Source organism: Salmo trutta, chromosome 37 (genome assembly GCF_901001165.1).
Source record: "Salmo trutta chromosome 37, fSalTru1.1, whole genome shotgun sequence".
Taxonomy (NCBI): Eukaryota; Metazoa; Chordata; class Actinopteri; order Salmoniformes; family Salmonidae; genus Salmo; species Salmo trutta.
In genome coordinates, this window is record NC_042993.1 from 4,275,945 (window position 1) to 4,516,819 (window position 240,875).

At 44.6% G+C, this 240,875-nt stretch overlaps 5 protein-coding genes and 1 long non-coding RNA gene across 21 annotated transcripts; 5 read left to right on the top strand and 1 right to left on the bottom strand.

Moving 5' to 3' along the window:
* The first annotated feature begins 9,461 nt into the window (after positions 1-9,461).
* Positions 9,462-25,149, top strand: LOC115176353 (G-protein coupled receptor 20-like). Its single transcript, XM_029736283.1, has 2 exons — positions 9,462-9,740; positions 23,427-25,149. The coding sequence occupies exon 2, from the start codon at positions 23,450-23,452 to the stop codon at positions 24,548-24,550; it is 1,101 nt and encodes a 366-aa protein (XP_029592143.1). The 5' UTR covers positions 9,462-9,740; positions 23,427-23,449; the 3' UTR covers positions 24,551-25,149.
* Positions 25,150-25,867: 718 nt separating this feature from the next.
* On the top strand, positions 25,868-49,382 carry LOC115176352 (solute carrier family 45 member 4). 2 transcript variants are annotated; one of them, XM_029736280.1, is made up of 8 exons: positions 25,868-26,092; positions 32,537-33,182; positions 36,979-37,167; positions 37,504-37,683; positions 38,260-39,416; positions 41,124-41,223; positions 44,897-45,108; positions 46,789-49,382. In XM_029736280.1, exons 2-8 carry the CDS (start codon positions 32,945-32,947, stop codon positions 47,173-47,175), a joined length of 2,463 nt encoding a protein of 820 aa, XP_029592140.1. In that variant the 5' UTR covers positions 25,868-26,092; positions 32,537-32,944; the 3' UTR covers positions 47,176-49,382. The 2 variants fall into 2 exon arrangements, with proteins under 2 accessions (XP_029592140.1, XP_029592141.1); XM_029736281.1 differs by lacking the exon at positions 25,868-26,092 and having other exon boundaries at positions 33,151-33,232.
* A 1,517-nt stretch (positions 49,383-50,899) lies between these two features.
* On the top strand, positions 50,900-89,422 carry LOC115176610 (DENN domain-containing protein 3-like). Of its 5 annotated transcripts, none has more exons than XM_029736710.1 (26): positions 50,900-51,562; positions 52,874-53,029; positions 53,139-53,427; positions 53,637-53,752; positions 53,911-54,038; positions 54,120-54,225; positions 54,497-54,616; positions 56,323-56,541; positions 56,821-56,936; positions 57,932-58,087; positions 58,390-58,486; positions 58,576-58,679; positions 64,230-64,414; positions 65,355-65,514; positions 65,795-66,159; positions 67,944-68,203; positions 68,539-68,709; positions 77,736-77,865; positions 78,215-78,322; positions 85,811-85,950; positions 86,653-86,810; positions 87,312-87,445; positions 87,644-87,762; positions 88,212-88,349; positions 88,742-88,939; positions 89,049-89,422. In XM_029736710.1, exons 2-26 carry the CDS (start codon positions 52,946-52,948, stop codon positions 89,199-89,201), a joined length of 3,954 nt encoding a protein of 1,317 aa, XP_029592570.1. In that variant the 5' UTR covers positions 50,900-51,562; positions 52,874-52,945; the 3' UTR covers positions 89,202-89,422. The 5 variants fall into 5 exon arrangements, 4 of the variants coding, with proteins under 4 accessions (XP_029592570.1, XP_029592571.1, XP_029592573.1 ...); XM_029736711.1 differs by having other exon boundaries at positions 89,052-89,422; XM_029736713.1 differs by having other exon boundaries at positions 88,742-88,968; positions 89,052-89,069.
* Positions 89,423-92,877: 3,455 nt separating this feature from the next.
* LOC115176657 (focal adhesion kinase 1) lies at positions 92,878-235,481 on the top strand. Of its 9 annotated transcripts, none has more exons than XM_029736809.1 (34): positions 92,878-93,056; positions 110,157-110,186; positions 128,107-128,315; positions 137,481-137,647; positions 140,935-141,022; positions 156,369-156,448; positions 156,583-156,645; positions 161,906-161,960; positions 175,364-175,504; positions 175,741-175,818; positions 176,011-176,118; positions 176,611-176,728; positions 178,172-178,214; positions 178,994-179,055; positions 185,161-185,217; positions 188,084-188,104; positions 189,991-190,088; positions 190,303-190,387; positions 191,462-191,562; positions 196,613-196,728; positions 196,833-196,933; positions 197,338-197,427; positions 197,550-197,754; positions 207,910-208,021; positions 214,062-214,148; positions 217,776-217,913; positions 218,168-218,299; positions 220,694-220,756; positions 227,072-227,111; positions 229,532-229,635; positions 231,987-231,995; positions 233,772-233,927; positions 234,268-234,348; positions 234,575-235,481. In XM_029736809.1, the coding sequence occupies exons 3-34, from the start codon at positions 128,142-128,144 to the stop codon at positions 234,791-234,793; spliced, it is 3,192 nt and encodes a 1,063-aa protein (XP_029592669.1). In that variant the 5' UTR covers positions 92,878-93,056; positions 110,157-110,186; positions 128,107-128,141; the 3' UTR covers positions 234,794-235,481. The 9 variants fall into 9 exon arrangements, with proteins under 9 accessions (XP_029592669.1, XP_029592664.1, XP_029592663.1 ...); XM_029736804.1 differs by lacking the exon at positions 92,878-93,056 and adding an exon at positions 94,107-94,209; XM_029736803.1 differs by lacking the exons at positions 92,878-93,056; positions 110,157-110,186 and adding an exon at positions 114,926-115,239.
* LOC115176659 (cytochrome P450 2F3) lies at positions 161,672-167,589 on the bottom strand. 3 transcript variants are annotated; one of them, XM_029736815.1, is made up of 3 exons: positions 167,488-167,548; positions 164,435-164,589; positions 161,672-164,069 (listed from the first exon to the last, which is right to left on the bottom strand). In XM_029736815.1, exon 3 carries the CDS (start codon positions 164,058-164,060, stop codon positions 162,582-162,584), a length of 1,479 nt encoding a protein of 492 aa, XP_029592675.1. In that variant the 5' UTR covers positions 164,061-164,069; positions 164,435-164,589; positions 167,488-167,548; the 3' UTR covers positions 161,672-162,581. The 3 variants fall into 3 exon arrangements, with proteins under 3 accessions (XP_029592675.1, XP_029592673.1, XP_029592674.1); XM_029736813.1 differs by lacking the exon at positions 164,435-164,589 and having other exon boundaries at positions 167,366-167,589; XM_029736814.1 differs by lacking the exon at positions 164,435-164,589 and having other exon boundaries at positions 167,488-167,575.
* Positions 232,002-233,350, top strand: LOC115176660 (uncharacterized). The gene is made up of 2 exons (XR_003872256.1): positions 232,002-232,957; positions 233,189-233,350. It is a non-coding gene; the product is annotated as an uncharacterized LOC115176660 (long non-coding RNA).
* Positions 235,482-240,875: the final 5,394 nt, after the last annotated feature.

The window sequence follows — 240,875 nt, forward strand, 5'->3', positions numbered from 1 at the left end:
TATGTATATGTGTTTTACTTGGGTACGTATAGAGAGATATGTATATGTGTTTTTGGGTACGTATAGAGATATGTATATGTGTTTTTGGGTACGTATAGAGAGATATGTGTTTTACTTGGGTACGTATAGAGAGATATGTATATGTGTTTTTGGGAACGTGTAGAGATATGTATATGTGTTTTTGGGTACGTATAGAGATATGTATATGTGTTTTACTTGGGTACGTATAGAGAGATATGTATATGTGTTTTACTTGGGTACGTATAGAGAGATATGTATATGTGTTTTACTTGGGTACGTATAGAGAGATATGTATATGTGTTTTTGGGTACGTATAGAGAGATATGTATATGTGTTTTTGGGTACGTATAGAGAGATATGTATATGTGTTTTTGGGTACGTATAGAGAGATATGTATATGTGTTTTTGGGTACGTATAGAGGCATATGTATAGATACGAAAATGGCAGCTGTTGATTCTTGACTTTATTCCGTTAATTGGGTCATTATTATGTTGCCGACAGAACTACATGGACAAGTAAATATATTTCTCTATTTATGTGAATGATGTCCTATTTGACTTCACGTTGTTACCACCAATCATGTATTTCTCACTTCCCTCTGCTTTATCTGCCACTGAGACTCACGGTTTTTGCTCCACAGTTGAAACACAGGATAGAGGGGCCACCTCTTGGCGGTTACTAGGAAGTTCACATGAAATAACAACTTGCACACAAAAAAGCTTCCATCTTGGTGTGCTAGTCTATTACTTCTTAACGTGGCAACATTTGTCAAGTAGAATTCTATTCCTCTGCATGTGTTGATGTATTAGAATCTCTGGTCTATTGTTTCTGGACAAACACGCCGCTGTTCCTAGCAATATGTCCTGAGATGATGAGGGGGCCAGAATCATCCAATCAGAGAGAGTGGATGATGAATGGCTTCTGTAGAAGGAAGACTTCCTGAAATGGCTACAGGTAATTCTACTTCCTGTCCCCGGCCTACAATGTGGCGCTGCTCAGATCCCGAGTCTGCAAGATGTTCCGCGGCTGATAGTGTTTTAGATTAGAACAGGAGTGCCGATTTGTTCTATTGCAGACCGCATAAAGTTGCATGCAGTTACAAATACAGTAAAATGTGTAGGATTTGAATAATTGGCAAGCTGCCTTTGAAAGAGTACAGTGTATTTGCTCTCACAAAACTACATCTGCATTCCGTCTTATACAGTTTTGGTCTTCACGTTTATCTCCTTTCCAAATGAATTGAGAAGGATACAGTACCTTGCAGTGACTGCACTTGGCTCGTTTCCCCAGCAGACACTATATAGCTGCACTACCGGTCAAAAGTTTTAGAACACCTACTCATTCAAGGGTTTTTCTTTATTTTTTACAATTTTTTACATTGTAGAATAATAGTGAAGATATCAAAACTATGAAATAACACATATGGAATCATGTAGTAACCAAAAAAGTGTTAAACAAATTAAAATATATTTAATATTTGAGATTCTTCAAACAGCCACCCTTTCCCTTGATGACATCTTTGCATGCTCTTGGCATTCTTTTAACCAGCTTCACCTGGTATGTTTTTCCAACTGTCTTGAAGGAGTTCCCACATATGCTGAGCACTTGTTGGCTGCTTTTCCAGGTCCGACTCATCCCAAACCATCTCAATTTGGTTGAGGTCGGGGGATTGTGGAGGCCAGGTCATCTGATGCAGCCCTCCATCACTCTCCTTCTTGGTAAAATAGCCCTTACATAGTCTTGAGGTGTGTTTTGGGTCATTGTCCTGTTAAAAGTCAAATGATAGTTCCACTAAGCCCAAACCAGATGTGATGGCGTATCACTGCAGAATGCTGTGGTACGCAGCATTCCCACACCATCACACCTCCTCCATGCTTTACGGTGGGAAATACACATACGGAAATCATCTGTTCACCCACACCGCGTCACAGCGGTTGGAACCAAAAATCTCCAATATGGACTCCAGACCAAAGGACACATTTCCACCGGTCTAATGTCCGTTGCTTGTGTTTCTTGGCCCAAACAAGTCTCTTCTTCTTATTGGTGTCCTTTGGTAGTGGTTTCTTTGCAGCAATTAGACTATGAAGGCCTGATTCACACAGTCTCATCTGAACAGTTGATGTTGAGAAAAGTTCTTGAAATGTTCCGTATTGAGTGACCTTCATGTCTTAAAGTAATGATGGACTGTAGTTTCTCTTTGCTTATTTGAGCTGTTCTTGCCATAATATGGACTTGGTCTTTTACCAAATAGGGCTATCTTCTGTATACCCCCCTACCTTGTCACAACACAACTGATTGGCTTAAGAAGGAAAGAAAGGAAAGAAATTCCACAAACAAACTTTTAAGAAGGCACATCTGTTAATTGAAATGCATTCCAGGTGACTGCCTCATGAAGCTAGTTGAGAGAAAGCCAAGAGTGTGCAAAGATGTCATCAAGGCAAAGGGTGGCTACTTTGAAGAATCTAAAATATCAAATATATTTTGATTTGTTTAACACTTTTTGGTTACTACATGATTCCATATGTGTTATTTCATAGTTTTGATGTCTTCACTATTATTCTACAATGTAGAAAATAGTAAAAATGAAGAAAAACTCTTGAATGAGTAGGTGTTATAAAACTTTGACCGGTAGTGTATGTTTATTAATTTAGTGACTGAGGGCCCTTGTCACGTCCTGACCCTAGTAAGATGTCATTTTCTATAGTAGTGTAGGGCAGGGCGTGACAGGGGGTGTTTTGGGGCTGATCTATGTTTTCTAGTCCTGTTTAAATTCTAGTTTTCTATTTCTATGTTGTTTTTTTTGGGGTTGATCTCTAATTGGAGGCAGCTGATCCTAATTTGCCTTTGATTAGAGATCATATTTAAGTAGGGGTTTTTCTCATTGTGGTTTGTGGGTTATTGTCTTTTGAGTAGTGTGTTGTCCTCTCTGCGTCATGGTTTGTTGTTGTCGTCCTATTTTGAAGTTATTAGTGTATTGCATTCAGTTTCACTTTTAATAAATATGTGGAACTACGAAAACGCTGCATCTTGGTCCGCTCCTTCGAACAGCCGTGACAGCCCTGGAGACATGTCTCTGTGAATGTAGAGGAAAGGAGACGTGGGGACGCGGGAAGGGGTGACGATAACAGCTGCCTCCCACATGGCATCATATTCCCTATATAGCTCACTTTTTGACCAGCACTATATAGGGTTCAATTTTTGGGACGCACACAACGTCTCTAATTATTCACATTAGTGATTACCCTGCAGCTGTCTGACTCCAAGCCTCAGCGGCTGGCTGCTAAATCATATTTGGCACCGTCGTTATCAGTTGTTTAGGGAAGTGGAGCGAGACAGATTGTAATCCCTGATTGCAGTGAACTGAAGTTTGGAGTCAGTTTGTGTGTCTTTTGTCTCAAGAAGGGTGGGGAGATGGAGATAGCGAAAGAAAGAAAGCGTGTACGTCTACAGTACCTGTGCGGTGTGTGCGGTGTGTGTGTGGTGTGTGCGGTGTGTGTGGTGTGTGAAATATACGCCAAATTAACATTATATACAGTAGGCCTATATTAAGACCTTGTTCTATAACTCAGTGCTATTCTGAGATGATGGCTGTGTGTTCAACCTTGTTCTGTTACTCAGTCTATTCAGAGATGATGGCTGTGTGTTCAACCTTGTTCTGTTACTCAGTCTATTCAGAGATGATGGCTGTGTGTTCAACCTTGTTCTGTTACTCAGTCTATTCAGAGATGATGGCTGTGTGTTCAACCTTGTTCTGTTACTCAGTCTATTCAGAGATGATGGCTGTGTTCAACCTTGTTCTGTTACTCAGTCTATTCAGAGAATATGGCTGTGTTCAACCCTGTTCTGTTACTCAGTCTATTCAGAGATGATGGCTGTGTGTTCAACCTTGTTCTGTTACTCAGTCTATTCTGAGATGATGGCTGTGTGTTCAACCTTGTTCTGTTACTCAGTCTATTCAGCGATGATGGCTGTGTGTTCAACCTTGTTCTGTTACTCAGTCTATTCAGAGATGATGGCTGTGTTCAACCTTGTTCTGTTACTCAGTCTATTCAGAGATGATGGCTGTGTGTTCAACCTTGTTCTGTTACTCAGTCTATTCAGAGATGATGGTTGTGTGTTCAACCTTGTTCTGTTACTCAGTCTATTCAGTGATGATGGCTGTGTGTTCAACCTTGTTCTGTTACTCAGTCTATTCAGAGATGATGGCTGTGTGTTCAACCTTGTTCTGTTACTCAGTCTATTCAGAGATGATGGCTGTGTGTTCAACCTTGTTCTGTTACTCAGTCTATTCAGAGATGATGGCTGTGTGTTCAACCTTGTTCTGTTACTCAGTCTATTCAGAGATGATGGCTGTGTGTTCAACCTTGTTCTGTTACTCAGTCTATTCAGAGATGATGGCTGTGTGTTCAACCTTGTTCTGTTACTCAGTCTATTCAGAGATGATGGCTGTGTTCAACCCTGTTCTGTTACTCAGTCTATTCAGAGATGATGGCTGTGTGTTCAACCTTGTTCTGTTACTCAGTCTATTCTGAGATGATGGCTGTGTGTTCAACCTTGTTCTGTTACTCAGTCTATTCAGAGATGATGGCTGTGTGTTCAACCTTGTTCTGTTACTCAGTCTATTCAGAGATGATGGCTGTGTGTTCAACCTTGTTCTGTTACTCAGTCTATTCAGAGATGATGGCTGTGTGTTCAACCTTGTTCTGTTACTCAGTCTATTCAGAGATGATGGCTGTGTTCAACCTTGTTCTGTTACTCAGTCTATTCAGAGATGATGGCTGTGTGTTCAACCTTGTTCTGTTACTCAGTCTATTCAGAGATGATTGCTGTGTGTTCAACCTTGTTCTGTTACTCAGTCTATTCAGAGATGATGGCTGTGTGTTCAACCTTGTTCTGTTACTCAGTCTATTCAGAGATGATGGCTGTGTTCAACCCTGTTCTGTTACTCAGTCTATTCAGAGATGATGGCTGTGTGTTCAACCTTGTTCTGTTACTCAGTCTATTCTGAGATGATGGCTGTGTGTTCAACCTTGTTCTGTTACTCAGTCTATTCAGAGATGATGGCTGTGTGTTCAACCTTGTTCTGTTACTCAGTCTATTCAGAGATGATGGCTGTGTGTTCAACCTTGTTCTGTTACTCAGTCTATTCAGAGATGATGGCTGTGTTCAACCTTGTTCTGTTACTCAGTCTATTCAGTGATGATGGCTGTGTGTTCAACCTTGTTCTGTTACTCAGTCTATTCAGTGATGATGGCTGTGTGTTCAACCTTGTTCTGTTACTCAGTCTATTCAGAGATGATGGCTGTGTTCAACCTTGTTCTGTTACTCAGTCTATTCAGAGATGATGGCTGTGTGTTCAACCTTGTTCTGTTACTCAGTCTATTCAGAGATGATGGCTGTGTGTTCAACCTTGTTCTGTTACTCAGTCTATTCAGAGATGATGGCTGTGTGTTCAACCTTGTTCTGTTACTCAGTCTATTCAGAGATGATGGCTGTGTGTTCAACCTTGTTCTGTTACTCAGTCTATTCAGAGATGATGGCTGTGTTCAACCCTGTTCTGTTACTCAGTCTATTCAGAGATGATGGCTGTGTGTTCAACCTTGTTCTGTTACTCAGTCTATTCTGAGATGATGGCTGTGTGTTCAACCTTGTTCTGTTACTCAGTCTATTCAGAGATGATGGCTGTGTGTTCAACCTTGTTCTGTTACTCAGTCTATTCAGAGATGATGGCTGTGTGTTCAACCTTGTTCTGTTACTCAGTCTATTCAGAGATGATGGCTGTGTGTTCAACCTTGTTCTGTTACTCAGTCTATTCAGAGATGATGGCTGTGTGTTCAACCTTGTTCTGTTACTCAGTCTATTCAGAGATTATGGCTGTGTTCAACCTTGTTCTGTTACTCAGTCTATTCAGAGATGATGGCTGTGTGTTCAACCTTGTTCTGTTACTCAGTCTATTCAGAGATGATGGCTGTGTGTTCAACCTTGTTCTGTTACTCAGTCTATTCAGAGATGATGGCTGTGTGTTCAACCTTGTTCTGTTACTCAGTCTATTCTGAGATGATGGCTGTGTGTTCAACCTTGTTCTGTTACTCAGTCTATTCAGAGATGATGGCTGTGTGTTCAACCTTGTTCTGTTACTCAGTCTATTCAGAGATGATGGCTGTGTTCAACCTTGTTCTGTTACTCAGTCTATTCAGTGATGATGGCTGTGTGTTCAACCTTGTTCTGTTACTCAGTCTATTCAGTGATGATGGCTGTGTGTTCAACCTTGTTCTGTTACTCAGTCTATTCAGAGATGATGGCTGTGTTCAACCTTGTTCTGTTACTCAGTCTATTCAGAGATGATGGCTGTGTGTTCAACCTTGAATATCTGCCAACTGTAGCCTACAACACCAACATCCCCCTTACTTAATCCCTGGCAAATGAAACAGGCCCCCTTTAGACAAGCTGTTAGAAAGGTCCTGATAACATCCTGACACTCCTCAGACTTTTATCCTCCTCTCCCATTCAGCAGCACCAGAAATCATCTGTCCTATATATCATGTGGTTCCCATTTTTTCAGCTGGAGGGCTATGTCCTAAATGGCACCCTATTCCCTATGTAGTGTTCTAAATTTGACCAGAGCCCTATGGGTAGTGGTCAAAAGTAGTGCACTATATACAGTAGGGAGTAGGGTGTCAGAGTACTACAGTATATAGCGATTGGGTGCCATTTGGGAGCAGCTCTAATGTGTGTGAGTAATGCAGGGGAGGTGTGTTTACTTCCATTACTGTCAACATCTTCTGTGTTTTAATTCACACACTCCTTCCGCACGGCGCACACAGCTGCCTGGAGGAGAATATCCACACGCATTTCAAAGTTGTCATTGCAGCCTGTAGCTTTTACAGCATCGCTCTTAGGGTTGCAAAATTCCGGTAACTTTGAATAAATTCCCAGATTGTCCAGAATACCTAGTTGGAGGATTCTGAATTTCTTGCTTATTCCCTCCTGATTTCGGAAATCCTCCAACCTGGTTTTCAGGAAAACCAGGGAATTTATTGAAAGTTCCCGGAGTTTTGCAACTCTAGCTCTGACAGAAAGCAGAAACCTCAGACTGGGTCTGAACTGACATAGGCAGAAGAAGAAGATGGAGTATTTTTCCATTGTCATTTTTTTGTGCAATGGTTCAATGGGATGATACCCAGTTGTCCTTAATCTTTTCACATCGTTTTCTATAACAGGACGTTTCCATTGAGTGAAAGTCCCTCCTGGTTTCAAGTGGGTTAATGACTGAGATGATTAATGACATGTGGAAATTGTCTCTACCTCCTTAGTTCATATAAATGCCAAAATTACATATTTATTTTCTGACCTCGAAACCAGTCTCGCAACTGTTTAGTTAACCATGACACTTGTTGCCTAATGTTAAGGTATTAAGGTATTGCTTCTAGGGCCCTTGGGGTTAATTTTGATCCAGCACCAGAAAATACAACTGCCTCCATACTCGCCCTACAGCCCAAAAGTGTGTCTCACTGGTGTGGTATGAGATGTTTAATGTACGAGTTTGTTTTACCGTTCTCCAATCACTTACTTTGTTTATTGAAAGATCAAAGGAGCCTAAATGAATATGAAGTCATCCTGCAGCGAAGGGTCTGTCTAAACAACACTTAGAATGTCCTCAAACGTTAAATTCATGACGTCTAGTCAGAACCACTTGGACTGGAATGAAACAAACATTCAACCAGCGTCTCTTGGACATTGCAGGCAACAGAGTTCTAATTCCATGTCAGAAGTAGAGTTGCCTGCTTTATCCAGTCCAGTATGTACACCTTAACTCAGGTCTGTAGATACAGTCCAGTATGTACACCTTAACTCAGGTCTGTAGGTACAGTCCAGTATGTACACCTTAACTCAGGTCTGTAGATACAGTCCAGTATGTACACCTTAACTCAGGTCTGTAGATACAGTCCAGTATGTACACCTTAACTCAGGTCTGTAGATACAGTCCAGTATGTACACCTTAACTCAGGTCTGTAGATACAGTCCAGTATGTACACCTTAACTCAGGTCTGTAGATACAGTCCAGTATGTACACCTTAACTCAGGTCTGTAGATACAGTCCAGTATGTACACCTTAACTCAGGTCCAGCAGAGTAGGGGTCCCGTTTTGGTAGTGGGGGGCGATGTGCTGTGTTTGGCACATTCCTGCTCGTTTTCAGGAGGGACCGTTCAATGAAACACGGCTCCCTGGGCTTTGTCATGGTGACACAATGTTTAGGAGGCTGGGACGAGGAGAGTTGACTAGGACTGCATTAGGCTAGTGGCCTCCAATGCCCACAGACAGTTCATAGTAAAACACCCTGGGAAGATAGGTAACACTTGTGTTGCTATTATACCTGTGTAATAACACTGTAATTAAACTAGTAACTATGTTGTCTTAGCATGTTGTTACATAATACTTTAGTAAATACATTATATTGACAGTTTCAATAATGCAACTGATTTGATACCTCAAAATGAGTAAGCACAGCTCACAGCAATAGACTCTTCAGCTCATTCGGCTGAACATCAATACTTTTTGTGTGATAACAGAGTACTGACAGTGCAAGAGAAATGAGGTCCCTAACAGGAAATGTGGAAAAAGTTGAGACTCATTCTGGAAGATGAATGTGTCTAGATGAGGTTCACTCATGGGCCATTACTTAGCTAGTACCAGAGACGAACTGGCCATAGGACAGTTCTGGCAAATGCCAGATGGGTCGTCCATCTTTAGCCCGGTGGTACTGTCTGAATTGGGATTTTTCCGCCAAATTATTATTATTCTGGCTAATAATTGAGGCCTGGAGGGAAAAATGGACCTGTACCCCAGTCTGTCCCTGAGTGGTACTGTACTGAAATTATGTTTTCCAGTCTAGAAGTGTCAAGTGGAATCATCAAACTAACTTCTCACATCAAATTCTCTTTGTTATGATTCACTTTGGTTGTCCTTGCTAACTTAATGTTTGTATTGATGTAAATAATGGAATGTGTGTTTTAAAGAGATCCCAAATTGTGAGTTGAAATGCAGTCATATGTGCCTCATGGCTGTTATAGGGGGATGCCACTTGATTTTTCTCATTTGTATGAAACCTCTGAAATCAGCTGTTGTGAAAAAGACTTACCAATTTCCAGTTACTGTTGCACTTTTCAGTCTCACAGGAATAAATTCCGGGATATTCCACAAGACTGCATTCGCTTCCCAAATGGCACCCTATTCCCTTTATAGCACACTATAGTGCCCCCTGGTCAAAAGTAGTGCACTATAAATGGAACAGGGTGCCATTTAGGAAACAGTCTGTGGTACAGAGAGTCCTTGTTTAGTGATGTCACAGTTCATGTAAACTTAGGAAGACTTCCTCTCTAAGTATCCTCAGCTAAAAGACCGGGGACCGGGTTAGTTAGTGTGATGCTGAGCGGAAGAGCAGACAGGGAGGCTAAGGCACAGAGAGAGAACTGTGGGGTTTTCTTTTAAATGTTTAGATATGGGAAGAGTGCTGAGCCGTATGCTGGGGAGCAGAGGACCAGTGGTAAACAGTGAAACAAGGCGTTGACACAGTAGAGGTATAAACTAGGAAGCTGTAGGGGCAGTGAGGTTCTGGACTGAGGCCCTGGTCTCTCTACTAACCTCAAGGGGACCAAGACGTAACCTGAAACTGGCCAACAGATTTATTGATCTCCTCACTCTTCTCTCGGCATTGAGGTAAGTGTTTTTTTCTTTTTTTCTTGGAAAAGATGTAAGAGTTCTGACTGAGATGTATCAGTGCAATATTCTTGACAGATGCTGATGGATGTTTTTTGCAACACTTAGGAAGATTCACTTTAATGCAACATGTTTATTCACTTTATGTAACAAATTCTGCTTGTTACTGACCCTTGAAAATGGTTAGAGGCAATTGCCTTATATGGTGTTTATGTAGATTAGGCTACATCGTGGGATCTCACCCATGTGATGCTACATCCTGCCTGAAACAAGACATGTTCAGAACTCACACAGGGATATTTATTTGTACAAGGTTTTTCTGATCTATTGGGATCCCTGACTGAACGTAGTTTGTTGGCTGTCTCTATATCAGGACATGACATCCTTTGAACTTTTAAAGCCACCATGCAGTCTTTTTAATTGTATTTTGTAATCATTACTGTATGTCTAAGTCCCTCTGTTTATTTAATAAAATAATTACAAAATATATTTTATATCATTTAGTTCCCTCAGCCTCTTTTGGCCATAGAAATGATCAGTCTGATCGTGTGGGTGTAGGAAAAAAATTATATATTGTGGCAAACCTCTTCAAAGCTAGGAGCGTTTGTCACAAATTAAGTGAGAAACTGTCACCAAAGTCAGCCCAGAATTAAAGTTCTTTCGAACATGACAGTACCTGTATGTTTGTTTCTCTGTCCTGGTCCACCCAGGCCGCAGGTAAGGTCAAGGATAGCAGGGTCCGGTACACAAATCTGGTTCTCGGTAGGTCCAGGTCTAAACGCCAACAGGTAAGTCCAAAACAGTCCAGCTCGTACACGGTAAATCCAGCCAATGTAGAATGTCTCTCTCTCTCTATGGTTCATAGATCCTTCCCGCCCTCTCTCTCTCTTCCTGGTTTTTCTTGACCTTTTATCTGTGGGTCGGCTCCACCTTCTGAGGGTTCCCCTTGCTTCTGGGAATTGTAGTTTTGGCAGTCGGCCATTTTGTGATCTGTAGTTCTGATCGGGGTGGCCATTTTAGTGATCGGGCAGAGCCCGTTTATTAGTTCTGCCCTCACATATCTGCCATTTATCACTCGACCCCCTTCTTTGCCACACATCTCCCCCCCTAGATCCGACCCCCTAGGTCGGGCTACCGCAGCAAAATATGCGTGCATGCGGGATAACCCATCCACATTTCTCATTTCCTTTCCTGCTCTGTGTTTCAAGTCAAAGTGAAACGGTTGGAGACTCAAAAACCACCGCATCACCCGAGCGTTCTTCTCTTTAGCCCTATGCATCCAGGTGAGTGGTGCATGGTCACTGATGAGGGTGAAGTGGCGCCCCAGCAGGTAGTATTTCAGGCTTTCCAGAGCCCACTTTACTGCCAGCGCCTCTTTCTCAACAACTGAGTAGTTGGTTTCCCGTGGTTCCAGCTTCCTGCTTAAAAACAGGATGGGGTGTTCCACCCCTTCTACCTCTTGGGACAGCACTGCTCCCAAGCCGACCTCTGAAGCATCCGTCTGAACCACAAACTCTCTCTCAAAGTCTGGTACCACCAGCACTGGATTACAGCAGAGGGCCTCCTGTAATGTCCTAAATGCTTTGGTGGCCCTTTCATCCCGCTTGACCATGTTTGGCCCTCTGGCTCTAGTCATGTCGGTGAGTGGGGCGGCCACTGTGGCATAACTTGGGATGAACTTCCGGTAGTACCCGGTCAGCCCTAGGAAGGCTCGAACCTGCTTCTTATTTACTGGTTTCGGCCATTCTCTAATTGCCTCCACCTTCTTACGTTGGGGTTTGATTAATCCTCTTCCCACGGTGTATCCCAGATACTCCTTTCCTCTAACCCCACATAACACTTGGCAGGGTTCGCCGTGAGCCCTGCCTTTTGTCAGGTCCAGGGTCGTAATGTACCGAGCTTTACCAATTTTCTCCAGTAGTTCGTCTACTCTGGGCATGGGGTAGGCATCAAACTTGGAGATTTCATTTACCTTCCGAAAGTCGTTACAGAACCGCAAAGACCCATCGGGCTTGGAGACCATCACAATTGGGCTAGACCACTCACTATGTGACTCTTCGATCACTCCAGCTGTCAACATTTTCTCCGTCTCTGCTCTAATCGCTGCCTGTCGAGCCTCGGGTACCCGATATGGCCTCATGCTCACTTTTCTCCCTGGTAGGGAAACGATATCATGAGCTGTAACCTCAGTTCGGCCGGGTACTTCTGAAAACACATCTCTGTTTTTCTGGATCAGGGTCTTTACTTCCTGTACTTGTGCTGGGGACAAAGTAGGTGAAATATTTACTTCAGCTGTCTTCTGAGTGTGTGTGGGGTACGTGACCATTAGTGTTTCTCTCTCTCTCCATGCTTTTAACAGGTTTATGTGATAGATCTGTTCCTGGGGCCGTCGACCTGGCTGTCGGATCCGATAATTAACTTCTCCTATTCTCTCCAGTACTTCATATGGTCCTTTCCATGTGGCTAGTAGTTTGCACTCTACCGTGGGGATCAGCTCTAACACCTTATCTCCCGGTTGAAATTCCCTCAGGGTAGCCTGCCGGTTATAAGTGTGCCGCTGGTGCTCTTGTGCTTGTCTCATGTGCTCTCTGACGATGGGCATGACTGTGGCTATCCTGTTTTGCATTGCCGTGACGTGCTCTATGACACTAGTATACGGGGTGGATTGGTGTTCCCAGGTTTCCCGGGCAATGTCTAAGATTCCCCGGGGGTGCCTCCCATATACCAGCTCGAAGGGAGAAAACCCCAGCGATGCTTGAGGAACCTCTCTAATGGCAAACATCAGATATGGCAACATGCAATCCCAGTTTTTCCCATCCTTGTCGATTACCTTCCTGAGCATTGACTTCAGGGTCCGGTTGAATCTCTCAACCAGCCCGTCCGTCTGTGGATGGTAAACCGATGTCCTCAACTGTTTCACCTGCCACAATTTACAAAGGTCTGCCATAAGGTGGGACATAAAGGGGGTCCCCTGGTCAGTAAGGATCTCCTTTGGGACCCCAACCCTGGTGAACAATAGCACTAGTTCCTTGGCGATATTTTTGGAAGCCATTGTCCGAAGGGGAATGGCTTCTGGGTAGCGAGTGGCATAATCTAGAATGACCAGAATGTATTGGTGCCCTCTGGCAGATTTGGGTAGTGGGCCCACTATGTCCATCGCTATCCTCTCAAATGGCGTTTCGATTATGGGGAGTGGCACTAACGGGCTTCTAAACGCTAGTCGGGGAGCTGTTACCTGGCACTCCGGGCACTCTCCACAATGCCGAGCCACTTCAGCCTAAATTCCTGGCCAGTAAAACCTCCTTACAATCCGGTCTCGGGTTTTATCGATACCAAGGTGTCCACCCAGAATGTGCCCATGAGCTAGATCCAGTACTGTCTTTCTGTACCGGGTGGGGACCAACAACTGTTCCACCACATCAACCCCTATTTTTGAGACTCTGTACACCAAACCATTTTTCATGATGAAGTGGGGAAAACTATTAGGCATCATCCTATCATTTATGGGAGTACCATCTATGACCTGCACGTCTGCTCTGCCTTGCTGCAGGGTTGGATCCTGGTGTTGGGCCGTCCCGAAATTAGTCATGGACCCTGCCAGGTCTGCTGGTTCTAGATAGTCGTCCTCTGGATTCAGATCGACCCCAGCCCCACTAGTACTGGGCTGTTCATTATCAACGAGGTTTGCCACTTCATCCTCATCCTCCCCTACTAGTACCTGTGAGGTTGGCCCCTGGGAGACCTCTTTTCTTGGCCTTGGTTGAAGGCCCCATGCTTCTTCCTGCTTGGTCAGGGTTGTTGGGTTCTCAAATATGCCGTTCTTTTGACCTAACTTCGCAAAGTTAGGAAAGTATCTACCCAATATTACATCATATGGCATCTTTGGGACCACGCCGACCTCATAATCCAGCAGACCGTCCTCTGTTTGTATGCTCACTAATGCTGTGGGGTACAGACGGGTATCCCCATGAATGCACGTAACACTGATATCCTGACTTGTATCCAGTTTATGCGTCGGCACTAGGTTTGCAACGACCAGGGTTAGCATACTGCCAGAATCCAGTAGTGCTTCAACCTCCTTCCCTTCAACCTTCACCCTGCACATATGTTTGTTTCTTGATCTTTCAAGTACAGTGGTTACCACGGGACATGCATACCATATCTCATCTTCTTTTTCACCGAGGTTACATTGCATTGGCTCTTCTTTAATAGGGCAGTAGGCTGCAATATGTCCCGGTCGATTACAATTGTAACAGGTAATAGGGTTCCGGGGGGGAGACCTCCTCGACCCCCATTCCCGGTTTCCGGTTTTTCCCTTAGTGTCTCGGCCCGATTCTGATTCTTTCCTCATGGCCCCACGCTGCTCTCCTCCCCCTCCCCCTGTTGGCACAGTCTTACCCTGTCCGCTGGTTCGCCCAGGCCTGGGGAATGGAAATCTTTCCTCCTGCGCCTGCTCAGCTGTTCCTGCCGTACAATACCGTTCAACCAGGCCCACGAGATGGTCGGCGGAAAGTACCTCGTTCTGGCCAACCCATCGTCGCACTTCTTGGGGTAGACCTCGCTGAAACTGGTTGAGTACGATGGTCTCGACGACCTCGGCGGACGAACGGGTCTCCGGTCGCAACCATTTCCGTGCCAGGTGAATCAAGTCGAACATCTGTGTTCGGGGGGGTTGTCCCGGTCTGTAGGACCACTGGTGGAAGCGGTGTGCCCTCACGGTATCGGTCACTCCCAGTCTAGTCAGAATCTCTCCCTTGAGTTTATCGTAATCCTGTGCATCCTTCAACTCCAGGTCGAAATATGCTTTTTGAGCATCCCCTGCCAGGTATGGTGCCAGAAGCCCTGCCCATTCTTCTTTCGGCCACTTCTCCCTCTCTGCCGTCCTTTCGAAGGTGGTAAGATATGCTTCCACATCATCATGCGCTGTCATTTTTTGAAGAAAATGATTGGCCCACCTTTGGGTATTTGCAGCTGGTAACTGAGCCCCAATTTGGTCCGCTAGCCCCTTTAGGCCTTCTCTTAACTCCCGGGTGTTTATTTTTTCTACCTAACCAGCGGTATGGTTAATCCAGTGCCCACATTCTCCACCACGTGTGGCAAACCTCTTCAAAGCTAGGAGCGTTTGTCACAAATTAAGTGAGAAACTGTCACCAAATTCAGCCCAGAATTAAAGTTCTTTCGAACATGACAGTACCTGTATGTTTGTTTCTCTGTCCTGGTCCACCCAGGCCACAGGTAAGGTCAAGGATAGCAGGGTTCGGTACACAAATCTGGTTCTCGGTAGGTCCAGGTCTAAACGCCAACAGGTAAGTCCAAAACAGTCCAGCTCGTACACGGTAAATCCAGCCAATGTAGAATGTCTCTCTCTCTCTATGGTTCATAGATCCTTCCCGCCCTCTCTCTCTCTTCCTGGTTTTTCTTGACCTTTTATCTGTGGGTCGGCTCCACCTTCTGAGGGTTCCCCTTGCTTCTGGGAATTGTAGTTTTGGCAGTCGGCCATTTTGTGATCTGTAGTTCTGATCGGGGTGGCCATTTTAGTGATCGGGCAGAGCCCGTTTATTAGTTCTGCCCTCACATATCTGCCATTTATCACTCGACCCCCTTCTTTGCCACAATATATATATATATATATCACACTGCTCAAAAAAATAAAGGGAACACTTAAACAACACATCCTAGATCTGAATGAAAGAAATAATCTTATTAAATACTTTTTTCTTTACATAGTTGAATGTGCTGACAACAAAATCACACAAAAATAATCAATGGAAATCCAATTTATCAACCCATGGAGGTCTGGATTTGGAGTCACACTCAAAATTAAAGTGGAAAACCACACTACAGGCTGATCCAACTTTGATGTAATGTCCTTAAAACAAGTCAAAATGAGGCTCAGTAGTGTGTGTGGCCTCCACGTGCCTGTATGACCTCCCTACAACGCCTGGGCATGCTCCTGATGAGGTGGCGGATGGTCTCCTGAGGGATCTCCTCCCAGACCTGGACTAAAGCATCCGCCAACTCCTGGAAAGTCTGTGGTGCAACGTGGCGTTGGTGGATGGAGCGAGACATGATGTCCCAGATGTGCTCAATTGGATTCAGGTCTGGGGAACGGGCGGGCCAGTCCATAGCATCAATGCCTTCCTCTTGCAGGAACTGCTGACACACTCCAGCCACATGAGGTCTAGCATTGTCTTGCATTAGGAGGAACCCAGGGCCAACCGCACCAGCATATGGTCTCACAAGGGGTCTGAGGATCTCATCTCGGTACCTAATGGCAGTCAGGCTACCTCTGGCGAGCACATGGAGGGCTGTGCGGCCCCCCAAAGAAATGCCACCCCACACCATGACTGACCCACCGCCAAACCGGTCATGCTGGAGGATGTTGCAGGCAGCAGAACGTTCTCCACGGCGTCTCCAGACTCTGTCACGTCTGTCACATGTGCTCAGTGTGAACCTGCTTTCATCTGTGAAGAGCACAGGGCGCCAGTGGCGAATTTGCCAATCTTGGTGTTCTCTGGCAAATGCCAAACGTCCTGCACGGTGTTGGGCTGTAAGCACAACCCCCACCTGTGGACGTCGGGCCCTCATACCACCCTCATGGAGTCTGTTTCTGACCGTTTGAGCAGACACATGCACATTTGTGGCCTACTGGAGGTCATTTTGCAGGGCTCTGGCAGTGCTCCTCCTGCTCCTCCTTGCACAAAGGCGGAGGTAGCGGTCCTGCTGCTGGGTTGTTGCCCTCCTACGGCCTCCTCCACGTCTCCTGATGTACTGGCCTGTCTCCTGGTAGCGCCTCCATGCTCTGGACACTACGCTGACAGACACAGCAAACCTTCTTGCCACAGCTCGCATTGATGTGCCATCCTGGATGAGCTGCACTACCTGAGCCACTTGTGTGGGTTGTAGACTCCGTCTCATGCTACCACTAGAGTGAAAGCACCGCCAGCATTCAAAAGTGACCAAAACATCAGCCAGGAAGCATAGGAACTGAGAAGTGATCTGTGGTCTCCACCTGCAGAACCACTCCTTTATTGGGGGTGTCTTGCTTATTGCCTATAATTTCCACCTGTTGTCTATTCCATTTGCACAACAGCATGTGACATTTATTGTCAATCAGTGTTGCTTCCTAAGTGGACAGTTAGATTTCACAGAAGTGTGATTGACTTGCAGTTACATTGTGTTGTTTAAGTGTTCCCTTTATTTTTTTGAGCAGTATATATTGTGCATACTCGCATAAAAAGGAAAATCCGGTTTAACTGCACTGTCCTTTTAAGTTAAAAGGCAGTCCTCTGATGATCATCTTATAAAGTCACTATCATAACTTAATCATTACTTATATCCTTGCCACTGGGCACACACTGGTTGAATCAATGTTGTTTACAAGTCATTTGAATAAAATTGTTGTTAGTAGATACAACAGATATGTCTACAAAAGGCCTTGGGGCGGCAGGTAGCCTAGTGGTTAGAGCGTGGGGCCAGTAACCAAAAGATTGCTGGATGGAATCCCTGAGCTGACAAGGTAAAAATCTGATGTTCTGCTCCTGAACAAGGCAGTTTAACCCACTGTTCCCTGGTAGGCCGTCACTGTAAATAAGAATTTGTTCTTAACTGACTTGCCTAGTTAAATAAAGGTTCAATTTAAAACATGTCTGTTTGTGTCACTTTGAGGTGAAATATCAGACCACAATATACATGTTGTTTTCGATTTTACTATTGTTTGTTTTTAAAATAGCAACAATACTTCACTATTACGTTTGTGGTTTCTCAACTTGGGAGTTGTTGCTGAGGCTGGAAGCACAGTGTGAGAGAATTGTCAGCAGAAGTTTGTGAATGAATGTGTTGTAACTGGCAGAGCAAGAAACCATTTATCTCTGTAATCTCCGCAGAGAGCCGTTTAATATCAAATTTCCTGTAAATTACACCCTCTGTAACACATGTTCCCACTAATGATGATTAACTTGGCCTTGTGAACTGAATAATATGCAGGGATATTGAAATTAAAATAGTCATTCAATCCCATGTATTTTTTGCATGTCTCTTTAGAATGTGTTGTAGGCAGCCTGTGGCCACATTGTTCTCGTTGCTTTTGATAAATTACATTATTCATTTAATTATGCCCTCAACTGAGCATGTTATACTCATTAGCTGGGATGTTCTAAATTGTTCTTCAATGAAAATGTAGTAGTCAAATATTAACTCGCTATGATGCATATATATATATATATATATACACAGTGCATTCGGAAACTATTCAGACCCCTTGACTTTTTCCACATTTTGTTACGTTTTAGCCTTATTCTAAAATGTATTAAATAAATGTTTTGCCTCATCAATCTACACACAATACCCCATAATGACAAAGCAAAAACAGATTTTTTTTAAATGTACGAAAATATATTAATAATGAAAAACAGAAATACCTTATTTACATAAGTATTCAGACCCTTTGCTATGAGACTCGAAACGGAGCTTAGATACATCCTGTTTCCATTGATCATCCTTAAAACCTGTTGAGGACAGACGTTTCCCTAGCCAATATCCAATGGTAGAGCGTGGCGCGAAATACAAACCTCAAAAATCCAATAATTTCAATTTCTCAAACATATGACTATTTTACACCATTTTAAAGATACACTTATCCTTAATCCAACCACATTGTCTGATTTCAAAAAGGCTTTACAGCGAAAGCAAAACATTAGATTATGTTAGGAGAGTACATAGACCAAAATAACCACACAGCCATTTTCCAAACAAGCATATATGTCAATAAAACCCAAAACACAGCTAAATGAAGCACTAACCATTGATGATCTTCATCAGAAGACACTGCTAGGACATTATGTTATACAATACATATATGTTTTGTTCAATCAAGTTCATATTTATATCCAAAAACAGCTTTTTACATTGGCGCGTGATGTTCAGAAAATGTATTCCCACCAAAACCTTCCGGTGAATTTACAAAAATACACATCATAAACGTTGACAAAATACATAACAATTAGTTTAAGAATTATAGATACAGAACTCCTTTATGCAACCGCTGTGTCAGACTTTAAAATAGCTTTACGGAGAAAGCACATTTTTCAATATTCTGAGTACATAGCTCGCTGAATAGCTTGGCGAGCTATTCAGACACCCGCCAAGTTCGGGGCAACCTAAACTCAGAATTAGTATTAGAAATATTGTATTACCTTTGCTGATCTTCGTCAGAATGCACTCCCAGGAATGCTACTTCCACAAGAAATTTTGTTTTTGTTCGAAATAATCCATAGTTATGTCCAAATACCTCAGTTTTGTTCGTGCGTTCAGGTCACTATCCAAAGGGTAACGCGCGAGCGCAATTCGAGACACAAAAAGTAAAAATGTTCCATTACCGTACTTAGAAGCATGTCAAACGCTGTTTAAAATCTATTTTTATGGTATTTTTAACGTAAAACTGCGATAATATTCCAACCGGACAATAGTGTATTCATTCAAGGAGAAAAAGAAAAAACAGCGTGCTCGTGGGAACGCGCATATCCAATCCCTTTGTTGCCAGGCAGACCACTCAGTAACTGAGCTCCTATACTCTGCCCAGAGAAAGGAGGAGGCTCAAACCACTTTCTGAAGGCTTTAGACAGCCAATGGAAGCCTAGAAAGGGACTAGAAAGAAGAACTACAATTTTCAGATCCTACACTTCCTGGTTGACTCTTTCTCAGGTTTTTGCCTGCCATATGAGTTCTGTTATACTCAGACACCATTCAAACAGTTTTAGAAACTTCAGAGTGTTTTCTATCCAAATCTACTAATAATATGCATATTCTCGTTTCTGGGCAAGAGTAGTAACCAGTTTAAATCGGGTACGTTTTTTCATCCGGCCGTGAAAATACTGCCCCCTATCCATATCCGGTTTTAAGATGTGTCTACAACTTGATTGGAGTCCAGCTGTGGTAAATTCAATTGATTGGACATGATTTGAAAAGGCATACATCTGTTTATATAAGGTCCCACAGTTGACAGTGCATGTCAGAGCAAAAACTAAGCTATGAGGTCGACGGAATTGTCCGTAGAGCTCCAAGAGAGGATTGTGTCGAGGCACAGATCTGGGGAAGGGTACCAAAAATATTCTGCAGCATTAAAGGTCCCCAAGAACACAGTGGCCTCCATCATTCTTAAATGGAAGAAGTTTAGAACCTCCAAGTCTCTTCCTAGAGCTGGCCGTCCGGCCAAACTAAGCAATCAGTGGAGAAGGGCCATGGTCAGGGAGGTGACCAAGAACCCGATGGTCACTCTGACAGAGCTCCAGAGTTCCTCTGTAGAGATGAGATGGGAGAACCTTCCAGAAGGACAACAATCTCTGCAGCACTCCACCAAACAAGCCTTTATGGTAGAGTCGCCAGATGGAAGCCACTCCTCAGTAAAAGGCACATGAGTTTGCCAAAAGGCACCTAAAGACTCTCAGACCATGAAAAACAAGATTCTCTGGTCTGATGAAATCAAGATGGAACTCTTTGGCCTGAATGCCAAACGTCGCTTCTGGAGGAAACCTGGCACCATCCTTACGGTGAAGCATGGTGGTGGCAGCATCATGCTGTGGGGATGTTTTTCAGCGGCAGGGACTGGGAGACTAGTCAGGATTGAGGGAAAGATGAATAGAGCAAAGTATAGAAGGATCCTTGATGTAAACCTGCTCCAGAGCGCTCAGGAACTCAGACTGGGGCGAAGGTTCACTTCCAACAGGACAACGACCCTAAGCACACAGCCAAGACAACACAGGAGTGGCTTCGGGACAAGCCTCTGAATGTCCTTAAGTGGCCCAGCCAGAGCCCGGACTTGAACCTGATCGAACATCTCTGGAGACCTGAAAATATATGTGCAGCGTCGCTCCCCATCCAACCTGACAGAGCTTGAGAGGATCTGCAGAGATCAAATACAGATGTGCCAAGCTTCTAGCGTCATACCCAAGAAGACTTGAGGCTGTAATCGCTGCCAAAGGTGCTTCAACAAAGTACTGAGTAAAGGGTCTGAATACTTATGTAAATGTCATATTTCAGTTTTGCTATTTTTAATACATTTTCAAAAACCTGTTTTTGCTTTGTCATTATGGGGTATTGTGTGTAGATTGATGAGGGAAAAAAACAATTTGATCCATTTTAGAATTAGGCTGTAACATAACATTTGGAAAAATGGGAGGAGACAGGTTAAATGAAGGGGAGGAGACAGGATTTTTAAGACTTAAGACAATTGAGACATGGATTGTGTATGTGTGCCATTCAGAAGGTGAATGGGCAACTGTATACACAAGACAAAAGATTTAAGTGCCTTTGAACAGGGTATGGTAGTAGGTGCCAGGCACACCGGTTTGTTTCAAGAACTGTAACGCTGCTGGGTTTTTCATGCTCAACAGTTTCCTGTGTGTAACAAGAATGGTCCACCACCCAAAGGACATCGAGCCAACAACACAACTGTGGGAAGCATTGGAGTCAACATGGGCCAGCATCCCTGTGGAATGAGTTTGACACCTTGTAGAGTCCATGCCCCAACGAATTGAGGCTGTTCTGAGGGCAAAGGGGGGGGGGGGGGGGGGGGGTTGTATACTCAGTGTACATCACATAGCTGGTGAGAATTTCTTTAAAGAATTCCAGATGTCAGTGTGATCAGTCAGTTTCTGCTCTAAGTTAACACGCCTGAGCAGCCTGGCTGTTTCTGTTCCTTTCCACTCAGTTGACTTCCCTACGATCTCACTGCTTTGCCAGTCCCTCGTCTATCCTCTCTGCCCTAATATGGTTTATCGCAGGCTGTGGGAAGGGGATTGAGGATACAGAGGCCATCTATCTGTGTGTGTGTTGTGTCCGACTACTCCAAACGCACTACGATCTACTTGGTGTTATACAAAGTGAGACTAAGCAGCTCTTCACAACAGGTACTTAATACAGGGGATTGTCTACAACGTATTGTCTTGTATACAATGACACTAATTTAGACTTACTTTTGACCTTGTAGAGGTCAGATGTCAAAATAGGTGGGTTTGTTTAAAAGTAATATTTATTGCATGATATCAAATGTATTTATATAGCCCTCCTTACATCAGCTGATATCTCAAAGTGCTGTACAGAAACCCAGCCTAAAACCCCAAACAGCAAGCAATGCAGGTGTAGAAGCACGGTGGCTATCTGTAAGAACCGACGCTGGAGTAGAGAAGCAGGTACGGGGAGTGAACATTTAATCTTGCACAGACATGGAACAGGACAGGAACAGTGTAATACGAAGACAAACGACAATTAATGCAGAAGCAGGGAACGGAGCTGAGAAACAGACAGATATAAGGGAGGTAACAACACAGGTGATTGAGTTCAGGTGAGTCCAATGAATCGCTGATGCGCGTGACGAGGGAAGCAGTTGTGCGTAATGATGGTGGCAGGAGTGCGTAACGCTGGGCAGCCTGGCGCCCTCGAGCACCAGGGAGGGAGAGCGGGAACAGGCGTGACAGATTTCCCTTTAAAGGAAGTTATCAGTTAACTCTGTGTTGGTTGATTTCGCAAGGTCCCAATCTCAAAAAAAGGAGGGCTGAAATGCATAATAATATACTATGATGACACAGCAAATACCAAAAGCCCCACAAGAATTATGTCTGACGTTTTGAAATCATAGCATCTGTTCTACTCTCTATTGCTCTGTGCTGATTCTCTTTGAAGAAGTTCACTTTGCCGGAAAACGGAATAATATGAATCATTTGCAATTCTCTATACAGCTGTATTTCCTATGTCAGTCCTGTTCCTATTGCTAGTGTATATTATGTAGCATACGTTTGCTTATTTTTCTGTCTAAAAGCCCATCTTCACTGTTAAATATACAAATAAATTACACCCGTCTCTGATTCCCATGTCTGAGAAAACAAATGGATTTGTAGTTGGTAAATAAACACCTGAAATGAATGGAATAGCTCAGATGCCCTTGTAATTTGCTCGTTAATGGGGTTGATGCCAACAGAAACAAACACTGTGACCGTACCACATTGTGAGTGGATGGTGGAGTAGTAGTGACATTGGTGGCTAGAGTCCAGGGCCCAGGTCAAAGGTGAATAAGTGTTTAGGTAACAGAGGATGCCTGTTCTCATGAGACTCCAGATCCTCAGGAAAGATCTCCCTTCCTGATATGTACACACAAACATACATGGTTATTTTATCTGGGTTGTGTCTCAAATTGCAACCTATTCCCTATATAGTGCACTACTTCTGGCCAAAACTACTGCACTATATAGGGAATAGGGTGCAATTTGGGACACAACCCTGGACTGCATACACACTGACGTCCGCATGATCCAATGGAATTGGCTGTATAATGTCCAACAGACCTTTCCCATCCAGTATCAAGTTAGAGTATTTATTTGGATCATCTCATCAAGTAATACAACAACAATGATTGGAAGAGAATTGTGTTAGCAGGGGGCTGATATTTTGTTCATGAATGTTTTGTAGATGCAGTCTTCAGTCTTTTAGAGAATATCACACCATCTAAACACTATTTCAACATGATTATGATATTGGTTTATGTTTAGATTTCCAAGAATGTTTTCCAGAATATTCAGTGTATGGTTCAGAATTCCTCAACTAAAAATGTCACGGTAAATAGGTGTGGGCTAGTTGTGTTGATCTGCAAAATTAACCCACTAAACTCCATATTGTTTTTCGTTTGTTTTTCAGGCCGCGGGGCCAACCACAGAACCATGGAGCCTGCCTATACTGGGATGTCACTGGATAACTCTACCTCAACAGTGATGCCCATGGCAACCTCCGCCGGCAACACCAATGTGAGCAGAGAGCCGTACATGCACCGCCTGGCCCATCTCGACGAGGGTCTCTACAATGACTTCTACAGCCTGTGGATCTGTCTGGTGGTGGTCAACACACTCATCTTCATGGTGGGAATGGTTCTCAACACCCTGGCCCTGTATGTGTTCTGCTTCCGCACCAAGCCCAAGACCACCTCAGTCATCTACACCATCAATCTGGCTGTCACAGACCTACTGGTTAACCTCTCCCTGCCCACACGTATCATTCTCTACTACAGTGGGGGAAAGTGCCTCAACTGCTCCTACGTGCATATATTCAGCTACTTTGTCAACATGTACTGCAGCATCCTCTTCCTCACCAGTATATGCGTGGACAGATACCTGGCCATAGTACAGGTTGAGGCCTCTAGGAAGTGGAGGAACCCTAACGTGGCTAAGGGGGTGTGCATTTTCATCTGGCTCTTCGCTATCGTGGTCACCTACTCCTTCCTCACCACGGCGTTCCGACACGCGGGCTGCTGCGTCTCCAAGCTCTTCGTCCTGACCGTCTTCGAGTTCTTCCTCCCCTTGGTCGTCATCGTGGTGTTCACCGTGCGCATCATGTGTGCCCTGTCCAACTCCAGTCTGATGCAGCAGAGCAGAGAGAGGCGCGTGCGGGCCGTGCAGCTCCTCACCACTGTCCTGGTCATCTTCACCATCTGCTTCACCCCGTTCCACGTCAGGCAGGTGCTGGTGTACTTCTATCCCGACATGCCCCACCACGTCATTGTCTACCATGTCACCGTCACCCTCAGCAGCCTGAACAGCTGCATGGACCCCATCGTCTACTGCTTCGTCACCAACAACTTCCAGTCCAGCATGAGGGGCTTCTTCCGCAAGGCTGAGGCAGAGCTGGAGCAGACCAGTGGGAACATCATCAGCATGCAGAATAGCTCCAAGGGCTCGGGGACTGTCACGGCTATCGCTCACAGTGTGATGATGAACGTCCTGTCCTCCTCCTCTCCCCAGCATGGGAACCACATAACGTTAGACTGAGAAAGGGATGGGAAGATTGAGGAATGGGATGTTCAGTGTTCAGAGAGAGATGGACTTCTATTGCCTAACTGTGAGACTCTGGAGTGCAATTGACATACTACAGTAGGCTATCCTCCCATTTGAGAAAATGCTTTCCTGCTTATATTATTGTAGCCTATTGTTGGCTTGGAGATTTAAGTACTTGAAGACATTTTCAGACAAGAAACGTTATTTCTCCTGTGTTGGCCTACACCAGTCACGATGGAGGGCATTGACACTGAATACAACCTATAACGTGTTTATTGCAGCTGTCATACCAGCTGCTCCTGCATGATTTATTTCTACTGTACAATTATCATCTGAGGAGTATTTGTTTACTTTGATCCTAGATCGTATGGACCTCTGACAAAATAGACAAGTAATATTTGACTGCATTGCTATGGAAACAAATAGAAATATATGATAAACAGCTTCTGTAGATTCATGTGTGACGTTGTTGTCACAATACATACTTATCGTCAGCCTTCTCAGAAACTGGTTTTATGCAAAGCTTATATTACTGGCAAATATTACCAAACTAATTGTCCAAAAATATATAGAATAAAACATACAAAACCTTATTTATTTTATAGCAAGAACTCATTTCATTTAGTTTTTATTACTGTTGGAGGGCCAGTAGCGTGCACTCTTCACTCTGCCCCAGGGCAGTGAAGGGGATATTTATTGCCCTGTGTAGGGTGCCTTGTTTCGGCTGGGACATTAAACCGGTGTCCTGACTCTCTGTGGTCATAAAAAATCCAATGGCACTTATTGTAAGAGTAAGGGTGTTAAGCCTAGTGGTTAGAGCGTTGGACCAGTAACCGAAAGGTTGCAAGTTCAAATCCCCGAGCTGACAAGGTACAAATCTGTTGTTCTGCCCCTGAACAAGGCAGTTAACCCACTGTTCCTAGGCCGTCATTAAAAATAAGAATTTGTTCTTAACTGACTTGCCTAGTTAAATAAAGGTAAAATATATATATATTTTTTTAAATAACTAAATTCCCAACCTGGTCCCATTCCATCATGGCCACCTAATCACCCCCCTCATTCCTAAATGGCATAATATCACTCACCCCTCCACCTGATTGTGGTGAGCGTTCTGGCACAAAAATGGTCGCCATGCATCACCCAGGTGGGTGCTGCACATTGGTGGTGGATGAGATGAGTTTGCCCTTTACTATGTAAAGCGCTTTGAGTAACCGTAGAAACGCGCTATATAAATCCACTCAATTATTATTGTTTGTTACAATTATCACAGGACAACAAATGCTTCTGAATGTTGTGTACATTTGTTGAATAGCATCCAAGCTTGCCTCCCATTGGATAGAATTAGAGCAATTGGTCATCGATTTTAGTGATGTCAAGTACTGCTTTTTTGTACGGTGGCAATTAATGAGATTGGGTAATGCATTTTGTCATTGGACTGGGCATCAGCGTGTCGAAACAACTAGCAAGCTCAGGCTACTCGGGCACACCGACGACTAAGGAACGTGAATACTTCTTTACATTGGAAAAAGGGATCAGGTATATTCGATTTGTGTATTTTTATCAGCATTCGGTAGCCCATTCCAAGTTAGCTGGTTATCTACGGGTTACATTCATCATAGCTAGCTAAAATACCGTAGCTACCTAGCTAGCTTCTAAGCTAACATTAACTAGCTAGTTAGCTACCGTCTGATCATGTGAACACACCTGTCCGTTGTATCATTAGCGTTCGTGACAGCTTGTACAATCTACTACACACCAACGTTAATAGCAGAGATGGTCTATATTGTAGCGGGCTTTGACGTTAGATATAGGGATAGTGATACCAATAATATACCGGTAACTCATGCCAGAACAGTTTGATAGCATAGTTAGCTAACGTTAGACTGAAAAAGTTAGTTAGCTCTTTAGCTTGCAAACTTGGCTAGCTTCTGTAACGTTCGCTAATTTAGCAAGTTATTGATGATACATACTTATTTCTTACTTCTGAGATAAAAGAACCAGCCAGTCAGCATCTTGACCAGTCCTGTCTAAAACGGATCCCAACCATAGAGGTGTAGAACAACGGTCCCAACCTATAGTGTGCAACTGCAGCCCGCATTAAGGGGGCGTTCCTGCATATGGGTATTACTGCATCTGTAGGAACGCCCCCTCAAGCATCCTATTGGTTCCTTCAAGAACCCCCCAAAAGGTAAATTAAAGTATTATACATTTTTCGTCTCCTGTGTACCCTGCAGGTGTTCTGCGACACCGGTAGGCAGTGTCCTTCGCTCCTGCCTGCCCTAATCATTGTTAACAGAACTGCCGGAAAACAATGCCTGACAGGCGGGGGCGAAGGACAGTCTACTGGTCGCCCCCCACTAGTGCGGGAGGCTGGGGCACCACGGTGTGCTAGTTAGCACATGGTGTCGCCCCGCCTCCTGTGTACTCCGAGAGAACTGTGCTCGACAGGCGGGGGATAAGGACACTGTCTACCAGTTGCCCCCGCCTCCTGCATGCTCTGTACCGGAGAGAACCGTGTGCACGGGAGGCAAGGGGCGAAGGACACTGTCTACCGTTGTCGCCACCACCTATTGCTAGCTACACCTTACGCTAGCTAGTGTGCTAGCTAGCACAGAGTGTCCTTCGCTCCTGCCTGCCGAACACCTGCCGTCGTTAACAGAACTGTAAGGAAACCGTTTCCGGTGTGTAAATCAAAGTTTAATTGTCACGTGCGCCGATTGTTGCCCCCGCCCCTTCTTCTGTGGGGTTTATTGGCAGTTGGCATCCAACGTTATGGTGCATTATTGCCACCTACTGTACTGGAGCGCCCCTACCCCCCACCTATGTACCGGAGGCAGTGTCAGAGTATGGGAGTGGAGCGTGCCCAATTTGCGGAGCAAGATTCCCAAAGGCTGAAGCGCTCCAGTAGTGCTCCATGAGCTCAGGACATGCCTGGCCCATCATACATTTGTTGTCTGCTTGTCTGCTGCTATAGCCTCTTGCTTTAGCTACTGTCATGGAGTTTGCAAAATATTGTCATTTTTTTAATAAAACACACAGGTGCAAAATCAAGGTGACTTACAAAGATGTAATGTCCACAACTAAATAATCATTGTGGAATCTGAACAGACACGTCCCGAAACCAAGATGGTGTACTTACTATGTGCACATGCTAAAAGGAAGGAAGATGTGGGTAGTTAATTAAGTGTGTCATTGGAGCAAAGTATTTATAAACCAAAAAATCTGATCTTAAGTTTCCTTAATTTTTGTTCTATTATCGATACAATGGGCCATCATTGATTTTTGTCCCAATAGGCCTGGCATATTCCAACTTTTTTTCAAGGAGCTTTTAGTTTTGATTCGGTTATTGTGCCTAAAAACCTTTAAGCATACCTATAAAGAAAATAAACTGCATCCGTGCCTAGCCTGGCAAGAGTGGCCAAAAGGGTGTTTAGCATCCCCAGTGACTCTGCAGGCGCGCTGCAGGCCTGCTCTCAAGGCACCGTCACGTAAGCCTGAAGCCACACTCACTTTTAAAAATGAATTCAAAGGCACTGAGCCTAATAAGGAACTTTTTACTTCATTTGTATTTCATTCTAAGCAAGTCACAGCCTACACTACTGTTCAAAAGTTTGGGGTCACTTAGAAATGTCCTTGTTTTTGAAAGAAAGGCAATGTTTTTTGTCCATTTAAAATAACATCAAATTGATCAGAAATACAGTGTAGACATTGTTATTGTTGTAAATGACTATTGTAGCTGGAAACGGCAGATTTTTTTATATATATATGGAATATCTACATAGGCGTACAAGAGGCCTGTTATGTGCTAGTTAGAGGCCATCAGACTGTTAAACAGCCATCACTAACATAGAGGCTGCTGCCAACATACAGACTCAAATCTCTGGCCACTTTAATAAATGGATTTAATAAAGGTATCAGTAGTCACTTTAAATAACGCCACTTTAATAATGTTTACATATCCTACATTACTCATCTCAGATGTATATGCTGTATTCTATACCATCTACTGCATCTTGCCTATGCCGCACGGCCATTGCTCATACATATTTATACGTACATATTCTTATTCATCCCTTTACATTTGTGTGTGTATAAGGTAGTCGTTGTGAATTTGTTAGATATTACTGCACTGTCGGAATTAGAAGCATGAGCATTTCGCTACACTCGCATTAACATCTGCTAACCATGTGTATGTGACCAATAACATTTTATTTTATCACCAACCATCACTCCTGTGTTCCAATGGCACGTTGTGTTAGCTAATCCAAGTTTATAATTTTAGAAGGTTAATTGATCATTAGAAAACCCTTTTGCAATTATGTTAGCACAGCAGAAAACTGTTGTTCTGATTAAAGAAGCAATAAAACTGGCATTCTTTAGACCAGTTGAGTATTTGGAGCATTAGCATGTGTGGGTTCGATTACAGGCTCAAAATGGCCAGACACATAACTTTCTTCTGAAACTCGTCAGTCTATTCTTGTTCTGAGAAATTAAGGCTATTCCATGCGAGAAATTGCCAAGAAACTGAAGATCTCGTACAACGCTGTGTACTACTCCCTTCACAGAACAGCGCAAACAGCGCAGTGCTTAGGATCGTTGTCCTGTTGGAAGGTGAACCTTCGCCCCAGTCTGAGGTCCTGAGTGCTCTGGAGCAGGTTTTCATCAAGGATCTCTCTGTACTTTGCTCCGTTCATCTTTGCCTCGATCCTGACTAGTCTCCCAGTCCCCGCAGCTGAAAAACATCTACACAGCATGCTGCTACCACCATGCTTCACCGTAGGGATGGTGCCAGGTTTCCTCCAGACGTGACGCTTGGCATTCAGGCCAAAGAGTTCCATCTTGCTTTCATCAGACCAGAGAATCTTGTTTCTCATGGTCTGAGAGTCTTTACGTGCCTTTTGGCAAACTCCAACGGGCTGCCATGTGCCTTTTTTTACGGAGGCGTGGCTTCAGTCTGGCCACTCTACAATAAAGGCCTGATTGGTGGAGTGCTGCAGAGAAAGGGAAAACCTTCCAGAAGGACAACCATCTCCACAGAGGAACTCTGGAGTTCTGTCAGTGACCATCGGGTTTTTGGTCACCTCCCTGACCAAGGCCCTTTTCCCCCGATTGCTCAATTTGACCGGGCGGTCAGCTCTAGGAAGAGTATTGGTGGTTCCAAACTTCTTCCATTTAAGAATGATGGAGGCCACTGTGTTCTTGGGGACCTTCAATGCTGCAGAAATTTTTTGATATCCTTCCCCTGATCTGTACCTCGACACAGTCCTGTCTCGGAGCGCTATGGACAATTCCTTCAACCCCATAGCATGGTTTTTGCTCTGACATGCACTGTCAACTGTGGAACCTTATATAGATAGGTGTGTGCCTTTCCAAATCATGTCCAATCAATTGAATTTACCACAGGTGGACTCAAGTTGTAGAAACACCTCAAGGATGATGAATGGAAATAGGATGCACCTGAGCTCAATTTCAGTCTCCTAGCAAAGGGTCTGAATACTTAAGAATACTTAAGGTATTTCGGATTTTAATACATTTGCAAACATTTATTCTAAAAACCTCTGCTTTGTTTTTATGTGGTATTGTGTGTAGATTTAGGATTTTTTATAAAACTAACAAAATGTGGAATACATTCCGGCTGCACTGTATATGCTGTTTAATATGACATGTAGTCTATTTGAAATGATGAGCGCTTGTTACATTCACCGTTTCATGTTTATTATAATACTTTTCATATCATATGGTTTTTTCTCCTGTGAGAGAGGAGTGGATTTTAGCAGAGCGGTTAGAAAGGATGAGAGATGAGCAGGATTTCCCACCACTCAACTATTCTTCCCATGAGAATATTGTAGCTAGCTAACTAGACTGGGTGGAGCGTTGAGGGGTGGGTTCTTCAAGGTCATTTTCCATATGAGGATGTTTAGAAGACCCAGTTGAAGAAGTTTGGCCTAAAGGGATACTTGTTGTGTGGTACATTTAGCCAGAACAGGTTTACTATAAAACCTTATTGGAAATCCCATTATTACATAAAAAAAAAAATCAAAAGTTTACAGTGAGGGGAAAAAGTATTTGATCCCCTGCTGATTTTGTATGTTTGCCCACTGATAAAGAAATGATCAGTCTATAATTTTAATGGTAGGTTTATTTGAACAGTGAGAGACAGAATAACAACAAAAAAATCCAGAAAATCGCATGTCAAAAATGTTATAAATTGATGCATTTTAATGAGGGAAATAAGTATTTGACCCCCTCTCAATCAGAAAGATTTCTGGCTCCCAGGTGTCTTTTATACAGGTAATGAGCTGAGATTAGGAGCACACTCTTAAAGGGAGTGCTCCTAATCTCAGTTTGTTACCTGTATAAAAGACACCTGTCCACAGAAGCAATCAATCAATCAGATTCCAAACTCTCCACCATGACCAAAGAGCTCTCCAAGGATGTCAGGGACAAGAATGTAGACCTACACAAGGCTGGAATGGGCTACAAGACCATCGCCAAGCAGCTTGGTGAGAAGGTGACAACAGTTGGTGCGACTATTCGCAAATGGAAGAAACACAAAAGAACTGTCAATCTCCCTCGGCCTGGGGCTCCATGCAAGATCTCACCTCGTGGAGTTGCAATGATCATGAGAACGGTGAGGAATCAGCCCAGAACTACACGGGAGCATCTTGTCAATGATCTCAAGGCAGCTGGGACCATAGTTACCAAGAAAACAATTGGTAACACTGCTCAAAAAAGTACATATACATGCCCGTCTGAAGTTTGCCAATGAACATCTGAATGATTCAGAGGACAACTGGGTGAAAGTGTTGTGGTCAGATGAGACCAAAATGGAGCTCTTTGGCATCAACTCAATTCGCCGTGTTTGGAGGAGGAGGAATGCTGCCTGTGACCCCAAGAACACCATCCCCACCGTCAAACATGGAGGTGGAAACATTATGCTTTGGGGGTGTTTTTCTGCTAAGGGGACAGGACAACTTCACCGCATCAAAGGGACGATGGATGGGGCCATGTACCGTCAAATCTTGGATGAGAACCTCCTTCCTTCAGCCAGGGCATTGAAAATGGGTCGTGGATGGGTATTCCAGCATGACAATGACCCAAAACACACGGCCAAGGCAACAAAGGAGTGGCTCAAGAAGAAGCACATTAAGGTTCTGGAGTGGCCTAGCCAGTCTCCAGACACCTTAATCCCATAGAAAATCTGTGGAGGGAGCTGAAGGTTCGAGTTGCCAAACGTCAGCCTCAACCTTAATGACTTGGAGAAGATCTGCAAAGAGGATCAAATACTTTTTTCCCTCACTGTAATTCAATCTCTGTTAGAACAGTAGGCCACCTGTTTGGGTTGTTAATAGCTACCTCATCTACCCTCAAAGCAAGGTAAGTTACTAGGAGCACAGCAATGTCATGCATAACATCACTCATGCCTAACAACAAGGTTGTGCAATGTGTTTCAGCCTGTATTGTCCAAAATGCACATCTATCTTTCTAGGCCTACACTAGTCTCTCATCTCACAGCTGCTGAAACTCCTACAGGACAGCTGGTTCACCCAAGTTCACGCAGTGGTTGAGTTCTTGTTTTCAAGACTTGGTTGCGTGGATGGAGTTTCCTTCCTCCAATCTGAGGAACTTTCTCCTGCAGCTCAATGGGTTGACTCAGTACTTTAGCCTAATTGCAGGTGTACATTTATAGTAATAGGGCTGATTACAGCAGCAGCTTGGCTTATCTATTCGGCAGCATCCCAGCTGAATGTGCATCATTAAACTTTACCCAACTAGCTACTAAAGCTCTTATTGTATTTGTACTGCTGACATTTGAAATATAAAATAGGCCTAAACTGTCATAATACTAGCCTTTATCGGCCTATCCAGAGTCCGTAACTTTAAGATGTTTATTGGTTATAAAGGCATTATTGACTATGGGTTAACATACTAACGCTCATGCTGTCTGTCTGACTCTGTCTGTCTGTGTCCCCTCTACAGATGAATGAGTCACTCCATGGGGCTCTAGAGAGGAACGTTGTCCACCTCCGCCAGCCCCCGTCTCCCTCACCCTGTTCAGCCTCCCCTCTACAGACATCATCAAATGAGCTCTATCTGAATGCCACTTTCTATGGGTTTGGATTCAGTACAGCAGCCAGCAGTGAAGAGAGCCAATCTCTTACAAAGCCGCGTTTTGCCACGGAACCTTATGAATTGCTGTCAAAAGTGCCTCGAAAGAACTAAAGAAAAGCAGGATTTTTCCTTCATGTATAGTGCTGTTGTTTTGATAGTAGTCCTCTGATTGACCATAAAGGGAAGGACAGTTGCATCGGAGCGGACAGGACCGTAAACTACATTAAGGCTTTAGGGGAGCAGTCATAACTTCTCTCTCTATACGAGCTGACGACCATGGTCCCCCAGAAGGCTGACTTGACTGTTTTGCCACGTCAGGATGTGGTGGAGATGCCAGTGAAGAAGCAGAGCGGTGAGAGGGACGAGGAGAGTCCTGATGGGTCTCTGGCTGAGGGTGCTGGGGAGGAACATATTCCCCTGCGCAAGTGGGTCATGCATGGTGCTGTCATGTTCGGACGAGAGTTCTGCTACGCCATGGAGACAGCCCTGGTCACACCAGTCTTACTGCAAATAGGTCGGTACCAATGGAGACAGCCCTGGTCACACCAGTCTTACTGCAAATAGGTCGGTACCAATGGAGGGTGTTGGTTGACAAAAAAAATGGTATTGGAGTTGCAACTAAGGCATTTCATATGTGTATTTTACCCTTTTGGATAATTGTTTGCCAAATGGTTACCAAAGATTGGTCCCAACCCAGTCTCTGTTAGGTTTACTCCATCATAAGGGCTGGGAGTTATGTGGGGTTATGTTAACTATCTGTACACTGTGCACAGGCAGCATAACAGGCCGGGCCCTTACTAGGTTTGCCACCAATGCAGAATGGAACAATGTCTTCTACAGAGTTTGGTAGGTATGGCAAGAATGTGTGAGTCTGCACGTTTCAGTCAACCTGTTTTCCCGTTGGGAACAATTTTGTCATAAATGGATTTGCCAAACTCTCCATCTCTGTGATGTAACTCCTATGTACAGTTTAGGGTACATGGACAGTAGGTCTCTAGGTCTCTTTATCTACACAGCATGGAACAGCTGCACATTTATTTCAATGTATGATGAACATTGTAGGCAGACATTGTCACACAGCAAAGGGTTAGCTACAACTGAACTAGTATTGGATAACACAGGCTTATCTAAATCCGCTCCTTCAGGACTGTCATAACAGAAGCAAACGTGTGAGTGCACATAATAATGTTTTGAAATAGTGGTGAAGTAAAAGTTTGTTTTTGTAACCCTTTAAACTTCTGGTTGAAAATGGCAGATTTGGGAACTAATAAGCGCCTACAATTGGAAGGCAGTGGCTGTACAGTAACATGTTATACATGATGTCAGAGCTCTGGCTCTGCATTGGTTTTGACCCAACAGCCGTTCTGAACTTGAGCACCCATCCCTACTGCTAATTGGTCAACTTTTGCAAATTCTTTGTCATCTGTTTGAGGGATATGCTGTAAATTAAGATGACTCGATGTATTCTGAAAGATGAGACGTTGAGGATTATACTAAATACCGCTTTGATGATCCAAGCAAGCCAAACATCCGTGAGTCCAAATGTGCACTTCACATCTCCAAATCATAAAACTCAAGTCATATACAGTATCAACGTTTATGATCACTGTTTGATGTACAGTTACAAGATGACATGTGGTCATACCCTGGGTTGTTCTGAACAGAAGGAGTCTGTTTGATGTACAGTTACAAGATGACATGTGGTCATACCCTGGGTTGTTCTGAACAGGAGTCTGTTTGATGTACAGTTAAGATGACATGTGGTCATACCCTGGGTTGTTTTGAACAGAAGGAGTCTGTTTGATGTACAGTTACAAGATGACATGTGGTCATACCCTGGGTTGTTCTGAACAGAAGGAGTCTGTTTGATGTACAGTTACAAGATGACATGTGGTCATACCCTGGGTTGTTCTGAACAGGAGTCTGTTTGATGTACAGTTAAGATGACATGTGGTCATACCCTGGGTTGTTCTGAACAGGAGGAGTCTGTTTGACGTACAGTTACAAGATGACATGTGGTCATACCCTGGGTTGTTCTGAACAGAAGGAGTCTGTTTGATGTACAGTTACAAGATGACATGTGGTCATACCCTGGGTTGTTCTGAACAGAAGGAGTATGTTTGATGTACAGTTACAAGATGACATGTGGTCATACCCTGGGTTGTTCTGAACAGGAGGAGTCTGTTTGATGTACAGTTACAAGATGACATGTGGTCATACCCTGGGTTGTTCTGAACAGAAGGAGTCTGTTTGACGTACAGTTACAAGATGACGTGGTCATACCCTGGGTTGTTCTGAACAGGAGGAGTCTGTTTGACGTACAGTTACAAGATGACATGTGGTCATACCCTGGGTTGTTCTGAACAGAAGGAGTCTGTTTGATGTACAGTTACAAGATGACATGTGGTCATACCCTGGGTTGTTCTGAACAGGAGGAGCCTGTTTGATGTACAGTTACAAGATGACATGTGGTCATACCCTGGGTTGTTCTGAACAGGAGGAGCCTGTTTGATTATTGTGCGGAACAAGCACCTGAATGCACTTACTTCTTTCTACACACCTAAATGACTATATGTTCCTCTGTATTGCCTTGTGAAAGCCGAACGCTGTACGATCCTGTTTGATAACTTAGTTAGTCATGTTGGCAATAGGACAAGCTTTAAAATCAAGCCCACCTGACCCAGATTGCCATTTCTAATGGACCCTTTTTTGGATTGTGTAAATAACAACAGGAATTGTGTGATGCCGGATTGTGTTCCAAACTAAACAAATACAAGTGTGCTTGCTCTAGTTCCTCAACGGCACAGCTAGGAGAGTTCAAGACCCTTCTTTGAGTCATAAAAGTGCATTGAAATGTCTTAGGAACTGTGCACACTTTGGAGAGGTGTATGTCCACTTGGAGACACCAGTTAGACCTTTGTCATTTTTGTGTCTTATGTTGCACCTACCCCACAATTTCCAGGAATATTATTATGTTACTGAATGTATCCAGAGTGTATTCAGATTTCGTTATCAACAACTGATGAAAAAGTAGAGTAAATATAAAATGAACAGTGTAATGGTTGGGTTCAGTCTTGTGCCAGGTGAACTGTTGTGTCCTCACCTTTTGGGCTACTCATTTTCCCATGATCTACAAACTCTTCCCTTTCAATTGCTACAATGGTTATGCATTTGCTTTTCATATTTTTTCTGTAAGAAACATTTCAATTTAGCCCTATCCATATAGGCCAATTCCCACGAGTGTAAAGGGTTATGTCTTGGTGACATTTCCCACTATTGCCTTGGGTATAACCTAGTCCCAGTCATTCATTACGGGCCCCTAATGTAGAGCCTATGTTTAACTACTTTTCCTTGGTTTTTCTGAGAAGGACGATCTGACTTGATGCCAGCTTCTCATATCTTGTTGATTTTCTGAGAGGGTTATAAAAGTCTGTCCACAAGCCAGTGACATTTCAATAACCATTTTACTGCTCAGACTGAGCAACAGACTAGGTCACATTCAGTGCATTCCACTCCATAAACCAACAGGCTACGCATTTAACCCTTTCTGAACAAATTCTAACGTGCACTACCTAGCATTTGAAAGAGGATAGGAAGCTTCCATTTATTGTGTTTCCAGTTTCACTGTCTGTTCTGTTGTTGCCATAGCTGCGTGAGGCCTATATCATTGTAGTGTTCCTACAGAGGGAAGTATCACAGAGATGAAGATTGCCAGTTTGTTTCCATAGTTCTTGCAACAAGTTGTGTCTTGCGTGAGGGCTCTTATCTAGGTTAATGAACAACCGGCTTGTAGAAACACGTCCACTTGTTTTCCTTCTAGTGACAATCTGTAACACATATTCTAGTGGGAGATGTACAGTGATTGTTGTTTAATGTGTAGGCCTGCTGAAGTAGAGCATCAGCTGCATAGCTTTCATTAGAAAGCTCAGTGAAACAGCCTAGTTCCAAGGTCCACAGTACATCAGACTGGAGCGTGATACATTGAGATGGTTCCAGCTACCCACAAACCTCCTTTCACCTCACCTTTCACCTCACCTCACACGGCCAGATTGGATCTATGCCTCACCAAACCTGCTAGTGACTATGGAAGGACTAGAATGTGATTCAGCATTGTTGATTAAAAGCTTTGATGGCTGTGGTTCTGTAAAGAATGCCCTTTAGGCTGCGGGCAAAAGATTTTGTAATAGTTGAACTTTTGACAAACTAATATTTGATGAATGCTAATAGGATTTCATCCGTGATCAGTCTCTCTGTGGCCAAAGCCTTAAGCATATTGACTGAAGGTGTTTTTTGTTTTGTGTTTTTTTCAGGACTTCCAGAGCAGTACTACAGCCTGACGTGGTTTCTGAGCCCCATCCTGGGCCTGATCCTCACCCCTCTCATTGGCTCAGCCAGCGACCGCTGCACCCTGAAATGGGGCCGCAGGAGACCCTTCATCCTGGCACTCTGTGTGGGGGTGTTACTGGGAGTTTCTCTCTTCCTCAATGGGTCCCTCCTAGGTGAGCCTAGTGTCCATTGGTACTTAGTTTTGAGGGAGGTACTGACTGAGTTCCAAATGGAACCCTATTCCTTATGTAGTTCACTACTTTAGACCAGAGCCCTGTGGGCTGTGGTCAAAAGTAATGCACTATAAAGGTAATAGGGTGCGATGTGGGACGTAGGCACTATTTAATCATCATGTATTGGAAATGTGAAACTCCCTTAGATGCTCGTGTTTGTTTTTTATATTTTCTGTATTGTATAATGATGATTCTTTAATGACAGTGCTATGCTATATAAATACAACTTATTATTATTATTATTATTATTCCTTCTTCTTATTCTGTGTGCTGTAGGGTTAGCCCTCGGGGACGTTCCCAGCAGTCAGCCCATTGGGATAGTGCTGACGGTGCTGGGTGTGGTTCTACTGGACTTCAGTGCAGACGCCTCAGATGGGCCTATCAGAGCCTACCTGTTGGATGTAGCCGACACAGAGGAACAGGACATGGCCCTCAACATACATGCCTTCTCTGCAGGTACACTATGCTGCCCTAGTTGTATTGGCTCCTTCTCAATAGTCTGTCCTTGATTCCTTGTGTCCTCTCCTCCCCACCTCCTCAAACAGTCGGAGGGAAGCAGGAAGAGGATTTAAGAACCCTACAAGCACATTTCCTCTCCTCATATCCTGTTCTCTTTCTGCACTTTCATCTGCCGTTTTGAGGAGGAGGAGGCAGGGAGAGGACGGGAGGAGAGGACACTAAGACACTATAGAATCACTATGTAACTGCCAAGTCCACTCTATAACAGTTATTATTGCTCAATGTTACGTTAAGAGAGCTATCAGTCATGTCTTGAGTCAGTTTTAAATTGATTTCATGTTGAAGCCGGTGTATATGATTGGTGGAGCGACATGTTTGGAATGTGAGGTCACATGGCGCCCCCTCTAAACAAATACAATCTTTACTTTTATTGGTCACGGTTGCTCCCGTGATGATTCCCTGAGGGGAATAAACAAAAACATGAGGAAAGTAATTTATCATCGGTATTTCGAGCACCGAACAACTCATAAAGTGGCTAGCTCTAACATTGTTTTGACATTGTGTTTTTGGCAGGGCTGGGAGGAGCGGTTGGCTACGTGCTGGGTGGCCTGGACTGGACCAGCACCATCCTGGGCACGGCCTTCAAGTCCCAGGAGCAGATCCTGTTTGTGTTTGCTGCCGTCATCTTCACCATATCTGTGACTCTACACATGTTCAGTATCAAGGAGGAGAGTTTTGAGGCTCGTGGTGACACTCCGAGAGAGGGAGACTCCGACAGCCTGTCCTCCTCAGGGAAACTGAAGGAGGGCTCAGCGGGGCCTCGTAGTATACCTCAGCTGGACGTTATAGGAGAGGAGGACGCCCAGTCAGAGAGAGAGCTCTTCATCAACGTGGACAGGGTGAGGAGTAAGAGCGACTCGGTGCTGGCCATGCCTGACGCCACCATCGAGCTGGACTCAGACCTGGACCAGGACGGTCATTTCCTGGCCGACATTGAGCCCTCCATCTTTCAGGACTACCCCCAAGATTTCTACCCTGGCACCCCTCAGAGACACTACAGTGGATGGGGCATCCAGGACCAGGAAGGCCCCCAGCCCGAGGCTCAGGCAGACAGCCAGGTGCCCCTCTTCCACCAGGACCCCTCCCCCTACTACAGCAGGGAGCACATGTTGCTCAACAACCAGACCAACCAGGGAGCCAGGGGCCTCAACGGGGCCTCAGCGGCCACGGCCGTCCCCTCCAACCACACAGCCCGCGGGGCCAACAGCCAGGGCCGTATGCCAGGCCTGAGGCCGTCCAGCACCACCGCCGGGGCACGCCGCTTCCCCCACACCTTCTACCGCCAGCCGTCATTTACATTCTCTTACTATGGCCGCGTGGGTTCAGCACGATACCGCCACCGCAGAAACACCATGGGCAATCCAGCCGGCGCCAACCTCCGCATCAAGACCTCGCAGAGCATGAACGACATCTACGAGCACATGCAGCGCCGGCAGCAGAGGAGGGAGCTCCAGCAGAGCAGCACCACGCTGTCCAGCGGTGACTCTGAGAGTGACGACGGGGACGAGGGGGGCACCACGGTCAAGCTGCTGTGGCTGTCCATGCTGAAGATGCCCCCCCAGCTGCTGAGGCTCTGCGTCTGTCATCTCCTCACCTGGTTCTCCATCATCGCTGAGGCCGTCTTCTACACAGACTTCATGGGACAGGTCATCTATGCTGGAGACCCCACAGTAAGAACCGGTCCAGTCCTCCATTGTAATTCATTGTTTATTGAAGTTCATTATAGTTAAGTTTATTTCAGTTAGAGAATGAGCAAACTCTTCTTTTATTTGTCCATCTTTCGTTAATAATCTACTGTTCCTGTTTTCCTTCCTTCTCTTACTACTCTTCTTTGATATTCTCTGTTTCTCCTCTGTAGGACAGGGAACCCTCTGAGAATCACTAGGTCTCTGTTTCTCCTCTGTAGGACAGGGAACCCTCTGAGAATCACTAGGTCTCTGTTTCTCCTCTGTAGGACAGGGAACCCTCTGAGAATCACTAGGTTTCTGTTTCTCCTCTGCAGGACAGGGAACCCTCTGAGAATCACTAGGTCTCTGTTTCTCCTCTGTAGGACAGGGAACCCTCTGAGAATCACTAGGTCTCTGTTTCTCCTCTGCAGGACAGGGAACCCTCTGAGAATCACTAGGTCTCTGTTTCTCCTCTGTAGGACAGGGAACCCTCTGAGAATCACTAGGTCTCTGTTTCTCCTCTGTAGGACAGGGAACCCTCTGAGAATCACTAGGTCTCTGTTTCTCCTCTGCAGGACAGGGAACCCTCTGAGAATCACTAGGTCTCTGTTTCTCCTCTGCAGGACAGGGAACCCTCTGAGAATCACTAGGTCTCTGTTTCTCCTCTGCAGGACAGGGAACCCTCTGAGAATCACTAGGTCTCTGTTTCTCCTCTGCAGGACAGGGAACCCTCTGAGAATCACTAGGTCTCTGTTTCTCCTCTGCAGGACAGGGAACCCTCTGAGAATCACTAGGTCTCTGTTTCTCCTCTGCAGGACAGGGAACCCTCTGAGAATCACTAGGTCTCTGTTTCTCCTCTGCAGGACAGGGAACCCTCTGAGAATCACTAGGTCTCTGTTTCTCCTCTGTAGGACAGGGAACCCTCTGAGAATCACTAGGTCTCTGTTTCTCCTCTGCAGGACAGGGAACCCTCTGAGAATCACTAGGTCTCTGTTTCTCCTCTGCAGGACAGGGAACCATCTGAGAATCACTAGGTCTCTGTTTCTCCTCTGTAGGACAGGGAACCCTCTGAGAATCACTAGGTCTCTGTTTCTCCTCTGCAGGACAGGGAACCCTCTGAGAATCACTAGGTCTCTGTTTCTCCTCTGCAGGACAGGGAACCCTCTGAGAATCACTAGGTCTCTGTTTCTCCTCTGCAGGACAGGGAACCCTCTGAGAATCACTAGGTTTCTGTTTCTCCTCTGTAGGACAGGGAACCCTCTGAGAATCACTAGGTCTCTGTTTCTCCTCTGCAGGACAGGGAACCCTCTGAGAATCACTAGGTCTCTGTTTCTCCTCTGCAGGACAGGGAACCATCTGAGAATCACTAGGTCTCTGTTTCTCCTCTGCAGGACAGGGAACCCTCTGAGAATCACTAGGTCTCTGTTTCTCCTCTGCAGGACAGGGAACCCTCTGAGAATCACTAGGTCTCTGTTTCTCCTCTGCAGGACAGGGAACCCTCTGAGAATCACTAGGTCTCTGTTTCTCCTCTGCAGGACAGGGAACCCTCTGAGAATCACTAGGTCTACTGACAAGGGCTCAATTTATTTTAAATGCCAATGTAATGTTTTTAATGGGACAAAATGTTAATTCTGATAATATGCACAATTTTGTGGTGCAAATTGCTTTAGGAGTTTCTGGACTTCTATATGTTGTATTTTCTCCATCTAGGCTCCTGCTAACTCCACTGAACTGCAGAACTACCATAAAGGGGTTCAGATGGGCTGCTGGGGACTGGTTGTCTATGCTGCTACCGCTGCAGTCTGCTCAGGTAGGTCCTACTCCTTAGAGAAATACACAGTATGAACAGCAACATGTACAGTATGGACAGTGTGGACAGCACCGTGGACAGTGTGGACAGCAACGTGAACAGCAACGTGTACAGTATGAACAGTAATGTGTGCAGAATGGACATCATGGACAGTATGGACAGCAACGTGTACAGCAATGTGAACAGTATGGACAGCAACGTGGACAGCAATGTGGACAGCAACGTGGACAGTATGGACAGCAACGTGGACAGCAACGTGTACAGTGTGGACAGCAACGTGGACAGTATGGACAGCAATGTGTACAGTATGGACAGCAACGTGGACAGCAACGTGTACAGTATGGACAGCAACGTGGACAGCAACGTGTACAGTATGGACAGCAACGTGGACAGCAACGTGGACAGTATGGACAGCAACGTGGACAGTATGGACAGCAACGTGGACAGTATGGACAGCAACGTGGACAGTATGGACAGCAACGTGAACAGCAACGTGTACAGTATGGACAGCAACGTGGACAGTATGGACAGCAAAGTGGACAGCAACGTGAACAGTATGGACAGCAACATGGACAGCAACGTGAACAGTATGGACAGCAACGTGGACAGCAACGTGTACAGTATGGAAAGTAACATGTACAGTATGGACAGCAACGTGCACAGTATGGACAGCCACATGAACAGTATGGACAGCAACGTGGACAGCAACGTGAACAGTATGGACAGCAATGTGGACAGCAACGTGAACAGTATGGACAGCAACGTGTACAGTATGGACAGCAACATGAACAGTATGGACAGCAACGTGGACAGCAACGTGAACAGTATGGACAGCAACGTGGACAGCAACGTGAACAGTATGGGCAGCAACGTATACAGTATAGACAGCAATGTGGACAGCAACGTGTACAGTATGGAAAGTAACATGTACAGTATGGACAGCAACGTGCACAGTATGGACAGCAATGTGGACAGCAACATGAACAGTATGGAAAGCAACGTGGACAGCAACGTGTACAGTATGGACAGCAACGTGTACAGTATGGACAGCAACGTGTACAGTATGGGCAGCAATGTGGACAGCAATGTGAACAGTATGGACATCAACGTGGACAGCAACGTGAACAGTATGGACAGCAACGAGTACAGTATGGAAAGTAACATGTACAGTATGGACAGCAACATGCACAGTGTGGACAGCAACGTGGACAGCAACATGAACAGTATGGACAGCAACGTGGACAGCAACATGAACAGTATGGACAGCAACGTGGACAGTATGGACAGCAACGTGGACAGTATGGACAGCAACGTGTACAGTATGGACAGCAACGTGGACAGTATGGACAGCAACGTGAACAGTATGGACAGCAACGTGGACAGCAACATGAACAGTGTGGACAGCAACATGAACAGTGTGGACAGCAACGTGTACAGTATGGACAGCAACGTGGACAGCAACGTGTACAGTATGGACAGCAACGTGGACAGTATAGACAGTATGGACAGCAACGTGGACAGTATGGACAGCAACGTGGACAGTATGGACAGCAACGTGGACAGCAACGTGAACGGCAATGTGTACAGTATGGACAGCAACGTGGACAGTATGGACAGCAACGTGGACAGTATGGACAGCAACGTGGACAGTGTGGACAGCAACGTGGACAGCAACGTGGACAGCAGCGTGGACACCAACGTGGACAGCAACATGGACAGCAACATATACAGTGTGGACAGCAATGTGGACAGTATGGACAGCAACGAGTACAGTATGGAAAGCAACGTGCACAGTATGGACAGCAACGTGCACAGTGTGGACAGCAACGTGGACAGCAACGTGCACAGTGTGGACAGCAACGTGGACAGCAACATGAACAGTATGGACAGCAACGTGGACAGCAACATGAACAGTGTGGACAGCAACATGAACAGCGTGGACAGCAACATGAACAGTATGGACAGCAACATGAACAGTATGGACAGCAACGTGGACAGCAACGTGAACGGCAATGTGTACAGTATGGACAGCAACGTGGACAGTATGGACAGCAACGTGGACAGTATGGACAGCAACGTGGACAGTGTGGACAGCAACGTGGACAGCAACGTGGACAGCAGCGTGGACAGCAACGTGGACAGCAACATGGACAGCAACATATACAGTGTGGACAGCAATGTGGACAGTATGGACAGCAACGAGTACAGTATGGAAAGCAACGTGCACAGTATGGACAGCAACGTGCACAGTGTGGACAGCAACGTGGACAGCAACGTGCACAGTGTGGACAGCAACGTGGACAGCAACATGAACAGTATGGACAGCAACGTGGACAGCAACATGAACAGTGTGGACAGCAACATGAACAGCGTGGACAGCAACATGAACAGTATGGACAGCAACATGAACAGTATGGACAGCAACGTGGACAGCAACGTGTACAGTATGGACAGCAACGTGGACAGCAACGTGTACAGTATGGACAGCAACGTGGACAGTATAGACAGTATGGACAGCAACGTAGACAGTATGGACAGCAACGTGGACAGTGTAGACAGCAACGTGAACGGCAACGTGGACAGCATGGACAGCAACGTGGACAGCATGGACAGCAACATGGACAGCAACGTGGACAGCATGGACAGCAACGTGGACAGTATGGACAGCAACGTGGACAGCAACATATACAGTGTGGACAGGCACGTGGACAGCAACGTGGACAGCAACGTGGATAGTATGGACAGCAACGAGTACAGTATGGAAAGTAACATGTACAGTATGGACAGCAACGTGCACAGTGTGGACAGCAACGTGGACAGCAACATGAACAGTATGGACAGCAACGTGGACAGCAACATGAACAGTATGGACAGCAACGTGGACAGTATGGACAGCAACGTGAACAGTATGGACAGCAACGTGGACAGCAACGTGTACAGTATGGACAGCAACGTGGACAGCAACATGAACAGTGTGGACAGCAACATGAACAGTGTGGACAGCAACATGAACAGTGTGGACAGCAACATGAACAGTATGGACAGCAACGTGGACAGCAACGTGTACAGCATGGACATCAACGTGGACAGCAACGTGGACAGTATGGACAGCAACGAGTACAGTATGGAAAGTAACATGTACAGTATGGACAGCAACGTGGACAGTATGGACAGCAACGTGAACAGTATGGACAGCAACGTGGACAGCAACGTGTACAGTATGGACAGCAACATGAACAGTATGGACAGCAACGTGGACAGCAACATGAACAGTGTGGACAGCAACATGAACAGTGTGGACAGCAACATGAACAGTGTGGACAGCAACATGAACAGTGTGGACAGCAACATGAACAGTGTGGACAGCAACATGAACAGTATGGACAGCAACGTGGACAGCAACGTGTACAGTATGGACAGCAACGTGGACAGTATAGACAGTATGGACAGCAACGTGGACAGTATAGACAGTATGGACAGCAACGTGGACAGTATGGACAGCAACGTGAACGGCAATGTGTACAGTATGGACAGCAACGTGGACAGTATGGACAGCAACGTGTATACCAAAGAGTGAGGACTTGACTCATAACCAGTATAGTGAGTACATGCTACTTAATGCAACGCATTTGTGCCAACTCAATAATGTTGCGTATGTTGTTTTTGTTGACAGCTGTGCTCCAGAAGTACCTGGACAACTACGACCTGAGCATTAAGGTCATCTACATCCTGGGTACTCTGAGCTTCTCCCTGGGAACCGCCGTCATGGCGATCTTCCCTAACGTCTACGTTGCCATGGTGATGATCAGCACCATGGGCATCATCTCCATGAGTATCTCCTACTGCCCCTACGCTCTGCTGGGCCAGTACCACGAGAACAAGCAGGTGAGGATCCCTATGGATCCCTGTGGAACACCATAGACCACTATACACTGAGATTATAAAACATTAGGAACACATTCTTAATGTTGAGTTCCACCCCACTATACACTGGGTGCACAAAACATTAGGAACACCTTCCTCATATTGAGTTGCACCCCCCACTCTAAACACAGAGTGTTGGAAACATTAGGAACACCTTCCTCATATTGAGTTGCACCCCCCCCATACACTGAGTGTACAAAACATTAGGAGCACCTTCCTCATATTGAGTTGCACCCCCCCACTATACACTGAGTGGACAAAACATTAGGAACACCTTCCTCATATTGAGTTGCACCCCCCCACTATACACTGAGTGTACAAAACATTAGGAACACCTTCCTCATATTGAGTTGCACCCCCCCACTATACACTGAGTGGACAAAACATTAGGAACAACTTCCTCATATTGACTTGCAGTCCCTACCACTATACACACAGGACAAAACATTAGGAACACCTTCCTAATATTGAGTTGCAGCCCCCCCCCCCCCCCCCCCCCCCCCCCCCCCCCCCCCCCTTTGCCCTCAGAACAGCCTCAATATGTTGGGCCATGGACTTTGCAAGGTGACAAGTGTTCCACGGGGATGCTGGCACATGTTGACTCCCTATTTCCCACAGTTGTAAAATGAGCTGGATGTCCTTTGGGTGGTGGACCATTCTTGATACATTCCCTCAATGTGTGAAGCTGAACGTCCGATAGCTGTAGTGTAGCAGAGCCGGTACATGATTTCTGTCTCACGTCCTTTCTGTTAAATGGTAACAGAACTACATGCCCACATGTCTTGTAGGGTTAAATGAGACTATACACTGAGAATACCAAACATTATGAACACCTCAGTACAGCCACAATTTGTCGGGGCATGGACTCTACAAGGTGTCGAAAGCGTTCCACAGGGATGCTGGCCCATGTTGACTCCAATGCTTCCCACAGTTGTCAAGTTGGCTGGATGTCCTTTGGGTGGTGGACCATTCTTGATACACACAGGAAACTGTTGAGCATGAAAAACCCAGCAGCATTGCAGTTCTTGACTCAAACCGGTGCGCCTGACACCTACTACCATACCCTGTTCAAAGGCACTTAAATCTTTTGTCTTTCCCATTCACCCTTTGAATGGCACACATACACAATCCATGTCCCAATTGTCTCAAGGCTTAAAAATCCTTAGAAATAAAGGACCAAGGCACTCTTCATATAATTATTTAAAATGCCATTTTGTATGGCATGTTCAATGAAAACAAAGTTTAAACTCAGTTTCAGCTGCATGGCCTTCATCTTCAACATGTCTCCTCTTCATCTACACTGATTGAAGTGGATTTAACAGGTGGCATCACCTGGTCAGTCTGTGTCATGGAAAGAGCAGGTGTTCTTAATGTTTTGTATACTCAGTGTAGATTACTATAGTTCACTATAGATCTTAACAGACCTAGTTAGTAGACTCTGCCAGTACCATGAGAACAAGGATGTCGGTACACTTCCAAACTGGTCATATTGTCAATAAAAACGACTTTATATGGATATGTTGCTCATTCTAGGCCAATGTGATGATAATTGCGTTTGGAACTAAGTAATAACCTATCTTTAGACTGATGTGAGAGATTAGTAAAAAATGTTTTAAAAAATTCCCTCTGTCTTTACCGCAGTACAAACACAACAGTCCAGGGAAGTCGCGACGAGGCTTCGGCATTGACTGTGCCATACTGTCGTGCCAGGTGTACATTGCCCAGATCCTGGTGGCGTCTGCGCTGAGCACGGTGGTGGACGCGGTTGGCAGCGTGCGGGTCATCCCAATGATGGCCTCTGGAGGCTCCTTCCTGGGCTTCCTCACCTCCACCTTCCTGGTCATCTACCCAGACTCCTCCACTCCCACCACTACGCAGGACCAGGATGGGTATGGAGAGGAGGGGACTCCAGCCCTGGTGGCCCCAGAACCAGGCCCCAGTGGTAGTAGTATGCAGGAGCCAGTAGTCCTGCTCAAAACGTCGCCCAAGGGCAGCAGCAGCACGGCTAACTACGAGTCCACTATTTAGCAAAGAAGAAGAGGGACAAGGACAAAATACTGGTGGCATCTCAATAGTCATAAAGTGGATTCCTCTCTTTGTCTCCTTTCTTTAATCTGCACAGATATCTGGTGGAGAAAGACAGTGACCAAACCTTAACACTCACTAGTCACATGAGTTCCAGTGGGATGGACTGTTCCAATGAACACGTTGTGCATTTCTTGACATATGGCTGTTTTTCTTTTCCTCGTGGATTTCAAATGTTTATGGTTTCACTGGTTGCATCCCAAGTAGCACCCTACTCCCTTTTATAGTTCACTTCTTTTGACCTGGGTCCACAAGGCTCTGGTCAAATGTAGTGCACTAAATAGGGAATAGGGTGCCATTTGGGACTCATTCACCGTTTGAAAGGCCTGCAGGAGGCAATATCAGAGTATCCACCTCATACACAGGATCTAATGCTGGACTCTTTTTACACATGGTATCTAATGCTGGACTCTTTTTACACATGGTATCTAATGCTGGACTCTTTTTACACATGGTATCTAATGCTGGACTCTTTTTCTTAAATGTGACTTGGACTATTTCTTTAGATGGATGTTGAGACTGCACATGCATATTGTCACTGCATTTCTACATTCAAAACATGTTTTATTGATTTTATTTTGTGATTGTACAAAATGGTTGGAGTGACCGATCAACTTTTTTAGATCAAACTTAGTTTCCCCACAGACAGAATGCTATAGGAGTCGCTATGTTACTGTGACCTCACTAAAGATGCTGCAACCACAGAGGATCCAGTTCAGAACAATATAGGAGTCTCTGTTACTGTGACCTCACTAAAGATGCTGCAGCCACAGAGGATCCAGTTCAGAACAATATAGGAGTCTCTTTTACTGTGACCTCACTAAAGATGCTGCAGCCACAGAGGATCCAGTTCAGAACAATATAGGTGTCTCTGTTACTGTGACCTCACTAAAGACGCTGCAGCCACAGAGGATCCAGTTCAGAACAATATAGGAGTCTCTGTTACTTTGACCTCACTAAAGATGCTGCAGCCACAGAGGATCCAGTTCAGGGTCAGTCAGTTACATTCCCTGTTATAAACACCCTCCACTAACTCCATTTCTTCTGTCTATTGACATGTATATCATGAAAACACTCAGGGCTATTATACAGCACAGACAATATGATGTCCAGGTTACACCAAAAGTCCAAAAAAGCATTCAGGACATTTCTTTTTGTAGCTCATATTTGCCATTTACTGGGTTGAGTGGCCTATAGCCTACTGTTTACATGACAGAGTTGGACAAACGTTATCAGCCTTAAGATAATCAAATGCTGAAGTGATGATGCTTACACTCTAACACATATCAATGTTTTTAAAAGGGAAAATGTTGTAAACATCGATTATAGTATGCTGCATGGAAGGATACTAGATTTCATATGACGACTATTAATTAAAAATGGTCTATGACCATAAGATGCCTTTGGACCCATCCAGCATGGACCCATCCAGCTACTTACTGTGCTACAGTAAGTGTGCTACAGTAAGTAGCCCTCTGTTGTTCTGAACCATCTGTTCCACAGGGTAACGTACAAGAAAGCATATATGTTTTTACATTTAACAACTGCAAAAGCTGCACAAGAAACTTTAAGAACTTTAAGACAGGACAGTGTGTGTGTCATTATCTGGCAGAGCATTCATGCAAATCTGTTGAGAAATCTATATAGAGATTAACGGACAAAGTCCCAAACGGCACCCTATTCCCTATGTAGTGCGCTACTTTTGACTAGAGTCCTACGGGGCATGTACATCTAATGAGCTGTGTGGGCCTAGAAGGTATTCCCAGACCCAGAGTGTTGGGTTGAGGAGTTGTTCCACCTACGTGAGGTAGTAGGTAGCCAGGGTCGTATTCACTAGGAACCAAATGGAAGTAAAGGGGCAGAAACGGGGACGGACCTACCTGAATTTATCCAATAAAAAAGTGTCCTATTGCAAAGCGTTTTGCTACAGTGTTCTCAAATGAAGAAGATTCATCATCACAGCCAGCAGGAACATCTGGCTCTAGAAAGTGGGTACATTTTTCTTGTCAACTGCTGTAATTTGAGAGGTTTGGTTGTAATGGGGAAAATATAAATGGTTGTGAATAGTTTTAGTTTGGGAATGTGTGCAAATGAGAAATTAAATTGGTCACACTCAAGTATCAATCTTTATAATATAAATTATCTCAACATTTTGGTTTGAAAGTCGAGCAATGATTTTGTCAAAGTGGAAATGTTATATTCCCTTCTGCTGTTCAACTGTACAGACGTGTTACACCCTGTTAACAACTAACCTGCTAACCCTGTTAACAACTAACCTGCTGACCCTGTTAACAACTAACCTGCTGACCCTTTTAACAACTAACCTGCTGACCCTTTTAACAACTAACCTGCTGACCCTGTTAACAACTAACCTGCTAACCCTGTTAACAACTAACCTGCTGACCCTGTTAACAACTAACCTGCTGACCCTGATAACAACTAACCTGCTGACCCTGTTAACAACTAACCTGCTGACCCTGATAACAACTAACCTGCTGACTCTGTTAACAACTAACCTGCTGACCCTGTTAACAACTAACCTGCTGACCCTGATAACTAACCTGCTGACCCTGATAACTAACCTGCTAACCCTGTTAACAACTAACCTGCTGACCCTGTTAACAACTAACCTGCTGACCCTGTTAACAACTAACCTGCTGACCCTGTTAACAACTAACCTGCTGACCCTGTTAACAACTAACCTGATAACCCTGTTAACAACTAACCTGCTGACCCTGTTAACAACTAACCTGCTGACCCTGATAACAACTAACCTGCTAACCCTGTTAACAACTAACCTGCTGACCCTGTTAACAACTAACCTGCTAACCCTGTTAACAACTAACCTGCTAACCCTGTTAACAACTAACCTGCTAACCCTGTTAACAACTAACCTGCTGACCCTGTTAACAACTAACCTGCTGACCCTGATAACTAACCTGCTGACCCTGTTAACAACTAACCTGCTGACCCTGATAACAACTAACCTGCTGACCCTGTTAACAACTAACCTGCTAACCCTGTTAACAACTAACCTGCTGACCCTGTTAACAACTAACCTGCTAACCCTGTTAACAACTAACCTGCTAACCCTGTTAACAACTAACCTGCTGACCCTGTTAACAACTAACCTGCTAACCCTGTTAACAACTAACCTGCTGACCCTGTTAACAACTAACCTGCTGACCCTGTTAACAACTAACCTGCTAACTCTGTTAACAACTAACCTGCTGACCCTGTTAACAACTAACCTGCTAACCCTGTTAACAACTAACCTGCTAACCCTGTTAACAACTAACCTGCTAACCCTGTTAACAACTAACCTGCTGACCCTGTTAACAACTAACCTGCTGACCCTGTTAACAACTAACCTGCTAACCCTGTTAACAACTAACCTGCTGACCCTGTTAACAACTAACCTGCTAACCCTGTTAACAACTAACCTGCTGACCCTGTTAACAACTAACCTGCTGACCCTGTTAACAACTAACCTGCTAACCCTGATAACAACTAACCTGCTGACCCTGATAACAACTAACCTGCTGACCCTGATAACAACTAACCTGCTGACCCTGTTAACAAATAACCTGCTGACCCTGTTAACAACTAACCTGCTGACCCTGATAACTAACCTGCTGACCCTGTTAACAACTAACCTGCTGACACTGATAACTAACCTGCTGACCCTGTTAACAACTAACCTGCTGACACTGATAACTAACCTGCTGACCCTAACACGGTTAATTAACATGATATTTGTGTACAAATGGAGGATAGGTAATGAATGCACCTTTAAATATCAAAATGCTTTCCCTCCCCAAATGTGTGCAAATGTAATTATAATAACCAGCAGTGGTTGCCTTCTTCGAAGAAGCGGAATATTTATACCATTATTGCGACTTTGTTAACACTCAATTTAAATGGAGTGTTGTTGTATTGTTACGACATTGCAAATTGCTCAGTAGATGGCACTATAACAAAGTCGATTGAGAAACCGAATGAGTCTTCTGACATAATTTAATATAGCAGTTTTGTTAAGTAGGCAATGCAGCTTCTTAACTTCTACGACAGCAAATTAGAATGCACAAGGTTTTGAATTCCTTACAAAAGTAGGAGAAACTGCATTTTTCCAGTACACATGATTTTGTATCCTTTCTGAAAGCAGGAAGCAGCACACTGTTAATCGCAGTCAGACAGATAACAGCATTTCCTGGGATGGTCAATTGAACTGCATTGTTTACAGAGATGTTTTGATTCTCTTTCGGTGGCTACAAATTCAGTCAAACGAATTTCTTTGGCCCGTGATCTTGGATTAACGATGGACCAACAGGTTGGTGAAGATCATTACTTTGCATTTGAAATAAATCAGTTAAAGACTAACTTTCTGTTTTGACAATTTACATTTTTATATGTAGCTGAGCTACCTTCTATATTTTTACGAAAACATGAATATGCTTTGACGGTGATGTATGCACCGTAGCTATTGATTGACACACAACATGGAATTTGATCATCACATGCTCTTGGCCTATAAAGGTATCTTGGCTCTTTCAGTATGGCGTGTATGGGAAGAGAGCGGAGGTAATCAATGTTGACAAGTTTTCCAGAGACACCAATTCATCAATGGAAACGAAATGCATTGTATGTCAGTCAAAGAGTACTGAACAGGCTGGGAATATGGGGAGGTGGGGGGATGAAGCAGACAAAAGGAGTGTCAGATTTGAGCCTATTTCCCTGTAACACATTCATTTTAGTGCTGCTTCTAATTGTCTAGTTCAGACTACAACTGCAATGGACTTGTGACATAAACCGCTGAAATCACATAAAGCATTTCATGGTTTCAGTTCTACAGCTATAATGACGTGATGCATGTGTAACGCTTGTTGCTCTCATATGCAAAGCTATGCAGGAACTGGTGACGGGTCGCTTTTCAGACAGCCCATTAGAAAACCACGCCTCTATTGTAGATGCCAAAGGGATATGAGTGCAGTTACCAAGTTTTTTTTATTACATTTATTTATTTTTATCTAAAAAGGCACTTATTTTCAATACAGTAGCACTAGGCCACCCACCCATCAAAGTGAACTGTGCCACTCCTCAATAGAGTTTTCTCAGTGACCTATTAAAGGGTATCTCCATCTTCAGCACACATGAATCCAATTTGTCCAGAAATTCCCCTCAAGCAGGGAAATTCAATTAAAGTTGGTTTATCGTGTATCTCCTGAGGTGGCTGCCTTTACATGGCTACAGCTGTATGTCCTCCAACTCTGCTTTGTTGTTTGGCGAGGTGATGCTATAGTTGATTTTTGATGACACCTTTTTTAATGGTTTCTCAGAGCAGAGGACGCTCTCTTTAATTTGGTTTGTTGTCCTAGTAGTGATCAGGTGAGCTGTGTTTCAAGCCTGAGCCTCTTGGCTTGTTGTTGTAAATATCTATTAAAAGGTGATATATAATAAGCAGGATGTCATGTGCTCTTTATCTTGTTAGCCAGCTGCTGTGATCAAGGGTATAACAACTTACCCAAATGAACAAGCTAAGGAGTGTGACTTATGTTTCTGAAGAACAATCTATTTCTGTCTCTCGCCCTCTTTCTCTGTCTCTCTCTCTCCCTCTCTCTCTCTCTCGCTTGCTCCTCCAAAGTACAAATTCCATGCTTGGATATGATTCCACCATTTGTGAGCCTGATGTACAGAGGAGGAAAGACATGTTCTGATGGCAGACCATCTTCCCTCAGGGTTACTGGAAGCATGTGTTGTCGTCGGAGCCTCTGGGGATAAACTCAAGAATGTCTACCAGGTAATACCAATCAGCAAATGTATTTTTTAATACAGAGCTTATTAGAGAGATGAGCTAGATCGTTGATTAGAAATGTAAAATGGAGGTTAGCATGGATTGTTCTGTTTAGTCTCTACAGCAGGGCAACACGACAACAGACATCCTTTCTTTAGACCCAGAGGTCTTGCAAGTCCACGTGCCTCCATTTGTGACCAAAGAGAATGCAGATGAGTCTGGTGTCCCCAGAACCTTCAGTCAAGTCCAGTGCAGACGGTCCTTCATCAAGAAGAAGGAGAGGCCAGTGGTGGCTCCTAGTGGCCCTGGAGGGGCCGGGAGCAGTGAGGGGGCCACTGTCACGGAGGATGTCAGCGTCCCCAAGGACATCGACCTCATGGCCCTGCCCCAACTCTGCTTTCCAGGTAGAGGTATATTGTGAGGCTGATAGCCAGTTAAATGTGTCATTGTTGGGATTATAAAGATGACCTGACTTGAGGTAAACACCATACCAAAATGAAGGCTGACAGACATCCCTATTTACAATGTCATTAAAACATTAGCTTGAAGACATCGCCCAATGCACTGTCAAACAATAGAGAGATACAAATAATCCTTACTTTTCTGAAATCAGGGGGGCTTCAAGTAACAAATGAACCAAAAGAAGAGCGTTTTCACTTTCTAGTCTTCACGGATGTGTTCGGTAACCAAACCCATGGAGTGGTTGTTCAGTGTTGTAGACCATTTCAGGTGGGTGTCTTTCCTTTTTATTCTCCTGCATAAACATGTCATCATTTTCATTATAAAGCTGTGCAAAACAAAACAGTGTTAAGCGCTTTCGCTATGACGCTCCTTCCTGCGAAAGACTCAATGCTCACACAGTTGATTTGTCACTTCTGTCCTCGTAGGAAGGGTCAGTGTTCTATCAGAATGGACACTGGTCGTCCACCAGGACCACTAAGCTCTACACTGCTTATGCCATCTGTGTCATATCCAAGCATCCTTATTACAATGCTCTGAAGGACTGTCTGTCTTGGTAAGGGTCAATACGTATTCACTACAGCCAAATCTGTGTGTTGGCATTTCTTAAATCATTCTCTTCTGTACACTTCCGTAGTTTGCTGGTGCAGCTTAGAACATGCAGGTTGTCTGAAGAGAGGGTGAAGGAATTTGCAGCCAAACTGTCTCTAGTGCCCATTCCACCTCCTGGACAACTACATGTGGTGAGCTGCTTTATGTTATCCAGTCCATCTATCCAAACTGCTAGGCTACCTGAAGTGCCAGCGGTTGGTTGTATTTGAACACCACTCACTCTACATGGACAATGCATTGTTGGGGTTTGATTCCTCCTCGGTCCCTCACGTCTCCCCCTCTCTCCATCCTATGGTCTGAATACAAATGACAAAAGAAGTACAAACTACTACTACCACCACCTCTTTCTTCTTCCTTCTTGTGTACTGATATTGATGATGTGCTCACCCCGACTGTGTCCAGGTGTTCAGCCTGAGACCCCTGATGATCATACTGCCTTCCAGAGAGGACAAGGAACACCCCGCTGTAGACCTGGACCTCCATTTGCCCTTCCTGTGCTTTAGATCCAAACAGATTTTACAGGTGAGTAGAGAGTTATGTTCAGACTGGTAACAGCATTTTCTACGATGAGCCATTCAACTGAAGTGTTTGAAGTGGTGTTTTGACTTCTGCCCTGTCTGGCAACAACTCTGCTTTTTCTGCTCTGCTCTACTCTATTCTTTCTGCTCTACTCTGCTCTACTCTTTCTGCTCTACTCTTTCTGCTCTAGTCTTTCTGCTCTACTCTGTCTGTTCTACTCTACTCTGCTCTTTCTGTTCTACTCTGCTCTTTCTACTCTACTCTACTCTGCTCTTCTCTTTCTGCTCTGCTCTAATCTTTATGCTCTACCCTGCTCTGATCTACTCTTTCGACTCTGTTCTTTCTACTCTGCTCTTTCTGCTCTGTTCTTTCTGCTCAACTCTGCTCTACTCTTCTCTTTCTGCTCTGCTCTTTCTGCTCTACTCTTTCTGCTCTACTCTTTCTATTCTGCTCTACTCTGTTCTACTCTTCTCTTTCTGCTTTACTCTGCTCTTTCTGCTCTGCTCTACTCTGCTCTTTCTGCTCTACTCTTTCTGTTCTACTCTACTCTGCTCTTTCTGCTCTACTTTCTGCTCTAGTCTTTCTGCTCTACTCTGTCTGTTCTACTCTGCTCTTTCTGCTCTACTCTACTCTGCTCTTCTCTTTCTGCTCTGCTCTAATCTTTCTGCTCTACCCTGCTCTGACCTACTCTTTCGACTCTGCTCTTTCTGCTCTGCTCTTTCTGCTCTACTCTTTCTGCTCTACTCTTTCTATTCTGCTCTACTCTGTTCTACTCTTCTCTTTCTGCTTTACTCTGCTCTTTCTGCTCTGCTCTAGTCTTCTCTTTCTGCTCTACTCTTTCTGTTCTACTCTACTCTGCTCTTTCTGCTCTACTCTTTCTGCTCTAGTCTTTCTGCTCTACTCTGTCTGTTCTACTCTGCTCTTTCTGTTCTACTCTGCTCTTTCTACTCTACTCTGCTCTTCTCTTTCTGCTCTGCTCTAATCTTTCTGCTCTACCCTGCTCTGATCTACTCTTTCGACTCTGCTCTTTCTACTCTGCTCTTTCTGCTCTGCTCTGCTCTACTCTGCTCTTTCTGCTCTGCTCTTTCTGCTCTACTCTTTCTGCTCTACTCTTTCTATTCTGCTCTACTCTGTTCTACTCTTCTCTTTCTGCTTTACTCTGCTCTTTCTGCTCTGCTCTAGTCTTCTCTTTCTGCTCTACTCTTTCTGTTCTACTCTACTCTGCTCTTTCTGCTCTACTCTTTCTGCTCTAGTCTTTCTGCTCTACTCTGTCTGTTCTACTCTGCTCTTTCTGTTCTAATCTGCTCTTTCTACTCTACTCTGCTCTTCTCTTTCTGCTCTGCTCTAATCTTTCTGCTCTACCCTGCTCTGATCTACTCTTTCGACTCTGCTCTTTCTACTCTGCTCTTTCTGCTCTGTTCTTTCTGCTCAACTCTGCTCTACTCTGCTCTTTCTGCTCTACTCTTTCTGCTCTACTCTTTCTATTCTGCTCTACTCTGTTCTACTCTGCTCTTTCTGCTCTGCTCTGCTCTACTCTTTTCTGCTCTTTCTGCTCTTTTTGCTGTACTCATCTCTTTCTGCTCTACTCTACTCTGCTCTTCCTGCTCTACTCTTCTCTTTCTGCTCTACTATACTCTGCTCTGCTCTTTCTACCCTGCTCTCCTCTCCTCTTGTTCTATTGACCCCTGGCCCTGTGTTGGTTTGCCCAGATCATCACTGGTATTCTGATGGAGCAGAGAGTAGTGTTCTTCTCAGCTGACTGGGCCCGCCTCACCCTGGTGGCAGAGTGTTTCATGCTCTACATCCACCCCCTCCACTGGCAGCACCCCTACGTGCCCATCCTCTCAGCCCAGATGCTGGACTTCGTCATGGCTCCCACCGCCTTCCTCATGGGCTGCCACCTCAACCACTTTGAGGAGGTCGCTGCGGTAGGAGGCTTTGTATTAGTAGTAGTAGTTTCTTTATTGCAACCTTGGTACATCCTTTATATAACCATGGTTATGTCTGTTATTTGATGTCGGACAACAATATGATTTTCATGATGTCGTTGCGTCAAGTGTCCAACTGTCCATAGACAGTGTTTAGACCTACTGCTTGGTTGTACTGTCTTGTTCCGTTTCCAAACAGTTGAAATGTCATAGCAGTTGGAGAAAGGAAAGCTTTGACTTTTGAATGTTTTTGGAACTCTCTTCTATTCTCTGTGACAGGAAACAGACGACCTGATCTTGATTAATATTGATGATGGAACAGTGTCTTCCTCCTGCTCAGAGACTGTTGACCTACCAGACGTCCCCTTCGCTTCGGCAGAGTGTTTTACCAAGCGGTAGGACACCCCCTCAAATGGCACCCTGTTCCCTATATAGTGCACTACTTGGGAATAATGTACTACTTATGGGCCCTGTTAAAAGGTAGTGCACCATATAGGGAATAGGGTGCCATTTGAGAATCAAATCAAATTGTATTCGTCACATGGTTCGGGCCCTTCCCAACAAGTGTTGACTAACAGTGAAATGTTTACTTGCGGGCCCTTCCCAACAAGTGTTGACTAACAGTGAAATGCTTACTTGCGGGCCCTTCCCAACAAGTGTTGACTAACAGTGAAATGTTTACTTGCGGGCCCTTCCCAACAAGTGTTGACTAACAGTGAAATGCTTACTTGCGGGCCCTTCCCAACAAGTGTTGACTAACAGTGAAATGCTTACTTGCGGGCCCTTCCCAACAAGTGTTGACTAACAGTGAAATGCTTACTTGCGGGCCCTTCCCAACAAGTGTTGACTAACAGTGAAATGCTTACTTGCGGGCCCTTCCCAACAAGTGTTGACTAACAGTGAAATGTTTACTTGCGGGCCCTTCCCAACAAGTGTTGACTAACAGTGAAATGCTTACTTGCGGGCCCTTCCCAACAAGTGTTGACTAACAGTGAAATGCTTACTTGCGGGCCCTTCCCAACAAGTGTTGACTAACAGTGAAATGCTTACTTGCGGGCCCTTCCCAACAATGCAGAGAGAACAATGTAGAACAAAAGAATAACAGGAGGAATACATAGACAATGCAGACTATGTGCTCTGGTTTGTGGAATACATAGACAATGCAGACTATGTGCTCTGGTCTGTGGAATACATAGACAATGCAGACTATGTGCTCTGGTCTGTGCTGAAGCTCCCTACAACTGAAATGACACATCCATTGTCTCAATAACACAGAATGAGGTTATTGAGAGGTAGAATATCACATCAGTTATCACTCACAGTCATGCTTAAATAACGTTGTTTTTGTGGCAGTGAGTGAACAACAGTTTCTCCTCCTGCTGCTCTACAGGAGGAAGGGCCTCCAGCTACAATATGATCTAGAGGTGTGTCACCAAGGGGCCGGCACAGACGTTAATGAGATGCGCATGCTGAGAAGACAATGGCAGCAGAACCTGAACTGGGAAATACAGAAGGTTACCTTGGAGCTCATTGTCAACATGTTCAGGTCAGTCGTGCTGTTCACACTCTCTTTCTGAGGTGCAGGGCTTAAAGTATGACATCATCATACACATCGGGTGGACTTCCTGCTTACAGACATCAACAAGTGAATTCAAATCTATCAATACTGCTCTCCCTTGAGCAGTGCCCACACTGGAAAGAGCCAATAGTGGCATATGTTTGTTGGTGTTGTATCTGTAAGGAGGAAGTCAACCCGGTAAGGTGTAGGAAGATGTTATATTTCCTTGTCTTTAAAGGCACTAATTAGCCTGTGTATTAATGGTCCGCCGCATTTCTGCCTTTCATCAGGGATGTCAGTGGTCACCTGAACTATGAACACAGAGTGTTTAACAGTGAAGAGTTCCTGAAGACCAGAGAGCTAGCTGACCAACCCTTCTATAAAAAGGTACATGTTGAAGTAGCCTCTCAGATCACGATCACTATAAAGAGTACGGTTGATTCCTACATTCAGTTTATACATGTGTATCCGTATAGGTCTTGGAGACACACATCTTTCATTCATTCCTGAAGGACCGCCTCAATAGGGAGATGGATGCTTTCACTCGCATGGAAGTCAACACTCTCTCAGAGACACAGAAGTAAGCTCTCACTTACAATATCCCTTTCCTGCGTATCCCTTCCCCTACCCTCCAGCTCACTTTTCTCCCTGGTGGGTACAGTGATGGTTAGAACGAAGCCTGAGTTATGGCACCACTGCTAACCTGCATGGACATGTTATGGAATTCAGTCCAATTATTAATTTATACAACATACCGCTGCAAACCTGCTTTGTTAACATCAAAGGAAGAGTTTCTCCACAAGTCTGATCCAGTTATCCAGTCTGTTGGATGTTGTATTGTTGTTGAATATTTGAATGTACAGCAGAGTGGTTTTTCTCAAACCTCTCTTCCAGAACCCCCATCCATTTACAGTGTTTGAGAGCTTCGATGATTAGTTGACCAGTTAGCCTTGGTGATTAGTTGACCAGTTAGGCTTGGTGATTAGTTGACCAGTTAGGCTTGGTGATTAGTTGACCAGTTAGGCTTGGTGATTAGTTGACCAGTTAGCCTTGGTGATTAGTTGACCAGTTAGGCTTGGTGATTAGTTGACCAGTTAGCCTTGGTGATTAGTTGACCAGTTAGGCTTGGTGATTAGTTGACCAGTTAGGCTTGGTGATTAGTTGACCAGTTAGCCTTGGTGATTAGTTGACCAGTTAGGCTTGGTGATTAGTTGACCAGTTAGCCTTGGTGATTAGTTGACCAGTTAGCCTTGATGATTAGTTGACCAGTTAGCCTTGGCAATTAGTTGACCAGTTAGGCTTGGCGATTAGTTGACCAGTTAGGCTTGGTGATTAGTTGACCAGTTAGCCTTGGTGATTAGTTGACCAGTTAGGCTTGGTGATTAGTTGACCAGTTAGCCTTGGTGATTAGTTGACCAGTTAGCCTTGGTGATTAGTTGACCAGTTAGGCTTGGTGATTAATTGACCAGTTAGGCTTGATGATTAGTTGACCAGTTAGGCTTGGTGATTAGTTGACCAGTTAGGCTTGGTGATTAGTTGACCAGTTAGGCTTGGCGATTAGTTGACCAGTTAGCCTTGACGATTGGTTGACCAGTTAGCCTTGGTGATTAGTTGACCAGTTAGCCTTGGTGATTAGTTGACCAGTTAGCCTTGGCGATTAGTTGACCAGTTAGCCTTGGCGATTAGTTGACCAGTTAGCCTTGGCGATTAGTTGACCAGTTAGCCTTAACGATTGGTTGACCAGTTAGCCTTGGTGATTAGTTGACCAGTTAGGCTTGGCGATTAGTTGACCAGTTAGCCTTGGTGATTAGTTGACCAGTTAGGCTTGGCGATTAGTTGACCAGTTAGCCTTGGTGATTAGTTGACCAGTTAGGCTTGGTGATTAGTTGACCAGTTAGCCTTGGTGATTAGTTGACCAGTTAGGCTTGGCGATTAGTTGACCAGTTAGCCTTGGCGATTAGTTGACCAGTTAGGCTTGGTGATTAGTTGACCAGTTAGGCTTGGTGATTAGTTGACCAGTTAGGCTTGGTGATTAGTTGACCAGTTAGGCTTGGCGATTAGTTGACCAGTTAGGCTTGGTGATTAGTTGACCAGTTAGGCTTGGTGATTAGTTGACCAGTTAGGCTTGGTGATTAGTTGACCAGTTAGCCTTGATGATTAGTTAACCAGTTAGTGCTGGAATAGATCAAATAAGTGAAAGAGACTGGCTAGGGATACTGGAGGAGCAATTTTGGAAATTATTGAATTCTGTTACATAGCACCCCACTGCAAACATGCTATATATATGGCTGGGGGAGACTCAGTGAGAGGTTTAAGGTCTTGTATGGTGTTCGGGGTCTTGTTTGGTGTTCGGGGTCTTGTTTGGTATTCGGGGTTTTGTATGGTATTTAGGGTCTTGTATGGTACTCAGTCCTGTATGTATATTAGGGTATTGTATGGTATTTAGGGTCTTGTATGGTATACAGTCCTGTATGGTATTTAGGGTCTTGTATGGTATACAGTCCTGTATGTATTAGAGGTCGACCGATTATGATTTTTCAATGCCGATACCGATTATTGGGAAACCCCAAAAAAGCCGCTACCGATTAATCGGCCGATTTTAAAAAATATATATATAATAATAAATAAATTGTTAAAAAAATATTTTTTTTTAAATTTATTTATTTGTAATAATGACAATTACAACAATACTGAATGAACACTTATTTTAACTTAATATAATACATCAATAAAATCAATTTAGCCTCAAATAAATAATGAAACATGTTCAATTTGGTTTAAATAATGCAAAAACAAAGTGTTGGAGAAGAAGGTAGAAGTGCAATATGTGCCATGTAAAAAAAGCTAACATTTAAGTTCCTTGCTCAGAACATGAGAACACAATGCCTTCCTCAACATCTTAAATCTTATCTTAAATAAGCATGCCCCATACCAGGAACAGATATAGCCCTTGGTTCTCTCCAGACCTGACTGCCCTTAACCAATACAAAAACATCCTGTGGCGTTCTGCATTAGCATCGAACAGCCCCCGTGATATGCAACTTTTCAGGGAAGTTAGAAACCAATATACACAGGCAGTTAGAAAAGCCAAGGCTAGCTTTTTCAAGCAGAAATTTGCTTCCTGCAACACAAACTCAAAAAAGTTCTGGGACACTGTAAAGTCCATGGAGAATAAGAACACCTCCTCCCAGCGGCCCACTGCACTGAGGATAGGAAACACTGTCACCACCGATAAATCCACTATAATTGAGAATTTCAATAAGCATTTTTCTACGGCTGGCCATGCTTTCCACCTGGCTACCCCTACTCCGGTTAACAGCACTGCACCCCCCACAGCAACTCGCCCAAGCCTTCCCTGTTTCTCCTTCTCCCAAATCCATTCAGCTGATGTTCTGAAAGAGCTGCAAAATCTGGACCCCTACAAATCAGCTGGGTTAGAGAATCTGGACCTTTTCTTTCTAAAATTATCTGCCGAAATTGTTGCAACCCCTATTACTAGCCTGTTCAACCTCTCTTTCGTGTCGTCTGAGATTCCCAAAGATTGGAAAGCAGCTGCGGTCATCCCCCTCTTCAAAGGGGGGGACACTCTTGACCCAAACTGCTACAGACCTATATCTATCCTACCCTGCCTTTCTAAGGTCTTCGAAAGCCAAGTCAACAAACAGATTACCGACCATTTCGAATCCTACTGTACCTTCTCCACTATGCAATATGGCTTCCGAGCTGGTCATGGGTGTACCTCAGCCACGCTCAAGATCCTAAACGATATCGTAACCGCCATCGATAAGAAACAATACTGTGCTGCCGTATTCATTGACCTGGCCAAGGCTTTCGACTCTGTCAATCACCACATCCTCATCGGCACACTCAATAGCCCTTATCTCAGCTCACTGGTCACCATAGCAGCACCCACCTGTAGCACACGCTCCAGCAGGTATATCTCTCTGGTCACCCCCAAAGCCAATTCCTCCTTTGGCCGTCTCTCTTTCCAGTTCTCTGCTGCCAATGACTGGAACGAACTACAAAAATCTCTGAAACTGGAAACACTTATCTCCCTCACTAGCTTTAAGCACCAGCTGTCAGAGCAGCTCACAGATCACTGCACCTGTACATATCCCATCTATAATGTAGCCCAAACAACTACCTCTTCCCCTACTGTATTTATTTATTTATTTTGCTCCTTTGCACCCCATTATTTATATTTCTACTTTGCACTTTCTTCCACTACAAATCTACCATTCCAGTGTTTTACTTGCTATATTGTATTTACTTTGCCACCATGGCCTTTTTTGCCTTTACCTCCCTTATTTCACCTCATTTGCTCACATTGTATATAGACTTATTTTTCTACTGTATTATTGACTGTATGTTTGTTTTACTCCATGTGTAACTCTGTGTTGTTGTATGTTGTCGAACTGCTTTGCTTTATCTTGGCCAGGTCGTAATTGTAAATGAGAACTTGTTCTCAACTTGCCTACCTGGTTAAATAAAGGTGAAATAAAATAAATATGAAAGCTGGTGGTTCCTTTTAACATGAGTCTTCAATATTCCCAGGTAAGAAGTTTTAGGTTGTGGTTATTATAGGAATTATAGGACTATTTCTCTCTATACGATTTGTATTTCATATACCTTTGACTATTGGATGTTCTTATAGGCACTTTATTATTGCCAGTGTAACAGTATAGCTTCCGTCCCTTTCCTTGCTCCTACCTGGGCTCGAACCAGGAACACATCGACAACAGCCACCCTCGAAGCAGCGTTACCCATGCAGAGCAAGGGGAACAACTACTCCAAGTCTCAGAGCGAGTGACGTTTGAAACGCTATTAGCGCGCACCCCGCTAACAAGCTAGCCATTTCACATCGGTTACACCAGCCTAATCTCGGGAGTTGATGGGCTTGAAGTCATAAACAGCACAATGCTTGAAGCATTGCGAAGAGCTGCTGGCAAGACGCACGAAAGTGCTGTTTGAATGAATGCTTACGAGCCTGCTGGTGCCTACCATTGCTCAGTCAGACAGCTCTATCAAATCATAGACTTAATTATAACATAACACACAGAAATACGAGCCTTTGGTCATTAAAATGGTCGAATCCGGAAACTAACATTTCGAAAACAAAACGTTTATTCTTTCAGTGAAATACGTAACCGTTCCGTATTTTATCTAACGGATGGCATCCCTAAGTCTAAATATTGCTGTTACATTGTACAACCTTCAATGTTATGTCATAATTATGTACAATTCTGGCAAATTAATTACAGCCTTTATTAGGAATAAATGGACTTCACACAGTTCGCAATGAGCCAGGCGGCCCAAACTGCTGCATATACCCTGACTGCTTGCACGGAACGCAAGAGAAGTGACACAATTTCCCTAGTTATAAGAAAGGCATTGATGTTTATGGTTAGGTACATTGGTGCAACGACAGTGCTTTTTTAGCAAATGCGCTTGTTAAATCATCACCCGTTTGTCGATGTAGGCTGTGATTCAATGAGAAATTAACAGGCACCGCATCGATTATATGCAACGCAGGACACGCTAGATAAACTAGTAATATCATCAACCATGTGTAGTTAACTAGTGATTATGTTAAGATTGATTGTTTTTATAAGATAAGTTTAATGCTAGCTAGCAACTTACCTTGGCTTCTTGCTGCCCTCGCGTAACAGGTAGTCAGCCTGCCACGCAGGCTCCTCGTGGAGTGCAATGTAAGGCAGGTGGTTAGAGCGTTGGACTAGTAACCGGAAGGTTGCAAAAACCAATCCCCGAGCTTACAAGGTAAAAATCTGTCATTCTGCCCCTGAACAAGGCAGTTAACCCACCGTTCCTAGGCCGTCATTGAAAATAAGAATGTGTTCTTAACTGACTTGCCTAGTTAAATAAAAAATAAAAAAAATAAATTACAAATCGGCAAATCGGTCTCCAAAAATACCGATTACCGATTGTTATGAAAACTTGAAATCGGCCCTAATTAATCGGCCATTCCAATTAATCGGTCGACCTCTAGTATGTATATTAGGGTATTGTATGGTCCTGTATGGTATTTAGGGTATTGTATGGTACACAGTCCTGTATGTATATTAGGGTATTGTATGGTATACAGTCCTGTTTTATATGTGTCTGATGTCAGAATGAAGGCGATGACAGACAACCCCAGGAGGCCCACCATGCAGGAAATGGCCAGGAAGTATAGCAGTAACCCAGAGAACCGTCTGAACAAGAGGCTGGGGATGAGCCTCCCCAACCTGGGAGAGGAGCGCCACCTCAACCTCCTCAGACAAACCTCCCTCAAGAAGATCATTATCCCTGAAAGTGGTGAGTACACTCTTAAAAAATATGGTTCCAAAGGGTTCTTCGGTTGTCCCCATAGTGTAACCCTTTTTGGTTCTAGGTAGAACACTTTTGGGTTCCATATATAACTCTCTGTTGAAAGGCTTCTACCTGGAACCAAAAAGGGTTTTTCAAGGGGTTCTCCTACCCTTTTAGGTACTAGATAGCAACTTTTTTTTAGGAAGGTTACAAAATTCCAGCAATTTTCCCCAAATTCCCAGGTTTTCCAGAAATCCCAGTTGGAAGATTACTGGAATTAGGATGAAGTAAGCATGAAATCATCCAACCAGGATTTCTGGAAAACCAGATTTTGCAACCCTAGCAGTGGTAGGACTAATAATAGCTACCAACTGATTAACACATATACTGTGATATTAGTAACATTACACGGTTACATTAACATTACTCCGTAACATTATGCACTGTCTAAAGGACTACTCTACATAACACTGTCATAACAAGTCAGGTCTGTTGTCAGCTAATGAGAACTGACTTTACACTGTTATAACACAAATTATTTAGTGTTACGTGGCTCTTATGACAGATGGTTAAAGTAAAGTGTAGGTCATTAGGCCTTGACTTCTGTGAACAAGAAGATTCATCTTAAAGGGAATTTTCACAAATGTTCAACTTCATATTCATCCTCAACTTCAGCATATGTTAAAATGGCGTCTTTCTATGTTCGGTAGTCAAAAAGATAGAGGTAGATAAGTGGTTTTTTTTACCAATTATGAGGAGGCATTACCTACTAATTGTCTCCTAATTGGTTGATAATGTCATTGGAAACATCTTCCTCACTTTTCTTACTACAGAACATAGAAACACGCCATTTTCACATATGTTGATGTTGGGAGGTGTTGGAGATGATGAATATGAAGTAGACCATTTTCGTTTGCAATGTCACTCTTTGTCTTTTTCCACACAGCCTTCAAGATCCCGCCCAAGCCTGTGAAGATCTTCAAGCTGCCAGAATTTCCTCCTCCCATGGTGCACCACCATGTCCAGAACTACTATGGAGAGTTGATCATACTACTGGGGAAGGCCATCTTCTGTGTTCCTCCTGAGAACTCCACCCTCCTGGCCAGGTACTTAGTTTACAACATAGGGATTATTCATTTTATTTAGTCACACTTTAAACACACTACATCTAAAAAATGGCTTTATTGGGCATTTGTAAAGTCCTCATAAAGTGACCGGACCGCCAAGTTTATAAAGGCAATGCTCCTGCTGATAGCAACGAGAGGCACCTGGCGGGCGCATTAGTGTGTGTCCAATCAGTCACAATACGCACTACATACATGCTTCACAAATAATTTATAAGTGAAGTCCTACTACTCTCCATACAACCCTTTCCCTATTTCCAAGGTACTTCTACCTGCGCGGCTTCATGAACACGCTGTGTTCCAAGCGTCTAGATGCCCTCAGCGACTTCCAGAACCTCTACAAGACGGACATCGAGATCTTCCCCACCGACCTGGTGAAGGCGCTAGTGGACTCGCTGCAGAAGGACGAGCGCTCCCAGGCGGACCGGCGACCAGAGCTCAAGCGGCTCATCTTCAAGGTGAAGACAGACAACGAGATGGTGCTGGTCCAAGCTGACAACCACGTGAAGAAGTTTCAGCTCCCTAAGACCCACATGCTGCAGGAGGACTTTGTGAAGCGCATCCAGGAGTCTGGGATTGTGAAAGACGTCGCCACCATCCATAGGTTGTTTGAGGCTCTCACTGTGGGTAAGTTGAGACTTACCATCCATAGGCTGTTTGAGGCTCTCACTGTGGGTAAGTTGAGACTTACCATCCATAGGCTGTTTGAGGCTCTCACTGTGGGTAAGTTGAGACTTACCATCCATAGGCTGTTTGAGGCTCTCACTGTGGGGTAAGTTGAGACTTACCATCCATAGGCTGTTTTTTGGCTCTCATTGTGGGGTAAGTTGAGACTTACCATCCATAGGCTGTTTGAGGCTCTCACTGTGGGGTAAGTTGAGACTTACCATCCATAGGCTGTTTGAGGCTCTCATTGTGGGTAAGTTGAGACTTACCATCCATAGGCTGTTTGAGGCTCTCACTGTGGGTAAGTTGAGACTTACCATCCATAGGCTGTTTGAGGCTCTCACTGTGGGGTAAGTTGAGACTTACATTTTACATTACATTTTACATTTTAGTCAGTTAGCAGACGCTCTTATCCAGAGCGACTTACAGTAGTGAATGCATACATTTCATAAATGTTTTTCCGTACTAGTCCCCCGTGGGAATCGAACCCACAACCCTGGTGTTGCAAACACCATGCTCTACCAACTGAGCCACAGGCTGTTTGAGGCTCTCACTGTGGGTAAGTGACTTAGCGGTCAGGCCTCTCGTTGACAGGACATGGAAATACATGAGCAGTACAGTATGGTTGTACTGTAACAATAAGATCACCCATGATAATAAACAAGTGATTGATCTGTTAATACAGTTTGAAATACAGTACCACTCTGCCTAGGAACCCAGTGTGTATCATCTGATTATCCTTACTTTATTAATAGGATCTTGTAAGAGTGACTTTGGATTCAGTGACTTTGGGTTTGAATTCAGCCATGAGGAGTCCCTCCAAATCAGTATTTTACATTGACTCCTCATTGGATGGTAAGCAAAAGACTGTCCAGTTTGTCTGCAGCATTCCATCGTATGACTGGCCAGCTGGACTCATGTGGCATCTCTTTTATTTTTCTCTCCTTCTTCATCTCTGCTTGGGTTTAACGTTCATTCCATGACATCATACATGAGATGGATGGCTGTTGTTTCATGGGGCGTCTTCAGCTATGGAAAATTTATAAATGTGCTCTTTGCTTTGACAAAACAGTGTTCCTGTTTACAATGGATGCTGTTTGAAGAGGCTTGTTTCTATTGGCTTGTAAGACATGCATGAACATGAAGGTAAAATGGTGGAATGCATTTGCATGGTTTTAATGTGCTTTGATGAGCATGTTCTCCACAGGCTGCTGAGACTTGTCATGCCTTGTTTACATTCACACCACCACTGTCACGTCCTGACCCTAGTAAGATGTCATTTTCTATAGTAGAGTAGGTCAGGGCGTGACAGGGGGTGTTTTGGGTTTTTCTGTGTTTTATATTTCTATGTTTTAGTTCTAGTTTTTCTATTTCTATGTTTGGGTTAATCTCCAATTGGAGGCAGTTGATCCTCGTTGCCTCTGATTGGAGATCATATTTAAGTAGGGGTTTTTCTTCCTGGGTTTTTGTGGGTAGTTGTTTTCTGTTTAGTGTATGTCACCTGACGGAACTGTTGTCGGTCGTTTTGTTGTTTTGTTAAAGTATATTCATTAAAAAGTAAATATGAGCACTACACACGCTGCGCCTTGGTCCCCTTTATACGACCCTTGTTACAACCACTCTTACAACGAATGGCTCCTTGAAGACTGAAGCTTTCTTCTAAGAGAAGGTTACCTCTGTTTCCAGGGTAACAGAAGCAGATTGACGTGGAGGTGTTCCGTGTGTTCTACACCTTCTGTTTCCAGGGCAACAGAAGCAGATTGACCCAGAGGTGTTCCGTGTGTTCTACACCTTCTGGAAAGAGACGGAGGTGGAGGCCCAGGACGTTCACCTGCCAGCTGAGGTCATAGAGCACCTGGACAACAACGAGTGTGTCTACAAGCTGTCCTGCTCCGTCAAAACCAACCAGGGAGTGGGTAAGATCGCCATGACACAGAAGAGGCTCTTCCTGCTCACTGACGGGAGGCCTGGGTTTATCGAGATCACCAAGTTCAAAGACTTAAAGGTGTGGTTACTTTATGTTTAGGCACTAGTAGTAGTACTGTTCAGGGATGAGTTCTCTAAAAGCTTTGTAGTCCTAAAATAATCTTTCACAAATATAGGCAATGGATGAAATATGATCTTAGTGCTATGAAGCTTTTGGAAATTCACTCAGTAATGAATAATACTGAAGGGTACATTGGTATGACTACAGTGTATTGCCTTCAATGTTTGGCTTTGTTCAAATGAAAATCTGCCATGATGACGATGACACATTTGCTATTCCTCTCCTCACATTTCAGTTGAATGCATTCAGTTGTCCAACTGACTAGATATCCCCCTTTCCCTCGTCTCTGTCAGGAGGTGAAAATCTCCTTTGCTCCTTTCCTGCTGCTGAGGATCCCGTCTCTGAAGATCAAGTGCAGTCTGAGGAAGGAGGTGTTTGAGGCCAACCTGAAGTCTGCGTGTGACCTGTGGAATCTCATGGTCAGAGAGATGTGGGCTGGGAGGACGATGGCAGACGACCACAAGGTAGGATATACACCGGATCTCAAAGACTGGTGCTGCATTCAGTAGGGTATAATGTAACCAAGTTGAATTCATTAAACTAACCCCTTCAGCTTGAAATACCCCAACCCGCACCATGGAATTGCTAGCTTTTCGGTGGCGCAGCAAAGCTGTTAAGCAGTGCAGTGACTTCTGTTAAACACTTTGTGGAGGGGGGGAACAAAATGGCGCCGTAGAGAGAACACGGTGTTTCAGCGAGCTCACGCGGTATTCGTAAATTTATATTCTTACATTAATCTCCTAGCTTGAAAAAGTGGTAGAATTGGCTAAATAAGTTACCCTACAATGAGTCTTGGCGACTATTTCTCAAAAATCTCCGACAACATGCCCAACAGAGCTACTAAGAAGTCGACCAAAACCGCCATCCCTGTAGAGGTGCAGGAGGAGCAAGCTAACGTTAGCGAATCTAACAACATTGCGGATCCAGGCACAATGGACCTGGTGATTCAAAGGATGACACATAACATTACTAAAGTGATCGATGTTAAGATAAGAACGGTCCTGGAACCAATAGCAGGCCATTCAGCTGAACTACAGAGGGTTGTCAAACGTGTTGATGAGGCGGAAGGAAGAATTGCTACTGTGGAAACTTCAACTACATCCATGGACACTAAGATAAAAGCACTTGAGAAGCAGGTGCGCGAAATGGCGGAGCACATTGACGACTTGGATAATCGAGGACGCAGATGCAATATCCGTGTTGTGGGACTCCCGGAAAATTCTGAAGGGACACGTTCAGTAAAATGTTTTGAGGAATGGATCCCTGGCTTCCTACAAATGGACACTAAGGCTGGTCGTGTGAAGCTAGACAGAGCACATCGCTCTCAAGCACCGATACCCGGTCCCAATCAGCGCCCACGACCAGTGGTTATAAAGTTCCACAACTTTACCGACAAGCAGCGCGTCATGGATGCGGCTAGAAACATCGGTTCTGACGGTAGTCAACGTAAAGGTCCAAAGGTCTCATTCTTCAATGATTATTCCACAGCGGTTGTACGAAGGCGCAAAGCGTTTGATGAGGTGAAGGCTCGACTCAAGAGAATGAAGATCGACTACGCACTGCTGTACCCGGCCACATTGAAGATTATGGTCAACGGATCGCCTAAAAAACTCTACACATCTGAAGAGGCTGCTGCGTTTATTGACTCTCTCGGGTAAATAACCTTAAGCTGCACCTCCGCAGCATAGGATAACATCTTATTTTATTTTGAATCTGATCATGAAACAGTGATGTAAGTTCTCATGTGCTCCTGTTCAGTAATATTCATATCGGTATTATTTTTCTTGCTAAAGTAACTGCCGCCGTAGCTCAGACTGAGATATGTGTGAACCTATATTGGTGCCCAGGCTTGGTTTTAGGTGGAAGAGCCTCAATCTTCTTCTATTGATTTTAATTTCCACATATATAAAGGATGAGGCTACTGAGTGGCAATGCGGACTTAAGAGTCTACATTGGAAAGTTGAAATCCCCTGCATGTTAGCTAGTGGGAAAACCCCCTTTTGGATTTTTACATGTTTAATTTTTGGGTTTTGTATAGTTCAAGTTCAGGGTTCATATCGTTTGTTTACGCTCAGTGAGATAGAGGAGAGTTCAACACATGGAAAAAGGTACCACCCCATTTTTACAGTAGGATTCAGTCTGGATATTGAATGGTCAAAGCGCAATGGCAGGTAACAGACTACGTGTATGTACATGGAACATTAGAGGGAGCCATAACCCCATTAAAAGGAAGAAGATACTATCCTTTTTGAAAAAAGAAAATATTGATATTGCCCTGTTACAAGAAACCCATTTGAATGATAAGGAGCATCTGAAATTACAACAAGGGGGGTTTGGTCAAGTGTTTTTTCATCATTTACATCCAGAAGTAGAGGTGTAGCAATTCTTGTGAAAAAGAACCTACCACTTAAGGTCTTGAAGTGTGTGAAAGATAAATTGGGTCGCTTTGTTATAATTAATGGTACTTTACAAGGGCAGAGCATTTCCATAATGAATATTTACTTCCCCCCCTGCACACCCCCCTGACTTCCTCACTAAGGTATTTCTAGACTTTTCAGAATTAAACTCAGACACTGCAGTGGTCGGAGGGGATTTTAATTGTTTGTTGAACCCCCTTATTGATAAGCTTCCCAGTGGTATAGCCTCACTCTCTCCTCAAGCTAAGTCACTGACAGCCATTTGTGATGATCTGGGGTATGCTGATGTTTGGAGAGCTTTTCATCCCTCCAACAGAGAGTTCACTTTTTTCTCTGCACCTCATGGATGTCAGACTAGAATAGATAACTTTTTTATGCCCAGGACGTCGCTGCAGTCTGTTTTATCCGCTAGGATAGGAAGCATAGTCATATCTGATCATGCTGAGATGATCCTGGACATAAAACTCAACGGGGCATTCAATCAGTCAAGACATTGGAGGTTGAATACAACCATTCTTAAAGACCATACATTCACATCATATTTTATTACAGAGTTTAAAGCATTTTTCTCTATTAACTCTCAATCAACAGATAACCCCTCACTCCTTTGGGAAACCTGTAAGGCGTACGCCAGGGGTCTGATTATGTCATGCGCAGCCACTAAGAGGCGGAAAAAGCGTGAAAAGCAAAAAACACTAGAGGGTGAATTGGGAACTAAAGAGAAGGACTACATTAAAACTCCCACTCCTGCCCTATTAAAGGAAATAGCAGTCATTAGATCAACGCTGGACTCCCTCCTAACACAGGACGCTGAAAAGAAAATGAGATTTGTCAAGCAAAAGCTATATGAACATGGCGATAAGCCAGGAAAGTACTTGGCGTACCTAGCTAAAAAGAGAGCTGACTCACAGTCAATTGCGGCTATTACTGATTCTGATGGCAATCATTTATATGAAAATAAATTGATAAATGACTCATTTAAGACATTTTATGCAAATCTTTACGCCTCAGAACTGCCAAATGACGCACCCAAGTTAATGGAGAACTTCTTTTCTAAGATTGAGCTCCCTACTATCTCCGAAGAACAGAAGTCTCTCCTTAATGCCCCTATTACTGAGGAAGAGATAATGTCCGCAATTAAGAATCTGCAAAATGGTAAGGCCCCAGGACCGGACGGGTTTTGTAGTGAGTTCTATAAAGAGTTCCATGGCCTGATCCTTGAGCCATTGCGTGATATGTTTAACCACTCATTTTCAAATGACCAGCTCCCCCAAACGCTGCGAGAAGCCAACATATCACTTATTCTCAAAAAGGGAAAATGTCCGGAGTCTTGTTCCTCGTACAGACCAATTTCCCTTCTGAATGTGGATAGAAAATTGCTTTCTAAAATTCTAGCCACAAGATTAGAGGACTCACTGCCACTAATTGTGAAAGGAGACCAAACTGGCTTCATTAAGGGACGTAGGTCATGTAACAATGTCAGACGGCTCCTGAATGTAATTGAAGTCTACCAACAAAGTGCTATGGATGGTCTTGTGCTCTCCCTAGATGCTGAGAAAGCATTTGATCGTGTGGAGTGGTCTTACCTATTCTTTGCTCTAAATAAATTCGGTCTGGGGGACAACTTTATAAAATGGGTGAAAGTTTTATATGATGATCCTCAGGCTGCTGTCCTTACTAATGGACTACGGTCAAATAGCTTCTCTATACACAGAGGTACCAGACAGGGCTGTCCTCTGTCCCCCCTCCTATTTGCACTTGTTATGGAACCACTGGCCGAGGCCATCAGGGTAACGCCTGCTATACAGGGGCTGCTCATTGGTGATGTTCACCATAAAATAAGCTTGTATGCTGATGATGTCCTGATATTTATTTCTAATCCCGAGACTTCAATCACATCTCTGATTAACACTATTGAGTTATTCAGCGAATTCTCAGGCTACAAGATTAACCTAACTAAATCAGAGGCTATGCCACTTGGTAACCTTCACTCTGTACCTAACACTTCTCCCCCCTTCCCTTTTAAATGGTCTCCCTCAGGTTTTACGTATCTGGGTATATTTGTAACTCCTAAATTCCAACAAATGTACAAAGCCAATTTTGTTCCCTTGTTTGACACAATAAGACAGGATCTGGAGCGCTGGAACTCTCTTCCGATTTCATGGTTGCGTAGAATATCCCTCTTGAAAATGAACATTTTACCTAGGCTACTTTACCCAATCCAAATGATCCCAGTATTACTCTCCAATAAGGTAATAAAGGATGTAAATGGATGGCTAAGTTCCTTTATATGGAGTAAACGCAAGCCAAGACTTAAGATGGCAATATTACAGCTGCCAAATTCTATGGGTGGCTTGGATCTACCCAATATCAGGCTCTATCAGTGGTGTGCCCACCTATGTTATATCTCAGACTGGATCACAAACGATGACTCCTCTATTTGGTTAGACATTGAGACTTCTCTTTCAAATACCCTTTACAGGACCTTTTGTTTTTCTCAAGTTTCAAGTCTGTAAAAGATCCCTGTAACAACCCCATTACTCTTAACTCACTCAAAGTATGGAGGTCAGTTCAACGTTTCCTGGGAAGGTCCAAACTAACCTCTGCTCTTACCCCAATTCTTAACAACCCAGATTTTGTCCCAGGATTGCTGGATGCTGGCTTTAACGTTTGGCTTAATAAGGGCATACGCAGACTAAATGACTTATTTGCGGATAAGATTTTATTGTCATTTGAGCAGATGGTCGAGAAATATCAACTCCCAAAGCAGGACTTTTTCCGTTTCCTACAAGTAAGACACTATATTCTGAAGAGCACCACCTTAATTGGTAACCCTGATATGTCCGTCATTGAAAGAATGCTTTTTTCCCCACAAAGGAAAATGTCTGGAAGTCTGTTTTATGATGCTTTAAGGTCCTTTTCCGCTGTCGACACACAGAGGGTGAAACAAGTGTGGGAGAAAGAACTGTCTGTTACCATTGACGAAGAGACATTTGGAAATATGCAAAAACAATATCTATATGTAATCGTACTAGAGCAATTCAATTAAGAATAATACACAGATTGCATATATCCCCAAATCGCAGACATGCATTTAGCCCCGCTTCCTCCTCTCCTCAGTGTCTCAAATGTAAAACTGATACAGGCACCCTAACACATTGTTTATGGTCATGTCCCAAAATACAAAGATATTGGTCTGGTGTTCTGCAAGAGATTGAAAAGATCCTAGGGGTCGATCTAGAATTGGACCCAGTTTCTCTACTGTTAGGTCTCCCTAGTAGGCATGTAACTTCGGTGGGTAAGAGGAGGCTTTACAACATCCTCACCTTCGCAGCGAGGAAAAACATACTTTTACAGTGGATTAGTGATAAGGTTCCCTCTATTAAAGATTGGCATAAGATACTATTTGAATGGGTGCCGCTGGAATATCTGACATGTACATTGCACTCTAAGACAGATCAGTTCTACAAAGTATGGGAACCTTACCTAAATTACCTAGAACCTGAAGTATCAGCTATTATGCTGCAAGGATTCTCTTAGAATGGTGATCTATGTATTCCAGAATTACACTGTACGGTCCGTGTGGGGAAGTCAACTTCTTGGTTTAAACTGAGCATTTTATTTTATTTATTTATTATGTCTTTATTGTTATTTTTTTCTGTTTATGTTTGTTTAAAATGTATGTATTGAGGGATGCAATGAGGGGGATGGGGTGAGAGAAGCGGGGAGAGGGAAATGGTGGGTGTGTGTGTACGTGCGTGCGTGCATACATACGGATATGTGTAAGCGAGTGCTGTTTTTTTTTTGCCTTGTCTTTGTTGTTGTATCTCTTAATATGGGTGAAAATTGTAAAACTCCAATAAAAAATACTGTTACAAAAAAAATAAACACTTTGTGGAACGTGTGGGTAGAAATATTAGCATAGTCCATTTCACCCTCCTGAATGCGTTCTGTGGTTATTCATAGTCTTGAAAAACATGTCACATGTCACATTCTTTTATTACCGTATTATGAAAAAAGTATAAGATCGGTTGGCACCTAAAGGGATGTTAATCTTACAGTACAGGCTTGTCCCACCCCTCTGGCCTGATGGTTTCCTCCAGGCTTCCTTAAGGGATATTAATCTCACAGTACAGGCTTGTCCCACCCCTCTGGCCTGATGGTTTCCTCCAGGCTTCCTAAAGGGATATTAATCTTACAGTACAGGCTTGTCCCACCCCTCTGGCCTGATGGTTTCCTCCAGGCTTCCTAAAGGGATATTAATCTTACAGTACAGGCTTGTCCCACCCCTCTGGCCTGATGGTTTCCTCCAGGCTTCCTTAAGGGATATTAATCTTACAGTACAGGCTTGTCCCACCCCTCTGGCCTGATGGTTTCCTCCAGGCTTCCTAAAGGGATATTAATCTTACAGTACAGGCTTGTCCCACCCCTCTGGCCTGATGGTTTCCTCCAGGCTTCCTAAAGGGATATTAATCTTACAGTACAGGCTTGTCCCACCCCTCTGGCCTGATGGTTTCCTCCAGGCTTCCTAAAGGGATATTAATCTTACAGTACAGGCTTGTCCCACCCCTCTGGCCTGATGGTTTCCTCCAGGCTTCCTAAAGGGATATTAATCTTACAGTACAGGCTTGTCCCACCCCTCTGGCCTGATGGTTTCCTCCAGGCTTCCTAAAGGGATATTAATCTTACAGTACAGGCTTGTCCCACCACTCTGGCCTGATGGTTTCCTCCAGGCTTCCTAAAGGGATATTAATCTTACAGTACAGGCTTGTCCCACCACTCTGGCCTGATGGTTTCCTCCAGGCTTCCTAAAGGGATATTAATCTTACAGTACAGGCTTGTCCCACCCCTCTGGCCTGATGGTTTCCTCCAGGCTTCCTAAAGGGATATTAATCTTACAGTACAGGCTTGTCCCACCACTCTGGCCTGATGGTTTCCTCCAGGCTTCCTAAAGGGATATTAATCTTACAGTACAGGCTTGTCCCACCACTCTGGCCTGATGGTTTCCTCCAGGCTTCCTAAAGGGATATTAATCTTACAGTACAGGCTTGTCCCACCCCTCTGGCCTGATGGTTTCCTCCAGGCTTCCTAAAGGGATATTAATCTTACAGTACAGGCTTGTCCCACCCCTCTGGCCTGATGGTTTCCTCCAGGCTTCCTAAAGGGATATTAATCTTACAGTACAGGCTTGTCCCACCCCTCTGGCCTGATGGTTTCCTCCAGGCTTCCTTAAGGGATATTAATCTCACAGTACAGGCTTGTCCCACCCCTTTGGCCTGATGGTTTCCTCCAGGCTTCCTAAAGGGATATTAATCTTACAGTACAGGCTTGTCCCACCCCTTTGGCCTGATGGTTTCCTCCAGGCTTCCTAAAGGGATATTAATCTTACAGTACAGGCTTGTCCCACCCCTTTGGCCTGATGGTTTCCTCCAGGCTTCCTAAAGGGATATTAATCTTACAGTACAGTCTTGTCCCACCCCTCTGGCCTGATGGTTTCATCCAGGCTTCCTAAAGGGATATTAATCTTACAGTACAGGCTTGTCCCACCCCTCTGGCCTGATGGTTTCCTCCAGGCTTCCTTAAGGGATATTAATCTTACAGTGAAGGCTTGTCCCACCCCTCTGGCCTGATGGTTTCCTCCAGGCTTCCTTTAGGGATATTAATCTTACAGTACAGGCTTGTCCCACCCCTCTGGCCTGATGGTTTCCTCCAGGCTTCCTAAAGGGATATTAATCTTACAGTACAGGCTTGTCCCACCCCTCTGGCCTGATGGTTTCCTCCAGGCTTCCTTTAGGGATATTAATCTTACAGTACAGGCTTGTCCCACCCCTCTGGCCTGATGGTTTCCTCCAGGCTTCCTAAAGGGATATTAATCTTACAGTACAGGCTTGTCCCATCCCTCTGCTCTGCTGGAAAACATTATGTTTTGTCCTTATTATATTCTCCTAATGTGATCTCCCAAACTTATTGTGATCTCCCAAGCTGTTTAATTGGCTGTACTCATTGTACATTGTAGTGTGTAGTAGGTTGTGTATATATACTTGTATGACTATGTCTCTCTTATAGGATCCTCAGTACAGGCAGTGTGTATAAGTTGTCATGTTCCCTTTAAGGATCCTCAGTACAGGCAGTGTGTGTATAAGTTGTCATGTTCCCTTTAAGGATCCTCAGTACAGGCAGTGTGTGTATAGGTTGTCACGTTCCCTTTAAGGATCCTCAGTACAGGCAGTGTGTATAAGTTGTCATGTTCCCTTTGAGGATCCTCAGTACAGGCAGTGTTTATAAGTTGTCATGTTCCCTTTGAGGATCCTCAGTACAGGCAGTGTGTGTATAAGTTGTCATGTTCCCTTTAAGGATCCTCAGTACAGGCAGTGTGTGTATAGGTTGTCACGTTCCCTTTAAGGATCCTCAGTACAGGCAGTGTGTGTATAAGTTGTCATGTTCCCTTTAAGGATCCTCAGTACAGGCAGTGTGTATAAGTTGTCATGTTCCCTTTGAGGATCCTCAGTACAGGCAGTGTGTGTATAAGTTGTCATGTTCCCTTTAAGGATCCTCAGTACAGGCAGTGTGTGTATAAGTTGTCATGTTCCCTTTAAGGATCCTCAGTACAGGCAGTGTGTGTATAAGTTGTCATGTTCCCTTTAAGGATCCTCAGTACAGGCAGTGTGTATAAGTTGTCATGTTCCCTTTAAGGATCCTCAGTACAGGCAGTGTGTATAAGTTGTCATGTTCCCTTTAAGGATCCTCAGTACAGGCAGTGTGTGTATAAGTTGTCATGTTCCCTTTAAGGATCCTCAGTACAGGCAGTGTGTATAAGTTGTCATGTTCCCTTTAAGGATCCTCAGTACAGGCAGTGTGTATAAGTTGTCATGTTCCCTTTAAGGATCCTCAGTACAGGCAGTGTGTATAAGTTGTCATGTTCCCTTTAAGGATCCTCAGTACAGGCAGTGTGTGTATAAGTTGTCATGTTCCCTTTAAGGATCCTCAGTACAGGCAGTGTGTATAAGTTGTCATGTTCCCTTTAAGGATCCTCAGTACAGGCAGTGTGTAAAAGTTGTCATGTTCCCTTTAAGGATCCACAGTACATGCAGCAGGCTTTGACTAACGTCTTGCTCATGGATGCTGTGGTTGGGTGCCTTCAGACCCAGAAGGCTGTATTTGCCGCCTCCAAACTGGCATACTTTGACAGAGTGAAACATGAAGGTATGCATTATGGTCCAGATACACTGTCGATTTGGTTTTTTGCATATAAATCATCTGTAAGCTTTACCATTTGTAGTTAAATGGTGGGGTTCCGGATTCAGATTTAGCCTGGTCCTGGACTAAAACACAAACTCAATGGAGAATCATTGAAAATGTATTTAGTCCAGGAGTTTCCAGGAAGCCACCCCTTGGAGTTCAAGGATCAAGTATACAACTAAATCAATGACATCGGATGTCCCTCTGAAGAACAATAGTGTTTGATATTCATTGTGATTTTCTCTAATCAGGATAGTGATTCATATTCTGATATGTCATTTTTTCTGCTTTCTGTTTCGTTGTCTGTAAGCAGTTCCTATGATGGTTCCAAAGACAACATCGGAGACGTTGAAACACAAGATCAATCCATCGCTAGACCTCCCAGCTCCACAGACTGTACACGTCTTACACTACACACCAGGTGAGGGGAAACAGACAGCTGAGTTTCTATTACTCTACACACCAGGTGAGGGGAAACAGACAGCTGAGTTTCTATTACTCTACACACCAGGTGAGGGGAAACAGACAGCTGAGTTTCTATTACTCTACACACCAGGTGAGGGGATACAGACATCTGAGTTTCTATTACTCTACACACCAGGTGAGGGGAAACAGACAGCTGCGTTTCTATTACTCTACACACCAGGTGAGGGGAAACAGACAGCTGAGTTTCTATTACTCTACACACCAGGTGAGGGGATACAGACATCTGAGTTTCTATTACTCTACACACCAGGTGAGGGGAAACAGACAGCTGCGTTTCTATTACTCTACACACCAGGTGAGGGGAAACAGACAGCTGCGTTTCTATTACTCTACACACCAGGTGAGGGGAAACAGACAGCTGAGTTTCTATTACTCTACACAGCAGGTGAGGGGAAACAGACAGCTGAGTTTCTATTACTCTACACAGCAGGTGAGGGGAAACAGACAGCTGAGTTTCTATTACTCTACACAGCAGGTGAGGGGAAACAGACAGCTGAGTTTCTATTACTCTACACAGCAGGTGAGGGGAAACAGACAGCTGAGTTTCTATTACTCTACACAGCAGGTGAGGGGAAACAGACAGCTGAGTTTCTATTACTCTACACACCAGGTGAGGGGAAACAGACAGCTGAGTTTCTATTACTCTACAAACCAGGTGAGGGGAAACAGACAGCTGAGTTTCTATTACTCTACACAGCAGGTGAGGGGAAACAGACAGCTGAGTTTCTATTACTCTACACACCAGGTGAGGGGAAACAGACAGCTGAGTTTCTATTACTCTACACACCAGGTGAGGGGAAACAGACAGCTGAGTTTCTATTACTCTACACACCAGGTGAGGGGAAACAGACAGCTGAGTTTCTATTACTCTACACACCAGGTGAGGGGAAACAGACAGCTGAGTTTCTATTACTCTACACACCAGGTGAGGGGATACAGACATCTGAGTTTCTATTACTCTACACACCAGGTGAGGGGAAACAGACAGCTGCGTTTCTATTACTCTACACACCAGGTGAGGGGAAACAGACAGCTGAGTTTCTATTACTCTACACACCAGGTGAGGGGATACAGACATCTGAGTTTCTATTACTCTACACACCAGGTGAGGGGAAACAGACAGCTGCGTTTCTATTACTCTACACACCAGGTGAGGGGAAACAGACAGCTGCGTTTCTATTACTCTACACACCAGGTGAGGGGAAACAGACAGCTGAGTTTCTATTACTCTACACAGCAGGTGAGGGGAAACAGACAGCTGAGTTTCTATTACTCTACACAGCAGGTGAGGGGAAACAGACAGCTGAGTTTCTATTACTCTACACAGCAGGTGAGGGGAAACAGACAGCTGAGTTTCTATTACTCTACACAGCAGGTGAGGGGAAACAGACAGCTGAGTTTCTATTACTCTACACAGCAGGTGAGGGGAAACAGACAGCTGAGTTTCTATTACTCTACACACCAGGTGAGGGGAAACAGACAGCTGAGTTTCTATTACTCTACAAACCAGGTGAGGGGAAACAGACAGCTGAGTTTCTATTACTCTACACAGCAGGTGAGGGGAAACAGACAGCTGAGTTTCTATTACTCTACACACCAGGTGAGGGGAAACAGACAGCTGAGTTTCTATTACTCTACACACCAGGTGAGGGGAAACAGACAGCTGAGTTTCTATTACTCTACACACCAGGTGAGGGGAAACAGACAGCTGAGTTTCTATTACTCTACACACCAGGTGAGGGGAAACAGACAGCTGAGTTTCTATTACTCTACACACCAGGTGAGGGGAAACAGACAGCTGAGTTTCTATTACTCTACACACCAGGTGAGGGGAAACAGACAGCTGAGTTTCTATTACTCTACACACCAGGTGAGGGGATACAGACATCTGAGTTTCTATTACTCTACACACCAGGTGAGGGGAAACAGACAGCTGCGTTTCTATTACTCTACACACCAGGTGAGGGGAAACAGACAGCTGAGTTTCTATTACTCTACACACCAGGTGAGGGGATACAGACATCTGAGTTTCTATTACTCTACACACCAGGTGAGGGGAAACAGACAGCTGCGTTTCTATTACTCTACACACCAGGTGAGGGGAAACAGACAGCTGCGTTTCTATTACTCTACACACCAGGTGAGGGGAAACAGACAGCTGAGTTTCTATTACTCTACACAGCAGGTGAGGGGAAACAGACAGCTGAGTTTCTATTACTCTACACAGCAGGTGAGGGGAAACAGACAGCTGAGTTTCTATTACTCTACACAGCAGGTGAGGGGAAACAGACAGCTGAGTTTCTATTACTCTACACAGCAGGTGAGGGGAAACAGACAGCTGAGTTTCTATTACTCTACACAGCAGGTGAGGGGAAACAGACAGCTGAGTTTCTATTACTCTACACACCAGGTGAGGGGAAACAGACAGCTGAGTTTCTATTACTCTACAAACCAGGTGAGGGGAAACAGACAGCTGAGTTTCTATTACTCTACACAGCAGGTGAGGGGAAACAGACAGCTGAGTTTCTATTACTCTACACACCAGGTGAGGGGAAACAGACAGCTGAGTTTCTATTACTCTACACACCAGGTGAGGGGAAACAGACAGCTGAGTTTCTATTACTCTACACACCAGGTGAGGGGAAACAGACAGCTGAGTTTCTATTACTCTACACACCAGGTGAGGGGAAACAGACAGCTGAGTTTCTATTACTCTACACAGCAGGTGAGGGGATACAGACAGCTGAGTTTCTATTACTCTACACACCAGGTGAGGGGAAACAGACATCTGAGTTTCTATTACTCTACACACCAGGTGAGGGGAAACAGACAGCTGAGTTTCTATTACTCTACACACCAGGTGAGGGGAAACAGACAGCTGAGTTTCTATTACTCTACACACCAGGTGAGGGGAAACAGACAGCTGCGTTTCTATTACTCTACACAGCAGGTGAGGGGAAACAGACAGCTGAGTTTCTATTACTCTACACAGCAGGTGAGGGGAAACAGACAGCTGAGTTTCTATTACTCTACACAGCAGGTGAGGGGAAACAGACAGCTGAGTTTCTATTACTCTACACACCAGGTGAGGGGAAACAGACAGCTGAGTTTCTATTACTCTACAAACCAGGTGAGGGGAAACAGACAGCTGAGTTTCTATTACTCTACACAGCAGGTGAGGGGAAACAGACAGCTGAGTTTCTATTACTCTACACACCAGGTGAGGGGAAACAGACAGCTGAGTTTCTATTACTCTACACACCAGGTGAGGGGAAACAGACAGCTGAGTTTCTATTACTCTACACAGCAGGTGAGGGGAAACAGACAGCTGAGTTTCTATTACTCTACACACCAGGTGAGGGGAAACAGACAGCTGAGTTTCTATTACTCTACACAGCAGGTGAGGGGATACAGACAGCTGAGTTTCTATTACTCTACACACCAGGTGAGGGGAAACAGACAGCTGAGTTTCTATTACTCTACACAGCAGGTGAGGGGAAACAGACAGCTGAGTTTCTATTACTCTACACACCAGGTGAGGGGAAACAGACAGCTGAGTTTCTATTACTCTACACACCAGGTGAGGGGAAACAGACAGCTGAGTTTCTATTACTCTACACAGCAGGTGAGGGGAAACAGACAGCTGAGTTTCTATTACTCTACACACCAGGTGAGGGGAAACAGACAGCTGAGTTTCTATTACTCTACACAGCAGGTGAGGGGATACAGACAGCTGAGTTTCTATTACTCTACACACCAGGTGAGGGGAAACAGACATCTGAGTTTCTATTACTCTACACACCAGGTGAGGGGAAACAGACAGCTGAGTTTCTATTACTCTACACACCAGGTGAGGGGAAACAGACAGCTGAGTTTCTATTACTCTACACACCAGGTGAGGGGAAACAGACAGCTGCGTTTCTATTACTCTACACACCAGGTGAGGGGAAACAGACAGCTGCGTTTCTATTACTCTACACACCAGGTGAGGGGAAACAGACATCTGAGTTTCTATTACTCTACACACCAGGTGAGGGGAAACAGACAGCTGAGTTTCTATTACTCTACACACCAGGTGAGGGGAAACAGACAGCTGAGTTTCTATTACTCTATACACCAGGTGAGGGGAAACAGACAGCTGAGTTTCTATTACTCTACACACCAGGTGAGGGGAAACAGACAGCTGAGTTTCTATTACTCTACACACCAGGTGAGGGGAAACAGACAGCTGAGTTTCTATTACTCTACACACCAGGTGAGGGGAAACAGACAGCTGAGTTTCTATTACTCTACACACCAGGTGAGGGGAAACAGACAGCTGAGTTTCTATTACTCTACACACCAGGTGAGGGGAAACAGACAGCTGAGTTTCTATTACTCTACACACCAGGTGAGGGGAAACAGACAGCTGAGTTTCTATTACTCTACACAGCAGGTGAGGGGAAACAGACAGCTGAGTTTCTATTACTCTACACAGCAGGTGAGGGGAAACAGACAGCTGAGTTTCTATTACTCTACACACCAGGTGAGGGGAAACAGACAGCTGAGTTTCTATTACTCTACACACCAGGTGAGGGGAAACAGACAGCTGAGTTTCTATTACTCTACACACCAGGTGAGGGGAAACAGACAGCTGAGTTTCTATTACTCTACACACCAGGTGAGGGGAAACAGACAGCTGAGTTTCTATCATAGTTTCAGTCTCTTATCTTCACTCTGATGTATCTGCCTGTAAGATAGAAGCTGTTTACATGCCAGTTAAGTTCATGTCCTAGCGTGTCCTGTAAGGTGCATGTCCTAGCATGTCCTGTAAGGTGCATGTCCTAACGTGTCCTGTAAGGTGCATGTCCTAGCGTGTCCTGTAAGGTGCATGTAATAGCGTGTCCTGTAAGGTGCATGTCCTAACGTGTCCTGTAAGGTGCATGTCCTAGCGTGTCCTGTAAGGTGCATGTCCTAGCGTGTCCTGTAAGGTGCATGTCCTAACGTGTCATGTGAGGTGCATGTCCTAGCGTGTCCTGTAAGGTGCATGTCCTAACGTGTCCTGTAAGGAGCATGTCCTAACGTGTCCTATAAGGAGCATGTCCTAACATGTCCTGTAAGGTGCATGTCCTAGCGTGTCCTGTAAGGTGCGTGTCCTAACGTGTCCTGGAAGGTGCGTGTCCTAACATGTCCTGGAAGGTGCGTGTCCTAACATGTCCTGGAAGGTGCGTGTCCTAACATGTCCTGGAAGGTGCGTGTCCTAACATGTCCTGGAAGGTGCGTGTCCTAACATGTCCTGTAAGGTGCGTGTCCTAACATGTCCTGTAAGGTGCGTGTCCTAACATGTCCTGTAAGGTGCATGTCCTAACATGTCCTGTAAGGTGCATGTCCTAACGTGTCCTGTAAGGTGCATGTCCTAACGTGTCCTGTAAGGTGCATGTCCTAACGTGTCCTGTAAGGTGCATGTCCTAGCATGTCCTGTAAGGTGCATGTCCTAGCATGTCCTGTAAGGTGCATGTCCTAGCGTGTCCTATAAGGTGCGTGTCCTAACGTGTCCTGGAAGGTGCATGTCCTAACATGTCCTGGAAGGTGCGTGTCCTAACATGTCCTGGAAGGTGCATGTCCTGTAAGGTGCGCGTCATAACATGTCCTGTAAGGTGCGTGTCCTAACATGTCCTGTAAGGTGCCTGTCCTAACATGTCCTGTAAGGTGCGTGTCCTAACATGTCCTGTAAGGTGCGTGTCCTAACATGTCCTGTAAGGTGCGTGTCCTAACATGTCCTGTAAGGTGCGTGTCCTAACATGTCCTGTAAGGTGCGTGTCCTAACATGTCCTGTAAGGTGCGTGTCCTAACATGTCCTGTAAGGTGCGTGTCCTAACATGTCCTGTAAGGTGCATGTCCTAACATGTCCTGGAAGGTGCATGTCCTAACATGTCCTGTAAGGTGCATGTCCTAACATGTCCTGGAAGGTGCATGTCCTGTAAGGTGCATGTCCTAACATGTCCTGTAAGGTGCGTGTCCCAACACATCTGAGTGGAAACCAGAGGAGCTTTGAAACTGTAATAGTTGGCTGCAAATACACATTGGTGGAAAGCATTCAGACAAGCATAATTATTTGTCTATTCTCAGCTGTTTATGTAGATGAGTACATGTGCCATGTATTGTCAAAGTCTGTCTCATTTCTTCACACTTGTCAGGTGTGGTAACTTATGAACTTGTTCTACTGTACAGTATGAGTCAACAACACGTAATATATCACTGATCAGCTCAACATTTGAAATTGTTTTTTTTACATTGGTTAAAAGTAGAGGCTCAGAGCTACAAAATGGTATATCATACACTGCATTTTTGAGGAACAATGGGAAAGTAATTCTGCAAGTTGATAAACTTGTAAACTCACCTTTTTTGAGAAAAGGGCCTTTTGAATGTTTTGGAGAGCTCTCCTTTGTCTACACCCATTCAGCATCTTTCACACCCTCTGAAGCCAGCCACACCCATCTATTTAAGGATTCACATGTGAGGTCATATGCTAAACAGTGAGTAGTGTAGTAAAGATTAAGACTAAAAGTGGTAGTAGCCTACAATAAGGAAAAATTCCAGGTAAACAAAGTGTCCAGATAAAATACTTTATAAATATTAGATGACGCATACCCAGACACACTTGTCAAATTGATGGGTCATGTGAAAGAAATGCTATAACCCCCAGCCACATCCAGTGGTGGAAAAAGTATTGGTGTCATACTTGAGTAAATGTAAAGATACCTTAATAGAAAATGACAGAAGTAAAAGTCACCCAGTAAAAACCTACTTGAGTAAAAGTCTGAAAGTATTTGGTTTTAAAAATACTTGAGTATCAAAAGTAAATGGAATAAAATGTACTTCAGTATCAAAGGTAAAAGTATAAATCATTTCAAATTCCTTATATTAAACCAGACGGCCTAATTTTAATATTTTTATTTTTATTGACGGATAGCCAGGGGCACACTCCAACACTCCAAGACATAATGTACAAACAAAGCATTTGTGTTTACTGAGTCCGCCAGATCAGAGGCAGTAGGGATGACCAGGGATGTTGTCTTGATAAGTGTGTGAATGGGACCACTTTCCTGTCTAAATGTAATGAGTACTTTTGGGTGTCCAGGGAAAAATGTATGGAGTAATAAGTACATTATTTTCTTTCTGTAGTGAAGTAAAAGTTGCCAAAAATATAATAGTATGATCTCAAAGGCAGTGAAAAAACCCAACATATTCTATGTTGTAATGCAGAGCTACAGTATATACCGCATACATATAATCTATATGCCTGTGGGAGTATCCATTGACTGGCTGACCCATGGATTGTACGTTTAAGGTTTAGTGTATTTGTATTTTGATGTAGACATTCACAGCTAAAAGCTGAATTGCTGTGACTGACTACAGTCTCTCTCTCTCTCTGTTTATCCAGGCCAGTTGAGTTACTCGGAGGTAGACGGAGATGGGAACCCCAAGCTGTGGTGTGCCCTCAGTGGTGGGAGGGTGGTTGTGTTTGATGCAGCCAGCTGGTCCATGCAGCAGAATTGTATTCAAGTGGGATCCTCCCAACTGGTATGATGTCTGCAAGCAGACACATACCATTTCCCCTGCGCTCTCCCTGGACTATCGCCTGAGCCTTCCTATTAGGCTCTGTTCCAATATCCACATTACAGTAGCAGAACACTTAGAGAGAAGCATTGGATTTGGCCATGCATTCTAAGGGTTATATGCTAGTGTGGATATTGGAACATGTCCTTTGTTTCTGTGAAATTGCTTACAGATAGCCTTTGAAAATAAATTGTTTTATTGAATTAAGTACACAGTGATCTCTAGCTCTCCCTCTCTTTCTCTCCCTCTCTCTCTCACCCTCACTCTAGCTCTCTGTTTCACTCATTCTCTCCCTCTCTCTAGCTCTCTGTTTCACTCGTGTTCTCTCTCCCCCCTCTAGTTCTGTTTCACTTGTTCTCTCTCTCTCCCTCTCTAGCACTGTTTCACTCTCTCTTTCTCTCTCTCTCTTTTTCTTCTGTTGATAGTGTTTCCTACTTTCTGTGGTCTCATGAGGCATGAACAGGAGTGCCTACCATTCACATGACAGTGATTAAACCTGGATATGTATGTATAATGCGTCCAAAATGGCACCCTATTCCCTATATAGTGCACTTCTTTTGACAATTGTCCTATGGGTCTTAGATGAAAGTAGTGCACTATAAAGGGAATAGGTGCCATTTGGGATGCACTTTATGTGCTGAATACGTGGCTTTATTATGTGCACAGAACTGCATGCTGGGATTGGACCAGGATCAAGTATGGATTGGCTCCCAGGATTCCATCATTTACATAATTGACACTTGCAGCATGTCCTGCAATAAGCAGCTGACAGAGCACCGGCATGAGGTTATGGACTTTGCCCTGGAGGAGAGTGACAAGATGAGGTAAAATGTTACACATATAGTACCATATGTCTGTGTCCCTGAGGGCACCCTATTCCCTATATACTGTAGGGAACTCCTTTTGAGCAGGGCCCATATGGTAAACATTTGTGCACTATGTGTGTAGGGATTAGGGTACCATTTGGGACACAGTTGGAGTCCTCTTCATGCTACAGTCGCTTCACCCTCACAAACTGTTAACCCATGTGTGATGCTCAGGATTCTATGTTGAAGGAAGGATAATGTGTTAGAACTGCCTGTTCAAATGACCAATGCACTTTTTGCAGAAAGTAGTTCTTCTAACTGACCTCACCCCAGTATCATTTTGAAAGGCTCTTAGAACGTGGTGTTCAGTGTTCTGATGCCTATTTCCAACCAGCAGATGGCAGCAGTGTACTTAAACTACACATTACTTTGCCCTCAGTGAATCATCAGTAGTTAGACCACAATCAGGCTTCTACATGGTGCTTGTTTTAATCCAACTGTCCCTCTCCTCCCTCCCAGCCAGACATACTCCTGTAGTGCCGATGGAACAGTCATTCTGTGGGACCTCTCAACACTAAAAGTGAAAAAGCAGTTTCAACTGACCTGTGATAGGCTTATGTCCATTCAGCTCTTCAATGGAACACTGTGGTACTGTAAGTAAACTCACTCAGTCATAGTTACTCTAACTGTATATTATTATTATTATTTTATATACTCCTATGTATTGTATACCCTGCCAGTGATCAATTAACAGTGTGTCAACTGACCACAAGATAACATGCTAACAACAGCAAAGCATCTAGACAGAAACTTTTGTTTGTTTTGTTTCTATCTGTTGTTATGTTGACTAGGTGCCAGAGACGGCATCGTTGAACTGAGGAAGAACGGAACGCCACATCGTAAGATGACACTTCCTGAGGATCTACAGAACATGCCCACTGAGTTCAGCAGCCTCATCCTCTTCTTAGAGGTAGTAGGCCCATGTTCCCTTCATCTTGGAGATTTCACTGAACCAAGATCTTTATCTCATGCTAGGCCTTCACCTTGGGGATTTCACTGAACCAAGATCTTTATCTCATGCTAGGCCTTCACCTTGGGGATTTCACTGAACCAAGATCTTTATCTCATGCTAGGCCTTCACCTTGGGGATTTCACTGAACCAAGATCTTTATCTCATGCTAGGCCTTCACCTTGGGGATTTCACTGATCCAAGATCTTTATCTCATGCTAGGCCTTCACCTTGGGGATTTCACTGAACCAAGATCTTTATCTCATGCTAGGCCTTCACCATGGTCTCCAAGCGGTCTCAATAATCAAGCCAGACACTATGTATTTTTGCAGCCTTCCAACAGTCAGTTTGCTTGTCATGAGAGTGTCATGAGCTGATGCCTAAACCAGTCCACTGTGTGTTTCTTTCAGAGGGGCCAGTTGTGGACGAGCTGTTCTGATTCTGACGAACTCTGTCTGTGGCACTGTAAAGACCTGACCAAGCCTTTCCTGAGGGTGCAGCTGCAGAACTGTACAGGGGTCAACTGTATGATCAAGGTTAAGAATCAGGTGAGAAAATAATGTTCTCAGTTGGACACCTGCTGTTCTTTGCATGTTTTGCTGGTAACACTTTATTGGAATGGTACCAACATAAGAACCTCTTTAACACATTACTATTAACACATACAAAACACATTCATAAGATTATGTCAACAACAGTCTTTCTCAGGTGTTGCAATTTCTACAAAAGCTTGTAAAGTAGCAGGTAAAATAGTACAGTACTTAGAAATGATACCGTACATTCCACCCTACCATCATTCATTTATCTTCTTTCTCATAGTAATGATCAGAGTGTCCAGAGCGAACGCTGATTTTAATTTCAGTAGTAAATGTCACAGTACAACTGCAAATCCTCAACAAGCTTCTCTTCATTGTTTGTCTCCTCCCCCTCCCTCGTCCAGATCTGGGTTGGCTGCAGCGGGCCGAGCCCTGACCAGTGCAGGAGGAGTGGGAAGATCTACATAGTGGACACAGAGAGCCACAGTGTAGAGAAGGAGCTGATGGCCCACACAGACAGTGTCCAGGCACTGTGCTCTGCAGAGGGCCGCTATGTACTCAGCGGCTCCGCCTGCCAGGATGGAAAAATCGCCATTTGGAAGGTTGAGTAGAGGACGAGTAGCCCGGTCCAGTATCTGTTTGTGTGGTTTTGCCAAATCTTTTAAGTGAATAAAATGTTTGGCACAACAATGACAGGAGTTTCCTAAACAGCAGAAACAGATGTGGGACCAGGTTAGAGGAAGAGTCCTGCAGACCCTGAGGAGTCCTACAGGTCTGAAGAAAGAAAGGCCCTCAAACTCAACTCTGAACCTGGAAGCCAGTTCCACTGCTTTGTTTTATTGTTCCCCTCTAATCAGGGACTGATTTAGACCTGGGACATCAGGTGGTTGTAATGAATTAGCAGGTAGAACAGAAAAGCAGCAGGCTCTGGACCTCGTAGGGTCAGAGTTGAACGTCCCTGCTATAGACTATAAATTGTTCTTATTTTCCCTGAACACCTCAGAGAGACAGTGAGCTTCTAAATGTTTTTTCAAAGCTTTGTTCTAAAATGTGCTTTTCCTGTATTAAAGACTCAAGGTTGGCCATTTTGTTTTTCACATCCTTCCACGTCTGTGTCCCAAATGGTCCCACGCTGCTCCACCTTGTGGTCTGCCCCCCAACCCCACCACGCTGCTCCACCTTGTGGTCTCCCCCCCAACCCCACCACGCTGCTCCACCTTGTGGTCTCCCCCCAACCCCACCACGCTGCTCCACCTTGTGGTCTGCCCCCCAACCCCACCACGCTGCTCCACCTTGTGGTCTCCCCCCCAACCCCACCACGCTGCTCCACCTTGTGGTCTGCCCCCCAACCCCACCACGCTGCTCCACCTTGTGGTCTCCCCCCCAACCCCACCACGCTGCTCCACCTTGTGGTCTCCCCCCCAACCCCACCACGCTGCTCCACCTTGTGGTCTCCCCCCCAACCCCACCACGCTGCTCCACCTTGTGGTCTGCCCCCCAACCCCACCACGCTGCTCCACCTTGTGGTCTCCCCCCCAACCCCACCACGCTGCTCCACCTTGTGGTCTGCCCCCCAACCCCACCACGCTGCTCCACCTTGTGGTCTCCCCCCAACCCCACCACGCTGCTCCACCTTGTGGTCTCCCCCCAACCCCACCACGCTGCTCCACCTTGTGGTCTGCCCCCCAACCCCACCACGCTGCTCCACCTTGTGGTCTCCCCCCCAACCCCACCACGCTGCTCCACCTTGTGGTTTCCCCCCCAACCCCACCACGCTTCTCCACCTTGTGGTCTGCCCCCCAACCCCACCACGCTGCTCCACCTTGTGGTCTGCCCCCAAACCCCATCACGCTGCTCCACCTTGTGGTCTGCCCCCCAACCCCACCACGCTGCTCCACCTTGTGGTCTGCCCCCCAACCCCACCACGCTGCTCCACCTTGTGGTCTCCCCCCCAACCCCACCACGCTGCTCCACCTTGTGGTCTGCCCCCCAACCCCACCACGCTGCTCCACCTTGTGGTCTGCCCCCCAACCCCACCACGCTGCTCCACCTTGTGGTCTCCCCCCCAACCCCACCACGCTGCTCCACCTTGTGGTCTGCCCCCCAACCCCACCACGCTGCTCCACCTTGTGGTCTGCCCCCCCAACCCCACCACGCTGCTCCACCTTGTGGTCTGCCCCCCCAACCCCACCACGCTGCTCCACCTTGTGGTCTCCCCCCCAACCCCACCACGCTGCTCCACCTTGTGGTCTCCCCCCAACCCCACCACGCTGCTCCACCTTGTGGTCTGCCCCCCAACCCCACCACGCTGCTCCACCTTGTGGTCTGCCCCCCAACCCCACCACGCTGCTCCACCTTGTGGTCTCCCCCCCCAACCCCACCACGCTGCTCCACCTTGTGGTCTCCCCCCAACCCCACCACGCTGCTCCACCTTGTGGTCTGCCCCCCAACCCCACCACGCTGCTCCACCTTGTGGTCTCCCCCCAACCCCACCACGCTGCTCCACCTTGTGGTCTGCCCCCAAACCCCACTATGCTGCTCCACCTTGTGGTCTAAACCCCCCCCCCCCCCCCTTGCCGTACTCAGCAGCACCACCTTGTTCAAAAATCCTTGTGAGACCCTGCTATTCCCTACATACACTACTTTTGACCAGGGCCCTATAGAGAATAGGGTGCCATTAGGGACGTAGACAGTATACAGTGGACAGTGAGGCTCAGGGAATTACATGATCATGAAGAACCCTGTCATCCTCTGTTCTCTTTACGTTGGGGTCTGCCTTTATATACTGGATGATGATGTAATAGCATTTCTCTGACTGTTTCACAACGTTTGGATGTATTTCACTAACAATATTCTGGATACACTAAATGTATGCTTTCAGATTCATATTTCCGCCTCACCCATGTCTTAGCTGTCACATACAATAAAAAAATGATTGTACAGTTATTTTTTTTTATTCCTATACTCATTCATGCAAGTCAGCCTTTCTTTCATTTACAGAGAAGGCTGAAATAGGTATTGAATACAAACCATTGTCATCTAAAATCATCTGCTGAACAGTTAGCGTGTGCTTCACCCCATCCTATAGGCACTGAGGGTGTCACGCCTTGACCGTAGAGACCCTTATTATTCTCTATGTTTGGTTAGGTCAGGGTGGGAACATTCTAGATTTTCTATTTCTTTGTTGGCCGGGTATGATTCCCAATCAGAGGCAGCTGTCTATCGTTGTCTCTGATTGGGGATCATACTTAGGCAGCCCTTTTCCCACCTGGGATTGTGGGATGTTGTTTTTGTATAGCTGCTTAGAAGCCTGCAAGACTTTACGTTCGTGTTTTTGTATTTTGTTATTTTGAGGGTGTTAATTTTAATAAAAGGAAAAATGTTCGCCAACCACCCTGCACCTTGGTTTCCTTCATACGACGAACGTGACAGAGGGTTAGTTCTTCAGTGAATAAGTCTTAGTTAGCCCTTTAGAGCGAGGTTGCTTTGGGTATGAACAGCGAACAGATCACTGATTTTGTATCTTACTATGGCAGGCATTGCGATCCTCATCTTCCCGTCAACGTTGTGGGCAGGGATTCAGTGGTCTGGCCGAGGGTGGTGGGAGGCTGCTATAATGGGCTCTCGAGTGGCGCAGCGGTCTAAGGCACTCATTTCAGTACTAGAGGTGTCACTATAAACACCCTGGTTCGATTCCAGGCTGTATCACAACCAGCCATGATTCAGAGTCCCATAAGGTGGCGCACAATTGGTCCAGCATCGTCCAGGTGTAGGCCGTCGATGTAAATAATATTTTTTTCTCAACTGTCTTGCCTAGTTTAAATAAAGGTTACATTAAAAAAATATATATATATAACAATTATGCACCCTGGGGATGCGTCCCAAATGGCACCCTATTCCCTATAAAGTGCACTACTTTTGATCAGGGCTATGGGCAAAATTACTGCACTATTTAGGGAATAGGGTGCCATTTAGTACGCCGACTGGGTCTCTGCTATGGGCCTGGCTTGCTGTGTGTTGTAGTATTATGCATGGAGGTTAATGAAAGGAATGTTTAGGGATGTGTCTGTTAGACAATGGAAACACAGAGTTCTCTTGCTGTGTCTGGGTGGGTGTGAATGGCATGTAAATGTGAGTCTATTTAACCACAGAGAACTCTGTTGTCAAAGCATTTTTTTGCATTGCAAAATAATATTTCTAATGTATTTAGCTATTTGTAATATCAATGTTGACATTTTATGAAACATTTATGAAAATTGTATTAGTCACTTTAGTATAAGAAAATAAGGTTTTGTGAAGTACTGCCACTCTCACTGATGTAATTGTCATGTGAAAAGCTATTTACAAGTAGAACGAGTTATGAATTTGCGTTTTGCCAGCTGAGATGGTCAGTGAGTCCACTGAACTCTCCGGCCGTTTCTACTGGGCATGGTCACTACCTGGTCACTACATGGTCACTACATGGTCACTACCTGGTCACTACCTGGTCACTACATGGTCACTACACGTCAGCCATATTGGAACTATTAGGATGCAGTGCTACTGTGTCAGTGGTTACCGAGAGTAGGGAGCTAGAGCACCGTGTTGTGGAGAAACCGAAACGGAGAGCGAACTACTCACAGCTATACGGTTAATACGGGATTGTAATACACATATTTGCAGGATAGGAGACCGGTTAACGGAAATAGTGGAGGTGGATCTTCGATAGTAAAGATATACGTGAGTATTACGTGGCCTTATACATTTTTGAATGATGTGGAGGATATTAAATAACTTTAACATTAGCCAGTTAGCATAGAAAGACCCCAGTCATTGACAATGGGTTGTAGTGAGAGTCGGAGCTTTCAGTTAGCCTACTTTAATTTGCGTTTTTGGTGGAGAAAATACGGTTTTATTTGATGGCGAAAAGGGGGATATATCCTTTATGCACATGAATATACATGTTTCTGCAAACAGTGGTGCCGTGTCCGAATCTCTCACGCCTAGGTGCAAGGTTCAGGGAACACAGAATGTCTTATTCACATAGTGTGCAGCGAGTGGCTACATTTCGAGTGGCAACATTAGGGAAATGATACAATGTTGCTAGTTTAAAACAAAACAAGCGATTACAACATTGTTACAAATTGTAACAACTCTCATGGTTGTTTGGAGAGCTCGCTACATTGTATGTCATTGCATTATATAGTTCCGTAGCCGGCTCAGCCCCAGCCATTCTGCATGCAGTTGTTTAAATGACCTGACTAATGTATAACGTTACTTGCAGGGGAAAAGGGGACGATTAGAGGAGACCCTAGTATCCTCTGTATTTGACACGCTGATGTAATTACACAAGTCGAAGGTAGACTGTTCCTTGTTCCATTTGTCTAATAACAAAAAAACTGCTAAACTCCATAGGCAATTACAAGGCAACAACTAAATTACGACGTAACAAAACATGTATATTAACCATAATTGTGTGAAGAGGTTCACAGATATTGAGCTTTCTTCAGTTACTGCTACAGTGCAAATAGGAGAGACTGCTCATAAACTGTAATGATTCTTGTTTCAGTTTTTTTGATTTGTTGACTGCATATGATTGCAGGCAAGCAGCATTATTTTATCTGCATGCCTGAATCATCCATTGTTTTTGTTTGTTTCCACGATCAGTATCATTGTTGCCGCCATGCCTGCTGGTGTAACAAGTTAAAGCTAGTGTGTAAAGGGAGGAGTTTGGAAGCCAGTAGGAGGAGGGGCCAGGTGTGTTGGTAAGAGGGTGTCAGGTTATCAGCTCAGTAGCACTGACAGAAGTGATTTGCACCAGTTGGAAATACTCTTACATGTAAATAGCCTACAAATATGCAGTTCTGGAATATCCTGGGCTGCGGAAATGGAGGTACGTGTGCTATATTTATATCCATAATACAACTGACAGTTTTTGAGAAGCAGTGGTAGGCTTGTTTGGCTGAGAACTGAACGTGTGTCTGTCTCAAGAAGAGTGAGTCAGTGTGCCTGAGATAAGGGCAGGAAGTTTCTCATGTCATGGCCGTGCACGCAGCTGCATGTGAAACGTCCCAGACAGGTAAAAGTTGTTTGTAGCATGAACATCATGTTACTAGTGACATCAGCATTTTTTTGTAGAGGAATCATACAGGGGTATAGAGAGCAGGAGAACCATACAGAACGTTGTACTGAGTGTTCAACCCTCAGAAGAACCCATAGTCTACCTTGTTTGTCAATGTTACCTGATAAATTCCAGGACACCGAGGTATACCTCAGAGAATGTGCTGCTTCAGGGCTAGTCTTCTGATATGAGTCATCTCGTCACATCTAATGGCTTGTAATAACCAGAAATATCAGTAGAGTTATAATGTGGGTGTGAGAATAGATGTCTATGTTTCTGCCCATGATGATACGGGTACACACGGTGCAATATCTGCCATACACTAACTAACCCTATAGATGTGGTCCTGGTGGAGTAGGCAAAACCATGTGAATGAAACCACACAGTCAAAGACCTGGGTTTCTTTCACCTCCATGTCCTGACAACAATAGTCAAATCAACTGTAGTCAAATCAACTGTAGTCAAATCACTAGTCAAATCAATGAAGGCAGAGATTGTCGACAAATGTAAGCCGAGATTTTGTTGTGTAGAAAATGTACCTTCTGATGTCGACACAGCCCCTCCAGAGGGCGATCCAGCTGTTATGTATTGCGTCACAATGTTTTGAACAAATTCCAATCTCAGGCATAGACAAGCCTTCCGTTCAATTAGATTTGAGATGATCAGATGTTCACTGCCATTGTATGTAATTACATTACACAGATACAGATTGATAATATGTAGATGAAGGAACAGGCTAACCTTGCAATCTCACTTTGCCTCAGGGAACCTCAGGTCTTCAAATTCTCAACTTATCTATGTGGATTCATCGATGGAATTTTCATTAACCAGACTTATGGTGTAAAAACGCAAATTTACCATCTGTTTGTAGTTATTTCTCTGTCTCTCACTGTATTGTGATGATAGGCTCTCAGTGGAGAAAAGAGGCCTACTGAGCTTGGTCATGCATACCTATTTTATTTTATTATTGAACCTTTAACTAGGCCAGTCAGTTAAGAACAAATTCTTATTCACAATGATGGCCTACCCCGGCCAAACCCTAACTTGGGACAACACTGGGCCAATTGTGCACCGCCCTATGGGACTCCCAATCACGGCGGGTTGTGATACAGCCTGGAATCGAACCAGGGTCTGTAGTGACACCTCTCGCTCTGAGATGCAGTGCCTTAGACCGCTGCGCCACTCGGGATACCTACTGTACTCTACTTGACTTTTTAGAAGGCTCACTAAACAGCACGTATCAGGCAGAACCCAGATCAATGACAGGCACAATTCATTATGGATCCCTTTTTCAATATTAACCTTGGCAAGGTACACTCTGAGAAAAGGCTAGCGCTATCGAATACCTTGTCAAATGTTGTTGTTTTAACATTGGTTTGGAGATCTGCTGTGTAAATCAGCCAGCAGCGATTCAATGACGAGTGGATGGGGAGTTGAATTGTGTCTTCTGGGGGGTATAGAAGGCCTGGAAAGCCCATCAACAGTGATTTATTCAAAACAGTTATGTAAACGTCAATGTGTGTATTAAGACAACAAGGCTGTCAAGTGTTCAACACATTGTAATACAAGCAAGGAAAGATCTGGAAGCAAAAACATTTTATACTCTGTCAGTTAGTCTTTACTAAGAATATAGAACCATCAGTCAATAGTGTTCTTGTCAAGAAGAACGGTGGTCCGTAGTTAAAGAACTACAGGGAATGGCCTTAGACTTATTAGTCCAATGGGAAAGTGCTTGTGGGAATGACTTTCGCTAAACTGCAGTCTTACACGGAACCATAACCGGCTGCGTGCGTGTGCCATCGTGCATACATTTATTTTGTCCCCCCACACCAAACGCGATCACGACACGCAGGTTCAAATATCAAAACAAACTCTGAACCAATGACATTAATTTGGGGACAGGTCGAAAAGCATTAAACATGTATGGCAATTTAGCTAGTTAGCTTGCACTTGCGAGCTAATTTGTCCTATTTAGCTAGCTTGCTGTTGCTAGCTGATTTGTCCTGGGATATAAACATTAGGTTGTTATTTTACCTGAAATGCACAAGGTCCTCTACTCAATTAATCCACACATAAAAATGGTCAACCGAATCATTTCTAGTCATCTCTCCTTCCAGGCTTTTTCATCGTTTAACTTATATGGTGATTGGCATCTAAACTTTCATAGTATTACCACGACAACCGGCAACAGTTCGTCTTTCAATCACCCACGTGGGTATAACCAATGAGGAGATGGCACGTGGGTACCTGCTTCTATAAACCAATGAGGAGATGGAGAGGCAGGACTTGCAGTGCGATCTGCGTCAGAAATAGGAATGACTTGTATTTTAGCCCTTGGCAACGCAGACGCTCGCGAGCAGTGTGGGTGCAATAATTGAATAACATAGATTCCTACATTTATTTTGCAACACTCGCGCACGCGATGTGAGCGGTGTGGTCAGCCTATTAGAAAAAAGGGTTCTTTGGCTGTTCCATTTAGATCCCTCTGTTGAAAGGGTTCTACATGCAACCAAAAAGGGTTCTACCTGGAACCAAAAAGGGTTCTTCAAATGGTTCTCCTACGGTGACAGCCGAAGAACCCTTTTAGGTTCTAGATTGCACCTTTCTTTCTAAGAGTGTGTATTGCAAATAGAACTACTCAAATAGGCTCTAACCCTCAGTGATTTATGGTGCAGCTCTCACAAGTTCTACAACACACCTTAGACTTGAATAATGAACGTCTCTCTCTCTCTCTCTCTCCTCTCTGTGTGAGTTGGTCTTTTGTTTGAGATGGTCTCTCGAAACATCTTTCAAAAATTAGATGATACCAATGGGTTAACCGAAGTCTGGAGCTTTTACACAATTTGACAAATGAGGAAGCTCTGGCCTCCCAGGAATTCAGCGCTGAGACCACAGCATACTGTCACACCCAGCTCTTATCAAGTCACTACAGGGATGTGAAGACCAAATGACCCAACTCAATTCCTCTGAACCCATACCTTTTGTTACAATGCTTTCTTACTCCTTTTAGTATGTGTTGCATACCGCACCCAAGTTATTTTTGTTGAACAGCAGCACACCCACTGGGCACAGATTTGGTTGAGTTGTTAACTAACGTGTGAAATCAACAGAAAATGTCACCATGCCATTGGGTGAAAAAATAAGAAATTGCCTTATGTTGATGACTTCAAATTCAATCAGTTTTCCACATTGATTCAACATCACAATGAATTATTGGGTTGGAATGAGGTGGAAATAACATTTATTCAACCAGTTTTTGCCCAGTGCTCCATGATCTCTGTGGGAACTAGAACTAGCTACCATAATCCATGACAGAAATACATTAGAAAAACAGTGTTGAGATTGGGCCTGCATTGAAGATGGCTTGTTATAGCAAACACATCCTAAACCGATATGTTGCCAGAGACAAATTTGATTATGTGATTAGCAACAGAAATTATGTAAATTGCAAGAACACTGACTCAATTGCATTTTTTTATTTTCTCCCAGGAAAATAACCTGAGGTTGAACTGATCATCAAGGTGGCTGCTGTCATCTCTCTTCTTGAATTTCTTATTTTTAATTTCCTGTTAATTGATAGAATGCAAACAACTAGTGTGTGTTATTCAGTGAGACTCAAATATTTCTGAAACTGGTAGATAGAAATATATTGAATAAAGCTAACATGATTGCCAATTCTACCTGACTGATAATCATGTCTGTTCTAAGCTATACATTTCTATGTGACCATTCTGTTCAGAGAATGCTGAAGTGATGTTCTGCTTGACAGGATCTAGATCTCTTACTGTAGTCATGACCATTCTGTTCAGAGAATGCTGAAGTGATGTTCTGCTTGACAGGATGTAGATCTCTTACTGTAGTCAAGACCATTCTGTTCAGAGAATGCTGAAGTGATGTTCTGCTTGACAGGATGTAGATCTCTTACTGTAGTCAAGACCATTCTGTTCAGAGAATGCTGAAGTGATGTTCTGCTTGACAGGATCTAGATCTCTTACTGTAGTCATGTCTGACAGTCTGAGGCTGGAGGAGATTGAGTGTATTTTTCACATCACTGTAATTTATACAGCTAATCTTCAGGGCCCAGTTCAAAAAAGAAATATCTATCTGGATTTCGCCTATCGGATAGGATTAAATGCATAGAAATATAATGAATAGAGCGGACGAATCATTGACTTGAATGGAGACTCCCGTTCTATTCATTCTATTTCTATTAATTGAGTCCAATCCGATAGCCGACTGTCACGTCCTGGCCAGTATAAGGGTTAATTAGTATTGTAGTTTGGTCAGGACGTGACAGAGGGTATTTGTTTTATGTGGTTCAGGGTGGTGTGTTTGGTTAAAGGGTGTTTGATTTAGTATTTCTGGGGTTTTGGTTTATGGTCTAGGTTTATGTATTTCTATGTGGAGTCTAGTGAGTGTATTTCTATGGTTGATTAATTGGGGTTGGGACTCTCAATTGAAGGCAGGTGTTTTCTCTTTGCCTTTGATTGAGAGTCCCATATATTGGGGTGTGTTTGTGATTCGTGGGAGATTGTTCTGAGCTTAGCCTTGTGCCTAGCCAGACTGTTTTGTTGTTCGTGGTTTCGTTTTGTTGTTTTGGAGTGTTCGTTTTGATTTAATAAATGTTCAAAATGAACAACCGCATGCCTGCTGCGTTTTGGTCCTCCTTCACCGACGACAACCGTGACAGAATCTCCCACCAACAATGGACCAAGCAGCAGAGAAAGGAGCGCGAGAGATGGGCTCGCGAGGGGAAGGAGTTCTGGACCTGGGAGGAGATCAAGTCGGGGAAAGGACCCTGGCGGAAGGATTCCCAGGTCGAGGAGGTAAAGCTAGCCGGTGGACGGAGTCGCAGGCGGCGGTCAAGGAGGCCCGGAAGACACCCCCAAGAATTTTTTTTTTGGGGGGGGCTAATGGGGTGGTCCGGAAGGGCAGAGGAAGAGCCCAGACCACTGCTCTCGTGGGGGATGACGGCGGAGGAGGAGACGAAGATGAGACAGTTGATTGAGGACCTGCAGAGGGAAGAGCTGGAGGAGGAGCCATGGTATGCGGAGTTGCGCGCTGTGTCGCCAGTGCGCCCGCACAGCCTGGTGCGTCCGGTGGACATGCCCAGCACATGCCGTGCTAGGATGGGCATCCAGCCAGGACGAGTGGCTAAACCGGCTCCACGCTTCAGGTCACCAGTACGTGTTCACAGTCCTGTCTGGCCCATTCCTGCTCCCCGCACCAGGTTAGTGGTGCGTGTCCCCAGTCCGGCCCGGCCCGTTCCTGCTCCCCGCACCAGGTTAGTGGTGCATGTCCCCAATCCTGTCCGGCCGGTTCCTGCTCCCCGCACCAGGTTAGTGGTGCGTGTCCCCAGTCCGGCCCGGCCCGTCCCTGCTCCCCGCACCAAGCCAGTGGTGCGTGAGCCCAGTCCGACTCGTCCTGTTCCCGCTCCCCGCACTAGCCTGGAGGTGCGTGTTCCCAATCTGGTACGCCCAGTACCAGCACCACGCACCAGGCTTCAAGTGCGTAAACCCAGCCTCGCCAGTCAACATTCACCAGAGCCGCCCGCCAGTCAACAGTCGCCAGAGCCGCCCGCCAGTCAACAGTCGCCAGAGCCGCCCGCCAGTCAACAGTCGCCAGAGCCGCCCGCCAGTCAACAGTCGCCAGAGCCGCCCGCCAGTCAACAGTCGCCAGAGCCGCCCGCCAGTCAACAGTCGCCAGAGCCGCCCGCCAGTCAACAGTCGCCAGAGCCGCCCGCCAGTCAACAGTCGCCAGAGCCGCCCGCCAGTCAACAGTCGCCAGAGCCGCCCGCCAGTCAACAGTCGCCAGAGCCGCCCGCCAGTCAACAGTCGCCAGAGCCGCCCGCCAGTCAACAGTCGCCAGAGCCGCCCGCCAGTCAACAGTCGCCAGAGCGGCCAGACTGCCCCGAGCTGCCAGAGCGGCCAGACTGCCCCGAGCTGCCAGACTGCCCCGAGCTGCCCCGAGCTGCCAGACTGCCCCGAGCTGCCCCGAGCTGCCAGACTGCCCCGAGCTGCCAGACTGCCCCGAGCTGCCAGACTGCCCCGAGCTGCCCGGCGCGGCCAGACTGCCCCGAGCTGCCCGGAGCGGCCAGACTGCCCCGACTGCCTGGAACAGCCAGAGCCGGAGCCACCTCCAGATATAGGTGGGTTGGGGAGGGGGGGGTGTAGCACAGTGCCGTCGTTGACGGCAGCCACCCTCCCTTCCCTCCCTTTAGTAGAGGGGAATTTTTGTTTTGTTGTTTGGGGTTGTTTTTTTTGTTTTTAAGGTGCTTCCGGGGTTAGCACCTTTAAGGGGGGGGTACTGTCACGTCCTGGCCAGTATAAGGGTTAATTAGTATTGTAGTTTGGTCAGGACGTGGCAGAGGGTATTTGTTTTATGTGGTTTAGGGTGGTGTGTTTGTTAAAAGGGTGTTTGATTTAGTATTTCTGGGGTTTTGGTTTATGGTCTAGGTTTATGTATTTCTATGTGGAGTCTAGTGAGTGTATTTCTATGGTTGATTAATTGGGGTTGGGACTCTCAATTGAAGGCAGGTGTTTTCTCTTTGCCTTTGATTGAGAGTCCCATATATTGGGGTGTGTTTGTGATTCGTGGGAGATTGTTCTGAGCTTAGCCTTGTGCCTAGCCAGACTGTTTTGTTGTTCGTGGTTTCGTTTTGGAGTGTTCGTTTTGATTTAATAAATGTTCAAAATGAACAACCGCATGCCTGCTGCGTTTTGGTCCTCCTTCACCGACGACAACCGTGACACCGACATACAGATAGATCACTTTAAAAAAAAAACTGGTCCCAGGCCAATAGGATTACTCTGCTAGAGCAGCTGTTAAATGATTACCAATCTAGAACGATTGACCTTGTTTTCATTTACATTAGGTTGAGTTGTCAGCTAATGTGAAATCAACCAAAAAAGTCACCCTGTCATTGGATTTAACAGTTAGGTAAAAAAAGACTAAATTCCCTTACGTTGATGACTTTTTGCAAATCCATTCAGTTTCCCACGTTGATTCAACATCATCACATTTAAGTTTTTCGTTGAAATGACGTGGAAACAATTGTGATTGGTGACCATCTCCTCCCCTGTGCCTCTCCTTGGCAGGATCAGTGTTGTCTAGGTGAGTAAATGAATGGAGTGACAGAACCCTAGCATTGTGCTGAGTCAGACGTAGGCCATGTAAAGTCCTATAGGCCTATCCACACACACACACACACACACACACACACACAGTAATCCGTTTTGCAAGCTGCTGTCTCAGTAAGTCCAGTACACATCACCACTAAACAATCACCCAGATCAATCAAACAAGCCAGGTGTGCTGCAGTATGCCAATCCAGTCTGCTCTAGGGGAATCAGGAGCAGTGTTGTAGTCAGCCAGGTCTGCTGCAGTATGTCAATCCAGTCTGCTCTAGGGGAATCAGGAGGAGTGTTGTAGTCAGTCAGTAATGACAGTTGACTCCCTCTGTTTAAAAGGCTGTGTTTGTCTTCCACACACACACACTAGGGTGCTGTGTTTGGAGTCTGACCTGTTCGTTCCCTCTCTACACCATTCACTTTAACACCATCCTGCAGGCAGCTTGAGGGGTGATGAGAGAGAAAAGGTCCAGTTCCCAGGACCACGAATACAAATTCCATCTAGACACCGTTGCCCTAGAGCAGTGGTTCCCAAACTTTTTATAGTCCCGTACCCCTTCAAACATTCAACCTCCAGCTGCATACCCCCTCTAGCACCAGGGTCAGCACACTCTCAAATGTTGTTTTTTACCATCATTGTAAGCCTGCCACACAAACACTATACGATACATTTATTAAACATAAGAATGAGTGTGAGTTTTTGTCACAACCCAGCTCGTGGGAAGTGACAAAGAGCTCTTATAGGACCAGGGCACAAATAATAATATGATAATCATCAATCATTTTGCTCTTTAACCATCTTACATATAAAACCTGATTTGTTAATTGAAAATTGTGAATAACTCACCACAGGTTAATGAGAAGGGTGTGCTTGAATGGATGCATATACCTCTGCAATGTTGGGTTGTATTGGAGAGAGTCTCTGTCTTAAATCATTTCCCACACAGTCTGTGCCTGTATTTAGTTTTCATGCTAGTGAGGGCTGAGAATCCACTCTCACATAGGTACGTGGTTGCAAAGGGCATCAGTGTCTTAACAGCGCGATTTGGATACTCAGGATACTCTGAGCGCAGCCCGATCCAGAAATCTGGCAGTGGCTTCTGATTAAATTCAATTTTCACAGAACCGCTTGTTGCAATTTCAATGAGGCTCTCTTGTTCAGATATCGGTAAGTGGACTGGAGGCAGGGCATGAAAAGGATAATGAATCCAGTTTTTTGTGTGGTCCGTTTTAGGAAAGTACCTGTGTAATTGCACACCCAACTCACTCAGGTGCTTCGCTATACCACATTTGACATTGTCCGTAAGCTTGAGTTCATTTGCACACAAAAAAATCATACAATGATGGAAAGACCTGTGTGTTGTCCTTGTTAATGCAGAGAAGAGCTCCAACTTCTTAATCATAGCCTCAATTTTGTCCCGCACATTGAATATAGTTGCAGAGAGTCCCTGTAATCCTAGATTCAGATCATTCAGACAAGAAAAACATCACCCAGATAGGCTAGTCATGTGAGAAACTCATGCAAGTGGTCAGACAAGTGAAAATTATAGTCAGTAAAGAAAACTTTAAGCTCTTCTGTCAATTTAAAAAATGTGACCAATACTTTTCCCCTTGATAACCAGCTCACTTTTGTATGTTGTAAAAGCGTTACATGGTCACTGCCCATATCATTGCTAAGTGCAGAAAATAAATGAGAGTTCAGAGGCCTTTCTTTAACAAAGTTAACCATTTTCACTGAAGTGTCCAAAAACGTCTTTCAAGCTGTCAGGCATTCCCTTGGCAGCAAGAGCCTCTCGGTGGATGCTGCAGTGTACCCAAGTGGCGTCGGAAGCAACTGCTTGCACGCGCGTTACCACTCCACTATGTCTCCCTGTCATGGCTTTTGCGCCATCACTACAGATACCAACATGAGTAGCAGCTACATTTGGCTACATACGGACCGTTAGTGGAATCCCCGCGAGAGAATAACAGTTAATGTGATTGCATGTTCATTATTTGACTAGGCTACCTGTATTTGACATTGTGTTGTTATTTCACTGAACACTAGATGGTTTAATTGTATTGTCAGTGAAACGAGGCTACTTAGGCGAGAAAAAACCTCACCCAAATGTATAGCCCCGTTGGAAAATAAAAATGTACTGTTTGAAAATGTGAAGAAAGAATAGAATGTGAATAAAAAATAAATAAATGTGAATCACATTTTTATTTGGCGTACCTCCGACGGCATTGCGAGTGCCCCTGGGGTTTGGGAATACCTGCCCTAGAGCACACACACAACTATACATCCCTCGGCCTAAACATCAGCGCCACAGGTAACTTCTACAAAACTGTGAACGATCTGAGAGACAAGGCAAGAAGGGACTTCTATGCCATCAAAAGGAACATAAAATTCGACATACCAGTTAGGATCTGGCTAAAAATATTTGATTCAGTTATAGAACCCATTGCCCTTTATGGTTGTGAGGTCTGGGGTCCGCTCATCAACCAAGAATTCACAAAATGGGACAAACAGCAAATTGAGACTCTGCATATAGAATTCTGCAAAAATATCCTCCGTGTACAACGTAAAATACCAAATAATGCATGCAAAGCAGAATTAGGCTGATACCCGCTAATTATCAAAATCCAGAAAAGAGCCATTCAATTCTACAACTACCTAAAAGAACCTCTCTTGGCTTTGGAGAGATTTTCATCATTGCAGCATCAAGAGTTTTGTCCTTGTAGCCTCGCATTTTGAATTTCTGTCATTTTATTTAGCATTGCTGTCAAAATCTGTCTGATGGCCACAGATTGGTTTAACTCTGCATAACTGGCTATATGGTAGACCATTCTTGAGCGGAAGAGGATGCATACTATCCACACATAGCAAGGTGTTGCGGTCTGTGGGCTTTGTGTGTAATGCATCATTCTCTTTGATGATCCATAAGTCCAGGTAGTTTATTTATCTCTCATCAGTCTGCATGGTGAATTTGAGGTATTCAGAGATCTCGTTTTGTAAAGTTTGGAATTCATTTAGTTCCTGCTGACTTCCTTCCCAGAGCACAAAGACATCATCTATGTATCTCTTCCATAGGAGGATTTTAGAAAGTAGGGGGTGTGTCTCTGTTTTGTAAAGGTGTGCTTCCTCAAATTGTCCCACATACAGGTTTGCATAGTTGGGGGAAAAGGGGGAGCCCATGGCTACACCCCGAATTTGAAGGAAAAGTCTGACTCAAAGACAAAGTAGTTATTGGATTATCCAGGTCAGTACATTGTAAAATGCAATGATTGGATGGAGCAAGGGTAGAGTCTGTCTGCTGAAGGAAATGTTGCAGCAGCGCCTGCGAGCCTCCAGTGTGTGGGATGTTAGTGTATAAGCTAACCATATGTCTGCTACAGTGGGACAAGATAGAGCCATGACAAAACAAGGAAATAAAACTGCTGAAAGCCAATTGGCTTCCTATTCAAAAATAAGATTGAGAACAAGCTATGAAAGGTTGCTGGATCGAATCCCCGAGCTAACAAGGTAAAAATCTGTCGCTCTCCCCCTGAATAAGGCAGTTAACCCACTGTTCCCTGGTAGGCCGTCATTGTAAGTAAGAATTTGTTCTTAACTGACTTGCCTAGTTAAATAACGGTAAAAAAATATATATTAAATGAAGGAAAAATACTGGATTTTGGTGCAGGTACAGCCATCCAGCGCAATAATAAATATTACGATATTGTGAAAATGATACGATATGATATAGTGTCAAAAATAATATCCCGATATGTAACTGTATCGATTTTTCTTCTCCCCAGCGCTACTTTTAACCAGGGCACAGAAGTAGTGCACTATGTAGGGAATAGGGTGTCATTTGGGACGTAGCCTCTGTTGACTAGCCGCCGTCATATTCATATGAACACGTCTAAAGCAAACTTTTATTGACCATTCATTCTCTAGTGCAAACAAAACAGTGGCATTTCATAGTCACATCAATATTAAAAGAGGAATTGGTAGAACCATTTATTTTGATCAGTGAGGAGGAATATACAATCACTGTACCACAGAATTGCTAACTTCTCTCAGTTTATGGCTTAGTTTCCTAGGTCATGACTACGTCCATGTCATTTGAAGTCCTGGCGCTTAACATTTAAAACGTTTTTGTTGCTTTTTTTTAAAACCCCTGAATTTACTTATTTCCTTCTGAAGTCTTACATCACGAATCCCTTATTCATTCACTGCTGTTCTCTCAGATCATCTCTCTATCATCTCCTCCGCTGTGCTTTCTGCTGAGACAGGTTTAGTCAGGAATAATGAGCATTATGATTAACTGATGAGCTTAGCTGCTCCTGGCTCCTCACTGATAGCAGGACCTCTGTCTGCCTGTCTGTCTTTCTGTCTTTCTCTCTGTCTGCATGTCGGTCAGTGGAGGCTGTTGATGGGAGGACGGCTCATAATAATGGCCAGAACCGAGCAAATGGAATGGCATCAAACACATGGAAACAAATGGAAACCATGTGTTTGATGTATTTGATACCATACCACTCATTCATCTCCTCTCCAGCCATTACCATGAGCCTGTCCTCCCCAACCCTGATGTCCTTGCCGTGTCTGAATCCTGGCTTAGGAAGGCCACCAAAAATTCTGAGATTTCCATACCCAACTACAACTTTTTCCATCAAGATAGAACTGCCAGAGGGGGAGGAGTTGCAATCTACTACAGAGAGAGCTTGCAAAGTTCTGTCATACTTTCCAGGTCTATACCCAAACAGTTCGAACTTCTAATTTTAAAAATGAATCTCTCCAGAAATAAGTCTCTCACTGTTGCCGCCTGCTATCGACCCCCCTCCGCTCCCAGCTGTGCCCTGGACACCATTTGTGAATTGATCGCCCCCCATCTAGCCTCAGAGTCCGTTCTGTTAGGTGACCTAAACTGGGATATGCTTAACACCCCGGCAGTCCTACAATCTAAGCTAGATGCCCTCAATCTCACACAAATCATCAAGGAACCCACCAGCTACAACCCTAAATCCGTAAACATGGGCACCCTCATAGACATTATCCTGACCAACTTGCCCTCCAAATACACCTCCGCTGTTTTCAATCAGGATCTCAGCGATCACTGCCTCATTGCCTGTATCCGCTATGGGTCCGCGGTCAAAAGACCACCCCTCATCACTGTCAAACACTCCCTAAAACACTTCTGCGAGCAGGCCTTTCTAATCGACCTGGCCCGAGTATCCTGGAAGGATATTGACCTCATCCCGTCAGTCGAGGATGCCTGGTCATTCTTTAAAAGTAATTTCCTCACCATCTTAGATAAGCATGCCCCGTTCAAAAAATGCAGAATTAAGAACAGATATAGCCCTTGGTTCACTCCAGACCTGACTGCCCTTGACCAGCACAAAAACATCCTGTGGCGGACTGCAATAGCATCAAAGTCACCGCGATATGCAACTGTTCAGGGAAGTCAGGAACCAATACACGCAGTCAGTCAGGAAAGCAAAGGCTAGCTTTTTCAAGCAGAAATTTGCATCCTGTAACTCTAACTCCAAAAAGTTTTGGGACACTGTAAAGTCCATGGAGAACAAGAGCACCTCCTCCCAGCTGCCCACTGCACTGAGGCTAGGTAACACGGTCACCACCGATAAATCCATGATAATTGAACATTTCAATAAGCATTTCTCAACGGTTGGCCATGCTTTCCTCCTGGTTACTCCAAACACGGTCAACAGCTCCGCCCAAGCCTCCCCAGCTTCTCCTTCACCCAAATCCAGATAGCAGATGTTCTGAAAGAGCTGCAAACCCTGGACCCGTACAAATCAGCTGGGCTAGACAATCTGGACCCTCTCTTTCTAAACTATCCGCCGCCATTGTTGCAACCCCCTATTACCAGCCTGTTCAACCTCTCTTTCGTATCGTCTGAGATCCCTAAAGATTGGAAAGCTGCCGCGGTCATCCCCCTTTTCAAAGGGGGTGACACCCTAGATCCAAACTGTTACAGACCTATTTCCATCCTGCCCTGCCTATCTAAAGTCTTCAAAAGCCAAGTTAATAAACAGATCACTGACCATTTCGAATCTCACCGTACCTTCTCCGCTGTGCAATCCGGTTTCCGAGCCGGACACGGGTGCACCTCAGCCACGCTTAAGGTACTAAACGATATCATAACCGCCATCGATAAAAGACAGTACTGTGCAGCCGTCTTCATCGACCTGGCCAAGGCATTTGACTCTGTCAATCACCGTATTCTTATCGGCAGACTCAATAACCTTGGTTTTTCTAATGACTGCCTCGCCTGGTTCACCAACTACTTTGCAGACAGAGTTCAATGTGTCAAATCGGAGGGCATGTTGTCCGGACCTCTGGCAGTCTCTATGGGGGTACCACAGGGTTCAATTCTCGGACCGACTCTTTTCTCTGTATATATCAATGATGTCGCTCTTGCTGCGGGCGATTCCCTGATCCACCTCTATGCAGACGACACCATTCTGTATACTTCTGTCCCTTCCTTGGACACTGTGCTAACAAACCTCCAAATGAGCTTCAATGCCATACAACACTCCTTCCGTGGCCTCCAACTGCTCTTAAATGCTAGTAAAACCAAATGCATGCTTTTCAACCGTTCGCTGCCCGCTCCTGCCCGTCCGGCTAGCATCACCACCCTGGACGGTTCCGACCTAGAATATGTGGACAACTATAAATACCTAGGTGTCTGGTTAGACTGTAAACTCTCCTTCCAGACTCATATTAAACATCTCCAATCCAAAATCAAATCTAGAATCGGATTTATATTTCGCAACAAAGCCTCCTTCACTCACGCCGCCAAACTTACCCTAGTAAAACTGACTATCCTACCGATTCTCAACTTCGGCGATGTCATCTACAAAATAGCTTCCATTACACTACTCAGCAAACTGGATGCAGTCTATCACAGTGCCATCCGTTTTGTTACCAAATCACCTTATACCACCCACCACTGCGACCTGTATGCTTTAGTCGGCTGGCCCTCGCTACATATTCGTCGCTAGACCCACTGGCTCCAGGTCATCTATAAGTCTATGCTAGGTAAAGCTCTGCCTTATCTCAGTTCACTGGTCACGATAACAACACCCACCCGTAGCACACGTTCCAGCAGGTATATCTCACTGATCATCCCCAAAGCCAACACCTCATTTGGCCGCCTTTCCTTCCAGTTCTCTGCTGCCAGTGACTGGAACGAATTGCAAAAATCGCTGAAGTTGGAGACTTTTATTTCCCTCACCAACTTTAAACATCAGCTACCTGAGCTGCTAACCAGTCACTGCAGCTGTACATAGTCCATCTGTAAATTGCCCACTCAATCTACCTACCTCATCCCCATACTGTTTTTATTTTATTTACTTTTCTGCTCTTTTGCACACCAGTATTTCTATTTGCACATCATCATATGCTCATTTATCACTCCAGTGTTAATCTGCTAAATTGTAATTATTCGCTCCTATGGCCGATTTATTGCCTACCTCCTCATGCCTTTTGCACACACTGTATGTAGACTTTCTTTTTTTCATACTGTGTCATTGACTTGTTTATTGTGTTATTGGCTTGTTTATTGTTTACTCCATGTGTAACTCTGTGTTGTTGTCTGTGTCACACTGCTTTGCTTTATCTTGGCCAGGAGAACTTGGCAAGGAGAACTTGTTTTCAACTTGCCTACCTGGTTAAATAAAGGTGAAATAAGAAATGTAAAAAAAAAAAATTAAGGGGCCACCAACCTTCTGTCTGTCTGTCTGTCTGTCTGTCTGTCTGTCTGTCTAGAGGGTTTTATTAAAGTCCTGCCATCATCTGCTGTCCGTCTGAACGTGCCTCGGACTTTAATGACTGCAGGAGGATGTCATCTGAGTGCCAAGGGCCACCCTATTCCCCTTTTTAGTGCTCTACTTTTGACTTGGGCCCATTGGGCTCTGTTGAGAGGAAGTGCACTATGTAGGGAATATGTTGTCAATTGGGACGTAGGCGTGATCTCCACTGGAGGACAAGGTTAGGTGGTGACTGACTGCAGGCAGGCAGACAGGGAGCACTGTGCTGAATCCAAAACACTGTGTGGAGAAAATAGCCTAGACTGCTTAATGCTTATTAAATTAGGGCTAATCAATTGTAAAGTCATCAGAAGCAGAAGCACATCCTCCTCCCTGTGTCAAGATTGGGTGCGTTCCATCCAGGATTAATCCTCCTTGTTTCTTCCTTTCTACCCCTTTCACCACCATCTCTCCAAATCAATTAATAACAGTCACCAGCCTGCTACCATCATGCTAGCCTTTAAGAAATGTCCAGTACCATCAATGTATAATGATGACAGTCATCGTTACATCTCCTGAAACAGCAAAGGTTCTGTGCAAGCAGGCCAAGACCCCAGTGCCTTTGGCAGTGCAGTCTAACAGCCTCTGGGCTGTGCTGAACAGATGACCTCTAGGGGGCTGTATCTGCACAGGTGCTGCTGGCTACTGGTTACTGGTTACTGGCTACTGGCTACTGGCTACTGGCTAGCCTCCATTGGTGTGTAGCTTTCAATGGATCACAGTCAGCTCATGTAAATACCCTGAGTAATGCCATCCTAACATACTTCTCCCTCTCTGTTTCCCTTGCAGATATTTCCAGGATATCATCATACTACGCTGGTATGTACCGGGGGATTTTGCCCTGGCATTAAAGATTCTGTCATTTAAAGTTAATAGTGCTATGTGTATTTTTCCCTGGCAGTAAAGATTCTGTCATGTAAAGTTAATAGTACTATGTGTATTTTGCCCTGGCAGTAAAGATTCTGTCATTTAAAGTTAATAGTACTATGTGTATTTTGCCCTGGCAGTAAAGGTTCTGTCATTTAAAGTTAATAGTGCTATGTGTATTTTGCCCTGGCAGTAAAGATTCTGTAATTTAAAGTTAATAGTACTATGTGTATTTTTCCCTGGCAGTAAAGATTCTGTCATTTAAAGTTAATAGTGCTATGTGTATTTTGCCCTGGCAGTAAAGATTCTGTCATTTAAAGTTAATAGTGCTATGTGTATTTTGCCCTGGCAGTAAAGATTCTGTCGTTTAAAGTTAATAGTGCTACGTGTGAAGCGCTGGTTGAGTGTGTGTAGTTATTATAGAAAAAGGACAAACTGCACCTAGACTTGCTCTAGATGAGTGCAGCCAGATTGTATTCCACATATTGTTCCCTATACAGTACATACAGCTATGTGACTCTGTTAGCTTCCTGGAGGAGGCCCATGGCTGAAGCTAAAGGCATGATGGGGCTCTCTTCATCTCCTGCAATCAGCATTTCTCTCTGATTCTTCATCAATATTTAATTGTTTGAACAACATGTACTGGAGAAAATGATCTATTGGAAAATATCAGATAAATATTAGTTGCAGTAAACATCTCTGCAAAGGAATGAAGGAATGAAAATCTCTTCCAGTTTGAAAGCTATTTCATTTCTCACTAGACTTACAGTTTTGACTTAAATTGGCTTGAAAATCTATGGCAAGACCTCAACTTGGCTGGCTAGCACAGCCTGTTCTCATAGTTTCACTTCGGAATTGCCGTAATTGGATGAACGTACATTTTTTACCCATTCATTCTGCGTGTTTACAGGGTTAATTCGGCATGGTTACAGCGTTAATTTTGCGTGTTTACAGGGTTAAAACTGAAATGTGCTGTTTTCATTCAGTATCACTGAGTACTCTCCCTGCTTGTAAGAGAATTGTGAACTGCCGTGGCGCAGGGTCTAAGCCGTGTGCTCTGGCTCAGAGCCTCGTGAGTTCGTTGTGCCATTGTGTTATTTTTTATTGTTATTTATTTATTTATGTTGCTCCAACAAAGGCATATATCCACATCCTCAGTACCTTTTCACATGTCCCAAATCGAAGGCTCTTTCTTGTGACCAGCCTGGTCCAGCGATGATCAACAACCAACTTGACAGAGCTTGAAGAATTTTAAAAAGAATAATGTAATGTGTAAATATTGTACAATCCAGGTGTGCAAAGCTCTTAGAGAATTACTCAGGAAGACTCACAGCTGTAATCGCTGCCAAAGGTGATTCTAGTATGTATTGACTCAAGGGTGTGAATAGGGTTTTCACTTTGTCATTATGGAGTATTGTGTGTAGATGGGTGAGAAAAAATCCATTCAATCCATTTTGAATTCAGGCTGCGACACAACAAAATGTTGAGTAAGTCAAGGGGTGTGAATACTTTCTGAAGGCACTGTGTGTATGTGTGGAGCTGGAGCCCATTACTTTAGACATAATGGGGTTTCTAACCTGATATCTAGGGCTCTGAGGCAGCCATGTTCCCTGTGGGAGTGTATTGCGACAGACTATCAGTGGAAACATCTCTAAATTCTCTCTGTACTCACAGGGTTAAGACGGAGCTGGCTGTGAGGACAGACAGGTTAAGTGGTTGGTTGTGTACAGTTAAATAACATCCAGCTGATTGGTTGTGTTGATCCATAGTCAGTCAGCAGTATTGGAGAATCGTGGCCTGGCCAAGACTGGATAACTGCACCAAAAGCCGGTATTATCTGACAGACTGATGTCCTCTTGAATGGGGTGTGGAGTAAACAGAGTATGAACCATCCTGCATCAGTTAAGCCCCTTATACAGTACATACCAACACTTTCACCAGGGTTTAGATGTCTCATATTCTCTCTGATTTGGTTTTTATCACCTTGTTATGTAGTGAACTGTTTTGGTCTCTTATGTGAATGGATGGTGTCCCTGGTTCTGTGTCTGATTTGAGGTAGACAGACACACAGGCATGAAACATCTGTATTCCGCTTGAAGAAAGCAATGCTGCAGCGTTGCTTGGAGGTTAGTGTGATTTAGTGGAAGGCTTTAGTTTGTGGAGAGCTAGGCTAGATCTGACTGTGATAAATCAGTGCTAGGTTACATAATGAGCAGGTGCAATCTACTCTCTCTCTTTGTTTCAGCTACAGGCCCAGAAAAACATGGTGCAAAACACACACACGCACACACACTCTCTCTCTCTCACTCACTTCTGAATGTTTAAAGGGACCATAGAACTGCCTGTCTGTGATGTGTGTAATGAGTAGAGTGAGATTTGTCTCTTGATTAGGTTTGTTGTTTTCATGTCGGGGTGATTCACAGCCACAATTAATATTGTTATTTCTTCTTCTTTAGTTTTACGGACATCTTGAATATTTGTCATGGTAATTGCAGCAATTAAAACATTTTGTTGGTCTCACACTACGTCCCAAATTCCCTATATAGTGCACTACTTTTGACCAGAGCCCTACAGGGCCCCATGTTGTGTACTCTAAAGGTGACTAGGGTGCCTTTTTGGATGAAGCCTTAAAGTGTGTTAATGCGCTCACTGAAAATGAGGAATTGATGTACCACCCCTTGAGAGGAATTGATCATGCGTATTCAATTTATACTGTGTGCATGTGGAAAAATACTCCTCTTTGAAAGGATGTACTATAGACAGAAGGCCTATACTGTGAAAAACCCCAATGACAACCAGATCCCTCTCCTCTCTCTATAGTGAATAATGTAGGTTGAGGCTGTGCTTGATTATGATAACTATAGAACAGCACCGTCCTGTAGAACTGTTTAGGTAAGTCAGTGGGTACAAACCAGGCTGTCTGTCTGTTCACAGAGCTTCAATTCAGTGGAGTGACTAAACACATCAAAGTATCGTTTTTCTGGGTCAATCATCTGTCAAACTCATTCCACTAGTGTCAGAGGGTTTTCTCTCCTCCTTTGTACATGAGTGATGAATTAAGGAAGGTCACTGATTAGTAAGGAACTCTCCTCACCTGGTTGTCTAGGAGATGCTAGGCCCTCCATGGAATGAGTTTGACACCCCCCCCCCCCCTCCCCCGATTTAAATAGTCAAAGCTTGATGATGAGTTGGTTATTTGAATCAGCTGTGTAGTGTTTGGGTAAAAAATGAAATGTGCACCCAGAGGGGGCCCTCAGGGCCGGCTAAGGGAAACCCTGTCTTAGAGGATAGAGAACATAGGAGAAAAGTTTAGACTCTTACAACCCCACTCATGTAAACATACAGAGGTACTAGTAAAGGTCTTGAAGGGCTCTGACTTGCGTGTGAATATACGAATACCATTGTGTTTTGCAGCAGGTTTAGAACAGCAGGTTTAGAACTGCTTGTGTATGTAATAGCCTAGTCATGCATTATGACGTTATTCCACAGAACCTCTGTTCTGCTGTGTGATTGGTGGAATCAAAAAGCTCCATTGCCACTAAGACAGGGAGATAGCTGTGACCTCATCACACCACAGATCCAGTATCTGATCCCAGACATTCACTAGGATGGTGATAGCATCGCAGAGTTACTTTTCATTTCACTTAAAACATCTTATGTAACGGCATCAGTAGTCCTCACCTGTCTACACCTTGGAGGAAAATGGAATGCTGCAAATGGAAAGCATACAGGAGAGAGGAGAAGAGGAAGAAGGGAGGAAATGAGAGAGGGAGGGACATGTTTTGGCTGATAGCCAGAGGCATAGGGGCAGACCTTGTTGTAAAGAGCAGGAGGAGGAAGAGATATTGTTTGCTAATGAGCTGAGCACTAGTCATGACCCTGGTTGGACTTGATTTGCATCTCTCTCTCTCTCTCTCTCTCTCTCTGTCTGCAACCGCGGCTGAAGAGCCGCTGTCCGTTTTGTAAACAGGAGAAGAGCTGAGTGTAGTTCCCTAAATGAGGTTGAGCTCTCTACTACTCTCTTGCCCTGCCTCTTTCTCTCCTCCCTTCCTGCCTCCCCCCTCCCTCACTCTCTCTCTACCTCTCTCTCTCTCTGAGTCACACACAGACCCAGCTCACACTCCCTCCTGACACAGCCGACTCGGCAGCACGGTTTCGCAGCAGCAGCAGCAGCAGCAGCTTGTCCTGGATTACAAACCATAGCTGAGGAGCTAAAAGAGGCGGTCACATTGGAGAAGACAGGCGGTTGTAGTGCTGAACTAACTGAAGGATTGTTTTGTTTTTTGTCTCCTCTGTGTCTTCTACTACACTGTTTTCCAAGTCAGCTGCCTCCCGGGCTTGATTAATTTACCAGGCTGTGCAGAGGCACGCAGAGGGATTTATTTAGAGGCTGGAAGCCAACGCTGAGGGTATCTGAAGAGGAATTGGAAGATAAGGAGCTGACAACACAGACCTGTCCCATATTGATCTTCTGTCTATCTCTCTCTCTCCCTCTCTCTGTCTCTCTCTCTCTGTCTCTGTCTCTCTCTGTCTCTCTCTCTCTCTTTCTCTCTCACTCCCTCTCGGAGGGACACCAAACACCTCTGACCCGGAAACAGCCTGTCTGTCAGGCAAGGTGGATGTTAGGATAAAAACTTCTTGAGGATTTCACTGAGTTGCTCCCTTGACGTCTTCTCCTCCTCACCCCACAGTTCTCTCCCCTGAGGCAGGGCTGTGTGAACGGTTCAGAGGGGGGCAGCGGTAGGGGCTGTGAGGAGCGGAGAGGGGCTGTGCCGAGGTCCTCCGGGGCAGAGGAAGAAGCAGCAGCCTGTCCTGGCCTGGCCTGGCCTCTATGCGGTTGTGGAAGGGGACAGGGTCAGGGAGCCTGGGGCTGGTTCAGGCCGCAGGGTCTGGTGGTGGGATAGAAAGACAGGTGCTGCTGCGGCCATCATGGAGAGGAGTGGCTGCATCCCCCTATGCTGGGCCCGGGGCACCTGTGTTTACGCTCAACACCCTCCACTCCCAAGTATGTACTGTGTACACACAGCAGATATGTTATGCACACTAGGTGCTTCTAGGTAGAACCTTTTAACCAGTGTTCATCTCAGTGTTTTTTAGAGGTCTTTCTGTTGATGATGGCTGTGTTTGGATGTGTGATGAATATGAATGTGATTTAAAGCTACACTGACTGAATGCTAATTCCCAGAACTCTGCTATAGTTAGAGGTGAATGTGATTTGCCATGCCCTGCTTTATGCAGGTATTATTGTTGCATTTCCTACTATAACATGCCAAGACGTCAGGTGCACTGAATGGCAATGCCCCAATGTGTACAGCAGCACTGTACCGTCCTCTTCTCTCATCTGATCACCACAACAAACCAAGCCATGGTGGTTATTAAGTCATCCATGGCTGTGAAAGTAATCAGTACAGCATCTAACGCAGGGTTTCCCAACTCCAGTCCTCATTTTTATTGTAGCCCTGGACAAGCACACCTGATTCAACTAATCATCATGCCCTAAATGAGTTGAATGAGGAATGTTTGTCCCAGGTTACAACAAAAATGTGTGCTGGTGGGGGTACTGGAGAATCGGAGCTACTGCTCAGCACTGACTTACAGGAGGACTGCTGTCTGTCTGTCCCCTGAATATATTATGGAGCAGAGGGGTGAATTCCCATTAGTCTTGAACTGATTAAGTGTCGGGCAGGGCTGTGATTAGTGTTCTTGTCAGGAGAGGGGATAGCTGTTGAATAACTAGGCCAGGTAGAGCGAGAACTGCCCAGGCAACAGCAGTAGCAGCAGAACTAGCAGCAGTAGTGGAAGTAGAAACAGAAACAGAACTAGTAGCAGTAGAAACATAACTAGCAGCAGTAGAAACAGAACTAGCAGCAATACAAACAGAAACAGAACTAGCAGCAGTAGAAACAGAACTATCAGCAGTAGAAACAGAAACAGAACTAGCAGCAGAAGAAACAGAACTAGCAGCAGCAGCAACCGAAACAGAACTAGCAGCAGTAGAAACATAACTAGCAGCAATAGAAACAGAAACATAACTAGCAGCAGTAGAAACATAACTAGTAGCAGTAGAAACATAACTATCAGCAGTAGAAACAGAACTAGCAGCAAAAGAAACAGAACTAGCAGCAGCAGCAACCGAAACAGAACTAGCAGCAGTAGAAACATAACTAGCAGCAATAGAAACAGAAACATAACTAGCAGCAGTAGAAACATAACTAGTAGCAGTATAAACATAACTATCAGCAGTAGAAACAGAAACATAACTAGCAGCAGAAGAAACAGAACTAGCAGCAGTAGAAACAGAACTAGCAGCAGTAGAAACAGAAACAAAGCTAGCAGCAGAAGAAACAGAACTAGCAGCACCAGCAACCGAAACAGGACTAGCAGCAGTAGAAACAGGACTAGCAGCAGTAGAAACATAACTAGCAGCAGTAGAAACAGAACTAGCAGCAGTAGCAGTAGAAACAGGACTAGTAGCAGTAGAAACAGAACTAGTAGCAGTAGAAACAGAACTAGCAGCAGTAGAAACAGAAAGAGAACTAGCAGCAGTAGAAACAGAAACAGAACTAGCAGCAGTATCAGTAGAAACAAACAGAACTAGCAGCAGTAGAAACACAACTATCAGCAGTAGAAACATAAATAGCAGCAGTAGCAACCGAAATAGAACTAGCAGCAGTAGAAACATAACTAGCAGCAGTAGAAACAGAAAGAAAGCTAGCAGCAGAAGAAACAGAACTAGCAGCAGCAGCAACCGAAACAGAACTAGCAGCAATAGAAACAGAAACAGAGCTAGCAGCAGAAGAAACAGAACTAGCAGCAGCAGCAACCGAAACAGAACTAGCAGCAGTAGAAACAAAAACAGGACTAGCAGTAGTAGAAACAGAAACAGGACTAGCAGCAGTAGTAGAAACAGGACTAGCAGCAGTAGAAACAGAACTAGCAGCAGTAGAAACAGAACTAGTAGCAGTAGGAACAGAACTAGTAGCAGTAGAAACAGCACTAGCAGCAGTAGCAGTAGAAACAGAACTAGTAGCAGTAGAAACAGAACTAGCAGCACTAGAAACATAAACAGAACTAGCAGCAGTAGAAACATAAACAGAACTAGCAGCAGTAGCAGTAGAAACAGAACTAGCAGCAGTAGAAACAGAAACAGAAACAGGACTAGCAGCAGTAGAAACAGAAACAAACTAGCAGCAGTAGAAACAGAAACAGGACTAGCAGCAGTAGAAACAGGACTAGCAGCAGTAGAAACAGAACTAGCAGCAGTAGAAACAGAACTAGTAGCAGTAGAAACAGAACTAGCAGTAGTAGAAACAGAAACCGAACTAGCAGTAGGAACAGAAACAGGACTAGCAGTAGTAGAAACAGAAACCGAACTAGCAGCAGTAGAAACAGGACTAGCAACAGTAGAAACAGAACTAGCAGCAGTAGAAACAAAAACAGGACAGGCAGCAGTATAAAACAGAAACAGGACTAGCAGCAGTAGAAACAGATACAGGACTAGTAGCAGTAGAAACATAACTAGCAGAAGTAGAAACAGAAACAGGACTAGCAGCAGCATAAAACAGAAACAGGACTAGCAGCAGTAGAAACAGAAACAGGACTAGCAGCAGTAGAAAACAGAAACAGGACTAGCAGCAGTAGAAACAGAAACAGAACTAGCAGCAGTAGAAACAGAAACAGAACTAGCAGCAGTAGAAACAGAAAAAGGACTAGCAGTAGTAGAAACAGAAACAGGACTAGCAGTAGTAGAAACAGAAACAGAACTAGCAGCAGTAGAAACAGAACTAGCAGCAGTAGAACAGAACTAGCAGCAGTAGAAACAGAAACAGCAGCAGTAGAAACAGGACTAGCAGTAGTAGAAACATAACTTTTTTAATTTTACCGTTATTTTACCAGGTAAGTTGACTGAGAACACATTCTCATTTACAGCAACGACCTGGGGAATAGTTTCAGGGGAGAGGAGGGGGATGAATGAGCCAATTGTAAGCTGGGGATGATTAGGTGGCCGTGATGGTATGAGGGCCAGATTGGGAATTTAGCCAGGACACCGGGGTTAACACCCTTACGATAAGTGCAATGGGATCTTTAATGACCTCAGAGAGTCAGGACACCCGTTTAACGTCCTATCCGAAAGACGGCACCCTACACATGGTAGTGTCCCCAATCACTGCCCTGGGGCATTGGGATATTGTTTAGACCAGATGAAAGAGTGCCTCCTACTGGCCCTCCAACACCACTTCCAGCAGCATCTGGTCTCCCATCCAGGGACTGACCAGGACCAACCCTGCTTAGCTTCAGAAGCAAGCCAGCAGTGGGAACTAGCAGCAGTAGAAACAGAAACAGAACTAGCAGCAGTAGAAACAGAACTAGCAGCAGTAGAAACAGAAACAGGACTAGCAGCAGTAGAAACAGAACTAGCAGCAGAAGAAAGAGAAACAGGACTAGCAGCAGTAGAAATAGAACTAGCAGCAGTAGAAACAGAACTAGCAGCAGTATAAAACAGAAACAGGACTAGCAGCAGTAGAAACAGAAACAGGACTAGCAGCAGTAGAAACAGAACTAGCAGCAGTAGAAAGAGAAACAGGGCTAGCAGCAGTAGAAACAGAAACAGAACTAGTAGCAGTAGAAACAGAACTAGCAGCAGCAGAAAGGGAACCTGCAGCAGCAGAAACGGAAGAAGCATCAGCAGAAACAGAAACAGCAGCAACAGAAACAGAACTAGCAGCAACAGAAACAGCAGCAGCAGCAGAAACAGAACTAGCAGCAACAGAAACAGAACTAGCAGCAGCAGCAACAGAAACAGAACTAGCAGCAGCAGAAACAGAACTAGCAGCAGCAGAAACAGAACTAGCAGCAGTAGAAACAGAACTAGCAGCAGCAGCAGCAACAGAAACAGAACCAGCAACAGAAACAGAACTAGCAGCAGCAGCAACATAAACAGAACTAGCAGCAGCAGAAACATAACTAGCAGCATCAACAACAGAAACAGAAACAGCAGCAGCAGCAGCAGAAACAGAACTAGCAGCAGCAGCAACATAAACAGAACTAGCAGCATCAACAACAGAAACAGAAACAGCAGCAGCAGCAGCAGCAGAAACAGAACTAGCAGCAGCAGCAGCAACATAAACAGAACTAGCAGCAGCAGAAACATAACTAGCAGCATCAACAACAGAAACAGAACTAGCAGCAGCAGAAACAGAACTAGCAGCAGCAGCAGCAGAAACAGAACTAGCAGCAGCAGAAACAGAACTAGCAGCATCAACAACAGAAACAGAACTAGCAGCAGCAGAAACAGAACTAGCAGCAGCAGCAACATAAACAGAACTAGCAGCAGCAGAAACATAACTAGCAGCATCAACAACAGAAACAGAACTAGCAGCAGCAGCAACATAAACAGAACTAGCAGCATCAGAAGCATAACTAGCAGCATCAACAACAGAAACAGAACTAGCAGCAGCAGAAACAGAACTAGCAGCAGCAGCAGAAACAGAACTAGCAGCAGCAGCAACAGAAACAGAACTAGCAGCAACAGAAACAGCAGCAGCAGCAACAGAGACAGAAACAGCAGCAGCAGCAACAGAGACAGAAACAGCAGCAGCAGCAACAGAGACAGAACTAGCAGCAGCAGTAGAAACAGAAACAGAACTAGCAGCAGCAGCAGCAACAGAAACAGCAGCGGGGGCAGTTGCTCTACTCTCTCCCTGGATACCAATATGTATCATGAGTCCTGATGCTTTAGAAAAGCCAGAACAGAATAACACTGGGGATGTCTTCCCTTCTGTCTTCATCTATTTAGAGGCTCTGGCTCTCCTTCAAACTGCATCCTCCAGGGGTAGTGTAAACGCAGCATATATTAAACCCAGGCAAAGCCTTGATGTATTTTTTTGAGGGGGGCTGGATAGTTCTGTGTGAGCTGGTACAGTAGGCAGAGGATGAGAGGAAAGGAAGCTTTAATCCAGGGAGGAAGCAGCAACTCCAGCAGTAGCAGGTCTTAATGAGGATGTAGGAGTGTAGAGCAGAGCCGTGGGACTGAGGGAGAGAGTCAGTGGGAATCTGCTTGGGTCCCCACAGACTATAGGATAGATACTGGATGCGTACCAGTTGTCACCCTATTCCCTATAGAATGCAGTACTTTTGACCAGGGCTCATAGGTGCACTATGTAGAGAATAGGGTGCTATTTGGGACATGGCCATACAGGCTCCAGAGGCAGCAGGTGTTGTACCTGAGCACTAACTCCACAGTAAAGGATGGTGATGGTGGAGGTATGGTGCTCCATGTACTGGACATGACATGATCAGTTCTACTGTACTGTAGAAGCAGGGGTTTTGTTTGAGCCCTTGGTTCATGGTAATGCCGTTGGGGCCAAATGGATCAAATCAGATTTTGTACTGTGACTCACTTGTCCCCACACACGCATGCGCACAAACACACACACACACACACACACACACACACACACACACACACACACACACACACACACACACACACACACACACCCCACCCCCAATCAGTGACACTGATCTGTGGTATTTGTTTAACAATTCTTGGTGAAAGCAAGAGATTTCAAAGCCATTAAAAGATAAGGCTTAGTTTTCAGCTGGAGGAATGTTGTGGTCAATGAAAGATGTGAGATGCAACAGCATTAAAGGACACACACAGCAAGCCAGTCACTTAGTCTCCTCAGGCTCATCACATTGCTCCTCACAATGCCCAGCCTGGCTCCCTGTATGGTATGGACTTTACCCTCGTCTCCTTCTAATGCCACAGCTCACAGAGACCACCCGGGGAACTATGGAGGGTAGATGGAGTCTGTAGGGGGAAATATAGGCTACTGTGTCGCTACAGGGCCTTGTAGTCCAAACAAGGAGCATGACGCAAAAGGCCAGCCCTCATGTTTTTGTTCAACCTGGAATATAACTTTATTGTCCATATTATTATTATTATTATTACCATATATATTATTGTCCACGTGTTACAGCAAACAACGGAAATGTGTATCCGCTCCGTTCTCAACCCCCCTCCAAGCAGTGGGGCGGCCACTGGAGTTTAAGCAGCTGTAAATTGCCCCTTTAAAATAGATGTGCAAGAGACCCCCCTCAGAGGACAATGGCAGTTCAATAGAAAATGCCTCTTTAGTATTAATCAGAAATATGATATATGCCTTTATCATGGTGCTTACACCCTCTCCTTGTTCTAGTCTGTCATCCCCACATGTTTTAAACTGACCACCATCACTCCTGTTCCCAAGAACTCTAAGGCTTCACGCCACAATGACTACCGCCCTGTAGCACATACTTCTTTAATAATGAAGTGCTTTGAGAGGCTGGTTATGGCACACATTAACTCCATCATCCCAGACACCCTAGACTCACTCACAATTTGCATACCGCCCCAACAGATCCATACACAACAAAGTGCATAAAGTTCCCTCAGCGCTCACAACAAGCAACCTCTGACAAAAGTCCCTCTACTTCTATTCGAGGTGGAAATGATGAATCAGACACCTTATCGATAGCAACAGCTCATAGTCCTCCTGGAATCAGAAGTTTTTTTTTTACTCAATGGAGGAACGTAGTCAGAGAAATGCTGATGAATGTCTTGCTCGAGCTGTGTATACAACTGGTTCATCTCTGATGCTCACAGGCAATGTGTATTGGAAGAGATTTCTGAATGTTCTTCGCCCAGCATACACCCCTCCAACCAGACATGCTTTATCTACTCATTTGCTGGATGCAGAGTTAAAGTGAAGGTCAAGCAAATCATAGAGAAAGCAGACTGTATTGCAATCATCTCTGATGGGTGGTCGAATGTTCGTGGGCAAGGAATAATTAACTACATCATCTCCAACCCTCAACCAGTATTCTACAAGAGCACAGACACAAGAGACAACAGACACACCAGTCTCTACATTGCAGATGAGCTGAAGGCAGTCATCAATGACATTGGACCACAGAAGGTATTTTCACTGGTGACAGACAATGCTGCGAACATGAAGGCTGCTTGGTCTAAAGTGGAGGAGTCCTACCCTCACATCACACCCATTGGCTGTGCTGCTCATGCATTGAATCTGCTCCTCAAGGACATCATGGCACTGAAAACAATGGATACACTAGAAGAGAGCCAAGGAAATGGTTAGGTATGTGAAGGATCATCAAGTTATAGCAGCAATCTACCTCACCAAGCAAAGTGAGAAGAATAAGAGCACCACATTGAAGCTGCCCAGCAACACTCGTTGGGGTAGCGTTGTCATCATGTTTGACAGTCTCCTGGAGGGGAAGGAGTCTCTCCAAGAAATGGCCATATCACAGTCTGCCGATATGGACAGCCCCATCAAGAGGATCCTCCTGGATGATGTATTTTGGGAGAGAGTGGTAAGCAGCCTGAAACTCCTGAAACCTATAGCAGTAGCCATTGCACGGAATGAGGGAGACAATGCCATCCTGTCTGATGTTTAGACTCTGCTTGCAGATGTAAGAGAAGAAATCCGTACTGCCCTGCCCACTTCACTGTTGCGCCAAGCAGAGGAAACTGCAGTTCTGAAATACATCAAAAAGCGTGAAGACTTCTGCCGGAAGCCCATACACGCCGCAGCGTACATGTTGGACCCCAAGTATGCTGGCAAGAGCATCCTGTCTGGTACAGAGATCAACAAGACCTATGGTGTCATCACTACCGTGTCTCGCCACCTTGTCCTGGATGAGGGCAAGGTTCTTGGCAGTCTGGCGAAGTACAAGTCCAAGCAAGGGCTTTGGGATGGAGATGCAATATGGCAGTCGTGCCAACATATCTCATCATCCATTTGGTGGAAGGGACTATGTGGATCTGAGGCTCTTTCCCCTGTTGCCTCCATCATCCTTCAAATCCCACCAACATCAGCCGTCTCAGCGCGCAACTGGTTGTTGTTTGGGAACACACACACCAAAGCACACAACAGGCTGACAAATACAAGGGTTGAAAAATTGGTGGCCATCCAGGCAAATTTGAGGCTTTTTGAGTCTGACAACGAGCCATCCTCAACAAGGTTGGAAAGTGACAGTGAAGATGAGGCCTCAGAGTCTGATGTTCAAGAGGTGGACATTGAGGAGGTCCAGGGAGAAGACATGGAAGCCTGAGAGGAAGACAACCAAAGCTTTAGTTTCTAGACTATCATTTTACAGATGTATGTTGAAAACGTTTTTGGGAGATGCGATGGATCATTGGGGATCATTAGATATCCCCTTTCTTTTGTTGTTCATTGAAATCATCCCATTTGAAGAGTCAACTCATTTAATTAAAGTTCAATTCGTAACTAAATTGTTTTTTTATTTCTATTAGAAGGATTTAATCATTTACAATTATGTGTACTTATGATGATGTAAAAGGTTTCTGTTTCTGTCTCCATATGATATGGTAAATATATCCAATGCAAAAAACATCTACATTTAAATGGAATTCATATTCATTTGCATATATTTCTGTTCATTCCCATTAATTCCCATATTGTCCCGTTAATTCCAACGGAAAGTTTACACCTCTGAATATTCCCCAAAATGTGCAACCCTAGTCTTGACTCTCTGTGGTCACTAAAGATCCCATGGCACTTATTGTTTGAGTATGTGTCTTAACCTTGGTGTCTTGGCTATTCCCCATCTGGCCCTCATACCATCATGGTCACCTAATCATCCCCAGCTTCCAATTAGCTCATTCATCCCTGTAACTATTCTCCAGGTTGTTGCTGTGTTTGAAAACGTGTTCTCAGTCAACTTACCTGGTAAAATAAGGAATAAATCAAATAGTCTATATGTTCAAACAGGACTGGATACCAGACCTGATTCCCCCTAGTCAGAGTAGGCCGATGAAATGAATCCATCGGCTGCACAGCAAGCAGTTGGGTGAGGTCCTTTCCCTTCAGGACTAGAATTAACAGCCCTGTTCTACATGTCTATGTTTTCTAACTAAGGTTTTGAGACCATGCATTCATTACCTTCTTAGAAATATTGACTTTTGTGTCTGTGTCTGTGTGTGTGTGTGTGTGTGCGTGCATACACATGTCTTTCTCTCTGAATGAAGATGGTTGTATGTTGAACCTTAAGATAACTGTACAGGTGTCCAGTTGCAGCTTGTCCCTCTGCCTTGCACCATGCTTGTTTGAATTAAACACTTCCTCTCGGTAGAAAATGTACTCACATGCCTCCAAATCTAGTTCCTATTTCCGATTTCCTAGAAGACCATGATCAAACCCTCCCTGCTGAAAGGGCCCTCCCTGGAGATAGCCTGGCCTAGCTGCTGAACGGGCCCTCCCTGGAGATAGCCTGGCCTAGCTGCTGAACGGGCCCTTCCTGGAGATAGCCTGGCCTAGCTGCTGAAAGGGCCCTCCCTGGAGATAGCCTGGCCTAGCTGCTGAACGGGCCCTTCCTGGAGATAGACTGGCCTAGCTGCTGAACGGGCCCTCCCTGGAGATAGCCTGGCCTAGCTGCTGAACGGGCCCTTCCTGGAGATAGCCTGCCCTAGCTGCTGAACGGGCCCTCCCTGGAGATAGCCTGGCCTAGCTGCTGAACGGGCCCTCCCTGGAGATAGCCTGGCCTAGCTGCTGAACGGGCCCTTCCTGGAGATAGCCTGGCCTAGCTGCTGAACGGGCCCTTCCTGGAGATAGCCTGGCCTAGCTGCTGAACGGGCGCTCTGTGATTTCGGAAAAAGGCCATGTTTTTCTTCAACACATCGAAACAGTGGAACAGAAATCTATGGTTGTTCAGTAGTGCTGATGAAGTGCTGTTTGACTCTCATTGGTATTGACACGTGTTGTTATAGCAGCGTTGCTCTGGCCAATGTGGGCTCAGACTACTGTCAGTAACTAACCTAGAGAGAAGACTGCAGTCCCACAGTCAATCCCTCCGAGCCACCAAGACACTGTTACACAATCTCTTTAGGATGAGACTACAGTACAACTAGAGTAATGAGGTCAATACTCTCACGAGCTAGACAGATAGTGGGCTACTCTATTAACTATATTATCCAAGCTTATATACCAAGCTTTGTCCATACTACAAGGAAATGAATAATTAATTTGATAACTAAACATCCCACGGCAATGACCTGATGTCAACATCAAATCAACATCTATTTTGATTGATGTTGGATTGAGTTGAAATAACGAGGAAACAATGTTGGCATGTTTTACCCTGAGGGATAACAACTAGGCTATTATTATCCTATTATCCTATTAGCAGCCTGTTATTATTAGGCTGATATTATTAATGGGATAACCCAGAGTGAGTTGTATCAAGTTGATGTACAGTAATTGAGACATATATGTCAGTCTTACAATCAAATGAGTGTTATTTGGGGAGTCTGTGGGGACAACATTAAATCTCTGTCCTCTCCTGTATCACCCCTGTTAACCATCTCTCTCATCTCCTAGTCTACTGGCCCTCCAGCCTCTCAGTCACTACTCAGTCTGTGTCCCATAATGATTAGCCTAACCTGGTAAAGGTCTTTCAGAAACTATAGTAGGGGAATTGACTGAGGCAGTCAGTAGACAGACATGCTAGAAAGTTCCTGATAATGTTGACAGAAGGTTTATTTAGTAGGGCTATTTAAGGGCTGTTTGATTAGGTAATGTGTGTTTACTTCAATAGTTTACCTTAGGGTAGCACTATGTTGACTCAATTAGTCACAATAACAACTAAGCCTTAAAGATGTTTGACATGAAGTCATGTATCATTCTTCCATACAGTAGGTTCACTCAAGGAGCTTTGTCAGTATGATGAGGCATTTTGTCAAGTCGGCTAATCTCATAAACGTTTCCCGGCAGGTATAACTTTGTCTTCTATGAAAGGGTTCTTGGTTTTTCCATCAGATAATCACCTACTTTCCTCTCTGTGCTGACCTGCCTCTGTAACTAACCCTGCGGTGTGTGTGTGTGTGTGTGTGTGCGTGAGCGTGTGTGTGTGTGTGTGTGTGTGTGTGAGAGAGAGAGAGAGAGAGAGAGAGAGTCTCTCAGTTAGAGGTGACTGTAGGTCAATCCGTAAAGAACTAGCAGAGTCAGCAGATAGGCTAGGCTATACTTCCCCCCTCATCACTGTCCTTGTGCCTGCTCTGCTGACTACTGACTGACTGGCTGACTACTGACTGGCTGACTAACTGCAGCCTGGCTGAGTGCTGACTACTGACTGGCTGACTGCAGACTGGCTGACTGCAGCCTGGCTGACTGCTGACTGGCTGACTGCAGCCTGGCTGACTGGCTGACTGCTCTGTGCTGTCATTATCAGTCAGGAAGAGAGAGGAACTATGTTGTGTTGCAGAGAGGACTCTGGCCTCGCCCCCCTCAGCTCAGTCCAGGAAGAGCTCTACCATGAAACAGCAGTGACATGTTGATCACAGCACAGGCTTCTCCTCTTCTCAGCCAGGAAGAGCTCTGTGCCGTGTGAGGAGACAGGAGTGATGACTCACTGTGGCTCCTGAGCGGACAGGACGCATTGTGATAACCAGGATGTGACGTGACTGGACAGGAAAGACGTGAATGTGTTGTTCACTTTGCATGTGTGTGTATGGGAAAGAGTGAGAGGAATGTGTGGGAATGCTCGACTGTGTAACCTAGTGGACATACTGTACTGTGTAACTTAGTGGACATACTGTACTGTGTAACTTAGTGGACATACTGTACTGTGTAACCTAGTGGACATACTGTACTGTGTAACCTAGTGGACATACTCTACTGTGTAACCTAGTTGACATACTGTACTGTGTAACCTAGTGGACATACTGTAGTGTGTAACCTAGTGGACATACTGTACTGTGTAACCTAGTGGACATACTCTACTGTGTAACCTAGTTGACATACTGTACTGTGTAACCTAGTGGACATACTGTACTGTGTAACCTAGTGTGCTGTTGCTATAGCACTAATGTTGTCACTACGGAACTCTACAGTGGAGTGTACCTGCTGGCCCTTCATCAGTAAAGGTAGGAGGAGTGACTGATTGGACTGTTGTTGCTGTGCTGGTGTTAGATCAGAATAGTAGTGTTTGAATTGAGTTTGACAGGAGTTTATTAAAGAACAACTCTGAAAGGAAGTTGTCCAGTCGTGGGCTCAAATGAACCAGTTGTGTTTGTACTAATCTCCATTGCTTCAATGTTGTCTGACTGATTGTCAAGAGTTAGGATATTTACGTCTGTCTTCATACATGTGTTCTGCCTGGGTTACCAGAAAGTAACATTGAGGAGGTAGACATCTGAGAATGTGCGTGTTTTTGGTGTTGAGTAAGGGCAGGTTTTCCTGTGGTGCTCTATACTAGTGATGTTGCCAACAGCAGATACAGTCAGGAAGGCTGAGGAATGTCACTGAGTAGCTCTGGGTCAGTCTTCCAAAACACTAGAAAAGCCATGTTTTAACAAGCAAAGCGGTACTGTCTTGGCTGTACCTATTACCATACACACACACACACACACACACACACACACACACACACACACCAAATTTCACCCCTGACCGTTTCTACCACAATCCAAACAGCTTATATATAATGGCCCCAGTTTGTGGTTCATGAGGAGGGTTGTTGTAATGCTGGCAGTGCTTCTGACAGCGCTGCTCCCTGCTCACTGTCCAAAGCCACCCAGCTGTCTGGCCAAACTACTGTAGCAAGCCCAGCTCAGTCCACTTCAGCCTGCAGACCTCACTGTTATCTGTCAGTCTGTCCAGCCATCCGTTTGTCTGTTCTATTCTCTCCAGTCCACTTTTGTTACTGTTACAGATGAAGTTATAATGGTGAGAAAGTTCCACAGTCGTCTAGTGTGAATTCACCAGAAGCCCTCCCTCCCTCCGTCTCCGATATCTCTCTTTACATCCCTGCTCTCTCTCTCTTTCTCTCCCCTCTGTCTCCCTACCTTCAGAATATGACAGACAGCTAGCCCCCACCAAAGGAAGCATGGCGTCAGCGTACCTGGACCCCAACCTGAACCACCATGCTGGGTTGGGCGGTGGGGTGTCGAAGCCGGGGACAATGGACCGCGTGCTCAAGATCCACCACTACTTGGAGAGCAACAGTGAACCATCCACCTGGGCCAGCCACATCCGCCACGGAGATGCCACTGACGTCAGGGTGAGCTGAGCAGCTGATTGGGTTAAACACAGTTTACCACAGTTACAGCAACTATGCTTCTTTAAGTTACTGTCTGTATAGTCTGTCCCTATCATCCGTACAGTAGGCCGGAGGTGAGCATTCATCAAATCATTTGGGTTCCGAGATTACAGTCTGTAATATGACTGTTCAAGACAATAGTACTGCTATGGGGAATACAGAGGTATGTATTTGTAGTTTTACCAACTAGACAGACAGTTACCCATCTACTCTACTTACTAGACAGACAGACAGACAGACAGACAGACAGACAGACAGACAGACAGACAGACAGACAGACAGACAGACAGACAGACAGACAGACAGACAGACAGACAGACAGACAGTTACCCATCAACTCTACCTACTAGACAGACAGTTACCCATCTACTCTACCTACTAGACAGACAGTTACCCATCTACTCTACCTACTAGACAGACAGACAGACAGTTACCCATCTACTCTACCAACTAGACAGACAGTTACCCATCTACTCTACCTACTAGACAGACAGACAGTTACCCATCTACTCTACCAACTAGACAGACAGACAGACAGTTACCCATCTACTCTACTTACTAGACAGACAGACAGACAGTTACCCATCTACTCTACCTACTAGACAGACAGTTACCCATCTACTCTACCTACTAGACAGACAGTTACCCATCTACTCTACCTACTAGACAGACAGACAGTTACCCATCTACTCTACCTACTAGACAGACAGTTACCCATCTACTCTACCTACTAGACAGACAGTTACCCATCTACTCTACCTACTAGACAGACAGACAGTTACCCATCTACTCTACCTACTAGACAGACAGTTACCCATCTACTCTACTTACTAGACAGACAGACAGTTACCCATCTACTCTACCAACTAGACAGACAGTTACCCATCTACTCTACCTACTAGACAGACAGTTACCCATCTACTCTACCTACTAGACAGACAGTTACCTATCAACTCTATCTACTAGACAGACAGTTACCCGTCTACTCTACCTACTAGACAGACAGTTACCCATCTACTCTACCAACTAGACAGACAGTTACCTATCAACTCTATCTACTAGACAGACAGTTACCCGTCTACTCTACCTACTAGACAGACAGTTACCCGTCTACTCTACCTACTAGACAGACAGTTACCCATCTACTCTACCAACTAGACAGACAGTTACCCATCTACTCTACCTACTAGACAGACAGTTACCCATCTACTCTACTTACTAGACAGACAGTTACCCATCTACTCTACCAACTAGACAGACAGTTACCCATCTACTCTACCTACTAGACAGACAGTTACCCATCTACTCTACTTACTAGACAGACAGTTACCCATCTACTCTACCTACTAGACAGACAGTTACCCATCTACTCTACCTACTAGACAGACAGACAGACAGTTACCCATCTACTCTACCTACTAGACAGACAGTTACCCATCTACTCTACCTACTAGACAGACAGACAGACAGTTACCCATCTACTCTACCAACTAGACAGACAGACAGTTACCCATCTACTCTACCTACTAGACAGACAGTTACCCATCTACTCTACCTACTAGACAGACAGACAGACAGTTACCCATCTACTCTACCAACTAGACAGACAGACAGTTACCCATCTACTCTACTTACTAGACAGACAGACAGTTACCCATCTACTCTACCAACTAGACAGACAGACAGTTACCCATCTACTCTACCAACTAGACAGACAGACAGTTACCCATCTACTCTATCAACTAGACAGACAGTTACCCATCTACTCTACCTACTAGACAGACAGTTACCCATCTACTCTACCAACTAGACAGACAGACAGACAGTTACCCATCTACTCTACCTACTAGACAGACAGTTACCCATCTACTCTACCTACTAGACAGACAGACAGTTACCCATCTACTCTACCTACTAGACAGACAGTTACCCATCTACTCTACCTACTAGACAGACAGACAGACAGTTACCCATCTACTCTACCTACTAGACAGACAGACATATAGTTACCCATCTACTCTACCTACTAGACAGACAGTTACCCATCTACTCTACCTACTAGACAGACAGACAGTTACCAATCTACTCTACCTACTAGACAGACAGACAGACAGACAGTTACCCATCTACTCTACCTACTAGACAGACAGTTACCCATCTACTCTACTTACTAGACAGACAGTTACCCATCTACTCTACCAACTAGACAGACAGACATATAGTTACCCATCTACTCTACCTACTAGACAGACAGACAGTTACCAATCTACTCTACCTACTAGACAGACAGACATATAGTTACCCATCTACTCTACCTACTAGACAGACAGACAGTTACCAATCTACTCTACCTACTAGACAGACAGTTACCCATCTACTCTACCTACTAGACAGACAGACATATAGTTACCCATCTACTCTACCTACTAGACAGACAGACAGTTACCAATCTACTCTACCTACTAGACAGACAGACAGACAGACAGTTACCCATCTACTCTATCTACTAGACAGACAGTTACCCATCTACTCTACTTACTAGACAGACAGTTACCCGTCTACTCTACTTACTAGACAGACAGTTACCCATCTACTCTACCAACTAGACAGACAGTTACCTATCAACTCTATCTACTAGACAGACAGACAGACAGTTACCTATCAACTCTACCTACTAGACAGACAGACAGTTACTTATCAACGAAATTACCACAACTACAATACCTCTTTCGCCATCTGGCCCGGTCCCTTCGTCGACACGGCTCCCCGCCGTACCACCACGACTGGTCTGCAGACCGTAATTCCATCAGCTGTGCCTTCAACCGGCCTTTGCCAGGCGACGGAGCAGACGCTTCTACTTACCCCGGACTGCTAACTTTAAATGCTGTGTCTCCCGCTGCTAGTGCAGTAACGACTACCTAGCGGCTTCCCTGTTTCATCTACACTGGACCCTATACTTGGTTACATAAATGATGCCTGCTGGACTGTTCATTTATCACTGTACTCCACTTTGTTTACCTTTGTTTATCTGTCGGCCCTAGCCCCGAACTCAGGCCCTATGTGTAGTTAACCGACCCTCCATGCCCATTCATCGCCATTTTACCTGTTGTTGTTGTCTTAGCTGATTAGCTGTTGTTGTTTTACCTGTTGTTGACTTAGCTAGCTCTCCCAATCAACACCTGTGATTGCTTTATGCCTCGCTTGATGTCTCTCTCAAATGTCAATATGCCTTGTATGCTGTTGTTTAGGATAATTATCATTGTTTTAGTTTACTGCGGAGCCCCTAGTCCCACTGTACATGCCTTAGATACCTCCTTTGTCCCACCTCCCACACATGCGATGACCTCACCCATTATAACCAGCATGTCCAGAGATGCAACCTCTTTTGTCATCACTCAGTGCCTGGGCTTACCTCCACTGTACCCGCACCCCACCATACCCCTGTCTGCACATTATGCCCTGAATCTATTCTACCACGCCCAGCAATCTGCTCCTTTTATTCTCTGTCCCCAACGCACTAGACGACCAGTTTTGCTAGCCTTTAGCCGTACCCTCATCCTACTCCTCCTCTATTCCTCGGGTGATGTGGAGGCTAAACCCAGGCCCTGCGTGTCCCCAGGCACTCTCATTTGTTGACTTCTGTAATCGAAAAAGCCTTGGTTTCATGCATGTTAACATCAGAAGCCTTCTCCCTAAGTTTGTTTTACTCACTGCTTTAGCACACTCCGCCAACCCTGATGTCCTTGCCGTGTCTGAATCCTGGCTTAGGAAGGCCACCAAAAATTCTGAGATTTCCATACCCAACTACAACATTTTCCGTCAAGATAGAACTGCCAAAGCGGGAGGAGTTGCAATCTACTGCAGAGATAGCTTGCAAAGTTCTGTCATACTTTCCAGGTCTATGCCCAAACAGTTCGAACTTCTAATTAAAAAAATGTATCACGTAAATCTCTCACTGTTACCGCCTGTTATAGACCCCCCTCAGCTCCCAGCTGTGCCCTGGACACCATATGTGAATTGATTGCCCCCCATCTATCTTCAGAGTTCGTTCTGTTAGGTGACCTAAACTGGGATATGCTTAACACCGCAGCAGTCCTACAATCTAAGCTAGATGCCCTCAAACTCAAATTATCAAGGAAACCACCAGGTACAACCCTACATTCGTAAACATGGGCACCCTCATAGATATTATCCTGACCAACTTACCCTCCAAATATATCTCTACTGTTTTCAAACAGGATCTCAGCGATCACTGCCTAATTGCCTGCATCCGCTATGGGTCCGCGGTCAAACGACCACCCCTCATCACTGTCAAACGCTCCCCCCTCATCACTGTCAAATGCTCCCTAAAACACTTCTGCGAGCAGGCCTTTCTAATCGACCTGGCCCAGGTATCCTGGAAGGATATTGACCTCATCCCGTCAGTCGAGGATGCCTGGTCATTCTTTAAAAGTAATTTCCTCACCAACTTAAATAAGCATGCCCCTTTCAAAAAATGTAGAACTAAGAACAGATATAGCCCTTGGTTCACTCCAGACCTGACTGCCCTTGACCAGCACAAAAACATCCTGTGGCGGACTGCAATAGCATCGAATAGTCCCCGCGATATGCAACTGTTCAGGGAAGTCAGGAACCAATACATGCAGTCAGTCAGGAAAGCAAAAGCTAGCTTTTTCAAACAAAAATTTTGGGACACTGTAAAGTCCATGGAAAACAAGAGCACTTCCTCCCAGCTGCCCACTGCACTGAGGCAAGGCGACATGGTCACCACCGATAAATCCATGATAATCGAAGATTTCAATAAGCATTTCTCTACGGCTGGCCATGCTTTCCTCCTGGCTACCCCAACCCCGGCCAACAGCTCCGCACCCATCGTAGCTACTTGCCCGAGCCTCCCCAGCTTCTCCTTCACCCAAATCCAGATCGCAGATGTTCTGAAAGAGCTGCAAAACCTGGACCCGTACAAATCAGCTGGGCTAAACGATCTGGACCCTCTCTTTCTAAAATTATCCACTTCCATTGTTGCAACCCCTATTACCAGTCTGTTCAACCTCACTTTCGTTTCGTTCGAGATCCCTAAAGATTGGAAAGCTGCCGCGGTCATCCCTTTCTTCAAAGGGGGTGACACTCTAGACCCAAACTGTTACAGACCTATTTCCATCCTGCCCTGCCTCTCTAAAGTCTTTGAAAGATAAGTTAATAAACAGATCACTGACCATTTCGAATCCCACCGTACCTTCTCCGCTGTGCAATCCGGTTTCCGAGCTGGTTACGGGTGCACCTCAGCCACGCTCAAGGTACTAAATGATATCATAACCGCCATCGATAAAAGACAGTACTGTGCAGCTGTCTTCATCGACCTGGCCAAGGCTTTCGACTCTGTCAATCACCGTATTCTTATCGGCAGACTCAATAGCCTTGGTTTCTCAAATGACTGCCTCTCCTGGTTCACCAACTACTTTGCAGACAGAGTTCAATGTGTAAAATCAGAGGGCCTGTTGTCTGGACCTCTGGCAGTCTCAATGGGGGTACCACAGGGTTCAATTCTCGGGCCGATTCTTTTCTCTGTATATATCAACGATGTTTCTCTTGCTGCGGGTGATTCCCTGATCCACCTCTATGCAGACGACACCATTCTGTATACATCTGGCCCTTCTTTGGACACTGTGTTAACTAACCTCCAAATGAGCTTCAATGCCATACAACACTCCTTCTGTGGCCTCCAACTGCTCTTAAACACTAGCAAAACCAAATGCATGCTTTTCAACCGTTCACTGTCCGCACCCGCCCGCCCGACTAGCATCACTACTCGGGACGGTGGTGACCTAGAATACGTGGACAACTACAAATGCCTAGGTGTCTGGCTAGACTGTAAACTCTCCTTCCAGACTCATATCAAACATCTCCAATCCAAAATCAAATCTAGAATCGGCTTTCTATTTCGCAAACAAAGCCTCCTTCACTCACGCCAAACTTACCCTAGTAAAACTGACTATCCTACCGATCCTCGACTTCGGCGATGTCATCTACAAAATAGCTTCCAATACTCTACTCAGCAAATTGGATGCAGTCTATCACAGTGCCATCCATTTTGTTACCAAAGCGCCTTATACCACCCACCACTGCGACCTGTATGCTCTAGTCGGCTATACGCCCACGCTACATATTCGTCGCCAGACCCACTGTCTCCAAGTCATCTATTAGTCTATGCTAGGTAAAGCTCCGCCTTATCTCAGCTCACTGGTCACGATAACAACACCCACCCGTAGCACGCGCTCCAGCAGGTATATTTCACTGGTCATCCCCAAAGCCAACACCTACTTTGGCTGCCTTTCCTTCCAGTTCTCTGCTGCCAGTGACTGGAACAAATTGCAAAAATCGCTGAAGCTGGAGACTTTTATATTTCCCTCACTAACTTTAAACATCAGCTATCTGAGCAGCTAACCGATCGCTGCAGCTATACATAGTCCATCTGTAAATTGCCCACCCAATCTACCTACCTCATCCCCATATTGTTTTTATTTACTTTGCTGCCCTTTTGCACACCAGTATCACTACTTATGCACCATCATCATCTGCTCATCTATCACTTCAGTGTTAATCTGCTAAATTGTAATTACTTTGCTACTATGGCCTATTTATTGCCATACCTCCTCATGCCATTTGTACACACTGTATATAGACTTTCTTTTTTCTATTGTGTTATTGACTATATGCTTGTTTATTTCATGTGTAACTCTGTGTTGTTGTTTCTGTCGCACTGCTCTGCTTTATCTTGGCCAGGTTGCAGTTGTAAATGAGAACTTGTTCTCAACTAGCTTACCTGGTTAAATAAAGGTTAAATAAATAAATAAATAAAACAAAAAACAAACCACCTCTGCCTGCTAGATAGACAGACAGTTACCTATCAACATTCGGAGTGTCCCAAATGGCTCCCTGTTCCCTATACAGCCCTATAGTCGCTGGTCTAAAGTAGTGCACTATTGCTGCTTTTCAACTGTAACATCAGTGTTACACTAGTCTATACACCCTTATGGTATATTAGGGCAATTGTGTTTCTATAGCTAGGGCTGACATTGAGGCGTTGTGAGAAGGTGCTTTGTGAGAAGGTGTTAAAGTCCACAGTTTGCCATTGACATGTAAATGCAAGTTGAAAAGTACCAGAGTCCTGGCTTTGGCCCCAGGTGAGAGCAAGTCCGCCGGAGGCATTGCCCAGTGGGACACGGGTGCCGGCCTGCTTAAGGCTTCCAAATGGTTCCCAGCGAAAACAATTAGTAAGAGTTAGTGCATATATTATGATGACATTTTGTGCCGTTTTAGTTTGTTTTGGACTTCGGTAAGGGTTTTTCCGGCTGTTCAGGCACACAACATCTTTCTTGAGGCAAGCCGAAGTCAGTAGCTGAAGCCTAGGCCCCTTCATCGGTGATTGGTCAACAGTAGGCGTTCTTCAATAAAGTCTTTGTTGTCATTCAACGAGAGACGACCCGCAATTTTTATTTTGAGAAATACTGCACAAAACATCTTAATTAGATGTAAAATTGTGCAACCAAGATCTCCTCTGCATAAACGTCAAAATGAATGACAGATTTATTGAGTTATCTTAGATTAATTCTTACTATTTTGATTAAGTGTATACTTGCTATGGCGTCTCAAAATGGACAAACAGTACTATTGCGTTTTTTTTTCTAGTTTTTCAAGCAAAGGTTTTTTAAGGGAGTATGCGAGCACACTCATTCAGTTTGCCTAGATGACTTCAGGCTAGCCACCAGCCGAACTGAGGCATGCTAACGCCTTTAGATGGAAACAGAAAAGTTTGGGTAAAACACTGTATTGAAATGTGTCATATATAGGCAGTCATTTCAGACTCGAGCATGTCATTGTAGAAATCCCCTTATCACCTGGGTGATGTTCATTTAACATTTACATTTTAGTCATTTAGCAGACGCTCTTATCCAGAGTGATTTACGGGCGCAATTAGGGTTAAGTGCCTTGCACAAGGGCACATCGACAGATGTTTCAACCAGTCTACTCAGGGATTCGAACCAGCAACCTTTTGGTTACTGGCCCAATGCTCTTAACCGCTAGGCTACCTGCCGTTCAGTAGGGCGCACTGTAGCTACAATGTTTTGTAACGGAAAACGAAAACAAGTTTTTCTTATTAGACTGTAAGAGAGTTTAGGAGGTGAAAAGAATAGCTAGTTAACGAGGTGATTAAACAAGTGTTTCTTGGAAAAGATTCCAAAAGGCTTTGCTACCACATCTCTTCTGTTAGGTGTCTGGCTCTGTAATGGCAAAGCGCTTCATTTCAAAGTAGACTGCTTCTAATTTATGGTTCAATGGCCTCTAACTTCAATACCTGAAGTAGTGATGTCAGACGATGTTGAGGGATATAATGGAACATGTCATCCCTGAAAGAGATGGGGAGGTCTTCTCGTTAATCATTTTAACCAAGCGGGGGTGTCACTTCTCAGATTGTGTCATAAGCCCCACAGTGGCATTTCAATGATGGATTATTTAACCCGCCCTGCGCCCCTTCCCTTGCTTCCGCATGCAATGACAATCTCTTCCTGGAAGAGAGAGAGAGGACGATCTATCATTCAGTGTAACTCTGCCAAGCTTTTCTTTCTATTCTTTCTACTGTCATAGATAGATGGTTCCCCTGGAGTCCTCAAGTCACCCCTGGACTACAGGGATGGATGGGTGAATAGATGGTTCTCCTGAAGTCATCATGTCACCCCTGGACTACAGGGATGGATGGGCCAAGGAAGGCCTTCCCCACTGCTGTCTGTCACACTACCAATATGTCACTATGACTGCTATTCATGTATCTATATCTCCTGCCCTCTGAATCACAAACTACAATCTGTAGGACAATTCATTACTGTCAATTACTGTCAATCAAACTCTTCGTCCGCAAAGGGAATAGGGTGCCATTTGGAACACAGCCATACTGATCTTTTTAGGATTATGACTGACGTGTTGTTGATTGAATCTCATCTCTGAGTGATTCCTCCTCTAACCTCAGTGTGTATACTGTCTACACGTCTGTCCATTGACATTGACTGAAATTCATTTCAGAGTGACTCTATAGCCTAAGTGTGTGTCTACACATGTGTCCCCTGACAGGGTATCATCCAGAAGATAGCAGACATCCACAAGGTGAAGTGTGTTTCCTGTCTGGGCCTGCGTCTCAGCCACCTGCGCTCAGGGAACATCCACTGGCTGCACCCCGACATGGGGGTGTCCCGCGTCAGGGAGAGGTACGAGCTGCTCCACCCTCAGGACGAGTGGAGGTAAGAACTAGGACAGAGACATACTGTATGAAGCTATATTTACACTGCTGATCCCTGGTCCCAGTTCCGTCCGTGTGTGCTGTTTGACCAACTCCTATTGTCATTGTTGCGTTGGCAAGACAGCACAAACTGATCTGGGAGCAGGCTACATAGACACGTTGAAATACTGTATAAAGTCATTTTTTCACTGCTCTGTCACCTTAAAAGCCTTTACGCTGCCGCCTTTATGCATATTCGCTCTATGTAATTCTGCTTTAATATAAATATTCAAACACTTCCTATGAATACCATCGTCATAATGCATTATTAAGCGCATGTACAGCACCTTATGAGCTTTGCATAACTTGATTCATAACTCAATTATGTGAGTAAGACATCCGGGCTACAGCCTTGCCACTTGAAACGCATGACCGTGTTTAAACTGTCTAACTAGTGCTCACTAGCTAAAATGGCAGATTTCCTAGGCCTGTTTTTTGGAAGGGAAAATATGGGAACGAATTTGGTTGTTTTAATGGATTCAGACCAGTGGCAAAGCCAAGGGGCTAAAATATGTCATGGAACGAAGTGCCCTTGTTACTAGGGAGATGTGTGCAGTCAATGTCATTGCAAGGCGCTTGGTTATTTGATCAATGTAGTAAGGGGATGAAAACAGGATTTTATGTGCCTTGTATTTTCAAATGTAAACCCACGGATGGGGGAATTGGGCAGAGTTGCAACAGAACCGAAAATCAATTGTTGCCATGCTGTTAGTTAGGCCAAGTGCCTTGAATTTCCTTCCAGTCTGCCTGCATAAATCATGCTTCCTCAGAAGCAGGCTGAAAACCCTCCATATGGCGCTCCAATGTAATTAGGCCTTTATAGGCTAATATACATGTCTCCTCCTGTATCATCACTGTTGTTGGAAGGGAAATTAGACTACAATGAGAGATTCACTGACAAAGTCAACTGAGAACGTGTTGAGGAGGATAGTAATTAGAGAGGACTGAACTATCTGTTTATGTGATTCCCTTCTACTCCTGACTGAGTGGAAGATATGGAGAGAGAAATGCCATATCAGAGATAGCAGAGCAATGTCTAGACAGCTTTTATTTGGGTGATATTCCAGACTGTACTCCCCCTCACCTCTGCTTCCTTCATGGCCAGACAGGGCAGTGTGTTGACATGTTTGGGAGGTAAAGGACGTGTTTTAGAACTTTATCCAGCCTTCCTCTAACAGATACTACTGTTCTCTGGGAGGTTGCTTCTCACTCACCTTATTATAACTTTGTGTGTGTGCGTGTGTGTGTGTGTGTGTGTGTGTGCGTGTGCGTGTGCGCATGTGTGCGTGTGTGCGCATGTGTCTCTTCAATTCTGAAATGTGTCCAGCTGGAAGAATACATTTGAATAATGTAACAGGCCTAGTTAGATGTTCCCAAAGAATAAAAACATGACAGCAGGCGTTTCATGACTCAGTTTAAACCCTGGCCACCTGTCCTTCTCAGAATTATATATGAATCCCAACTGTGATGCTCACAAATCAAGATGGAACATAACTGTTCTAAGTGAATGTTCTAAGAATACTCAATGATACAATACGTTCTACCTCGCAGAACAACCTGTTCTGTTCCTAAGCAGCATTGTATTTGCATAGGACGGTAGGACCTACCATTGAACACAGTGAGATAATGCATGCTTTATACTGTAGACCACAACCACCACAGCAGAGCTCATTCTGTCTGTCCCCACCTCATCTCAGTCAGGCATCAGTGCAGAAGTAATGGAGCTAAATAATACAGAGGAAATGAATTGACTGTGTGCTATTGTTAGTGGTTCTCTGGTGAAGTTAGCTCAGGGGATACTCAGTGACTGTGCTGCTCATTCATTATGAAATAGTCTCTTTATTCAGCCTTAATTCCTTCTGGCGATAGAATAAGCCCTGTATCGTCAGTAATAGCAAAAATCAAACACCATTCAGATGCTGTAGTGATTTAACACAGGAAGTAGACCTATTGCAGTGTCCATTTGTTACATTTCTGTTTTTTAGAGCATTTCAATGCTTGCATCCCAAATGGTTCCATGTTCCCTTTAAAGGGTGACCATTTGGGACGCATCCAGTGTCAGACCACATGCTATGTGTCTCATTAGCCTTGCATTCCTCACCAGGCTGTACAAGGCTGTTGAAAGGAAGAATGGATAATGGATGTGTGTGTGTGTGTGTGTGTGTGTGTGTGTGTGTGTGTGTGTGTGTGTGTGTGTGTGTGTGTGTGTGTGTGGGGTTGACCTCGTCTCAATGCTTTCATGCCATGGAGCGTGTTACTGCTTGTCTTTCTGTGTCTCCGTTGTTGAGCTGGTGAATGGTGCGTAGTTTGCACAATAAAAGCAAGCGATTGATACATTAGGAGAAAATGATCCTAATTTACCTTATTGTTGAAGAGAAATTTATCTTGAACATTGGATCTCAGTCATGTCAATAGCATGTTCATCGAAGAAACATTCTAGAACACTGGTTCAATGGAAGTGTTGACAGACCAGCAGACACTCTAAAATACTCATTCAATACCCATGACACTGTCCTCAAGCCATTCATACAGACATCAAATGAATGACTTGCCTTTTACACATAGAATCACAATGTACTGAGTCATGTACCTTCCACTGGCTGCTGTTCTATTATCTTTCTCTGGTGTAGATCACAGCTGAGTAGAAAACACCAGAACTGCATTCAAAGACCATCTGATCTGATATGACAGAGCTGGGAAAGGTTTTCTCTAGTCAAAGACTTTGTAATTAGAAGGAACAGGCTTAGAACAGAGTTTGAACAAGCAGCTATTTCAAGCTGTTCAGTAGTTTATTTCACCGGTTAGGTTGATCAGAAGGCTGTGGCTGGATGTTATAGTTATTCCAGGAATGATCATGGAGGTCTCTCCCTGCCAAAGATGATGATGATGTCTCGATGATGCCTATGCCTATATAGGGCACTACTTTTGACCAGGGCCCATAAGGTTCTGGTCAAACGTAGTGCACTATGTAGGTAATAGGGTGCCATTTGGGAAGCAGACTCTTTGATCAGTTCCATATGAAAGGATCCTCTGGGAAAGTACAGAATAATGACAACGTGCTGGCTTGTACCATACAGCTTACACATTCACAGCGCTGTATAATAACACACAGAGGTTGTTAGATATCAAAACAGCATTTGCTCTGTCCTAACTCTTCTGTATCAATGTGTTCCTTTGGAACCTTGTTTCTGAGTTGTCCTTCGTCCTCTTTAGCATTGAGCTAACCATATGGCATTTCTTTCTCCACAGGTATGAGCTACGGATACGCTACTTGCCAAAAGGATTCTTGAACCATTTTTCAGAAGACAAACCTACACTGAACTACTTCTACCATCAGGTGAGGAAAGAAACCATAATCAGATTGAGTTAGGACCGTCAGGTGTGGACAGAAACCATATTCAGATTGAGTTGGGACCGTCAGGTGTGGACAGAAACCATATTCAGATTGAGTTGGGACCGTCAGGTGTGGACAGAAACCATATTCAGATTGAGTTGGGACCGTCAGGTGTGGACAGAAACCATATTCAGATTGAGTTGGGACCGGCAGGTGTGGACAGAAACCATATTCAGATTCAGTTAGGACCGGCAGGTGTGGACAGAAACCATATTCAGATTGAGTTAGGACCATCAGGTGTGGACAGAAACCATATTCAGATTGAGTTGGGACCGTCAGGTGTGGACAGAAACCATATTCAGATTGAGTTAGGACCGTCAGGTGTGGACAGAAACCATATTCAGATTGAGTTGGGACTGTCAGGTGTGGACAGAAACCATATTCAGATTGAGTTGGGACCGTCAGGTGTGGACAGAAACCATATTCAGATTGAGTTGTGACCGTCAGGTGTGGACAGAAACCATATTCAGATTGAGTTCGGACTGTCAGGTGTGGACAGAAACCATATTCAGATTGAGTTAGGACCGTCAGGTGTGGACAGAAACCATATTCAGATTGAGTTAGGACGTCAGGTGTGGACAGAAACCATATTCAGATTGAGTTGTGACCGTCAGGTGTGGACAGAAACCATATTCAGATTGAATTGGGACCGTCAGGTGTGGACAGAAACCATATTCTGATTGAGTTGGGACGTCAGGTGTGGACAGAAACCATATTCAGATTGAATTGGGACCGTCGGGTGTGGACAGAAACCATATTCAGATTGAGTTGGGACCGTCAGGTGTGGACAGAACCCATATTCAGATTGAGTTGGGACCGTTCCCATATTCAGATTGAGTTAAGACCGTCAGGTGTGGACAGAAACCATATTCAGATTGAGTTGGGACCGTCAGGTGTGGACAGAAACCATATTCAGATTGAATTGGGACCGTCAGGTGTGGACAGAAACCATATTCTGATTGAGTTGGGACCGTCAGGTGTGGACAGAAACCATATTCAGATTGAGTTGGGACCGTCAGGTGTGGACAGAAACCATATTAAGATTGAGTTAGGACCGTCAGGTGTGGACAGAAACCATATTCAGATTGAGTTGGGACCGTCAGGTGTGGACAGAAACCATATTCAGATTGAGTTAGGACCGTCAGGTGTGGACAGAAACCATATTCAGATTGAGTTGGGACTGTCAGGTGTGGACAGAAACCATATTCAGATTGAGTTGGGACCGTCAGGTGTGGACAGAAACCATATTCAGATTGAGTTGTGACCGTCAGGTGTGGACAGAAACCATATTCAGATTGAGTTCGGACTGTCAGGTGTGGACAGAAACCATATTCAGATTGAATTGGGACCGTCAGGCGTGGACAGAAACCATATTCAGATTGAGTTGGGACCGTCAGGTGTGGACAGAAACCATATTCAGATTGAGTTGGGACCGTTCCCATATTCAGATTGAGTTAGGACCGTCAGGTGTGGACAGAAACCATATTCAGATTGAGTTGGGACCGTCAGGTGTGGACAGAAACCATATTCAGATTGAGTTAGGACCGTCAGGTGTGGACAGAAACCATATTCAGATTGAGTTGGGACTGTCAGGTGTGGACAGAAACCATATTCAGATTGAGTTGGGACCGTCAGGTGTGGACAGAAACCATATTCAGATTGAGTTGTGACCGTCAGGTGTGGACAGAAACCATATTCAGATTGAGTTGGGACTGTCAGGTGTGGACAGAAACCATATTCAGATTGAGTTAGGACCGTCAGGTGTGGACAGAAACCATATTCAGATTGAGTTAGGACGTCAGGTGTGGACAGAAACCATATTCAGATTGAGTTGTGACCGTCAGGTGTGGACAGAAACCATATTCAGATTGAATTGGGACCGTCAGGTGTGGACAGAAACCATATTCTGATTGAGTTGGGACGTCAGGTGTGGACAGAAACCATATTCAGATTGAATTGGGACCGTCGGGTGTGGACAGAAACCATATTCAGATTGAGTTGGGACCGTCAGGTGTGGACAGAACCCATATTCAGATTGAGTTGGGACCGTTCCCATATTCAGATTGAGTTAAGACCGTCAGGTGTGGACAGAAACCATATTCAGATTGAGTTGGGACCGTCAGGTGTGGACAGAAACCATATTCAGATTGAATTGGGACCGTCAGGTGTGGACAGAAACCATATTCAGATTGAGTTGGGACCGTCAGGTGTGGACAGAAACCATATTCAGATTGAGTTGGGACCGTCAGGTGTGGACAGAAACCATATTAAGATTGAGTTAGGACCGTCAGGTGTGGACAGAAACCATATTCAGATTGAGTTGGGACCGTCAGGTGTGGACAGAAACCATATTCAGATTGAGTTAGGACCGTCAGGTGTGGACAGAAACCATATTCAGATTGAGTTGGGACTGTCAGGTGTGGACAGAAACCATATTCAGATTGAGTTGGGACCGTCAGGTGTGGACAGAAACCATATTCAGATTGAGTTGTGACCGTCAGGTGTGGACAGAAACCATATTCAGATTGAGTTCGGACTGTCAGGTGTGGACAGAAACCATATTCAGATTGAATTGGGACCGTCAGGTGTGGACAGAAACCATATTCAGATTGAGTTGGGACCGTCAGGTGTGGACAGAAACCATATTCAGATTGAGTTGGGACCGTTCCCATATTCAGATTGAGTTAGGACCGTCAGGTGTGGACAGAAACCATATTCAGATTGAGTTGGGACCGGCAGGTGTGGACAGAAACCATATTCAGATTCAGTTAGGACCGGCAGGTGTGGACAGAAACCATATTCAGATTGAGTTAGGACCGTCAGGTGTGGACAGAAACCATATTCAGATTGAGTTGGGACCGTCAGGTGTGGACAGAAACCATATTCAGATTGAGTTAGGACCGTCAGGTGTGGACAGAAACCATATTCAGATTGAGTTGGGACTGTCAGGTGTGGACAGAAACCATATTCAGATTGAGTTGGGACCGTCGGGTGTGGACAGAAACCATATTCAGATTGAGTTGAGACCGTCAGGTGTGGACAGAACCCATATTCAGATTGAGTTTGGACCGTTCCCATATTCAGATTGAGTTAAGACCGTCAGGTGTGGACAGAAACCATATTCAGATTGAGTTGGGACCGTCAGGTGTGGACAGAAACCATATTCAGATTGAATTGGGACCGTCAGGTGTGGACAGAAACCATATTCTGATTGAGTTGGGACCGTCAGGTGTGGACAGAAACCATATTCAGATTGAGTTGGGACCGTCAGGTGTGGACAGAAACCATATTAAGATTGAGTTAGGACCATCAGGTGTGGACAGAAACCATATTCAGATTGAGTTGGGACCGTCAGGTGTGGACAGAAACCATATTCAGATTGAGTTAGGACCGTCAGGTGTGGACAGAAACCATATTCAGATTGAGTTGGGACTGTCAGGTGTGGACAGAAACCATATTCAGATTGAGTTGGGACCGTCAGGTGTGGACAGAAACCATATTCAGATTGAGTTGTGACCGTCAGGTGTGGACAGAAACCATATTCAGATTGAGTTCGGACTGTCAGGTGTGGACAGAAACCATATTCAGATTGAATTGGGACCGTCAGGCGTGGACAGAAACCATATTCAGATTGAGTTGGGACCGTCAGGTGTGGACAGAAACCATATTCAGATTGAGTTGGGACCGTTCCCATATTCAGATTGAGTTAGGACCGTCAGGTGTGGACAGAAACCATATTCAGATTGAGTTGGGACCGGCAGGTGTGGACAGAAACCATATTCAGATTCAGTTAGGACCGGCAGGTGTGGACAGAAACCATATTCAGATTGAGTTAGGACCGTCAGGTGTGGACAGAAACCATATTCAGATTGAGTTGGGACCGTCAGGTGTGGACAGAAACCATATTCAGATTGAGTTGGGACCGTTCCCATATTCAGATTGAGTTAGGACCGTCAGGTGTGGACAGAAACCATATTCAGATTGAGTTGGGACCGGCAGGTGTGGACAGAAACCATATTCAGATTCAGTTAGGACCGGCAGGTGTGGACAGAAACCATATTCAGATTGAGTTAGGACCGTCAGGTGTGGACAGAAACCATATTCAGATTGAGTTGGGACCGTCAGGTGTGGACAGAAACCATATTCAGATTGAGTTAGGACCGTCAGGTGTGGACAGAAACCATATTCAGATTGAGTTGGGACTGTCAGGTGTGGACAGAAACCATATTCAGATTGAGTTGGGACCGTCAGGTGTGGACAGAAACCATATTCAGATTGAGTTGTGACCGTCAGGTGTGGACAGAAACCATATTCAGATTGAGTTCGGACTGTCAGGTGTGGACAGAAACCATATTCAGATTGAGTTAGGACCGTCAGGTGTGGACAGAAACCATATTCAGATTGAGTTAGGACCGTCAGGTGTGGACAGAAACCATATTCAGATTGAGTTGGGACCGTCAGGTGTGGACAGAAACCATATTCAGATTGAATTGGGACCGTCAGGTGTGGACAGAAACCATATTCTGATTGAGTTGGGACGTCAGGTGTGGACAGAAACCATATTCAGATTGAATTGGGACCGTCGGGTGTGGACAGAAACCATATTCAGATTGAGTTGGGACCGTCAGGTGTGGACAGAACCCATATTCAGATTGAGTTGGGACCGTTCCCATATTCAGATTGAGTTAAGACCGTCAGGTGTGGACAGAAACCATATTCAGATTGAGTTGGGACCGTCAGGTGTGGACAGAAACCATATTCAGATTGAATTGGGACCGTCAGGTGTGGACAGAAACCATATTCAGATTGAGTTGGGACCGTCAGGTGTGGACAGAAACCATATTAAGTTTGAGTTAGGACCGTCAGGTGTGGACAGAAACCATATTCAGATTGAGTTGGGACCGTCAGGTGTGGACAGAAACCATATTCAGATTGAGTTAGGACCGTCAGGTGTGGACAGAAACCATATTCAGATTGAGTTCGGACTGTCAGGTGTGGACAGAAACCATATTCAGATTGAGTTAGGACCGTCAGGTGTGGACAGAAACCATATTCAGATTGAGTTAGGACGTCAGGTGTGGACAGAAACCATATTCAGATTGAGTTGTGACCGTCAGGTGTGGACAGAAACCATATTCAGATTGAATTGGGACCGTCAGGTGTGGACAGAAACCATATTCTGATTGAGTTGGGACGTCAGGTGTGGACAGAAACCATATTCAGATTGAATTGGGACCGTCGGGTGTGGACAGAAACCATATTCAGATTGAGTTGGGACCGTCAGGTGTGGACAGAACCCATATTCAGATTGAGTTGGGACCGTTCCCATATTCAGATTGAGTTAAGACCGTCAGGTGTGGACAGAAACCATATTCAGATTGAGTTGGGACCGTCAGGTGTGGACAGAAACCATATTCAGATTGAATTGGGACCGTCAGGTGTGGACAGAAACCATATTCTGATTGAGTTGGGACCGTCAGGTGTGGACAGAAACCATATTCAGATTGAGTTGGGACCGTCAGGTGTGGACAGAAACCATATTAAGATTGAGTTAGGACCGTCAGGTGTGGACAGAAACCATATTCAGATTGAGTTGGGACCGTCAGGTGTGGACAGAAACCATATTCAGATTGAGTTAGGACCGTCAGGTGTGGACAGAAACCATATTCAGATTGAGTTGGGACTGTCAGGTGTGGACAGAAACCATATTCAGATTGAGTTGGGACCGTCAGGTGTGGACAGAAACCATATTCAGATTGAGTTGTGACCGTCAGGTGTGGACAGAAACCATATTCAGATTGAGTTGTGACCGTCAGGTGTGGACAGAAACCATATTCAGATTGAATTGGGACCGTCAGGTGTGGACAGAAACCATATTCAGATTGAGTTCGGACTGTCAGGTGTGGACAGAAACCATATTCAGATTGAGTTAGGACCGTCAGGTGTGGACAGAAACCATATTCAGATTGAGTTAGGACGTCAGGTGTGGACAGAAACCATATTCTGATTGAGTTGGGACGTCAGGTGTGGACAGAAACCATATTCAGATTGAATTGGGACCGTCGGGTGTGGACAGAATCCATATTCAGATTGAGTTGGGACCGTCAGGTGTGGACAGAACCCATATTCAGATTGAGTTGGGACCGTTCCCATATTCAGATTGAGTTAAGACCGTCAGGTGTGGACAGAAACCATATTCAGATTGAGTTGGGACCGTCAGGTGTGGACAGAAACCATATTCAGATTGAATTGGGACCGTCAGGTGTGGACAGAAACCATATTCTGATTGAGTTGGGACCGTCAGGTGTGGACAGAAACCATATTCAGATTGAGTTGGGACCGTCAGGTGTGGACAGAAACCATATTAAGATTGAGTTAGGACCGTCAGGTGTGGACAGAAACCATATTCAGATTGAGTTGGGACCGTCAGGTGTGGACAGAAACCATATTCAGATTGAGTTAGGACCGTCAGGTGTGGACAGAAACCATATTCAGATTGAGTTGGGACTGTCAGGTGTGGACAGAAACCATATTCAGATTGAGTTGGGACCGTCAGGTGTGGACAGAAACCATATTCAGATTGAGTTGTGACCGTCAGGTGTGGACAGAAACCATATTCAGATTGAGTTCGGACTGTCAGGTGTGGACAGAAACCATATTCAGATTGAATTGGGACCGTCAGGCGTGGACAGAAACCATATTCAGATTGAGTTGGGACCGTCAGGTGTGGACAGAAACCATATTCAGATTGAGTTGGGACCGTTCCCATATTCAGATTGAGTTAGGACCGTCAGGTGTGGACAGAAACCATATTCAGATTGAGTTGGGACCGGCAGGTGTGGACAGAAACCATATTCAGATTCAGTTAGGACCGGCAGGTGTGGACAGAAACCATATTCAGATTGAGTTAGGACCGTCAGGTGTGGACAGAAACCATATTCAGATTGAGTTGGGACCGTCAGGTGTGGACAGAAACCATATTCAGATTGAGTTAGGACCGTCAGGTGTGGACAGAAACCATATTCAGATTGAGTTGGGACTGTCAGGTGTGGACAGAAACCATATTCAGATTGAGTTGGGACCGTCGGGTGTGGACAGAAACCATATTCAGATTGAGTTGAGACCGTCAGGTGTGGACAGAACCCATATTCAGATTGAGTTTGGACCGTTCCCATATTCAGATTGAGTTAAGACCGTCAGGTGTGGACAGAAACCATATTCAGATTGAGTTGGGACCGTCAGGTGTGGACAGAAACCATATTCAGATTGAATTGGGACCGTCAGGTGTGGACAGAAACCATATTCAGATTGAGTTGGGACCGTCAGGTGTGGACAGAAACCATATTCAGATTGAGTTGGGACCGTCAGGTGTGGACAGAAACCATATTAAGATTGAGTTAGGACCGTCAGGTGTGGACAGAAACCATATTCAGATTGAGTTGGGACCGTCAGGTGTGGACAGAAACCATATTCAGATTGAGTTAGGACCGTCAGGTGTGGACAGAAACCATATTCAGATTGAGTTGGGACTGTCAGGTGTGGACAGAAACCATATTCAGATTGAGTTGGGACCGTCAGGTGTGGACAGAAACCATATTCAGATTGAGTTGTGACCGTCAGGTGTGGACAGAAACCATATTCAGATTGAGTTCGGACTGTCAGGTGTGGACAGAAACCATATTCAGATTGAATTGGGACCGTCAGGCGTGGACAGAAACCATATTCAGATTGAGTTGGGACCGTCAGGTGTGGACAGAAACCATATTCAGATTGAGTTGGGACCGTTCCCATATTCAGATTGAGTTAGGACCGTCAGGTGTGGACAGAAACCATATTCAGATTGAGTTGGGACCGGCAGGTGTGGACAGAAACCATATTCAGATTCAGTTAGGACCGGCAGGTGTGGACAGAAACCATATTCAGATTGAGTTAGGACCGTCAGGTGTGGACAGAAACCATATTCAGATTGAGTTGGGACTGTCAGGTGTGGACAGAAACCATATTCAGATTGAGTTGGGACCGTCAGGTGTGGACAGAAACCATATTCAGATTGAGTTGTGACCGTCAGGTGTGGACAGAAACCATATTCAGATTGAGTTCGGACTGTCAGGTGTGGACAGAAACCATATTCAGATTGAATTGGGACCGTCAGGCGTGGACAGAAACCATATTCAGATTGAGTTGGGACCGTCAGGTGTGGACAGAAACCATATTCAGATTGAGTTGGGACCGTTCCCATATTCAGATTGAGTTAGGACCGTCAGGTGTGGACAGAAACCATATTCAGATTGAGTTGGGACCGGCAGGTGTGGACAGAAACCATATTCAGATTCAGTTAGGACCGGCAGGTGTGGACAGAAACCATATTCAGATTGAGTTAGGACCGTCAGGTGTGGACAGAAACCATATTCAGATTGAGTTGGGACCGTCAGGTGTGGACAGAAACCATATTCAGATTGAGTTAGGACCGTCAGGTGTGGACAGAAACCATATTCAGATTGAGTTGGGACTGTCAGGTGTGGACAGAAACCATATTCAGATTGAGTTGGGACCGTCAGGTGTGGACAGAAACCATATTCAGATTGAGTTGTGACCGTCAGGTGTGGACAGAAACCATATTCAGATTGAGTTCGGACTGTCAGGTGTGGACAGAAACCATATTCAGATTGAGTTAGGACCGTCAGGTGTGGACAGAAACCATATTCAGATTGAGTTAGGACCGTCAGGTGTGGACAGAAACCATATTCAGATTGAGTTGGGACCGTCAGGTGTGGACAGAAACCATATTCAGATTGAATTGGGACCGTCAGGTGTGGACAGAAACCATATTCTGATTGAGTTGGGACGTCAGGTGTGGACAGAAACCATATTCAGATTGAATTGGGACCGTAGGGTGTGGACAGAAACCATATTCAGATTGAGTTGGGACCGTCAGGTGTGGACAGAACCCATATTCAGATTGAGTTGGGACCGTTCCCATATTCAGATTGAGTTAAGACCGTCAGGTGTGGACAGAAACCATATTCAGATTGAGTTGGGACCGTCAGGTGTGGACAGAAACCATATTCAGATTGAATTGGGACCGTCAGGTGTGGACAGAAACCATATTCAGATTGAGTTGGGACCGTCAGGTGTGGACAGAAACCATATTAAGTTTGAGTTAGGACCGTCAGGTGTGGACAGAAACCATATTCAGATTGAGTTGGGACCGTCAGGTGTGGACAGAAACCATATTCAGATTGAGTTAGGACCGTCAGGTGTGGACAGAAACCATATTCAGATTGAGTTGGGACTGTCAGGTGTGGACAGAAACCATATTCAGATTGAGTTGGGACCGTCAGGTGTGGACAGAAACCATATTCAGATTGAGTTGTGACCGTCAGGTGTGGACAGAAACCATATTCAGATTGAGTTCGGACTGTCAGGTGTGGACAGAAACCATATTCAGATTGAATTGGGACCGTCAGGCGTGGACAGAAACCATATTCAGATTGAGTTGGGACCGTCAGGTGTGGACAGAAACCATATTCAGATTGAGTTGGGACCGTTCCCATATTCAGATTGAGTTAGGACCGTCAGGTGTGGACAGAACCATATTCAGATTGAGTTGGGACCATCAGGTGTGGACAGAAACCATATTCAGATTGAGTTGGGACTGTCAGGTGTGGACAGAAACCATAATCAGATTGAGTTAGGCCTGTCAGGTGTGGACAGAAACCATATTCAGATTGAGTTCGGACTGTCAGGTGTGGACAGAAACCATATTCAGATTGAGTTCGGATCTGTCAGGTGTGGACAGAAACCATATTCAGATTGAATTGGGACTGTCAGGTGTGGACAGAACCCATATTCTGATTGAGTTGGGACCGTCAGGTGTGGACAGAAACCATATTCAGATTGAATTGGGACCATCAGGTGTGGACAGAACCCATATTCAGATTGAGTTGGGACCGTTCCCATATTCAGATTGAGTTAAGACCGTCAGGTGTGGACAGAAACCATATTCAGATTGAGTTGGGACCGTCAGGTGTGGACAGAAACCATATTCAGATTGAATTGGGACCGTCAGGTGTGGACAGAAACCATATTCAGATTGAGTTGGGACCGTCAGGTGTGGACAGAAACCATATTCAGATTGAGTTGGGACCGTCAGGTGTGGACAGAAACCATATTAAGATTGAGTTAGGACCGTCAGGTGTGGACAGAAACCATATTCAGATTGAGTTGGGACCGTCAGGTGTGGACAGAAACCATATTCAGATTGAGTTAGGACCGTCAGGTGTGGACAGAAACCATATTCAGATTGAGTTGGGACTGTCAGGTGTGGACAGAAACCATATTCAGATTGAGTTGGGACCGTCAGGTGTGGACAGAAACCATATTCAGATTGAGTTGGGACCGTTCCCATATTCAGATTGAGTTAGGACCGTCAGGTGTGGACAGAACCATATTCAGATTGAGTTGGGACCGTCAGGTGTGGACAGAAACCATATTCAGATTGAGTTGGGACTGTCAGGTGTGGACAGAAACCATATTCAGATTGAGTTGGGACTGTCAGGTGTGGACAGAAACCATATTCAGATTGAGTTGGGACCGTCAGGTGTGGACAGAAACCATATTCAGATTGAGTTGGGACCGTCAGGTGTGGACAGAAACCATATTAAGATTGAGTTCGGACTGTCAGGTGTGGACAGAAACCATATTCAGATTGAATTGGGACCGTCAGGCGTGGACAGAAACCATATTCAGATTGAGTTGGGACCGTTCCCATATTCAGATTGAGTTAGGACCGTCAGGTGTGGACAGAACCATATTCAGATTGAGTTGGGACCGTCAGGTGTGGACAGAAACCATATTCAGATTGAGTTGGGACCGTCAGGTGTGGACAGAAACCATATTCAGATTGAGTTGGGACCGTTCCCATATTCAGATTGAGTTAGGACCGTCAGGTGTGGACAGAACCATATTCAGATTGAGTTGGGACCGTCAGGTGTGGACAGAAACCATATTCAGATTGAGTTGGGACTGTCAGGTGTGGACAGAAACCATATTCAGATTGAGTTGGGACTGTCAGGTGTGGACAGAAACCATAATCAGATTGAGTTAGGACTGTCAGGTGTGGACAGAAACCATATTCAGATTGAGTTCGGACTGTCAGGTGTGGACAGAAACCATATTCAGATTGAGTTCGGACTGTCAGGTGTGGACAGAAACAATATTCAGATTGAATTGGGACTGTCAGGTGTGGACAGAACCCATATTCTGATTGAGTTGGGACCGTCAGGTGTGGACAGAAACCATATTCAGATTGAATTGGGACCATCAGGTGTGGACAGATCCCATATTCAGATTGAGTTGGGACCGTTCCCATATTCAGATTGAGTTAAGACCGTCAGGTGTGGACAGAAACCATATTCAGATTGAGTTGGGACCGTCAGGTGTGGACAGAAACCATATTCAGATTGAATTGGGACCATCAGGTGTGGACAGAAACCATATTCAGATTGAGTTGGGACCGTCAGGTGTGGACAGAAACCATATTCAGATTGAGTTGGGACCGTCAGGTGTGGACAGAAACCATATTAAGATTGAGTTAGGACCGTCAGGTGTGGACAGAAACCATATTCAGATTGAGTTGGGACCGTCAGGTGTGGACAGAAACCATATTCAGATTGAGTTAGGACCGTCAGGTGTGGACAGAAACCATATTCAGATTGAGTTGGGACTGTCAGGTGTGGACAGAAACCATATTCAGATTGAGTTGGGACCGTCAGGTGTGGACAGAAACCATATTCAGATTGAGTTGGGACCGTTCCCATATTCAGATTGAGTTAGGACCGTCAGGTGTGGACAGAACCATATTCAGATTGAGTTGGGACCGTCAGGTGTGGACAGAAACCATATTCAGATTGAGTTGGGACTGTCAGGTGTGGACAGAAACCATATTCAGATTGAGTTGGGACTGTCAGGTGTGGACAGAAACCATATTCAGATTGAGTTGGGACTGTCAGGTGTGGACAGAAACCATATTCAGATTGAGTTGGGACCGTCAGGTGTGGACAGAAACCATATTCAGATTGAGTTAAGACCGTCAGGTGTGGACAGAAACCATATTCAGATTGAGTTGGGACCGTCAGGTGTGGACAGAAACCATATTCAGATTGAATTGGGACCGTCAGGTGTGGACAGAAACCATATTCTGATTGAGTTGGGACCGTCAGGTGTGGACAGAAACCATATTCAGATTGAGTTGGGACCATCAGGTGTGGACAGAAACCATATTAAGATTGAGTTAGGACCGTCAGGTGTGGACAGAAACCATATTCAGATTGAGTTGGGACCGTCAGGTTTGGACAGAAACCAAATTCAGATTGAGTTAGGACCGTCAGGTGTGGACAGAAACCATATTCAGATTGAGTTGGGACTGTCAGGTGTGGACAGAAACCATATTCAGATTGAGTTGGGACCGTCAGGTGTGGACAGAAACCATATTCAGATTGAGTTGTGACCGTCAGGTGTGGACAGAAACCATATTCAGATTGAGTTCGGACTGTCAGGTGTGGACAGAAACCATATTCAGATTGAATTGGGACCGTCAGGTGTGGACAGAAACCATATTCAGATTGAGTTGGGACCGTCAGGTGTGGACAGAAACCATATTCAGATTGAGTTGGGACCGTTCCCATATTCAGATTGAGTTGGGACCGTCAGGTGTGGACAGAAACCATATTCAGATTGAGTTGGGACTGTCAGGTGTGGACAGAAACCATAATCAGATTGAGTTAGGACTGTCAGGTGTGGACAGAAACCATATTCAGATTGAGTTGGGACTGTTAGGTGTGGACAGAAACCATATTCAGATTGAGTTGGGACTGTCAGGTGTGGACAGAAACCATAATCAGATTGAGTTAGGACTGTCAGGTGTGGACAGAAACCATATTCAGATTGAGTTGGGACTGTCAGGTGTGGACAGAAACCATATTCAGATTGAGTTGGGACCGTCAGGTGTGGACAGAAACCATATTCAGATTGAGTTGTGACCGTCAGGTGTGGACAGAAACCATATTCAGATTGAGTTCGGACTGTCAGGTGTGGACAGAAACCATATTCAGATTGAATTGGGACCGTCAGGCGTGGACAGAAACCATATTCAGATTGAGTTGGGACCGTCAGGTGTGGACAGAAACCATATTCAGATTGAGTTGGGACCGTTCCCATATTCAGATTGAGTTAGGACCGTCAGGTGTGGACAGAACCATATTCAGATTGAGTTGGGACCGTCAGGTGTGGACAGAAACCATATTCAGATTGAGTTGGGACTGTCAGGTGTGGACAGAAACCATATTCAGATTGAGTTGGGACTGTCAGGTGTGGACAGAAACCATAATCAGATTGAGTTAGGACTGTCAGGTGTGGACAGAAACCATATTCAGATTGAGTTGGGACTGTCAGGTGTGGACAGAAACCATATTCAGATTGAGTTGGGACTGTCAGGTGTGGACAGAAACCATAATCAGATTGAGTTAGGACTGTCAGGTGTGGACAGAAACCATATTCAGATTGAGTTGGGACTGTCAGGTGTGGACAGAAACCATAATCAGATTGAGTTAGGACTGTCAGGTGTGGACAGAAACCATATTCAGATTGAGTTCGGACTGTCAGGTGTGGACAGAAACCATATTCAGATTGAGTTAGGACCGTCAGGTGTGGACAGAAACCATTCAGAGTTCTTTCCTCTGTGTTTATCAGAGAAATACACTATAGTGTATTATGATTTTTTCACCACAAGTAGAGGACAATGTGTGACAATGTCAGCTGGCTATACTTCAAATGGCTGCAGGCTATTTAAACTCTGTTAAATAGCTTCTGGAGACAGTGAAACGGCCCTGCTGGGGTGGTGCAGTGGGACTGCGAGTGCGTTATATAGCTGTCTGGGCTGCTGGCCAGAGGTTCTTAGAGAAGAAACCCACCAGATAGTCCAACAGCTGAAAGCTGTGTGTGGCTACAATCTGGTAGATTCACCTGCTGGGTGATATGAATGGCAGCCATCGCCTGCCGGGTGATACGAACGGCAGCCATTGTCACGCCCTGACCAGGGGAACTCTGCTATTTTGGTCAGGGTGTGGTATTTCTATGGTTTATTTTCTATGTTTTGTTATAGCCTTTCTTTGTGGTTTATTTCTATGTTGTGCTCGGGGGTGATTTCCAATCAGACAGCTGTCACTAGTTATGTCTGATTGGGAATCACATTTAAGTTCCTTTCCCCCCACGATGTTTGTGGGTTGTTGTCTCTTTTGTTTGAGCAGTTAATGATCAGGCATTTTCTTGGTTTTGTGTACGTGTTTAATTCAGTGTAAGAATAAACATGTGTTCGCTCCCAGCTGCGTTTTGGTCCGCTTCCTCATCACCCGACGCCAATCGTTACAGCCATCCCCTGCTGGGTGTTAGGAACGGCAGCGATTCAACATATAGAACCACCTAGAAATGAATAGACATTGATGGCTGATGTTCTGGTCAGAGGTGATAGGACGGCCACCTGCTGCTGTTGCATACAAGCTCTGGTGTTTTCTCTCTTAGAGAACTGAGTTAGCCTCAAGTCTCGTGGCTCATTAAAGTCCATGTGAGCAGCTCAGTCAGACAAACAAATTAATAATATAATCATATAATATATGCCATTTAGGAGACGATTTTATCCGAAGCGACTTACGCGTGGGTGGTCCAGGGAATCGAACCGGCTATCCTGGCATTGCTTTACCTGCTGAGCATCTGATGACAACCACAAGTAACTGAGGACCTCTTTCCATCTACCTGTTGCTGTCTTACAATAGATTCACAATACTCACTACACTACCTGTCACTACTTTAGGAGTTCTCTTTGTCATGGAGAATGACTGTGATGATGTTTCTCAGGTCAAGAGTGACTACATGTTGTCATGGAGAATGACTGTGATGATGTTTCTCAGGTCAAGAGTGACTACATGTTGTCATGGAGAATGACTGTGATGATGTTTCTCAGGTCAAGAGTGACTACATGTTGTCATGGAGAATGACTGTGATGATGTTTCTCAGGTCAAGAGTGACTGACTACATGTTGTCATGGAGAATGACTGTGAAGATGTTTCTCAGGTCAAGAGTGACTGACTACATGTTGTCATGGAGAATGACTGTGATGATGTTTCTCAGGTCAAGAGTGACTACATGTTGTCATGGAGAATGACTGTGATGATGTTTCTCAGGTCAAGAGTGACTACATGTTGTCATGGAGAATGACTGTGATGATGTTTCTCAGGTCAAGAGTGACTACATGTTGGAGGTAGCTGATCGAGTCGACCAAGACATTGCACTTAAATTGGGCTGCCTTGAAATCAGGTGAGTTCTATTTCAAATACTTGATATTTGATATCTTATAAACAGTGAATTAATGTACTCGTCCAATATTCCATAATTAGATATACATTTTGACTACTCACAATTTGTTTATTATCTTTTGTTTTCTGTTACAGGAGATTTTTTAGGGAAATGCGAGGAAATGCCCTGGATAAGAAATCAAATTATGAATTATTAGAGTAAGTGATTATTTTACTTAAAGGCCCAGTGCAGTCAAAAACTAGATTTTACTTGTGTTTTATATATATTTCCACACTTTGAGGTTGGAATAATACTGTAAAGTTGGGAAAATTATGATAATGCCCTTTTAGTGTAAGAGCTGTTTGAAAAGACTGCCTGCAATTTCAGCCTGTTTTGGTGGCCTGCCTGCTGACATCACCAGGTGGTAAATGAGTTAATAGACCAATAAGAAAGAGAGTTCCAAACCTCTCTGCCCATAACTGCTTGTTTTCAGTTTCCCCCTCCCCACTCAGACCACTCCAAGGCAGTCCTAGCAAAATTCTTGCTTGAGAAACTGCTATTTGCTAAGAAGCTATTTTTGTTTATTTTTGACAATTTTAGTTGAAAACAATTCCAGTACTTAATTGTTACATAGAAATGATTTATATTGAGATAAAAAAATGGCTGTATTGGACTTTTAAAAATTATGTATTTCTGTATTAACAACATAGACGTCATTATCTTAACACTGTCTTCGAACAGAGATCCTACAATTCACCTCTATGAGCCTGTGCTGTGCTGAGCCTTTGACCGTGTGTGTCCTCTCTCCTGGCTAGACCTATGTAGGCCAGTGTAAATTGACTGCCTTCCTCGTGAACCTCTCACTGGACTCTTCGCAAATGGCACCCTATTCCCTATATCTCTGGTCAAAAGTAGGGCAGTATGTAGGTAATAGGGTGCGATGTGGGATGCAGCCCAGGGTTCCTGCTGGGAAACAGCCATGCTGAACTCATTAAGGTCCTTTCGGCTCCCGAGTGGCGCAGCGGTCTAAGGCACTGCATCTCAGTGCTAGAGTTGTCACCACAGACACCCTGGTTCGATTCCAGGCTGTATCATATCCGGCCGTGATTGGGAGTCCCGTAGGGTGGAGCAGAATTGACCCAGCGTCATCCATGTTAGGGTTTGGCTGGGGTAGGCCGTCATTGTAAATAAGAATTTGTTCTTAACTGATTTGCCCAGTTAAATAAAGGTTCAATAAATAAAATAAAGTGGAACTGACAGCATTTTAGCAACATGACATCTTATTAAAATCTCTTCATATACACCCCCAGGAAGCATATCACACTTTTATTTATTTTTACATATGGTCATTTTCACGTTTTCTTAATTTCTTAGACTGTTTGGGAATTACGTATACTAAGACATTTGAAAATTCTATGTAGCAATATAGAGTGGGAAAGTAGCCTCGCGTTTGGACAATTAATAGACACTGCAGTAAATAAAACTTAATTAAAACATCTCTCTCGTACAGGACCGGAGTCTACACAGACCGGTGCGCCATAGCCAATCAGAGCTACAGTAGGCCTTTATGCAAACAAGCCATTTGTCCCACGGGCCTGCCATCATTCACTTTGAACTGGACTGTGTGTTTACAGGCAGTAGGGCCTGTCTTCATTCATTTTGAACTGGACTGTGTGTTTACAGGCAGTAGGACCTGCCATCATTCACTTTGAACTGGACTGTGTGTGTATACAGGCAGTAGGCCCTGCCATCATTCACTTTGAACTGGACTGTGTGTTTACAGGCAGTAGGGCCTGTCTTCATTCATTTTGAACTGGACTGTGTGTTTACAGGCAGTAGGACCTATCATAATTCACTTTGAACTGGACTGTGTGTTTACAGGCAGTAGGGCCTGCCATCATTCACTATGAACTGGACTGTGTGTATACAGGCAGTAGGGCCTGTCATCATTCACTTTGAACTAGACTGTGTTTACAGGCAGTTGCAACAACGCAACTTTAGATCATTAGAACGCATTCACCAAAAGCCACAAAATACACCTGAATGGATTTCTTTAAATACCACGGGAGTCCTCATACATTTGGAAACTTTACAGTTCTATTGATCAAACAACCATGAAAAGGTAGGCTCTTGCTCCCTTAGTTGTTTATGCACATCAACAAGATCAACAACTAATGCTAGCCAGAGCAATATGTGCTAAAATGTAACGAACATTAGATAAACCCTCTCAAACTTGTTCAGCTAGTTGGCCATCAAAATTGCACTGATAAACAATGGGGAAGCCTACTCGTCCTTCTTAAGCTTGCTTGCCAATCCATGCTTGTCCCAACCAAGCACCAAAGCTAACTGGCTAAAGTTGGCTAACTTGCTAGCTAGCTACTTAGAGACAGAAATGAGAGAACACCTCACTCTGACCGTTTACTGACACAGGTCATATTCAGCAGGTGTTGCGCGTTCGTTAATTCATCAGTTATTCTGCGCTCTGGAAACACTCAAACGAGAGTGTTCTGAAATCGGAGTAGCTAGATAACCAGAGTGAATTTGTGAACATGAGATATACTAGCTAACTGGATAACAGTCATTCAAGTTCTAGTTAGCTAAATAAATAACTGTATATAGCCACTAAAAAACGATATGAGGGGAAAAAGTCAGTGCATCCTGAATGGAAGCAGCAAACAATGTACCAGACCAGCTGTGATTTACAACCTGATAGCAATATTTTCTGAAATGTATTGGTGAATTATATTAATCTTGCATTGAACTGCATTAATCTATTCTGCAAACAATGCCTTAGTGTATGCCGTGGAATGCTGAGTCAAATAGAACGTATTTTTAAAACCTCTTATGAAATTAATTTTCATAAACTGGGAATTTGATGTTTATGACTGATATTATGATTGTCTGTTTGTTTCATATCTGCAAAGCAGTTAAAATGCTATCAGTTCCAATTTAACTGAGCAGCTTCACACTGTCACCACTGGTTACGACAAAATCCTGGCTCTGGCTTATTCACAACAAATAGATGCAATCTGAAGATTTGCCCTATCAGCCACAGAGGGTAGGCTATGGCTACTGTACGTCCCAAGTGGCACACTTTTGTCTCACTATGTAATGCACTATAGGGAATACTGTGCCATTGGGGATGCAGCCTATATCAGGAGCTAGAGTTTTATGTTCCTCGTTGGAGCACGGTGGTGGAGGCGAAAGGCCATTGGTGTCTTTATGTTCCCAAAGCAAATTATTTGTTTATTCTGGACATACAGTGAGGGAAAAAAGTATTTGATCCCCTGCTGATATTGTACGTTTGCCCACTGACAAAGAAATGATCAGTCTATAATTTTAATGGTAGGTTTATTTGAACAGTGAGAGACAGAATAACAACAAAAGAATCCAGAAAAACGCATGTAAAAAATGTTATAAATTGATTTGCATTTTAATGAGGGAAATAAGTATTTGACCCCTCTGCAAAACATGACATTTAACATTTAACATTTAAGTCATTTAGCAGACGCTCTTATCCACTTAGTACTTGGTGGCAAAACCCTTGTTGGCAATCACAGAGGTCAGACGTTTCTTGTAGTTGGCCACCAGGTTTGCACACATCTCAGGAGGGATTTTGTCCCACTCCTCTTTGCAGATCTTCTCCAAGTTATTAAGGTTTCGAGGCTGACGTTTGGCAACTCAAACCTTCAGCTCCCTCCACAGATTTGCTATGGGATTAAGGTCTGGAGACTGGCTAGGCCACTCCAGGACCTTAATGTGCTTCTTCTTGAGCAACTCCTTTGTTGCCTTGGCCGTGTGTTTTGGGTCATTGTCATGCTGGAATACCAATCCACGACCCATTTTCAATGCCCTGGCTGAGGGAAGGAGGTTCTCACCCAAGATTTGACGGTACATGGCCCCATCCATCGTCCCTTTGATGCGGTAAAGTTGTCCTGTCCCCTTAGCAGAAAAACACCCCCAAAGCATAATGTTTCCGCCTTCATGATTGACGGTGAGGATGGTGTTCTTGGGGTCATAGGCAGCATTCCTCCTCCTCCAAACACGGCGAGTTGAGTTGATGCCAAAGAGCTCCATTTTGGTCTCATCTGACCACAACACTTTCACCCAGTTGTCCTCTGAATCATTCAGATGTTCAATCTGAATGATTGATCCTAGCGGGCGCTGCAGGATTTCAGTCCTTCACAGTGTAGTGTACCAATTGTTTTCTTGGTGACTATGGTCCCAGCTGCCATGAGATTATTGACAAGATCCTCCCTCTCGTGTAGTTCTGGGCTGATTCCTCACCGTTCTCATGATCATTGCAACTCCACGAGGTGAGATCTTGCATGGAGCCCCAGGCCGATGGAGATTGACAGTTCTTTTGTGTTTCTTCCATTTGCGAATAATCGCACCCACTGTTGTCACCTTCTCACCAAGCTGCTTGGCAATGGTCTTGTAGCCCATTCCAGCCTTGTGTAGGTCTACATTCTTGTCCCTGAAATCCTTGGAGAGCTCTTTGGTCTTGGCCATGGTGGAGAGTTTGGAATCTGATTGATTGATTGCTTCTGTGGACAGGTGTCTTTTATACAGGTAACAAACTGAGATTAGGAGCACTCCCTTTAAGAGTGATCGCCTAATCTCAGCTCGTTACCTGTATAAAAGACACCTGGGAGCCAGAAATCTTTCTGATTGAGAGGGGGTCAAATACTTATTTCCCTCATTAAAATGCAAATCAATTTATAAAATTTTTGACATGCGTTTTTCTGGATTTTTTTGTTGTTATTCTGTCTCTCACTGTTCAAATAAACCTACCATTAAAATTATAGACTGATCATTTCTTTGTCAGTGGGCAAACGTACAAAATCAGCAGGGGATCACATACTTTTTTCCCTCACTGTATTTGCGTTAGTATGTATTTTCAGACTGACTGTGTGTTGCAGAGCCAGAACAACACCACTCCACCACGCTGGGATATTAGTCAGCCAAACTGCCTGGGTAAATGGTGATGTTATATATCTAGGCCAGACTGTGTACTTGGCCTATACAGAGAGAGACCACAGGCTGGCTCTTAACCAAATGATAGGGCTATGGAGGGGTGGTGAGTGTGTGGCGTTGACTACACAGTAGCTAGCTATGGAAATGCTCAGTCCTGTTGCCATCTACCAACTGACAGGTGCTCTATCTGGAGCCAACTAAAACATAGTAGTGCTTTAAGAGGGAATTATGCTGTTTTAAAGGCACTCTCTTTTTAAGTAACTCTCCTTTAAAAAAAAATATTTTAGAAGTAGTGTTTTCACATGCCAGGCTTGATACAGAGTCAGTGACAATGAAAATGGCAAAAAAAATATTGATTTGATATAAATAAAAAAATCTCTACTCCGGTTATAGATGATTAATTCAATTTCACCTGCTGCTGACCTCGTTTTGGTGTAATGAGCACATATTCTTGTTGACCAATGCTGTAATGCAGTACTCTTTCTGCTCTGTCCTCTGCAGAAAAGATGTGGGTTTACGAAGATTCTTCCCCAAGAGTTTGCTGGACTCTGTGAAGGTAAGAAGACCTTCTTTGCTCCCTTTCCCCATCCTGGGCGTTCTATCATAGGCCTCTGCAAACAGGGAGATGCCATTGTTCAGACTGAATCAGTATCATCACCTGGCTGGCTGGCTGGCTGGCTGGCTGGCTGGCTGCTCCTCATAGTCTTACCCCAGAGAATAGGTGTCCCAGTTCTGCACAAACCTCACAGTCCTGTTGGAAACCGTTCCGGTGGAATGGTCAGGCTCTCTCTTCATCCTTCATTCTCTCTGTTTCTGTGTCTGCCCTTACAGGGCTCCAGACTGCGACCAATTACTAACATTTTGCGACCCTTTGACTTGGCTCTACGAGTTAAATGTATTACTAGTCACACTGGTGCGATCTGCACATTCAACCTGGTCACCTCAATCAAAATGTCTTATTTTTTGGGCAAATAAAACCATGAATTTGTCAAACAGTAAAGTGCATTATCCTCATGACTCCTATAATAAAAGTGTTGTCCCTGCCGCTGTGCCCGGCTGCTGGCATGAGCAAGCCTTTCACACTCTCTCTCCCCCCTTGTGCACTGCCAAAATGCCTGCCTCCCCCTCCCATGGATGCTTGCGTCCTCCTGTGGTTCAGCTGCAATTCCCCTCCTGGTCAGCGGGGGGTAGCGATGAGCTGGTAGTGACGCGGCACGTTAGTGAAACTGCTTAACTCTGGGCTGAGGTCAATGCTGTCAGGTCCTCCAGGACAGGAGAACGAGAAATGTTGCAGCAGAGACACCAGGAACAGAAAGATCTCCATACGAGCCAGAGACTCTCCCACACAGGCACGCTTACCTGCAGAGAAAGCCAAGAAGGCGGGGTTCTTCTGGAAGTTTCCATTCTGATCAAGGAAGTGATTGGGATTGAAGGTTGTGGGCGTGGCCCAGTGGTCCTGGTCTCTCAGAACAGAGTGCAGCATGGGAAGGATCACGGTGCCCTGAGGGATAGTGTACCCTCTGAATGAGATATTCTTGGTGGCATAGTGCGGGAGGTTCAATGGGACGATGTCCAGGAAGCGCTGCACCTCGTGGATGATGGCTTCTGTGAAGGGGAGGGACTTCCTGTCCTCCATCTGAGGGACGCGCTGTCGGCCAATCACTGTGTCGATCTCCTGCTGAACGTGCTCCTGAATGTCGGGGTATTTGAGGAGCAGCATGAAGGCGTATCTGAGAGTGGTGCTGGTGGTCTCTGTTCCTGCAAGGAAGAGGTCCAACACTGTGGACACCAGGTTCTCGTAATGGAACTCAGAGGAGGACACATCCTTCTCCTGGTTGAGTCTGGTGAGGAAGCAGTCTGTGAAGTCTCTAGGGTTGCCTGGGTCAATGGTCTCCTGGTGCTCGTGGATCTTTTTCATCACAAAGCCTCTCAGCTCGTCCATCTGGCCGAACACGACTTGCTGCCGACCAGGCAGGCGTTCCATCAGCCAGGGGAAGATGTTGTACAGCTGTCCACAGGGGCTGCTTCCAAAGCGCAGTACAGCTGAGAGGATGTTGAGCAAGTGCAGGAAGTTGTCATCGTCATAGCCGAAGCGCTGGCCGAACACCAGAGAGCAGATGACGTTGGACACGGTGCGACTCAGGAATGGATGAGGATCGAAGGGCACGGCTTTAGTGGCGTCCAGACTGTCTATGAGGTGTTGGCTCTCCTCCTGTATCCACTCCTCCATCCTCTTACGGCCCATCCCAAAGTCTCTCAGCGTGGTCAGGGTGAAACGACGCAGCTGGTGCCAACGCTCCCCATTACTGATGGCCAGGCCGTATCCCCTGGTAACTAGGACCAGGAAGGGGACAGGAGCGCGTCCTGTGAAATCCTCAGCCTGGTCCACCAGAGCCTCCTTGACTGCCTCGTACCCCACCAGCACCACGGCTCGCTGGGGCCCAAGATACACTGTCATCACTGGCCCATACACACCACTCCACTTGGTGAGGGTCTTGAAGGGGGCCTGTTTGTCAATCTGATGCAAGTTGCCTAGCAGCGGCAGGGCGCAGGGTCCTGGGGGTAGATGGACATGTCTCTGTCTCCTCAGCCTGAACAACCACAGTAGAAGCAACAACACCAGGCCTCCCAACACCACGCTACTACACAGCTCCATTGTTCCAGCCTGCAAAACAAACAACATCTCTTGTTATTGTTCTTCTTCTTATGTAGCACTATATTTTATCACTCTAATATGGTATCCTTCCGCGTGGCAGGATACATTCAGAGTAAGGATTTTCTGATTAGTCCTGTGTACCGGGTTATGCTGCGGCTGCCCCCCCCTTAAATAGTTGCAGCGGCACTACTTCCACCTCTTCTCTTTCTCTGCGCATTCCTGAGAGGATTCGCTAGGTAAGAGCTGTATCTTAGTGTATAGGGCAGACGTATACCCACAGCTATTCAATAGCTTGGAGCAGCTAGCTAGCCTCTCCATCTGGGTGCTCTGTTGTCCCCCTCCAACCCCCATCCTCTTTTCCCTTAGAAACTCACATGCTCTATTACACTGCTGGTGTTACACAGAGAGAAACTACCATGTCCAGTATGGTGTTTCGCTGTGAGAAAGGCAAGGTGTCTCTGCCCACAGGCAGCGGCCTATGTCTCAGAAGGCGGAGCCCAGCAGTCAATCTGAAACACACACAGCCAATCTGCCGTCCCATGCATAGAGACATTAAACACTGGACACTTCCTTTTATACTGTTTTTCACACTGTGTATTTATACACTGGACTTTTGACATGTTATTATTCTAATATAATTACTACTGTACATTGCATTTTTTTGTTAGTGTTTATACACGCCGCGTATTTATATACTAGACTCTTGACATAGCTAATATACAGTATTTACTAGGGGTGTACCGGTTCGCTAAAACCACGATTCAGTACATTTTGCGGTTTTGGAGTCACGGTTCTGGGTATGATACAGCGGAAAAATGAAATTCCAACCGTTACTGTAGTTAATTTTAGCAGTTAATAAATACAAATTTTAAAAAGCATCCTATTTTTGGCCCAAGTCCAGTTTCTGTGACATCATTCACAATGTTCCTGGCATTGTCTTTTGTGACAGGGATTGTTATGTTAGGCCTCAAGTAGAGGTCTAAAAGGTTGGACCCGTTCCAAAATGACCTTGGGCTTTCCCACCCGGCCAAATATGCATAAATACATTTTTCAATGTAGACAAGAGACCCGTTCCGAAAGGACCCGAGGACGACCAGTTCCGTATAGACGTGGTTGGATCAGAGTGAGGGAAGCAGCAGAAAAGTCCATTTGTAAGCTACTTTATTCACCAGAGCTGATATAGCGTGAGGCAGAGCAGGAGGAGGAGGGACCTTGCGAGGAAGAGGAGGGCCCTTGTGGTGAGTGTACTGTGAGAAAGTGAAACAGGAGCAAGGAGGAGGGAGGGAGAGGCAGCAACCAACCGAACTGACTTGCGCTAGTAGACTGACTTCTAGCTTGTCATAGCTAGGTTGTTTATCATCCAATATGATTACGTAGTACCTGTCTTGACTGCATCAAACCTTGAGAAGCTAGTTGGCTAAGATAGCTAGCTAAGTTAGCTAGCCAGATAGCTAGGCTAATTGAGTCTTCATGTGCTTTCTCCCTGTCCTACAGCATTTTTCTGCACCCGCTATAACATCTTCTAAACTATGTACGCAGTCAATACACTTTCATTTGATTTGACGTGCCTGCCGCCGGCCTTGGCAGCCTCTCACAGTCCCAAAGAGCAAACGGAGATAGGCAGGTGGAGCTCCCATGGGTACTGAATACATTGCTGGAGGGCTACGAACTCCAATTCCGTTGCCGGTACCGCATCAGTTCTGGTGCCTATGTCTCAGGTTCTTCTGGTGTTGAAGCCCTGGTTGACTGAATATATCTGAATGGGTTCAGATGAAAGAAGTGTCGACCTCCATCCTAACCCCTCATTCTGAACAAGGGTTCTGTCTGAGTGAAGTGTGAACCGGCCATTACAGTTGTCCACATATGCTTCTTGCGCTGTTGCTGGTTAACTAGGGGCTTCCCCCAGCGTGTTTGCTCGGCTGGGGCAATGGACACTTAATTTCACAGACACAGCCAATGCAAAAGGTTTTATCGGCTTTCGTTTGCTAGGGTGAGAGAGTTCTGGGCCAGGGCCTATCCGAACAGACTCTCATGTTGTTACTGCAGCATTTCGGCTGGCCGGCAGGCCTTTGCCTTTAGCTGTGGTGGCGCATTCTTTTGGAGGAGTTACTACCTCGTGGGCCCTGCTCAAAGGAGTTCCCCTCTCAGACGTTTGCGCCTCGGCCAGTTGGATGCTGTCTAGCACATGTTGACCCCACCTATGTGGTCGGGAGGGGTGTTCTTCGTGTTGTATCTGCTTCCCTGGGAAGGGGCAGAGGGACACAGCAAACAGGACTGCTCTGAGCTCAGTCCGGACTGGACTTTGCTCTTTGTCTGACCAAAGACTAGTTCACTGATTTAATCTGGTACTGTGATACCATATTGGAGTGATCGAATATAGTGCTACATAACAAAGGCTACGTACAGTATGTAACCATGGTTATGGGAGGTGTTGGATTACTCCAATCCTTTTTGTCGGTGATCTACGGCGCCTCGAAAAAGGACACGAGGTGGAAGTAGTGCGACGGCAGCTATTTAAGGGGGGCAGCCGCAGTACCATGGTTGTGGTCAATTATACAAATTACATTCTAATTCAATTCTCTCTCCCTGTAAATTACATTTAATTCAATTCAAAATTCAGGTCAGTTTTTTAATTTCAAGAATTGAATTCCCAATTCAATATTATCCACAACAATTCCACAAATTCAAATTTAATTCCCTCAGGCTTTCAAGCTCATCATGTCACTGTTCAGACAGCCTACAGTAGCTATACTGGAAATATAGGAATACACTCTTAGCACCTTTTTTTCTATGTAGAACCTGTTATGGTTCTCCGGTTGTCCCCATAGGAGAACCCAGTGAAGAACCATTTTTGGTTCCAGGTAGAACCCTGTTGGGTTCCATGTAGAACCCTTTCCCCAGGGTTATACATGGAACCCAAAATAGTTATACCTGTAACCAAAAAGGGTTCTTCATAGGGTTCTCCTATGGGGACAACCGGAGAACCCTTTTAGGTTCTACATAGAAAAAAGTAGCCTAGATTATTTTATACAAATCCTACAGAACAGTTTGATACTATGTGCATTATTTCCATTAACTGGGAAATGTGAAAATATTACATTCCAAAGATTGCATGTTTTTGGAATTATAATTCAATTCCAAAATGATAAAATCCAAACTGTCTAATTTCAATTCAATTCAAATTCCATAACTGAAAAGAAAAAAAAAGAAAAAAATTGAATAAAAAAAAGATTCTCCACTTCATGAGTGAATTCAAGAATTGAAATGGAATTTCTAATTAAATTGGAATTGGCCCCTGGACTTACCTGAAAATCCTTACTCGGAATGTATCCTGCGGCACGGAAGGATTCTATATTGGAGTGAGCCAATAGCTCACATAACTGTGTTTACATACTTAAAGAAGAAACAACAACAAAGGTTAACCCACCTATCTATCTTTAGTGTTTTCCTTCTCTCTGTGTTGTTGTCTGTCTCTGTTGCCTGCCTGACTGTGTGTGTGTGTGTGTGTGTGTGTGATGCAGATGTTTGCAGAGATAAGGCTGTGTGTTGGAACTTACTGTACTGGAACAGAAGTGAACAACAGATTATGTGATTGGCTGCTGAGTCGTGCTGACATACTTTACACAGATTGCACCTTCACCCCAATCCCTTCCTGCTTTTTAGAATCTGAGGCCAACATTAACAAAGCAGATGACAGTGCAGAAATCACCAGGAGCGGAAAGGACTAATACTGTGTCTGTCTAGGTTTTAAAACTTTTATTTGTATTTTTTATGAAACACATTTCCCCCAATTATGTGTATTTTGACATGGCTATAGGCCTATGACCAGGGTGGAAAACAGGTCAGATGTATTCAGGACGACTTTGTTACTGGACAGTGAGGTCCAAAAGTATTTGGACAGTGACACATTGTTTGTTGTTTTGGCTCTGTTCTCCAGAACTTTGGATTTGAAATGATACAATGTCTATAAGGTTAAAGTGCAGACTGTCATCTTTAGGGTATTCATCCATATCAGATGAACTGTTTAGAAATTACAGCACTTTTTGTACATAGCCCCCCCATTTTAGGGAACCAAAAGTGTTTGGACAAATGTATTTATAAGTGTATTAAAGTAGTCAAAAGTTGTGTATTTGTTCCCATATTCCTAGCAAGCAATGACTACATCAAGCTTGTGACTCTACAAACGTGTTGGATGCTTTCACAATTTGCTTTGGTTGTGTTTCAGATCATTTTGTGCCCAATAGAAATGAATAGTATTGTAAATACTTTTATTGTAAATAAGAATAGAATATGTTTCTAAACACTTCTACGTGAATGTGGAAACTACCATGATTATGGATAATCATGAATGAATCATGAATAATGATGTGTGAGAAAGTTCCAGACATACAAAGATCATACCCCTTACCCAGTTCACTTCCATGCTCACTGAAGACCGTGTTAATACTCCATGCTGCTGGCTGTTTGAGACGCTTTAGAAGCCACGTTGATGCTATGGACAGATCATACCCCTTACCGGTTCACTTCCATGCTCACTGAAGACCGTGATAATACTCCATGCTGCTGGCTGTTTGAGACACTTTAGAAGCCACGTTGATGCTATGGACAGATCATACCCCTTACCGGTTCACTTCCATGCTCACTGAAGACCGTGATAATACTCCATGCTGCTGGCTGTTTGAGACACTTTAGAAGCCACGTTGATGCTATGGACAGATCATACCCCTTACCGGTTCACTTCCATGCTCAGTGAAGACCGTGATAATACTCCATGCTGCTGGCTGTTTGAGACACTTTAGAAGCCACGTTGATGCTATGGACAGATCATACCCCTTACCCAGTTCACTTCCATGCTCAGTGAAGACCGTGATAATACTCCATGCTGCTGGCTGTTTGAGACGCTTTAGAAGCCACGTTGATGCTATGGACAGATCATACCCCTTACCGGTTCACTTCCATGCTCAGTGAAGACCGTGATAATACTCCATGCTGCTGGCTGTTTGAGACGCTTTAGAAGCCACGTTGATGCTATGGACAGATCATACCCCTTACCGGTTCACTTCCATGCTCAGTGAAGACCGTGATAATACTCCATGCTGCTGGCTGTTTGAGACACTTTAGAAGCCACGTTGATGCTATGGACAGATCATACCCCTTACCGGTTCACTTCCATGCTCAGTGAAGACCGTGATAATACTCCATGCTGCTGGCTGTTTGAGACACTTTAGAAGCCACGTTGATGCTATGGACAGATCATACCCCTTACCGGTTCACTTCCATGCTCAGTGAAGACCGTGATAATACTCCATGCTGCTGGCTGTTTGAGACGCTTTAGAAGCCACGCTGATGCTATGGACAGAATCCACTTTGAGAAGCAACTTCTTGCTTAAGTCCTCCTTCCATTGTTGTTAGCCGTGGAAATTCTCAGGGATGAAATGTGCTCCTCAGATTGCTGATTGACGAGTAGATGCCCAATTCGCCCGCCTCATTCTCACAAACTTATCCAACTTATTAGGATGTTTTTCATTGTGTGCAAAAAACTTCACCAAACTATAAACTTCACTAAACACTAAAAGGTTGATCAAAAGGAAGATGATGAGTAAAAATGCAATTGCTAGCTTGATATTGTTACTGTCTTTACACCTACGAACAAACCCACAAGGACCGGCACGAAGCTGAGCTTGGCTTTGTATTTCCCCACCGTGTGACCCAGGAGGACACGAAGGCTGAGCTTGGCTTTGTATTTCTCCACCGTGTGACCCAGGAGGGCACGAAGCTGAGCTTGGCTTTGTATTTCCCCACCGTGTGACACTAACTGTAGGGCGTTATTGGATTGTTTCAGAAGATAGAGCTGATTTGGAGAAAACCTCAAGCCCAACTTTTAAAACAACATTACAATATTATTAAAATTGATTTAAGAGTTTGTAATTTGGAATGTTTTCCTTTGGTGCCCTCAGTTACTATTAAATGTGTTTCTGGCATTGAGAAATAGGTGCAACACTCACATTAATATGAAACATGTTTTCTGTTCTGTGCTGTTAGTTTGTGTGTCTTGCTCTTTGCAAAACGCTGGTCAGTTGGTCTTAGGAAGCTTTTGTAGGCCCGCGGATCAATTTTACAAAACAAAAGAAGAAAATAAATCTGGGTCTTAATTCACTGTTGAGAGTTAGAAGTTTTGAGAAAACAAGGTGCTATTTCTAAATGTGGTTGTGCATCAGCAGTTATTCTCTTGTTATGTCAGTCACTGACAGTCACTCAATTAGCCCATGTCCCCTAACCTTTTTAGATTGGTAAGTTAGTCTAGCCAGCTATCTAAACTTGTAGTAATCATGGTCGAATTACCGACCACTCTAAAGCTTAGAAATGTCACTTAGGGCCCCCAAAAGTCTAGGGCCGGCTCTGACTGCATGTGTTTGTATGGATGAGGGTACGCAGATCCGTGAGCAACTGGGGCCCTTCATGATAAGTTCCGATTTTTTGTGTCCCCCACCCCAATCAAAGTTGCCTATCCCTGTAATAGAGCATTGTGACTTTAAATCAAATCACATCAAATAGTATTAGTCACATGCGCTGAATACAACCTTACAGTAAAATGCTTACTAACAAGCTCTTTCCCAACGATGCACTTTAAATTAGAAAATAAAAACACAAGAGACACTAGATGGTAATTTACCGTGAAGAAACATTTGTTGTAGTCAAATAAGTTTAAAACGTTGTTCTTAAGAGAAGCAGTGACATACAGTCAAAGTTAATTCTAATAAAATATCAGGCCTGGCTACTATATCAACCTTATTCCTTTGGAGTGTGGGGCAGTTAGATCACGTTTCATCACAAATAACTACACTCTGACTAGTACTTCTACTCAATAGGACTTTTAGGTTATTATTTGGGGAAAGAAATATGATGGTGCATCTAGTGGAAGAAGTTTAAAAGTGTGTTGCTGTTGAAGAATGTAGGCTGGTGTAGAAGAGGGAGGGACTGTTTTATACATGGTAGATAGTAGCCTTCAGTGGGAGACTAGGTGGTAGTAGTGGTAAGTAGCCCAGAAGTACTAGTAGCAGCACATTGCAGAAGTAAAAGTGGATGTTTTAGATAGGTAGGCCATGGGTTAGCTATAGTAAATGAGGTCGCTAATTTGGTTAGTTAGTTGTTATAGTGGGTTAGTTTAATGAGTTGGGGTGAGCTGTATGCCTCCCTCAGTGCTATAATTTGGTTAGTTAGTTGTTATAGTGGGTTAGTTTAATGAGTTGGGGTGAGCTGTATGCCTCCCCCAGTGCTATAATTTGGTTAGTTAGTTGTTATAGTGGGTTAGTTTAATGAGTTGGGGTGAGCTGTATGCCTCCCCCAGTGCTATAATTTGGTTAGTTAGTTGTTATAGTGGGTTAGTTTAATGAGTTGGGGTGAGCTGTATGCCTCCCCCAGTGCTATAATTTGGTTAGTTAGTTGTTATAGTGGGTTAGTTTAATGAGTCGGGGTGAGCTGTATGCCTCCCCCAGTGCTATAATTTGGTTAGTTAGTTGTTATAGTGGGTTAGTTTAATGAGTCGGGGTGAGCTGTATGCCTCCCCCAGTGCTATAATTTGGTTAGTTAGTTGTTATAGTGGGTTAGTTTAATGAGTCGGGGTGAGCTGTATGCCTCCCCCAGTGCTATAATTTGGTTAGTTAGTTGTTATAGTGGGTTAGTTTAATGAGTTGGGGTGAGCTGTATGCCTCCCCCAGTGCTATAATTTGGTTAGTTAGTTGTTATAGTGGGTTAGTTTAATGAGTTGGGGTGAGCTGTATGCCTCCCCCAGTGCTATAATTTGGTTAGTTAGTTGTTATAGTGGGTTAGTTTAATGAGTTGGGGTGAGCTGTATGCCTCCCCCAGTGCTATAATTTGGTTAGTTAGTTGTTATAGTGGGTTAGTTTAATGAGTTGGGGTGAGCTGTATGCCTCCCCCAGTGCTATAATTTGGTTAGTTAGTTGTTATAGTGGGTTAGTTTAATGAGTTGGGGTGAGCTGTATGCCTCCCCCAGTGCTATAATTTGGTTAGTTAGTTGTTATAGTGGGTTAGTTTAATGAGTCGGGGTGAGCTGTATGCCTTCCCCAGTGCTATAATTTGGTTAGTTAGTTGTTATAGTGGGTTAGTTTAATGAGTTGGGGTGAGCTGTATGCCTCCCCCAGTGCTATAATTTGGTTAGTTAGTTGTTATAGTGGGTTCGTTTAATGAGTTGGGGTGAGCTGTATGCCTCCCCCAGTGCTATAATTTGGTTAGTTAGTTGTTATAGTGGGTTAGTTTAATGAGTTGGTGTGAGCTGTATGCCTCCCCCAGTGCTATAATTTGGTTAGTTAGTTGTTATAGTGGGTTAGTTTAATGAGTTGGGGTGAGCTGTATGCCTCCCCCAGTGCTATAATTTGGTTAGTTAGTTGTTATAGTGGGTTAGGGTTAATGAGTCGGGGTGAGCTGTATGCCTCCCCCAGTGCTATAATTTGGTTAGTTAGTTGTTATGGTGGGTTAGTTTAATGAGTCGGGGTGAGCTGTATGCCTCCCCCAGTGCTATAATTTGGTTAGTTAGTTGTTATAGTGGGTTAGTTTAATGAGTCGGGGTGAGCTGTATGCCTCCCCCAGTGCTATAATTTGGTTAGTTAGTTGTTATAGTGGGTTAGTTTAATGAGTTGGGGTGAGCTGTATGCCTCCCCCAGTGCTATAATTTGGTTAGTCAGTTGTTATAGTGGGTTAGTTTAATGAGTTGGGGTGAGCTGTATGCCTCCCCCAGTGCTATAATTTGGTTAGTTAGTTGTTATAGCGGGTTAGTTTAATGAGTTGGGGTGAGCTGTATGCCTCCCTCAGTGCTATAATTTGGTTAGTTAGTTGTTATAGTGGGTTAGGGTTAATGAGTTGGGGTGCGCTGTATGCCTCCCCCAGTGCTATAATTTGGTTAGTTAGTTGTTATAGCGGGTTAGTTTAATGAGTTGGGGTGAGCTGTATGCCTCCCTCAGTGCTATCATTTGGTTAGTTAGTTGTTATAGTGGGTTAGGGTTAATGAGTTGGGGTGAGCTGTATGCCTCCCTCAGTGCTATAATTTGGTTAGTTAGTTGTTATAGTGGGTTAGTTTAATGAGTTGGGGTGAGCTGTATGCCTCCCCCAGTGCTATAATTTGGTTAGTTAGTTGTTATAGTGGGTTAGTTTAATGAGTTGGGGTGAGCTGTATGCCTCCCCCAGTGCTATAATTTGGTTAGTTAGTTGTTATAGTGGGTTAGTTTAATGAGTCGGGGTGAGCTGTATGCCTCCCCCAGTGCTATAATTTGGTTAGTTAGTTGTTATAGTGGGTTAGTTTAATGAGTCGGGGTGAGCTGTATGCCTCCCCCAGTGCTATAATTTGGTTAGTTAGTTGTTATAGTGGGTTAGTTTAATGAGTTGGGGTGAGCTGTATGTCTCCCTCAGTGCTATAATTTGGTTAGTTAGTTGTTATAGCGGGTTAGTTTAATGAGTTGGGGTGAGCTGTATGCCTCCCCCAGTGCTATAATTTGGTTAGTTAGTTGTTATAGTGGGTTAGTTTAATGAGTTGGGGTGAGCTGTATGCCTCCCCCAGTGCTATAATTTGGTTAGTTAGTTGTTATAGCGGGTTAGGGTTAATGAGTTGGGGTGAGCTGTATGCCTCCCCCAGTGCTATCATTTGGTTAGTTAGTTGTTATAGTGGGTTAGTTTAATGAGTCGGGGTGAGCTGTATTCCTCCCCCAGTGCTATAATTTGGTTAGTTAGTTGTTATAGTCGGTTAGTTTAATGAGTCGGGGTGAGCTGTATGCCTCCCCCAGTGCTATAATTTGGTTAGTTAGTTGTTATAGTGGGTTAGTTTAATGAGTTGGGGTGAGCTGTATGCCTCCCCCAGTGCTATAATTTGGTTAGTTAGTTGTTATAGCGGGTTAGTTTAATGAGTTGGGGTGAGCTGTATGCCTCCCCCAGTGCTATAATTTGGTTAGTTAGTTGTTATAGTGGGTTAGTTTAATGAGTTGGGGTGAGCTGTATGCCTCCCCCAGTGCTATAATTTGGTTAGTTAGTTGTTATAGTGGGTTAGGGTTAATGAGTTGGGGTGAGCTGTATGCCTCCCCCAGTGCTATAATTTGGTTAGTTAGTTGTTATAGTGGGTTAGTTTAATGAGTCGGGGTGATCTGTATGCCTCCCCCAGTGCTATAATTTGGTTGGTAGAATACATTTCTATTCTGATTTCAGATTTAAATAGCAGAGAAGTAGATTAAGTTTTTATGTACGTTTTTGGGAAAGCGGTCAATTCTGAAAACACACGTTTATATTAACAATGTTGCACTTTTCATGTAGCCTAATTTGGGCCAGCTAAAAGCCTTACCACCGATCATGCAACATTGTGGACTAAATGTTCAAATTCTGTTGCTGCAGGATTATTTTTCTTCAGCAATACTGGTCAAATGTAGATCCTACATCTGTATGTGTAAGACACTGCAACTGAGACTCACTGGTATCAGGCTTTGAATTATGAAACACCATGAATGATACCGAGACGCAACTGAAAATGGATGGTTCACTCAGTAGGCTTTGTGCACTAATTGAGCAGACTGACAGAGATTAATTTGTTGTGTAGAGATGTGCACAGGAGAGCACTCGTATAGGATCCCAGAGCCCATCATGTGACTAATTACCTTGATTGTTGTTATCCAATTAGGCGGTTCATAATTGATGGTCCGCCAAGTTAATATTTGCATAATTAGAACATCTTGTTTTTTTTACCCATTTCAGATTCATGTAAATGCTTTCAAGGATCAAATGAGGTGTCATCATCCTAGAAAATCAGATTAGATTCAGCAATTTGTCTTTTCCACTTTTTGAATTTCAAAGCATACATTTATGATTTGTTTGGCATTTTTCTTTGAAATGCTTGTAATTAGTGGGAGTGATGGGAGGAGAGGGTGGCAGAGACAGAGAGTTTCTGCTTTCACAGGATGCAGCTGATCTTATTGTCATGACTCATTATTGGGCTGTGGTGTCAGAGGCTCCTGGTGTGGATGTGTCTATGAGTCATCTGATAGGATGCTGATGAATGACTCTTCTAAGGAATAATAATGTTTACAGTTGACTTTATGTTGAGAGTCAATCCAAACACATACTGTATGATCATTTAGTTCTGTTGATGATTTTTTGGTAATCACTATTTGTAGGTGTAGCCTTATAATTGATAAGGATGTTCACTTTTTCATACCCTCAGTCTTTATCTGTTGTTAGTAACTTTCTTCTGCCAAGACATGTAGGAGTCCTTACCCTTTGTATCTCTCTCTCTCTCTCTACTCTCTAAGGCTAAACCACTAAGGAAACTGATTCAGCAGACCTTCAAACAATTTGCCAACCTAAACGATGAACAGAGCATTCACAAGTTCTTTGAGATCTTGTCTCCCATTTACAGATTCGACAAGGAATGTTTTAAATGTGCCCTTGGGGTAAGTAGGCTAGTGATAGACATTTCACTATCCCGCTGTGATAACGGTTGGCTGTCCTCTGGGAAACCCTGGCTGGCAGGGTTCCAGACAGGAAGAGCTCAGCTCAGTAGCCTTCATGACGTGTTTCACAGTGACACCTGCTGGGCATGACAGACACTGTTGCTTCTTTCATCTGTCTGTCTGTCTGTCTGTCTGTCCTGCCTGTCTCTATGTCCATCTCTCTGTCTGTCTTCTAGTCTAGTTGGATTATCTCTGTGGAGCTTGCCATTGGACCTGAGGAGGGCATCAGCTACCTGACAGACAAAGGATCGACTGTGAGTACTGCTGAGTTATCAAGGCTTTCTTTATTCACCTTTTATTCACATTCTTCTGTACATTTTGTAGAATTGCATTTCCTACCCAGTTCAGGTCTTATTCAGTCGTTCAGTGACGTTCAGGCTAGCCAGGAAGATGACTACCACCATGGATGTTTCATTCTGTGCTTTCTGTTCTGTCCGTGTGTTCAGCCGACACATCTGGCCAACTTCACCCAGATACAGACCATCCAGTACTCCAGCACAGAGGACAAGGTGCGCCAGGGGATGCTGCTGCTCAATGTGGCTGGAGCCCCTGAGGTACAGTGTGTGTGTGTGTGTGTGTGTGTGTGTGTGTGTGTGAGAGCGTGTGTGTGTGTGTGTGTGTGAGCGTGTGTGTGAGCGTGCATGAATTCAGTAACATGCCCTGCAGTGGCCTCAGTGAAGTTATTTCCAGCACTGTAGCTGGTTGACAGATGAGGAACTCTGAGTAGTAAACATTTGATTGAGCACTAAGGGATTCTCCAAGGGAAGAAGACGCACCCCTGATACTAGCAAAACATACTCCTCCCTGCATGGGATCTTTGATGGAGTGTGTGTGTGTGTGTGTGTGTGTTTTCATCCTCTCACTTCTCTCCTTTGATGTGCTGTGCTTTGTCCTAACTGGAGGTCTCAGCTGGAGGAGGTAGCCCTGCTGATGAAGCCTCTTTGTTGCCTAACTGTGTCTGTGACTGTGTCTGACTGTCTGTCTGACTGTGTCTGTTTGACTGTGTCTGACTGTCTGTCTGTCTGACTGTCTGTGTGTGTCTGCAGCCTCTGACGGTGACCACAGCGTCTCTGAACACGGCAGAGAACATGGCTGACCTGATAGACGGATACTGTCGCCTGGTCAACGGAGTCTCCCAGTCCTTCATCGTCCGTGTTCAAAAGGGTACGCTAACACTGCTCCTGACACCTTTACACTGAGTGGAGGGGTTTTACACACACCCACAATAACAACAGGATCTGGATAAAAACAAGGCCGAAACAGAGAAAGAGGGACTGTCTGAAACACAGTGAGCAGACATTCCCCTTTTCCTCTATGTAGTGGAAGTTCAGACTGACAGCCATGCTGCTGTGTTGTGTACTGTGGACAATGGACTTGACTGTGTTAGAGCAGTGGTGGAAAGAGCTCCAGACTCCACTGCACTGAGGCTGGATTGTAGTGTCACAGATTGATAGATGTAATAGGATTTATTTGACCTTTATTTATACAGGTATGTCCATGAAGAACACATTCTTATTTACAATAACGACCTGTCAAACACATCAATAAATAACAATTACACCATGCACGTCTATAAACACATCAATTACACAATACACGTCTATACACACATCAATTACACCATGCACGTCTATAAACACATCAATTACACAATACACGTCTATACACACATCAATTACACCATGCACGTCTATAAACACATCAATTACACAATACACGTCTATACACACATCAATTACACCATGCACGTCTATACACACATCAATTACACAATACACGTCTATACACACATCAATGACACAATACACATCTATATACACATTAGTTACACAATACACATCTATATACACATCAATTACACAATACACGTCTATATTCACATCAATTACACAATACACGTCTATATTCACATCAATTACACAATACACATCTATATTCACATCAATTACACAATACACATCTATATACACATCAATTACACAATACACGTCTATATACACATCAATTACACAATACACATTTATTTACACATCAATTACACAATACACGAAAAGCAAACCCAAAACCCAAAAAGTAAAACATAATCATATGAAACAAACACATTCTTCAGTAAGTGAGCTCACATTCATCCACGACTTCATATGTTTTGTAATCGATTTTCATTTGAGATTATAGATGTGGTATTAATGTTGTAATAGCATCATGTTTTTCCAGGAAGTCAGCCCAGTAATAAACACATGGCTTTATGAGAGGCTGTTGAGGGACTGCCATTTCATTTCTCCACTCCATTTCTCCAGTCATTTGGAAAGCTGAACGCAACAAATCAAATTGCCTGGAAACAGCTTTCACTACTATTCATTTCACTCAAGGAATTCCGTCTTTTTAAAACATGAATGAATTCACAAGGGAGAAAGAAGTATCCATTCAAGGCTTTTGGGGGCTCTTCTCTGCTTTAGGCTCATATATGAAAGAATGTTACATATTTGATGTCTAATATTATTAAATGATATTAATAATGATGAATGTGGGCATTAGGATGGATGCTGTTTATGGACTGTAACTGTACTGCTAACCCTACATCTAACTGCCTCTGACTATCACCAACAGAGGGAGAGAGAGCTCTACCTTCCATCCCAAAGTCCACCCCAAAGTAAGTTAATGTCTCTCTCTCTCTCCTCTCTTTCCTTTCTCTACTCTATATCTCTCCTCTCTCTCTACTCTCTCTCTCTCCATCTCTCTATATCTCTCCTCTCTCTCTACTCTCTCTCCTCTCTATCTCTCATCTCTCCTTTCTCTCTCTCTTCTCTCTCTATATCTCTCCTCTCTCTCTCTCTCCTCTCTCTCCTCTCTCTCCTCTATATCTCTCCTCTCCTCTCTCCTCTCTCTCCTCTATATCTCTCCTCGCCTCTCTATCTCTCTCCTCTCTATCTCTCTCCTCTCTCTCTATCTCTCCTCTATCTCTCCTCTCTATATCTCTCCTCTCTCGATCTCTCCTCTCTCTCCTCTCTCTCTCTCATCTGGAATGTTTCTTCCAGGCAGCATATCAGGTTTCAGTCAGGTGCTCTGAAAACCAACACAAGCCTTGCTCCCCACCTACCGCTTCTTTTGGCAGAATCATGAGGAATCTATCTGACCCTGTTTAGAGTTCCTGTCTCTGACCCGCCCATCTGACCCCGTACCCCCCTTTAACCATATCCTCTTGGAAGTGCTGAAGGGCCTACTTATCGGGATCCCCCCTGCAGCACCCCTGTCAAACATGCCCTGCCAGTGAATGGAATGGTCCTGGGACTGTCTATAACAGAGCCCAGTCATAGTGCCACAGTGTGGACAGGCCAGTCTGTCTTTCTGTTCTGTTGTCTGGTGACTGGAGAAACAATCCTTTCACAGGGAAATGTACAGCATTCATCTGTTCAAACCTTTATTCCACAGAGTCTCCAACCATGAGAAACGTCTGGATGGGGGGGTCCGGACACGGGTCGCATGTGTCTCAGGTAGGATCTTCTCACTCTCTCTTTCTCTTTTCACGTCTCCTGGGTTTAGTGTCAGATGAGGTTCAGTATCAGATGAGGTTCGGGGTCAGATGAGGTTCAGTATCAGATGAGGTTTGGTGTCAGATGAGGTTTGGTGTCAGATGAGGTTTGGTGTCAGATGAGGTTTGGGGTCAGATGAGGTTTGGGGTCAGATGAGGTTTGGGGTCAGATGAGGTTTGGTGTCAGATGAGGTTTGGTGTCAGATGAGGTTTGGTGTCAGATGGGGTTTGGTGTCAGATGAGGTTTGGGGTCAGATGAGGTTTGGGGTCAGATGAGGTTTGGAGTCAGTTGAGGTTTGGTATTGTACTGGGACTGTGAAGCTGTTGATACATTGTCTTGTTGGGCTTTGCCATGATAACGAAACAGCTTTCCACACAGAAGCCTTTACTGAAATCAGTATCTGCCATGTTAACTATCCCATAATTCACTGGTTTATTAGTGCATGCAGTGGTGACAGACAGGATGCAGAGATGTCAGTAGAATACTTGTGATGATTGACAGCCCATCAGTCAGCTAGATGTCTGACATGTACTTTGATATGAGCACTCTGATGCACCGGTGGAGTTGAACACATAGTATGAGTAGAATAGTGAAAGTAGATATTGCTCCCTCTTCCTACACAATGTTCACCACATCCTAGTGGGCTGTTGAAGCACCATATGGCACCACAAGCTAGTTACATTACATGTTATAGTCTTCTGGTCCTATCTGGCGATGCCTAGTTAGAGTCCCAAATGGGATCCTATCCCCTTTATAGGGCACTACTTTTTACCAGGGGCCATAGGGATCCGGTCAAACGTAGTGCACTATATACAGTAGGGGATAGTGTGTCATTTAGACACATCCCTAATCATTGTCCCGTTAGAGTGCCCTGCTGGGGACACAGCTCTATGATTGCTGCACCACGACAGAACTACCGGAGGAGCTTTTTCTATCCTTGTTGACGGTTTAATAGTCACACGTGTGAAGGAAAGCACGTAAACTGCAGACAACATGGTGTGTCCCAAACATGGCACAACAGCAGAGCTTGTACATTGGTTAAGAAACAAGACGTTTTTTTTAGACGTGAACCCATCCACCAAACACGGTTGAGGCAGACCAGAGAACATTGCTGAATTGTCTTTTTGTGGTTGTGTAAGGGCATAACATAGAAGAGTGATGTGGTTTGTTGGTTATCTAGCTGATATGCTGGTGTATTCTGGCCTAGATTTAGGTTCACATTTTTTGGGGGGTTTTAATTAATTGGCACCTGTAAAACATCACAATGAATCAACCATCCGTCTGTTATCAGACGGCTCTGTAAAACATCACTATGAATCAACCATCAGTCTGTTATCAGACGGCTCTGTAAAACATCACTATTAATCAACCATCAGTCTGTTATCAGACGGCTCTGTAAAACATCACAATGAATCAACCATCAGTCTGTTATCAGACGGCTCTGTAAAACATCACAATGAATCAACCATCAGTCTGTTATCAGACGGCTCTGTAAAACATCACTATGAATCAACCATCAGTCTGTTATCAGACGGCTCTGTAAAACATCACAATGAATCAACCATCAGTCTGTTATCAGACGGCTCTGTAAAACATCACAATGAATCAACCATCAGTCTGTTATCAGACGGCTCTGTAAAACATCACTATGAATCAACCATCAGTCTGTTATCAGACGGCTCTGTAAAACATCACTATGAATCAACCATCAGTCTGTTATCAGACGGCTCTGTAAAACATCACTATGAATCAACCATCAGTCTGTTATCAGACGGCTCTGTAAAACATCACAATGAATCAACCATCAGTCTGTTATCAGACGGCTCTGTAAAACATCACAATGAATCAACCATCAGTCTGTTATCAGACGGCTCTGTAAAACATCACAATGAATCAACCATCAGTCTGTTATCAGACGGCTCTGTAAAACATCACAATGAATCAACCATCAGTCAGTTATCAGACGGCTCTGTAAAACATCACAATGAATCAACCATCAGTCTGTTATCAGACGGCTCTGTAAAACATCACTATGAATCAACCATCAGTCAGTTATCAGACGGCTCTGTAAAACATCACTATGAATCAACCATCAGTCTGTTATCAGACGGCTCTGTAAAACATCACTATGAATCAACCATCAGTCTGTTATCAGACGGCTCTGTAAAACATCACAATGAATCAACCATCAGGACCAGACCAGGCACAAATTACACCCAAGGTTCCATTTCACCAGCCAGCCAAGTACTGTCTGGCTCTGGCAATACATCCTCACCCCACAGCACCTCGTCTATCAACTTAACACTGTGTCAGTGGGCACAGGCCTGTGTGTGTGTGTGTGTGTGTGTGTGTGTGTGTGTGTGTGTGTGTGTGTGTGTGTGTGTGTATGTGTGTGTGTGTGTGTGTGTGTGTGTGTGTGTGTGTGTGTGTGTGTGTGTTTAACTATTTAACTAATAGTAAACAAACAAACATTTGAACAACTGGGGGCATTTTGTTAGTCCCCACAAGGTCAAATGCTATTTCTAGGAGGTTTAGGATTAAGATTAGACTTAGTGTTAGAATTACGTTAAGGGTTAGGAGCTAGGTTTTTGGGTTAAGGTTAGGGTACGGATTATTATAATTATTATTATATATATATTTTATTTAACCTTTATTTAACTAGGCAAGTCAGTTAAGAACAAATTCTTATTTACAATGACAGCCTACCAGGGAACAGTGGGTTATCTGCCTTGTTTAGGAGCAGAACTACAGATTTTTACCTTGTCAGCGCAGGGATTCCATCCAGCAATCTTTCGGTTACTAGTCCAACACTCTAACCACTAGGCTACCTGCCACCCCAGGGGTTAGGGTTCGGGGTTAGGGAAAATAGTATTTTGAATGGTACTGAATTGTGTGTCCCCACAAGGTTACTGTGTGTGTGTGTGTCCTCTCCTTCCTATCTCTCCAGTTTAAATGTCACTGAGCTCTTCCCCCAGTCTCTGGCCGTATCACAGTAGAATGTTAATGACTACTGGGTGAGTGTCAAATAAAGAGCTGATTGAGAGGGTGCATGGAGCAGGGAGGAGCAGGGTGGAGCAGGGTGGAGCAGGGGACAGACAGGCCTGTGTGCATATGGTCCCATTGACACAGCACACTCAGAACAAATAGAGAGATGCTTGTGTGGAACTCGAGTCCCCCCATATGATCATGATGGTACTGGGGAGAAGTCTTGTTGTGGCACCCTATTCCCTATATAATGGCACCCTATTCCCAATATAGTGCACTACTTTGGACCCTAGTTGAAAGTAGTGCACTACATAGGGAATAAGGTTATGAAGACCCATGCTAGATATGCTCAGGCATCACTGTAGTTGAATGTATTGTCATGTTGTATAACTCTCTTATTCTCTTGTCATTATAACACGATACGGTTGTAAGGTTCAGTTGATATAGTTCTGATGCAGAATGTTTAGATGAACGTTGGCTCCGTCTCTTAGATATAGTTCTGATGCAGAATGTTTAGATGAACGTTGGCTCCGTCTCTTAGATATAGTTCTGATGCAGAATGTTTAGATTAACGTTGGCTCCGTCTCTTAGATATAGTTCTGATGCAGAATGTTTAGATGAACGTTGGCTCCGTCTCTTAGATATAGTTCTGATGCAGAATGTTTAGATGAACGTTGGCTCCGTCTCTTAGATATAGTTCTGATGCAGAATGTTTAGATGAACGTTGGCTCCGTCTCTTAGATATAGTTCTGATGCAGAATGTTTAGATTAACGTTGGCTCCGTCTCTTAGATATAGTTCTGATGCAGAATGTTTAGATGAACGTTGGCTCCGTCTCTTAGATATAGTTCTGATGCAGAATGTTTAGATGAACGTTGGCTCCGTCTCTTAGATATAGTTCTGGTGCAGAATGTTTAGATGAACGTTGGCTCCGTCTCTTAGATATAGTTCTGATGCAGAATGTTTAGATGAACGTTTGCTCCGTCTCTTAGATATAGTTCTGATGCAGAATGTTTAGATGAACGTTGGCTCCGTCTCTTAGATATAGTTCTGATGCAGAATGTTTAGATGAACGTTGGCTCCGTCTCTTAGATATAGTTCTGATGCAGAATGTTTAGATTAACGTTGGCTCCGTCTCTTAGATATAGTTCTGATGCAGAATGTTTAGATGAACGTTGGCTCCGTCTCTTAGATATAGTTCTGATGCAGAATGTTTAGATGAACGTTGGCTCCGTCTCTTAGATATAGTTCTGATGCAGAATGTTTAGATGAACGTTGGCTCCGTCTCTTAGATATAGTTCTGATGCAGAATGTTTAGATGAACGTTGGCTCCGTCTCTTAGAAGTGTTTGTTTTCCTCTCTTCTCTGAGTGGTCATGGACTTTGTATGACCCTGATAAAATGAAATCTCTCTGCAGACTTTGTATGACCCTGATAAAATGAAATCTCTCTGCAGACTTTGTATGACCCTGATAAAATGAAATCTCTCTGCAGACTTTGTATGACCCTGATAAAATGAAATATCTCTGTGGACTTTGTATGACCCTGATAAAATGAAACCTCTCTGCTGACTTTGTATGACCCTGATAAAATGAAACCTCTCTGCTGACTTTGTATGACCCTGATAAAATGAAACCTCTCTGCAGACTTTGTATGACCCTGATAAAATGAAACCTCTCTGCAGACTTTGTATGACCCTGATAAAATGAAATCGCTCTGCAGACTTTGTATGACCCTGATAAAATGAAATCTCTCTGCAGAGGATGAAACAAAATAATTCAGCTCAGCACAAAAACTGCACCAGGACTTCCATTCCAATGTTGTTCAACTAACTGAGATGCTCTCTGAAGTTACGTTTAGAAGTTACACTTCCCCTAAACCTTTCGTTTCTCTGTCATTTGCGTGCGTGCGTGCGTGCGTGCGTGCGTGCGTGTGTGTGTGTGTGTGTGTGTGTGTGTGTGTGTGTGTTACTGACTTGGCAGCCTCTTACTATCAACACCCTTATCAACGTCTGGGGCAATCCCCTGAGAGATAATATGAAGTGGCTGCAACTTGGTTTTCGCCTTTAAACTCGTTATTTTGCTGTCAACTTTCTCTAAGAGGGCCAGTAAACATGCCCTAACCCGTGTTTTTCACCTCTCCCTCTCTCTCTAACCTGTGCATGCTACCTACGTGGATTTGCAGGGGATTTAAGTGGGGACGGTAAAGTTCAACCTCTTATCAACTTTCTTTTCCTCAGTTCCTAATGTGTTATTAAACATAGGGCTTCTACAATGATCTGTGGTGTCCTCATTATGGTTAGAATGGGTCATATTATTCTGTCACTCTGTCCATTTGGGTACGTTCTACACTTTTCAGAGTGCTCTGATTTTCCAAAATGTTCTAGTCATTTTTGAGTAACCCTTGTCTCGAGTCTTTTTTTCCTTCATTAATAATGACACACTATCATAACATTTCACAGCTTTTTAACACTAGTCCTGAGTCAAATCAAATCATTTGACTTATCAGCAGCTTTTTTTCTTTATCTCAGGCTGCAAAAAGCAGGGCTGTCTCAACATTCCTCTGTGGGTTATCTTTTCCTGGAAACTTTTGCTTCTTCCTTAAAATCACAGCAGTCAGGATAGACAGGCTCACCCAATGACTCTGGAGTTACCCATGACTCAATCTGTTTTTCCTGAAGAAGTTTCTCTGGGGGGAAAAACTCCTCCTTATCCCTCTTCCCCTCACTCAAATACCACTGCTGCTATTGGAGCACAGCTCAGACCTGAGGAACATGGTGGGAGAACGCACAGGGAGGCACATCACAGAGCTGGGCTGTTTGTCATATGTGTGGAGGGGGGGTTGTTGTTAAGGGTTAACAACTTTGAAATGGTGTGGTTTTGGTAAAGGTACTTTATTGTACTAAAGGTAAGTTAAGTACAAGTCTAGACGTAGTTAAACAAATTAAAGCCTAGCCTAACTCCTGTCTGTCATGTTGGGCTATCCTGCTTAGAGTCAGAATGCTGCTGTTCATTGTCCTCACCTCTCTATCTCTCTCTCTCAAACTGTTGGGCTCACCATGTGTCGCTCTCTTTTTCCCCCAGAGACAGACGACTATGCGGAGATCATAGATGATGAGGATACCTACACCATGCCCTCCAGTGAGTACCGTAGCATCTGTCACACAGGGAGTAAGCAAGGGATCATGTGCTGAGGAGGATGGAGGGAGGCAGCGACAGGCAGCTGTGCTGGGTTTTAGAGTGGCTCTTAGTGGTGAGCTGCAGACCACACTCCCCTGAAAGGCCAGATGTTCTCTCCAGACCCCGTGTGCCTTTGATCGTGGCCTCTAGTGTACAGCTTTAACCCAGTTTGGAGAAGTGTGCCCCACTTTCTGATTGGTTGTTGTTACCACATTCTGCCTTCCTGGGGTCATTGAGACTGGAGTTCTCTGAAAGCACCAAAGCTACAGGGGTCAAGTTGGTGTTAGGCGTCTTTCAGTTCATCATTTTTATTTTTAGAGTTCAGTTTTTTGCTACCATTTTGTAGCAGTTTTATTTAGATTATTCTTCACTTAACTAGTATTCAAGAGGCAATAATGTTTCTCAATTATTTTATGTTAATCTTTATTGTAACTATTACTGTTGATAGAGAGTAGTTCACAAATAGCTAGAATCATATTTACACGGGGAAAGCCCAACACAGAGTGCATGAGGTGGATCTGTCGATCACTATTAGTAGAATGAGCTGGCTGTGACTGTGTCTTCTGCTGCTTATTCAAACAGTTTCCTCTCAACATTTCATTTTTCATGACATATCTGTCCTTTGTCCTACACTCTTCAGGGAAAAAGGTGCTACAGTTGAAGTCGGAAGTTTACATACACTTAGGTTGGAGTCATTAAAACTAGTTTTTCAACCACTCCACAAGTTCTTGTGAACAAACTATAGTTTTGGCAAGTCGGTTAGGACATCTACTCTGTGCATGACTCAATTAATTTTTCCAACAATTATTTACAGACAGATTATTTCACTGTATCACAATTCCAGTGGAACAGAAGTTTACATACACTAAGTTGACTGTGCCTTTAAACAGCTTGGAAAATTCCAGAAAATTATGTCATATCTGTAGAAGCTTCTGATAGGCTAATTGACATCATTTGAGTCAATCGGAGGTGTACCTGTGGATGTATTTCAAGGCCTACCTCCAAACTCTGCCTCTTTGCTTGACATCATGGGAAAATCAAAAGAAATCAGCCAAGACCTCAGAAAAACAATTGTAGACATCCACAAGTCTGGTTCATCCTTGGGAGCAATTTCCAAACGCCTGAAGGTACCACGTTCATCTGTACAAACAATAGTACGCAAGTATAAACACCATGGGACCACGCAGCCGTCATACCGCTCAGGAAGGAGACGCGTTCTGTCTCCTAGAGATGAACGTACTTTGGTGCGAAAAGTGCAAATCAATCCCAGAACAACAGCAAAGGACCTTGTGAAGATGCTGGAGGAAACAGGTACAAAAGTATCTATATCCACAGTATAACAAGTCCTATATCGACATAACCTGAAAGACCGCTCAGCAAGGAAGAAGCCACTGCTCCAAAACCGCCATAAAAAAGCCAGAATACGGTTTGCAACTGCATATGGGGACAAAGATCGTACTTTTTGGAGAAATGTCCCCTGGTCTGATGAAACAAAAATAGAACTGTTTGGCCATAATGACCACTGTTATGTTTGGAGGAGAAATGGGGAGGCTTGCAAGCCGAAGAACACCATCCCAACCGTGAAGCACGGGGTGGCAGCATCATGTTGTGGGGGTGCTTTGCTGCAGGAGGGACTGGTGAACTTCACAAAATAGATGGCATCATGAGGCAGGAACATTATGTGGATATATTGAAGCAACATCTCAAGACATCAGTCAGGAATTTAAAGCTTGGTCGCAAATGGGTCTTCCAAATGGACAAGGACCCCAAGGATACTTCCAAAGTTGTGGCAAAATGGCTTAAGGACAACAAAGTCAAGGTATTGGAGTGGCCATCACAAAGCCCTGACCTCAATCCTATAGAAAATTTGTGGGCAGAACTGAAAAAGTGTGTGCGAGCAAGGAGGCCTACAAACCTGACTCAGTTACACCAGCTCTGTCAGGAGGAATGGGCCAAAATTCACCCAACTTATTGTGGGAAGCTTGTGGAAGGCTACCCAATACGTTTGACCCAAGTTAAACAATTTAAAGGAAACGCTACCAAATACTAATTGAGTGTATGTAAACTTCTGACCCACTGTGAATGTGATGAAAGAAATAAAAGCTGAAATAAATCATTCTCTCTACTATTATTCTGACATGTCACATTCTTAAAATAAAGTGGTGATCCTAACTGACCTAAGACAGGGATTTTTTACTCTGATTAAATGTCAGGAATTGTGAAAAACTGAGTTTAAATGTATTTGGCTAAGGTGTATGTAAACTTCCAACTTCAACTGTATGTAGAACCTAAAATGGTTCTTCGGTTGTCCCCATAGGAGAACCATAGGAGAACCCTTTGAATAACCCTAGGTTCTACCTGAAACCCCAAAAAGTGTTCTGCCTGGAACCAAAAAGGGTTCTCCTATGGGGACAGCTGAAGAACCCTTTTGGAACTCTTTTTTCTAAGATTGTCCTCCACACGACTCCATGGTTTACTTTGTATCGTAACAGTGGAGAAGTATTTAACATAGCCTGAAACGCTAGCCGTTTATATTATGTGCACACACACACACAAACGCAGCCAGCAACAGAGGCTGCTGACAAATGGCATTGTAGTCCAAGGGTATTAATCTCCCTGCAGTTCATTTGCACTGACTGTCTTCTACATGCAACAAATGTCACTCCCCTTTGCCAGAAAAGCACTCTGAGTTAGTCATGTGTTTTTCCAAACCAGGGACAAGGGAAGAGGGAGGGACCTTTCGTACAGTTTAAACAATTTTAAAAGTATGTTCCTCCAATGTTGATGTACTTCTAAAAGATTTCTCCTCACATGAACTGCCCTGCAGAATACTATGGACTAGAGGAAGGTAATGGTGTGCGTCTCAGCCCTGTACTTGAGGATTGCCTTTTGGTTGTATTGTGGTTGTCAGACCAGGGTCAACCATATATGTCAAATACTTTCAAATACTTGAGCTACACTTGATTTAGTGTGCAATTGAACCAATGGAGTGGTCGCACAAGGCCAATCAATATCCAAGCTAAATCAAGTATTTGAAAGTATTTACTATTTGACCCATGTCTACCTATGGTTTGACTTGTGTGATGGTGTTTCTGTGATTTTGCTTCATTTTGCCAAAATAGCAGTACATGTAGTGTTCTGATTGATTTGTTGGTTGTTGGTGAATAGACACTGTCCAGCCCAGAGAAAGATAAATAGTGCAGCCAGTCTGTCCTATTGACCCGCTATGGATGGAAGGGATCACAGCCACTAATCAGACACAGTACTGCTGCAGCATGGCCACTCACTGGCCCTCCAGAATATGTGTAGCGTTAAGAAGAAAACAAAGATAATTTGATGCCATCATACTGTTTAATAATGTTTTACATCTGATTATGATTATGGCTTGGCATGTCTGGTGAAACTTTTTGCATGGTTATTTCATATTGACAATATGATTGTATTTATTCAACAAATCAGCAATTGCATGCGAATCCATAGACAGCCTTAGCAGTCCTGATTTGAATGGAATTGCATTATTGCATGTTTCACAATCAATCGGACGTCCATACCACCCATTGCCTTCAATCCAGTTGATATGATGTCAGTGTGTCTAATGCTGTGCTGTATCCAGCCAGGGACTATGAGATTATAAAGTCAGTGTGTCTAACACTGTGTTGTACCCAACCAGGGACTATGAGATTATAAAGTCAGTGTGTCTAACACTGTGTTGTACCCAGCCAGGGACTATGAGATTATACAGTCAGTGTGTATAACACTGTGTTGTACCCAGCCAGGGACTATGAGATTATACAGTCAGTGTGTCTAACACTGTGTTGTACCCAACCAGGGACTATGAGATTATAAAGTCAGTGTGTCTAACACTGTGTTGTACCCAGCCAGGGACTATGAGATTATACAGTCAGTGTGTATAACACTGTGTTGTACCCAGCCAGGGACTATGAGATTATACAGTCAGTGTGTCTAACACTGTGTTGTACCCAGCCAGGGACTATGAGATTATAAAGTCAGTGTATCTAACACTGTGTTGTACCAAGCCAGGGACTATGAGATTATACAGTCAGTGTGTCTAATGCTGTGTTGTACCCAGCCAGGGACTATGAGATTATTAAATCAGTGTGTCTAATGCTGTGTGTTGTATCCAGCCAGGGACTATGAGATTATACAGTCAGTGTGTCTAATGCTGTGTTGTACCCAGCCAGGGACTATGAGATTATACAGTCAGTGTGTCTAATGCTGTGTTGTACCCAGCCAGGGACTATGAGATTATTAAATCAGTGTGTCTAATGCTGTGTTGTACCCAGCCAGGGACTATGAGATTATACAGTCAGTGTGTATAACACTGTGTTGTACCCAGCCAGGGACTATGAGATTATACAGTCAGTGTGTCTAATGCTGTGTTGTACCCAGCCAGGGACTATGAGATTATAAAGTCAGTGTGTCTAACACTGTGTTGTACCCAGCCAGGGACTATGAGATTATAAAGTCAGTGTATCTAACACTGTGTTGTACCCAGCCAGGGACTATGAGATTATAAAGTCAGTGTGTCTAATGCTGTGTTGTACCCAGCCAGGGACTATGAGATTATAAAGTCAGTGTGTCTAATGCTGCGTGTTGTACCCAGCCAGGGACTATGAGATTATAAAGTCAGTGTGTCTAATGCTGTGTGTTGTACCCAGCCAGGGACTATGAGATTATAAAGTCAGTGTGTCTAATGCTGTGTGTTGTATCCAGCCAGGGACTATGAGATTCAGAGACAGAGGATTGAGCTGGGTTGCTGTATCGGAGAGGGACAGTTCGGGGACGTCCACCAGGGAGTCTACATGAGCCCGGTAGGCCTAGGCTGTGTCCCAAATGGCTCCCTATTCCCTATGTAGCCCACTGGTTTTGACCAGAGCCCTATGGGTATCCCTATGGGCCTTGTTCAAAATTAATGCTCTACATAGGGAATAGGGTGCCTACACACTTGTGGAAAAACAAGACACAATCCTCTTAGACTTGATTTATTTAAACTACCATTTTCTGATGTTTTATTTCTCTCTGTAGGAAAACCCTGCTCTGTCTGTGGCCATCAAGACGTGTAAGAACTGCACCTCTGATAGTGTCAGGGAGAAGTTCTTACAAGAAGCTCGTAAGTAACACACCTCCCCCTGTCGTCCTTCTTGATCACAGCACATACGACCTCTTGCTCTTCATACATATTACATCAGTTGTGTGTATACTACTGAGGGTTGAACACATGAGCTTTTAGTTAGCGTCTAGGGCGCATTCTCAGCATAGCAATCTCAGACAGATATTTCTACCTTTTTAGGGCTACAACATGCAGAGATTTAGTATGCATCCCAAATGGCACCCTATTTCCTATATAGCGCACTTTATAGGTATTAGGGTGCCATTTGTGACGCAACATTAGTGTAGCAGTGGGTTTTTGAACAGCAGAAGACTTAACTGCTCTTCAGCTCCAGTGGTCCTGACAGAGAGAAAGGCTCCTTTATCCAGATGAAATGCCCAGACAAGGTGGGACTGAGCTAACCCCCATGTATGAAAACACAGCAGGAATGTGTGGAGGCTGCAGGGGGACTGGGGAGGACAGAGCACCGCTTTAGAGAGGGATGGGTTTAGAGAAAGTGGGTTTACACTAGTATAGTCCTGCTGATTTCCCAAGTGCAATACACACCCCTTCCCTTCCCCTTGCTGAGTCTGAGACACACACACTCATGCGTGCATGCCCACACATACTCTCTCTAACACTACACACATGGATGCACACACACACACACACACACACACACACACACACACACACACACACACAGACACACACACACACACACAGACAGAGACAAAACACAAACACAAACACACACACACACTGCTCTAAAACACATCAAATAGCACATCACCACTATAAAGGCTGTGTTACCCCTCCAACACCAGCCTCCCCTCCTCCCTTCTCTCCTCCTCTCCTAAAATAGCCCAGTGTAAACATGGGCCTGCTTCCTTCATAACAGCCTTGATATTTATTATCAACATGAATAATAATCCACTATATAATCAGTCTTCATCTTCCACTCTACCTTTTCGCCCTACATACAGTAACCTGATTCTATAAACCATAGCCTAGCTAATCCCTGGTCTATTCAATTACACTGAATAGAGTGTGTGTGTGTGTGTGTGTGTGTGTGTGCTTGTTGTCCCCATGCAGTGACCATGCGTCAGTTTGACCACCCCCACATAGTGAAGCTGATTGGAGTGATCACAGAAAACCCAGGGTGGATCATCATGGAGCTGTGTACACTGGGAGAGGTACAGAACACACACACAATACAGTGCTTTAATACAGGAAGTACCTTTAATACAGGAATCCGTTTAACAGTGATGACCTCAGGCTCTGTAACAGTAACCTATGGATCATGCTGAAGAGTACTGTAATTTGAGTTTTTAGATTTCTTTACCCATTTAGTCTTGGATGGTACTTCTACTTTTCACATGGTTTCAGCTGTTAGGGATGGCCATCTAGTGGTGGATAGAGGCATCACAGTCAAGGTTCAATTTCAAGGTTTATACAGTACATTGTAGAAGGCAGTCTATGTTATATATGATCAGGGCCGGATTAAGAAATCATAGGCCCCGGGCTTTGTTTTTTCTATAGCCCCTCCTTCCCGGTACACCATCATTTTCTGTAAACAAATCCATGCACCAAGATGCAATTGGAAGCGTGTTACATTTACTGTTGAAGAAAGAGGCCCTAAAGCCAGAATAAATTTGGCATGTGGCATAGGCTACAGTTGAGCAGAGATGTTTTTAGAATTTCCACACATTAGGATTTAAAAACTGCATTTCACGCATTTCTATGTCATTTACATGACAGAAGACATTAGCACAATCTTTTTTAATACCACACAAATGACTGAAATCAGTGTCTACTCTGACTGACAAACTGAGATCAATCTGGTCTGGAATTCACAATAAACAAATCAAATCAAATCAAATCAAATTTATTTATATAGCCCTTCGTACATCAGCTGAAATCTCAAAGTGCTGTACAGAAACCCAGCCTAAAACCCCAAACAGCAAGCAATGCATGTGAAAGAAGCACGGTGGCTGGGAAAAACTCCCTAGGAAAAACTCCTGAGAAAGGCCAAAAACCTAGGAAGAAACCTAGAGAGGAACCAGGCTATGAGGGGTGGCCAGTCCTCTTCTGGCTGTGCCGGGTGGATATTATAACAGAACATGGTCAAGATGTTAAAATGTTCGTAAATGACCAGCATGGTCAAATAATAATAATCATAGTAATTGTCGAGGGTGCAACAAGCACGTCCGGTGAACAGGTCAGGGTTCCGTAGCCGCAGGCAGAACAGTTGAAACTGGAGCAGCAGCATGGCCAGGTGGACTGGGGACAGCAAGGAGTCATCATGCCAGGTAGTCCTAGGGCTCAGGTCCTCCGAGAGAAAGAAAGAAAGAAAGAAAGAAAGAAAGAAAGAAAGAAAGAAAGAAAGAAAGAAAGAGAGAATTAGAGAGAGCATATTTACATTCACACAGGACACTGGATAAGACAAGAGAATACTCCAGATGTAACAGACTGACCCTAGCCCCCCGACACATAAACTACTGCAGCATAAATACTGGAGGCTGAGACAGGAGGGATCAGAAGACACTGTGGCCCCATCCGATGATACCCCCGGACAGGGCCAAACAGGCAGGATATAACCCCACCCACTTTGCCAAAGCACAGCCCCCACACCACTAGAGGGATATCTACAACCACCAACTTACCGTCCGAAGACAAGGCCGAGTATAGCCCACAAAGATGTCTGCCACGGCACAACCCAAGGGGGGGGCGCCAACCCAGACAGGAAGACCACGTCAGTGGCTCAACCTACTCAAGTGGCTCAACCTACTCAACCTAAACAATAGCCCAGGCCAATGAAGCGACACACAGATTGTACATTATCAGGAGGCAATATATATACAGTATATATATCACAGTCGGCTACTAAATGTAATATCCAGTGGCACACTGACTCACCTAATGATGAAGATGAAGCCATAGGCTGCCCACAGTGATGGCCAATGCGCTCGTCGTGGCAATAGCCTGTCTCAAGATGAGCTACTTTGAAAAACAGTGCTGCTGTCATTTGTTGAGAAATGTGTTTCCATTGGTTCTATAGACAGATTAGTCTTATTTTTTCAGCAGTAGGCATTTGCTTTCCAAAATGTACGTTTTTCCAGTGATTGTATTTTGAAATCTGTAAAAGGCAAACTGACATCCGCAACCAACCATAGAAATATAATCCATTGATGGCAGTTCCCTGGCACCCATTGCCAGTGTACCCATTAGGGCTCCCGAGTGGCGCAGCAGTATAAGGCCCTGCATCTCAGTGCTTGAGGCGTCACTACAGACACCCTGGTTCGATTCCAGGCTGTATCACAACCGGCTGTGATTGGGAGTCCCATAGGGCAGAGCACAATTGGCCCAGCATCGCCTGGATTTGGCCGGTGTAGGCCGTCATTGGAAATAAGAATTTGTTCTTAATCAAGTGTTTCCTTTATTTTGGCAGTTACATGTATGGTTATGCCTACAGTCGGGAAGGCTGCAGTTAGGGCAGCATGAGCACCAAATATAGGTTACAGCTTGTTGTAACATTTTTTATTTATTAAACCTTTATTTAACTAGGCAAGTCGCCTAGTTAAATAAAGGTTAAATAAATAAAAAATGTTAAATGAGTTTACAGTCAAATTGCCAGGGTAAGAGGTTCCAAAACCCCTTCTATGGATTATATGTCTATGGCCACAAGAAGCTGTAACCTATATTTGGCGCTCATGCTGCCCTAACTGCAGCCTTCCGGACCATAGGCGTAACCATACATGTAACTGCCAAAATAAAGGAAACACTTGATTAAATTAGGTATATTTTATGGTGTGGGGTGCAATTTCCTGGCATGGTTTAGGTCCACTTGTAGAATCTATGCCAAGGCGCATTGAAGCTGTTCTGGCAGCTCGTGGTGTCCCACATTATGTTGGTGTTTCCTTTATTTTGGCAGATAAGCTACCTGTATGTGCTTGTGATAAAACTTAATCCACAGGTTTTATGTAGCAAAATTTTAAATTGTGTTTTTTACATTGGATAAAAGTAGAGACTCAGAGCTAGAACATGGTATATCATACACTACAGTTGAGAAACAATGGGAAAGTAATTCTGCTTTGAAAGTTGATAAACTTCTAACCTCACTTTTGAGAAAATGGCTCTTAATGTTTTGGTACCTACTGGGGAGCTTTTCTTGGTCTACACCCATTCAGCATTGTTCACACCCTCTTAAGCCTTTGCCCGTCCCATCTCTTTAAGGATTCACGTGAGGCCATGTACTAAACAACCAAAGATTTCAAGACTAAAGGCTGGTTTATACTACGTGTTCATAAATTTAATCTGAACTGCCAGAGTGTGCTCAGAGTGCACTCTGGGCATTCGTTAACTCAGCGTTGTCAGATTGTACATTCGCAAATTCAGAGCGTTTCGCTCTCGGAACGTTCAGAACGCACACTGGACGGTCTAGCCGAGGAGTAGGGTTGATCCAAGCGTTCGGACTTAACATCAGCAGTCAAGCACCCAAGCTAACTGGCTAATGTTGGCTAGCTACTTCCAGACACAAATGAGAGAACAGCTCACTCTGACCATTTTACTGGCACTAGCAGAGCTGGTTAGGCTGTTTTTATGTTATCCAGAGCATTGGTGACTGCAACTGTGCGGCTGGCAATAATTTAATCAGGCTTTTTGCCAACGTTTACTGACACGGGCCATATACAATTGGTGTTGAGCGTTCGTAAATTCGTCAGTTATTCTGCACTCTGGCACACTCAAACAAGAGTGATCTGAAATCGGAGTAGATAGCCAGAGCGAATTTATCAGCTACGTCTATCGACAGTTGTCGCATTGACATCATGAACATTGAAATCGTTACTTGCATAGTGCAGTCTTTTGTTTAGACATGTAGCTAGCTAGCTAAACAATGAACCATAATCCCAACTCATAACGTTAATACCCTGCATGAATCTGTAGGTAGCTAACCAACCAGGTTCAATGTTAGCTAGCTAACATTAGGCTATAACTAGCAATGGAAATGGCTCTGAGATACGAATAATATAACTACACAGATCATACACGTAACGTTAGCTAGCCAGCCAGCTAACGTTAGCTAGTTAGCTAACAGTACACTTTAACTTGAAATTAAAACGACTTTCTGACGAAATTAGAAATGTGTATTATCTGAAAATGTAGCCAGCTAGACTGTCTTACCCGTATGCATTGATAGATGCTTCTCCCTCTCTGTCACGGATGCCATGGTTGTCCTTAGTTTGAAGATGTAACCCAGAGACAGGTGTTTTATACAACAGCCTTCTGTGTGTTCTCTTTTCAACTCCGTCTGCATATTTGCAATCAAACGCCAGAATCTTTTCCATCTCCTTAGCTATCATACTCTAATTCCACTGATTTCAAAACTCGGCCCTCCGGAAAGTGGAGAACAACACTTATGCAGTTCTACACAATGTCTTTCAAAAAAGCCCTGTTAGAAAGGATTACCTACACTTACTGACCAGCTCATGTTATAGACAGAGGTGAGCTACATGGCAGACCAGTCGGAACTCATCTCTCGGCATGTCCAGCCCACTCATTATCTCTGCCAATCATGGCTAGCAAGAAGGTTGCTCTCTTTTTCTGTGGCTAAACTAACTAGGCTCGTAATGTAATGATTTTATTCGTATTTACAGATGGCATACAAGTTTGTTATTAAGGCACATGAAAGTTCACATGTTCCAGAAGGCATTTCTGCCCAAAAACAAATTTTTATAATAAAAAAAAGTTTATCTCCTGTGAGGTAGTGATGCGCGACATATGCCTAGTTTCCTGAAATTGTGCTCTCTGGTGTATTTTGAACACTGAGAGCGGGCTCCTGTGGTTGGATAAAATTTATTATAATAGTACAAAAAAATACAAAAAAAATGTTTGGACCAGCCCCTGACTTATACAATTGACCAGTCACATTTATTTATTGTGCAGTTTATTATTTAAAATTGTTTAGTTAATCAGTTACCCAATCAAGGCAGGGCCCCCAGTTACCCACATGGCACCCCCTACCTCCTCTCCTGCCCCCATCTGATGATTAGCAGAACGGCATCAGGCTGTCTACAAAATATATACTACATATATAATAAATACTGTATATATCTCCTTTATTATTATTATTCTACATTTTTTTATGTTTTCAGCCCCAGGAAGCCCCTGCATTAATCCATCCCTGTATGTAATGTACATTCTAAAGTGAGTATTATCTTTTGTTTTCTCTTCCCATCTTTACAGCTACGCTCCTTCCTGCAAGTGAGAAAATACAACCTCGACTTGGCATCACTGATTCTCTATGCTTTCCAGCTAAGCACAGCACTCGCCTACCTGGAGAGCAAGCGTTTTGTACATAGGTAAGCCCTCACCCCAATCTAGCCTTATTAATATGGCTTTTGTGTGTTTCCTGTAAACACACTACTCTTCTCTTTTCCATTGTAACCATGTCTGCGTCGTGCAGGGATATAGCTGCCAGGAACGTGCTGGTATCCTCAGTGGACTGTGTTAAACTGGGAGACTTTGGCTTGTCTCGATACATGGAGGACAGTTCCTATTACAAAGGTAGGAGTTTCACCTGTTCTGGAGACTAACTGTCCACAGTTAGCATACCAGAGGAGATCACTTTCTGCTGTTTTTGTTATCAGTAGGTCATTCATTAGGTTCCTCACTCTTTAAGCAGACAGCTGTGGCTGCTGTCATTCATGGACATTATAAACATGGAAATATCTGTTGCACGTATGCATGGGGCGAGTGAAAGAAACTCAACAGCTCTTTTCATCAGCGTATGACTCTTGTGAGACTGCTATTGTGAACCACTCATCTAACTATGGCTTATGGAAGTCCTGTGGGAGGGGAAGTGTTTGTCTTGTTACTTGTTGCATTGTTCATGTGTACCTGTCTAATCAATCACAATAAAAACATTTGATCACAAAAAATAAAAGTCAAGCTTTCACCTCTCCTCCCAGCCTCCAAAGGGAAACTGCCTATCAAATGGATGGCACCAGAGTCTATTAACTTCAGACGCTTTACCTCAGCCAGTGACGTGTGGATGTTTGGTGAGTATGGGAATTTGATACAGTACTTATCAAACAGTGCTCTAAAACTTTTAAGACCAAGGCTGTATGTTATTAGCTGATAAATTAGGGTTTAAATATATATATGTTTCTCTGTACTCCAGGTGTGTGTATGTGGGAGATCCTCATCTACGGAGTCAAACCCTTCCAGGGGGTGAAGAACAACGATGTCATCGGCCGGATAGAGAACGGAGAGCGTCTGGCCATGCCCCACAACTGCCCCCCTACCCTGTACAGCCTGATGACCAAGTGCTGGGCCTACGACCCTAGCAAGAGACCCTGCTTCACAGAGCTCAAAGCCCAGCTCAGGTATGTCCGTCAGTCGGTCTATCTGCATGTACAATGCTGTAGTGCAGGGTGCGTTATCATACCTTGAAGACTATCTCCTACAACTACAATGTCATAAGAGCCATACTTTAGCTAAATGTATTTTGCAGTTGTATCTTTCACTGAGTCTGAACTGAGGTACATTGACTGTGGAGGAAAAATAATGCATATCTATCAGGGTTGGAGTTCATTCCATTTCAATTGAGTCAGTTCAGGAAGTGAACTGGAATTCCAATTCCAAATGTTTCTCATAGAGAGTGGGGGGGTTGTCGGAACGAATGGTCGTGGGGCCTTAAAATAATTCTAATAATTTGTACACTGAAAATTGACCACAACTAAGCCCAAAAAGAGATTGTATTTAAAAATAACAATAATTTCATACCTTGATTATATTGAAACACGATCACGTCTCTTTTTTTATTTGTTGTCGGAACGAATAGTCGTGGGGCCTTAAAATAATTAGAACAATTTGTACACTGCAAATTGACCACAACTAAGCCCAAAAAGAGATTGTATTTAAAAATAACAATCATTTCATACCTTGATTATATTGAAACACGATCACGTCTCTTTTTTTATTTGTAAGATTACTTGGAAACAGATTTCCTAAATGAAATAGATAACGAAAATATATATTTTGTAAACAGGCCACCTGTTGCCGACCCCATCTAGATAGATGTTCATTCTTGGTCACTAGATGGCACTCTGTCACCTAAGCATCCACACACATTTCAATCGTTGAAGGTGGAATTGACTGGCTTGTTTGTACAAGTAGATATACTGTACGACATGCCCAGTTCTCTTGCTGACACTTGGCTCCATGGTGTTTTGGGTGCTGTGATTCAGTTGAGGTCAGTCACACCTTTGGCTGACACTTGGCTCCATGGTGTTTTGGGTGCTGTGATTCAGTTGAGGTCAGTCACACCTCTGGCTGACACTTGGCTCGATGGTGTTTTGGGTGCTGTGATTCAGTTGAGGTCAGTCACACCTTTGGCTGACACTTGGCTCGATGGTGTTTTGGGTGCTGTGATTCAGTTGAGGTCAGTCACACCTTTGGCTGACACTTGGCTCCATGGTGTTTTGGGTCCTGTGATTCAGTTGAGGTCAGTCACACCTCTGGGTGGCATGTGTGACGATCGTCGTCGAAAGGAGTAGACCAAAGCACAGCGTGGTGAGTGCTCATGATATTTCTTTATTTAACTCAGGACACTAAAACAAAACAATAAACAACAGAAAACGACCGTCACGTTCAGCAGGCTAACTGAGCTGTACAAAAACAAGATCCAACACTGAAGGAGGGAAAAAGGGCTGCCTAAGTATGATTCCCAATCAGAGACAACGATAGACAGCTGCCTCTGATTGGAAACCATACCAGGCCAATCAAAGGAAAAAAAAAAACATAGAAATATAACACATAGAATGTCCACCCCACACCCTGACCAAACAAAATAGAGAAATAAAATGTCTCTCTCAGGTCAGGGCGTGACAGCATGAGACATAGGGAAATCCCTCTGTTGGTTTCCACTAGATAGCATAGCCACAAAGTCAAAATTGGCTATAAAATTCATGAAAATAAAATGTGCTTTTTGTTCTTAATTTAAGGTTAGGGTTAGGCATCAGGTTGTGTGGTAAGGTTAGGGTTAAGGTTTAAAATCACATTTTAAGAAGAGAAATTGTTGAAATAGGTGGTGTTTATGGCTTTGTGGCTGTGGTGACCAGTGACGACCCTCTCAGTAGCTCTGACTCGTCAGACCGTGCCCGTCTGTCCCACTTCCTGTCTGGGATGACCTCATTGTTGGTATGGTAACTGAGAGGGAGAGTGCCTGGGCCCTACCCTTCACCTTCTATCCTTAGGTTTCCATTGGTGAGGGAGTCAGACCTGTGTGTTTTGATTTAGCTTGGAGTTTTGGGGAATATTCTATTGGTTTAATTTTATGGGGCAAACTATATTGAGTGGAGCTCAAGTGTTTGATATGTGTCTGACCCAGGTTTATTAAGGACGTAGTGAAAGGGACAATTACAAATGGCCACCGGCCACTGTTTTGGTAAACAGCTGAGGAACGAGGCTAGAGAATTGTAACCTCACTCACATTCATAGACAGAGCTATGGATACAAGGACTGACCATCCATGATATCAGAATGATAGTTTGAACCATGTTTTGAATCTATACAGTGTTAACAATTACATTGTTTAAAAACAATGAAGTGAAACAAGCTTATATGTTAGGTATTGACGGGTGAACTAAAGCTCTTGAGGTGTTCAGAAGTTATATTCTTCAACAATCAATGGGGATATATAATTTATTTAAATGTCCAAAAATGAATGTAGCAGTTTCAGAAAGGTCAGTATGTAATACTGGTGAGGAAAGCACCTTCAGGTAATCCTTCACAAGAAAGGTCTAGACAGACACCCTGGTAACTGCCTTTGAATTCCCCTCTGATGCAATGCTGGGCATTTTCCCTTCATTGACAGGGTAGGGTTTTTGTGAGAATGAAGTGTCAACGTCATTTCCATGCATGCTCACACTTGTGTAGCTAGGCATTTGGATGTCCAGGTAAGATACCCTGGGGCCATGATGAAGTAGTTTTAACTTCTGTCTCCATTCCATCAGTGACTGCTGTAGAACAGACCTGTAGCTGCTGCATCTGTGTGAGCTGTGCTGCTGCCTGCCATGCTGTCTCCCATCACAGTGCCCTTGGTTTACACAGAGAAGACATGTCGGAAAATAAGAGTGCTGTGCTTTTATTATCCTGTTTAAAACTCAGCATGAGTTACACCTCCACTTTCTACTAGTCTTTCTGAGTCCCACCACATCGGTCATGTTGTGGTGCTCCAGCAGCATGGAAGAGAGGGCTGTGTCCTGGAAACCATGTCAATATTTACACTCTTAATACTATTTATATGAAAAGCCAGGCCATTAAAAGGCATTTGATGTGGGGTTCGTTGGTTGAGACTTGTTTTATGTCATCATATAAATTAGGGAGCACAGCTGCCAGAAAGGGGTGTGTGTGTGTGTGTGTGTGTGTGTGCGCGCGCGCACATGCACACACACAATACTAAGGCAGGATCTTTCTCCAACATGCCAGCTGTATGAAGACAATGGACCTCAGATACAGAACCAGTCATAACAAACATGACTCTCCCTTATTGTGTATTTGTATTTAATAATGTATGGTACCACTGTCATATACCCTTACATGGCACCACTGTCATATACCCTTACATGATACCACTGTCATATACCCTTACATGATACCACTGTCATATACCCTTACATGGTACCACTGTCATATGCCCTTACATGATACCACTGTCATATACCCTTACATGGCACCACTGTCATATACCCTTACATGGTACCACTGTCATATACCCTTACATGGTACCACTGTCATATACCCTTACATGGTACCACTGTCATATACCCTTACATGGCACCACTGTCATACACCCTTACATGGTACCACTGTCATATACCCTTACATGGTACCACTGTCATATACCCTTACATGGTACCACTGTCATATACCCTTACATGGTACCACTGCACTATACCCTTACATGGTACCACTGTCATATACCCTTACATGGCACCACTGTCATACACCCTTACATGGTACCACTGTCATATACCCTTACATGGTACCACTGTCATATACCCTTAGATGGTACCACTGCACTATACCCTTACATGGTACCACTGTCATATACCCTTACATGGTACCACTGTCATATACCCTTACATGGTACCACTGTCATATACCCTTACATGGTACCACTGCCATATACCCTTACATGGTGCCACTGTCATATACCCTTACATGGTACCACTGTCATATACCCTTACATGGTACCACTGTCATATACCCTTACATGGTACCACTGTCATATACCCTTACATGGTACCACTGTCATATACCCTTACATGGTACCACTGTCATATACCCTTACATGGTACCACTGTCATATACCCTTACATGGTACCACTGTCATATACCCTTACATGGTACCACTGTCATATACCCTTACATGGCACCACTGGCATACACCCTTACATGGTACCACTGTCATATACCCTTACATGGTACCACTGTCATATACCCTTACATGGTACCACTGCACTATACCCTTACATGGTACCACTGTCATATACCCTTACATGGTACCACTGTCATATACCCTTACATGGTACCACTGTCATATACCTTTACATGGTACCACTGTCATATACCCTTACATGGTACCACTGCACTATACCCTTACATGGCACCACTGTAATATACCCTTACATGGTACCACTGTCATATACCCTTACATGGTACCACTGTCATATACCCTTACATGGCACCACTGTAATATACCCTTACATGGTACCACTGTCATATACCCTTACATGGTACCACTGTCATATACCCTTACATGGTACCACTGTCATATACCCTTACATGGTACCACTGCACTATACCCTTACATGGTACCACTGTCATATACCCTTACATGGTACCACTGTCATATACCCTTACATGGTACCACTGTCATATACCCTTACATGGTACCACTGTCATATACCCTTACATGGTACCACTGTCATATACCCTTACATGGTACCACTGTCATATACCCTTACATGGTACCACTGCACTATACCCTTACATGGCACCACTGTAATATACCCTTACATAGTACCACTGTCATATACCCTTACATGGCACCACTGTAATATACCCTTACATGGTACCACTGTCATATACCCTTACATGGTACCACTGTACTATACCCTTACATGGTACCACTGTACTATACCCTTACATGGCACCACTGTAATATACCCTTACATGGTAACAGTGTCATATACCCTTACATGGTACCACTGTAATATACCCTTACATGATACCACTGTCATATACCCTTACATGGTACCACTGTCATATACCCTTACATGGTACCACTGTCATATACCCTTACATGGTAGCACTGTCATATACCCTTACATGGTAACAGTGTCATATACCCTTACATGGTACCACTGTAATATACCCTTACATGATACCACTGTCATATACCCTTACATGGTACCACTGCCATATACCCTTACATGGTAACAGTGTCATATACCCTTACATGGCACCACTGTAATATACCCTTACATGATACCACTGTCATATACCCTTACATGGTACCACTGTCATATACCCTTACGTGGTAACAGTGTCATATACCCTTACATGGTACCACTGTAATATACCCTTACATGGCACCACTGTCATATACCCTTACATGGTACCACTGTCATATACCCTTACATGGTACCACTGTCATATACCCTTACATGGTACCACTGTCATATACCCTTACATGGTACCACTGCACTATACCCTTACATGGCACCACTGTAATATACCCTTACATGGTACCACTGTCATATACCCTTACATGGTACCACTGTCATATACCCTTACATGGCACCACTGTAATATACCCTTACATGGCACCACTGTAATATACCCTTACATGGTACCACTGTCATATACCCTTACATGGTACCACTGTCATATACCCTTACATGGTACCACTGTCATATACCCTTACATGGTACCACTGTACTATACCCTTACATGGCACCACTGTAATATACCCTTACATGGTAACAGTGTCATATACCCTTACATGGTACCACTGTAATATACCCTTACATGATACCACTGTCATATACCCTTACATGGTACCACTGTCATATACCCTTACATGGTACCACTGTCATATACCCTTACATGGTAGCACTGTCATATACCCATACATGGTAACAGTGTCATATACCCTTACATGGTCCCACTGTCATATACCCTTACATGATACCACTGTCATATACCCTTACATGGTACCACTGCCATATACCCTTACATGGTAACAGTGTCATATACCCTTACATGGCACCACTGTAATATACCCTTACATGATACCACTGTCATATACCCTTACATGGTACCACTGTCATATACCCTTACATGGTAACAGTGTCATATACCCTTACATGGTACCACTGTAATATACCCTTACATGGCACCACTGTCATATACCCTTACATGGTACCACTGTCATATACCCTTACATGGTACCACTGTCATATACCCTTACATGGTACCACTGTCATATACCCTTACATGGTACCACTGTCATATACCCTTATATGGTACCACTGTCATATACCCTTACATGGTACCACTGTAATATACCCTTACATGGTACCACTGTACTGTATTTAGCTGCTGCTTGGAAGTCAGTTGTAAAGACAGCTCTGTGGTATTGTCCTGCAGATATGACTCCAGCTAGTCTCACTGTGAGAGGAGAACTCTGAGGGGACGGTATTATTAAGTCCCATGGAAAAGAGGGCCAAACCAAACCCTCTGCCTCTGATCCTGAGCCTTTCTATCTGCTCTGCACTGAGCTGACCTGAGAGACTGTGTCTGTCTGGCTGCTTGACCACGTCTTGCCAGATCGGCAGGCTTGGCACTGGCGCTGCTTTAACCTCACCGTCACCGAGACATCTTCTCCATCTCGGCTCCACAGCGGAGGGCTTCAGTTCAGCGTCACTGAGACATCTTCTCCAGGCTCTATCTCGGCTCCACAGCGGAGGGCTTCAGTTCAGCGTCACTGAGACATCTTCTCCAGCCTCTATCTCGGCTCCACAGCGGAGGGCTTCTCTTCAGCGTCACTGAGACATCTTCTCCAGCCTCTATCTCGGCTCCACGGCGGAGGGCTTCAGTTCACTGTCACTGAGACATCTTCTCCAGCCTCTATCTCGGCTCCACAGCGGAGGGCTTCAGTTCACTGTCACTGAGACATCTTCTCCAGCCTCTATCTCGGCTCCACAGCGGAGGGCTTCAGTTCAGCGTCACTGAGACATCTTCTCCAGCCTCTAACTCGGCTCCACAGCGGAGGGCTTCAGTTCACTGTCACTGAGACATCTTCTCCAGCCTCTATCTCGGCTCCACAGCGGAGGGCTTCAGTTCAGCGTCACTGAGACATCTTCTCCAGCCTCTAACTCGGCTCCACAGTGGAGGGCTTCAGTTCACTGTCACCGAGACATCTTCTCCAGCCTCTATCTCGGCTCCACAGCGGAGGGCTTCAGTTCAGCGTCACTGAGACATCTTCTCCAGCCTCTAACTCGGCTCCACAGCGGAGGGCTTCAGTTCACTGTCACTGAGACATCTTCTCCAGCCTCTATCTCGGCTCCACAGCGGAGGGCTTCAGTTCAGCGTCACTGAGACATCTTCTCCAGCCTCTAACTCGGCTCCACAGCGGAGGGCTTCAGTTCAGCGTCACTGAGACATCTTCTCCAGCCTCTATCTCGGCTCCACAGCGGAGGGCTTCTCTTCAGCGTCCAACCTTTAACAAGCTAACCGCCCACCCACTCGCCTGCCTGCGCATTTATTGGACAGATGCCAAGTGCAACCCGCTGCCTGAGTAGCCCAGTAGAGTAAGAAGGAAGGCGTGAGGAGGAGGCAGCTGATCTGGACTGAACAGACAGAGTCCCCCATTCTGTTCTCTTGTGAAGACTATTTTATTGACTGAGTGCTGTTCCAGTTCTAATAGACCCTTGTTGCTGGGACTGTCTGCCTGGTTGTCTGTCTGGTCTCTGGGACTCTCTGCCTGGTTGTCTGTCTGGTCTCTGGGACTCTGCCTGGTTGTCTGTCTGGTCTCTGGGACTCACTGCCTGGTTCTCTGTCTGGTCTCTGGGACTCTCTGCCTGGTTCTCTGTCTGGTCTCTGGGACTCTGCTTGGTTCTCTGTCTGGTCTCATGCGTACTGGACATCTCTCCTCTAATGGATTACCTAAGTGGATATGGTTTCCTGTTCCTCTAGCAGCACAAGAGGCAGCTCTATTCCCACTGTTGTAAGGTAACAATCAGGGCTTTTTCTTTCTTATCTCCTTCTCTCTGTGACTCAGTTGACTGACTATGTCCTATTGAGGTCTGCCTTGAGCAAATGTGGAGTTAATTAGTTGGTTGTGAAGCAATGGTTTTGATTCAGGTCCCTCACAATACAGTTTTACAGACTTATTCTGAGCATTGATGTTATGGAACTCTAGCAAAGTGACGCTGGTGAGTAGTGAATATGTTTGGAGCGTCATTTAGCGTGGCATTCAGTGTGCTCCCATTGTAATGCTGTTGAGTTACTGTCAGACTGTTTGATTTTGTTTTTAAAGGTAGTAGCTATTAGCTAGTCAACAGAAAGTAATACTTTATACAACGTTTTGTCAGCAACACTGCGAACACTTTTGTTATTAGAGGCAACAAGGCTTTGTTAATGGCCTGTACCTTGTTAACAGACTGGTCAGGTTTGTGTTGTGTGTTCTGGAGAATGACCAGGACAGGTGGTCCCCATGTTGTTTTTCTTGTCTGATTTACTGCTGCTATCACACATTTTTTATTTTTTATTTATTTAACCTTTATTTAACCAGGTAAAATACATTGAGGTTAAAAACCTCTTTTGCGAGGGTGACCTGGCAAGAAGGCAAAACAGGGATATAGCAGCGTGTCCATAAAACATTACAGGAAAATACAGAATACACAAAAGACAAAGTGTCACAAGTTAAAGATACAATTGAAGATTAGAAACAACTGTAGTTATCACAAACAGTGTTGTCCATCAGAGTCTTAAAAACAGGCAAAGACACTAACTCCCCTAACTTTACAATCTTCTGACGCATGTTCCAGGATGAAGGGGCATTATGGGAAAATGATTTTTTCCCCATCTCAGATCTAGCCTTAGGAACAGACAAGGACAGCAGCGACTGAATGAAGACTATATTGAGTGACTGATCTGGGCAGTAAAGAACAGAGATACAAAGGCAGCATGGCAGCCAGGACTAATGCTGTTTCCACAAATAGCCCTCCCTCCCAGAGAGAAAGACAGAGAAAGAGAGAGACAGAAAGGGAGAGATGGAGAGCGAGAGAGGGAGTGTGAGGGACAGAGAGAGACAGAGAGAGAAGAGAGAGACTGTGGGGTTCATGGGACACAGTTTATTGCCTGTATTTAGGCTGGAGGACCCTCCACTTCATGTAACTGTTCTTTGTTTAGTTGGGAGGAGACACTCCAGAGTTCTCAGCATCCAGAAGAATGTTTGGCTCCGTGAATTGCCTGCACTCTGTTCAGACTGGACATTGGATGACAGAAAGGAGGATAAAACACAGAACATTTGGGTCTGAGTTAATGCTGGCTGAAAGGTATTGTCAGTACAGAACAGTACAGTAGAGTAGACCCACATCTCCTCTCATTGTGTGCTTCTATAAATGGCTTATTACTCTAATGGCTATTGCAGGCTCTGAGGGGAGGGAAGCTGTTTCATGTGTTTGAGCGGTTTCCCTTCTTTTTGTGCATGTCCAATGGGTTTCCATGTGCTGTGGACCACAGGCATAAAATCACTGTAGCAGATCCAGGCTGGGTGGAGTGGGACCGCTGTCTGCTTTCCCTGCTCTGTATTCCTTAAGGTCCTGTGTGTGTACCATATTGTTTGACTCTCAAATGGCTCCCTATTCCCTTTATAGTGCACTACTTTATACAAGGCCCATAGAGCTCTGGTCAAAAGTAGTGCACTATATAGGAAATGGGGAGCCATTTGGTATGCATCCTATGTACTGTAGTTCAGGGCAAGAGGATGTAGCTGGTTACAGGGGAAGGTTGTTGTAGTACTCAGCTGTGTGAAACCCACCCTGTCAGCTAACAGGACAGCTCTGTAAACAAAACCATCTGAGAACGTAGTAGGACTTAACAGTGAAGGACATGGACCAGGTGGCTGTAGCTACGCTGCAACAATATCCATCCCTGAATTCTAGTGGGGAAACCTGTCACCATGTACAGTAACAGTACAGTACAATAACCTCTACAGTGTTTATCCAGCATATCTCTCATCCTCGTTTCTCCCCTCTCAAAGCCACAGCACCACAGGTTTAGGTCTTTTTAGGAGATGCTAAACTGAACTAAACTATAGTTATGTTCCTGGCTGGACACTCCTGAAGTCTGATAGTATCACGGACACACACACACACACACACACACACACACACACACACACACACACACACACACACACACACACACACACAGTCACAGTGGTTTGTTCTGTCTCTCTGCAGTCAGATATTGGAGGAGGAGAAGCTCCAGCAGAAGGAGAGGACACGTATGGAGATGAGACGTCAGGTCTCTGTGTCCTGGGACTCAGGGGGGCCTGACGAGGCGCCGCCTAAAGTAAGAGCTTACACACACACACACATATAGAGGGAGACAGTCACACACACACTCACAGATGCACACTTTTAGACACACACACAGAAACACATTAATAGACACACACACACACACACACACACACACACACAGAAGCACATTAATAGACACACACACACAGAAGCACATTAATAGACACACACACACACAGCGACTTTATGCCTTGGCCACGAGGAGGTCACAGAGGTCATCATCAACGCCTATCTTGGCAGTCAGTCTGTCAGTTGGCTGCTCCCATTACAAGAGGAGTTTTCATGGTATGACATCTGTAAACACTGTACACAAATACAACAGTACAGTCAAGCTTGAGGCCTTAGTCAGTGACTCCCTCAGGAATTACACATAGAGTCAGGTGGGGTCTACATGCTTGGAGCCACAATTTCAGTTCTGCTGGTCAGACTGTCTGTCCGTTAGACATTATTCTGAGAGAAACGTTCTTCGTAGCTTCACTTCTTCCATCCTCCAATGTTATTTAGAGAGCTTTCATTTTCTATCTGATATACTAATGTCATTTCTGTTCCCAGTTTTCTCTCTGCTGCAGCTGTTTGCCTTATCTAAAGCCTTATCTATTGTTAACCCATGGTCCTATTCTCAGGAACTAGTCTCCACCATGGACAAACACTGCTGGCTGCTGTGACTGAACAGCTCTGTGTACAGTCACCATATCAACTCAGCAAAAAAAGAAACATCTTCTCACTGTCAACTGCGTTTATTTTCAGCAAACTTAACATCCGTAAATTTCAACAGATTCAACAACTGAGACATAAACTAAACAAGTTCCACAGACATGTGACTAACAGAAATGTGTCCCTGAACAAAGGCGGGGTCAAAATCAAAAGTAACAGTCAGTATCTGGTGTGGCCACCAGCTGCATTAAGTACTACAGTGCATCTCCTCCTCATGGACTGCACCAGATTTGCCAGTTCTTGCTGTGAGCTGTTACCCCACTCTTCCACCAAGGTACCTGCAAGTTCCCGGATATTACTGGGGGGGAATGGCCCTAGCCCTCACCCTCCGAACCAACAGGTCCCAGACGTGCTCAATGGGATTGAGATCCGGGCTCTTCGCTGGCCATGGCAGAACACTGACAGTACTGTCTTACAGGAAATCACGCATAGAACGAGCAGTATGGCTGGTGGCATTGTCATGCTGGAGGGGCATGTCAGGATGAGCCTGCAGGAAGAGTACCACATGAGGGAGGAGGATGTCTTCCCTGTAACGCACAGCGTTGAGATTGCCTGCAATGACAACAAGCTCAGTCCGATGATGCTGTGACACACCGCCCCAGACCATGACGGACCCTCCACTTCCAAATCGATCCAGCTCCAGAGTACAGACCTCTGTGTAACGCTCATTCCTTCGACGATAAATGCGAATCCGACCATCACCCCTGGTGAGACAAAACCACGACTCGTCAGTGAAGAGCACTTTTTGCCAGTCCTGTCTGGTCCAGCGATGGTGGGTTTGTGCCCATAGGCAACGTTGTTGTCGGTGATGTCTGGTGAGGACCTGCCTAACAGCAGGCCTACAAGCCCTCAGTCCAGCCTCTCTCAGCCTATTGCGGACAGTCTGAGCACTGATGGAGGGATTGTGCATTCCTGGTATAAATTGAGCAGTTGTTGTTGCCATCCTGTACCTGTCCTGCAGGTGTGATGTTCGGATGTACCGATCCTGAGCAGGTGTTGTTACACGTGGTCTGCTACTGTGAGGACGATCAGCTGTCCGTCCTGTCTCCCTGTAGCGCTGTCTTAGGCGTCTCAGTACGGACACTGCAATTTATTGCCCTGGCCACATCTGCAGTCCTCATGCCTCCTTGCAGCATGCCTAAGGCACGTTCACGCAGATTAGCAGGGACTCTGGGCATCTTTCTTTTGGTTTTAGTGTTTTAGTGTCCTAAGTTTTCATAACTGTGACTTTAATTGCCTACCGTCTGTAAGCTGTTAGTGTCTTAACGACCGTTCCACAGGTGCATGTTCATTAATTGTTTATGGTTCATTGAACAAGCATGGGAAACAGTGTTTAAACCCTTTACAATGAAGATCTGTGAAGTTATTTGGATTTTTACGAATTATCTTTGAAAGACAGGGTCCTGAAAAAGGGACGTTTATAACCACCATTTCTCTTCTAATACTGTGTGATGACTATTGATGGGAACTATTTTATCAAGAGACTATTTTATCAAGGGACTATTTTATCAAGGGACTATTTTATCAAGGGAATCTTTTATCAAGGGACTATTTTATCAAGGGACTATTTTATCAGGGGACTATTTTGTCAAGGGACTATTTTGTCAAGGGAATATTTTGTCAAGGGACTATTTTGTCAAGGGACTATTTTATCAAGGGACTATTTTATCAAGGGAATCTTTTATCAAGGGACTATTTTATCAGGGGACTATTTTATCAGGGGACTATTTTATCAAGGGACTATTTTATCAGGGGACTATTTTATCAAGGGACTATTTTATCAGGGGACTATTTTATCAGGGGGCTATTTTGTCAAGGGACTATTTTGTCAAGGGACTATTTTATCAAGAGACTATTTTATCAAGGGACTATTTTGTCAAGAGACTATTTTATCAAAGGACTATTTTATCAAGAGACTATTTTATCAAGGGACTATTTTATCAAGAGACTATTTATGTGACTACACTGTCCCCCCCTTACTGACTGCCTTGCTGTTTTCCCCCACTGACTACCTAGCTCTCCGCTCCACTGACTACCCTGCTCTCCTCCCCAGCTGACTTCCCTGCTCTCCTTCCCCATTAGTTCCTCTACCAGCTCTCTGCTTACTGCTTATCACCCAGCTGGCTTTGTCTTCAGCAATGTTCCATCATGTCTCTGTCTGTGTGTCTGACCACATCTCCCTGTGTCTCAGTGTCTCTGTTCCCTTGTCTCCCTCCGTCTATCCGTCTGTCTGGTCCCTCCGTCTTCCCTGTCTGTCTGTCTGTCTGTCTGTCTGTCTGTCTGTCTGTCTGTCTGGTCCATCTGTCCCTCCGTCTGTCTGTCTCTGTCTGTCTGTCTGTCTCGTCCCTCCGTCTGTCTGTCCGTCTGTCTGTCCGTCTGTCCGTCTGTCCGTCTGTCTGTCTGTCTGGTCCCTCCATCTGTCTGTCTGTCTGTCTGTCTGTCTGTCTGTCTGTCTGTCTGTCTGGTCCATCTGTCCCCCCGTCTGTCTGTCCGTCTGTCTGTCCGACCGTCCGTCCGTCTGTTTGGTCCCTCCATCTGTCTGTCTGTCTGTCTGTCTGTCTGTCTGTCTGGTTTGTCTGTCTGGTCTGTCTGTCTGTCTGGTCCCTCCATCTGTCTGGTCCCTCTGTCTGGTCCCTCTGTCTGGTCCGTCTGTCTGTCTGTCTGTCTGTCTGTCTGTCTGTCTGTCTGTCTGGTCCCTCCATCTGTCTGTCTGTATGTATGTCTGTCTGTCTGTCTGGTCCATCTGTCCCTCCCTCCTACTGTCTGTCTGTCTGTCTGTCTGTCTGTCTGTCTGTCTGTCTGTCTGTCTGTCTGTCTGTCTGTCTGGTCCATCTGTCCCTCTGCCTGTCCCTCTGTCTGTCTGTCTGTCTGTCTGTCTGTCTGTCTGTCTGTCTGTCTGTCTGTCTGTCTGTCTGTCTGTCTGTCTGTCTGTCTGTCTCGTCCCTCCGTCTGTCTGTCTGTCTGTCTGTCTGTCTGTCTGTCTGTCTGTCTGTCTGTCTGTCTCGTCCCTCCGTCTGTCTGTCTGTCTGTCTCGTCCCTCCGTCTGTCTGTCTGTCTGTCTGTCTGTCTGTCTGTCTGTCTGTCTGTCTGTCTGGTCCATCTGTCCCATCGTCTGTCTGTCCGTCTGTCTGTCTGGTCCCTCTGTCTGGTCCCTCTGTCTGGTCCCTCTGTCTGGTCCCTCTGTCTGGTCCGTCTGTCCGTCCGTCCGTCTGTCTGTCTGTCTGTCTGTCTGTCTGTCTGTCTGTCTGTCTGTCTGTCTGTCTCATCATCATCATGCTATACACATTGTGTGTGTCCTGTCTGCAATCCCCCCCCCCCGTCGGCCGTCCTTGCAGCAAAGCTTTAGTCTGGAATGTCTGTCGGCGCCTATACCTCAACGCTTTGGCTTTCAGCCATCCCTGTGCTTTGGCTCTCAGCCCTCCCTGTGCTTTGGCTCTCAGCCCTCCCTGTGCTTTGGCTCTCAGCCCTCCCTGTGCTTTGGCTCTCAGCCCTCCCTGTGCTTTGGCTTTCAGCCCTCCCTGTGCTTTGGCTCTCAGCCCTCCCTGTGCTTTGGCTCTCAGCCATCCCTGTGCTTTGGCTCTCAGCCATCCCTGTGCTTTGGCTCTCAGCCCTCCCTGTGCTTTGGCTCTCAGCCATCCCTGTGCTTTGGCTCTCAGCCATCCATGTGCTTTGGCTCTCAGCCCTCCCTGTGCTTTGGCTCTCAGCCCTCCCTGTGCTTTGGCTCTCAGCCCTTCCTGTGCTTTGGCTCTCAGCCCTCCCTGTGCTTTGGCTCTCAGCCATCCCTCTGCTTTGGCTCTCAGCCATCCCTGTGCTTTGGCTCTCAGCCATCCCTGTGCTTTGGCTCTCAGCCATCCCTGTGCTTTGGCTCTCAGCCATCCCTGTGCTTTGACTCTCAGCCCTCCCTGTGCTTTGGCTCTCAGCCCTCCCTGTGCTTTGGCTCTCAGCCCTCCCTGTGCTTTGGCTCTCAGCCATCCCTGTCCTTTGGCTGTCAGCCCTTCCTGTGCTTTGGCGAGCGCACCCCTCCCCACCACTGCTAGTACTACCCCCAACTGTCCTGCCCCCCCCCCCCCCCCCCCCCCCACCGTGCAGCCCTGAGGAGACCCTCCATGCCCCCTGCGGTGGTCAGGTCCTCTACCCCCACCTCCACACTGACAGGCTGCAGCCACCCCAAAAGCAGCAGCTGACCCATGCAGTCCACAGATCCATACATGCCGGTGGGACAGGACAGGACAGAGGGCCACAGCATTAAATACATCAGAGCTGTAAAGGTTTTGACATACGCCACTCTAGTGGTGTCTCTCTGAAAGACACACAGCAGGGCTGGACACTGTCCAGTTCCAACCCAGGGATTTCAGTGTGTAATCCTTGTCCCAAATGGCACCCTTTTCCCCTATGTAGTGTATACTTTTGACCTCGGCCCATAGGCCTCTGGTGGAAGAAGGGCACTATGTTAGGGAACAGGGTTCCATTTGGGATGCAGTATACAGTACTGTACAGCAGGGTGACGTCAAACACATGGTGGTCTCCTCCCACCAGATCTCTGGATGATGCAATCCATTGTTGTTCTACCATGAAAACATGCTGCTCTCATTGGTCCTTTTTCAACACAGTTGGTTGATGCTTCCATTGTGGTCATCTTAGCCATCCTAACGTTGTGTACAACCATGTAGAATCTCTTCCTGTTTTATGATGTTTCTATTGTACGTGTTCTAAATGAGTATCTGAACTCTGTATCTTGCACATCATTTCATTTCCACAGTGTTGTCACATGTTGTAACTTACAGCCTGTTCTGTTTCGTTCACTGTCTTTTGCTAATCGGGAGGTTTGGCCTCAAGAAGCTTACTGTGAAAAGGTCTGGAAGGTAGATGTCTCGCTATGATTAAATATAAGGAAAGTCTGAGTGCAATGCTAGGTGGAGGAGGAGATTGTTGCCTGCCTGCCTGTCAACAAGTCACCCTGAATTGGAGATGATTATTCTACCCTCATCCCCCCCCCCCCGCACCAAAAATAACCAGCAACTCTACTAAGTCCAACACCAGAACTCTCATGTAACTTTTTTGTGGATGTTGAACTAACCGCCTGCTTGTTTCATAGCCTTTCTTTGTTTCCTTTTGAACAGCTCTAACTCTGTCCACACACATTGCATCTGTAGTTTGTGTGTGTGTGTGTGTGTGTGTGTGTGTGTGTGTGTGTGTGTGTGTGTGTGTGTGTGTGTGTGCCTAGCTCTATCTAACCCAGACCTAGCTATGGATATGAAACAGCAACAGCAGCAGCAGCATGTATTTAACAGAACTCTCTGTCTCTCTCTCTATAGCCCAGCAGACCAGGGTACCCAAGCCCACGCTCCAGTGAGGGGTTCTACCCCAGCCCACAGCACCTGGGGCAGCCCACCCACTACCAGGTAGAGCAAGGAGAGCTGGTACAGGGGGGGGGCAGCCCACCCACTACCAGGTAGAGCAAGGAGAGCTGGTACACGGGGGGCAGCTCACCCACTACAAGGTAGAGCAAGGAGAGCTGGTACACGGGGGGGCAGCCCACCCACTACCAGGTAGAGCAAGGAGAGCTGGTACACGGGGGGCAGCCCACCCACTACCAGGTAGAGCAAGGAGAGCTGGTACACGGGGGGCAGCCCACCCACTACCAGGTAGAGCAAGTAGAGCTGGTACACGGGGGGGCAGCCCACCCACTACCAGGTAGAGCAAGGAGAGCTGGTACACGGGGGGGCAGCCCACCCACTACCAGGTAGAGCAAGGAGAGCAGTTAAGAGCGTTGGACCAGTAACCGAAATGTTACTGGTTTGAATCCCCGAGCCGACTAGCTGAACAATCTGTCGATGTGCCGTTGAACGAGGCACTTAACCCTAACTGCTCCTGTAAATCACTCTGGATAAGAGTGTCTGCTAAAATGTAAATGTTAAATGTGTTATAACAGCATAACCACTAGCAGGTAGAGCAAGGAGAGAGGGTACATTGTGTTATAAAGTAGTTATAACATCATTACCACTAGCAGGTAGAGCAAGGAGAGATGGTACATTGTGTTATAAAGTAGTTATAACAGCATAACCACTAGCAGGTAGCCTAGCTACTACAACACACTGACAGAGAGACATGAGACTGTGTGTTTATACAGTAGTTATAACATCATAACCACTAGCAGGTAGCCTAGCTACTACAACACACTGACAGAGAGACATGAGACAGTACCCTGTGTTTATACAGTAGTTATAACATCATAACCACTAGCAGGTAGCCTAGCTACTACAACACACTGACAGAGAGACATGAGACAGTACCCTGTGTTTATACAGTAGTTATAACATCATAACCACTAGCAGGTAGCCTAGCTACTACAACACACTGACAGAGAGACATGAGACTGTGTGTTTATACAGTAGTTATAACAGCATAACCACTAGCAGGTAGCCTAGCTACTACAACACACTGACAGAGAGACATGAGACAGTACCCTGTGTTTATACAGTAGTTATAACATCATAACCACTAGCAGGCAGCCTAGCTACTACAACACACTGACAGAGAGACATGAGACAGTACCCTGTGTTTATACAGTAGTTATAACAGCATAACCACTAGCAGGTAGCCTAGCTACTACAACACACTGACAGAGAGACATGAGACTGTGTGTTTATACAGTAGTTATAACATCATAACCACTAGCAGGTAGCCTAGCTACTACAACACACTGACAGAGAGACATGAGACAGTACCCTGTGTTTATACAGTAGTTATAACAGCATAACCACTAGCAGGTAGCCTAGCTACTACAACACACTGACAGAGAGACATGAGAAAGTACCCTGTGTTTATACAGTAGTTATAACATCATAACCACTAGCAGGCAGCCTAGCTACTACAACACACTGACAGAGAGACATGAGACAGTACCCTGTGTTTATACAGTAGTTATAACATCATAACCACTAGCAGGTAGCCTAGCTACTACAACACACTGACAGAGAGACATGAGACTGTGTGTTTATACAGTAGTTATAACATCATAACCACTAGCAGGTAGCCTAGCTACTACAATACACTGACAGAGAGACATGAGACAGTACCCTGTGTTTATACAGTAGTTATAACATCATAACCACTAGCAGGTAGCCTAGCTACTACAACACACTGACAGAGAGACATGAGACAGTACCCTGTGTTTATACAGTAGTTATAACAGCATAACCACTAGCAGGTAGCCTAGCTACTACAACACACTGACAGAGAGACATGAGACAATACCCTGTGTTTATACAGTAGTTATAACAGCATAACCACTAGCAGGTAGCCTAGCTACTACAACACACTGACAGAGAGACATGAGACAGTACCCTGTGTTTATACAGTAGTTATAACATCATAACCACTAGCAGGTCGCCTAGCTACTACAACACACTGACAGAGAGACATGAGACTGTGTGTTTATACAGTAGTTATAACATCATAACCACTAGCAGGTAGCCTAGCTACTACAATACACTGACAGAGAGACATGAGACTGTGTGTTTATACAGTAGTTATAACATCATAACCACTAGCAGGTAGCCTAGCTACTACAACACACTGACAGAGAGACATGAGACAGTACCCTGTGTTTATACAGTAGTTATAACATCATAACCACTAGCAGGTCGCCTAGCTACTACAACACACTGACAGAGAGACATGAGACTGTGTGTTTATACAGTAGTTATAACATCATAACCACTAGCAGGTAGCCTAGCTACTACAATACACTGACAGAGAGACATGAGACTGTGTGTTTATACAGTAGTTATAACATCATAACCACTAGCAGGTAGCCTAGCTACTACAACACACTGACAGAGAGACATGAGACTGTGTGTTTATACAGTAGTTATAACATCATAACCACTAGCAGGTAGCCTAGCTACTACAACACACTGACAGAGAGACATGAGACAGTACCCTGTGTTTATACAGTAGTTATAACATCATAACCACTAGCAGGTCGCCTAGCTACTACAACACACTGACAGAGAGACATGAGACTGTGTGTTTATACAGTAGTTATAACATCATAACCACTAGCAGGTAGCCTAGCTACTACAATACACTGACAGAGAGACATGAGACTGTGTGTTTATACAGTAGTTATAACATCATAACCACTAGCAGGTAGCCTAGCTACTACAACACACTGACAGAGAGACATGAGACAGTACCCTGTGTTTATACAGTAGTTATAACATCATAACCACTAGCAGGTAGCCTAGCTACTACAACACACTGACAGAGAGACATAAGACAGTACCCTGTGTTTATACAGTAGTTATAACATCATAACCACTAGCAGGTAGCCTAGCTACTACAACACACTGACAGAGAGACATGAGACAGTACCCTGTGTTTATACAGTAGTTATAACATCATAACCACTAGCAGGTAGCCTAGCTACTACAACACACTGACAGAGAGACATGAGACTGTGTGTTTATACAGTAGTTATAACAGCATAACCACTAGCAGGTAGCCTAGCTACTACAACACACTGACAGAGAGACATGAGACAGTACCCTGTGTTTATACAGTAGTTATAACAGCATAACCACTAGCAGGTAGCCTAGCTACTACAACACACTGACAGAGAGACATGAGACAGTACCCTGTGTTTATACAGTAGTTATAACATCATAACCACTAGCAGGTCGCCTAGCTACTACAACACGCTGACAGAGAGACATGAGACAGTACCCTGTGTTTATACAGTAGTTATAACAGCATAACCACTAGCAGGTAGCCTAGCTACTACAACACACTGACAGAGAGACATGAGACTGTGTGTTTATACAGTAGTTATAACAGCATAACCACTAGCAGGTAGCCTAGCTACTACAACACACTGACAGAGAGACATGAGACTGTGTGTTTATACCGTAGTTATAACAGGCCTTTCCCTAGATGTCATGGGATTCTGTTTTGGTAGTTGGGATATTGGGGGTTCCTGATCTAAGTAGATACATTACTAATTCAAAGGCCCCTGTCCTTCCCAGATGGCAGGATACCCAGGCCCCCACGGCATGCCCTCCATGACCAGTGGGATGTACCCTCCCCAGGCCTCCCACGATCCCCATGACACCTGGAACCACCACCGGCAGCAGGACCTCCCCATGTGGTCCCCCAACATGGAGGTAAGGATCTGGGGATGGACCAGTGTTGTACACCTGGTGCTCCCAGTAACAAGATGGTAATGTAGTAGCGATTGAGGTTGGTGAGGGACAATGCACTGATTCTCTCTCTCTCAATCTCTTTTTCTCTCTTTCTTTCTATCTCTCTCTCAATTTCTCTCTCTCTCTTTATCTCTCTTTATCTCTCTTTCGCTCTCTCTCTTTCCTTCTATCTCTCTCTCTCTCTCTGTCTCTCTCACTATGTCTGTCTGTCTCAGGACAGGGGGTCTCTGGACATGCAGGTGATGGGTCAGGTTCTCCCCCCCCTCCTGATGCAGGAACAGCTGATGATGCAACAGCAACAGATGGAGGAGGACCAGCGGTGGCTGGAGCAGGAGGAACGCTTCCAGGTAATAACACACACTATATATACATACACACATACCACACACACACAGACACACTATATATACATACACCCATACCACACACACGCACTATATATACACATACACACACATATACAAGCACACACACACTATATATACATACACCCATACCACACACACACACTATATATACACATACACACATACCACACACACACAGACACACTATATATACATACACCCATACCACACACACGCACTATATATACACATACACACACATATACAAGCACACACACACACACACTATATATACATACACACATACCACACACACACACAGACACACTATATATACATACACCCATACCATACACACGCACTATATATACACATACACACACATATACAAGCACACACACACACTATATATACATACACACATACCACACACACACAAACCACACATACCACACACACACATAATCGTTGTACATACCTGCCTCCTGTAACCCCTCTGATAGTGATGCAGGAGATAACAGACTTGCCCCTTCATGTTCTGTTTTCAGGGTGTTTACTTACAACTGTAATGTCTGACACAAAGGTAGATCATCATTCCTTGGAAAGCCCTGTGTTAATTGTGCACAGATGTCGTATATTATGTTTTGCACTGGCTTCATACCCCTCAGTTATTTTAGTAGTACCGTATTATTATCTCTGAGATGTGTCCCAGAGCGCCTCAGTTCACTTCCTGGATAATTTTTTACTTTCAACGGACAAAGACGTTTTCAGAGAAGAAAACGGGAAACAAAAACCGTCGTCTTATGTTTTTCAGACCTTTGGCAAAGCTGTCAAATTTTGTGTGTTCTCAAAGTTTTATTGTGTGTGTGTGTGTGTGTGTGTGTGTGTGTGTGCGCGCGCGCGCGTGCGCACATGGCTAAAGCAAATTCCTAGCTAATGATAGTTTTGTCCCTCCATGCTGTGTCAAGTATGGTAAACTTATTTTGACCCACAGTTGGTGAAAGCCAAATGATCTTTGCTGGAAAGCTGAGTAGGTTGTATGTAGTTTAGACCCGTAGACACATTTCATACAAGGGGAGGGACTACTAGAAGAAAGGAAGGAGAGAGATAGATAGGGAGGGAGGGAGAAAGAGACAGGGTGAGAGAGCGAGAGGTGGAGAGATAGAGACAGTGAGGGATAGAGAGAGAGACAAAGAGGGAGGAAGAGAGAGAGGCAGGCGAACAGAGAAAGACCGCTATCTGGCTGCATGTTCACTTTGTGTGAGACAGTCAGCGAGCCAGTCAGTCAGTAAGTCAGCGAGCCAGTCAGTCAGTCAGTCAGTCAGTGAGCCAAGCCGTGTAAACAGGAGTAAAAGTGGGGAACCTCTCTCATCCTGTTGATGGAATTCCTAGCAGCTCGCTCCATGCTCTCCTCCCAGGCACTGAAACACCCAGCACAGAACAGCAGTCCAAAGGATGCAGGTTTTCAAGTCCTGCCTCGGAAAACTGGTACAGGATTAGGGAAGGAGGGAGGGAAGGAGAGAGGAATGCCAGTAGTTTGGCAGGCAGCTGGCGTGAGACTGAAGTTTTAATAAGTTAACGGGCAAAGCAGCAGCAGGAGTACATTTGCTGCGCTGTGGGATTCTAAGCTGTGTACATCTGTTCCTTCTGTGTTGAAGTGTTACAAAGATAAATAATTGAATGTGCCTACTACTGTAATGTTAAAATATATTAGCGTACTAGAGAAAATATTAACATACTAGAAAAAATATTAACATACTACAAAAAATATTAACATACTAGAATTGATGCCCATCAAGAAATAACAGCGACAAGTGCACTGGAAAACCATTTAAAATAACTTTCGGTGCGTTACAGCGCATTAGATAAAGTCCCTCAGAAGATGTGGTTTTAGCTGCAATCTAATGTCGACTTAGCTTGTGGAAAACGGTATCGAGCGAGGTAAGGGTGTTACGCATGTGCAGTTGTTGGGTCTCGAGCTTTCTGCAAGTTGGATGAGCAGCGCATTTACCTCAGCAACAGAAAGTCACTTCAACGCCTAGCTAGCTTACATTAGCTGAAACCCTATATTACAATACAACACACACACAAATAATAATGACGACTCCAAGGATCAAGTGGAGAATGTCTCTTGTTACCATTTTGTCCTGTGTTTACGTAGCAGTGATTTGTATTTGTCATGATATTGTATATTAATTTAGATTTGATCTGACTGATTTGAATATCAGTGCATCAGATGTCATACCACTGTTATAGCAAAGTAATGTCCATTATCACTGTGATATAGAGAAATAAGGATTGTTTTCCACTTTGAAATCAGTCTGATCATTTGTTTGTTTGTTTGTTTGTTCGATCATTCATTTAACCTGCTGTCTCTCTCTCGGTCACACCCAGAAGCCGGATTCAAGGAATTCCAGAGGCAGCATTGACCGGGATGACTGCATCCTCCAAGGCCCAGTAAGTCTCCTCTTTCTACTTGGTTTTCCTGGATGGAATAACAGTCAACGCTATCTCCTTTTCTCTTTACCTCTCTCACAAATATGCAAAATACCTTGGGCTTTCACTCAAAAGAAGTTAAAGAGATTTTGTCTGGGGGGGGTTCCCGTCAATGTCTCTCTGTTGTCTGTGCTTGTTGTACCACTCCTAGCCTGGGGTTGTGTATGAGTTATACAGTGAGTCAGTGAGTATTACAGTGAGTCTGTCGTACAGTGGGAGAGAACACTCCCAGACAGCCTGTGTAGTAACTCTAGAGGCTCAAGTCAATCAAACCAGTATTTCTGTATTTACGCTGTAGTGCAGTATATTAGCAGGCAGAAATGTTTTCCTTACTGAATGGCTTTGTGGTAAAATAGCAACAGACAGATAGATGCTATACGTTTTTAAAACATGACTTGGGCTCAGAGAGCTTCAACATATAAATGCATAATAGATACAGTGCATTCGGAAAGTATTCAGACCCCTCTTTTTCCACATTTTGTTACGTTACAACCTTATTCCAAAATATATTAAATAAATACAAATTCCCATCCATCTACACACAATACCCCATAATGACAAAGCATAAACCGTTTTTTCAAATGGTTTAAAAATAGAAAACTGAAATACCTTATTTACATAAGTATTCAGACCCTTAGCTATGAAACTCAAAATTGAGCTCAGGTGCGACCTGTTTCTATTGATCATCCTCGAGATGTTTCTACAACTTGATTGTTGTCCAGCTGGGGTAAATTCAATTGATTGGACGTGATTTGGAAAGGCACACACCTGTCTATATAAGGTCCCACAGTTGACAGTGCATGTCAGAGCAAAAACCAAGCCATGAGGTCGAAGGAATTGTCCGAAGAGCTCCGAGACAGAATTGTGTGTCACGGTTGTCTTCGTCCTCCGACGATATAACGAAATCGTCGTCTGAAAATGTAGACCAATACGCAGCAGGTACGTGTATGCTCATTTTGACTTTTATTTTAAATTATCAAAAGAGCACTCCAAAACAACAAACCACGAAAACGAACGTACAACTAAACAGTCTGGCAAAGCCTAGGGCTGAACACAGAACAATCACCCACAAAACACAAACACAAACACACCCTCATTTATGAGACTCTCAATCAAAGGCAGATAGAAAACACCTGCCTTCAACTGAGAGTCCCAACACCAATTCACCAGACATAGAAACAGACATACTAGACTCCACATAGAACTACCTAGACATAAACCAAAACCCGGACATACTAAATCAAACACCCTTTACACAAACACACCACCCCGAACCACATAAAACAAATACCCTCTGTCACGCCCTGACCAAACTACAAAACAATTAACCTTATATACTGGCCAGGACGTGACAGTACCCCCCCCTTAAAGGTGCTACCCCAGAAGCACCTTAACACAAAAAAAATTACCCCCAAACAATACCCAAAAGAAAATTCCCCCTTACTAAAGGGAGGGAAGGGAGGGTGGCTGCCGTCAACGACGGCACTGTGCTACACCCCCCCTCCCCAACCCACCTATATTGGAGGCGGCTCCGGCTCAGGCCGTTCCAGGCTGTCTGGGCAGTCTGGCAGCTCGGGACGGTCAGGGCAGTCTGGCAACTCGGGACGGTCAGGGCAGTCTGGCAACTCGGGCAGGTCAGGGCAGTCTGGCAACTCGGGCAGGTCAGGGCAGTCTGGCAACTCGGGCAGGTCAGGGCAGTCTGTCAGCTCGGGGCAGTCTGGGCAGTCTGGCCACTCCGGCAGTTCAGGGCAGTCTGGCCACTCCGGCAGTTCAGGGCAGTCTGGCCACTCCGGCAGTTCAGGGCAGTCTGGCCACTCCGGCAGTTCAGGGCAGTCTGGCCACTCCGGCAGTTCAGGGCAGTCTGGCCACTCCGGCAGTTCAGGGCAGTCTGGCCACTCCGGCAGTTCAGGGCAGTCTGGCCACTCCGGCAGTTCAGGGCAGTCTGGCCACTCCGGCAGTTCAGCGCAGTCTGGCCACTCCGGCAGTTCAGCGCAGTCTGGCCACTCCGGCAGTTCAGCGCAGTCTGGCCACTCCGGCAGTTCAGCGCAGTCTGGCCACTCCGGCAGTTCAGCGCAGTCTGGCCACTCCGGCAGTTCAGCGCAGTCTGGCCACTCCGGCAGTTCAGCGCAGTCTGGCCACTCCGGCGACTGTTGACTGGCGGGCAGCTCCGACGACTGTTGACTGGCGGGCAGCTCCGACGACTGTTGACTGGCGGGCAGCTCCGACGACTGTTGACTGGCGGGCAGCTCCGACGACTGTTGACTGGCGGGCAGCTCCGACGACTGTTGACTGGCGGGCAGCTCCGACGACTGTTGACTGGCGGGCAGCTCCGACGACTGTTGACTGGCGGGCAGCTCCGACGACTGTTGACTGGCGGGCAGCTCCGACGACTGTTGACTGGCGGGCAGCTCCGACGACTGTTGACTGGCGGGCAGCTCCGACGACTGTTGACTGGCGGGCAGCTCCGACGACTGTTGACTGACGGGCAGCTCCGACGACTGTTGACTGGCGGGCAGCTCCGACGACTGTTGACTGGCGGGCAGCTCCGACGACTGTTGACTGGCGAGGCTGGGTTTACGCACTTGCCGTTTAGTGCGGGGAGCGGGAACAGGACGAGTCGGACTGGGTGGACGCACTTCCGGGTCCGCACGAGAGACAGGAGCTGGAAACCCAGGGCTATGGAGGCGCACAGCCGGTCTAGATCTTACCTCCTGCACAACCCGCCTTGGCTCGATGGAACTAGTAGCCCTGCACGAGCGGAGTGCTCGTACAGGGCAGACTGGGCTGTGCAGGGGCTTGATGGTAGTCGTGCGTAGAGCGGGAGTTGGGTAGCCTGGTCCTCGGAGGCGTACCGGCGACCAGATGCGCTGCGCAGGCATCCTCCTACCAGGCTGGATGCCCGCTCTAGCACGGCACCTGCGAGGGGCTGGAATAACTCGCACCGGACTGTGCGTGCGTATGGGTGAGATATTGCGCTTCTCAGCGAAACATGGCGCTCCCCACCTCATACGCTCCTCCATATAACCACGGGTAGCTGGCTTCCGGCTCTTCTTACGCCTAGCCAAACTACCCGTGTGCCCCCCCCCCAAAATTTTCTTGGGGGTGCCTCTCGTGCATCTCCTTCAGCGCGTCCACTCTGGCCTCGTACCACCGCCTCTCTGCCTTGGCTGCTTCTATTTCCCACTGCGGGCGGCGATACTCCCCAGCCTGATGCCAAGGTCCGGCCCCGTTCAGAACTTCCTCCCAAGTCCACTTCTCCCGCCAGTCCAACTCGAACGCCGTCTGCTCCTTCCACTGCTGCTTGGTCCTTTTGAGGTGGGTGATTCTGTCACGGTTGTCTTCGTCCTCCGACGATATAACGAAATCGTCGTCTGAAAATGTAGACCAATACGCAGCAGGTACGTGTATGCTCATTTTGACTTTTATTTTAAATTATCAAAAGAGCACTCCAAAACAACAAACCACGAAAACGAACGTACAACTAAACAGTCTGGCAAAGCCTAGGGCTGAACACAGAACAATCACCCACAAAACACAAACACAAACACACCCTCATTTATGAGACTCTCAATCAAAGGCAGATAGAAAACACCTGCCTTCAACTGAGAGTCCCAACACCAATTCACCAGACATAGAAACAGACATACTAGACTCCACATAGAACTACCTAGACATAAACCAAAACCCGGACATACTAAATCAAACACCCTTTACACAAACACACCACCCCGAACCACATAAAACAAATACCCTCTGTCACGCCCTGACCAAACTACAAAACAATTAACCTTATATACTGGCCAGGACGTGACATTGTGTCAAGGCACAGATCTGGGGAAGGGTACCAAATAATATCTGCAGCATTGAAGGGCCCCAAGAACACAGTGGCCTCCATCATTCTTAAATTAAGTTTGGAACCACCAAAACTCTTCCTAGAGCTGGCCGCCCAGCCAAACTGAGCAATCGGGGAAGAAGGGCTTTGGTCAGGGAGGTGACCAAGATCCTGATGGTCACTCTGACAGAGCTCCAGAGTTCCTCTGTGAAAATGGGAGAACCTTCCAGAAGGACAACCATCTCTGCAGCACTCCACCAATCAAGCCTTTATGGTAGAGTGGCCAGATGGAAGCCACTCCTCAGTAAAAGGCACATAACAGCCAGCTTGGAGTTTGCCAAAAGATACCTAAAGGACTCTCAGACCATGAGAAACAAGATTCTCTGGACTGATGAAACCAAGATTGAACTCTTTGGCCTGAATGCCAAACGTCACGTCTGGAGGAAACCTGGCATCATCCCTACGATGAAACATGGTGGTGGCTGCATCATGCTGTGGGAATGTTTTTCAGCGGCAGGGACTGGGAGACTAGTCAGGATCGAGGGAAAGATGAACAGAGCAAAGTACAGAGAGATCCTTGATGAAAACCTGCTCAAGAGCACTCAGGAACTCAGACTGGGGTGAAGGACAACAGGACAACGACCCTAAGTACACAGCCAAGACAACTCAAGAGTGGCATTCTCTGAATGTCCTTGAGTTGCCTAGCCAGAGCCCGGACTTAAACCCAATCTAACATCTCTGGAGAGACCTGAAAATAGCTGTGCAGCAACGCTCCCCATCCAACCTGACAGAACTTGAGAGGATCTGCAAAGAATGGGAGAAACTCCCCAAACACAGATGTGCCAAGCTTGTAGCTCCATACCCAAGAAGACTCGAGGTTGTAATCGCTGCCAAAGCTGCTTCAACAAAGTACTGAGTAAAGGGTGTAAATCCTTATGTAATTGTGATAAAAAACATTTTTTTACAAAATGTGTAAAAAGTCAAGCGGTCTGAATACTTTCTGAATGCACTGTACATGCTTACTACATAGGCACGTTTTCTGTATTTGTTTTAGCACTCTGGGGATTTACCTTCAACTGGAAAAGGGAAAGTCAAAGGGTTAACAGATTCACACAGATCATCTTGGGACCAACAATTGTAAATATATATTGATAATTTAAAAAAAGAGAATGGTTGAAGATTTAGTCTTTGCTCTTTGAATTCACGTTAGGAAACCAACATGTTTACTGGGCTTAAAAGGAGAAGAAAAGAACACTGACTGAAATGAAGGAATATCCATCTGTTCTCATGTATAGAATATATCATGTAGAACTATCTGAATATAGAATGTAGAACTGTTTGAACATAGAACGTAGAACTATTAGAACATAGAATGTAGAACTGTTAGAACATAGAATGTAGAACTGTTAGAACATAGAATGTAGAACTATTAGAATGTAGAACTATTTGGACATAGAACGTAGAACTATTAGGACATAGAACTATTAGGACATAGAATGTAGAACTATTAGAACATAGAATGTAGAACTGTTAGAATGTAGAACTATTAGAACATAGAATGTAGAACTATTAGGACAATGAACGTAGAACTATTAGGACATAGAATGTAGAACTATTAGGACATAGAATGTAGAACTATTAGAACATAGAATGTAGAACTATGAGAATGTAGAATGCAGAACTATTAGGAGATAGAATGTGGAACTAGTAGAACGTAGAACTATTAGGACATAGAATGTAGAACTATTAGAACAGAGAATGTAGAACTATTTAATTTGTTCCCTGTCATTGCTCAGTATCATTACATTGAGCTGTATGGACAGCTGTGTTCTGAGCTGCATGGACCATTAGAAGGGTATAGCCCCAAACCAAACCCACTCTTAGTTTAAAACACCGCCCGCATTAATGCAGCAGCTCTCATGCAATCCACTCTATTTTACTGGGCAATTTGCAAAACCAAAATGTTGCTTCATGGCGAGATAACTGTCAGAATCTGTCTCCCTGATAATAATTAGAGCCAGGCAGAGGATGAAGCCAAGGAGTGATGGATAGCCGTTTAGCATGTTGAGTTGATGCACAAAAATATTGAATACAACTCTCAATAACCTCTAGGCTATTCTGTAAACTTCAATCAGCAAGTGTTTTATTGACTTACATTTAAACAGGGAATACTGCATACTGTCTGTTCTACAGTTTGTTTTAGGGCTATCACAGTAAAGCAGAGATGTGTTTTTACTGTGGAACGCCATGTAAACTGGTGGTTGGCTGTGGTCCGGTTAGGTCTGTGTATCTAAGCAGCAGGAGTATTTTGAGTGTTGGTGGAGAGACCACAACAACACAGATGACACCAGAGAGACTGCTCACTGGGATGTTGTGGAAAAACACTGTTGGAAATGTGGAATGAATCCTGCTGGTTTATTTCAACTGCTTGTTTGTGTTTGCAGACAGGAAACCAGCACATATACCAACCCATAGGCAAACCAGGTAATGTCTCAGCCAATGTAATTACAGGTTTACCTTACACGTATTGTTTTCACTGTTCCCCTGGTTCTCTGGCTCTAACTCTGACTGGCTCTAACTCTGACTGACTGACTCTGACTGGCTCTAACTCTGACTGGCTCTGACTCTGACTGGCTCTAACTCTGCCTGGCTCTGACTAACTCTGACTGGCTCTAACTCTGACTGGCTCTAACTCTGACTGGCTCTAACTCTGACTGACTCTAACTCTGACTGGCTCTAACTCTGACTGGCTCTAACTCTGACTGGCTCTAACTCTGACTGGCTCTAACTCTGACTGGCTCTAACTCTTACTGACTCTGACTAACTCTGACTGGCTCTAACTCTGACTGGCTCTGACTAACTCTGACTGGCTCTAACTCTGACTGGCTCTGACTAACTCTGACTGGCTCTGACTAACTCTGACTGGCTCTGACTAACTCTGACTGGCTCTGACTAACTCTGACTGGCTCTGACTCTGACTGGCTCTGACTCTGACTGGCTCTGACTCTGACTGGCTCTAACTCTGACTGGCTCTAACTCTGACTGGCTCTGACTAACTCTGACTGGCTCTAACTCTGACTGGCTCTGACTAACTCTGACTGGCACTGGCTCTGACTAACTCTGACTGGCTCTGACTAACTCTGACTGGCTCTGACTAACTCTGACTGGCTCTGACTCTGACTCTGACTCTGACTGGCTAACTCTGACTGGCTAACTCTGACTGGCTCTAACTCTGACTGGCTCTAACTCTGACTGGCTCTAACTCTGACTGGCTCTAACTCTGACTCTAACTGGCTCTAACTCTAACTCTGACTCTGACTGGCTCTAACTCTAACTCTAACTCTGACTCTGACTGGCTCCAACTCTGACTCTGACTCTGACTGGCTCTAACTCTGACTGGCTCTAACTCTAACTCTGACTCTGACTGGCTCTAACTCTAACTCTGACTCTGACTGGCTCTAACTCTGACTCTGACTGGCTCTAACTCTAACTGGCTCTAACTCTAACTCTGACTCTGACTGGCTCTAACTCTGACTGGCTCTAACTCTAACTCTAACTCTGACTCTGACTGGCTCTGACTCTGACTCTGACTGGCTCTAACTCTAACTCTAACTCTGACTCTGACTGGCTCCAACTCTGACTCTGACTCTGACTGGCTCTAACTCTGACTGGCTCTAACTCTAACTCTGACTCTGACTGGCTCTAACTCTAACTCTGACTCTGACTGGCTCTAACTCTGACTCTGACTGGCTCTAACTCTAACTGGCTCTAACTCTAACTCTGACTCTGACTGGCTCTAACTCTGACTGGCTCTAACTCTAACTCTAACTCTGACTCTGACTGGCTCTGACTCTGACTCTGACTGGCTCTAACTCTAACTCTGACTCTGACTGGCTCTAACTCTGACTGGCTCTGACTAACTCTGACTGGCTCTAACTCTGACTCTGACTGGCTCTAACTCTAACTGGCTCTAACTCTAACTCTGACTCTGACTGGCTCTAACTCTGACTGGCTCTAACTCTAACTCTAACTCTGACTCTGACTGGCTCTGACTCTGACTCTGACTGGCTCTAACTCTAACTCTGACTCTGACTGGCTCTAACTCTGACTGGCTCTGACTAACTCTGACTGGCTCTAACTCTGACTGGTTCTGACTAACTCTGACTGGCACTGGCTCTGACTAACTCTGACTGGCTCTGACTAACTCTGACTGGCTCTGACTAACTCTGACTGGCTCTAACTCTGACTGGCTCTAACTCTGACTGGCTCTAACTCTGACTCTGACTCTGACTGGCTAACTCTGACTGGCTAACTCTGACTGGCTCTAACTCTGACTGGCTCTAACTCTGACTCTGACTCTGACTGGCTCTAACTCTGACTGGCTCTAACTCTAACTCTGACTCTGACTGGCTCTAACTCTAACTCTGACTCTGACTGGCTCTAACTCTGACTCTGACTGGCTCTAACTCTGACTCTGACTGGCTCTAACTCTGACTGGCTCTAACTCTGACTCTGACTGGCTCTAACTCTGACTGGCTCTAACTCTGACTGACTTTGACTAACTCTGACTCCCTCAACTGTTCTAGCACATTCCTCAACCATTTTAACTGCTAAACTATGTTGACAGGCTGCCAATTTGACTATTTCTGCTAGGCCTGTGTTAGTTTATGTTGCCATAATAGTAGATATTTGATAGGAATTCCGTTGAATCTGTGAGAGTTTGATAAGGAATGCAACATTCCTGTGCATCTTCCATATAGTCATGCATTGGTTTTATTCCTTATGAAACTGATGATGGGTCCTTTGCCTCAACAGAACATGCATATATTGTACTATATGTTGTAGTTTAAGTATCTGTTTATTCTATTGTACTCAAGTATCTGATGGGTCCTTTGCCTCAACAGAACATGCAGCTCCACCAAAGAAACCTCCCCGTCCTGGAGCCCCCAGTCACCTGGGTAGTCTGGCCAGCCTGAACCCCGTGGACAGCTACAATGAGGGAGTGAAGGTAAGCTGATGCTCACATGTTTATTCTACAATTTCTACCAATCAAACTTTACACGCATTCTACAACAATCCAGTGATTTGGCTTTATCGCTCAATTTAAGCCCACAGATGTACAACGTGTCAAAGTTGTTTCAATTTATTTGTAGTTATTGTGTTTTACTTTTGCATGTGCACTCCAAAACAAAGTGTTCCTCCATCATTTTAAAGCTAGAATCCTTCATTGAAATGATAACAAAGTGGTTCACCCCAGCTCTGTTTTGGTAAAAAGCTGAGGGATGGACCTGGAGAAATGTAACCACGTTCAAATTCATAGACAGAGCTGTGGATGCAAGGACTGACCATCCATGATATCAACATGATAGTTGTAACCATGTTTTGAGGCTAGACAGTGTTTGTTTACATTTACTTTGTTTACAAACATCAGAGTAAAACAAGTTCATATCTTGGGTTCTGTTGAGGTACGACAGTTGAACTAAGCTCCTGAGGCATTTACAAGTTATATTCTTCAACAATCAATGGGTATATACACTGAGTGGACAAAACATTAAGGACACCTTCCTAATATTGAGTTGCACCCCCTCCCTTTTGCCCTCAGAACAGCCTCAATTTGTCGGGGCATGGACTCTACAAGGTGTCGAAAGCGTTCCACAGGGATGCTGGCCCATGTTGACTCCAATGTTTCCCACAGTTGTGTCAAGTTGGCTGGATGTCCTTTGGGTGGTGGACCATTCTTGATACACACAGGAAACTGTTGAGTGTGAAAAACCCAGCAGTGTTGCAGTTGTTGACACAAACCGGTGCGCCTGACACCTACTACCATAACCATGTCTCAATTGTCTCAAGTCTTAAAAATCCTTCTTTAACCTGTCTCCTCCCCTTCATCTACACTGATTGAAGGGGATTTAACAGGTGACATCAATAAGGGATCATAGCTTTCACCTGGATTCACCTGGTCAGTCTGTCATGGAAAGATCAGGTGTCCTTAATGTTTTGTACATTCAGTGTTTAATTAATTTATATGTGCAAAAATGGATGTTGCAATTAAGGATTCTATCTTTAAGCTGAGAAGTTCATGACTATGCATCTAAAACATGACTAACTGACCCCATTTCTGTTAGAACATTCCTACATGACTTTACCATGTTGGCCAGATCACAACGACTACCACTGTATTTCAACTACACAGACTTCCCCCTTTTTTATGACACCCAAAAGACCGGAGATTTCACTATTTTCCCCAGTGATGGTTACTATGGCAACAGTCCGCTTGAGTTTCTCTGTGTCAGCATAGAGCATCCATGAGTGTTACCTACCCAAAATTATCCAAACTGTTAGCTCTGCTCTGCTACCACTGCCTTGGTGTAATTAGGTCTGCGTCACAAATGGCACACTATTCCCTATATAGTGCACTACAGTACTTTTGACCAGAGTCCTATGGGCCCTGGTCAAAAGCAGTGCACTAAATAGGGAATAGGGGGCCTTTTGGGGTGCACCCTAAGCCTCAGCTAAAGCAGTCCCAGCTGTAGTTCACCCCCTCTATCCTACTTCCCCAAACACGCTCATAAATACCACATGATCAACCAGGCAGTCAGGCCTGCAATGCACCCTGGGAAGGAACACACTCTTTCCATTACACTGCCTTCTTACCATCAGCATGGAAAAGGATTTAACAAGAGGAATACTCTATCTAATGTGGTTCCTTCTTCCTGAGAAAGAAGCCGACATGTAAACACTGACATGGACATTATCAGCCCATCATGACTGGAACTGAGATGGTCAGACTGGGCTATGATATGATGCATCACAAATGGATTCCTATTCCCTATATAGTGCACTGCTTTTGACCAGAGCCCCATAGGCCCTAGTGGTAAAACGTTTTGCACTATATAGGAAATAGGATGTAATTTGTGACGCTGTACTATCATGTACTCAGTACTGTGCTACCATGGCAACCTGTTCCCTGTTCTGATGAGGGAATTAGTGGGATTCATGCAAAAGATAAAAACAAGTCAAATAAAACACAAAGGCTACATTTACGCAGGCAGCCCAATTCTGATATTTTGCCAGTAATTGGTCTTTTGACCAATCAGATCAGATCCTTTGACAATAATTAGGTACCTTTTCAGAATTGGGCTGCCTGTATAAACACAGACAAAGTTTCATGCCCACAACATTTGAGTCACCACCTCTGTAGATATTTCGGTATTTACTCAACCAACCTCTCCAAAACCATATTTATTTGGATAAAACTTTGCTTTCTGGTGTTGTTCCGTGTATTGTTAATGCTTGTTGCATTAATATTTTCTCCCTCTTCTGTCCCTCTTGCCTCTGCCTTACTGTTGTTGAACTTAGCCCTGGCGGGTAAGAGAACACTGTGAATGTGTGTGTGTACGTTCGTGTGTGTGTGTCTCTGTAGACCTAATTTCTCACAGAATTGTCAATCAGTTCTTATTTGATGCTGAAAAAGCAGGCTATGGGTTGGGTTGTGTATTGGGGTGGGACAATGGAGTCCATCAGTATCTCTGGTAACAGTGAACTTCTAATGCATCATCTGATTTGGGGTGCTTTACAAATGGCACCCCATTCCCTATATAGTGTACTACTTTAGACCAGAGGGCCCTGGTCAGAAGTATAGTATATAAGAAATAGGGTGCCATTTGGGACTCAACCCGGGTTCATTCACCTGTTGTCTGTTCACTGAACCACTTTAGCCTTCTCATCCTAATGCATTTCTTCCATTCACCGTACTGACACAACACCTCTTTACCATCGATAAAGTGGGTCTTATAGTGGGCCATATAGAGGTCTTATAGTGGGCCATGTAGAGGTCTTATAGTGGGCCATGTAGAGGTCTTATAGTGGGCCATGTAGCAGTCTTATAGTGGGCCATGTAGAGGTCTTATAGTGGGCCATGTAGCAGTCTTATAGTGGGCCATATAGTGGACCATGTAGAGGTCTTATAGTGGACCATGTAGAGGTCTTATAGTGGGCCATGTAGAGGTCTTATAGTGGACCATGTAGAGGTCTTATAGTGGACCATGTAGAGGTCTTATAGTGGGCCATGTAGAGGTCTTATAGTGGGCCATGTAGAGGTCTTATAGTGGGCCATGTAGAGGTCTTATAGTGGGCCATGTAGAGGTCTTATAGTGGGCCATGTAGAGGTCTTATAGTGGGCCATGTAGAGGTCTTATAGTGGGCCATGTAGCGGTCTTATAGTGGGCCATGTGGCAGTCTTATAGTGGGCCATGTAGTGGGAAATATAGAGGTCTTATAGTGGGCCATGTAGAGGTATTATAGTGGGCCATGTAGTGGGCCATATAGAGGTATTATAGTGGGCCATATAGAGGTATTATAGTGGGCTATGTAGTGGGTCATATAGAGGTCTTATAGTGGGCCAAGTAGTGGGCCATGTAGCGGTCTTATAGTGGGCCATGTAGTGGGCCATGTAAAGATCTTATCGTGGGCCATGTAGAGGTATTATAGTGGGCCATATAGAGGTCTTATAGTGGGCCATGTAATGGCCATATAGAGGTCTTATAGTGGGCTATATAGAGGTATTATAGTGGGCCATATAGAGGTATTATAGTGGGCTATGTAGTGGGTCATATAGAGGTCTTATAGTGGGCCATATAGTGCTTGTGTATGTTCAGATCTGTGTTTGTGTGGCCATAATAATGTGTGTTTGTCTACAACATTGTTTCAAACAACCCTCTGAATCCTAAACGTAACACACTGACTTCTTCCTAAATGGGATCTGTGCACTTTTGACACTTTTCACATGATTTAGGATTAATGCTGAATTCCAAATAACTCAATTATAGAATGTATTGTTTATTCCAGATGCTGACATCTTCCTAACATAACCTCTAACCTTCTCTAGACCCGATGTACAATTTCAAGGATATATTTGACTTAATTTAGCCTCTGGTGTTTGTAGAGACTGTCGTTTCAAATTCATTGGGTTTTTGTCGTTGTGATTTACTACCATGAATGACTGTGGTGTTGACTGACTGGTGATATATACTGCCATCTATTGGTGAGAGTTAAGAAATGCAAGGTTGAACATTATATGAAACATCTGACCCTCTGTGTTATTTCTCCATCTCTGCTCATAGTGTATTTTTCTCCTTCATTCAGCTCCAGCCTCAGGAGATCAGCCCACCCCCCACTGCTAACCTGGACCGCTCTAATGACAAGGTCTATGAGAATGTCACAGGACTGGTGAAGGCTGTCATAGAGATGTCCAGTAGAATTCAGCCTGCGCCTCCCGAGGAATACGTGCCAATGGTCAAGGTAGGAGAGACACAGTGTTCATTATCTCCACATTCAATCATCAGGGTTCATTGTAGCAAAACCTTTACGTTTCGTTCTTTTTGGAAATGTTTTATCCTTACTGAACATGGCCCAGGGCTTTCTTCCTTGTGGTTCGTGGAGAGCATTTGACCTTTTTTTACCTTTAGCAGACGCTCTGATCCAGAGACTTACAGTAGTGGGTGCATACATTTTCATACTGGTCCCCCGTGGGAATCAAACCCACAACCCTGGCGTTGCGAGCACCATGTTCTACCAACTGAGTCACACGGGACAGAGCAGAGTTCTAGGATTGGTTCATATGAGTATATTTGTGTTTCAGGATGTGGGTCTGGCACTGAGGACACTCCTGGCCACAGTGGATGAAACAATCACGTTACTTCCAGCTAGCACACACAGAGAGGTACGTTAACCAGGCATGAGCTATTTCTGATCCAGTACTATGTTAGTCCCCTCTGCCTTCTCTTATACAGGACATTTTGTTTTAATTAGTTATATAATACTGGAATATGTACACCCTGTTTATTCTCAACCTATTTTTATTTTATCTCTCAATATATAATAATAATAATAATAATAATAATATTTGGAACATTTATGTTTTAATGAAGTACTATCTTATCTTAAAGGTGGAGATGGCCCAGAAGCTGTTGAACTCTGACCTGGCGGAGCTGATCAACAAGATGAAGCTGGCCCAGCAGTACGTCATGACCAGCCTGCAGCAGGACTACAAGAAACAGATGCTGACGGCCGCCCATGCCCTGGCCGTAGACGCCAAGAACCTTCTAGACGTCATCGACCAGAGCCGGCTCAGGATGTTGGGCCAGGCCCAGCCGCCACCTCACTAGCGCTGGGGGAGGAGGGTGTGGAGTGTGGGATGAACTGACTCAACTCAAAGCTTCTGGCTGAATGACTGTCTGGACAGATGGAAGCCATGGGGGTGCCAAGGGGGTGCCCTTGGGTTTGCCCTTGGGTTTGTTCACCTGTTCTGTCAGTGATTACTTCAAGGAAGGGAGGAATGAGGAAGAATGCACTGTGAAGGAATTTGAATGGGGCACTGCTTCTACAGGACCGTCAGATGGACTGGACTCCATGTGCATCACCAAGCAGACTAGCGACCACCTCTGACCCTCACTCCCAACACACCACTCCTTTTTATAGACTTGGAATCTTTGAAGATTTATTTTATTTTATGCCGCACCGATTGTGTCGGCTGACTAACTGTGAATTCCTACAGTCCCAGATTTCATCTGAAGAAGAATCAGGAGGCACACTTCAGAAATTGCTCTCCCCAGAGGACATATGGGAGATGACGTGGACAACACAACTGAACTGGAACCTCTATGCTTTAGTAGACAGAACACTGAACTCCTCACACTACGTCTAACATGTCTGCTTCATTGTTAACACTTGTCACAAGCTCAATAGTGATCCATGGAGGATCACAAACACTGGGATATATTTTGTCTTGGCTCAGTCGGCCATCTTGTCAAATAGGAGAAAATAAAGGATGAAATAAAATGATGACAAAAAGACCAAGCTGTGACAGTGCTTTCCTGTGTTTACGAATGACAGCCAAAGCTGTGACAGTGCTTTCCTGTGTTTACGAATGACAGCCAAAGCTGTGACAGTGCTTTCCTGTGTTTATGAATGACAGCCAAAGCTGTGACAGTGCTTTCCTGTGTTTACGAATGACGAATGACAGCTTTCCTGTGTTTATGAATGACAGCCAACGCTGTGACAGTGCTTTCCTGTGTTTACGAATGACAGCCAAAGCTGTGACAGTGCTTTCCTGTGTTTACGAATGACAGCCAAAGCTGTGACAGTGCTTTCCTGTGTTTACAAATGACAGCCAAAGCTGTGACAGTGCTTTCCTGTGTTTACGAATGACAGCCAAAGCTGTGACAGTGCTTTCCTGTGTTTATGAATGACAGCCAACGCTGTGACAGTGCTTTCCTGTGTTTACGAATGACAGCCAAAGCTGTGACAGTGCTTTCCTGTGTTTACGAATGACAGCCAAAGCTGTGACAGTGCTTTCCTGTGTTTACGAATGACAGCCAAAGGATGGTGTTAGCATGTCATTTATTTTCCTTAATGATGTTTAGTTGAATCTTTCATTTTTCCAATAGTTTAATAGATTTAATAGAATAAAGAGAGACTCTTCATGTTTCTTTCATGAGTTGGATGATCAACTGTAGAATCAATCTTTATTAATAAGAATTGCAATAATTAAGCTGGTCAGTTATGCACTCTGAGGTGTAAGGCTTATATAGTCAAACTATCTTATGCAAGCATATACAAAACATGTGATCTTGGTATGTGTCTCCCGACCCCTCCTGTCTCAGCCTCCAGTATTTATGCTGCAATAGTTTGTGTTGGGGGGCTAGGGTCAGTGTGTTATATCTGGAGTATTCCTCCTGTCTATCCTGTGTCCTGTGTTTTTTAAGTACGCTCTCTCTAATTCTCTCTCTCTTTCTTTCTTTTTTTCTTTCTTTCTTTCTTTCTTTTCTCTCTCTCTCTCTCTCGCTCTCTCTCTCTCTCTCTCTCTCTCACGGAGGACCTGAGCCCTTGGACCATGCCTCAGGACTACCTGGTCTGATGACTCCTTGCTGTCCCCAGTCTACCGCGGTCATGAGTGTGTGTGTGTATGGGAGTATGTGGGTGTTAGTGTGAGTGTGTGTATGGGAGTGTGTGGGTGTTAGTGTGAGTGTGTGAGTGAGTGTGCAAGACTAGGGCTAAATACTTCTGTTAATATACTAATGGTAACATGTCCATGTAAACAGGAGTAATAGTGACCAGTAGCATAAATAGATAGATAGTAATGGCAATCAATAATGAATACATCTAATCAATAATCATTTTAGCAGCAGCATTGGTGAGATGAGGTGTGTAAGTGTGTTGCGTCAGTAATGAATGAGTGTGTGTGTGTGTGTGTGTGTGTGTGTGTGTGTGTGTGTGTGTGTATTGTGACAGAAAAATTATGCATTTGCCTTATTTGTTGGATATGTAACAATTATTTACTTAACAAACAGTTAAGATATTTCTGTCCTGCTAATCCTGAGTTTTATGGTGTCCACCTTAGCTTCCTGCAGCTAGTCTGGGTGTCGAGGACATGGGTTTTACTAGAGATAGCTTGAAGCTGATTATTGATTGATGTCTCGGTGATAAGAAACAAAACAGCCACATTCCATTCTATGATTAGTGGTGCATGTGAGACATGTCTCCGGTCTGATTGAGCCTGCATTCCATAGACAAGATATGGTCGATGTTAAGCTGAGATAGGGAGCAGTAGAACAAAGGCCTCAGTGGTCCTGAGATATCCTGGCATCTGGGAAATTAGGCCAGGGTTGGGGGTTAATATATCGCCAGGGGCAGATAAAGACAGGATGAGCCCAAAGTGGCTCATGGTGCCCCCCAAACTATCTGGGAAGGGTGGAGCCAGCCGTGGTTGAAGCATTTTTAGGTTGGTATATAAAGACGCTATTCTCTGTATGATTCAAGCACTCGGTCCGACATTCAAGACTGCTGGGCTGACGGCTTCATTATTGCAATAACTAATCTATATTAAATAAAGATGATTGTTTGAAGAAATGACCAAGTCTCTCTCAGTACTGAATTTCCATGACAGTATGTAAGTATGACTGTGTGAGTGAGGGTGTGTGCGAGTGAGTGTATGTATGAGTGTGTGAGTGAGGGTGTGTGTGAGTGAGTAAGTATGAGTGTGTGGTGTGAGGAAGAGTTACAGTGAAGGTGTTTGTGTCTGAGTGGATAGTCTGTGGGAGAGGGAGAGCAGCAGTTGTTTGCCATTTAAAGAGCGACTAACCCTAAAATCCAACTAATCACTTTGAAAACGGTCTATGTGGCATCGATATGAGGGTCAAAATTGACTACAAAGTGTAAATAGGATCATTTTGGTCATAAAGTCAGTCTTATCTAAAACGGAGTTTGGAACCTCAGTGGGTCACAACGAGTGTTTCATCGCCCCCAATGCGTTCAAAGGTCACAGCCATTTGAGACTGAAAAGCCCAAAAATAGGAATGATCAACTATGGTTTGCATTCCCTGCCAAAGGACCCTATCATGCGGAATAGATGGTTGGAGTTTGTTGGCCCCCAGTGGTGGTGAGTATATCGGTAGCTAGACCATAGACTGCTGGTTATGTATATTTTGTTAATTATGATGACTATCATTGCTAGCATAACAGATGTCAGCTAGCTAGCTAACGTTAGCCTACCTCAATAGAACTCGGATTTGGCTTGGAAATATGATAACATTAAAAAATACAAATAATAAAAAGACAAATAAAACCTTTTGCCATGATTGTGATGTCGCTAGATTGACTTTAGATGCAGTATATCCTTAGCCAGCTAACTGAGATCGAGGGGCCAGACCACCATATTCTAGCTAGCTAACATTAGCATTGCTAGCTATTTTAGACAAATTAAGACATAAGTTGTTTGCTATTAATTATTTGCCTACTTTAGCAATGCCACTCTAAGTTAGTGTAATTTAGACAAAACAGTCACATTACCCTCTGAGGTGTAACCCATTTCTTGGCCACAAATAAATATCGGATTTTTTCATGTTTTTTTTATTTAACGAAGCAAGTCAGTTAAGAACAAATTCTTATTCCCAATGACAGCCTACCAGGGAACAGTGGGTTAACTGTCTTGTTCAGAGTGACAGATTTTTACCTTGTCAGCTCAGGGATTCGATCCAGCAACCTTTACAGTTACTGGACCAACGCTCTAACCACTAGGTTACCTGCCACCCCAAACTGCAGCTATGGCGGTACTAGCTATCTCATGTCTGACTACAACAGTGTACTAACTAGCAGCAACAAACTCAAAGTCAAACCAACCCAGGGCCATAGCAATACATGTCACAGTTGGTTGCATAGTGTAACGGCATCACCGGCCTGAATCTAATTCAATCTGGAGCCAGTCAGTCTACATCTGTAAAGCATAGAATTACCTTCCAAATGGGATTAGGTTGTTTCTCGAGCTATGTTTATAATTTAGGGATGATGACAAATGTTGACCCTGTTTTTCTCTTAGACAAAGTGCCCAATTGGGTGCCAGACGTATCCCCTGGTCAGGAAAAATTGTCAAAGACCCCAGCCACCCCAGTCATAGCGGTACCGGAGTGCCAAGTCTAGGACAAAAAGGCTTCTCAACAGTTTTTACCCCCAAGCCATAAGACTCCTGAACAGGTAATCAAATGGCTACCTGGACAATTTGCATTGTGTGCCCCCCCCAACCCCTCTTTTACGCTGCTGCTACTCTCTGTTTATCATATATGCATAGTCACTTTAACTATACATTCATGTACATACTACCTCAATTGGGCCAACCAACCAGTGCTCCTGTACATTGGCTAACCGGGCTATCTGCATTGTGTCCCACCACCCGCCAACCCCTCTTTTACGCTACTGCTACTCTCTGTTCATCATATATGCATAGTCACTTTAACAATATCTACATGTACATATTACCTCAATCAGCCTGACTAACCGGTGTCTGTCTGTAGCCTCGCTACTTCTATAGCCTCGCTACTGTATATAGCCTGTCTTTTTACTGTTGTTTTATTTCTTTACCTACCTATTGTTCACCTAATACCTTTTTTTACACTATTGGTTAGAGCCTGTAAGTAAGCCTTTCACTGTTGTATTCAGCGCACGTGACAAATAAACTTTAATTTGATTTGATTTGAGATGCCAGGGCTTACCTCCTCCCAGCTGCCCATTGCACTGAGGCTAGGAAACACTGTCACCACCGATAAATCCATGATATTTGAGAATTTCAATAAGCATTTCTCTACGGCTGGCCATGCTTTCCTCCTGGCTACCCCAACCCTGGCCAACTGCTCTGCAACCCTGCAGCTACTTGCCCTGCAGCTACTTGCCCAAGCCTCCACAGCTTCTCCTTCACCCAAATCCAGATAGCAGATGTTCTGAAAGAGCTGCAAAACCTGGACCCATACAAATCAGCTGGGCTAGACAATCTGGACCCTCTCTTTCTAAAATTATCCGCCGCCATTGTTGCAACCCCTATTACCAGTCTATTCAACCTCTCTTTCGTATCGTCCGAGATTCCTAAAGATTGGAAAGCTGCCGTGGTCATCCCCCTCTTCAAAGGGGGTGACACTCTAGACCCAAACTGTTACAGACCTATTTCCATCCTGCCCTGCCTTTCTAAATTCTTTGAAAGCCAAGTTAACAAACAGATCACTGACCATTTCGAATCCCAACCTTACCTTCTCCGGTTTCCGAGCTGGTCACGGGTGCACCTCAGCCACGCTCTAAGGTACTAACCGCCATCAATAAAAGACAGTACTGTGCAGCCGTCTTCATCGACCTGGCCAAGGCTTTCGACTCTGTCAATCACCGTATTCTTATCGGCAGACTCAACAGCCTTGGTTTCTCAAATGACTGCCTCTACTGGTTCACCAACTATTTCGCAGATAGATTTCAGTGTGTCAAATCAGAGGACCTGTTGTCCAGATCTGGCAGTCTCTATGGGGGTACCACAGGGTTCAATTCTCGGGCCGACTCTTTTCTCTGTATATATCAACGATGCCGCTCTTGCTGCGGGTGATTCCTTGATCCACCTCTACGCAGACGACACCATTCTGTATACATCTGGCCCTTCTTTGGACACTTTGTTAACAAACCTCCAAATGAGCTTCAATGCCATACAACACTCCCTCCGTGGCCTCCAACTGCTCTTAAACGCTAGTAAAACTAAATGCATGCTCTTCAACCGATCGCTGCCCGCACCTGCCCGCCCGACTAGCATCACTAATCTGGACGGTTCTGACTTAGAATATGTGGACAACTACAAATACCTAGGTGTCTGGCTAGACTGTAAACTCTCCTTCCAGACTCACATTAAACATCTCCAATCCAAAATGAAATCTAGAATCGGCTTCC

What these genes read in the sequence shown, in the direction of transcription:
- LOC115176353 (XM_029736283.1), top strand. Translation starts at nt 23,450, where the DNA reads ATGGAGCCTGCCTATACTGGGATGTCACTGGATAACTCTACCTCAACA.
- LOC115176352 (XM_029736280.1), top strand. Translation starts at nt 32,945, where the DNA reads ATGGTCCCCCAGAAGGCTGACTTGACTGTTTTGCCACGTCAGGATGTG. An exon ending in TCTATGCTGGAGACCCCACA is followed by an intron (nt 39,417 to 41,123) that starts GTAAGAACCGGT and finishes TTCTCCATCTAG; the next exon opens with GCTCCTGCTAACTCCACTGA. An exon ending in TACCGCTGCAGTCTGCTCAG is followed by an intron (nt 41,224 to 44,896) that starts GTAGGTCCTACT and finishes TTTTGTTGACAG; the next exon opens with CTGTGCTCCAGAAGTACCTG.
- LOC115176610 (XM_029736710.1), top strand. Translation starts at nt 52,946, where the DNA reads ATGGCAGACCATCTTCCCTCAGGGTTACTGGAAGCATGTGTTGTCGTC. An exon ending in CCAAGTTCAAAGACTTAAAG is followed by an intron (nt 68,204 to 68,538) that starts GTGTGGTTACTT and finishes CGTCTCTGTCAG; the next exon opens with GAGGTGAAAATCTCCTTTGC. An exon ending in GAAAAATCGCCATTTGGAAG is followed by an intron (nt 88,940 to 89,048) that starts GTTGAGTAGAGG and finishes TTTCCTAAACAG; the next exon opens with CAGAAACAGATGTGGGACCA.
- LOC115176657 (XM_029736803.1), top strand. Translation starts at nt 115,164, where the DNA reads ATGGAGAGGAGTGGCTGCATCCCCCTATGCTGGGCCCGGGGCACCTGT. An exon ending in TGTGGTCCCCCAACATGGAG is followed by an intron (nt 217,914 to 218,167) that starts GTAAGGATCTGG and finishes TGTCTGTCTCAG; the next exon opens with GACAGGGGGTCTCTGGACAT. An exon ending in CAGCTAGCACACACAGAGAG is followed by an intron (nt 234,349 to 234,574) that starts GTACGTTAACCA and finishes CTTATCTTAAAG; the next exon opens with GTGGAGATGGCCCAGAAGCT.
- LOC115176659 (XM_029736813.1), bottom strand. Translation starts at nt 164,060, where the DNA reads ATGGAGCTGTGTAGTAGCGTGGTGTTGGGAGGCCTGGTGTTGTTGCTT.